This window comes from Myotis nattereri, assembly GCF_964212035.1.
Source record: "Myotis nattereri genome assembly, chromosome: 2".
NCBI lineage: Eukaryota > Metazoa > Chordata > Mammalia > Chiroptera > Vespertilionidae > Myotis > Myotis nattereri.
In genome coordinates, this window is record NC_138076.1 from 105,481,964 (window position 1) to 105,761,450 (window position 279,487).

General features: G+C 42.1%; 4 protein-coding genes and 4 pseudogenes across 9 annotated transcripts; 4 read left to right on the forward strand and 4 right to left on the reverse strand.

Annotated features, from left to right (window-relative positions):
• Window positions 1-709: 709 nt before the first annotated feature.
• Window positions 710-1,195, forward strand: LOC308514452 (jun dimerization protein 2-like; annotated as a pseudogene). Its single transcript has one exon. The product of its transcript is annotated as a jun dimerization protein 2-like (transcript).
• A 53,020-nt stretch (window positions 1,196-54,215) lies between these two features.
• Window positions 54,216-65,316, reverse strand: LOC308513802 (glycine cleavage system H protein, mitochondrial-like; the record flags this gene model as incomplete). Its single annotated transcript, XM_081083923.1, has 2 exons — window positions 54,216-54,717; window positions 65,150-65,316. The coding sequence occupies 2 exons, from the start codon at window positions 65,314-65,316 to the stop codon at window positions 54,216-54,218; spliced, it is 669 nt and encodes a 222-aa protein (XP_080940049.1).
• A 7,630-nt stretch (window positions 65,317-72,946) lies between these two features.
• SMAD9 (SMAD family member 9) lies at window positions 72,947-152,936 on the forward strand (the record flags this gene model as incomplete). The annotated part of the gene is made up of 5 exons (XM_081083509.1): window positions 72,947-73,358; window positions 101,458-101,715; window positions 113,777-113,998; window positions 140,473-140,729; window positions 152,793-152,936. The coding sequence occupies 5 exons, from the start codon at window positions 72,947-72,949 to the stop codon at window positions 152,934-152,936; spliced, it is 1,293 nt and encodes a 430-aa protein (XP_080939635.1).
• Window positions 108,699-109,509, forward strand: LOC308511987 (TCF3 fusion partner-like; annotated as a pseudogene). Its single transcript has one exon. The product of its transcript is annotated as a TCF3 fusion partner-like (transcript).
• Window positions 139,848-217,845, reverse strand: RFXAP (regulatory factor X associated protein). The gene is made up of 4 exons (XM_081083510.1): window positions 217,150-217,845; window positions 208,708-208,815; window positions 202,345-202,451; window positions 139,848-140,764 (listed from the first exon to the last, which is right to left on the reverse strand). The coding sequence occupies exons 1-4, from the start codon at window positions 217,630-217,632 to the stop codon at window positions 140,725-140,727; spliced, it is 738 nt and encodes a 245-aa protein (XP_080939636.1). The 5' UTR covers window positions 217,633-217,845; the 3' UTR covers window positions 139,848-140,724.
• Window positions 149,120-150,617, reverse strand: LOC308513446 (small integral membrane protein 15-like; annotated as a pseudogene). Its single transcript has one exon. The product of its transcript is annotated as a small integral membrane protein 15-like (transcript).
• Window positions 209,842-210,094, forward strand: LOC308513445 (small ribosomal subunit protein eS27-like; annotated as a pseudogene). Its single transcript has one exon. The product of its transcript is annotated as a small ribosomal subunit protein eS27-like (transcript).
• A 31,092-nt stretch (window positions 217,846-248,937) lies between the features above and the next one.
• CCNA1 (cyclin A1) lies at window positions 248,938-262,426 on the reverse strand. 2 transcript variants are annotated; one of them, XM_081083511.1, is made up of 9 exons: window positions 262,047-262,426; window positions 261,625-261,807; window positions 256,435-256,681; window positions 253,834-253,958; window positions 253,170-253,393; window positions 251,929-252,133; window positions 250,640-250,753; window positions 249,521-249,654; window positions 248,938-249,196 (listed from the first exon to the last, which is right to left on the reverse strand). In XM_081083511.1, the coding sequence occupies exons 2-9, from the start codon at window positions 261,784-261,786 to the stop codon at window positions 249,145-249,147; spliced, it is 1,263 nt and encodes a 420-aa protein (XP_080939637.1). In that variant the 5' UTR covers window positions 261,787-261,807; window positions 262,047-262,426; the 3' UTR covers window positions 248,938-249,144. The 2 variants fall into 2 exon arrangements, 1 of the variants encoding a protein (XP_080939637.1); XR_013995541.1 differs by having other exon boundaries at window positions 249,521-249,650; window positions 261,625-262,425.
• Window positions 262,427-279,487: the final 17,061 nt, after the last annotated feature.

A 279,487-nucleotide genomic window follows, 5' to 3' on the forward strand; every position in this document is an offset into this window, starting at 1 on the left:
CCTACTCTCTTTATCTATGCTACCAGTTCCTGTAGGTACGACAATTGGATTTATGTAAGTAGAAAGTTTCTGAAATGCACTAAGTAGAACATTTTAAAGATAAAAAATTTTTTTAAAAGTAGTTTTATTGATTTCAGAGAGGAAGAGAGAGGGAGAGAAAGATAGAAACATCAGTGATGAGAATCATTGATCGGCTGTCTCCTGCACACCCCACACTGAGAACACCCCACTGGGGACCAACCCTGCAACCCGGGAATGTGCCCTGATTGGGAATTGAACATCCTGGTTCATATGTCGATGCTCAACCACTGAGCCATGACAGCTAGGCAAAGATAAAACTTTATCTTTAAAGTGTAAAAGAAAATAAGCTAAAATGACTACTTTCCAGTAGTTTCAACAACAATACTATTACATCTGCATTAGACAATAGGCTCCTAGAAAATAGAAACCATTCCGTATCCAAATTAGTATTCCCAGTAAATGCTTAGCATATAGTAAACACTTAATACCTATGAAGCAAGTAAACTTCATTTATTATCAGATTTTGAGAGCACTTAAGTCACCTAAATGAACAGAACAAAGAAAGGCTTATGCAAGTAGAAATGATAGAAATCAAATAAAAGAATGACCATGAGCGACCTGACCCAGGCCCTGAGGTCACAGCCTCTGCCCATGGCTTCTGCAGGGCTGGACTGCCACTCCTCCTGCTATGATGCCTGGGCAGATCCCAGACCCTTCCATGACTGAGGGCTCTCTGCCAGGGCTTGGCCCCCTGACCGGACTCCCAACCTCGGCCCTGACTGCAGAAGAGCTGAAATACACTGACATCTACAACATTGGGGCCATGATCGCCCCTTTGCTCTTCCTGGAGGTGAAACTGGGCAAGAGGCCTCAACCTGTGAAAAGTGAACTAGCCCAGGAAGAGAAGCGGAGGAAAAGGCCCTGGGAAAAGAACAAAGTGGCGGCAGCCTGATGCTGGAACAAGAAGGAGCGGAAGGACTTTCTGCAGCAGGAATCTGAGTGATTGGAGCTCATGAATGCAGAGCTGAAAACCCAGATGGAGGAGCTGAAGCAGGAGCAGCAGCAACTCATCCTGATGCTCAACGGGCATCGCCCCACCTGCATCGTCAGGACTGACAACGTTCAGACCCCCGACTCAGAAGGCAACCCACTGCTAGAGCAGCTGGAGAAGTGATCATGGGCTGGGAGGAGGAAGAGAAGGAGGAGGAGATGAGGAAAGGGAAGAGGAGGGTCCCAGAGGGCTCTTCCTTGCTGCATGAAAAACTCTTCAATGGGGCTCAGCACAGCCAGCATCGACCAGGCTTTTTTGTGAAACTCAGATCAGCCACACCAGGAGAAGAAACCCAGGCTGATGAAACCCAGGACCAAGCGCTGAGACCAAAGTATTCCTGTCAGCAGTCAAGGGAATGAAAGCCCTGATAGGCCCAGATCTCAGGCCAGGCCTAGGGACCCTACCCAAGGGTCTTGGATTGCAAGAGGGTGCAGATCTGGTGTTCTTCCTGGGGCCGGGCTTGCAAGAGGCAGGACAGAAGCTCTGGGCCGGAGAGACGCCCAAACTGGCAGCTGTTGGCACTTCTCCATCTCTCTGCCAGGGAACCCACCCAAAGGACCTCTGAGCAGCCAGGAAAAGCCATGAGCTGCCACCAAAATTAGGCTGAGGATGAAACTCAGAGTGAAACTGCAATCTGCCTGCCCCCCAGCCCTGACCCTGACCCTGACCCTGACCCTGACCCTGATCCTGGTGCAAGGCTGGAGAAGGGCACAGTTCCAGGCCCTACTGTACCCACCCACCATGGTCCAGCTCAGTTCTGCCCGGAGTGGCAGCCGGGGTGCACCCTCACCGGCCCTGCTGGAGTTTCTGTGGGCATGAGGCATGGGGACCCTTCCAAAGCACATACTTACTGAATGTTTACAGAGTGGCTGTCCTGGCAGGGCTTTCAACTGCACATGTTTTTTTAACATTTTTGAAAAATATATTTTACAAAAAAAAGATTTTATACAAGCAATATATACACGGAGTTCTATAATCACTCAATGTGATCCAGTATAAATATGCTATGGTTTGTTTGTTATGAACAGATATTCAGCAGTTATGGCCATTGCGTGTAACTTCTAAATACTGTAGTCTCTGGGTGTTGGGGGTGGCAGAGGTGGGGTGTAGTGCATTTCCATCCTGGTAAACCTTTCATAGTACTCAGTTCTGTATAGCTCAGTAAACATTACACTTACTTTAAAAATAAAAAATAAAGAAAGAGGGAGGCCCAGGCTACCCAGCCAGGGGCACTACAGTGGGTGGCCAGGGCCTCCCTCTGCAGGGTGATCGATCTGGTGGCCTCTGCCATCGATCGCCCCACAGAGGGAGACCGAGGCCACCAGCCAGTGATGCTGTGGCAGGTGTGTGGGGCCAGTCAGCAATTGCCCCGCAGAGGGAGGCCCAGGCCAGACAAGCGATATCATCCCATGCCTGTTGCCTGCAGAGGGAGGCCACTGGTGGTGGTGGGGGGTGGGGAGGGCAGCACTGCATAGATGACAAGCAGTGGCAGTGGCGGTGTCAGGGCCAGCTGCCAGCAGCCAGGGGAATGAAAGCCCTGGTAGGTCCAGATCTCAGGCCAGGCCTAGGGACCCTACCCGAGGGTCCTGGATTGCAAGAGGGTGCAGGCTGGGCTGAAGGACCCCCTCAAGTGCACGAATTTTCATGCACTGGGCCTCTAGTAAGACAATAAAACAATTTGCTGCTCTTTGTAAGCTAGTGATAAGAATGTGTATTTAAAACATAAGAATTTTGAGGGAAAATGTCAATATTTTTTATCCAGAAACACTATTAAGAAAGATTTCTGATATCCTTGATGCCAATTTACCTTTTTAAGCGCAGATTTACTGAAGCTAACAGCATAATATAGAATCTGAGACAGTCTGTGAGAGAAAAGGTTAATTTGACATTACAAAACTTGCTAACAAAAATAACAAGTAGCCATAGCAAAAGTGAAAATATCAGCTACTATCATTTTACTATGTGCAAGAAACTGTGATAAGAGTTTTATATGCATTGTTTATTTGATCAAATTATTCCTACCTCAAAAATAAATAGGCTTAGATAATTAATTTGCCCAAGATCACACTCGTATGCAATAGTAATTTTTTCTCCTAAAACAAAAAATAAGAAACATAAAGGATCATGGGGAATTATCAAAATTGAGAGTATAATCTCATTAATACCAGACAACTTGATCATATATTTTCTACCTCTGACTTGTTTGTTTTTGTTTTGTTTTTTACATGTTATTACATAACATTTATTTTGGGGTTTATTTGACTTGAGATCACATCTGGATGATACCATGCTTCTGAACATCTGTAATTCTATATAGTTGTGTACTTCAACCATTCATAGTTGATTTCTCCAATTAAAGATTCCATTTTCTTTTTTCAGTTATAATTTCCTTAAGAGTAAAAAGTTGCCTTTTATTTTCTTTGTGATTAAATTGTGATTGTCCAATAAAGGTTTCCAAAATGGTTAGATAATGCTAAGCATTTATCACAAAAATTATACAAATGAGGTTATCCATTTTATTGACAGCTAAATACCCTGAAAAAGCAGCCTAATATGTTGCTTTGTACAACTCAAAAAGCAAGAAATCTGCAAATTATATTCTTATGTTAATCCAATAAAGGACTCTATAAAGTGATACATTTGTCACTGATTTTGAAGTAATATTTCAGTTAGTATTTTGATGATCACAGAAAATACTATCCCAGATTTTATTCTGCCTAGGTTTTCTTTCTGTATGCTCTATTTTCATTATTTGAAACTCATCCCATGATCAGTTGACATAGTGATAGAGTGCTCTCCATGTACAAGCAAAACAGATCCTCTCCCTGCTCTCTGAGGACTTTACGTTTTCTGTAAATCTCACCTGTAGAACCATGTAGCCATATATACCTACGCATCTAACCAATCTTCAACTTACAAATGAGTTTCATCTAAGCCAGTTTATAAATCAGTTGTTTGGAACCAAGGAGGCATTTTACCATGAAAATAAGGTTAAAAAGAATGGCTCAGAGCAGTTTGAAACAAATACTAGGCAAGCATTATTGGATGAAGATGCATGTCAAACTCAAAAACAACTTGCAGAAAGATAAAACATTGCTCAGTAAACACTTTCCGATTGTTTACAAGCAATGGGAAAGATTTTAAAGGAAGGAAAACGGATGCCACATCAACTGAACAAAAGACAAATGGAAAACCGAAAAGTCGTCAGTAAAATGTTGCTTCAACGGCACGAAAGGAAGTCTTTTTTGCATCGAATTGTGACTGGCGATAAAAAGTGGATTTATTTTTAGAATCCCAAATACACAAAATCATGGGTTGATCCAGGTCAACCATCAACATCGACTGCAAGGCCACATTGCTCCAGAAAGAAGACAATGCTCTGTGTTTGGTGGGATCAGGAAGGTGTATTATGAGCTTCTAAAACCAGGTGAAACCGTTAATACTGATCACTACTGACAACAAATAATCAATTTGAACCATGCTTTGATCGTGAAATGACCAGAATGTGCCAGAAGACATGGCAAAGTAATTATGTTTCATGATGATGCACCATCACACACTTCAAAACCAGGTAAAGACACGTTAAAAGATCGTGCCTGGGAAGTATTAACTCACCCGCTGTATTCACCAGACCTTGCTCCAGATTACCACTTGTTCCTATCGATGGCACACACACTTTCTGAGCAGCACTTCAAAACATAGGAAGAAGTGGAAAATTGGGTCTCTGAATGGTTTGCCTCAAAACAACAAAAGTTCTATTGCGATGGTATCCACAAATTACCTGAAAGATGGAGAAAATGTGTAGCTAGCAATGGATATTACTTTGAATAAAGCACTTTTGATGTTTCTCTTGAAATTATCGTGTTTTCTTTGATTACAAAATCTGCATTATTAACCGATACACCTAGTATAATATGGCTGTTATATGCCTGAACTACTCTATAAGTCGACAGTAAAATCTAACTATGCTTCACAACGCTTCCTGGGAAGAAATTGTTATTCATGTTCTAAGTTGGAACAATAGAAAAAATTTTCTACTTTTGACCTCTAGGAATCCCAATGAATTCCTCCACCAAAGAGAGGTAGGGGAGAGGCTCCAGCAATAATCAGTGGCAGTGTGGGAGTCAGGGAAACCTGCTTCCAGTGCTACATCAAAAGACAGACAGTCCTATAGAAAGAGCTGAGGGCAGAGAAAGGACCAAGATCCAACAGTGATCATTGTCTGGGTAGTATCAAAGTATACCTCTAAATACTCCCACAAAAAATACTATCTCCGTCTGACCAATAAATGTGTACAGTAATAACGTGTGTGTGTGTGTGTGTGTGTGTGTGTGTGTGTGTGTGTGTGTGATGAAGGTAGATGGTAGGTGACTGTCAATGCAACTCATGCTATCATAGCAGGGACAGTAAAACCAAAGCCCCGAGAGTTATTGTACCCACAAGATATGCCCCAACCATCTAGTGGTATGAATTTAAATTCAAATCCTCCAAAATAAACTTGAAAAGGAAGTACAAGTCTTTAATGTAACAATATATACATTGTCAATATTTTAGAGGAAAAGATACTTTGTAAAGCATTCATGAATTCCATCATTCAATGAGTACATAATGAAAGCATTGTTGGATGGATTTACTGTACAATTAATAGAAAATCAATAGCAGTTCTACATTAAAAAGGTGTTGTCCTTCAAATACTCTACTTGAAAAAGTAAATGTGAAATATTGTAATAACTCAAATAATGTAAGATCAAAGAGCCACATATGTTCTGAGAAAAGATATATCTTTTCAGTTAAAAAATAAGGAAAATTTTCTACCTAGGAACAAATTTAACAAAGGCTTTGAATGACCTATACACTGAAACTACAAGACATTATTAAAATAAATTAGGGAAGACACAAAAAATGGGAAAATATTCTGTGTATTGAAAGAATCAACATAGTTAAAATGAACAAAGCAATTTGTAGATCTAATACAATCCCCATCAAAATTCCAATGGAACAAAAAATCATCAGATTTGTACAGAACAACAAAAGACCCCAAATAGCCAAAGCAATCCTAAGAAAAAAAGAACAAAGCCAGAGGGATCACCATACCTGATATCCAATTATACTATAAAGCATGGTATTGGCAAAAAAACATGCAGACAAAAAAACATGGAACAGAATTGAGAGCCCAGAAATAAACCTACATGAATATGGGCAAATCATTCTCCACAAAGGAACCAAAAACATACAATGGAAAAAAAGAAAGCCTCTTCAAAAAATGGTGATTGAATAACTGGAAAGTCACATGCAAAAGAATAAAACTAGTCACCATACACAAAAATAAACTCAAAAGGAATCAAAGACCAAAATATAAGACTGAAAGAATAAAATACATATAAGAAAACATAGGTACTATACTTATGGACCTTGGCTTTAGAGAGGACTTTATGCATTTGACCTCAAGAGCAAAAATAAATGAATGGGACTATATCAAACTAAAAAGTTTCTGCATAGCAAAAGAAGCCACCAACAAAATAAAAAGGCAATCAACTGAATGATATTTGCAAACAATAGCCCTGACAGCAGTTACTATCCAAAGTATATAAAACACTCATACAACTCAACGCCAAACAAACAAACAATCCAATTTAAAAATGAGCCAAAAATGGGCAGAGTACCTGAACAGATACTTCTCCTAAGAAGAGATACAAATGGCCAACAAATTTATGAAAAGATGTTCAACTTCACTAGCTATCAGTGAAGTACAAATCAAAAACTCATCCCTGTGAGAATGGCTATTATCAACAAGATAACTTATGGGACTTCTCCAGCCGCGACTGGCACAGCTAGAGAGTGAACGAGTCCTGAGTAGGGGCAACTGGAGATTGAGAAAAAGAAAGAGACAGACACAGAGACAGTAGGGAAAGCTGAGACCAGGTGGGACAATGTTCTTGGATGGAGAGACAGTGACCCAGAGTTAGTGCAGTGCGTTTATTATATACAGCATGATACCAGGAAGTTTTACTAGAGTTTAAGACAAAGGAAATTATGTGAAATCATGCTTAAAGATCAAGCTGCAGTTCTTCATTCTCATGGCTTCTCGTAATCGTAATCGTCAGGCCTGACTGGAACCTGATAATTGCATTCCCCCTGGTGCCTGGCTGAACTTAGATAATTACACCCACCCCCTGGCGCCTGAGCCAGGTCAGGACTGACAACATTCTTGCCGTTTGGCAAGGTATGTTTCCAGGACATGGCTTGCCGACGCCGCTGGTCTCAGCCAACAACCCTCGCTCAAGTGCTCTTCCAGGTGCCCTCTACAACAATAAGTGTTGGAGAGGTTGTGGAGAAAAAGGAACCCTCATACACTGCTAGTAGGAAAATACACTGGTACAGCCACTATGGAAAACAGTATGAAAGTTCCTCAAAAAATTAAAAATGGAGTTACCATATGACCCAGCAAATCACTCTTCTGGGTATCTAACTCCAAAACTGGAAACATTTATTTGTATAGCTATATGTGTCCCTATGTTCATTACAGCATTACTCAGGGTGGCCAAGACATGGAAACATCAAAGTGTCCTTTGGTAAATGATTGGATAAAGAAGATGTGGTATATATACACAATGGAATACTACTCAGCCATAAGATAAGATGAAATACAGCCATTTGTTACAACATGGATGGATCTTGGGAATATCATGCTAAATAAAAATGAGTTAAATTAAAAATAATTAAGAAACAGAGGAGATTAAAAATGGTGGCAGAGTAAGTGGATGCTTCACAGATAGGCTCCCAGGAACAAACTGATATTACAACTAAAATACAGAAAAACTTCCTGAATAATCAATAGAAAACTCCCAGGAGAGAACCCTGACACCTGAGGATTGAAAGTGGAGACTGCTTAGGGACTGGTGGGAGGGGCAGAGGTGTGAAAGGGCTGGCCAGGCACCCACAGAGCAACTGTATTCCTGGAGAGATATCTCAGCATGGGGGCGGGGGGGGGGGGGCGGTTGCCACTGAGAACTCTGGGATAATCCCCAAGCTGGGCTCCCCCAACAGAGAGCACCAAAACTGAGGAAAGTACTCAAATAACATCTGACTGTGAAAAGCAGTGGGTGCTGTCTTCCAGAGAGTAACAGCTGAAAATTCAGGCACCCTCTTAAAGGGCCAATGCACAAAATTCCCTCTGGAGCCACCCATCTTGTGCTCTCCCAGAAGGAGGGTGAAATGGACTGGAGCTGTGAGAATAGAAGGCAGGACTGGGGACTCAGAGGATAGAGCTCAGCAGGCAGATAGCCCAAGTTTCCTGGGCTGAATCATTCACTCTCCCAGTAGAGGACATCTTTCCCACATGGATATTTGCCTTACCTGTGGGGAAGACAATTGACACACCCTATTGGAAAACGAATTGCCCTGAGGCCACTTAAGAGATTAAAAATAACAATTAGCCTCCAGGCAGAGACAACTGCCCCATCCTGTTGGGAAAAAAAACTCTTCCCACACCTGAGGACAATGGCCTGGGGGACAATTCAAGTCAGAATTCTATCAGTCTGTAGGCAGAGGCAGTTTCTGGAGGCTTTGAATTGATTCCTGATCTACTTAGTCAGAAACAGCCTTTAACACTGCCCTGCAAAAGATTGAGAGGTGTAGAGGATCTACCTAATACATAGTCACAAACCCAAGCAGAAAGCCAAAATGAGGAGACAAAGAAACAACCCCGAAATGAAAGAACTAGAGAATTATCCAGAAGAGATAAATGGAGCAGAGATAAGAAATTTATCTGAAACAGAGTTCAGAGTAATGATGGTAAAAATGCTCAACAGTATGAAAAAAGATATAGTAACTATGAAAAAAGAACAGTCTGAGATAAAGAATGACATAACACAAAGAACACATTAGAAGGAAAACGCAGCAGATTGGGGGTAGCTGAGGATCGAATCAGTGAATTAGAAGACAGAGTTGAAAATATCACTCAATCAGAGAACCAAAAAGAAAAAGCAATTAAAAAACAGGAGGGCAGCTTAAGGGAGCAGTGGGACATGTGAAACATAACAATACTAGGTGTATCAGTTAATAATGGCGGATTTGTAATCAAAGAAAACACGATAATTTCAAGAGAAACATCAAAAGTGCTTTATTCAAAGTAATGTCCATCGCTAGCTACATATTTTCCCCATCTTTCAGGTAATTTGTGGATACCCTCCCAATAGAACTTTTGTTGTTTTGAGGCAAACCATTCAGAGACCCAATTTTCCACTTCTTCCTATGTTTTGAAGTGCTGCTCAGAAAGTGTGTGTGCCATCGATAGGAACAAGTGGTAATCTGGAGCAAGGTCTGGTGAATACAGCGGGTGGGTTAATACTTCCCAGGCACGATCTTTTAACGTGTCTTTACCTGGTTTTGAAGTGTGTGATGGTGCATCATCATGAAACATAATTACTTTGCCATGTCTTCTGGCACATTCTGGTCATTTCACGATCAAAGCATGGTTCAAATTGATTATTTGTTGTCAGTAGTGATCAGTATTAACGGTTTCACCTGGTTTTAGAAGCTCATAATACACCACACCTTCCTGATCCCACCAAACACAGAGTATTGTCTTTTTTCTGAACCAATTTGGCCTTGAAGTTGATGTTGATGGTTTCCTGGATCAACCCATGATTTTGTGTATTTGGGATTCTAAAAATAAATTCACTTTTCATCGCCAGTCACAATTCGATGCAAAAAAGACTTTCTTTCGTGCCGTTGAAGCAACATTTTACTGATGACTTTTCAGTTTCCATTTGTCTTTTGTTCAGTTGATGTGGTACCTGTTTTCCTTCCTTTAAAATCTTTCCTGTGGGGAGCCGATATAGGGTTAAGCCTCGGACTGACCTGTTGGCAAAGTCACAAACAAGTCCCAGTTTAGAGGGCATAGTCCTTTTAAGCATAATTAGGCTTGACCTTATGATGCTCCCTAGATCTTATCTGGGAAGCTAATAGGCTGAGGGAAGTGCAGCAAGAACAAGAACAAAACTCACAAGAATAGTGTAACTTTGGTAACCACTACCTTGTTTACCTCTGACTATAAAAGGCTCAACTTGCCTCGGGATCTTTCTCTGTGGCCTCAGCCAGGCACAGGAAGATCCACGGAGACTAAAGAGAGCTATGCTGATTATCTGAATGCTATCTCCGTGTAAATCATTCTTCGCTGACTCTGTCCACACCTTTGGGAACCCCTGGACTGCTGGGGCTGCTGAGCAACGTTTAATCTTTCTGCAAGTTGTGTTTGAGTTTGACACGCATCTTCATCCAAATAATGCTTGTAATTGTTGGTCTTCAAACTTTTTCAGTTGGCCTGGACATTCTTTGTCTTTCACATCGAAATCATCATTTTTAAAGCATTTAAACCAGTGTTCACAAATATCTTGAGATGGAGCATGTTCACCATAAGCTTTCCAAAGTATACAATAACTTTTTCTTCAAAATAAAGTAATAAATTATAACTTCCTGCAAATGCTCTTTTTTTGGCACAAATTTTGACATTTCTAAGTAAAAATATCTATGATGTTAACACCTTCAGCAAATTTGACATATGAAGTTTTGAAGCTTGCTGTCAATACAACAAAATAGCATACATATCAAATTGCATATATATCAACATATGTGTAACTCCCATCTATTTTTTAAAAAATCCACATTATTAACTGATACACCTGGTATTAGAATAGCAGGTGTGCCAGAAGAGGCAGAAAGGGAGAAAGGAATAGAGAAAATGTTTGAAGAAATAATGGCAGAAAACTTCCATAACCTGGTAAAGGAAAAAGTCACACAAATGCAGGAGGCACAGAGAACCCCAAACAAGAAGAATCTAAACAGACCCATGCCTGGACACATCATAATTAAAATGCCAAAAATTAATGTCAAAGAGAGAATCTTAAAGGCAGCAAGAGAAAAGAAAACTGTTACCTACAAAGGAGTTCCCATAAGGCTGACACCTGATGTCTCATCAGAAACTCTACAGGCCAAATGGCAATGGCATGAAGTACTCAAGGTAATGGAAAGCAAGGATATGAGACCAAGATTACTATATCCAGCAAGGTTATTATTCAAAATAGATGGTCAAATGAAGAGCTTCCCAGACAAAAAAAGGCTAAAGGAGTTTATCACCCCCCAAGCCAGCATTACAAGAAATGCTAAAGGGATTGCTGTAAGGGATTTCTGAGAAGAAAAAACAGAGAGAAACCTAGCCATTCAGAATTAAGATGGCTATAAATAAGTTCCTCTCAATGATAACTCTAAAAATAAATGGATTAAATGATCCAATCAAAAGGTGTAGGGTAGCTGACTGGATACAAAAACATGACCCAACTGTATGCTGTCTACAAGAGACCAACCTCAAAACAAAAGACACACACAGGATGAAAGTGAAGGAATGGGAAAATGGAAAAGAAAAAAAATTTGGAGTAGCAATACTCAGCCCAACAAAATAGACTTTAAAATGAAGGCCATTACAAGAGATAACAAAGGTCACTACATAATACTAAAGGGTTTTGATTCAACAAGAGGATATAACCCTGGTAAACATATATGCACCCAATATAGGTCCACTAAATATTTAAAAGAAACTTCTATAGGACTTTAACAAATAGATTTATAATACAGTCATAGTAGGGCACTTTAAAACCCCTCTGACTTCACTGGACAGATCTTCCAGACAAAAACTTAACAAGGAAACAGAGACTCTAAATGACACAATGGATCTGATGAATCTAATAGAAACATGTTCATATAGAACATTTCACCCCAATGCAGCGGAATATATATTCTTCTGAAGTACACATGGATCACTCACAAAGATAGACCACATGCTAGCACACAAAACAAGTCTCCACAAGTTCAAGAGGATTGAAATCATATCAAGCACCTTCTCAGATAAAAGTGGTATGAAATTAGAAATCAACTACAGTAAAAACACCCAATAACATTCAAACACATGGAGGCTAATAGCTTGTTATTAAGCAATGAATGGGTTACCAATGAGATCAAGAAAGAAATCAAACGAATTTTGATTACTGGAAACAAATGAAAAAGAACACACAACAACCCTAAATCTGTGGGACACAGCAAAAGCAATCCTGGGAGGGAAGTTCATAGCACAACAGGCAAAGCTCAAAAAGAAAAACCAAAAAAACCCCCAATAAAAATCAGCAATAAACTATTTAACTCTACATCTTTTTTTTTTAAATTTATTTTTTTAAGAGCAGTTTTAGGGTCAGCAAAATTGAGGTTACAGAGAAATCCCCTCACACATGCATAGTCGCCCATTATCCAAAATCCATCACCTGAGTGGTACTCTTGTTACCTACCTTGACACATTATAATCACCCATAGTTCATTAGTTTATTCAGTGTTGTACATTCCGTGGGTTTATACAAATGTATAATGACATATATCCATCATTATGGTATCACACACGGTGTTTTTACTTCCATAAAAATCCTGTGCTCTGCATATTCATCCTTCCTCCTTTACCCTCAATCCCTGGCAACCACAGATTGCTTAGTTTCCATAGTTTCTCAGAATGTCATATATTTGGAATCATACAGTATGTAGCCTTTTCACATAAGCTTCTTTCACTTAGTAATATGTATTTTAAGTTCCTCCCCATCTTTTCATGGCTTGATAGCTCATTTCGTTTCATCATTGAATAATATTCTATTGTCTGGATGTGCCACAGTTTATTTTTCTATTTCCTTACTGAAAGACATCTTGGTTGCTTTCAAGTTTTGGCAGTATGAATTAAGCTATTGCAATTTTTTTAAGCGAGTATCAGTTCTCAACTCCTTTGGGTAAAAACCAAGGAGTGCAATTGTTGCATTGCATGGTAAGAGTATGTTTGGTTTTGTGAGAAACTGAAAAACTGTCTTCCAAAAATGGATGTACCATTTTGCTTTCCTGCCAGCATTTGTAATAAGTTCTTGATTTTTGCCATTCTAATAGGTGTGTATTAGTATCTTGTTTTAATTTGCATTTCCCTGATGACATGATATGGAGCATCTTTTCTTTTTTTTCTTTTTTTTTTTTAAATTAAATCTTTATTGTTAAGATTATTACAGTTGTTCCTCTTTTTTCCCCTCATAGCTCCCCTCCACCCGGTTCCCACCCCACCCTCTACCCTTACCCTCCCCCCTCCCCGTCCTCATCCATAGGTGTACAATTTTTGTCCAGTCTCTTCCTGAACCCCCAACACCCCTTTCCCCCGAGAATAGTCAGTCCATTCCCTTTCTATGCCCCTGATTCCATTATATTACCCAGTTTATTCTGGTCATCAGATTATTTATTCACTTGATTTTTAGATTCACTTGTTGATAGATGTGTATTTGTTGTTCATAATTTGTATCTTTACCATTTTCTTCTTCTTCCTCTTCTTAAAGGATACCTTTCAGCATTTCATATAATACTGGTTTGGTGGTGTTGAAGTCCTTTAGCTTTTTCTTATCTGTGAAGCTCTTTATCTGACCTTCTATTCTGAATGATAGCTTTGCTGGGTAAAGTAATCTTGGTTGTAGCTTCTTGCTATTCATCACTTTGAATATTTCTTGCCACTCCCTTCTGGCCTGCATAGTTTCAGTTGAGAAATCACCTGACAGTCATATGGGTACTCCCTTGTAGGTAACTGACTGTTTTTCTCTTGCTGCTTTTAAGATTCTCTCTTTGTCTTTTTCTCTTGGCATTTTAATTATGATGTGTCTTGGTGTGGTCCTCTTTGGATTCCTTTTGTTTGGGGTTCTCTGCGCTTCCTGGACTTGTAAGTCTATTTCTTTCACCAGGTAGGGGAAGTTTTCTGTCATTATTTCTTCAAATAGGTTTTCAATATCTTGATCTCTCTCTTCTTCTGGCACCCCCATAATTCAGATGTTGGTACACTTGAAGCTGTCCCAGAGGCTCCTTACACTATCTTCATATTTTTGGAATCTTTCTTCTTTTTGTTTTTCCGGTTGGGTGTTTTTTGCTTCTTCGTATTTCAAAACTTTGACTTGATTCTTGCAATCCTCTATTCTGCTCTTGGAACTCTGTATAATATTCTTTATTTCAGTCAGTGTATGCTTAATTTCTAGTTGGTCCTTTTTCATATCCTTGAGGGTCTTAGTAGATTTCTTGAGGGACTCACTCAATTTATCGGCGGTTTCTAGAAAATTCTTGAAAAGCCTTATAAGTGTGGTTTTGAACTCTATATCCAGTAGTTTTCTTTCCTCCATTTCTGTCATCTGTGACCTGTTTCTTTGTCTCCTCATTTTTTATGCGTCCCTGTGTTGACAGAGTGGCTTTGTGTGCTAGGTGTCCTATAGGGCCCAGTGGCTCAGCCTCCCCAATTATCTGAGGTGGACACTCTTGGTGCACCCCTTGTGGTCTTTGTGCACAGTCTTGTTGTAGTTAAGCCTTGATTGTTTTAGGTATCACTGGGAGGAATTAACCTCCAGGCCATTTGACTGTGAGAATCAGCTGTGTCTGCAGTGGGAGAACTTCTGTGCTGGAGACACCCTTATGGGGAAAGGCTTGCTTCAGTGGGGCTTTGGTGCTCACTGAGTCTGCCCCCTGAGTGTGTCCCTTATGGATCTGAGGAGTTGTAATCTGATGGTCCCACTCTGACCTCTGGGTACACTGGCTCTTGGATCTCTAAGGAGGTGCTAATTTAGCCTCTTCCTGAGGCTACCCAGCAGGAGCTATGGAAAGATCTGCAGATTCCCATCCTTGTTTGGGGTTTGGAGGTGCCTAGATGAGGCCCAGCTATGAAGCAATGCAAGCTGCTGTGGGACCTTGGGCCTTCTTTTGGAAGTTCTGGATCTCTCTGACCCAGCTGCAGTTTGTTAGGTAATTTTCAGATTGCAAAGGGCCAGGCCTTTCATATGCAAAAGCCTCTGCACACAGCTTGGGTGGTGCGGGGGTCTCAGAGAATCAATAGGGCAGAGCAAGCAGCTATGGCTTATCTTCAATCCTGCCCTAAGAGGTCTGGGGTCTCAATGTCCCGGTATCACTGCAAGCACCTCTGAGAGAAAGCCGCCCTCGAGTTCCGCCTGCTGCCAGACAGTCCAGTTTCTCCTGTATGAGTCTGGGTCTCCAGAGACTCACCTGGAACTGGAGTTCAGAGCAGTCAGGAGCTTGAGACTCCCTTCTGATTGAAAAAGACAACCAATTGCCAGCCCTTTCCACGTGCGCCTCCGTACCTCTGCACTTTACTTCCTCACCTCCTCTGAGTCTCAGTGTGTTTTTCTCTTTCCTTCTAGTTGTAGAATTTCCACTCAGCCAGCCTTCCTGTGGTTCTGGATGATGTCGGTTTTGTCTTTTAATTGTAGTTTTGAAGTGGTTGTGCGAGGCAGCAATTTCCAGTGTTTACCTATGCTGCCATCTTGGTTTCTCAACTGTACATCTTAAAAAACTAGAAAGAGAACAAGAAAATCACAGAGTAAGTAAAATGAAGGAAATAATAAATATTAGATTAGAAATAAATAGCATAGAGACTAAAAAATGAATACAAAAGATCTATGAAACCAAGAGTTTGTTCTTTGAAAGGATAAACAAAATTGATAAACCATTAGTCAGACTCATCAAGAAACAAAGAGAGAGGACCCAAATAAATAAAATCAGAAACAAAAGTGGAGAAGTAACCACAAACACCTCAAAAATACAAAGGATTGTAAGAATATGCCAACAAGCTAGACAATGTGGATGAAATCGACAAATTCCTAGAAAATACAATCTCCCAAAACTGAATCAAGAAGAATCAAAAAACCTGAATAGGTCAATAATGACTGATGAAATAGAAGCAGTAATCAAAAAACTCCCACCAAACAGAAGCCCAGATCTGGACAGCTTCACAGGGGAGTTTTATCAAACATTTAAAGAAGAACTAACACCTATATTCCTCAAACCATTTCAGAAAATCCAAGAGGAAAGAACACTTCCAAACTCTTTTTATGAAGCCACCATTATCCTAATTCCAAATCCAGGTAAACACACTACGAAGAAAGAGTATTATAAGCCAATAATCCTGATAAACATAGATGCTAAAATCCTCAACAAATATTAGCAAATCACATCCAGGAATATATTAATAAGATTACACACCATGATAAGAGGGATTTATTCCAGGGATGCAAGGCTGGAACAATACTCACAAATCAATAAACATGATACATCACATAAAGAAACTGAAAGACAAAAATCACATGATCATATCAATAGATTCAGAAAAAGCATTCAACAAAATCCAATGCCCATTTTTGATAAAAACTCAGCAAAGTTGCAATAGAGGGAACATATCTCAACATGATAAAGTCCATATATGACAACCTACAGCCAACATCATACTCAATGGGCAAAAACTAAAACCATTTCCCTTAAGAACAGGAACATGACAGGGATGCCCACTTTCACCACTCCTGATCGACATAATATTGGAAGTGCTAGCCATAGCAATCAGACAAGAAGAAGAAATAAAAGGCATCCAAATTGTAAAGGAAGAAGTAAAACTGTCATTATTCGCAGGTGACATGATATTGTACGTAGAAAACCCCAAAGACTCCAGCAAAAAACTAGTAGACTTAATCAATGAATTTGGCAATGTAGCAGGATACAAAATGAACACCCAGAAATCTATGGCTTTTTGTATACACCAACAATGAACTCATAGAAAGAGAAACTAAAAAAGAAAAAAATCCCATTTACTGTTGAAACAAAAAAATTAGGATACCTAGGAATAAACTTAACTAAACTTTAACTAAGGAGGTAAATGACCTATACTCAGAAAACTATAGGACATTTTAAAAAGAGATAGAGGAGGACCTAAAGAAATGGAAGAATATACCGTGTTCATGGATTGGTAGAGTCAACATCATTAAAATATCTATACTACCCAAAGCAATCTATAGATTCAATGCAATCCCCATTAGGATACCAACGGAATATTTCACAGACCTAGAACAAACTTTCCAAAAATTCATAGGGAATAAAAAAAGACCCCAGATAGCTGCAGCAATCCTGAGAAAGAAGAACAAAGTAGGAGGGATCACAATACCAGATATCAAGCTATATTACAATGCCACTGTTCTCAAAACTGCCTAGTATTAGTGCAAGGATAGACCTATCGATCAGTGGAACAGAACAGAGAACCCAGAAATCAACCCAATCCATTATGCTAAATTAATATTTGACAAAGGAGGCAAGAGCATACAATGGAGTCAAGATAGTCTCTTCAATAAATGGTGTTGGGGAAACTGGACAGGTACATGCAAAAAAAATGAAACTAGATCACCAAGTTACACCCTACACAAAAATAAACTCAAAATGGATAAAGGACTTAAACATAAGATGGGAAACCATAAAAATCCTAGAAGAATCCATAGCAAAATATGGAGCAGCAAAATATCAGACATATGTTGTAGCAATATCTTTACAGATACACAGATACAGCTCCTAGGACAATGGAAACTAAGGAGAAAATAAACAAGTGGGACTACATCAAAATAAAAAAGCCTCTGCACAGAAAAAAACAAACAAACAAAAAAAAAAAACACAAAAAAAACCCATCAACAAAACAACAAGAAAGCCCACTGCATGGGAGAACATATTTGCCAATGATATCTCCCATAAGGGTCTAATCTCCAAAATTTACAGGGAACTCATAAAACTTAACAAAAGGAAGATAAACAGTCCAATCAAAAAATGGGCAAAGGACTTAAATAGACACTTTTCGAAAGTGGACATAAAGAAGGCCAAGAGATATATAAAAAACATGCTCAAAGTACTAACCTTCTGAGAGATGCAAATCAAAATGACAATGAGGTAATACATCACACCTGTCAGAATGGCTCTCATCAACAAACAAGTGCTGGCGAGGATGCAGAAAAAAAGGAACCCTCACGCACTGCTGGTGGGAATGCAGTCTGGCTCAACCACTGTGGAAAACAGTATGGAGTTTCCTCAAAAAATTAAAAATGGAACTCCCATATGACTCAGTCATCCCACTTCTAGGAATAGAAATCAGAAATACCAATCAGAAAGGATATATACACCCCTATGTTCATAACAGCACAATTTACAATAGATAAGATTTGGAAACAGCCTAAGTGCCCATCAGCAGATGAGTGGATTAAAAAACTGTGGTACAGCCCTAACTGGTTTGGCTCAGTGGATAGAGCATTGGCCTGCGGACTGAAGGGTCTTGGGTTCGATTCTGGTCAAGGGCATGTACCTGGATTGTGGGCACATCCCCAGTGGGGGGTGTGCAGGAGGCAGCCGATAGATGTTTCTAACTGTCTATCCCTCTCCCTTCCTCTCTGTAAAAAATAAATAAAAAATATATTTTTTAAAAAACTGTGGTACAGCTATACAATGGAATACTACATTGCTGTAAAAAAGAGGGAACTCTTAACATTTGCAACAGCATGGATGGACTTAGAAAGCATCATGCTAAGTGAAATAAGCCAGTCAGGGAAAGATAAATATCACATAATCTAACTCATTTGTGGAATATAATGAGCAACATAAACTGATGAACAAAAATGGAGCCAGTGGGGAAAAAATAACTTAGAATCTAATGGAAGTAATCCTGTTATTTGCAGATTTTTAATATTTCCTACAACTTTTATGATATCATACTTTGCTAGTACAGTTTTAATAATGTTATTATACCTAAAGTCCTTTTTTCTTGAAATATTAATGTTTATTGCATGTAATATTATTATATTTAAGATCGTGTTTTGCTTAAATAATTGGTGTTTATTGCATGTAACATTATTATATTTAAAATTGTTTTTCTTGAGATATTAAAATAAAAATAAAGTAAGGACTATTAGAGTCAGAACCTTGGGGATATTTTAAGCTTCAGGTTTCTCAGTTGTTAAATGGGATATTTCATTCTCATTCCCTGATAGGTCATAGGGATGAAATTAGATGAAGAGGGTAAAGCAGTCAGGTCCTGACAGGGGAATTCTCAGAACGAGACAACTGTCACCCTTCTCCACTAAACCAAGATACTTGACTGCTTTCTTGCTGCAATCACACAGCATTTATTTTGTGTTGCTCTACTTTGTAACATTATTTTTTTTATTTATCTAATAAGTTTGACAGTTCTCCTAGGAAAACTGTTTTTATACTCAAAACCTGAAGGAACTCTGCACATAGCAGGCATTTGGACAAGTTGTGCCTGCATCAGAGTGCCTGGCCAAGGGGACTGAAATACAGCTTACACTTTGTTGTGAAGCTGGCACCCACAATGCTGCATCCACTGGGACTGAGGTGGGAGGTTTTTTGGCTATTGGGGTGGTGGGCAGTCTTACTTCTCAAGTTGTAGCTGAAATTTCATCTCTGTGGAGACCTCCCTGATATCTTACTCTGTGCCTGCAACTCTCTCTAAGTGACACACCAAATTGTATGACAATTGTTGGTTATATGTGTCTCTCCTAGTGATATCTAGTGTACTGAGGTCCAGTGCTCTGTGTCCACATGGTTAGTACAGGCACCTGGCACTCAGGAAAGTGTTCAATAGCCATTATGGGATGAATGATGGCTCTTGAAGGAAAGTTCAAGAGGAAAGCAGAAAAAGTGCAGAGTTAGGATAGAGTTGCAGAAGAAAAGCATGAAACACTAGAAGTGGGAAGGGTGTGTAGGCACCCATTCCTCGTTATGGCTCTCAGTGGAACCATTAAATGCTAAATTGAACAGAAGGTAGAACAGATGTACAAAGCAGAATTTTTGCATCTATGGATTACTATAGACTGTCACAACCTTATCCTATGTTGTGAATAGGACAAATGAAAATAAACAACTCTCTCATGGGTAAGGAAGCTGTTTTATAGGCTGCAGGAATTCATATTGCTATACGTCTTTGTTGTTTAACAAAGGGGGAGCTTAGTTTCATCATGGTTTTCAGGTCTTGAACAAAAATTTTATTTGCGATTGAAGGTTCTACCAAATCGCAACCTGTTACAGATTCTCACCCCTCATGATTCCCATTATGTAGTATTTTTGGCAGGAGGTATAACAAGTAGAATTTTAGCCAATCAAGAGGGGAAAAGAAATAAAGCAGTATCTGGATTTCCTGTTACAAGGATAGTCAGCTTCTGAAAAATGGAGTATCAGCAGTAAGCCTTCTTTCCCAAAGGGGGCATTTTCTTCTTCTTGGAACTCACCAGATCCTATTGTTCTTGGGTATATAATGGATTAACACTCTATAATATGTTTGAGGAATAAATGATAGGAATTGTATAAATTACAGGCTAACTTTTAGGTGCCAAAATTTCTTGGAAAGTAAATGAGAATATATAGAATAAACAGACTACACACACTCAAAGAATCTGTAAATCCATGTCCTGCCAAAAGCCAGGAGAATTTTGTGACTTAAAAAGATTCAGTGCTAGAGGAAGAAAAAATGGTGGCTAAATAGGCAGATGTGTTGTGCACCTTGTCCCAGGGCCAGATTGGAATCGGAAAACATCTAAATCGGAAAACATTCACCCGGAATTAACAAATTAGGCACAGCTGAGGAGACAACTTACAACAAGGAAGGGCAGAGGATGCCTGGAGACTGATAGGAATGGTGGCATGGGCTTGAGAGGGCCGGCGGGCCAGTAGACTGAGAGGGAGAGGAGGAAACTGCGTTGCACCAAAGCCAAGTCCCTTGGAGGCAGGTGTAACATTCAAATGTGTAAAGGAAAAGCCACAGAGCTGCTGGCTGCCGGGGAACTTGGAAAGGCTGTGCTGCGTGCAAAAGGTGGCACCACACGGGGAAAGCAGCACAGTGCTGCAGGGAGAGAAAGCTGTGGTTTCATTGTTGTTTTTGCTTTGTTTTGTCTTTGTTTTTATTCTCCAAACCCAGAACACAGAACTTTTCAATGGCAGTCACTCACCCAACGCTTTGGTGCAGGGAGTGAGACACAGACTTGAGGTGCCTGAAAAGAGGCTGGGGAGAAAAGCAGAGCAGGGAGACATGGCCATGAGGCATGCATTGGGATGTTCTTAAGCTTCCAAACCTAGGCAGCCATTTCTCCCCAGAAGCCTCTGGGGAGGTGATACAGATTTCCACACCCTGCATTTTGAGCTTTACAGAGGAAACAAATGCAGAGGCCAAGCTTACGGGTCTGAATAGTCTCAAGGAGCCCTCAGTGACTGGATTGGAAGAGGGGCCATCTGCCCCACTATTCTGGGAACCAGACTATTAAAAATTCCAGGTTGCCAGTCAAGGATCTCTGATGAAAAAAGGTCAGAGTAATATTTTGGGCCACTCACAAAGGAGTACCTGTGGGTCAGGAAAAAAACACCCATCTTATTCCCTGAAAGTGAGACACCACCAACCTCACCTAAAGCCCTGTTAAAAACAGATGCTTGAGTGATTAAGGTTGATAGCTGGCAGACAGGCAAAGAGGGCAAATTGGCCCTGCCTGCTTGCAGCCATGGCCTGGATTTCCTCTTACAAAGTTCGAAACAAGCAGAGGACCAGTGGATCCCTTGGAGCTTCAAGCAAGAAGCTAGAAGACAATGCCTCACAGTGGTCAGCACCTAAGTATCTAAAGAAAGCCCAGAATTGGCAGACAGAAGAGTGGGGTCCTAAGCCAGCTTCCATGAAGTATTAAAAGTTGGCTGGAGCAAACATTTAATTTTTTTATTTTTTTAAAAAATTGTCTATTATTATTTATTTTATTTTATCTTTTGCAACTTTTTCTTCCTCTCATCTCTTTTTTTGCTACTGTTTTTCTTCTCCTTTCCCCATTTTACTTTTTTCTTTCCTTTATTTTTTCAATTTTTTAAAAATTGATCTTCTTTATCTGTTTTTTTTTTTTTAAATATATTTTATTGATTTTTTACAGAGAGGAAGGGAGAGGGATAGAAAGTCAGAAACATCGATGAGAGAGAACATTGACCAGCTGCCTCCTGCACACCCCACACTGGGGATATGCCTGCAACCAAGGTACATGCCCTTGACCGGAATCGAACCTGGGACCTTTCAGTCCGCAGGCCGACGCTCTATCCACTGAGCCAAACTGGTTACGGCTATCTGTTTTTTTAATGTGTTATTATTCTAATCTCTGTTGGTTTATTCATATATCTAATTTCCTCTTCCCTGCTCCTACTCCATTTACCGTTCTCTTTTCTTAACTACTCATTTTTTCTCTCTTCTCTTACTGTTTCATTCTCCTAATTTTTAAATTTGTTTCAATTGCTAAATTTATGCCTATCTGCTCTCTCCTCTTTTCTCCTTTAAACATTTTTTTAAATTTTTTTCTTCTTCTCTTATCATTTCTTTTATCCCTCCTCTATTCTAAACCATGGTCCTTCCCCTATTCATCCAATTCTTTAACCTTATTTTCTTTATTTAAACTCTGCATCTACAGATCTGCCCCCCATTTTTCTGGGTGTTTTTTGTTTATGCTTTTTGATTTATTTGTTTGTTTTGTTGTGTTTTCTCCCAATATTCTGTCTTTCATTTTTTTTTCTGGCTATCATTCTTGCTCTTTTCTCTTTCCAAATTCTCTTTTCTCTGGTGGTCACTTTTATTGGGGTTATAGGTGTCTGTGTACATTTTGTGTTCTGTTCCTTCTGTGTCGCATTTGTCGTGTTACATTTTCTGCTGTTTGGTCAGCACCTCCAAAACAGCTGGCATGACATGGTAGGGAGTGAGCCACATAATCAGACACTGTGGGAGAAGACTCCATCCAGGAACAGGACAATAACTTTTAAGACCCAACTATAACAGTAGAACCCAAATATCTCAAATAGGGGGCCTCCCTAGAACACACAGCCTAGGAGACCTGACAGACTACATCACTGGGTCCAATGAAACATCTACTACATAAGACCAATTAAAAAATCTGGGTGTCATAGCAATTTGATCTAATGCATATACACAATTACAAAAGAACAGCAAAAATGGGGAGACAAAGAAATAATCCCCAAATGAAAGAAAATAAGGAATTGCCAGAAAAGGAACTAAATGAAATTGAGGCAAGCAATTTGTCAAAGAAAGAATTCAAATCCCTGGTTATACGGATGCTCAAACGTCTTGATGAGAAATTTACCAACATGTGTAAAAATGAAGAGGAAATGAAAAATGACATTGCTGCAATAAACAACACCATGTTTTAACAGCAAACTAGAAGAAGCTGAGGACTGAATCAGTGTTAGAAGACAAGGTAGAAAAAGACACCCAAGCTGAGCAGCAACTGGAAAAAAAAAATTAAAAATCAGGAGGAGTGTCTAAGGGAGCTTTGGGACAACATTAAACAAAACAACATCCACATAATAGGGGTTCCAGAAGGAGAGGAAGCTGAGCAAGGAATAGAAAACCTGATATTATTTGAAAAATAATATCAGAAAACTTCCCTGAATTAGGAAAGAGAAAAGTCACACAAGGCCAAGAAGCACAGAGAGTGCCAAACAAGATGAACCCCAAAATACTGACATCAAGAAACATCGTAAATTGGCAAACATCAATGACACAGTAAGAATTGTAAAGGCTGACAGAGAGAGACAGAAAATTACCTACAAGGGCTCCCCCATTAGATTGTTAACTGATTTATCAATGGAAACACATTAGGCAAGTGGCAGAAGCTAATACCAGCATGTCATAAGTGCAAGAAGTTTCATCAAAAGGTTGATGGAAACTTGAGGATTGCCTGCTGGAAATGGCTAAGGGCATTTCCCCACACCTAAAGATTTGCATTGATGAAAGCTTGCTGCCAGACAGCGGAGGGCATTTCAATCTACATGTTATTGTCTCCTGATGGCCAAACACCTGAACAGCCATAGGCAGTTCCCCCAATCCAACAATGCCTCTGTATACTAAACCTTGGCCTTTGATGTGTGTATCTACCTTGAATTAGAACAAATTGTGTTAATAAAGAGCAAGGGGTACAGAGAGACAAGAGAACTTGGTTCCCAAAGCCAAGCTCTTCTGGCTCCCCAAAATGCCTTCCAAAATTATGTTTCATCTCTAGACTCCTTAATAATTTACCACAGCCCTTCTCCAGATTCCTGAACCCTTCTAAATGCTGAGAAACACACACCAGCAGGTAAGAAATGAATGGAATGAAGTATACAAAGTGATGCAAAACAAGGGACTAAATCCAAGAATACTTTATCCAGCAAGGATAACATTCAAAATTGAAGGTGAAATCAGAAGCTTAGTAGACAAGAAAAGGCTAAGGGAGTTTATTACCACCAAGCCAGGAAAGCAAGAAATGCTAAAGGGACTTTTTAAAAAAGAAGAAATAGAAAGGGAAGAAGGAACACAGGCATAACGAATAAAAATGGCAACAAACAAGTACCTATCAATAATAACCATACATATAAATGGATTAAATGCTCCCAACAAAAGACACAGGGTAGCTGAATGGATAAGAAAACATGACCCATATATATATGTGTCTACAAGAGACCTACCTCAGAACAAAGGACTCACACAGACGGAAAGTAAAGGGATGGAAAAAATTCTTCAGGCAAAGTGAAATGAAAAATTAGCTGGGGTAGCAAAACTTATATCTGACAAAATGGACCTCACAGTGAAGGCTCTAACAAGAGATAAGGAAGGCCACTTCATAATACTATAGGGATCTATACAACAAGAGGCTATAACTCTGGTAAACATATATGCACCCAATCCAGAAGCATCTAAATATATAAAAAAAACTTCTGGAGGAGATCAATCAAAGGACTTGTATGCATGCATATTCGCATAAGCAATGGACATGAACACTGGGGCAATGGAGGCTTGTCCTGGGTGTTGAGAGTGACCAGGGAGGGTCAATGGGGGGAAAATTAGACATGTAATACTTTAAACAATAAAAAAAGAAATTAATAAAGAAAAAAAAACTTCTGGAGGATATCAAGGGAGAGATCCACAGTAATACCATCATAGTAGGGGAGTTTAATACCCCACTGACATCACTGGGTAAATCATCTAGACCAGTGGTTCTCAACCTTGGCTGCACATTAGAATCACCTGGGAATCTTTTTAAAATCCTGATTTCTGGGCCTCATCCTCCAGAAATTCTGTTTCTTTGTTATGGGGTGGGGCCACAACACTAGTAACAAAGGAACAGAATTTCCAGAGGATGAGACCCAGAAATCAGGATTTTAAAAAGATTCCCAGGTGATTCTAATGTGCAGCCAAGGTTGAGAACCACTGATATAGACAAAAAATCAACAAGGAAATAACAATCCTAAATGACACTCTAGAACAGATGGAACTAATTGACATCTTCAGAACATTCCACCCCAAAGCTACAGAATATAATTCTTCTCAAGTGCACATGGGATATTTTCAAAGATAGACCACATGTTAGGACACAAGCTAAGTCTCTATAAATTCAAGATCAAAATCATACCAAGCATCTTCTTAGACCGCAATGGCATGAAATTAGAATTCAGCTATAATAAAAATGCTCAAAAACAGTCAAATATATGGAGGCTAAATAGCATGCTATTAAACAATGAATGGGTTACCAAAGAGATCAAACAATTCATGAAAAACATCCTGGAAACAAGTGAAAATGAACACATAACAATCCAAAATCTATGGGACACAGTGAAAGCAGTCCCGAGAGGGAAGTTCATAGCACCACAGGCCTACCTCAGAAAACAAGAAAAACTGGTAATAAGTTATCTAACCCTACAACTTAAAGAATTAGAAAGAGAACAACAGGAAAAGCCCAGAGTAAGTAGGAGAGAGGAAATAATAAAGATCAGAGTGGAAATGAATGACATAGAGACTAAAAAATGATACAAAAGATCAATTGAACCAAGAGCTGTTTCTTCAAAAAGATAAACAAGATCGATCGACCTCTAGCCAGGATCACCAGTAAACAAAAAAGAGGACCCAAATAAACAAAATCAGAAATGAAAGAAGTGAAGTAACAACTGACACCATAGAAATACAAAGGATTGTAATAAAATACTATGAATGACTATATTCCAACAATGGGACAACCTGGTTGAAATGGACATATTCCTAGAAAAATACAACCTTACAAAACTCAATCAGGAAGAATCAGAATACCTGAATAGGCCAATCATTATTAATGAAATTGAAGCAGTAATAAAAATTAAAAAAACTCCCAGCAAACAAAAGCCCTGGTCCACACGGATTCACAGGGGAGCATTGTCAAATATTCAACACCTCTACTCCTCAAACTATTACAAAAAATTCATGAGGAAAGGAACACTTCCAAACTCCTTCTATGATGCCATCATCACCCTAATTCAAAAACGAGATAAAAACATGACAAAGAAGAGAACTATAAGCCAATATCCCTGATGACCATAGACACTAAAATCCTCAACAATATTTTATCAAACCCTAGCTAGTAACACATTAAAAAGATTATACATCATGACCAAGTGAGATTTATTCCAGGTGTGGAAGGCTGGTACAATATTCGCAAATCAATAAATATGTATAGCACATAAACATATTGCAAGGCAAAAAGCACATGATCATATCAATAGATGTAGAAAAAGCATTTGACAAAACACAAAATCCAAAAACATTCAATGAAGTTGGAATATAGAGAGAAAATTACAGCCAACATCATACTCAATGGGCAAAAACCAAAACCATTTCCCTAAGAACAGGAACAAGACAGGGATGCCCACTTTCACCACTCTTGTTCAATATAGTTCTGGAAGTCCTGGCCATAGTGATCAGACAAGAAGAAGAAATGAATGGCATCTAAATTGGAAAGGAGGAAGTAAAATGTTCACTATTCGCAGATGACATGATATTGTACATAGCAAACACTAACAACTCCATCAAAAGACTACTAATTTTAATAAGTGAATTCAGAAACGTAGTAGCATACAAAATTAACACCCCAAAATCCATAGCATTTTTATACACCAATAGTGAACTATCAGAAAGAGAAACTAAAAAAAACAAAACACCAAAAAAATACCCAAAACCCATATACCATTGCAACAAAAAAATTAAGATACTCAGGAATAAACATAACCAAGAAGGTAAAAGACCTGTACTCTGAAAACTACAGGATGTTGAAAAAAGAGATAGAGGAAGACATTAATAAGTGGAAGAATATACCATGTTCATGGATTGGTAGAATTAATATAATTAAAGTGTACATAATACCCAAAGCCATCTATAGATCCAATGCAATCCCTATTAAAATACCAATAGCAGATTTCACTGAACTAGAACAAGCACTCCAAAAATTTATATGGAACCAAAAAAGAACCCAAATAGATACAGCAATCTTGAGAAAGAGCAAAAAGTTGGAGGGATCACAATACCAGATATAAAGTTATACTACAATGCCACTGTGCTCAAAACAGCCTGGTACTGGCACAAGAGCAGGCATATAGATCAATGGAACAGAACCCAGAACCCAGAAATTGACCCAAGCCACTATACTCAATTAATGTATGCCAAGAGCATACATTGGAGCAGAGACAGTCTCTTCAATAAATGGTGTCAGGAAAATTGGACAGGTATATGCAAAAGAGAGAGAGAGAGGAGAGAGAGAGAGAGAGAGAGAGAGAGAGAGAGAGAGAGAGAGAGAGAAAAGAAACTGGACCACCAACTTACACCATACACAAGAATAAACTCAAAATGGATAAAAGACTTAAATGTAAGATGTGAAACCTTAAAAGTCCTAGAAGAAACCATAGGCTCCAAAATCTCAGACATCTCTAGTAGCAATATGTTTTCAGATACATCTCCCAGAACAATGGAAACTAAGGAGAAAATAAACTAATAGGACTACAATAAAATAAAAAGCTTTTGCAAAGCAAATGAAACCATCAAAACAATAAGACAGCCCACTACTGGGAGAACATGTTGGCCAATGATATATCTGATAGGGGTTAATCTCCAATATATATAGGGAACTCATACAACCTAAAAAAGAAAGACAAACAATCCAATTAAAAAATGGGCAAAGGAACTAAATTGAAACTTCTCCAACGTGCATATACAGATGGCCAAGAGACATATGAAAAAAATGCTCCAAGTCACTAATTGTTTGAGAAATCCAAATCCAAACGACAATGAGATATCACCTCACACCTGTCATAATGGTTATCATCAGCAAATCAACCAATGACAAGTGTTGGGGAGGTTGTTGAGAAAAATGCAGACTGGTGTAACCACTATGGAAAACAGCATGGAGATTCCTTAAAAAATTAAAAATGTAACTGCCATTTGACCCAGTGATCCCACTTCTAGGAATATATCCTAAGAACCCTGAAACACTCATCAGGAAGAATATATGCACCCCTAAGTTCATAGTAGCACAACTTACAATAGCTAAGACTTGGAAACAGCCTAAGTGCCCATCAGCAGATGAGTGTATAAAAAAACTATGGTACATTTACACAATGGAATACTGAGGCAATAAAAAACAAAGAACTCTTACCATTTTCAACAGCATGGATGAACCTAGAGAGCATTATGCTGAGAGAAATAAGCCAGTCAGAGGAAGATAGGTATCACATGATCTCACTCATATGTAGAATCTAATGAACCAAATAAACTGATGATCAAAAATAGTCCCAGAGTCATAGAAGCAAGAACAGACTGTTGAACCTCAGAGGGAAGGCAGGGGAGGGCTGGTGGGAAGAGATCAACTAATGAACTTGTATGCATAACCTGTGGACACAGACAATGAGGTGGTGAGGACCTAGGGTGGAGAGGGGGGTAGATGGGAGTGGGCTAGAAGAAGTTAATGGGAGGGAAAAGGAGGACCTATGTAATAGTTTCAACAATAAAGATTAAAAAAAAATATTCAGTTCCAGAAGCAGGAGACAGCAAGGCAGAGACTATAAACTCCTTGCTATTCATATGTGTCCGGTGCATTGTCTAATGCACATAAGAGGACACTGAGGTTGTAACTGGGCCATTTCTTTTCTTTTTTTCTTTTTTTTGCTCTTTTTTTTTTTCCTTAAAGTATTACAAAGGGTATTACATATGTGTCCTTTTTTTCCCCCCGCCCTTGACAATCCCCTGCCCTCCCCTACCCCCAAGTGTCTTATGTCCATTGGTTATGCTTATATGCATACATACAAGTCCTTTGGTTGATCTCTTACCCTCCTCCCTCCTGCCTCCCAACCCTCCCCGGCCTTCCCGCTGCAGTTTGACAGTTTGTTTCAGGCAGCTCTGCCTCTGTATCTATTATTGTTCATAAGTTTATAATGGTCTCTATTATCCATGAATGAAGGAGATCATGTGGTATTTTTCCTTCATTGACTGGCTTATTTCACTTAGCATAATGCTCTCCAGTTCCATCCATGACGTTGCAAATGGTAAGATTCTTTCTTTTTTACAGCAGCACAATATTCTATCGTGTAGATGTACCACAGTTTTCTAAGCCATTCATCTACTGATGGGAACTTAGGCTGTTTCCAGATCTTAGCTATGGTGAATTGTGCTGCTATGAATATATGGGTGCATATATCCTTTCTGATTGGTGTTTCTGGTTTCTTGGGATATATTCCTAGAAGTGGGATCACAGGGTCAAATGGGAGTTCCATTTTTAGTTTTTTGAGGAAACTCCATACTGTCTTCCATAGTGGCTGCACTAGTCTGCATTCCCACCAGCAGTGCACGAATGTTCCTTTTTCTCCACATCCTCTCCAGCACTTGTCGTTTGTTGATGATAGCCAATCTGACAGGTGTCAGATGGTACCTCATTGTTGTTTTGATTTGCATCTCTCAGATGATTAGTGACTTTGAGCATGTTGTCATATGTCTCTTGGCTTTCTGAATGTCCCCCTTTGAAAGGTGTCTATTTAGGAACAGCCGTGGGATCCGGCCCATTTGAAATGAATAAAACTAAAAAAAAAAAAAAACGTACCCTTTTATGTAATGATGTTTACTTTGAATTTATATTAGTTCACACAAACACTCCATCCATGCTTTTGTTCCGGCCCTCCGGTCCAGTTTAAGAACCCATTGTGGCCCTCGAGTCAAAAAGTTGGCCCACCCCTGATTTAGGTCCTTTGCCCGTTTTTTGATTGGATTGTTTACCTTCCTTTTGTTAAGTTGTATGAGTTCCCTATAAATTTTGGGTATTAGGCCCTTATCAGATATGACATTGGCAAATATGTTTTCCCACGCAGTGGGTCTTTTTGTTGTTTTGTTGTTGGTTTCTTTTGCTGTGCAGAAGCTTTTTATTTTGATGTAGTCCCATTTGTTCATTTTCTCTTTAGTTTCAAGTGCCCTAGGAGCTGTATCAGTGAAGAAATTGCTTCGGCATATGTCTGAGATTTTGTTGCCTTTGGATTCTTCTAGAATTTTCATGGTTTCCCGTCTTACATTTAAGTCCTTTATCCATTTTGAGTTTATTTTTGTGTATGGTGTAAGTTGGTGGTCTAGTTTCATCTTTTTGCATATATCTGTCCAATTTTCCCAACAGCATTTATTGAAGAGACTATCTTGGCTCTATTGTATGTTCTTACCTCCTTTGTCAAATATCAATTGAGCATATTGTTTCGGGCTGATAACCGGGGTCTCTATTCTATTCCATTGATCTATACGTCTGTTCTTGTGCCAGTACCAGGCAGTTTTGAGAACAGTGGCTTTGTAATACAGCTTGATATGTGGTATTGAGATCAGATCTACTTTGTTCTTTCTCAGGATTGGTGCAGCTATTTGGGGTCTTTTTTTATTCCAGATGAATTTTTGGAGAGTTCGTTCTATATCTGTGAAGTATGCTGTTGGTATTTTAATGGGAAGTGCATTGAATTTATAGATTGCTTTGGGTAGTATGGACATTTTAATGATGTTGATTCTACCAATCCATGAACACGGTATGTTCTTCCATCTATTTATGTCTTCCTCTATCTCTTTTTTCAACGTCCTGTAGTTTTCGGAGTAGAGGTCTTTTTCCTCTTTAGTTAAGTTTATTCCTAGGTAGCTTAATTTTTTTGGTGCGATGGTAAATGGGATTGGTTTTTCAGTCTCTCTTTCTGAAAGTTCACTATTGGTGTATAGAAATGCCTCAGATTTCTTGGGGTTAATTTTGTATCCTGCTATATTGCCAAATTCATGTATTAAGTCTAGTAGTTTTTTGATGGAGTCTCTAGGGTTTTGTATGTATACTATCATGTCGTCTGTAAATAAGGACAGTTTTACTTCCTCTTTTCCAATTTGGATACCTTTTATTACTTCTTCTTGTCTAATTGCAATGGCTAATACTTCCAGTACTATGTTGAACAGGAGTGGTGAGAGTGGGCATCCCTGTCTTGTTCCTGTTCATAGGGGAAATGGTGTTAGTTTTTGTCCATTGAGTATGATGTTGGCTGTGGGCCTGTCATATATGGCTTTTATTATGTTGAGGTATGATCCTTCTATTCCCACCTTGCTGAGAGTTTTTATCAAAAATAGGTGTTGGATTTTGTCAAATGCTTTTTCTGCATAAATTGATATGACCATGTGGTTTTTTTCTTTCAATTTCTTTATGTGATGTATCACATTTATTGATTTTCAGATATTGTACCATCCTTGCATCCCTGGGATAAATACTACTTGGTCATGGTGTATGATCTTTCTGATGTACTGCTGGATCCGATTTGCTAAGATTTTGTTGAGGATTTTGGCCTCTATGTTCATGAGGGATATTGGCCTGTAATTCTCTTTCATTGTGTTGTCTTTACCTGGTTTTGGTAATAGGGTGATGCTGGCTTCAGAGAATGAGCTTGGAAGTGTTCCTTCCTCTTGAATTTTTGGAATAGTCTGAGGAGGATAAATTTTAGCTCTTCCTTGAATGTTTTGTAGAACTCCCCTGTGAAGCCGTCCGGTCCTGGGCTTTTGTTTGATGGAAGCTTTTTGAAGACTGCTTCAATTTCTTCCATAGTTATTGGCCTATTTTGATTTTTAGATTCTTCCTGATTGAGTTTTGGAATGTTGTATTTTTCTAGGAATTTGTCCATTTCCTCCAGGTTGTCTAGTTTGTTGGATTAGAACTGTCCATAGTATATCTTAACAATCATTTGTATTTCTGTGGGGTCTGTTGTTATTTCGCCTCTATTGTTTCTGATTTTGTTTATTTGGGTCCTCTCTCTTTGCTTCTTGGTGAGCCTTGCTAGAGGTTTGTCAATCTTGTTTATCCTTTGAAAGAACCAGTTCTTGGTTTCATTAATTTTCTGTATTGTTTTTTTGGTCTCTATGTCATTTTATTTCTGCTCTAATCTTTATTATCTCCTTTCTTCTGCTCACTCTGGGGTTTTCTTGTTGCTCTCTTTCTAATTCTTTGAGTTGTAGAGTTTGATGATTTACTACCATTTTTTCTTGTTTTTTGTGATAGGCCTGTAGAGCTATAAACTTCCCTCTCAGGACTGCTTTCATTGTGTCCCATAGGTTTTGGATTGTTGTGTTTTCATTGTCATTAGTTTCCAGGATGTTTTTAATTTCTTCTTTGATCTCATTAGTAACCCAATCAATATTTAATAACATGCTATTCAGCTTCCAAGTGTTTGAGTATTTTGGGTTTTTTTTTAATTTATTGCTTAAAGTATTACAAAGGGTATTACATATGTGTGCATTTTATCCCCCCGCCCTAGACAGTCCCCTAGCCTCCCCTATCCCCCAATGTCTTATGTCCACTGGTTATGCTTATATGCATGCATACAAGTCCTTTAGTTGATCTCTTACCCCCCTACCTCCTGCCCCCCAACCCTCCCCGGCCTTCCCGCTGCAGTTTGACAATCTGTTTGAGGCAGCTCTGCCTCTGTATCTATTATTGTTCAAAAGTTTATAATGGTCTCTATTATCCATGAATGAAGGAGATCATGTGGTATTTTTCCTTCATTGACTGGCTTATTTCACTTAGCATAATGCTCTCCAGTTCCATCCATGACGTTGCAAATGGTAAGAGTTCCTTCCTTTTTAGAGCAGCATAGTATTCCATCGTGTAGATGTACCACAGTTTTCGAATCCATTCATCTACTGATGGGCACTTAGGCTGTTTCCAGATCTTAGCTATGGTGAATTGTGCTGCTATGAACATAGGGGTGCATATATCCTTTCTGATTGGTGTTTCTGGCTTCTTGGGATATATTCCTAGAAGTGGGATCACAGGGTCAAATGGGAGTTCCATTTTCAGTTTTTTAAGGAAACTCCATACTGTCTTCCATAGTGGCTGCACCAGTCTGCATTCCCACCAGCAGTTCACAAGTGTTCCTTTTTCTCCACATCCTCTCCAGCACTTGTCCTTTGTTGATTTGTTGATGATAGCCAGTCTGACAGGTGTGAGATGGTACCTCATTGTTGTTTTGATTTGCATCTCTCGGATGATTAGTGATTTTGAGCATGTTTTCATATGTCTCTTGGCTTTCTGAATATCCTCTTTTGAAAGGTGTCTATTTAGGTCCTTTGCCCATTTTTTGATTGGATTGTTTATCTTCCTTTTGTTGAGTTGTATGAGTTCCCTATAAATTTTGGAGATTAAACCCTTATTGGTGGTAACATTGGCAAATATGTTTTCCCACACAGTGGGTTTTCTCGTTGTTTTGTTGATGGTTTCTTTTGCTGTGCAGAAGCTTTTTATTTTGCAGTAGTCCCATTTGTTCATTTTCTCTTTAGTTTCAAGTGCCCTAGGAGCTGTATCAGTGAAGAAATTGCTTCGGCATATGTCTGAGATTTTGTTGCCTTTGGATTCTTCTAGAATTTTTATGGTTTCCTGTTGTACATTTAAGTCCTTTATCCACTTTGAGTTGATTTTTGTGTATGGTGTAAGTTGGTGGTCTAGTTTCATTTTCTTGCATATATCTGTCCAATTTTCCCAACACCATTTATTGAAGAGACTATCTTGGCTCCATTGTATGTTCTTGCCTCTTTTGTCAAATATTAATTGAGCATATTGGTTCGGGCCGATTTCTGGGCTCTCTATTCTATTCCATTGATCTATATGTCTGTTCTTGTGCCAGTACCAGGCAGTTTTGAGAACAGTGGCTTTGTAATACAACTTGATATCTGGTATTGAGATCCCACCTACTTTGGTCTTTTTCAGGATTGCTGAAGCTATTCGGGGTCTTTTTTTATTCCAGATGAATTTTTGAAGAGTTCGTTCTAGATCTCTGAAGTATGCCGTTGGTGTTTTAATGGGAAGTGCGTTGAATTTATAGATTGCTTTGGGTAGTATGGACATTTTAATGATGTTGATTCTACCAATCCATGAACACGGAATGTTCTACCATCTGTTTATGTCTTCCTCTATATCTTTTTTCAACGTCCTGTAGTTTTCAGAGTAGAGGTCTTTTACCTCTTTAGTTAAGTTTATTCCTAGCTAGCTTAATTTTTTTGGTGCAATGGTAAACGCAATTGTTTTTATAATCTCTCTTTCTGAAAGTTCACTATTGGTGTATAGAAATGCCTCAGATTTCTTGGGGTTAATTTTGTATCCTGCTACATTGCCAAATTCATGTATCAAGTCTAGTAGCTTTTTGATGGAGTCTCTAGGGTTTTGTATGTATAATATCATGTCGTCTGCAAATAAGGACAGTTTTACTTCCTCTTTTCCAATTTGGATGCCTTTTATTTCTTCTTCTTGCCGAATTGCAACGGCTAACACTTCCAGTACTATGTTGAACAGGAGTGGTGAGAGGGGGCATCCCTGTCTTGTTCCTGTTCATAGGGGAAATGGTGTTAGTTTTTGTCCATTGAGTATGATGTTGGCTGTGGGCCTGTCATATATGGCTTTTATTATGTTGAGGTATGATCCTTCTACTCCCACCTTGCTGAGAGCTTTTATCAAAAATTGGTGTTGAATTTTGTCAAATGCTTTTTCTGCATCAATTGATATGACCATGTGGTTTTTTTCTTTCAATTTGTTTATGTGATGTATCACGTTTATTGATTTGCGAATATTGTACCATCCTTGCATCCCTGGGATAAATCCTACTTGGTCATGGTGTATGATCTTTCTGATGTACTGCTGGATCCGATTTGCTAAGATTTTGTTGAGGATTTTGGCCTCTATGTTCATGAGGGATATTGGCCTGTAATTCTCTTTCATTGTGTTGTCTTTACCTGGTTTTTGTATTAGGGTTATGCTGGCTTCATAGAATGAGCTTGGAAGTGTTCCTTCCTCTTGAATTTTTTGTAGTAGTCTGAGGAGGATAGGTTTTAGTTCTTCCTTGAATGTTTGGTAAAACTCCTCTGTGAAGCCGTCCGGTCCTGGGCTTTTGTTTGATGGAAGCTTTTTGATGACTGCTTCAATTTCTTCCATAGTTATTGGCCTGTTAAGATTTTTAGATTCTTCCTGATTGAGTTTTGGAATGTTGTATTTTTCTAGGAATTTGTCCATTTCCTCCAGGTTGTCTAGTTTGTTGGAGTAGAGCTGTCCATAGTATTTTTTAACAATCATTTGTATTTCTGTGGGGTCTGTTGTTATTTTGCCTCTATCGTTTCTGATTTTGTTTATTTGGGTCCTCTCTCTTTGCTTCTTGGTGAGTCTGGCTAGAGGTTTGTCAATCTTGTTTATCCTTTGAAAGAACCAGTTCTTGGTTTCATTGATTTTCTGTATTGTTTTTTTGGTCTCTATGTCATTTATTTCTGCTCTAATCTTTATTATCTCCTTCCTTCTGCTCACTCTGGGGTTTTCTTGTTGCTCTCTTTCTAATTCTTTGAGTTGTAGAGTTAGATGATTTACTACCATTTTTTCTTGTTTTTTGAGATAGGCCTGTAGAGCTATAAACTTCCCTCTCAGGACTGCTTTCATTGTGTCCCATAGGTTTTGGATTGTTGTGTTTTCATTGTCATTAGTTTCCAGGATGTTTTGAATTTCTTCTTTGATTTCATTGGTAACCCAATCAATATTTAATAGCATGCTATTCAGCTTCCAGGTGTTTAAGTATTTTGGGTTGTTTTTATTGTAGTTTATTTCTAATATTATGCCATCGTGGTCTGCGAAGATGCTTTTTATGATTTCAATCTTCTTGAATTTGGGGATACTTTGCTTGTGACCCAATATATGATCTATTTTTGAATATGTGTCATGAGCACTTGAGTAGAATGTATATTCCGTGGCACTGGGGTGAAGTATTCTGAAGATGTCTATTAAGTCCATCTGATCTAGTGAGTCATTTAGGATTGCCGTATCTTTGCTGATTGTTTTTCTAGAGGACTTATCCAGTGCTGTCAGTGGTGTATTAAAGTCCCCTACTATGATTGTATTGTTGTTGATCTCTCCTTTGATATCTTCCAGGAGTTTTTTTATGAATTTGGGTGCTCCTGCATTGGGTGCATATATGTTTACCAGGGTTATATCTTCTTGTTGTATTGATCCCTTTAGTATTATGAAGTGGCCTTCCTTATCTCTTGTTATGGCCTTCACTTTGAGGTCTATTTTGTCCGATATAAGTATTGCTACCCCAGCTTTCTTTTCCTTTCCATTTGCCTGAAAGATATTTTTCCATCCTTTCACTTTCAGTATGTGTGAGTCCCTTCTAATGATGTGGGTTTCTTGTAGACAGCAGATGTGTGGGTCATGTTTTTTTATCCATTCAGCCACTCGATGTCTTTTGGTTGGAGCATTTAGTCCGTTTACGTTATTGAAAGGTACTTGTTTGTAGCCATTTCTTTTTTTGTGTGGCTGTTTTCTTTCTGAGCTTTTTATTTCTTCTTTTTACACCAGTCCCTTTAGCATTTCTTGCATTGCTGGCTTGGTGGTGATAAACTCCCTTAGCCTATTTTTGTCTGTGAAGCTTCTTATTTCCCCTTCAAGTTTGAATGATAGCCTTGCTGGATAGAGTATTCTTGGATTCAGTCCTTTGCTTTGCATCACTTTGTAAATTTCCGTCCATTCTTTTCTGGCCTGATGTGTTTCTGTTGAGAAATCATTTGATAATATAATGGGAGATCCCTTGTATGTAACTTTCCGTCTCTCTCTTGCAGCCTGTAAGATTCTCTCTTTGTCCTGAACATTTGCCATGGTAATTATGATGTGTCTTGGTGTGGGTCTTTTCAGGTTCACCTTGTTTGGGACTCTCTGGGCTTGTGTGACTTTTTTCTTCCCCACCTCAGGGAAGTTTTCTGATATTATTTCTTCAAATAGGTTTTCTAATCCTTGTTCATCGTTCTGTTGTTCTGGTACCCCTATTATTCGCATGTTGTTTCGTTTCATGTTGTCCCAAAGCTCCCTTAGGCTCTCCTCCTGTCTTTTAATTTTTTTCTCCAATTGCAGTACATTTTGGGTGTGTTTTGCTTCCTTGTCTTCTAATTCACTAATTCGGTCCTCCGCTTCTCCTAGTCTACTGTTGATACTTTCAATGGAGTTTTTCATTGCAGCTATATCACTCTTCATTTCTTCTTGGGACTTACTTAAGTTGTTGATTTTTTCATCTGTTTCTTCTAGCTTCTTCCATATGTTATCGATTTTTTCATCTGTTTCTTCTTGCTTCTTGCTGAGGTTGTCGATTTTTTCCTCCATCCGGTTTATGCACTCTAGGACCCTTATTCTGAATTCTTTTTCTGTCATGTTGCATGCCTCTGTATTACTTAGCTGCTTTTCTGGAGAGTCCTCCTTCTCTTTCCTTTGGGGGTTTCTTTGTCTACCCATGTTTGATCTCACTGACATATCTAGACGTTGAGTCGTTCAGTGGTTGCTCCCTGGGTGGCAGTGGCTCCTTGGGCTGTGGTTGCTCCATGGGTGGTTGCGGTGGCAGCTGCTCCTCAGTTGGCAGCAGCTCCTCTGGTGGGTGCTGTTCACAGCTGTGGTGGCTTTTCTGGCTGGTGGGAGGAGGCTTCACGTACAGCTGCTGTTCCTCAGCAGAGGGTGTTGGTGCTCAGGAGGTTGCTGTTGCTTGGATCTGCTGCGTTGATTTAAAGGCACAAAATACAACACAACAAGGCACCACGTACCAGGCACTATACACAAATATATTTACGGTATTAATAACCCCAAATAAAGGTGACCACCTGAATTAAGAGAATTAGGGGATAAGGAAGAAGGAAGAGAAAGAGATAAAAGAGAAAAAAGAAAAGAAAAGTAGGGACCAAAAAAAGGAGTGCAAAAATAAAATTGGGAAAAAGGAGGGGGGAAAATAAAAGCGAGAAAAGAAAAGAAAAAAAAAAGAGCGAAAAGAGAGAATGAAGTGGAAGAGGGGAAGAGACTTTTTTATATGAGGAGATTACTGCTATAGAACAGCCATTAATCCCAACAAATTCCAGCAACAGCTCCCTGGGGATGTATGCAAACTAGAAACAACCAATAATATAACGATGAAAATAGAATGGAGAACACTAATCCCAAAATAAAATAAAGAGAAAATAAAATGGCACTTTAAAAAAAATGGTAAAATGGTAGCAGTAATAATACTGGTTAAAAATAAGAAGGTAGTAATTAAAAGGGTAAAATCAGGTGATGGAAAAAAGAAGAAAAAAAAAAGAAGAAAAGAAAAAAAAAGAAAAAAATTGGTTTCTTAATTAAAAGGTGAAAAAAGAAAAAAAAATTGCAGTAGTGAAGGTCCTTCGGTTCTTCTATTCTTCAGTGTGGCTCACCTTAGACCTGCCAGGTATTCAGGAGAGTGTTGAGTTTCCCTGCGATACACTGTTCCTCTGTGTTGTAAACCACAGTCCTTATTTTAAAGCAAGCCGCATTTGTTTCCCAGACTGCCTTATTTTGTGTTTAGCAAAGAGTCAGTTTGTGGGTCAGCCTCTGGGTGGCAGTGTTCTGGGGTTGGCCTCTGAGGCTATAGGGCCTCTCTGTCCAGTGGAAGTTCACTGCCCAGAGCTGGCTGCGTAATAGTTACCGGCGCTGTGTTGTTGCTGGGATTGAAAATCCCTCTATTGGCCTGACCCTGTTAACTCCCAGGGACTGATCAGGTTATTTTAATCCTTGATCTCCTACAGGGTGGAATCTGGGTGTGGCTGTGCTCCTTGCCTGGGGGCTGGGGGGAGGAGTCTCACTCTCTGGAGAGAATGGCTGCCCCAGTCCTGGGCTCAGGGGTGTCTTAGCACTCAATTCGCTGCCACCTCTCCCGGCCCCCCTTCTCTCCTCAGTCTCTCCCCAGATTCCACTCCTCCGCACACTCTCCCTCTCTTCAGCACAGGTGAGTGTCTGTATCCGAAATGTCCCATGAACAGGATTCAGTAAAAACAAACAAACAAACGCCGGCCGCGGAAACGGGAAAGGCTTGGTTTCTGTAAGTTTCTTCTCTTACCGGGACTGCATGGTCTGGTCAGCTCTTCAGGCTGCCCCCTTTAGGCTCAGTCCTCTGTGATCACAGAACCCAGCTCTCAATTCTCCCGGAGGCGCCAGGAATCCCGCGGTTCTCCTTTCCCCCGTCAGGAGCTGTGCCTGTCCCAAGGGACGCGGCTGTCCGCCAGGCGGTCTCCCTCCGACTCTCTGGGCTCAGAGGTCTGGCAAACTTTCCTGCCCAAATCCCTGTTTTTTTTTACCTTTCCAGGGGAGTTTTGCTCTTCCCGGCTGCAAACCGTCTCACCAGCTGAGCAATTTCGCCAATTCGGGGTGGATGTTACTACTTTCAGCTGCTCACTCCATTTGCTCCGGGACAGGACCTGGGACGCGTCTGCCTATACCGCCGCCATCTTCGAATTCCTTAGAAACCGTTTTTGACGGGTCTTAGCGACATAGGTTGAGAGCAGCCGATAGCACCAAAAAGATTTTCTCTCCGAGCTGTGCTGGGGTGCCATCCTAGGCCTCAACAATCAGCAGAAATCAGGAAATTCCAAGTGTTCTTGGGAAGTTGCGCTTCCCCAGCCCCTGGGTTGTTTTATTGTAGTTTATTTCTAATATTATGTCATTGTGGTCTGCGAAGATGCTTGGTATGATTTCAATCTTTTTGAATTTGGGGAGACTTTGTTTGTGACCCAATATGTGGTCTATTTTTAAATCTGTCCCATGAGCCCTTGAGTAGAATGTATATTCCGTGGCTTTGGAGTGAAGTGTTCTGAAGATGTCAAGTCCATCTGATCTAGTGAGTCATTTAGTATTGCTGTTTCTTTGCTGATTGTTTGTCTAGAGGACTTATCCAGTGATTTCAGTGGTGTATTAAAGTCCCCTACTATGATTGTATTGTTGTCGATCTCTCCTTTGATATCTTGCAGGAGTTTTTTTTATGTATTTGGGTGCTCCTGCATTGGGTGCATATATGTTTACCGGGGTTATATCTTCTTGTTGTATTGATCCCTTTAGTATTATGAAGTGGCCTTCCTTATCTCTTGTTATGGCCTTCACTTTGAGGTCTATTTTGTCTGATATAAGTATTGCTACCCCAGCATTCTTTTCCTTTCCATTTGCCTGAAAAATATTTTCCATCCCTGTACTTTCAGTCTGTGTGAGTCCCTTCTATTGAGATGTGTCTCTTGTAGACAGCAAATGTATGGGTCATGGTTTTTTTATCCATTCAGCCACTCAATGTCATTTGCTTGGAGCATTTAGTCCGTTTACGTTTAAAGTTATTATTGAAAGGTACTTGTTTGTAGCCATTTCTTTTTTTTTGTGGCTGTTTTCTTTCATAGCTTTTTATTTCTTCTTTTTATACCAGCGTCTTTAGCATTTCTTGCATTGCTGGCTTGGTGGTGGTAAACTCCCTTAGGCTTTTTTTATCTGTGAAGCTTCTTATCTCCCCTTCAATTTTGAATGATAGCCTTGCTGGATAGAGTATTCTTGGATTCAGTCCTTTGGTTTGCATCACTTTGTAAATTTCCGTCCATTCTTTTCTGGCCTGATGTGTTTCTGTTGAGAAATCATTTGATAATATAATGGGAGATCCCTTGTATGTAACTTTCCGTCTCTCTCTTGCAGCCTGTAAGATTCTCTCTTTGTCCTGAACATTTGCCATGGTAATTATGATGTGTCTTGGTGTGGGTCTTTTCAGGTTCACCTTGTTTGGGACTCTCTGGGCTTGTGTGACTTTTTTCTTCCCCACCTCAGGGAATTTTTCTGACATTATTTCTTCAAATAGATTTTCTAATCCTTGTTCATCTTTCTGTTATTCTGGCACCCCTATTATTCGTATGTTGTTTTGTTTCAAGTTTTCCCAAAGCTCCCTTAGGCTCTCCTCCTGTCTTTTAATTCTTTCTCCAATTGCAGTATAGTTTGGGTGTGTTTTGCTTCCTTGTCTTCTAATTCTCTAATTCGGTCCTCTGCTTCTCCTAGTCTACTGTTGATACTTTCAATGGTGTTTTTTATTGCAGCTATATCGCTCTTCATTTCTTCTTGGTTCTTACATAATTTATTGATTTTTTTCATCTGTTTCTTCTTGCTTCTTGCATAAGTTGTTGATTCTTTTCCTCCATCCGGTTTATGCACTCTAGGACCCTTATTCTGAATTCTTTTTCTGTCATGTTGCATGCGTCTTTGTCACTTAGCTGCTTTTCTGGTGAGTCCTCCTTTTCTTCCCTTTGGGGCTTTCTTTGTCTACCCATGTTTGATCTCACTGACTTATCTAGAGATTGAGTCTTTCAGTGGCTGCTCCCTGGGTGGCAGTGGCTCCTTGGGCTGTGGTTGCTCCATGGGTGGTTGCGGTGGCAGCTGCTCCTCAGTTGGCAGCAGCTCCTCTGGTGGGTGCTGTTCACAGCTGTGGTGGCTTTTCTGGCTGGTGGGAGGAGGCTTCACGTACAGCTGCTGTTCCTCAGACAGAGGGTGTGGTGCTCAGGAGGCTGCTGTTGCTTGGATCTGCTGCGTTGATTTAAAGGCACAAAATACAACACAACAAGGTACCATGTACCAGGCACTGAACACAAATATATTGACGATTTTAATAACTCCAAATAAAGGTGACCACCCGAATTAAGAGAATTAGGGGATAAGAAGAAGGAAGAGATAAAGATAAAAGAGAAAAAGGAAAAGAAAGGAAAGTAGGGAAAAAGGAGTGCAAAAATGAAATTGGGAAAAAGGAGGGGGAAAAAAAAAAAGAGGGGAAAAAAAAGAGCGAAAAGAGAGAATGAAGTAGAAGAGGGGAAGAGACTATTTATATGAGGAGAAAACTGAGAGAACTGCCACTAATCCCAACAAATTCCCGCAACAGCTCCCTGGACATGAATGCAAACTAGAAACAACCAATATCAAGAGAGGCAAGGGAAAACAAAAGCACAAAAATAACCAGGGGGTGGGGGTGGGGGGGTGGTGTTGGGAGGGGGAAAACCAGCAGGAAAAAATAAAAAAAAAAGCAAAACAACCTCACAGCCAATCCTAAAACACACACACACACACACACCCACACACACACAACACACACACAAAAAAACAATATTCTCAACAATCAAGCAAATAGCAACAAAACAATAGAAAGGTAAAAGAAGAGAAAAAAATTTTGGATAGTGAAGAAAGATAAGGGATATGTGTATAAGGATTTAGAGCAGTGGATTGGAAATAGGATATATAAGTAGGGTGAAATTTTGACAGGAGGTAGACAGAAGGAATAGGGAAAATCTAAAGCAGGAATAGGGTAAGAGAAACAGGACAACAAAAAGGGGAAAAGTGAGGGAAAGGGTTTTAGCATAGAGGTAAAATTGAGGTAGGGAAAATTGATGCTAAAGGAACAATGAAAATAGAATGGAGAACACTAATCCCAAAATAAAATAAAGAGAAAATAAAATGGCACTTTAAAAAAATGGTAAAATTGTAGCAGTAATAATATTGGTTAAAAATAAAAATGTAGTAATTAAAAGGGTAAAATCAGATGATAGAAAAAGAAGAAAAAAAATTGGTTTCTTAGTTAAAAGGTGAAAAAAGAAAAAAAAATTTGCAGTAGTGAAGGTCCTTCGGTTCTTCTACTCGTCAGTCTGGCTCGCCTTAGTCCTGCCAGGTATTCAGGAGAGTGCTGAATTTCCCTGCGATACACTGTTCCTCCGTGTTGTAAACCACAGTCCTGATTTTAAAGCAGGCCGTATTTGTGTCCCTAACTGCCTTAATTTGTATTTAGCTAAGAGTCAGTTTGTGGCTCATCCTCTGGGTGGCAGTGTTTTTGGGTGGGCCTCTGAGGCTATACGGCTTCTCTATCCAGTAGCAAGGGTTTATTTTCTCTGTTGCACTTAAAACTGGTTTGGGGGTTCTACTGTCCAAGCTGGTTCTTTAATCATTACCCTGCTCTGTGTTGTTGCTGGGATTCGCCACTTCTTTTCTTAATAACTAGAGGTCTGGTGCACAAAGTTGTGCACCAGTGAGGTCCCTCGGCCTGGCCTGCGGGATCAGGCCGAAACCGGATCTCTGACATCCCCCAAGGGGTCCCGGACTGTGAGAGGGTGCAGGCCAGGCTGAAGGACCCCACCATTGCATGATCGGGGCCGGAGAGGGATGCGGGAGGTTGGCCAGCCAGGGAGGGACTGTGGGAGAGCTCCAGGGAGTGTACGGCCTGTCTCGCTCAGTCCTGATCATCCAGACCCCAGCAGCAAGCTAATCTACCAGTCAGAGTGTCTGCATTCTGGTGGTCATTGCACATCATAGTGAGCGGTTGAGCGACCTTAGCATATCATTAGCATATTACACTTTGATTGGTTGAACAGACAACTGGACACCTAGCATATTAGGATTTTATTATACAGGATATTTTTTAAAGAGTGGGCCACTTCTGCTCAGTTGTTGGCATGTTGGCCCTGGGACTAAAGGATCTTGGGTTTGATTCCGGCCAAGGGCACGGACCTTGGTTGCAGACTCAATCTCCAGCAGGATCAATCAGGGCTCGAGGGGGAAGGCAACCAGTCGATGTTGTTTCTCTTTTTGTGTCTCTCCCCCTCCTTTCCATTTTCTCTAAAAAATCAATGAAAAAAATATCCTCCAGTGAGGTTTAACAACACTAAGAAAAAAGTGAGCCACTTCTGAGTGGTATCAATTCTGAGGATCTAATTAGTTTACTTGCAGTAAACACATCAAACACAATCTATATCTTTTAGCAGTCCAAATGTTTCCTGGTGTTTCACACTCAGAGCAATCTCAAGCTTAACATCTAGCCTGGAGCAGAGGTAAATGGGTCAGATGTAGAAAGTTGATTTAAATTCGAGTTTAAGGTTCTTCTACAAATGCTGTTTTAAACAAGGTCATTGCTTAACTACAACAGTATGATAATGCAAACATGACATCTACCATGGAAGGAAAATGCAGTGCTTTGAGAACCTGACAAAGCAGTTAAGTACAAGGCCTTGAATTTACTAGTACATTTCTGGGGTACCTGGACCTTTTGGAGGACTGATTTTTCTTATGCACAGGAGCAAATTGAATACGTCCTATGTGCCTTTATTCTACTTTCACTTCTGCAGTAAATGCCTTTTCTATGAAGAGCTCCTGGCTGATGGAGAATCAAAAGTTCTCAGTATGTTGCTGGTATTTCTTAAGAGTATTAGTAGGAGTCCATAGTGACTTCAAAAGCCAGGCTACCTAGGGTGTAGTCAGGCCTTGAGGCAAGGTTCTACATTAATGTTGCTCAGTGCCCATAAAATTGTATCTCTGTTAGATTAGATAATATTAAATCTTAATGGCTGTTAAGCAAATAAGTGTAAGAAAATGACAATCCACATAATTATATAACTCTTTTTAACACCATTTACTACTCAAGAGTGAATAGATTTTCTTCTGCCTATGCCAGCGCAAACCAGTTGTTCTGGTGCAGTCCATGAGCGAAATTATCCTCTTTACTTTGAAAAGCTAGTAAGGAACAAAGGGCACGTAACAGTAACCATCAGAGTGGATATGAGATTTGTTGGTCTTATATCTCTGCTGGTAACAATCTTACTTTGGTCTCACGCTTCAGGTAGGAAATGAGAAGTCTCTGGGGTAAGCGGTAAGGGGTGAGGGGTGAGGGGTGGGAGGGTGGCGAGGGGTGTTGGGAGGAGTGGGGACCGGCAGGAGAAACGAGGTGACCAACGCTGGTAGGCTCCCCGCACCGCGGTCCCAGGGAGGGGCTTGGTCTCGGACGGAGACAAGCCTGCGGTTTCGCAGGAAGACATAGAAGACAGCCGGGTCAGGGGCCATAGGGCTCTGGCTGCGAGGCGCCGGCCACAAATTTCCCCGCAAGGGACCGCGTGGTGGGCCGCGCTCCCGCTTGGCGCGGGCTCTCAAAGCTGCCCGGGCGCGTGGCAGCAGCGGGCGGCGGGGGTGGGACCGCGAGCAGGACCGCTGGCAGCTTTCCAGGTCGGCGCACTAATATGGGCGCTGAGGCTTCGTGGCTCCAGCCTGACTGACGCCGGCTAGGGCCGGGGCTGGGGCCGCTGCCACCGCTGCAGCCGCAGATTTGGTCACCACCTCCAGCGTCAGGGACAGCAGCCACGGGGCCCGCGCAACCAGGCCGTGAGTGCTCGGGTGTTCGGAGCGGGCGGCCCGGGACCCACCGCGGGGGTGGGGAACAGCCAGACTTGGGGTGGGGAGAGGAATGAGTGCCGACGTGGGGACAGGTAACAAGTGTGCTCCGCGGCGCGCGCCGGGTGAGTGCGTGCGAGTGTGGGTATGTTTGTCTAGCATAAGGGGAGCCTTGAGGCTGTTGGTGTATGGCTTGGTTCTTTGTACTCTCCATCACGGTAGTTCTTGGAGGAGCCTGTTTGGGGTGGGCTGGGGGATGGGGTCAAGGAGCCGGAGGGGGCAGCTCCTGGGAGTTGACCTAGCGCTCTTGTCTCTTCTGGAGGCCGCAGCCGCCCAGCTGCTGGCACCTGGGACCTGTCAGAGGATGCTTCTCTCTAGGCTGTGGCCCAGGGCGTGGGCCGGAATGCAGGCTTGCTCTCCGCCCCTGAGGCTGGCACTGCGCGGGGGCGGAGCCCCAGGACCTAGACTGGGAGCTGAGTAACCGTTTGCTGTGGCTGGAGGGTGTGTGTGTGGTGGGTGGGACAGTGGAGAGATGGAGGTGTGACTCAGCTGGCCTCCCTGATCTGTCTCCTAGGTTTTTTGCTCTGCTTACCTTTGAGGCTCGAGAAGTGTGGCGTGGGAAAGTTAGGGAAAGTTAGGACCGTTCTTCAAGTGTCTCTGGGCTAGCGCTTAGATTGTGTTGAGAGCTGGGATGTTTATCTTTTCCTTCGCCTGCCATTGGGTGCCAACTCTCTACAGAGGGGAGGGTGGCGAAGTCGGAAACAGATACCAGAGACTAAGTGACGCCAGAATTGTGATGGGAAGGAAGAGCGCGCGCGGGCGGGGGGGGGGGGGGGGGGGGGGGACATTGTTATGGAGCTGACAAGTCTTCCAGTTACTATTCCTTCCTCCTCCCACCCTCTACAGTGGTAATTTGAAATGATAGTTTAGAAATACTCTGTTGACATGTTTCTGGGCTAGAACTGGTACTCCTAAAAAAATAACCTACAAATGATGTAAATCTAGTTTGGAATAAACTTGCATGTAAATTCTTTACCTAGTAATTCACAGATACACACCCTCAGAGCAACGTGGATTGCTTTTAATTAGTTCAATTTTACAAATACTGTTTCAGTGCCCCGCCTAATTTATCCAGTGATCTTTTGGAAATGTGGGTTAGCAAGAATAATAGAGGATAACTGTAAAGTCATAAGGCATTTAATAATGCTATCTCCTTGGCCTTAAGCATTTGGGGCGTCCTTCTGGGTGAGTGAAATGTTAATACTACAGGTTTCTGCCTCAGGATTCCTGTCGTTGTAAGGGAATACCATTGGATGTTTACATTTTAAAATAGTGATCTATATTTAAAAAGAAGTAAAAGTAAAACCCAAACACATTCTCTTAACTCCAGATAGACAATTCAACATGTGAGCTTCCCTGTGCTTGTAGAAAACCATGAACAAGATTTTGGACCACTTTCAAGTTTGTGGTTATCCAAGAAGGACACTGCAGATATGGAAATGATGTAATAGTTTATAAATAAGAAGCACTTTACACATAATATGACATAAGTTTCAAGTAATAAAAACAACTTTTAGTGATAATAATTGCCTTCATCCATGCCAAGTCAACTAGACACAACCAATTCCCATTTTTATGCTTAACTGGCTATCTTTGTCAGAAATGTTTTGTGCTTCAGCTCCCTGGTTTTGTAACCCGACAATCAAGGGGTCCGGGCTGCCTGTCACCACTTGAGCCAATTAAGCAGAGACAGGGTTGAATCATATATGAGCGTTTATTCCAATAATGCGGGCAGTATGGGAGAAAGCATGTCACCCACAAAATTCTGCTCTGACCTCCCTTGCCAGTTGGCTGGTTATATACACAAGAGGGAGAAGATAGTTACATGCACCTGGGAGTTACAAATGTAACATGGAAAGGGGAGGGTAGAGTCTGCAGTCCAGCCTTCAGGAGCTCAAAGTCTGATAACCAGGTGGCTAATGTTCTATGATGTTACAAACAACTCAGCCTGTTTCTGGGACTGGAGAATGGTCAGCATTCCAGGGAAAAACTCCCAGAGGGGATCAGGGTCCAGGTGCAGCAACCAAATCAAAGCGTGTCCTGTCCTTGGTCTATTCTCAAAATGTTATTTATTTTCTGAGTAATGGGTCCATGGAGGTGTCTTATTTTTTACAGGCCTGTTTCATCCTCCAGTTTCCCAGGGTGTGTAAGAAAACTTCTTATCTATAGTTAGTAAGGTGAATAATTATTAGACTACTATGGCTCTATTCTCATTACATGACCTTCCCCACATTCAGTTTCAGGTTGTGTTTAAGAGAGTGCCAATATATTCTCGATCTGAGCAAACTCATTTTTTATCAGCACAGTGCTTTCTAAAAATCAAGGATAAAAACAAGTTTTAGGTTAAACCCTAAGTATTTTACATTCTCACACCTTTGTCATCAATATTTTAAAGTCGGCATGAGCTATTTGACTCTTCTTAAAATCTTTTTCTTTTATTTTTATATCTCCAGTTAATGAGTAATCAGATATTATTCATAGATGTAAACTATGCATCTCTAATTGCCCAAGACAAGGAATGGCAAAGAAGAGATTTGCTTTTTAATGAAACATTACCAAGAATATCTATAAGTAATAACCGGTAAACTTGTTTATCCTTTCTAATTGTGCAATCAGTTGGAGAAAAATGTCTGTCAAGAAATTATTTTATAAATATTATCTTTATATACTTATGTGTTGCTATATAAGTTTACAAGAGTTGTATCCTCTTATTGGATTGATCCATTTATTTATGTGTAGTGATCTCTTTGTGTCTTTTATGGCTTTTGTTTTAAAGTCTATTTTGTCACATATATGTATTGCTTACCCCAATTTTTTTTTCCCTTTTCTGTTTGCATGGAATATTTTTTCCATCCCCCCAATTTCAGTCTGTGTGTAACTTTTGAACTGATGTGGGTCTCTTTTAAACAGCATAAATATGTGTCATGTTTGTTTTTTTAAATCTATTCAGCTATCTTATGTCTTTTGAATGGAGCATTTAACCCATTTATATGTAAGTTTACTATTGATCAGTACTTATTTATTGCCATTTTATTCTTTATAGCTATGTTCCTCTCTTTATATATTTCTTCTTCTTTTAAAAGCAGGCCCTTTAACATTTTTTGTAATACTGGTTATGCCATAATGAACCTGTTTAGCCTTTTTTTTTTTTTTTGCGGGGAGCAGGGGGACAGGGGCAATTTTAAATGATAATCTTGCTGGATAGAGTAGACTTTGTGGCAGTTCCTTGCTTTTCATCACTTTGAATATTTCATGCTAATCTGTTCTGCTAAGGTGTTTCTGTTGAGAAATCAGCTGACAGCATTATGGGGACTCCCTTATATATAACTAACTGTCTCCCTCTCTCTAGCCATTTTAATTATGAGGTGTCTTGTGCCAGGGTCTTTCCACATCTACTAGGGTTCAAGGAATCTGGAAAAGGGGCTGTGCATAAATGATTGAAGAAGCTAGAGAAGAAATATGAATTTGGAAGGCTTTTTGGGGAAAGCCAGATGGAAACTTAATTCTAGTGACTAAGCTCCCCAAATCTCCAGACCCCTACCTTTTTATTAACACACTAGAGGCCCAGTGCACAAAAATTTGTGCACGGGGGGGGGGGGTGTCCCTCAGCCTGGCCTGTGCCCTCTCACTGTCTGGGACCCCTCGGGGGATGACCACCTGCTGGTTTGGGCCCACTCCCTGGGGGATTGGGCCTAAGCTGGCAATCAGACATCCCTCTGGCAGCCTGGGAGCCCTTGGGGGATGTCCATTTGCCAGCAGGAAACAGGCCTAAGCTGCAGTCAGACATCCTTAGTGCTGGTGAGGAGGCGGGAGAGGCTCCCACCACCACCGCTGTACTGGCAGCCATCAGTCTGGCTTGTGGCTGAGCAGAGCTCCTCCTGTGGGAGCGCACTGACCACTAGGGGGCAGCTCCTGCATTGAGTGTCTGCCCCCTGGTGGTCAGTGTGTGTCATAGTGACCAGTCATTCCCAGTCTTTCTGCTGTTAGGGTCAGTTTGCATATTACCCTTTACTATATAGGATAGAGGCCTGGTGCACGGGTGGGGGCTGGCTGGTTTGCCCTGAATGATATCCCAGGTCAGGGTGGGGAGTCCCGCTGGGGTGCCTGGTCAGCCTGGGTGAGTGGCTGATGGCTGTTTGCAGCTGGTCACACCCCCTTCAGGTTGGGGGTCCCCACTGGGGTGCCTGGCCAGCCTGGATGAGGGGCTGATGGCTGTTTTCAGGCTGGACACACCACCTTTAGGGTTGGGGGGGGGGTCCCCACTGGGGTGCCTGGCCAGTCTGGATGAAGGGCTGGGCTATTTTCAGGCTGGCCAAGCCTCCCCAGCGACAGAAGCTCATAGTCTCTCTTTTTTTCTTTTTTTTTCTGGGGTTTATTTACCTTCTATAATTGAAACATTGTTGCCTGAGAGGAGCTTAGAGCCGGCCACGGCCGGTGGGAGGGAAAGCCTCCTGCACTCCAGCTCCGTGGCCACGGCCAGCTGAAAGCAGGTATCTGGGGTTTGTTTAGCTTCTATAATTGAAACATTGTTGCTTTTGGAGCTGTTGCTTTCGGAGCTCAGAGCTGGCCACAGCAGGCGGGGAACCTTGGCTTCCTCCATCACTGGAGCAAGCAAGCCTCCTGCTTGTTCTAGCTCCGTGGCTGCCGGCCGCCATCTTAGTTGGGTTAATTTGCATATCTCGCTGATTAGCCAATGGGAAGCATAGCAGAGGTATGGTCAATTACCATGTTTGTCTATTATTAGGTAAGATTTTTCCCTATAGCAAAGCAGATATACATATCAAAGGTAAGGTTTGGTAAACAGTAAAAGATTATCAGGTTGGGGGAACTGCCCTCAGCTGTCTGGCAGCAGGCAATAACATGCAGATCTTCAGCCCTGCTGAAGCCACAAGGTTTATCAACATTTTGATGAACTTCTTGCATAATTATGACCTGCTGGAATTAGCCTCCAGCAGTCTTGGTGTGGGCCCTTTTGAGTTCAACTTGATTGAGACTCTGTGCTTCCTGAACTTGTGTGTCTTTTTCCTTTACCAAGTTAGGGGAGTTTTCAGCCATAATTTAATCTTCAAACAGGTTTTTTATACTTTACTCACTCTCTTTTTCTTCTTGGACCCCTATGATATAGATATATTATGCTTCATTTCCCAAAGGTCCCTTGGTCCTTCTTCATTTTTAAAATAATATTTTCTTTTAGATGCTTTGCTTGGGTGCTTGCAGTTATCATGCCCTCTAAATCACTGATTCAATCCTCTGTTTCATCCAACCTGATGTTGATTCCTTCTAGTATATTCTTCATTTCAGATAATGTAGTCTTCATTTCTGGTTCTTTTTTTATGGTTTTTATGTTCTTTGTAATGCTTGCTATCTCTTTAAATTCTCATTAAATCATTCATTCTTCCCCTAAGGCCCTTAAGCATCCTTATAACCATTGTTTTAAACTCTGCATATGGTATTTTTGTTATATCCATTTCATTAAATACTTTTTATGGGGTAAGAGTTCTTTCTTTTTTAAAGCTGTATAGTGTTCCATTGTGTAGATGTACCAGGGTTTTTTAATCCACTCATCTTCTGATGGACACTTACGCTGTTTCCAAATCTTACCCATTATAAATTACGCTGCTATGAACATAGGGGTGCATCTATTCTTTCCGATTGGTGTTTCAGATTTCTTGGGATATATTCCCAGAAGTGGGACCACTGGAAGTGTTCCTTCCTCTTTAATTTTTGGGATAGTCTTGAGGAGGAGAGGTTTTAGTTCTTCTTTGGATGTTTCATAAAACTCCCCTGTGAAGCTGTCTGGACCAGGGCTTTGGTTGCTGGAAGTGTTTTTATTACTGCTTCAATTTCATCCATAGTTATTGGCCTATTCAGGTTTTCTGATTCTTCCTGATTGAGTTTTGGAAGCTTGTATTTTTCTAGGAATATGTCCATTTAATCTAGGTTGTTGTTGTTGTTGTTGTTGGAATAGAGTCATTCATAGTAATGGTTTACAATCCTTTGTATTTCTGTGCTGTCGTTTGTTACTTGACCTCTTTAGTTTCAATTTATTTCTGAGTCTTCTCTCTTTGTTTCCTGGTGAATGTGGCTAGAGATTCATCAAACTTGTTTATTTTTTCGAAGGACCAGCTCTTGGATTTATTGATCTCTTGTATCGGTTTTTGGTCTCTATGTCATTTTTTAAAATTATTATTTTATTCTTTGTTGATAAAGGTATTACATATGTGTCCTTATCCCCCCCCCCCCGCTCCTTCCCTTACCCCCCTAGTGTCTGTGTCTATTGGTTATGCTTATATGCATGCATACAAGTCTTTTGGTTGATCTCTCCCCCTCCCCCCCACCCTCCCCTGCCTTCCCTCTGAGGTTTGCCGGTCTGATCCAGGGGTGGGCAAACTTTTTGACTCGAGGGCCACAATGGGTTCTTAAACTGGACCGGAGGGCCAGAACAAAAGCATGGATGGAGTGTTTGTGTGAACTAATATAAATTCAAAGTAAACATCATTACATAAAAGGGTATGGTCTTTTTTTTTTTTTTAGTTTTATTCATTTCAAACAGGTCGGATACAGCCCGCGGGCCGTAGTTTGCCCACGGCTGGTCTGATCGATGCTTCTCAGTCTCTGGATCTGTTTTTGTTCATCAGATTATGTTGTTCATTATATTCTACAAATGAGTGAGATTATGTGATATTTATATTTCTCTGACTGACTTATTTCGCTTAGCATAATGCTCTACAGGTCCATCCATGCTGTTGTGAATGGTAAGAGTTCCTTCCTTTTTACAGCAGCGTAGTATTCCATTGTGTAGATGTACCAGAGTTTTTAGTTCACTCATCTGCTGATGGGCACTTAGGCTGTTTCTAAATCTTAGCTATGGTGAATTGTGCTGCTATGACTGGATCAAATGAAAGTTCCATTATTAGTTTTTTGAGGAAACTCCATATGCACCACTGGGAGAACATTCTGCATTCCCACCAGCAGTACACTAGGATTCCTTTTTCTCCACATCCTCGCCAGCACTTGTCATTTGTTGATTTGTTGATGATAGCCATTGTGACAGGTGTGAGGTGTTAACTTATTGTCGTTTTGATTTTCATCTCTCGGATAATTAGTGACTTTGAGCATGTTTTCATATGTCTATTGGCTTTCTGTATGTCCTCTTTCTAAAAGTATCTATGTAGGCCATTGCCCATTTTTTTATTGGATTGTTTATCTTCCTTTTACATTGTACAAGTTCCCTGTAAATGTTGGAGATTAAACCCTTATCGGAGATAACATTGGCAAATGTGTTCTCCCATGCAGTAGGCTCTCTTGTTGTTTTGTTGATGGTTTCCTTTGCTGTGCAGAAGCTTTTTATTTTGATGTGGTCCCATTTGCTTATTTTCTTTTTTTTTAATTAAATCTTTATTGTTCAGATTATTACAGTTGTTCCTCTTTTTCTCCCCATAGCTCCCCTCCACCCGGTTCCCACCCCCCCCCTCCGTCCTCACCCCCTCCTCCTCATCTATAGGTGCACGATTTTTGTTCAGTCTCTTCCCGCACCCCCCACACCCCTTTCCCCCCCAAGAATAGTCAGTCCACTCCCTTTCTATGCCCCTGATTCTATTATAATCACCAGTTTATTCTGTTCATCAGATTATTTATTCACTTGATTTTTAGATTTACTTGTTGATAGATGTGTATTTGTTGTTCATAGTTTGTATCTTTACCATTTTCTTCTTCTTCCTCTTCTTAAAGGATACCTTTCAGCATTTCGTATAATACTGGTTTAGTGGTGATGAACTCCTCTAGCTTTTTCTTATCTGTAAAGCTCTTTATCTGACCTTCAATTCTGAATGATTGCTTTGCTGGGTAAAGTAATCTTGGTTGTAGATTCTTGGTATTCATCACTTTGAATATTTCTTGCCACTCCCTTCTGGCCTGCAAAGTTTCTGTTGAGAAATCAGCTGACAGTCGTATGGGTACTCCCTTGTAGGTAACTGACTGTTTTTCTCTTGCTGCTTTTAAGATTCTCTCTTTGTCTTTTGCTCTTGGCATTTTAATTATGATGTGTCTTGGTGTGGTCCTCTTTGGATTCCATTTATTTGGGGTTCTCTGCACTTCCTGGACTTGTAAGTCTATTTCTTTCACCAGGTAGGGGAAGTTTTCTGTCATTATTTCTTCAAATAGGTTTTCAATATCTTGCTCTCTTCTTCTGGCACCCCCATAATTCGGATGTTGGTACGCTTGAAGTTTCCCAGAGGATCCTTACACTATCTTCATATTTTTGGATTCTTTTTTCATTTTGCTTTTCCGGTTGGGTGTTTTTTGTTTGTTTGTTTGTTTTTTAATGAAGTTGAATGTTTTATTATTAAACTTATTTTCCTGCGAGGATGCTACTTCAGTGTATAAAAATAGCACCAGCAAACTCAGTAATTGCTAAATTGAGACAGTATTGTTCATCACATGACACCGTAACAACAAAAACTTTTATCTATTGCCTGTTATTTCCAATGGAAAAATCATTAAGTATTGTGACCCAAATCCAGAGACCAAAGTAAGCAAATTACAATATTATATAAGGCTTAAGATAACAATGTTATCCTTGAAATAATTTTTATTACTAGATTTTACCATGGATAATTTCAGGAATTCTGAATATTGTAACTGTAGCCTAGCCTAAAAACCATAGGGAGTTGTGGAAAAGATGCACATTGTATTTATCTGCCATCATTAGATGGTTAAGGGGTATTTTCATCCAGTAGCATTGTTGTAGTTTCTTTTTTCATTGGAATTATTAAATCTTCTATCCACCACTAATTTAAGACAACTATGCTAGATAAGTTGTTTCAGACTACTTTATTTAGGTGGGTTCATTTTCACTCCTCAATAGATTTTATGTATTTCTCATATGCTTCTTCACTCATTAGTTCATCTAGTTCTGAAGGGTTACTCAGCGTCATCTTGATCAGCCAACTGTCTTCATAACAAGATTTGTTGACAAGTCCTGGATTTTCTACAAGAGCTGTATTAATTTCAGTTACTTCACCTGACAGAGGAGAATATAGTTCACTAGCAGCTTTCACACTTTCCAAAGCACCAAACTCATCTTGCTTGTTTAATTTTGTCCCAGTTTCAGGCAGACTACAGTAAACAACATCTCCCAGTGCTTCCTGTTCAAAATTGCTGATTCCCACTGTTCCAGTACCATTTTTGGTTGTTATCCATTCATGTTTCTCTGTGAATTTACGCACCAACAGCAGATTGGGACCAGTGTGCAGCGTCCGGATGGCGCCCGCCCTCAGGCCCCAGGGCCACAGCAGGCAGGGCGCAGTGGGCGCCCACGCGGTGCGCAGGCTGCAGGCCGCAGCCCGCACGGCCCTTGAAGCTCAGAGCGCCATGTTCGCTGGAGGAGTTGCGGCCCGGTTGGGTGTTTTTTGCTTCTTCTTATTTCAAATCTTTGACTTGATTCTTGTGATCCTCTATTCTGCTGTTGGATCTCTGTATAATATTCTTTATTTCAGTCAGTGTATGCTTAATTTCTACTTGGTCCTTTTTCATATCCTCAAGGGTCTCACTAGACTTATTGAGGGTCTCACTAAATTTATCGGCAGTTTCTAGAAAATTCTTGAAAAACCTTACAACTGTGGTTTTGAACTCTATATCCTGTAGTTTGCTTTCCTCCGTTTCTGTCATTCGTGACCTGTTTCTTTGTATCCGCATTTTTTATGCTTCCCTGTATTGATAGAGTGGCTTTCTGTGCTAGGTGTCCTATAGGGCCCAGTGGCTCAGCCTCCTCAATTATCTGAGGTGGACACTCTTGGTGCACCCCTTTGTGGGCTTTGTGCACAGTCTTGTTGTAGTTAAGCCTTGATTGTAGTTGGTATCACAGGGAAGAATTGACCTCCAGGCCAATTGGCTGTGAGAATCAGCTGTGTCTACAGTGGGAGAACTTCTGTGCTGGAGACACCCTTATGGGGAAAGGCTTGCTTCAGTGGGGCTTTGGTGCTCACTGAGTCTGCCCCCTGAGTGTGTCCCTTATGGATCTGAGGAGTTGTAATCTGGATGGTCCCACTCTGACTACTGCGCACAGTGGCACTTGGATCTCTAAGGAGGTGCTAACTTAGCCTCTTCCTGAGGCTACCCAGCAGGAGCTATGGAGAGATCTGCAGATTCCCATCCTTGTTTGGGGTTTGGAGGTGCCTAGATGAGGCCCAGCTGTGAAGCAATGCAAGCTGCTGTGGGACCTTGGGCCTTCTTTTGGATGTTCTGGGTCTCTCTGACCCAGCTGCAATTTGTTAGGTGATTGTAGATTGCAAAGGGCCAGGTCATTCATATGCAAAAACCTCTGCACACTGCTTGGGAGGGGTGGGGTCTCAGGGAATCAACAGGGTGGAGCAAGCAGCTATGGCTGCCCCTCAGTCCTGCCCTAAGAGGTCCTGGGTCTCAGTGTTTCGCGGTAATTGCTGCAAGCACCTCTGTGAGAAAGCCGCCCTTGAGTTCCAACTGATGCCAGACAGTCCAGTTTCTCCCCGTATGAGTCTGGGTCCCCAGAGACTCGCCCAGAACTGGAGTTCAGAGCAGTTGGGAGTATGAGACTCCCTCCTGATTGAAAAAGGCAACCATCTCCTCAGTTGCCAGCCCTTTCCATGTGCGCCTCTGTACCTCTGCACTTTACTCCCACACCTCCTCTGAGTCTCAGTGTGCTTTTCTCTTTTTTTCTAGTTGTAGAATTTCCACTCATCCAGCCTTCCTGTGGTTCTGGATGATGTCCATTTTGTCTTTTAGTTGTATTTTTGAAGTGGTTGTGTGAGGCAGAAATTTCCGGTGTTTACCTATGCCGCCATCTTGGTTTCTCTCAAAGTGCATTATAATTTGATTTAAATTAAGACTAGGCACTAGAGTTTACTTTGTTGCAAACCTGTTTGAGTGTCACTGTGAGTTAAAGGTCTTTTTAAAATTTATTATCTAGTTTGTCTGCTGAGTTCTGACTATGTAATTAAAGTTTTAGGACAAATAGCAGCTCCTGATGAATGGGTTGTCTCTATAAGATATTCGCTCTCTAAGTGGGAATGTAAGATTTACCTTGAGAATGAAAAAACCTTTGAGAGTAAACCAGGGTACTTTCTTAACAGATACTGGAAATCCAGTATGCCTGTAGTTTTAACAAGAGCAGTGGGCAGCTTAGAGAGACTAATATATGGTGTTGCCTCAAAATGTGTTGAGGAAGGGTGGGAAAAAATAAATCTTTGTTAATAAAAACTTTATGTAGAAAGAAATTAGAGAATGTATTCCCCTCCCCCCCCCTTTTTTTTGCAGTTTTTCTCTCAGTTTTTTATTGTGATCTTTGACTCTGGAGGTATTTTTCAGTTCATAGTAAAAGTATAGAAACAACAGTCTTCCACCCTTCTCTCTGACCACTATTCCCTTTCCAAAAGCAACTGATGTTGTCAGTTTCTTGTGCATCCCTTCAGAGTTATGAAAGTATTTATCTCCAGCCTCTTCCTCTAAAGGGTTCAAAAGACAACTTAATCACTTCTTTCTGTAAAGAACACATAAATACTCTATATTACCATTTCAGAATGTCTTTTGACTTCCAAGTACTGAATAGCATGCTCATCACCAAAAATATGTAGAAGTGTTACTTTTTTACCTACTTGAGGGCACTGCCTACGTTAGTAAGAATGTGACCAACTTCCAGTTTGAGAGTTTATTGTAGTGATTTTTTGCAACTATTAGGTAAGTTACCAAGTACCTGCTTCTTTGCCCAGCTCTGGTTACCTCTTTGTGTCATCAAGAAAACAAGAGCCCAATGATAAAGGACCCAGGTTTTAAACTTAGCCACGAGCAATCGTTTTCGGAGCGTAGAGAGCTATGTTTTCTGATGCTCCTCAGAGTGGGACTCAATGGCTTTGTTGTCATTCATGTTGACTGACTGGTCCCTGCAGGCGCTTGCCTTCTGTTTTCTTTTCTTTTTTTTTAAATTGTTTTATTGCTTAAAGTATTACAAAGAGTATTACATATGTCTCCTTTTTTTCCCACCCTTGACAATCCCCTGGACTCCCCTACCCACCAGTGTCTTATGTCCATTGGTGATGCTTATATGTATGCATACAAGTCCTTCAGTTGATCTCTTACCCTCCCCGGCCTTCCCGCTGTACTTTGACAGTCTATTTGAGGCTGCTCTGCCTCTGTATCTATTATTGTTCATAAGTTTCTAATGGTCTTTATTATCCATAAATGAGTGAGATCGTGTGGTATTTTTCCTTCATTGACGGGCTTATTTCACTTAGCATAATGCTCTCCAGTTCCATCCATGCTGTTGCAAAAGGTAAGAATTCCTTCTTTTTTACAGCAGCGTAGTATTCCATCATGTAGATGTACCACAGTTTTGTAATCCATTCATCTGCTGATGGGCACTTAGGCTGTTTCCAGATCTTCGCTATGGTGAATTGTGCTGCTATGAACATAGGGGTGCATATATCCTTTCTGATTGGTGTTTCTGTTTTCTTGAGATATATTCCTAGAAGTGGGATCACGGGGTCAAATGGGAGTTCCATTTTTACTTTTTTGAAGAAATTCCATACTGTCTTTCATAGTGGCTGCACCAGTCTGCATTCCCACTAGCAGTGCAGGAGGGCTCCTTTTTCTCCACATCCTCTCCAGCACTTGTCGATTGTTGATTTGTTGATGATAGCCAGTCTGACAGGTGTGAGATGGTACCTCATTGTTGTTTTGATTTGCATTTCTCGGATGATTAGTGACTTTGAGCGTGTTTTCATATGTCTATTGGCTTTATGAATGTCCCATTTTGAAAAGTATCTATTTAGGTCCTTTTCCCATTTTTTGATTGGATTGTTTATCTTCCTTTTGTTAAGTTGTATGAGTTCCCTATAAATGTTGGAGATTAAACCCTTATTGGTGATAACATTGGCAAATATGTTCTCCCATGCAGTGGGCTTTCTTGTTGTTTTGTTGTTGGTTTCTTTTGCTGTGCGGAAGCTTTTTATTTTGATGTAGTCCCATTTGTTTATTTTCTCTTTAGTTTCCAATGCCCTAGGAGCTGTTTCGGTGAAGAAATTGCTTGGGCATATGTCTGAGATTTTGTTGCCTTTGGACTCTTCTAGTATTTTTATGGTTTCCCATGTTACATTTAAGTCCTTTATCCATTTTGCGATTATTTTTGTGTATGGTGTAAGTTGGTGGTCTAGTTTCATTTTTTTTTGCGTGTATCTGTCCAATTGTTCCAACACCATTTACTGAAGAGACTATCTTGACTCCTTTGTATGTTCTTGCCTCCTTTGTCAAATATTATTTGAGCATATTGGTTCAGGTCGATTTCTGGGCTCTCTATTTTATTCCATTGATCTATATGTCTGTTCTTGTGCCAGTACCAGGCAGTTTTGAGAACAGTGGCTTTGTAATACAGCTTGATATCTGGTATTGAGATCCCACCTACTTTGTTCTTCTTTCTCAGGATCGCTGCAGCTATTCAGGGTCTTTTTTATTCCAGATGAATTTTTGGAGAGTTCATTCTAGGTCTGTGAAATATGCCGTTGGTATTTTAATGGGAAGTGTGTTGAATTTATAGATTGCTTTGGGTAGTATGGACATTTTAATGATGTTTATTCTACCAATCTAAGAATATGGTATGTTCTTCCATCTGTTTATGTCTTCCTCTATCTCATTTTTCAATGTCCTGTAGCTTTCTGAGTAGAGGTCTTTTACCTCTTTAGTTAAGTTTATTCCTAGGTATCTTAATTTTTTTGGTGCGATGGTAAATGGGATTGTTTTTTCAGTCTCTCTCTCTGTAAGTTAACTATTGGTGTATAGAAATGCCATAGATTTCTTGGGGTTAATTTTGTATCCTGCTACATTGCCAAATTCATTTATTAAGTCTAATAGTTTTTTGATGGAGTCTTTAGGATTTTTTATGTATAATATCATGTCATCTGCAAATAAGGACAGTTTTACTTCTTCTTTTCCAATCTTGATGCCTTTTATTTCTTCTTCTTCTTGTCTAATTGCAATGTCTAACACTTCCAGTACTATGTTGAACAGGAGTGGTGAGAGGGGGCATCCCTGTCTTGTTCCTGTTCATAGGGGAAATGATGTTAGTTTTTGTCCATTGAGTATGATGTTGTCTGTGGGTTTGTCATATATGCCTTTTATTATGTTGAGGTATGATCCTTCTATTCCCACCTTGCTGAGAGTTTTTATCAAAAATGGGTGTTGGATTTTGTCAAATGCTTTTTCTGCATCAATTGATATGACTGTGTTTTTTTTCTTTTAATTTGTTTATGTGATGTATCACATTTATTGATTTTAAGATATTGTACCATCCTTGCATCCCTTGGATAAATCCTACTTGGTCATGGTGTATAATCTTTCTGATGTACTGCTGGATCCGATTTGCTAAGATTTTGTTGAGGATTTTGGCCTCTATGTTCATGAGGGATATTGGCCTGTAATTCTCTTTTATTGTGTTGTCTTTACCTGGTTTTGGTAATAGGGTGATGCTGGCTTCAGAGAATGAGCTTGGAAGTTTTCCTTCTTCTTGAATTTTTTGGGATAGTCTGAGGAGGATAAATTTTAGCTCTTCCTTGAATGTTTTGTAGAACTCCCCTGTGAAGCCGTCCGGTCCTGGGCTTTTGTTTGCTGGAAGCTTTTTGATGACTGCTTCAATTTCTTCCATAGTTATTGGCCTATTGAGATTTTTAGATTCTTCCTGATTGAGTTTTGGAATGTTGTATTTTTCTAGGACTACGTCCATTTCCTCAAGTTTGTCTAGTTTGTTGGAGTAGAGTTGTTCATAGTATTTTTTAACAATCATTTGTATTTCTGTAGGATCTGTTTTTATTTCGTCTCTGTCATTTCTGATTTTGTTTATTTGGGTCCTCTCTCTTTGCTTCTTGGTGAGCCTGGCTAGAGGTTCATCAATCTTGTTTATCCTTTGAAAGAACCAGCTCTTGGTTTCATTGATTTTATGTATTGTCTTTTTGGTCTCTATGTCATTTATTTCTGCTCTAATCTTTATTATCTCCTTCCTTCTGCTCACTCTGGGCTTTTCTTGTTGCTTTCTTTCTAGTTCTTGGAGATGTAGAGTTAGATGATTTACTACCATTTTTTCTTGTTTTTTGAGATAGGCCTGTAGAGCTATAAACTTCCCTCTCAGGACTGCTTTCATTGTGTCCCATAGGTTTTGGATTGTTGTGTTTTCATTGTCTTTAGTTTCCAGGATGTTTTTAATTTCGTTTTTGATCTCATTGGTAACCCAATCAATATTTAATAACATGCTATTCAGCTTCCAAATGTTTGAGTATTTTGGATTGTTTTTATTGTAGTTTATTTCTAGTATTATGCCATTGTGGTCTGAGAAGATGCTTGGTATGATTTCAATCTTTTTAATTTGAGGAGACTTTGCTTGTGACCCAATATGTGGTCTATTTTTGAAAATGTCCCATGAGCACTTGAAAGAATGTATATTCTGTGGCTTAGGGGTGAAATGTTCTGAAGATGTCAATTCAGTCCATCTGATCTAGTGAGTCATTTAGGATTGCTGTTTCTTTGCCAATTGTTTGTCTAGAGGTTTTATCCAGTGATTTCAGTTGTGTATTAAAGTCCCCTACTATGATTGTATTGTTGTGGATCTCTCCCTTTGATATCTTGCAGGAGTTTTTTTATGTATTTGCGTGCTCCTGCATTGGGTGCATGTATGTTTATCAGGGTTATATCCTCTTGTTGTATTGATCCCTTTAGTATTATGAAGTGGCCTTCCTTATTTCTTGTTATGGCCTTCACTTTGAGGTCTATTTTGTCTGATATAAGTATTGCTACCCCAGCTTTTTTTTCATTTTCATTTGCCTGAAAGATATTTTTCCATCCCTTCACTTTCAGTCTGTGTGAGTCCCTTATTCTGAGGTGGGTCTCTTGTAGGCAGCATATATATGGGTCATTTTTTTATCCATTCAGCCACTCAATGTCTTTTGATTTGAGCATTTAGTCCATTTATGTTTAAAGTTATTATTGAAAGGTACTTGTTTGTAGCCATTTTTATTTTTTGTGCCTGTTTTCTTTCATAGCTTTTTATTTCTTCTTTTTACACCAGTGTCTTTAGCATTTCTTGCATTGCTGGCTTAGTGGTGATAAACTCCCTTAGCCTTTTTAAGTCTGTGAAGCTCCTTATTTCCCCTTCAATTTTGAATGATAGCCTTGCTGGATAGAGTATTCTTGGATTCATTCCTTTGGTTTGCATCACTTTGTAAATTTCCGTCCATTCTTTTCTGGCCTGATGTGTTTCTGTTGAGAAATCATTTGATAATATAATGGGAGATCCCTTGAGTGTAACTTTCCTTCTCTCTCTTGCAGCCTTTAAGATTCTCTCTTTGTCCTGAGCATTTGCCATGGTAATTATGATGTGTCTTGGTGTGGGTCTTTTCAGGTTCACCTTGTTTGGGACTCTCTGTGCTTGTGTGACTCTTTTCTTCCCCACCTCAGGGAATTTTTCTGACATTATTTCTTCAAATAGGTTTTCCAGCCCTTGTTAATCTTTCTGTTGTTCTGGCACCCCTATTATTCGTATGTTGTTTTGTTTCATGCTGTTCCATAGCTCCCTTAGGCTCTCCTCCTGTCTTTTAATTTTTTTCTCCTATTGCAGTTCTGTTTGGGTGTGTTTTGCTTCCCTGTCTTCTAATTTCCTAATTCGGTCCTCGGCTTCTCCTAGTCTACTGTTGATACTTTCAATGGTGTTTTTTATTGCAGCTATATCATTCTTCATTTCTTCTTGGTTCTTACATAATTTGTTAATTTTTTTCATCCGTTTCTTCTTGCTTCTTGCATAAGTTGTTGATTTTTTCCTCCATCCAGTTTATGCTCTAGGACCTTTAATCTGAATTCTTTTTCTGTCATGCTGAATGCCTCTGTTTCACTTAGCTGCTTTTCTGGCAAGTCCTCCTTTTCTTTCCTTTGGGGGTTTCTTTGTCTACCCATGTTTGATCTCACTGACATATCTAGATGTTGAGTCATTCAGGGGCTGCTACTTGGGTGGCAGTGGCTCCTCGGGCTGTGGTTGCTCCTTGGGTGGTTGTGGTAGCAGCTGCTCCTCAGTTGGCAGCAGCTCCTCTGGTGGGTGCTGTTCACAGCTGTGGTGGCTCCTCTGGCTGGTGGGAGGAGGCTTCACACACAGCTGCTGTTCCTCAGACAGAGGGTGTGCCGATCACGAGGCTGCTGTTCCTTTGATGGAGGCGGGCTACACACGCAGCTGCTACTCCTTGAACTGGGGCAGACTGCTCACATGGCTGCTGATCCTTGAATGGGGGCGGGCTGCATGCTGCTCTTGTTCCTCTGATGTGGTGGGCTGCTTGTGGGGCTACTGCTCCTAGGACTTGGACAGGTTTTTTGCAAGTCTGCTGCTCCTCGGACAGGCGTGAGCTCTTGCAAGGCTGCTGTTCTTTGGAGGGGCGTGAGCTGCGCGTGTGGCTGCTCCTCCTCAGATGGAGACGTGCCATTCACCCGGCTGCTGCTCATCAGATAGGTGCAGGCCGTTGTGGCTCTGCTCCTTGGACCGGTGCGTGCTGCGCAGGGCTGCTGTGCAGGGCTGCCGCTCCTCAGACATCAGCGGTCTGCTCGTGTGGCTGCTGCTCCTCGGATCGGGATGGGCTGCTGCTGCTCCTCGAATGGGCCCAGGCCACTCGCAGAACTGCTGCTCCTCGGATTGGGCAGGCTGCTCGTGTGGCTGCTGCTGCTTGGACAAGGGCACGATGCTTGTGCAGCTGCTGCTCCTCAGACTAGTGCAGGGTGTGTGCAGCTGCTGCTCCTTGGATGGGGGCAGGCTGCGCAGAGCTGCCACTCCTCAGGCGTAGGAAGACTGCTCGTGTGGCTGCTGCTCCTCGGACGGGTTGTACTGCTCGCGTGGTTGCTCCTCCTCGGACGGGGAAGTGGGCCGCTCACACATCTGCTGCTCCTTGGACAGAGCCAGGCCACATGAGGCTGCTGCTCTTAGGCTCGAGGCAGGCTGCTCACAGGGCTGATGCTCCCTGGACAAGATTGCGCCGCCGCTCATATGTCTGCTGCTCACGTGGTTGAAAAAAATAATGTGAAAAGAAGTAGGAAATAAAGGAACAAACAAAAAAAGGAGAACAAAGAAAAAAGCAAAAAAAAAAAGAGAGAAGGTAACAAAATAATAATAAAAAAAATAAAAATGAAAAATTGAAATGTCATTCCTTTGGGTGGCTTAAGTTCCCAGTTTTCTGGAATGTCTGTGATTTTTTGTTGTTGTTGTTGTTGTTGTCATTGCTGGGACTGAAAGCCCCTCTATAGGCCAGACCCTGTTAACTCCCAGGGACTAATCATATTATTTTAGTCCTTCATCTCATTCAGGGTGGAATCTGGGTGTGGCTGTATTCCTTGCCTAGGGGCTGGAGGGAGGGGTGAGGTTATAACTTTAGGAGAAAATGGCTGCCCAGGTCCTGGGCTCAGGGGTGACTCAGCACTCAATTTGCTGCCACTTCTCCTGGCCCCCCTTCTCTCCCCGGCCTCTCCCCAGATTCCACTCGTCTGCACCTTCTCCCGCTCCTCAGCACGGGTGAGTGTCTGTATCCGAAATGTCCTATGAACAGGGTTCAGTGAAAACAAACAAACACCGGCCGCAGAAACGGGGGAGACTGAGTCTCTGTGAGCTCCTCTCTTACCGGCACTGCATGGTCTGGTCAGCACTTCAGGCTGCCCCTTTTAGGTTCAGTCCTCCGTAATTATGGAAACCAGATCTCAAATCCCCCAGCGCCAACAGTCCTGCGGATGTCTTTTCCACAGTCAGGGGCTGTGCCTGTCCCAAGAGGCGCGGCTGTGTGCAGCACAGTCTCCCTCTGACGCTCTGGGCTCAGAGGTCTGGGAAACTTTCCTGCCCAGATTCCTGGTTTTTACCTTTCCAGGGGAACTCTGCCCTTCCCAGCTGCAAACTGTCTCACCAGCTGAGTATACTTTGCCAATTCGGGGTGGGTGTTATTAGTTTCAGCTGCTCACTCCATTTGCTCCAGGACAAGCCCTGGGACGCATCTGCGTATTCCGCCGCCACCTTGTCTCCTGTTTTCTATCCAGTATTTCAGAAGACTCCTGATTTCCCAGTCTCTCCCTACTTCCTATATTTTCTTTGTTCCTCAAAGCTCTGACCACTCTCCCTCCCAGTCTAATTCAAATTTCATCAAGATAGAATCTTTCAGATTCTTATCTTCCTGTGATCAGATGAACAAACCTACCTGTATCTTCCCTCATTCTCTCCTCTTCCTTATTATGGTCTCCCCTTCCTCTTTCTATCTTTTGCAACATAAAGCTCCCCTGATTAATTCCTCTTTATCTGTAAGGTGTTCTCTAGACACCGCCATCTTAAGACAATAAAGCTGAACAACACTCCACTGACCCACCTTCCCCAGCAGCTTCTGCCCTTGTTGGCCTCCCATGTCTCACCTGTACTTTACAGCTGAGGGAGAATGAAGGGAGTGTGAGGCCTGAAGGCCAGACTGCAGGGGGTTCAGGCACATCTGTGGGCCTCTGGTCTAGCAGATGTATAGGGGCAGAGAGTGGAGGCAGGTCTGGAACCCCTTTTCTCTCTGCTCCCAGGAGACTGACTGAGGGTGGGTCCCATGAAGGAGGGTGTTGAGGGCAAAGTGAAGGGAAAATAGAGAGGAAAACAGGAGCAAGACCAAAAATGGGGTTTGTGAGCCAACATATATCCCAGTCTCATGGACACTCCTCCGAACAAAAACCCACTTCTCCCTTTGGCCATCATTCCTACCTGCTCCCCCTTCCCCATGGATACCCGAAGGCCGCAGCATCATTTGTGGAGGCCATACCTCCCCAGACTTCTTCAGGGACCAGATGATATCCTGTAAGGCCCTCAGCAGCGGCTTCACTTGGTACTGGATGCCGTGTTTGGCACAGAGATTTCACCAGGGGGGCAACCTTGTGGAAGTTGTGCCAGGGCATAATGGGAAAGAGGTGGCGCTTGATTTGGAAGTTGAGGTGCCCGCTGAACCAGTCGTTGAAGGACTACTCCACATAATAGGTGGCTGCCAGTTGGTTGCTGAACCAGTCCTGGTAGGGCTTTTGGTCATTCTTCATGAGGATGTGATTCATCTGCTTGACCCACACAAACCAGTGGCTCTCCAGGAACCTGATGAAGTTGAAGAAAAGGATGGCTCCCAGGACATCATAGAAAGGAATGTAGGTGAAGAAGAAATGAGTATAGTAGCTGATGGCCCAGGCCAAATCCACCCAGTCTTTTCAGACTGTTGTGGTCATAATGATCTGGTACTAGAAATACTGTATTTTTCCATGTATAAGACACTAATTTTTTTCTAAAATCGTTAGACTGAAAATCGAGGAGCATCTTATACATGGAAGTCAGCTGAGGAGGGAGCCGTGGGTGCGTAGCTGCCCATACCTTGTCAAACAGGATTTCTCCAATCACAAACCTTATTGTTACTGATGTTAGCTGATGCCGTAATTGGAGGTGAAGGTGGAGAGTGCACAGATTCAACAGGGACCAGAGCGTTCTGAGCCCATAAAGATGTCAAAAAATAAAAAGGTAAATACCGGTAAGCGATTGTCTTACTCTGCAAAATTCAAACTGAATGTAATCAGCTATGCAAAAGAGCATGGAAATTGAGCTTCAGAGAGACAATTTGAACCTCCTCTCACTAAGTATGATCAGACAGTGGAGAAAACAGGAAGAACAACTCCTTAAGATGCCAAAAAAGAAGAAGGCTTTTAGAGGAAACCAGCAAAATGGGAAAACTTGGAGCAGAGGCTTAAGACTTGGATTGTGGAGCAGCACCAAAGTGGCTTATGTGTGTCACCCAAGCTTATTCAATGTCAGGCAAGAATGTTTGCAAGTGAAATGAACATTGTTGATTCTATAGGAAAGGCGAAATGGTGCTTCAATTTCATGAGAAGAGAAGGATTGACCATGAGAACATGAACAAAGTTAGCTCAGAAAATGCTACTCCTATGTCATACAACTTAGGAAAAAATATGATTTTGAACCAAGTCAGATTGCAAGCATGGATGAGATGCCTCTCAATTTTGATATGCCTGCCAACAGAACTGTTGATGTGAAAGGAATCAAAAGAGGCAATCAAAACAAGTGGCCATGAAAAGACACACTATACTGCTGTGCTTTCATGCTGTACAGATGGTACTAAACTGCCTCCAATGCTTAATTTTAAGAGGAAAACATATCCTAAAGAGATAATAATACCACCTGGCATTATTGTGCAAGTTCAATAGAAGGGATGAATGAATCAAGACATTATGGCCGTTTGGTGTGCCAAGGTTTGGTCCAGAAGACCTGGGGGCTCTTAAAGAAGCCAGCTCTACTTGTCTGTGATTAGTTCTGAGCACATTTAACAGAAAAGACAAACAGATTTTGCAAACACTCCTCGCAGTTATTCTGGTGGACTTACAGGTCAGCCACAGCCACTAGATGTTTTAACCAACAGGCTATTTAAAGCCCTGATGAGAGAAGAATGGAGTAGATGCAAAAAGCAGATGATAACTTGACATTGACAGGAAGAGTGAAAAAAACGACCATTACCGAGGTCTGCAATTGGGTCCTAAACACATGGTATGGTGTCAAATGAGAGTGATTGGGAAGTCTTTCAAGAAATGTGGAATCAGCAATGCCATTGAAAACCTGAGGATGATCTCACATATGTAGACAGTGACTCAGAAGACAGCAGTGATAAAATAAAACTTGAAGAAATTGATTTGTCTGGGACTAATAGTGATGAAGAAGAGAGCAGTGATGCAACAGAGGCGGAATAAAGTGATAGTCTGTATAATATCATAGTACTAGTATATAAACATGACCTGTCTTTATAGCTACAAATTTCTGCCTTAACACTGTTTTTGCCACATCACTTAAGTTTTGGTATATTGTATTTTTTTCATTCATCTCTAAGATTTTTTAATTTCCCTTGTGATATCTTTTCTGATCTGATCATATGTTTAATTTCCTCAAATTTGTGAATTTTCCAGTTTATTTCTGTTGTTGATTTCTAACTTCATCCTATTTTGGTCAGAGATAATACTTTGTATGAAATATGCCATTTTAAGTCTGTTGAGACTTACTTTTGTGGTGTAGCTTATGGTTTACCCCAGAAAATGTTCTATGTGCACTGGAGAAGAATGTGTTGTTGTTTGGTAGAGTGTTCTGTGCATGTTTGTTAGGAATAATTGGTTTATTGTGTTGCTTGATATATTTGTTTCCTTACTTATCTTCTGTCTGAATGTTCTGTACATTATTTACAATGGGGTGTTGAAACTCCAATGCTTATTTTAGCATTGTCTCTTTCTACCTTCAGTTCTGTCAGTTTTGCTTCATATATTTTGTTAGTCTACCATTAGGTGTGTAAATGTTTATAATCATTATAACTTCTTTCTGTGTTGAGGCTTTTATTACTACATAATGTCGTCTTTATTTCTTGTAACCTTTCTTATTTAAAGTCTATTTTATCTGATATTAGCATAATAACTTCTGCTTTCTTTTGGTTGCTGTTTGCATGGAATAACTTTTTGTACACTTTCATTTTCAATCTGTCTTTGGATCAAAAGTGAGTCACTTGTAGGAAAAATGTAGTTGAATCACGTGTTTTTTAATCTACTATGCCAATCTCTATTTTGGTTGGAGAGTATAATCCATTTAGGCTTAAAGTAATGATAAAGAGGGACTTCTGCCATTTTACTTTTTGTTTTATGTATACCTGATACTTTTTGCTCCTCATTTTCTGCATGACTGCTATATTGTGTTTTCTAGGTGGGAAGAGACATTCCTGGTGCTTTATACTCTGCAATCTTCCTAGAGTTCTCTAGCAATCAATTTAGTCCGTTATAATATTCAGCTACTCCTTTTAGTTTCTTCAGCTTGTTCCCCTTCTCTCTTTTACTTTACCCTTTTCCTATTTCTTCTAATTCAGTGAGGCTTTAAAAACACTTTGGAGCTAACAGGTTCTTTTAAGAATTTGACGAGAGGTTAAGATGGCAGCTGGCAGGATGGTAGTGAGGGAGAGAGTGTGAGTACATTTCACAGACCTAGAACAAACTCTCCGAAAATTCATCTGTATTAAAAAAAGAAATTGACCCAAGCCATTATGCTCAATTAATATTTGACAAAGGAGGCAAGTGCATACAATGGAGTCAAGACAGTCTCTTCAAAAAATGGTATTGGGAAAATTGTACAGGTACATGCAAAAAAAAAAAAAATGAACATAGACCACCAACTTACACCATACACAAAAATAAACTCAAAATCGATAAAGGACTTAAATGTAACATGGGAAACCATAAAAATCTTAGAAGAATCCAAAGGCAGCAACATATCAGACATCTGTTGTAGCAATATTTTTACTGATACAGCTCCTAGAACAGTTGAAACCAAGGAGAAAATAAACAAGTGGGACTGCATCAAAATAAAAAGTCTCTGCACAGCAAAAGGAACCATCAACCAAACAACAAGAAAGCTCACTGCATGGGAGAACATATTTTTCCAATCTTATATTTGATAAGGGTCTAATCTCCCAAATTCATAGGGAAGTCATACATCTTAACAAAAGGAAGATAAACAATTCAATCAAAAAATGGGCAAAGGACTTAAATAGACACTTTTTGAAAGTGGACATACAGAAGGCCAAGAGGCATATGAAAACATGCTCAAAGTCACTAATCATTTGAGAGATGTTAAATCAAAACGACAATGAGGTACGATCTCACACCTGTCAAAAGGGCAATCATCAACAAATCAACAAACAACAAGTGCTGGTGAGGATGTGGAGAAAAAGGAACCCTCATTGCACTGCTGGTGGGAATGCAGACTGGTGAAGCCACTGTGGAAGACAGTATGGAGTTTCCTCAAAAAGTTAAAAATGGAACTCCCATTTGACCTAGTGATCCCACTTCTAGGAATAGAAATCAGAAACACTAATCAGAAAGGATATATGCACCTCTATGTTCATAGCAGCACAATTTACAATAGCTAAGATTTGGAAACAGCCTAAGTGCCCATCAGCAGTGGAATACAATGAACAACATAAACTGATGAACAAAAATAGATTCAGTGACAGAGAAGCATCAAACAGACCGTCAAACCTCAGAGGGAAGGCAGGGGATGGGGGGTGGTCAGAGATTAAAGGGTTTATATGCATACATTTAAGCATAACCAATGGACACAGACACTAGGGGTGTGAGGGCTTGTGCGGGGCAGTGGCGGGGGGGGGGGGAGGGTGGGAGTGGCCGAGAAAAGGTCAATAGAGGGAAAAGGAGACATATGTAATACTTTAAACAATAGAGAATTTTAAAATAAATAAAAGTAACAGAAAAAAAAAGAATTTGAAGAAAAATACCTATGCCTGTCTCCCTAGAAAAATCTATATACACAATCATCCTAAATAAGCAGACAATTCAAAGGTCCATAGAGGCCCTGAAAACCCACATGGCCCTCTTGAATACAGCCCCTATTATAAAAATGCATCTCTACCATCATCCTTTGGCACTCTGGGCAGAAGATATCTACCATTAACAAGATACTTACTAGGAGACTGGTGAATGGAAACTGTCTTCTCAAAGATTTGTAGGTTATCTCTGAACATAGCTAAAAAAGCCTCTTTCCCGGAGTATGAACTCATGATACCATTCCATGTTTATTCAATTAATTGCATGCCACTAACTTTGAACGTGTATGAGGTAGTTATTTATACCTTACAATATAAGCTTGTGATTCCCTCTCATTTGTAACACATAGGTATAACAGACTAGTTTTTAAGTGAGGACAATTTAAATTAATAAAATATATACATCTATATGTGTGTATGTTAAGCCTGGTTTCTCTTTAAGAAATCAGTACAGTAATAAGACATGATATATACATATGCCAATATTGATAATAAGGCAACTAACTATCTTCTAGATGGATCTGTTTATACACTTAAATAGCACTTATTGTTGTATTAATTACTGCTGACAAAAAGTGTTATAAAAGTCATCAAGAAAGCAGTATTCTTTTAAGGAAATTAAGTATTCCATTGGCAAGTGTGTTCAAGTTCTAAATTTGGTTAGTAAACTCTTAAAGAAGGGATACCAAGGTATATTTATGCTGCTCATGGATTAGAGGGTCAAAACTGATAAAGTTGAAAATTTAAAAACAAAACAATAATGAAACAATGATGTTCTGTCATGGTGAATGTTTCTGGAATGGGACCTTCCAGAATGGATGAGTGCTACCTGACTCCTGGACTAATTGCTGTGTACAGCTTGGTAGGTGATGTAGGCTTTTCTTAGCCACATTGACCAAGAAGCAGTACTCAGGGATCATTCACAGGTTCTAACTGTCCAGTGCTTAGGCATGGTCACTGAGCAACCAACAACATACCCATTTTAAATAGTATCTTTTGAGTTTTATTTTCATATCATATCATATAGTAACATCAACATATTTTTTATCCAAAAATGATGTTTTTTGAAAAAAATAGTGAGAAGAATGTTATTTCTTTCTATCTTTGCAAATCTCTTTATTGGCTGATTTGATGGATAACACTTGGATTCTCATACTCACTTTTGCATACAGTCTGTTGTGATATGTTGTTTGAGTTGAAGTACATGAGAAAATCTAATGACTCAGATATGTAGTTGAGAAAGAGAGGACCTTGTAACTCCCATGAAAGGGACTCTGGGACTCAAGGGGTCCTTGGGCCACACTTTGAGAACCACTGTCCTATAAAATAGTTTGGAAGAACATATGAGTGGTGAGATTATTAGTGATCCTAGTTGTTTCCTTTTTCACTTATATATTCCACAACAGAGGTGGATTACTTGTTCAAATTATAAATGAGAAAGGAAGAAGCATGAGTATGTTGAGGAAAGATTTTGGAGGCCCTAGAGACCGAGGCAGAAAAGTTTATATTTTGGAAACCAAAAAGCAACTGTAATTTCTTAAGCAGGCAAATGACCTATTAAAATTGTATTTAGCCCTGGATGGGTGGCTCAGTTGTTGGAGCATTGTCCTGTACAACAAAAGATTGTGAGTTCTATTCCAGGTCAGGTTCAATCCCTGGTCAGGGCACATACGGCAGGCAGCCGCTCCATGTTTTTTTCTCTCTCACATTGGTGTGTGTGTGTGTGTGTGTGTGTGTTTCCCTCTCTCTCCCTTCCGCTCTCTAAAAATTAATAAACATATCCTCAGGTGAGGATTAAAAATTGTATTTGGGAAAAAATGGCTGGAATTAGAAGAGAAAAGCTACTTTATAGCTTGTCTCAGTAATATAGGTGAGTAGTGAGGTGGGCTATGCCTCAGATATTGGTGTAAATGAAGAGAAATTTTCAAAATTTGCAAAAACAGATCCAGAGACAGAGAAGCATCTATCAGACCGTCAAACTCAGAGGGAAAGCAGGGAAGGATGCAGGGGAGGGGGAGAGATCAACCAAAGGACTTGTATGCATGCATATAAGCATAAGCAATGGACACAGACACTAGGGGGCTGAGGGCATGAGCGGGGGGGGGGCAATAGAGGGATAAGGACACATATGTAATACCTTAATAAAGAAAAAAATAATAAATAGAATACTAAATGAAAAAAAAGAGTTAATAAAATGTACATTGCCACAAAAACAATTTTTCATAGAAATTTTGAATGCAGAAATACCAAAACTTGAATATCTATACATATAAAACCCTAATATGCAAATAGAATGGTGGAACAACCAAACAACGGAACAATCGAACAACTGGTTGCTATGACCACCAGGGGACGTGTGCGGAAATGGCATGCATTGGCAGCAGGTGGCAGAGCACAGAACATGGTGGGCATCAACCTTGGCAGGATGGTGGAGCAGGTGAGCGGGGGCGCCAGATCAAGATGAGGTGCCAGTCGCTGTCATCAGGGCGAGCCTCTAGTGGTTACTGAAAATTCTTTGCTCCCATGTGCCGAGGTCCTGATGTGTATTCGCACCTGCTGACGGTGCTGGAGCTACCACTCACACCCACTGCCAGTGCCAAAGCAGCTGTTCACACCCACTGTCGGCAATGGCCCCACTCACACCCATTGCTGGCTCCAGAGCCACTGCTTGCACCTGCTGGTGCCACCCGGCACAGGCTCCGGCCAGCAGCCAGCATCTGGGGAAGGAAGGCCCTGGCCAGCAGCTGGAAGGCCCTGATCGGCCCTGATTGCCGGCTAGGCCTAGGGACCCTACCCATGTGCAAATTTCGTGCAATAGGCCTCTAGTAGGGAATAAAGGAGAGGAGAGAGTTAAGATGACTGAGTTTTCAAGTCTAAAACATTTGGAGAATTTCTCCCTTATGTTGAACTTTAACCTTTTCTGAAAATTATTGTTATTAAGTTAACTGAAGTCTTGTCTTATTTTTCAGAGTTTGCCAGTCCATTCTAGGGCTCAGGAGAATGTCAACATGCTTCCCAACCTGCATTTGTCACAATGACTACCAGAAGAAAAGGAAGATCTATGACATCCCCAGAGAGTTACTTGCTGCTTACTTCCCTTAAGGCCTGCAGGCACTGAAGGGCTGTCTGTCCAGTTCCTGTTTTCACCAGACACCTGCAGTCAACCTCTTATGCACTCCAGCACCCCCATCAGCTCTCTCTTCTCCTTCACCAGTCCAGCAGTGAAGAGACTGCTAGGCTGGAAGCAAGGAGATGAAGAGGAAAAGTGGGCAGAGAAGGCAGTAGACTCTTTAGTGAAGAAGCTAAAGAAGAAGAAAGGAGCCATGGATGAGCTGGAGAGGGCTCTCAGCTGTCCAGGGCAGCCCAGCAAATGTGTTACGATTCCTCGATCCTTAGATGGGCGGCTGCAGGTGTCCCACCGCAAGGGTTTGCCTCACGTTATTTATTGCCGAGTGTGGCGTTGGCCTGATCTGCAATCTCACCATGAGCTGAAGCCCCTGGAATGCTGTGAGTTCCCATTTGGCTCCAAGCAGAAAGAGGTGTGCATTAACCCCTATCACTACTGCCGTGTGGAGACATCAGGTCAGTTTTCTTCATGATATCATGGTGTATTTTAAAAGTTAAAGAGGTGTGTCCCAGTTGATGGAGAGTTATGGGGCATAAGCAATACAAGGACCACCCCAATCACCAAAAAAGGAGATGGGGGAGGTTCAATTTTGGGGAACTAATCCACAGTTTTGTAGTCACAAAAATCTAGAATTTTCATTTCAGCATATATGTCAACTCTGTGATTTTGAAAATGCAGTTTTATATGTTTTCGAGTCATCATCATCATGTTCCTCTCTATATATTTCTTCTTCTTCTTAAAGCAGTTCTTTTAACGTTATTTGCAATACTGTTTGATACTGATTTGGTGATAATGAGCTCCTTTAGCCATTTTGTTGTTGTTTTTTGTTTTATTTTGTTTTGGTCTGGGAAGTTCTTTAATTTTCCTTCAATTTTATTTTTATTTATTTATTTTTATTATTAGTTAAGGTATTACAAATGTGTCCTCATCCCCCCCATTAACCCCCAACCTCCCCCGGCCCCCTGCCCCGCACACTCACGATCCCATACCCCTGTTGTCCATGTCCATTGGTTTGGCTTATATACATGTATACAAGTCCTTCTGTTGATCTCTTCCCCTTACCCCCGCCCTCCCCTACTTTCCTTCTGGGGATTGATAGCCTGATCGCTGTTTCTCAGTCTTTGGATCTGCCCCTTTTCATCAGTCTATGTTGTTCTCTATAATCCACAAATGAGTGAGATCATGTGGTATTTATCTTTCTCTGACTGGCTTATTTCACTTAGCATAATGCTCTCCATTTCCATCCACACTGTTGCAAAAGGCAAGAGTTCCTTTTTTTTTTTTTTTTTTTTTTTACTGCAGCATAGTATTCCATTGTGTAGATGTACCACAGTTTTCTAATCCACTCATCTGCTGATGGGCACTTAGGTTGTTTCCAAATCTTAGCTATGGTGAATTGTGCTGCTATGAACATAGGGGTGCATATATCCTTTCTCATGGGCGTTTCTGGTTTCTTGGGATATATTCCTAGTAGTGGGATCACTGGGTCAAATGGGAGTTCCATTTTTAGTTTTTGAGGTAGCTCCATACTGTTCTCCACAGTGGCTACACCAGTCTGCATTCCCACCACCAGTGCAGAAGGGTTCCTTTTTCTCCACATCCTCTCCAACACTTGTTTGTTGATGATAGCCATTCTGACAGGTGTGAGATGATAACGCATTGTCGTTTTGATTTGCATCTCTCGTATAATTAGTGACTTTGAGCATGTTTTCATATGTCTTTCGGCCTTCTGTATGTCCTCTTTTGAAAAGTGTCTATCTAGGTCCGTTGCCCATTTTTTTTATTGGATTGTTTATCTTTTGTTAAGTTTCATGAGACCCTTGTAAATGTTGGAAATTAAACCCTTATCGGTGGTATCATTGGGAAATATGTTCTCCCATGTAGTGGGTCTTCTTGTTGTTTTGTTGATGGTTTCCTTTGGTGTGCAAAAGCTTTTTATTTTGATGTAGTCCCATTTGTTTATTTTCTCTTTAGTTTCCATTTCCCTAGGAGCATTATCAGAGAAGAAATTCCTTCGACATATGTTTGCAATTTCGCTGCCTGTGGATTCCTCTAGTATTTTTATGGTTTCCCGTCTTACGTTTAAGTCTTTTATCCATTTTGAGTTTATTTTTGTGTATGGTGTGAGTTGGTGGTCTAGTTTCATTTTTTTGCATGTATCTGTCCAATTTTCCCAACACCATTTATTGAAGAGACTGTCTTGACTCCATTGTATGCTCTTGCCTCCTTTGTCGAATATTAATTGGGCATAGTGGTTTGGGTCGATTTCTCGGGCCTCTATTCTATTCCATTGATCCATATGTCTGTTCTTGTGCCAGTACCAAGCTGTTTTAAGAACAGTGGCTTTGTAATACAGTGTGATATCTGGTATTGAGATCCCACCTACTTTGTTCTTCTGTCTCAGGATTGCTGCAGCTATTCGGGGTCTTTTTTTATTCCAGATGAATTTTTGGAACGTTCGTTCTAGATTTGTGAAATATGCTGTTGGTAATTTAATGGGGATTGCATTGAATCTATAGATTGCTTTGGGTAGTATGGACATTTTGATGATGTTGATTCTACCAATCCATGAACACGGTATGTTCTTCCATCTGTTTATGTCTTCCTCTATCTCTTTTTTCAGTGTCCTGTAGTTTTTGGCATATAAGTCTTTTACCTCCTTAGTTAAGTTTATTCCTAGGTATTTTAATTTTTTTGGTGCAATGGTAAATGGGATTGCTTCTGTAGTTTCACTTTCTGTAAGTTCACTATTGGTGTAAAGAAATGCCATGGATTTCTTAGCATTAATTTTGTATCCTGCTACATTGCCGAATTCATTTATTAAGTCTAATAATTTTTTGATGGAGTCTTTAGGGTTCTCTATGTACAATATCATGTCATCTGCAAATAAGGACAGTTTTACTTCTTCTTTTCCAATCTGGATGCCTTTTATTTCTTCTTCTTGTCTGATCGCAACGGCTAGTACTTCCAGTACTCTGTTGAACAGGAGTGTTGAGAGGGGCATCCCTGTCTTGTTCCTGTTTTTAGGGGGAATGGTTTTAGTTTTTGCCCATTGATTATGATGTTGGCTGTGGGTTTGTCATATATGGCTTTTATTATGTTGAGGTATGATCCCTCAATTCCTATCTTGCTGAGAGTTTTTATGAAGAAAGGGTGTTGGATTTTGTCAAATGCTTTTTCTGCATCAATTGATATGACTATGTGGTTTTTTTCTCTCAATTTGTTTATGTGATGTATCACACTTATTGATTTGCGGATATTGTACCATCCTTGCATCCCTGGGATAAATCCTACTTGGTCATGGTGTATGATCTTTTTGATGTACTGCTGGATCCGATTTGCTAGGATTTTGTTGAGGATTTTGGCATCTATGTTCATGAGGGATATTGGCCTATAATTCTCTTTCATTGTATTTATCTGGTTTTGGGATTAGAGTGATGTTGGCTTCATAAAATGAGCTAGGAAGTGTTCCTTCCTCTTGGATCATTTGACATAGTCTGAGGAGGATAGATTTTAGGTCTTCCTTGAATGTTTGGTAAAACTCCCCTGTGAAGCCATCTGGCCCCGGGCTTTTGTTTGCTGGGAGCTTTTTGATTACTGCTTCGATTTCCTCCATAGTTATTGGCCTGTTGATATTTTTAGATTCTTCCTGATTAAGTTTTGGAAGGTTGTATTTTTCTAGGAATATGTCCATTTCCTCCAGGTTGTGTAGTGTGTTGGAGTAGAGTTGTTCATAGTATTTTCTAACAATCCTTTGTATTTCTATGGGGTTTGTTGTTATTTCTCCTCTTTCATTTCTGATTTTGTTTATTTGGGTCCTCTCTCTTTGTTTCCTGGTGAGCCTGGCTAGAAGTGTATCAATCTTATTTTTCCTTTCAAAGAACCAGCTCTTGGTTTTGTTGATCTTATGTATTGTTTTTTTGGTCTCTATGTCGTTCATCTCTGCTCTTATCTATTATTTCCTTCCTTCTGCTTACACTGGGCTTTTCTTGTTGCTCTCTTTCTAACTCTTTGAGTTGTAGAGTTAGGTCATTTATTCTCATTGTTTCTTGTTTCTTGCAGTAGGCTTGTAGAGCTCTGAACTTCCCTCTCAAGACTGCTTTTGCTGTGTCCCATAGGTTTTGGATTGTTGTGTTTTCATTGTCGTTTGTTGCCATGATGTTTTTTATTTCTTCTTTGATCTCACTGGTAACCCAGTCATTGTTTAATAGCATGCTATTTAGTCTCCATGTGTTTGATTTTTCTGGATTGTTTTTGTTGTAGTTTATTTCCAGTTTTATGCCTTTGTGGTCTGAGAAGATGCTTGATATGATTTCAATTTTCTTGAATTTGAAGAGACTTTGTCTGTGACCTAATATATGGTCTATCTTTGAAGATGACAAATGTGCACTTGAGGAGAACGTATATTCTGTGGCTTTGGGGTGAAATGTTCTGAATATGTCAATTAATTCCATCTGATCTAGTGAGTCATTTAGGATTGATGTTTCTTTTCTGAGTTTCTGTTTAGAGGATTTGTCCAGTGGTGATAATGGGGTGTTAAGGTCCCCTACTATGATTGTATTGCTGTCAATCTCTCCCTTGATCTCCTCCAGAAGATTTCTTACGTATATGGGTGCTCCTATATTGGGTGCATATATATTTACCAGAGTTATTTCTTCTTGTTGGACTGCTCCCTTTAGTATTATGAAGTGGCCTTCTTTATCTCTTTTTATGTCCTTCACTTTGAGATCTAATTTGTCAGATATAAGTATTGCTACCCCGGCGTTTTTTTCACTTCCTTTGGCCTGAAAAACCTTTTTCCATCCCTTCACCATCAGTCTGTGTGTGTCTTTTTTTCTGAGGGGGGTTTCCTGTAGACAGCAGATATATGGGTCATGTTTTCTTATCCACTCAGTTACCCTATGCCTTTTGACTGGGGCATTTAATCCATTTACATTTAAAGTTATTATTGATAGAAACTTGTTAGTCACCATTTTTGTTCTTTACCGCTGCGTTCCTTCTTTGTTTCCTATTTTTTCCATTTACAGCAGACCCTTTAGCAGTTCTTGCATTGCTGGTTTGGTTGTAATAAACTCCCGTAGACCATTTTTGTCTGTGAAGCTCCTGATTTGACCCTCAATTTTGATTGATAGCCTCGCTGGGTACAGTATTCTTGGATTCAGACCCTTCCTTTGCATGACTTTGTATATTTCATTCCATTCCCTTCTTGCCTGATGTGTTTCTGTTGAGAAATTGGTCGCTAGTCTGATGGGGGATCCTTTGTAGGTAACTTTCTGTCTCTCTCTGGCTGCTTTTAAGATTCTTGCTTTGTCGTTGGTGTTTGCCAATTTAATTATTATGTGCCTTGGCATCGGTCTCTTTGGGTTCATTTTATTTGGGACTCTGTGTGCTTCTTGGATTTGTGTGAGTTTTTTCTTCCCTATATCAGGGAAATTTTCTGTTACTATTTTTTCAAACAGGTTTTCTATTCCTCGCTCAGTTTCCTCTCCTTTTGGCACCCCTATTATTCGGATGTTGTTTCATTTAGTGTTGTCCCAGAGTTCTCTTAGGCTCTCCTCCTGCTTTTTAATTTTTTTCTAGAAGCTGTTCTGTTTGGGTATTTTTTCCTACCTTGTCTTCTAGCTCACTGATGCGGTCCTCTGCTTCTTCTAGTCTACTGTTGATGCTTTCTATTGAGTTCTTTATAGCAGTGATGTCCTTTTTCATTTCTTCTTGGGTTTTCTTTATTTCCTCTTGGTTCCTACACATATTGTTGAATTTGTCTTCCATTCTTTTCATCCACCTTATGGTCATTTCTCTGAATTCTTTCTCTGACAGGTTGCTTGCCTCCATTGCCTCCATTTCGTTTACTTCCTTTTCTGATGATGCCTGTTTTTCTTTCATATGTGGGTTGGTTCTTTGTTTCACCATGATCGCTCTTCTCCAGGTGTTTGGTTATGTAGTTCTCTCTCTGCTGTGTTGATTTAAAGGCACAAAATACAACACAACAAGGCACAACGTACAAGGCACTGAACATAAATGTATTCACGATATTAATAACCCCAAATAAAGGTGACCACCCGAGCGAAGAGAATTAGGGGATAAAGAAGAAAAAAGAGAAAAAGAAAAAACAAAAAGGAGTGCTGAAATGAGATTGGGAAAAGGGAGAGAAGAAAGGGAAAAAAAAGTAAGAGAGAGAATGAAATAGAGGTGGGGAAGAGGCTATTTGTATGGGGAGAAAACTCTAATGGAATGGCAACTAACCCCAACGAATTCCAGCAGCAGATCCCTGGAGATTAATGCAGACTACAAACAACCACTAATATCAAACGAGGCAAGGGAAAACAGAAGCACAAAAATAACCAGAGAAAGAAAAAATAAGCAAACCAGAATAATGAAAATGAAAAATAAAACAATCTCCCAAACAAGCATAAAAAAACCCCAGTATACTCAAAATCAAGCAAACAGTAGAAAAATGACAGTGAGAGAGAGAGAAAAAATTGGATAGTGAAGAAAGATAAGAGAGAGGTGTATATGGATTTAGAGCAAGGGATTGGAAATTAGATATATAAGTAGGGTGAAATTTAGACAGTGGGTAAAAAGAAGGAATAGGGAAAATCTAAAGCAGGAATAGGGTAAGAGAAACAGGACAACAAAAGGGGAAAAGTGAGGAAGAGAGTTTTGGCTTAAGGGCAAAGGTGAGATAGAGAGAAATAATGCTAAAGTAACAATGGAAATAGAGTGTAGCACACCGGGAGAGGTTTCAGCCGCAGTCTCCAACCGTCCTTTTTTTTTCTGGGAGTTCTCTGTCTTTCCCAACTGCAGACTGTCTCGCAGCTGAATATCCTCGGCTTATTCGGCTGTATGTTACCCGTTTCAGCTGCTCACCCTTATCTGCTCCAGGACAAGGCACAGGACACGTCTGTTTATACCTCCGCCATTTTCCTTCCCAGTTTTCCTTCAATTTTAAATGATAGGATTGCTGAATAGAGTGGTCTTGGTTTCACGTCCTTGTTTTTCATGACTTCATCCAGTTCTTTCTGGCTGAAGTATTTCTGTTGAGAAATCAGCTGACAGCCTTTTGGACTCCCTTGTAAGTAACTGTGCCTCTCTTGCTGCTTTTAAGATTCTCTCTTTGTAACCTTTGCCATTTTAATTATGATGTGTCTTGGTGTTGGCCTCTTTGGGTTCATCTTGTTTTTCCTTCAGCAGTTTTCTGACATTATTTCTTCAACCAGTTTCTCTATTCCTTCCTTGCTCACTTTTTGATACTACTATGATTCAGATGTTGTTATGGTTCACATTGTCCCAAAGTTCCCTTAAAAAAAAAAAAACAAACAAGCAATCAGAGCAGCTAAAAGAAAATGCACATTCTTTTATTTATTTATTTATTTATTTATTTATTTATTTATTTATTTTGAGGGCAAGGACTCTGTCCTTTTTTTTATTATTTCTTAAAGTATTACAAAGAGTATTACAAATGTCTCCTTTTTTCTCCCCCTTGACATTCCCCCGGCTTCCCCTACCCCCCAGGGTCTTGTGTCCATTAGTTATTCTCATATGCATGCATATAAGTCTTTCGGTTGATCTCCTACTCTCCCCAACCCTCCCCAGGGTTCCCACTGTAGTTTGACATTCTGCTCAATGCTGCTCTGCCTCTGTATCCATTTTTGTTCATCAGTCTATAATGGCTCTTATTATCCATAAATGAGTGAGTTCATGTGGTATTTTTCTCAGCTTCCCAGGGGCCGTCTCAGTCTCACAGGGGCCATCCCAGCCTCACAGAGGCTGTCCCCGCCTCACAGGGGCCGTCCCAGCCTCACCAGGGCCGTTTCAACCTCACCGGGCCGATTCAACCTCACCGGGGCCATTTCGAGTTTGGATTTCGTTTTCTACCAAGTGCACAGACTGCCTGTCTGCTGTCACTCAGCGTCCCATGTGATACTGGATCTGGTGGGCCTGTCTGTGTGTTTGCGTCGCCAGCCCAGCCATGTCCAGCTCTGGCTTCCTCCGAACCTGATTCTGCTTCTTTATTGTGTCCCTTATGTATACGAGGAGTTGAAATCTGTATTCTGCTGGGCTGGGCTGCAAAAGCGTAGGTGGTTCTCTTTGTGTCACTAGCACAGCTTGGTTGAGGATGTAATTTGAGTAGGGTGGGGTCCCGGGGAATCACCAGGGTGGGGCCAAGGGCAATGGTGTCTCTGCTTCTACTCGCCTCTCCGCAACTCAGCGACTTGCTCCCCTGAGTGCCGGCGAGCAGTTCCGCGAGACAGCCACTCTCGCTCTACAGGTCATTGCAAGGCCGTCCCGCTTCTCCCCATAGGGGTTGGGGAGCTTAGTATCCCGCCCCAACCATGCTCAGTGGATTTGATAGTCCGCCTCCCCTTCTGGTTGAAAAAAACCGCGCATCCAGTTGCAGCCAGCCTGGTGCGTGATTCCGTACCTCCGTTCTTGGAGCCTCTGCACAACCTACTCAGTCTCAATGCTCTTCTTTCTTTCCTTCCAGTTGTAGAGCTTCCACTGGGCCAGCTTTCCCATGGTTCTGAATGACAGCTGTTTCTTTTATAGTTGGTAGTCTCGATGTTGTTGTGGGAGACAGCACACACAGGTCTGTACCTTATGCCGCCATCTTGGTTCTCTCAATGCACATTCTTTTAAATTCATTTTCTTTTAGATGCTCTGATTGCTTGTTTTTTTTTTCTACATTATCTTCCAAATCACTGATTCAATTCTCTGCTTCATTCAACCTACTCTTTTATTGTTGTTGTTGTTAATCCTCACCTGAGGATACGTTTTCCATTGCTTTTTAGAAGGAGTGGAAGGGAGGGAGGGAAGGAGAGAGAGCGAGAGAGAAACATCGATGTGAGAGAGACGCATTGATTGGCTGCCTCCTGCACTCTCCCTGACTGGAAATGGGAAGCAAACACACAACCCAGGTAGTGCCCTTAACTGGGAATCATACCCTCAACCCTTTGGTGTGCAGTCCAATTCCCTAATCACTGAGAAACACAGGCCATGGCCAACCTATTTTTTATTTTATTCCTTCTAGTGTATTCTTGATATCAGATGTATTCTTTATTTCCGACTGCTTCTTTTATATACTTAAAAAAAACTTTATTGTTGAGAGCATTACAAATGTCCCTCTTTTTTCTCTCCATTGCCCCCCTCCACCCACCGTGCCCCACCCCAGACCTTCTCCACCCTATTGTCTGTCTATAGGTAATGTATATCCTATATAAAAAAGAGGCTAATATGCAAATTGTCCCCTCGACGGGGAGTTTGACCAGGAGTTCGACCAGGGGGCAGGGCCGGCTGGCCAACCTCCCGAGTCGTTCCCCCCCCCGCCCCCCTCCCAGCCAGCCCTATCGCCTTGATCAGAGTGGCTGGCTGGACCCCAACCATGCACGAATTCATGCACTGAGCCTCTAGTATGCATATAAAATCTTTGTTTAATCCCTTCCCGCTCCCCCACCCCCTTCCCTCTGAAAATGGTCAGTCTATTCCATTTCCATGCCTCTGATTTTACTATATTTTATTCCCTTTCCACTTCTCCACCCTGCTTATCTGTCTCTATGTGGCTTCTTCTGTAAAGCCTTGGTTATAATATTTCAATTGGTTTTTCAGGTTGGTTGCTCTGTAATTTAGCTATAAATCTGATTTGGGGCTGGGAGCAAGTGGGCACAACTTCCAGCTACTCTTCAGCCATCTTGGAATCTATCCTGTAATTTCTCCTTTACATAAAATACTCATCCTGTTTCAAAACCACATGATTTCCGAAAAAGATACAAAAGCTGTTTTCAGCTCCGTAGTTCACCCCCATATATGCAGTAATTCCTTCCACTATTTTCCTTTATGTAACACATATTAAGATAGTGTGGTATTTAAAGGGTGGCATAAAATTGAAACAAATGTCTGAAAATTCACTATGTCATATTTGCAAGTAGCAGTTGAGATGTGGAAATGAAATTTGCTATTTAGGAATAGCTATTGATATGGATTGAATGCTTGTGTTCCCTCAAAATACTTATGTTGAAAGCCCAATGCCTAATGCATAAGGTGATGGTTTTAACAGGAGGAACCTCTGGGAGGTGATTAGGTAATGAGAGCAGAACCTGATGAATAGGATTAGTGTCCTTATAAAGAGGCTTGAGAGAGGTCCCTGCCCCTTCTACCATGTGTGGACAGTGAGAAGATGGCCCTCTGCAACCAGGAAGAGGGCTCTCACCAGGAACCAACCATGCTGCACCCTGATCTCAGACTTCCGAGCTCCCAGAACTGTGAGAAATAAATTTCTGTTGTTTGTAAACACCCAGTCTGCGGTATTTCTGTTATGGACTGCAAAGTAGTAAATACTTTTATTAAAAATGGACTAAGACAGCTAAGTTTTTAATAAAAGCATTTAAAAATATGATCAGTGCAAATCTAAGGTAAGTGAGCCCCTCTGGCCAAATAACCAGGATGATACTATCAGTTTTCTATACCAATATTCACTGCTTCTGGTTTTACCCAGATAGTGAAAGTATATTATCAAGATATTTGTCTCAATAAAGAAAAACATATTCTTTCTTTTCTTTTGATGCCTCAATCTGCATGCCATGAAGAATAGAAGTATCTCCATTCAGGAGTCTGTGAGGCATTTTATTTATTAATGGTAAGAATACACTGTAGATATCTCACATGAAAACTGAAGTCACAGAAATTATTCAAATTCCTCTTCATAAAAAAGAAAAATGAGTGTTTATTTGAACTTTGTTAACATTGTGATGAAGAAGCATCATTGAAAAGAAGCCATATGTCAGTTATTACTTTGCAGCCCCTCATTTTCAGACTATTCATGAGGCAAGTCATCTTTTTATTCCTGTATATTCATATAATACATAAAAGAAAATTCAGAGGCTTATTGTGCAAGTCACTTTTTCATGGTGATGTTGAGTGTTTAAGGCCCAGTGCACAAATTCATGAACAGGTGGGGTCCCTTGGGGTAACCTGCAGGGATTGGACCCCAGCTTGTGCCCCCAGCCTTGCAGCCCTGCAGCCCTGCCTGGAACCCTGCCATCGCCTGGTGCTGCCCCCTTACCTGCTCCACCATCCCGCCTGTGAGACGATTGATCGGGGCCAGGCCTTCCCCCCTCTCCCCCCCCCCGCCCCCCCCCCCCGGCTCCCTCAGTGCCTGGAAGCCGGGTGGCGGCCCTGCCACCTGCTGGTCACCATCTGCAGGGTGATTGGTGAGGCGATCAGGCCCCCACTCACACCTGCTTTGGCCTGGTCCCCACTAACACCCACCTTGGCCTGGTGCCGCCTGCTCACTTGCTCCACCATCCCGCCGCAGTTCTGCTCTCATCAGGGCCCATCAGGGCTGGCAGTGCCTCCACTGCCACCCGCTGCCAGCACTGTGTCACCAACGCCCACCATGTTCCTTGCTGCACCCTCGTGGTCAGCGCACATCATAGCGAGCACTTGAACCCCTGGTCAAACAATTTGCATATTAGGCTTTTATTATATAGGATGTCATAGGTAGTATATACAAATGTGGCTTTTAAAGGGAGAAGGAATCATTTGTTTCTCTGCTACTCTTACCTGTTGTGGTTTAGTTTTCAACTTTCAATTCACCTGTTTTAGTTTGTATTCTGCATGTAGAAGTGAGAATTATTACTTGTTAAGAAAGAGATAAATGTATTATGGTAAGTAAATGGTAGATTTTGTAATTGATATTATTGTTGTCTGTTTACTTGAAAATATTTGCTTTTCATGAAAGTTTGTATCAATACTTGCAGGTGGTAAGAAATCGATAGTGTGATTAAAAACAAGAGATACCCCATCCATCTTCAGGAACAACCTCTTTTAATCATTCTTGGTTAGTTCTTATTCTACTTCCCTGTATTATTACTAAAAATTATGGAGGTAACTCTATATAATGTGCTTATACATTGGTTTCCAAAATTTATCACCTTAAGATAATTTCATTGATTCTAATATAAAAGATGAGGATTTAGTTAATTTACATTGCCTTCTTTCTCCCTCTTCTCGATTCTCAATATTTATATTTTAGTTTATAGTTATGTTATTTTTTTGGCAATTCTATTGGTTTCCATTGTGGGATTTGAAGATCAGAATTAAGTCTTCCTAAAACTAAGTCTTAGTGAGGCCACAAAGAACCCCCATACTTCTCCCAAAGCTTCTAAATAGTGATTCCTTATCTAAAAGTGGCTGCCAGTTTTATCTGGAAAGGCCCACAAACCAAGCATCAGTAGAATAGGGATACTTTTGGTGTCTTGTTGCCTGGAGTAAGGCTGGTGGGTTAGGAAACTACTTTCTTTGTACCTTTGGCCAGATCTGATCTCATGCTTGATAAGAGCTGTGAGCCCCCAACCAGCCTCAGTGGCTTGGTTTGCCTGGATAGGCTTCTCCAGAACTCAGGAGAAGCCAAAATGCTTGAGTTTCCACCTAATCTTGCTGAAGCTTTATCCAGAACATGCATTTGTTGTGTTTTCTCTCAAGGAAGACCTCTAACTGGATCTCATCCCTTTTATTTTTATTGAAAGTTATGTCAGTGTGTGTGTGTGTGTGTGTGTGTGTGTGTGTGTGTAATCAAAAGTCGGATGCACATCTATATATATAAAACCTAAGCGACCATTGCAACCGAACAGACGACCGAAAGGCTGCGTGGGGCGGCCAGGCCTGTGGGGGGGCGGGGGGGCAGTTAGGGGTGACCAGGCCAGCGAGGGGGGGGCAGTTGGGGGCTACTAGGCCAGCAGGGGGGGCATTTGGGGGTGACCTGGGCAGCAGGGGGGGCATTTGGGGGTGACCTGGCCAGCAGGGGGGGCAGTTAGGGGCGATCAGGCAGGCAGGCAGGTGAGCAGTTAGGAGTCAGTGGTCCCAGATTGTGAGAGGGATGTCGGACTGCCGGTTTAGGCCCATACTGGTTTAGGCCCATACTGGTTGGGCCTAAACCGGCAGTCGGACATCCCCTGAGGGGTCCCGGATTGGAGAGGGTGCAGGATCGTCTCCCTGCCATGCACGAATTTCATGCACCGGGCCTCTAGTAGGTTGATAAATTACAAGATTTTTGTTTTTGTTTTTTAGTTATAATTTCTAGTCTAGGATATTATATGCATGGAGCCTTTTGTTGGGTGCTTTTGCAAAACTGATGCTGATAATCACAACATGAAGCAAGTCTTCCCAGTATATGGGCATGTTTCCTGTATAGATTACCAAGTTGACTCTAGTAAAAACAAAAAAAGAAAAAAGATACCAGTCTAAAGCCAGACAGTAAACAGGATTTTAACCAATCATAGTCCATCATGCCACCTTTATAACATGGAATTAAACAACAGAAGCTGCCAGAAGCCTGATGACATATTTGAAATTCACAGAGCACCTCACTAGCCATCCTCCTTCAAACCAGCCACATACTCAGTGTGGCATTGTAACTCCCTAAACGAATGAGCTATTCCAAAGAATTATTGCTGATGTTGATAGCAATTCCAAATAGAAAAGCTGGCTTGTACCTTGGAGGAAAACCGTTAGTAATGGCCAGTTTCATCATAATGGTGAAGGCAATGTGTTTTTCTCTCTTCAGTCCACTGTTATTATAAATAAGTATTCTCCTCATAAGTTCCTAGGCCGATAGGAATGTAAAGGTTAAGCTGACGATTTCCCCTATCTGAGGGGGTAATCTGGGGGAACCCAATAATTATGTTGTTTTGTGATGGAGATGCTCTGAAGTTGTGTCTGTTGCTAATACATTTTGCATTAAAATCTAAGTTTGGATAGCAAAAAGAAAAAAAATAATTATTTTCCCTTAGAAAAGCCTGGTCCATTGCCTTCTAGCATCTTGCATTGGTGATGTGAAGTCATAAGTCAGTTTGAGCTTCATTTCTTTGTAGGTGACTTTGAGGTGATCTTCTGGGAACGTTTAGAATATTCCACTTGTCTAGATGTTTGAAATTCAATATGGTATGAGGCAGGGGGTCCCGCGGGGGTGAGGCCGACGGAGTCCTAACGAAGCATGCCCGACTCTGGAGACCAGGTTCAAAGACGCAGATCTGATTTTATTGTTTAAATGCAGCAACATATATAACATTCCAGACCAATCAGAAGTTTACACCATCCTTAGGGCAACCAGTGGTAGGAAAGATCAGGGTACTATGTAGGGACTCTAGGGGGCTTACTCAGGCGGGCGCTGCCACTTCCCGGTATGCTGAAGAAGCTTGTATAGGCGGAGTGCACTCACGCCATTGCATCTGCCACTGCACTGAGATAAACCTCCTGAGCTCTTCCCACATCTCCCCCTTCTTTTCTTATTAGCGCCTGCTGGACGTGTATGATCATGGCTTGCTGGGCACTTAGCTTATTGAACATGTTGTATAAACAGCGAAATAATACTATTCCTATGATGAATCCTACTATCATGACTCCCCAAATGAGGAGGTTGGCTGGGTTTAACCAGGAGGTCAGTCTCGTGAGAGCATCAGTGAGGAAATTATCCGTAATAGGCTCTACGCGGGTGGAGTTGATTTTCAAGATTTTCTTTTGCAGTCGATAGGTGGTATTAAGGAACTGTTGGCTAAAAGGACCTTTTAGTAAGGTTGCCAGGCGCTCTCTTTCAGCTGTACTATTGCGCACTGGGATCGGGGTTACACATATGCTGGGGAATCGGATGTCACAGGTGGTGTGTGTAAGTTGCCACAGGCCCTCTATATCCTCAGCAAGGAGATCTATTTGTTGCTGTAGGTTTAGTATGGCTCCCCGGATTTGCTGATTAAGAAGCCTGTGTGGTGAAGGCTTGAGCTGTCGATTCTGACAGCGTGTTTAAGGCACTAGAAGTTAACTGAGTAGTAACTAAAGAGGTAACCCCGGTAGCGGCCCCAGCTATTGCACCAATTATGGTGCTTATCAGCAGTATAACTAACCCTATTGCTCTTTTAGGCCTGGCGAAGTCCCTGTGTATTATCAAGTCAGAAGGGCCTTCCCAATCAGGCGTTGTAGCAGGGACCCATAGTATAGCAGGGTTACACACGGCTATCGCATATCGAGTCTGGTTGGGCCAACAGTTGCTAAGGCTGCAAAGGGTGTGGGTGCAATTAAAGGCACTATAATTACTTAGGAGGAAGTAAAAAGGGGGTCTAACATAAGGTTCAAAGAAATATTGACGAGACCGGTTTACATAGACCATGACATTCCCTTCCCATCTCCACGCATTAACATTCCACGTCCCATTATATCGAGTTAGCCCTTGTAGACCAAAAAATGGGCGCATGTCTAAGAATGCTGAGGGGCCACATAAATCCCACCTCCCAAGTTGGCCATGGAGTGCTTGCATTGGACTCCGAATGGCAAAAGGTTGCATCCCTTTCTTTAGCCTTTTCCCCCGAATGCCTAGTGTTTTAGTTTGACCATCTACCTGGGACGCTCTTAGACAGTCTTCCCAGGGGACTCCGGTAAGGGGCAGTTGAGCTTTGTGAGGTGTCTGGAAGAGATATGGGCACAAGGGTTCTATTATTGGAGCCGACACTGGTCGGGACCAGTTGGACAGTGCTAGAGGAAAGGTCCCATTGAGTCTTATCATGGTTCCTGAGGTAGCAGATACATTAGGCATCAGGAAATCTCCGGTAGCATGATGTCCTACTAGTGTCCAACCCTCCGCTGCTGCTACGTTGTCGTCTAATGTCCATTTGAGTATGTCTGGGGTGGAGATGTTAGCCCATAGGGTACCATTCCAGGGGGCTTCCGTTGCCCCTGCGCTGTTGCAGGGGAATCCAAGAGTGCAGTTAGAGGCTCTTGCGACTGGAAATTGTGGGGTATTTACCGCAACAGGGAGGAGCACGCCTGGATGGGGTATGGCAGCCCAAACCTCTTGCCCACGAACTCCCATGCTTTTGGCAGTGATGATGTCGCACATAAGCAAAAACAGTGTGCCAGCGGAGGGGTTAGGGTCTGGTGCCATTCGCTGGGCTTCTTCTTGCAGGGCCTTCATATCACTCCAAGTGATGGGGTGAGCTTGTCGGCGTCTTGGTCGTCTCCGCTGCCGGGGCTGGTTGTCCTCTATGTCCAGGTCCTCCATTTCCTCTACCGGGAGCGATGGTGGTGGTGGTCTACGGCTCATCGCTGGTGGTGCAGGGTTTGATGTTATGGGCAGGAATCCACACGGGATTTTTCTCACCTTCTGGAAAAACACGAGCAAACCCTCTCCCTTGGTTTAAGAGTGGGTCGGGGCCCTTCCAAGCCCCGGTTAATGGATCTCTCCACCGGACCAAGGGAAGAGGTGTTGGTATGTCTCTGAGACCTCCCCAATGTTTGAAAATGGGAGGAAGACCGTCGGGAGCAAAATGAAAATAACTGAGAGTTAATAAGGCCTGTTGTAATAGTTGTTGGGGCGTGCCTGTATTTCCCCCTTCTTTTTCTTTTTGAATCTGGGTTTTTAGTTCTTTGTTTTGTCGTTCTACTATGGCTTGTCCCTGTGGGTTGTATGGTATGCCAGTAACGTGCTTGATGTTATGTTTTGTGAGGAATTGCTGAAAAGCCTCGCTAGTGTAGCAGTGGCTATTATTTGTTTTAATTTCCCAAGGGAAGCCTAATGTTAAAAATGCTCCCTTGAGGGTTGCTATTGCGTGGCGAATCTTTTCACCTGTGTGAGCCTGAGCATACGTGGCCTCAGAGTTAGTGTCAATGATTACATATACATGTTTGAGTCTACTGAAGCTTGGAATATGGGTCACATCTGCTTGCCATAAGGCATTGAGTTGGAGCCCCCGGGGGTTGACCCCTTGTGGCTGGAGGGGGCCTAAAGGCAATAGGGGGCTGCAGGTTTTGCATGCCCGTATGAGATGCTTGCAGCTAGAGAGGGTTAAATGAGGAAATAGCTTGTGCATGCTAGCTGCCTCAATCTCTGGATTGTTTTTCCTCTTGTCTTCATGGCTGGAACATTCCTGATAATTCCTCTCTGTTGCAGGAATCCACATGGTTTTGGAGTTGTTTTCTGAAAATATATAAACGTATTCTCGACCAAAGGTTAATAAAGGAAACTTTACTTGGAGTTCTATTTATTTTTGCTTAAATGAATTTCCTTTGGCTTATGTTGACACCACATAGGTTTTTCATGGGTGTCTTGCTGTTAGCATTATAAATAGAAAAATTAATTTTCAAGTAAAAATATTAAAGCAATTAAGGCATTCACTTAAAAGGTTATTATTCCACTATCCCCCTTTTTTATTTATTTATTTATTTTATTTATTTATTTATTTATTATTTTTTTAATTGCTTAAAGTATTACAAAGGGTATTACATATGTGTCTTTTTTTTCCCCGCCCTTGACTATCCCCTGCCCTCCCCCAATGGTCCCACGTCCATTGGTTATGCATATATGCATGCATACAAGTCCTTTGGTTGATCTCTTATACCCCTCTCTCCTGCCCCCCAACTTTCCCCGGCCTTCCCACTGCAGTTTGACAATCTGTTTGAGGCAGCTCTGCCTCTGTATCTATTACTGTTCAAAAGTTTATAATGGTCTCTATTATCCATGAATGAGTGAGATCATGTGGTATTTTTCCTTCATTGACTGGCTTATTTCACTTAGCATAATGCTCTCCAGTTCCATCCATGCCGTTGCAAATGGTAGGAGTTCCTTCTTTTTTACAGCAGCATAGTATTCCATCGTGTAGATGTACCACAGTTTTCTAATCCATTCATCTACTGATGGGCACTTAGGCTGTTTCCAGATCTTCGCTATGGTGAATTGTGCTGCTATGAACATAGGGGTGCATATATCCTTTCTGATTGGTGTTTCTGGTTTCCTGGGATATATTCCTAGAAGTGGGATCACAGGGTCAAATGGGAGTTCCATTTGTAGTTTTTTGAGGAAACTCCATACTGTCTTCCATAGTGGCTGCACCAGTCTGCATTCCCACCAGCAGTGCACAAGTGTTCCTTTTTCTCCACATCCTCTCCAGCACTTGTCCTTTGTTGATTTGTTGATGATAGCCATTCTGACAGGTGTGAGATGATACCTCATTGTTGTTTTGATTTGCATCTCTCGGATGATTAGTGACTTTGAGCATGTTTTCATATGTCTCTTGGCTTTCTGAATGTCCTCTTTTGAAAGGTGTCTATTTAGGTCCTTTGCCCATTTTTTGATTGGATTGTTTATCTTCATTTGTTAAGTTGTATGAGTTCCCTATAAATTTTGGAGATTAGGCCCTTATCAGATATGACATTGGCAAATATGTTTTCCCACACAGTGGGTTTTCTTGTTGTTTTGTTGATGGTTTCTTTTGCTGTGCAGAAGCTTTTTATTTTGCAGTAGTCCCATTTGTTCATTTTCTCTTTAGTTTCAAGTGCCCTAGGGGCTGTATCAGTGAAGAAATTGCTTCGGCATATGTCTGAGATTTTGTTGCCTTTGGATTCTTCTAGAATTTTTATGGTTTCCTGTCGTACATTTAAGTCCTTTATCCATTTTGAGTTTATTTTTGTGTATGGTGTAAGTTGGTGGTCTAGTTTCATTTTCTTGCATGTATCTGTCCAATTTTCCCAACACCATTTATTGAAGAGACTATCCTGGCTCCATTGTATGTTCTTGCCTCCTTTGTCAAATATTAACTGAGCATATTGGTTCGGGCCGATTTCTGGGCTCTCTATTCTATTCCATTGATCTATATGTCTGTTCTTGTGCCAGTACCAGGCAATTTTGAGAACAGTGGCTTTGTAATACAGCTTGATATCTGGTATTGAGATCCCACCTACTTTGTTCTTTCTCAGGATTGCTGCAGCTATTCGGGGTCTTTTTTTATTCCAGGGGTCTGTTTTTATTGAATTTTTGGAGAGTTCATTCTAGATCTGTGAAGTATGCCGTTGGTATTTTAATGGGAAGTGCGTTGAATTTATAGATTGCTTTGGGTAGTATGGACATTTTAATGATGTTGATCCTACCAATCCAAGAACACAGAATGTTCTTCCATTTGTTTATGTCTTCCTCTATCACTTTTTTCAACGTCCTGTAGTTTTCTGAGTAGAGGTCTTTTACCTCTTTAGTTAAGTTTATTCCTAGGTAGCTTAATTTCTTTGGTGCGATGGTAAATGGGATTGTTTTTGTAATCTCTCTTTCTGAAAGTTCACTATTGGTGTATAGAAATGCCTCAGATTTCTTGGGGTTAATTTTGTATCCTGCTATATTGCCAAATTCATGTATTAAGTCTAGTAGTTTTTTGATGGAGTCTCTAGGGTTTTGTATGTATAATATCATGTCGTCTGCAAATAAGGACAGTTTTACTTCCTCTTTTCCAATTTGGATGCCTTTTATTTCTTCCTCTTGCCTAATTGCAATGGCTAACACTTCCAGTACTATGTTGAACAGGAGTGGTGAGAGTTGGCATCCCTGTCTTGTTCCTGTTCTTAGGGGAAATGGTGTTAGTTTTTGTCCATTGAGTATGATGTTAGCTGTGGGCCTGTCATATATGGCTTTTATTATGTTGAGGTATGATCCTTCTATTCCCACCTTGCTGAGAGTTTTTATCAAAAATAGGTGTTGGATTTTGTCAAATGCTTTTTCTGCATAAATTGATATGACCATGTGGTTTTTTTCTTTCAATTTGTTTATGTGATGTATCACGTTTATTGATTTCCGGATATTGCACCATCCTTGCATCCCTGGGATGAATCCTACTTGGTCATGGTGTATGATCTTTCTGATGTATTGCTGGATCCGATTTGCTAAGATTTTGTTGAGGATTTTGGCATCTATGTTCATGAGCGATATTGGCCTGTAATTCTCTTTCATTGTGTTGTCATTACCGGGTTTTTGTATTACGGTGATGCTGGCTTCATAGAATGAGCTTGGAAGTGTTCCTTCCTCCTGAATTTTTTGTAGTAGTCTGAGGAGGATAGGTTTTAGTTCTTCCTTGAATGTTTGGTAAAACTCCCCTGTGAAGCCGTCTGGTCCTGGGCTTTTGTTTGATGGAAGCTTTTTGATGACTGCTTCAATTTCTTCCATAGTTATTGGCCTGTTGAGATTTTTAGATTCTTCCTGATTGAGTTTTGGAATGTTGTATTTTTCTAGGAATATGTCCATTTCTTCCAGGTTGTCTAGTTTGTTGGAGTAGAGCTGTCCATAGTATTTTTTAACAATCATTTGTATTTCTGTGGGGTCTGTTGTTATTTCGCCCCTATCGTTTCTGATTTTGTTTATTTGGGTCCTCTCTCTTTGCTTCTTGGTGAGCCTTGCTAGAGGTTTGTCAATCTTGTTTATCCTTTCGAAGAACCAGCTCTTGGTTTCATTGATTTTCTGTATTATTTTTTTGGTCTCTATGTCATTTATTTCTGCTTTAATCTTTATTATCTCCTTCCTTCTGCTCACTCTGGGGTTTTCTTGTTGCTCTCTTTCTAATTCTTTGAGTTGTAGAGTTAGCTGATTTACTACCATTTTTTCTTGTTTTTTGAGATAGGCCTGTAGAGCTATAAACTTCCCTCTCAGGACTGCTTTCATTGTGTCCCATAGGTTTTGGATTGTTGTGTTTTCATTGTCATTAGTTTCCAGGATGTTTTTAATTTCTTCTTTGATCTCATTGGTAACCCAATCAATATTTAATAACATGCTTTTCAGCTTCCAAGTGTTTGAGTATTTTGGGTTGTTTTTATTGTAGTTTATTTCTAATATTATGCCATCGTGGTCTGCGAAGATGCTTTTTATGATTTCAATCTTCTTGAATTTGGGGATACTTTGCTTGTGACCCAATATATGGTCTATTTTTGAATATGTGTCATGAGCACTTGAGTAGAATGTATATTCCGTGGCACTGGGGTGAAGTGTTCTGAAGATGTCTATTAAGTCCATCTGATCTAGTGAGTCATTTAGTATTGCTGTATCTTTGCTGATTGTTTGTCTAGAGGACTTATCCAGTGATGACAGTGGTGTATTAAAGTCCCCTACTATGATTGTATTGTTGTCGATCTCTCCTTTGATATCTTCCAGAAGATTTTTTATGTATTTGGGTGCTCCTGCATTGGGTGCATACATGTTTATCAGGGTTATATCTTCTTGTTGTATTGATCCCTTTAGTATTATGAAGTGGCCTTCCGTATCTCTTTTTATGGCCTTCACTTTGAGGTCTATTTTGTCCCATATAAGTATTGCTACCCCAGCTTTCTTTTCTTTTCCATTAGCCTGAAAGATATTTTTCCATCCCTTCACTTTCAGTCTGTGTGAGTCCTTTCTAATGAGGTGGGTCTCTTGTAGACCGCAAATGTATGGGTCATGATTTTTTATCCATTCAGCCACTTGATATATTTTGGTTGGAGCATTTAGCCCGTTTACATTTAAAGTTATTATTGAAAGGTACTTGTTTGTAGCCATTTCTTTTTTTGTGTGTGGCTGTTTTCTTTCTGGGATTTTTATTTCTTTTTTCTACACCAGTCCCTTTAGCATTTCTTGCATTGCTGGCTTGGTGGTGATAAACTCCCTTAGCCTTTTTTTATCTGTGAAGCTTCTTATTTCCCCTTCAATTTTGAATGATAGCCTTGCTGGATAGAGTATTCTTGGATTCAGTCCTTTGCTTTGCATCACTTTGTAAATTTCCGTCCATTCTCTTCTGGCCTGATGTGTTTCTGTTGAGAAATCATTTGATAATCTAATGGGAGATCCCTTGTATGTAACTTTCCGTCTCTCTCTTGCAGCCTGTAAGATTCTCTCTTTGTCCTGAATATTTGCCATGGTAATTATGATGTGTCTTGGTGTGGGTCTTTTTGGGTTCACCTTGCTTGGGACTCTCTGGGCTTGTGTGACTTTTTTCTTCCCCACCTCAGGGAAGTTTTCTGATATTATTTCTTCCAATAGGTTTTCTAATCCTTGTTCCTCTCTCTGTTGTTCTGGCACCCCTATTATTCGTATGTTGTTTCGTTTCATGTTGTCCCAAAGCTCCCTTAGGCTCTCCTCCTGTCTTTTAATTTTTTTCTCCAACTGAAGTACAGTTTGGGTGTGTTTTGCTTCCTTGTCTTCTAATTCACTAATTCGGTTTTCCGTTTCTCCTAGTCTACTGTTGATACTTTCAATGGTGTTCTTTTTTGCAGCTATATCGCACTTCATTTCTTCTTGGGTCTTACTTAAGTTGTTGATTTTTTCATCTGTTTCTTCTTTCTTCTTGGATAAGTTGTCGATTTTTTCCTCCATCCGGTGTATGCACTCTATGACCCTTATTCTGAATTCTTTTTTTGTCATGTTGTATGCCTCTGTATCACTTAGCTGCTTTTCTGGTGAGTCCTCCTTTTCTTTCCTTTGGGGATTTCTTTGTCTACCCATGTTTGATCTCACTGACGTATATAGAGATTGAGTCTTTCAGTGGCTGCTCCCTAGGTGGCAGTGGCTCCTTGGGCTGTGGTTGCTCCTTGGACAGTTGTGGTAGCAGTTGCTCCTCTGTTGGTAGCGGGTCTTCTGATGGGTGCTGTTCACAGCTGTTGTGGCTCTTCTGGCTGGTGGAGGGAGGCTTCACACACAGCAGCTGTTCCTCAGACAGAGCGTGTGGAGATCAGGTTGCCGCTTTTGCTTGGATCTGCTGCGTTGATTTAAAGGCACAAAATACAACAGAACAAGGCACAACATACCAGGCACTGAACACAAATGAATTACGGTATTAATAACCCCAAATAAAGATGGCTACCCGAGCTAAGAGATTTGGGGAGTAAGGAAGAAAGAAGAGAAAAAGATAGAGAGGAAAACAGAAAAAAGAGAAAAAAAAGAAAAAGAAAGAAAGAAAAGAAAAAGAGAATGAAGTAGAAGAGGGGAGGAGACTATTCATATGAGGAAAAACTCCAATAGAACCGCCACTAATCCCAACAAATTCCAGCAACGGATCCCTGGAGTGAATACAAACTACAAACAGCCAATAATATCAAGTGAGGCAAGGGAAAACAGAAGCACAGAAATAACTGGCTTGGGGGGGGGGGAATAGGAGACAGAAAAAGAAAAAGCAGAACAACCTCACAAACAATCCTTAAGGAAAAGAAAAGAAAAAAAACCCAATATACTCAACAATCGAGCAAGCAATAACAAAACAATAGAGAAAAGGAGAGAATAAAAAATTTGGATAGTGAAGAAAGATAAGGGAGAGGTGGATAAGGATTTAGAGCAGGTGATTGGAAAAGGGATATATAAGTAGGGTGAAATTTAGACAGGGGGTATGAAGAATAGGGAAAATCTAAAGCAGGAATAGGGTAAGAGAAACAGGACAGCAAAAGGGGAAAAGTGGGGAAGAGGGTTTTAGCACAGCAACACAATTGAGGTAGAGGAAAATGATGCTAAAGGAATGATAAATAGAATGAAGAACCTTAGTCCCAAAATAAAATAAAGAGAAAATAAAATGACACTTTAAAAAAAAAAAGGTAAAATGGCAGCAGTAATAATACTGGTTAAAAATAAAAATGTAGTAATTAAAAGGGTAAAATCAGGTGATGAAAAGAAGAAAATAAATGGTTTCTTAGTTAAGAGGTGAAACAATAATTTAAAAAAATAATTTAAAAAAATGGGCTGTAATGAAGGTGCTTCAGATCTTCTGCTCCTCTTTTTGGCACACCAGGTATTCAGGAGAATGTTGAATTTCCCTCTGATACACTGTTTTTCCGTGTTGTAAGCCACAGTCCTGATTTTAAGGCAGGCTGTATTGGTTTCCCAGACAGCCCTTATCTGTATTTACAGAAGAGTCAGTTCGTGGCTCTGCCTCTGGGTGGCAGTGCGTCAGGATTGACCTCTGAGGGTATAGGACCTCTCTGACCAGGTGTTCTCTATTGTACCGGAAGCTGGTTTGGAATGTCCTCCACCCAGAGCTGGTTTCCCAGCAGTCACTCCCCGCTCTGTTTCCCAGGCTCCCCCAAAACAGCCTTCCCTTACAAGCTCTGTGACTGACCCCAAATGGGTAGTCCCTTGCACTGGGTTCAACAATCAAACGCACAGATTTAAGAGCCTGGGAAGTTGTGCGAACTCGCAACGCTTCACCTTCCAAATCTGCGTGAAGTCTCTGCGCGCGCTCTGGCTCCTGGCACCGAGTAGCCGGCAAACTGGCGTAATCTGAGGCTGCCCGTTTGTGTCCCGTCCAACTGTGGGCTTATTTATAGCGTTCCCTTCTGCCAGAAGCCCTGGGGGTGCCCTTCCACACTCATGGGTCACGCTGGCTCCAACAGCAGCGGTCTTTGTGGGGCGCAGAGTCCCCACCCCCCTGCGCCCGTTCCACTCTCCAACCTAAACTGCAAACCGCACCTTTGGGGAAAGTCTAACCTTTCTGTGGGGAGAAGCAGGGTTCCTCTGAGTTCACATAGTCATGCTGCTTGAGAGCCGTTGTTGCCGGGTTAGTAGCTGGTCTCTGGATGCCAGTGACAGTCACCCAAGATGGCACGGTCTCCGCGGCTGTGCCGGCGCACCTGGAGAGGTTTCCCTTTTTTATTTTTTAATATTAGGAGGTTTTTGGAAATTTTTTAGTGTAGCCTTGATAACTTTTAATTTTAACTTTTTGTATAAAAATATGACTGCTTTAGGTTCATTGCATGTTAAGCAATTTTTCCATGAAATGAAAATTTTGGTTAATACTTTTTGAGCCACTTTTAATTAATCTGAAAACTTGACTATTATTTTACTGTCAAATTTAATACTCTAACAACAATCTTAGTTTACATTGTAAATGTTAATGGAAAGGATTATTTTGCATCCTTTGAGAAGGCCCTGAGCATTCCTGGTGTTAGGCTTGATTTAGATATAGGGTAGCTGCTGTTAGCCAAGTCTCTGTTATCTGGGTGATTTATGGTACTAGCTAGCCACTATGAGGCTTCAACCTCAGCATGAACAGAGAGCTCAGGCAACAGCTGTGGTCAATTGGAAGAGGGACCCCTTTGGCAAAAAGGGGCAAGAGAGGTCAATATAGAATGCTTAAGTGCCTTCCCAGGGGGCCTTCCACACAGTGGAAGGGATTAAATCCTTTCATGTTTTTATTAAATTGCTGCCAAACAATTAGTTTGTAAGCTTGTTTGGAGTAAATGTATAATATGCTGTTATAAAATATTAAAAATTATTAATGAGCTTCTGTTATTTTAAATTATATCTTAAAATTCTACTGCTGTATTTTAAGAAATATTATATAAAATAACTTGCTTTGCCCTTTCTTAGAGGCAAAAACTTAAGATATGTATTTATTAATTTTTATTTGATAAAGCTTTCTATGTGATTTCAAGCACATTAAATTGGCTTTATTAAAAAATCCTTTAAGAAGAGAGAATAAACTTTTGAAAACATTTCAGGGACCATGACATATCTCAAAGTCATTCCTTGGTTATAGTACTTTTTATAATTATTAAGAGATATCAATTAAATTAAAACTGACAAGATTTTCTTTTTATACTTTAGGCATTTAGTTACCACAATTATAATTTTTCCTAATTTAATTCAACCAGAACTTTAAACTCTTAGCTGGCAAGTTAAACATTCAGCATTTCTTTAGATTAATAAGAGTAGGTACTTTCTTTCTTATGTAATCTTAAGTATATTGTATTAGTCTAATTTAGTATTGGAAGGGTTAAAGAGAAGAAAACTGGACAGAGATAAGTTTGTTTTACTTGCTAGCAGCTAGGGTCGAGACCCGTATACCTTAGATAAGCAAAAACCAACAAAGAACTCTCTCTCCATGGCAACGGCCTCTCTCTTTTTTTTTTTCTTTCTCTGCATTAACCATTTGGATATCGGGAATATTGTTGCAGATCCTGTGGCATTTGCTGAAGCTGTGGGGTTAACATTCACAGGAAAGAGTCCAGGGCTCTCTAGCCCTAAGAACTTCTTTGCTCTATCTCTCTGACTACACAAGGATTGATATATCCCCGTCCATGGATTATCATCCGTGTCCCCCATGAAAGGATTACTTGGGGGCCGATGGGCTGCCGGGAGCTGGTCCATGCTTGCTGTTTCAAGGGACCTGGCATATATGGCATACTGTTCTTAATATGTTTGCTCACCTTCTTGGCACTATGTGTTTTAACCAAGGTCTCTGAGAAAGGTTGTTTCCCCAGGTAAGGATTTTCCCCTGAAGTTAGGGAGGGAATAAAACCTCTTAACTAAGTGCCAGGCGGGTAATTAATCACTTTAACTATGAACAATCATGCTTAAGCTACATAATCTCTACTCCCTGGAATGGAGATAAGAAATGCCCTAACCTTTGGAATAGAGATTGATAGGATTGGAATCAACTGGTATAAATACAGATGTAACAAGACAGAACTTAGAAGACAGAACCCACACACAGAACTTAGAAGACAGAACCTACACAGAGCCTAGAGACAGAAGAACTTCGCTGGAGAGAACATGGCAAAAGATCCTGGGCTGAACCTGACTACAGAAATTGGCAAGAGAACCTGACTAGAACCTGGTGACTGAACCTGGCTGGAGAACCTGGGCAGAACCTGGCTGGAGAACCTAGCGAGGGAACATGGCTACAGAACCTGGCTGGAGAACCTGGAGAACCTAACAAGAGAACATGGACACAGAACCTGGCTGGAGATCCTAGGCAGAACCTCTCTGGAGATCCAGACCAGAACTTGGCTGGAGATCCTGGCTGGAGATCCTGGCTAGGCTGCTGATCAACTGAACACTGTCTCCGTGTCCTTCCTTCTTCGCCGACTCCGTCTACGACTTTGGGAACCCCTGGACCTGCTGGGGTTGGACCCCGGCAATGGGCAGTTAAACTTTTTGTTCGCTCTGCAAGGGGAGCGAGGGAGTGACTCTGGCAGGAAGCCTCCTGGTGAGATTTCCCTGCTTTCACCTCACTTGAGGTTTTTTCTGTCTCAGTTTCAGCCTTCCTTGAGCTTTGAGAAACTACTTTTGGCTTGTTGAAAACAGCCCAGGAATCTGCGGGGGCAGAGGGCTCTGGAGAGGAATAGGGAGGTAAAGGGTCTTCTGTTCCCCCGTCTGCACCGCTGGTGGCGAAGAGCCAGTGGTTAAATGCTATTAGGATAGCCGAGAGCTTTTGTAGCTCCTTTTCTGTTACCTTTACTCGCCTGCTCTGTAACAGCACGTGGAGTGCCCGAGCCTGAGGGGCTCGGGCTGAGGGGGGAAGGTTACCCATTGTTACAGAGGGGCACTCACCCGACTCAATGCTTTCTTTCTTGCCGTGGTCCCTGCTCGTGGTGCCAGAATGAGGTAGGGGGTCCCGCGGGGGTGAGGACTACGGAGTCCTAACGAAGCCTGCCCGACTCCGGAGACCAGGTTCAAAGACGCAGATCTGATTTTATTGTTTAAGTGCAGCAACATATACAACATTCCAGACCAATCAGAAGTTTACACCATCCTTAGGGCAACCAATGGTAGGAAAGATCAGGGTACTATGTAGGGACTCTAGGGGGCTTACTCAGGCAGGCGCTGCCACTTCCCGGTGTGCTGAAGAAGCTTGTATAGGCAGAGTGCGCTCACGCCATTGCATCTGCCACTGCACTGAGATAAATCTCCTGAGCTCTTCCCACAATGGTATAACTAGGTTTAGATTTGTTTTTATCCATTGGGATGTGCACTCTGGTTCTCTTCAATCTGATGACATGGATTCTTCTATAGTTCTGGAAAATTTTCTTTGGCTATTTCTTTGAGCATTTCTTTTTTCTATTTTCTCTGCTTCTCTGTTTGCATTTACATTGGTCATAGGTTGTGCCTCAATGACACGTATGGAATATCTTCTTTTTCTGTTGGGCATTGTGACACTTTAGAAGTCAATAGGAGTCATGTATGCCTGGACAGTGCTTGCCCTTAAGAATTGCATCAATGCCTAAGCTTTTGTACAGAATCATGTTCAAGAAAACTCATGTTCTTTTTAAAGTGTGTAACCCAGAAGGGAAATGCTAAATGTACAGGCTTTATTTATAAGTTCTCTATTGCTGCTTACCTTTTATAAGTTATCTATTGCTGCTTACCTTTTACTTATTCACTGATATTATTACTCACTGTTTATCTTTTACAAAAGAACTTTTAGTTGCCTTTAAATCTTTCTGGTAAGACCAGGTAGAATGTTTTTACTTTAGCAGCACTACTGAGCTAAAATTTAGGTTGGTCATTTAAATAATTCAATATGGTCTCTGAGGGAAAAATATTTTGTACATCACTGATTATTTTATTGCAAGCAATAAAAACCTATTCTTCCTTAAACAGACAAACAAACACTTTATTGTCAGAATAAAAGGAAGACATGAACAATCAAATCTCCAGAAGACCAAGTAGTAGAACAGGTTTGCTAATTTCTGTGGTAGGAATAAATAGGCAGTTTCTCTTTAGAATGCTGACCTCACAATGATTCTCCTCTAAACTTTTTGTTAATTGTTGCATTCTGTTTAAGATTCAGGCTTCAAGGAGAGAAACTATTGGTTTAGCTTGATTCACAAGCTCACTTTCTGGGAAAAGATGGGTCTACAATTAACAACTCACAGTGAGCACTAAGAATGGTGAAACAGTACTTCCCAAAGGAAAAACAGAACTTTATCATAAAAAAAAATGGATAAAAACAGTAAGTGTCCACTCTGTTTTGTGCTGATGAGCCAATGATCAATTCTAACCCACTGCTTTCTTTCTCATGCTAGTGCTGCCGCCTGTATTGGTGCCAAGACACAGCGAATATAACCCCCAGCTGAGCCTTCTGGCCAAGTTCCGCAGTGCCTCCCTCCACAATGAGCCACTCATGCCGCACAACGCCACCTATCCTGACTCTTTCCAGCAGCCTCCATGCTCTGCATTCCCTCTCTCATCAGGGCAAGCATTCTCACAGTCCCTGTGCACAGCCAGCTACCCTCACTCCCCAGGAAGCCCTTCAGAGCCAGAAAGCCCCTATCAACACTCAGGTCAGTAAAAGCTGCCGGTCTATGTGGTATACAATTCAACACATTTATGGTGTGAGCATCATAGTTTTTAATCACTGTAACTCATGTTCATGTAGAGTTTTACAGTTCACATGGCAATCTCTTGTGTGCTCTTGGACCCTGCCCAGCCTCTAAGATGATCAGTACTATATCCATTTTGAAGCACTTATCCTGGAGCTACAACATGCCTTTGCTCTGGTTTTTGAAACTTTGTTGCGGCTCCAGCTCTGAGGCCGGCTGGCTGAAAGCAGGTATCTGGGGTTTGTTTAGCTTCTATAATTGAAACATTGTTGCTTAGAGTGTATCTTAGAGCCCGGTCGAGGCAGGCGGGGAACTTGGCTTCCTCCATTGCTGGGGCAACCAAGCCTCATGTTCGCTTCAGTTGCGTGGCTGCCGGCCGCCATCTTGGTTGGCAGTTAATTTGCATATCACCTTGATTAGCCAATGGGAAGCGTAGCGGAGGTATGGTTAATTACCATGTTTGTCTATTATTAGATAGGATGTTTAGCATAGAGCCTAAAATGCAGAAGTTGCTCAATAGTTGATTACATAGGCATTTGGACCTTGGGAGTAGAACTTCTGGGTCATAGATCCAGATTCTATTGAGTCAGTAAGTAATGACTGAGCCTGCTTAAGTACCAGGCACTGTGTCAGTGCTAGAGATGCAATGATTGATTATGACAATAGTCACTGCCTCTCACCTTCCAGAGACAGTGACTATTGAACACAATTATGTAAATAAGTGATAATGTGATAGAGGCCTTAGCAGTCCAGTCAAGTAATGATAAGGACTTGAACTAAAGAAGGGATGTGGTGACAGAAAGAAGGCAATTAATTTGAGATTGTAGAGTCACCAGGACTTGATGTGAGGATGAAGGCTGAGCTCTGGCCTGGAAGTCATGCACAGAATAGAGGAGGCAGTTGAAGTCTTGCAAGTGGCTGAATTCACTGAGAAAGGAACACAATAGAAAGAGACCTCATTTGAGGACAGAGCCCTAGTTAAGAGACAGGAGGATAATTAATGTTGCAAATATACATTTACATAAAACACATTATGCTATAAAGATTTCCTGTACTAAATTTGTATTCCTGCACTTATTAAACTAACAGGTTGGTGTGTGTTTTTTCTCTTCCCATTCATGAAGGACAGGCCCCAAGATATATGTACAAGCTGACCAGTTTCTTACAAAAGGAACAGTCTTTTTAATTTCAAAGTAAATTGAGATTAACTGGCTCAGCTTCTTAATGTAACAAAATTCAACCACTTAAAGTATGCAATTCAATGGTTTTTCATATGCTGTATTATATTTTTTAAGTTTAATAAAATACTTATCATAGAAAAGTTGCCATTTTAACCATTTTTAAGTTTATGTTCAAGTGGCATTAAGTATATTCACAATGCTGTGCAATCATCACCACTATCTATTTTCAAAGTTATTTCATCACCTCAAACAGAGACTCGGTGCCCATTAAACAGTAGCTCCTCATTCTCTGCCTTCCTCCCTGGGTAACTTCTAATCTACTTTTTGTCTCTGTGTATTGAATTTGCCTATTCTAAGGTACCCCATATAAATGGAATCATGACATATTTGTTTTTTGTGTCTGGCTTATTTAATTTAGCATACTGTTTTCAAAGTTCATCTATGTCATAGCATTTATCAGTTACTTCATTTGTGTGATTGAACAATATTTCATTATATAGGTATATCACATTTTTAAAAATTCATTTATTGATCTATGGATATATTTTTTCCATCTTTAGGCTATTGTGAATAATGCTGCTATGAACATTGATGTGCAAGTATCTGTTTGAGTTGCTGCTTTTAATTCCTGTGGGAATATACCGAGGAGTAGAACAGCTGGGTCATACAGTAACTTTATATTAAGCCCCTTAATTTTATAGACAGATTTACTCCAGGACCTGCAGAAGGGTCATCTTGCTTTATAACTTTTTCACCAGTGTTACAGTTCATTTTCTCAAAGGGAAATGCCTTATTCATGCTTATTCAGTATGGTCAGATGACTACCTGCAGTTCCTGTTAAAACATACATGGTTGCATTCAACCACTGATATATAGACTCAGAATTTCTGGGGGGTTGGCCAAGAACCTGCATTTATTTACCCATTCATTCATTCATTTATTTAAATATGTTTTTAATTTTTGAGAAGTGAGGGAGGGAAGGAGGAAGAGAGAGAGAGGGAGAGAGAGAGAGAGAGAGAGAGAGAGAGAGAGAGAGAGAGAGAGAGGAGAGAGAGAGAAACATTGATTAGCTCCCTCCTGTACATGCTCTGACTGGGGATTGAACTCAAACCCTGGTCATGTGCCCTGACCTAGAATCAAGACAGCGACCTTGTGGTGCATGGAACAATCCTTAATCAACTGAGCCACATAGGCCAGGTCAGAATCTGCATTTTTAACAAGTTTTACTGGTGATTTTCATGCACACTTAAGCATGAGAACTACTTTGAATGGACAATTCAACAAAGGCAGACTGATTCAAAATTTTAAGCTGTTGAACTCTATCACTTATATAACAAACTGACATTAGGAATATATACAGAAGGAATCAGTTATTCTGAGGTTCTCTTTAAAGAGTTTTTCTTCTGCCTCAGGAGTTTTTATTTTGTAATGAATTAATTTCTGATAAGATACTATCTACTTGATTGCACATCATTTTATTAACCATGATTACATTCCAATCATCTATCTAATCTAATAAAAGAGAAACATGCAAATTGACTGCACCTCTGCTACACCCCAAGCCATGACCACCAACCAATCAGAGCAACTATATGCAAGTTAACCCAAACAAGATGGCGGCTGGAAGCCATGGAGCTAGAGCAGGCAGGAGGCTTGGTTGCCCCAGTGATGGAGGAAGCCAAGCTTCCCGCCTGCCCTGGCCAGCTGTGGCCTCTGCTCAGGGCAACAAAGTTTCAATTATAGAAGATAAATAAATCCCAGATACCTGCATTCAGCCAGCCTCCACTGGGAGCGTGGGTGGCTGGGGGTCGTGGCCAGCCTGCACACAGCCATCAGCCCCTCACCCAGGATGACCTCACCCTCATGGGATGAGGGTCCCCGCTGGGGTCGCGGCCAGCCCGCAAACAGCCATCAGCCACTCACCCAGTCTGGCCAGGCTACCCTGAGGGGGCTGTTGCCAGCCTGCAAACAGCCATCAGCCACTCACCCAGGCTGGCCTGGCACCCCAGCAGGACCCACCTTCCTGAAGGGGGTGTAGCCAGCCTGAAAACGGCCCTCAGCCCCTCACCCAGGCTGGCCAGACACCCCAGCGGGACCCCCACCCTGATCCAGGACACCCTTCAGGGCAAACCAGCCAGCCCCCACCCGTGCACCAGGCCTCTATCCTATATAATAAAAGGGTAATATGCAAATTGATCCTAACAGCAGAATGACTGGGAATGACACACATTGACCACCAGGCAGCAGACGCTCAATGTAGGAGCTGCCCCCTGGTGGTCAGTGCACTCCCACAGGGGGAGCTGTGCTCAGCCACAAGCCAGGCTAGTGGCTGCCAGTAGAGTGGTGGTGGTGGGAGCCTCTCCCACCTCCTCAGCAGTGCTAAGGATGTCCGACTGCAGCTTAGGCCTGCTCCCCGCTGGCAAGTGGACATCCCCTGAGGGCTCCTGGGCTGCCAAAGGGATTTCTGTCTGCCAGCTTAGGACTGATCCCCCGGGGATCGGGCCTAAGCCGGCAGGTAGTCATCCCCCGAGGGGTCCCAGACTGTGAGAGGGCACAGGCCAGGCTAAGGGACCCCCCCGAGTGCAGAAGTTTTTGTGCACCAGATCTCTAGTCCTATCTACTAAAAGAGAAACATGGTAATTAGCCATACGTCCGCTACCCTTCCCATTGGCTAATCAGGGCGATATGCAAATTAACTGCCAGCCAAGATGGCGGCTGGCAGCCAGGCAGCTTAAAGCGAACATGAGACTTGCTTGCTCCAGGACTCCAACGTTCCCCACCTGCCGCTGCCAGCCTCTGAGCTTGCAGTTTGAATCATTGTTACAAATATAAAGCTAAACAAATCCCAGAAACCTGCTTTCAGCAAGCCGGGATCTCAGAGCTGGAGTTGAAACCTTGTTTCAATTATAGAATCCAAACAAACCAGATACCTGCTTTCAGCAGCGGAGGCCTCAGAGCTGGAGCCAAGCCTCAGAGCTAAATCTGGCCCAGAATAAAAAAGAAAAAAAGAAGAAAAGGAGCGGTTGGGACCTTCAGTCACCCACCAGCCTGAAAACAGCCCTCAGCCCCTCACCCAGAATGGCCAGGCACCCCAGTGGGGACCCCCACCCTGAAGGGGGTGTGACCAGCTGCAAACAGCCATCATCCCCTCATCCAGGCTGGCCAGGCACCCCAGTGGGGACCCCCACCCTCATCCAGGACACTCTTCAGGGCAAACCAGCCGGCCCCCACCCGTGCACCAGGCCTCTATCCTATATAGTAAAAGGGTAATATGCCTCCCAGCATCGGGATCAGTGGAGCCTCGAAGCCTCCCGGCACCGGGATCAGCGTGACAGGAGGCAGCACCCAAATCCCCTGATTGCCCTGCAGCTCTGTGTGTCACAGGGGGCGGGGCCACAACCTCCCTATCGGCTCTGCTCTGTTTGTGACAGGGGAAGGCACCCCAACCCCCTGATCGGCCCTGCTCTGTGCCTGATAGGGGGGAGCTCTCCAACCCTCTGATCACCCTGCAACTGTGTGTGTGACAGGGTGCGGCGCCCCAACCTTCCCCCCCCTCCACGGGCCCTGCTCTGTGTGTGACGGGGTAGAGCCATGACCTCCCCATCGGCCCTGCCCTGAGTGTGACAGGGTGCAGCGCCCCAACCCCCTGATCCACCCTGCTCTGTGTGTGACAGGGGGAGGTGCCCCAACTCCCCTATCGGCCCTACTCTGTGAGTGACAGGGGGGAGCTCCTCAACCCCCTGATCAGCCCTGCTCTGTGTGTGACTGGGGGGAGCTCCCAAAACCCCTGATGGGCCCTGCTCTGTGCGTGACAGGGGGAGCTCCCCAACCCCCCGATCGACCCTGCTCTGTGCGTGACAGGGTACGGAGCCCCAACCCCCTGATCGGCCCTGCTCAGTGTGTGACAGGGTATGGAGCCCCAATCCCCCTGATGGGCCCTGCTCTGTGAGTGACAGGGGGCAGCGCCCCAACCCCCTGATCGGCCCTGCTCTGTGTGTGACAGGGTATGGAGCCTCAATCCACCTGATGGGCCCTGCTCTGTGAGTGACAGGGGGCAGCGCCCCAACTCCCTGATTGGCCTTGCTCTGTGTGTGACAGGGGGTGGCACCGCAACCTCCCCATTGACCCTGCCTTGAGTTTGATGGGGGGGCGGTGCCCCAAACCCCAATCGGCCCTACCCTGAGCATGACTGAGGGTGGCATCGCAACCTCCCGATCCGCCCTGCTCTGTGCATGACAGGGGGCAGCTCCCCAACTCCCCAATCGGCCCTGCTCTGAGCCCGACCAGGGGCTGCACCTAGGGATTGGGCCTGCCCTCTGCCACCCGGGAGCAGGCCTAAGCCAGCAGGTCGTTATCTCCCAAGGGGTCCCAGACTGTGAGAGGGGACAGGCCAGCCTGAGGGACCCCCCTCCTCCCCCCGAGTGCACAAATTTTTGTGCACCGGGCCTCTAGTCCTATCTAAAAAAAGAGAAACATGGTAATTAGCCATACATCTGCTACCCTTCCCATTGGCTAATCAGGGCGATATGCAAATTAACTGCCAGCCAAGATGGCCCTTAACTGCCAACAAAAATGGCGGTTAATTTGCATATGTAGGCGCAATGCTGGGAGGCGAAAGGGGAAGGAGGGAAGAAGCTGCCTGCAGCTGACTGCAATCAGAAACCCAGGTGGCAGCCAAGAGCCAGAGAACCAAGCTGCCTTTGCTGGGAGAAGCCAGGCCGCCTTTGCCAGCTTCTGTGATAGGAGAACCTGGCAGCCTTTGCTGGCCCTGGGCCAGTAATTGGAGAAGCTGGGTGGGGCAGGGAAGAGGCGGATGTCTGCCTCTTCCCTGCCCAGCCTGGCTTCTCAGATCACTGATCACCAGTGATGCGAGAACACCCAGAGGTGGGGCCAGAGGCCAGGCTGCATAGCTGCCTGGGGACACCATCTGGATCCCAGGGGTGACGCAGCCAGGCCCCAGCAGGAGACCCAGAAGGCGACCCAGGCGCCGGGGCTGCGTCGCTGCTGGGGCATGCGATCCGGTGCCCAGGCTGAGGAGACCCAGGGCTCGGGGCTGCGTCGCAGCTGGGGCATGCGATCCGGTCCCTGGGGGCGACACAGCCAGGCCCCAGCAGGAGACCCAGAAGGAGACCCACGCGCCGGGGCTGTGTCGCCGCTGGGGCACGCGATCCGGTCCCCGAGGGTGACGCAGCCAGGCCCCAGAAGGAGACCCAGGTGCCCGAGCTGCGTTGCTGCTGGGGCATGCGAACCGGTGCCCAGGCTGAGGAGACCCAGGGCCTGGGGCTGCGTCACAGCTGAGACACACGGTCCGGTCCCCGGGGGCGACGCAGCCAGGCCCCAGAAGGAGACCCAGAAGGAGACCTAGGCGCCAGGGCTGCATCGCTGCTGGGGCACGCGATCCGGTGCCTGGGCTGAGGCGACCCAGAAGGAGACCCAGAAGGAGACCCATAAGGAGACCCAGGGGCCTCCCAAGAGGAGAGTCTCCGTGGTCAGAGGGCGCGGTGTCGGGACAGGAATAAAGACCCCAGGTGACTCAGATGCCTGGCCACAGGGTTAGACCAGCCAGCAGGGCCTTTCAGTTGGGACTGGGGTGGGGGTGGGGCGAGGGAGGCAAGCCAGAAATAGAGAACTACAACTCCCAGGACGCTTAGCGGCTGGGGCCTGGGTGCCTGGCCATGAAATCTGATGGGCATGTAGTTTTGCAAGCCACTTTAAACTAGAGGCTTTCAAGGTTGGAAGTTCTGTGCCGGGAGCCAGGGAGAAATGGAGCTGGAGCAGAGAGAGGGGTCCATGGCAGCCATGGGCTTTGAGGAGTTCTCAGCACCTCCCGGCTGGGAGCTGGCTCTGCCTCTGCTGAAGGTGGTCACATCCTGGAGAGCGAGCTTGAGACCAAGTGGAGTTCGTGTCTGGGGTTCTGGGCAGCTCCAGCCTCCAGGAGCGAGACGAAGAGGAGGAGGCAGCCTGAGGCTGGCAACGGCAGCGCCAACGGGAACTCAATCGCAGGAAGTACCGGGCGCTGGATCGGCGCTGCAGGGAGATCGAGCAGGTGAAGGAGCGGGTCCTGAACAGGCTCCATCAGACATAGAGGATAACACGGAGACTCCAGCAGGAGCGGAGGTTCCTCATGAAGGTGCTGGACTCCTACGGCAACAACTACCGGGCCAGCCAGTTCACCATCTTACTGGAGGACGAGGGCAGCCAGGGCACAGACACCCCCACCCCAGGCAAGGCTGAGAACGAGCCTCCAGAGAAAGAGGGGCTGTCCCCGCCCAGGAGGACGCCAGCGCCCACAGAAGCCAGCAGCCCGGCCCCTGGCGAGGGGCCCAGCGGTTGGAAGAGGCGGCGAGTGCCACCTGAAGGGGGCCTGGCGGGAGTCCCGCTGACTCCAGAGCTGGCCCCCGTGCAGATAAAGGTGGAGGAAGACTTCGGCTTCAAAGCGGTGGAGGCTCTGGACTCAAGTTGGGTTTCTCAGGGGCCAGACAAGTAGCTGCCCTACCCCACCCTAGCCAGCTCCCCCTTTGACCCCCCCAATAAACGGACCCCATGCTCTCCTCAGCAAAAAAAAAGCTCGTAAAGGCATGCTTATAGGATCAAATAGTATAAATATAGATGTAACAGGACAATAAAAAGAGAACCGGGCTATGATGATCACCTGAACGCTGCCTCTGTGTCATTCCTTCTTCGCTGACTCGGTCCACATCTTTGGGAACCCCTGGACCTGCTGAGGCAGGACCCCAACATTCCTCTTCTTATAAGGACTTCAGTGAGGTGGGCTAAGGTTCCCACTGGAACTGCCTCAATTTAATGTAATCCCCTCTTTAAAGATCTTATCTCTATATACAGGTACATTCTGAGGTTCTGGGGATTAGGATTTTAACATATATTTCGTTGATTACCCAAATCAGCCCTTAACAACCAACATGTTTCAGAAAGTAGATTCCTACAGGGTTATTTACCAAACATTCAGAAGTATTTTTAAAAGAGCTAAGCCCCTCGCCCACCGCGCAGGCCCCTCCCAGTGAAGAGCGAAGGCCTGGGTTCCGGGCGCTGGAGGAAAACTGGTGCCAGCAGCCAGGGGAAGGGGCCCCCAAGGGGCCTCAGATTGCGAGAGGGCACAGGCCAGGCTGAGGGACCCACATGAGTGCACAAATTTTTGTGCACTGGGCCTCTATTATATATATAAAAGCCCAGCGACCGGAACAGTGGAATGACTGGAACAACTGGTGGCTATGATGCGCACTGCGGTAGCCAACCAGCCTGATCCGGGTCCCGATCGGCCGCCAACACCCTGATCAGAGGCAGGGCTGGGTGGCCAACTGCCTGCAGCCCCTCCTCCCACCGGCCTGGCCCAATGGGGCCCCATTGGGGCAGGCTGGCTTGACCCCCTGGACCCCACCTGTGCACAAATTCATGCACTGGGCCTCTAGTAGGACTGCTATTTGGGGAGAAGAACCCGTCTCACTGTGCCTTGGGCTCAAGGTTATAATCAGGTTTCAGCTGTCCTGTCTTTGGGGGCATATTTGAACTATCTCAGAGACAGAACATTGCCGTGACCATTGTACAGTCCATGACAACAGAGGAGCTGAAAATTAAGCTAATTTCAAAGGGTTAGCTTTCTCTGTTATAAAAGCCAGATAACAGGCTCTTCTGTTACTGAGAAAAGCTAGGAGACTAGCTCCTCGGTTTGAAAATCTTATGAAGGCATTTAAACTCAATGATAAGTCATAAGTCAGAGGGAAAACTATTCAACCCTTTAGTGAGGAGTTTAGGACAACCCACTTCCCCTGTAGGACACTCACAATATCACTTATTATGTAACTGGTCTCTCTTTAGCAAAAACACTGTCCATCAAGGAGTTTAATGGCCAAAAAGGTTGGGTCAGGTCATCTTTGTGTAGTTTATCAGTTTAACATTCCTTTGTTTTACTTCTTTCTTATTGTCAACACACCACCCTGTTTTATTATGTCATAGAAACCCCAGAAAACCAGAATGGCTGACCTGTAGATACCACAGCTGATAGTCATTTAGTGCTATCAATGCCTAATGGAGATAAATTTACAGATGAACAACTAAATATATCTATTTTCTAGGAGTGTTTTCTATTACCCCAAAATAAAACAAAAAATCCAAACAAAACCAAATGTTCTTACCTTCTATTTCCCAAGTGTTTTAAGGGGCAGGTAGTATGGATTTCTTGGCATTTTAACTTTGGAATTCCTCAGTACCATAGAGTGGATGTTTGTTTAGCATCCTGTTTACTAGAATACATTAATCTTTTATTTTAACCTAACATTTGTTGTTCTTGATGATTACTATGGAATTGGATATTTAAGAAGTTAACAATTTTGACCCATTTCTGTTTTTACTATAGATTTAGAATGGTGTCTTTCATTGGCTTAGAGAGGTGCTCTTAGAAATAGATGTAAATAGGGTTTTTACAAAATGTTGTGCCTTACAATAGACTAGAAAAATGTTGGTCTACTTTAGTGTTCATATAGAGTAGGTAATGATTTTGTATAAATATGATTTTGATACCCTGGATATGAGTTGGGGCAAAGAATCTGCATACCTAACAAGTTCTCAGGTGATGCAGGCCTACAGTTCCATGGACCACACTGAGTGGGGAGGGTCCAAAGGAGTGTACTACTTAAAGTATTCCAATTCTTTTATAACTTAACAACCTTTTGTAAATCAAATAACCCCCTAATTTATCTGTTTAAAAAATGTATATTTAGTGCATAATGGAACACACTCTAGATATAATAATTACAAGGATATTCAAAGAAAAGAAAGGTTATACAATTAATAGAAGGGCAGAGAAAGAGTGTGAGTGACAAAGAAAGAACTCTGAACTTTTATTGGTTACTTAACTGAAAAATTTTGGGTGAAAACATAGCATTCACAGATTTCCTAATGAAACACACAACTCTCTTTAAAATATCTTTTTAATATATTTTACTAGAGGCCCGGTGCATGAGATTCATGCACAGGGGGTGTGGGGGCAGTCCCTCAGCCCAGCCTGCACTCTCTGCAATCCGGGACCCCTCGGGGCATGTCCAACTGCCTCTCACAATCTGGGACCACTGGCTCCTAACTGCTCGCCTGCCTGCCTGCCTGCCTGATTGCTCCTTACCACCTCTGCCTGCCTGCTTGAACGCCCCTAATTGCTCCCTTACCAGCCTGATCACCCCTAACTGCTCCCTTGTTGGCCTGATTGCCTCTAACTGCCTCTGCCTCGACCTGCACCCAGGACCCAGGATTCCCTCCCCTGGCTGGCCACAGGCACCCAGAACCCGGGCTGGCTTCGCCCGGGCTGTCCACAGCCGCCAGCGGCCATGGGCAGGTGGCTTTGTCCAGGCTGAAGCCGGAGGTGCCCAGGTCCATGGGGTGGGCAGCTTGTACCTCTCCTGGGCTACAGGTGCTGGTGCAGCTGTTGGCACCTGGGACCGCTGGGTGGGCGGCTTGTCCCTCTCCTGGATCGTAGGTGCAGATGCAACCGCTGGCATCTGGGACTGCTGGGACCATGGGACATGCAGATTGTCCCTCTCCCAGGCTGCAGGTGCAGTTGCTGGTGCCTGGGACCGCAAGGTGGGCAGCTTGTCCCTCTCCTGGGCAGCCACCCCAGCCACTGGCACCTAGGACCACAGGGCATGTGGCTTGCTCCTCTCCCAGGCCGGGTCACATGCACAGGCACAGGCACAGGCACAGGCACAGCCTCTGCACCCAGGACCACAGGGTGTGTAACTTGGCCCTCTCCCAGACCACAGGTGCAGGCGCTGGCACCCAGGACTGTGGGGCAGGTGGCTTATCTCTCTACTGGGCTGTAGCCCCAGCCGCTGGCACCCAGGACCGTGGGACGGGGAGCTTGTCCTTCTCCCGGGCCACAGCCTGGTTGGTCCCCATTCCTCTCTTGCGAGCTCATTTGTGCCTGGCTGGTCCCCATTCCTCTCTGGCGAGCTCATTTGTGCCTGTGTGGTCCCCATTCCTCTCTCCCCAGTGTTGAGTGTCTGAGCCATTACAGCGTGATGACCATTTGCATATCAGCTCTTTATTATATAGGATTGATTTTTTACAGAGAGGAAGGGAGAAGGAGAGGAATAGAGAGTTAGAAACACCGATGAGAGAGAAACATCGATTTGTGCCCGCAACCAAGGTAGATGCCCTTGACCGGAATCAAACCTGGGACCCTTCAGTCCGCAGGCTGATGCTCTATTCACTGAGCCAAAGCGGTCAGGGCTAAGATATTTTTTATGTCATAAGTAATTAAGTATTCCATTTGTACATAAAAGAGAATGTGAGTTTATTTAGATAGAATTTTATTTTCTTTCTTAAATAATTTAAAGTGCTATCCAATGTTTCTGATTTGGTTTTATCATATCCAAACTATTATAGTTCATCTTTAGTTTGTTAGGAAATGGTACTCTTTGCCACAGGGACTCAGTGTGGCATACAGTAACAGTAATACACTATCTTTCTCATGAGGAGATGAAGTGACTTGCCAGTTTCCTTTGAGCTGTGTTTCCTTTAGAGTTGATGAACTTTACATGGATCCACTCATATTCTTCTTTGCTTGGCCCCTCAATAATCATAGATATGTGTACAAATACTGTAACTATGGGAGAGTCACTAGGTCTGTGGCCTCTGCCATAGATGCATTAACCAGATAAGCTCACCACAGTTTTCATTAAAGTGATAGATTTGAAATGATTGTAAGGCAGCTTACTTGGTCTTGCAGCCAACTTTCTGCTTAACAGCATTAATCTAAATTTCCTGATGGAATCAGGAGATGGGCAGCCCAAGCATAATGGTAGTAATGTGCTATCTGGCTTGTTTTCTTTCAGACTTTCGGCCAGTTTGCTATGAGGAACCCCAGCACTGGTGCTCAGTTGCTTACTATGAACTGAACAATCGAATTGGTGAGACGTTCCAGGCTTCCTCCCGAAGTGTACTTATAGATGGATTCACAGACCCTTCAAATAACAGGAACAGATTCTGTCTTGGACTTCTTTCTAATGTAAACAGAAACTCAACAATAGAAAATACCAGGAGACACATAGGAAAGGGTAAAAGAAATATGTAATTTCTTTTTCTGTTCTTCTGAGCTAAAATATGGAAACAGAAACAAGCCATTCATTGGCCATGTAACCTATTGGGATGGCACAGGGATGGGTTTCTCTGCCTATAAAATGGGCATGGCATCTTTTGCGGGGTAGCATAGTGTGCATATTATGAAGACAAACAAGATGATAAATGTGAGTACAGGATGAAATCATTAAATAAAAGGATTGTGGATTATTTTTGAGTTGCTCAAAGATGCTAGATAACTTCTGAAGAAGAATAATTCTGGCTGGTTGATCATTTATATAAGGTAAAGTTACCTTTGGAAACTTAGAAGCTAGGTAGTTAAACATCCTGACTTATTTATCTTTGGAAATGACTGGGGCTCTCCTGTGTCCAGGCATTGTTACAGCAGCCCATGGCACAAGCCTCACTGGGGTCTGGACAATGATGTTTTTGAAGCTTCCTTTATTGGCAGAGTCAATGGTTGAGTGGCAGGCCTGGTTGAGGATCTTTAAATCATGTTCTTTTATTTTAGAACTAGAGGCCCAGTGCACAAAAAATTGTGCAATCGGGGGGAAAGCGGGGGTCCCTCAGCCCGGCCTGTGCCCTCTCGCAGTCTGGGACCCCTCGGGAGATAACGACCTGCTGGCTTAGGCCTGCTCCGGGGTGGCAGAGGGCAGGCCCAATCCCTAGGTGCAGCCCCTGGTCGGGCTCAGAGCAGGGCTGATTGGGGAGTTGGGGCACCGCCCCTGTCATGCACAGAGCAGGTCGGATTGGGAGGTTGCGATGCCACCCTCAGTCACGGTCAGGGTAGGGCTGATTTGGGGTTTGGGGCACCGCCCCCAGTCACACTCAAGGCAGGGTCGATGGGCAGATTGCGGTGCCATCCCCTGTCACGCACAGAGCAGGGCCAATCGGGGGTGGGGCGCTGCCCCCTGTCACTCACAGAGCAGGGCCCATCAGGGGGATTGAGGCTCCATACCCTGTCACACACAGAGCAGGGCCGATCAGGGGGTTGGGGCGCTGCCCCCTGTCACGCACAGAGCAGGGCCGATCAGGGGGTTGGGGAGCTCCCCCCTGTCACTCACAGAGTAGGGCCGATAGGGGAGTTGGGGCACCACCTCCTGTCACACACAGAGCAGGGTGGATCAGGGGTTGGGGTGCCGCACCCTGTCACACTCAGGACAGGGCCGATGGGGAGGTTATGGCTCTACCCCGTCACACACAGAGCAGGGCCCATGGGGGAGGGGGGGCGCCGCACCCTGTCACACACAGAGCAGGGCCGATCAGGGGGTTGGGGCACCGCAGCCTGTCACACACAGAGCCGCAGGACAATCGGGGTTGGGGAGCTCCCCCCTATCAGGCACAGAGCAGGGCCGATCAGGGGGTTGGGGTGCCTTCACCTGTCACGAACAGAGCAGGGCAGATAGGGAGGTTGTGGCCCCGCCCCCTGTCACACACAGAACCACAGGGTGATTAGGGGGTTTGGGCGCTGCCCCCTGTCACGCTGATCCCGGTGCTGGGAGGCATATTACCCTTTTACTATATAGAGGCCTGGTGCACGGGTGGGGGCTGGCTGGTTTTCCCTGAAGGGTGTCCTGGATCAGGGTGAGGGTCCCCACTGGGGTGCCTGGCCAACCTGGATGAGGGGATGATGGCTGTTTGCAGCTGGTCACACACCCTTCAGGGTGGGGGTCCCCACTGGGGTGCCTGGCCAGTCTGGGTGAGGGGCTGAGGGCTGTTTTCAGGCTGGTGGGTGACTGAAGCTCCCAACCGCTCCTTTTTTCTTTTTTGTTTTTTATTCTGGGCCAGCTTTAGCTCTGAGGCTTGGCTCCAGCTCTGAGGCCTCCGCTGCTGAAAGCAGGTTTCTGGCCTTGTTTACCTTCTGTATTTGAAACAATGTTGCGATCCTGCTGGCTGAAGACCGGGGACTAAAGTAGGTTTCTGGGGTTTTGTTTAGCTTCTATATTTGTAACGTAGTTGCTTAGAGTTGCAGCTCAGAGGCCAGCAGTGGCAGTCGGGGAATGTTGGAGTGTTCCGTCACTGAAGCAAGCAAGCCTCATGTTAGTTTCAAGCTGCCTGGCTGCCAGCCGCCATCTTGGCTGGCAGTTAATTTGCATATTGCCCTGATTAGCCAATGGGAAGGGTAGCGGTCATACGCTAATTACCATGTTTCTCTTTTATTAGATAGGATAGTTGGTAGTGTCTGAGTGATACCTGGCTGCCCACTATCATGTCAAACTGTTCTGGAATCACAGGTGTAAAGAAACTTGAGAGCCAATTGATCTTTTCTCTTCCCATCCAGCACTCAGACCAGTTAGGAAAGGAGCCACATAAGCATTTTCTTTCATTATTTAATTTGGTGATGCATTCTAATATTCTTCCTAACATACCTCCTGAGTGCCTCCTGTTGTAGTAAATGTACAAGCCATAGATTAAAAACATTCATTGAATTCATTCATTGATGGTTATGAGATGCCATGTCCCGCGTGGCTTAGGGTTCGGGATCTGGAGAAGGGCCACGGGCAAATGACGAGACGAGACAAGAAATAATAATTTGGAAATTTGGGGGGCCAGGCGGAGAGTCCAACTCTAGGGGAAGGACTTCGCTGGTGCCCAGACCCTGCCAACCTTTTATTCAATTTTAGATACACATATTGCCCTTGGTCAAGCAGGCAATTCCAGTAACAGACAGACTGTCTTAAAGGTCAGTAAATATGAGTAAAGATTTACTTTGAGACTATTTGGTCAGGAAATTGCTTGAGCCACCATTGTCTCATCTAAACAATCGGTGCATAGCTTTGGCCCTTGCTAGAGCTCAAGGTTCACCAGCATTCTGGGCTCCTTGTTTACACTTTTCTGATAGTGAAAACAATGGGTAGCATCCAACATTGCCCCCTTTTCACTTCCTTAATAAATCTTGAAAAGTGAATGCCACCTGAAGGGTTTGAGTCCTTTTAAGACTCTTCATTCTGCCTCTGCAGACTAGAAATAAACATATAAGAAAAACAATGAGCCAAGCAAATGTAAGGAGATCCAGTGGAAGGGATTAAATTCTTTCATGTCCTTTTTAAATTGCTACCAGGCATCCAAGGAATTAGTTTGTAAATTTGCCTGGGATAATTGTACAATATGCTGTTGTAATTCTAAATATCAAGGCTTGTGTTACCTTTACCCCAAGCACCAAGAAGGTGATTTTTTTTACTGATTCCCAAGGGTGTAAGGTACTATTATAGGGAACTGGGGTAACACAAATCTGGGAAAAATTATAATGACACTGTAAAGATATTCTTTGCTCTAAGCTGTGGATTTTATCACCCACCCGCAAGACTGTAGACTTTAGTGCTGAAAATTCTATCTCAAACTGGCTGTCAATTCCTTTTTGTATAGACAAGGTCTTAGTTACATTTTTCCTTGTACAAACTGAGAAGTTTGAACAGTTTGTACCATGGATGGAGCAGCAATGCCCACAAAAGTAGGTAACATTATAAGGGCAAAGAGTCCTGCAATTAACATTCCAAGAAATCTTTTTTGTCGTTTTAAGATTTTTACCAGATCATGTAACGGTTGGTAGGTTTGATGAGATTCCCAGGCTCGGTTAGGTTAGTAGGAGCCCAAGAAAAAGCAGACTGTTTTAAAATCATGAGGGAATCTTTTTGGAATGTAGAATTAATACAATGGGATAATGTGCAACCTGTGCATGACACCTCATACAGATGGCTTGTAGCATTAAGGGTCACCTGGATGGGGCCTGAGAGGAGTACAAATGGATCAAATACACAAGTGGTGGCAAATACTGTCTTATTGGGAGTTCCCCATAAGGTACAAATGGAATTATCTGAGCTACTACTGGCCCGGAGCACGAAATTCGTGCACGGAGGAGGGTGTGTTCCTCAGCCTGGCCTGCACCCTCTCCAATTTTGGACCCCTTGAAAAATGTCCTGCCAGTTTACAGGGATTGGGCCTAAACCAGTAGTCGGACATCCCTCTTGTAATCCGGGACTGCTCTGCCCACACTGCAGCCACCGCTACTGCCTCAGCCACTGCCTGCCCAAGATCCATGGCTGTGGGGAGAGGGCCCGAGCCCACGCCCCACAGAGAATCAGCTGGGTGGGAGTGCTGTACGCTGGCAGTGGGGCCAAGGACCGGTCCCTGGACCCCGCCAATGTATTAATTCTACATTCCACTTGCAGAGGAGCCTGGATAAGAAGCTGGGCGAGCTAAGCAGCCAGAGGAGGAACAAAAGGAGGGAGAAGGAGATGTGAGCCAGCCCTCACACCCTCCGGCCTTGTCTTAGCAAATGCAAGTGGGAGCAAGCGGCTGTCCATGGTGCTTTCTGTGCCTTATAGCTGCTCCGGTGATGTGACCAGGGCTGCATGAGCAAGCCAGGGGCCTCTGGGAGGGGGTGGATCCTCGGGCCCAGCGTGCCATGCCTTGCGCTGGGGTGGGGGCGGGCTGCAGTGGCTGTTCTCTGGACCTTCTGGGGAGAGCCGCCCCAGGTCTCAGTTTTGCTGGCACCAGGGCCCCCTGGGGCTCTCCAAGGTCCCTCGCCAACTGCCTTAAGAGAACCTTTAGGAGAGGTTCCGGGAGTCCGGGTTGCGGCCTTGCCTGCACCCCGCCCTCCTGCCCTCGGATCGCCATGGCGGGGATCCAGGGTTGCTGCCCGGACTGCGCCCCGCCCTCCTGCCCTTCGATTGCCATGGCGGGGGTCCACGGTTGCCGCCTGACCTGCACTCCGGCCCTCCTGCCCTCCAATTGCCATGGCGATCAGGGCTGCAGGCCAGCCAGCAACCCCAGCTTTCCCATGGCGATCACCCGCTGCGGGGTGGGGAAAGGCAGCCATTGCCCACCCCCCAACTCTTGCCTGCCAACTGGGTTGGCGATCACCATTCTTCAGTCCTTCCCCTTTCGCCTCTCATCATTGCGAGTATGCAAATTAACCGCCATCTTTGTTGGCGGTTACCGCCATCTTGGCTGTCAGTTAATTTGCATATCTCGCTGATTAGCCAATGGGAAGGGTAGCGGTCGTACACCAATTACCATGTTTCTGTTTTATCAGATAGGATCATTAAAACTGTACCATTTAATAGGTGCAAGTGCAGCAGCTAGTTTCCATTGCGTATTCTGTAGTGGCCAATTGTCATGTTGTAATTGAGATCCAACAGATCCTTCTCCATGCCATGAAATGGAGTGATTAGCTTCAACATATAGATAGGAAGCATTCCCCTTTCATTTTAGGATGCTATTGTTACTATACGCAGACCCGTAGGGGCTCCAATCCACAAAGGAAAAACTGTTATTAAGTTTGCTGCTGGTGGGGTAGTCACTATAACAGTCTTGCCAATTAATTTCTCCCTCAGTGGGGTGCCATTCATAAGACTTTGTACATAATGGCTTAGTGGTGGTGGTGGTGGGGGGGCGGGTGTCTTAGTAAAGTTACATTTTCTGTACCTCTCCCCAGAGTAAGTAGTGATAGTAAATGTATTTGGGCATTTGCTTCCCTCTCCTTTGGTGTCCATGCTAGCCAGAAGCCTCTCTTTAATTTTACACACAAAGGAGCAGTGGTTTGATTCTGTGTCATACAAAAGGCAACACCCGTGTAACTATACTTTGCCCATATACTTCCTTGTCCCACCGATGGTCCTCCTGGGTGACCAAGGTGCTTGGTATTATTGGTGACTACATGACGCAGGGGGTCAGCCTACGTAGGGGTCTTACCCATGGTGGGTCAGGAGCATAAGTCCAAAATACTTTCCCATTTGCCCCTGGTAGTATTATTGTACAGCTGATGACTGCTGGCAGGGTAAGAAAGACATTCTCAGGCATTCTTGGGGTTTGGGTCTCCTTACAAATTCGCTCAGCTTTCTGGACAGTCTTCTTCACCATCCCCCAGGTGACCTCTGGGCTGTTTGTCATCTGCTTCATCCTCCTCCCACTCCTTATCTTCAGTGGGTTGCTTGGGCCTGCTGCTATCTGCGGCTGGGGTAGCTGATTGTCTGCAGCTGTAAGGCATGGCTCCAGGTGCAAGGTCCTCATTAACCTGGCCAGTTCCTCCCTTGGATCCATGTTGAAGTTTAATATTTCTTGCAGGAATCCACACAGGCTTCAAGAAATTTTCTGGAAATATACAAGCGTACCCTTGACCAAATGTTAACAGGGGATCGGGGCCCTTCCATAAAGCAGACTCGGGATCTTTCCATTTAACCAGTCCATTTTCCTTTGGCTTATTCTGACACCAGTGTATTTCCATGAGTGTCTTGCCATCGGCATCACAAGTGAAAAAATTTAAAGTAATTAAGGCTTGGTGTAGTCTACCTACAGATGATTTCTCCATAATCCTTCCTTACTGTTTTTCAAGTTGGGATTTTAACCTTTGATGTTGGCGTTCTATAATTGCCTGTCCTTGTGAATTATATGGTATTCCTATAATGTGCTGAATGTTTCATTTTTTTATATTGTTTTATTGCTTAAAGTATTACGAGGAGTATTACATATGTCTCCTCTTTTTTTCCCCCTTGACATTCCCCCGGCCTCCCCTACCCCTCAGTGTCTTGTGTCCATTGGTTATGCTTATAAGCATGCATACAAGTCCTTCAGTTGATCTCTAACCCCCCCTCCCACCCCCCAACCCTCCCCGGCCTTCCGGCTGTAGTTTGACAGTCTGTTCAATGCTCCTCTGCCTCTGTATCTATTTTTGTTCATCAGTTTATAATGTTCTTTATTATCCATAAATGAGTGAGATCATGTGGTATTTTTCTTTCATTGACTGGCTTATTTCACTTAGCATAATGCTCTCCAGTTCCATGCATGCTGTTGCAAATGATAAGAATTCCTTCTTTTTTTACAGTATTCCATCGTGTAGATGTACCACAGTTTTCTAATCCATTCATCTGCTGATGGGCATTTAGGCTGTTTCCAGATCTTCGCTATGGTAAATTGTGCTGCTATGAACATAGGGATGCATATATCCTTTCTGATTGGTGTTTCTGGTTTCTTGGGATATATTCCTAGAAGTGGGATCACTAGGTCAAATGGGAGTTCCATTTTTAACTTTTTGAGGAAACTCCATACTGTCTTCCATAGTGGCTGCACCAGTCTGCATTCCCACTAGCAGTGCACCAGTGTTCCCTTTTCTCCTCATCCTCTCCAATTGTCATTTGTTGATTTGTTGATGATAGCCAGTCTGACAGGTGTGAGATGATACCTCATTGTTGTTTTGATTTGTATCTCTCGGATGATTAGTGACTTTGAGCATGTTTTAATATGTTTCTTGGCTTTCTGAATGTCCTCTTTTGAAAAGTGTCTATTTAGGTCCTTTTCCCATTTTTTGATTGGATTTTTTATCTTCCTTTTGTTAAGTTGTATGAGTTCCCTATAAATGTTGGAGATTAAACCCTTATCTGTGATAACATTGGAAAATATGTTCTCCCATGCAGTGGGCTTTCTTGTTGTTTTGTTGTTGGTTTCTTTTGCTGTGCAGAAGCTTTTTATTTTGATGTAGTCCCATTTGTTTATTTTCTCTTTAGTTTCCAAAGTCCTAGGAGCTGTATCAGTGAAGAAATTGCTTCAGCATATGTCTGCGATTTTGTTGCCTTTGGATTCCTCTAGTATTTTTATGGTGTCCCGTCTTACATTTAAGTCCTTTATCCATTTTGAGTTTATTTTTGTGTATGGTGTAAGTTGGTGGTCTAGTTTCATTTTTTTGCATGTATCTGTCCAATTTTCCCAACACCATTTATTGAAGAGACTGTCTTGACTCCATTGTATATTTAAATTTTTGGATATGACAGCTTGTGTAATAGGGTCCATTATCAGTTTTAATAATTTTTGGAATTCCCATGATGGCAAAAGCAGCTAGGCAATGATTAGTAACCTGTTTTGCCATTTTCCCCTGTAGATGCAGTAGCCCATAGGACCTTTAAAAAGGTGTCTACAGAGACATGCAATGCTCCAAGGCTTCCAAAAGGAGTAAAATGTGTCACATCCATTTGCCAGATTTGGTCCCTTATCAATCCTTGAGGGTTAATTTCTGTATTAGGCCCTTGAGGCAGATGTAACATGCAAGTGGGACATTCCTTGGTAATCTGTTTTGCCTGCTGTTGAGTGATTGAGAATTGTTTAGACAACATTTTGACAGGCTGATGTAAAAGCTGATGAGATTCTGTGGTCTGTTTTAATAAAGCAACCAATTGATCAGCATGGGCATATCCTTTTGTTAGAGGGCCAAGTAATACGCTGTGGGTTCTAATATGAGTGATGTAGAAAGGGTATTGTCTCCGTTGCACAATCTGCTGAACTTGTTTAAATAGTATAAATAGACTTTGGTCACTGAGCCATTTTAATCGAGCAGTTTCAATTCTATTCACTAGGCCTGCAGTGTAAGCAGAGTCAGAGATAATATTAAGAGGCTCTTGGAAATCCTGCAATGCAGCCTTAATAGCCTCTAATTCAGTTCTTTGTACAGAAGTATGACTGGTCAGTATGACTCAGTCTAAATTCATTGTATGATAAGCAGCTTTACCATTAGATGATCCGTCAGTAAAAACAGTTAATGCTCCAGGAATAGGTTCCTGCCTAGTATTTTTTGGTATAATAATGGGAGTATAATATAAAAATTGTAGTAATTTGTCTTTTAATAGGTGACAACTAAGTTCCCCTGAATATCCACTTAGTCCAATTTCCCAATTTAAATCAGTTTGAGGTAGCATTTCTAATTGCTTCGCTTTGAGGGGAAGATAGATGCACTGGGGTTCTTCTCCTCTAAGCTGCTTGCAGCGCTTTCTGAGTTGAGATATTAAGATGCCTGCCATGAGTTCTGTATATGTAACTTAGAAGAATGATGTCCTCGGTCAGTGATGGCGAACCTTTTGAGCTCGGCGTGTCAGCATTTTGAAAAACCCTAAATTAACTCTGGTGCCATGTCACATATAGAAATTTTTTGATATTTGCAACCATAGTAAAACAAAGACTTATATTTTTGATATTTATTTTAGATATTTAAATGCCATTTAACAAAGAAAAATCAACCAAAAAAGTGAGTTCACGTGTCATAGGTTCGCCATCACTGCCCTAGGTGGACCCATTCAATAATAGCGGGAGAGTTTTTATTTTGGAAGATGACTCCAGTGGGACTATTTGCAGTATGGTTAATCTGTCCAAATAAAGGCAATTCAGGCTGCACCTGTGCTACTTGGGCTGAGGAGATTGCCTTCTCAATTCTTAGCAACTCCTTCCTAGCTTCATCTGTTAATGTTCAGGGCGAGGAAAAATTAGAGTCACCCCTAAGTATATTAAATAAATTTGCAATTTCTCCCATAGAGATTTTCAGATAAGGTCTTAACCAGTTAATGCCCCCTAATAATTTTTGAAGGTCATTTAAAGTTTTAAGGCAATCTTTTCATATTTCCACCTTTTGAGGCCTAATACATTGGTTTTCACTTATGGTTCCCAGATATTTGAAAGGCGTCTCTTTCTGTACCTTTTCTGGAGCAAATTTTAAGCCCCATTTAGGGAGTTCCTTTTTCTAATTGGGAAAACATTGCCAAAGTCTGCTCTTCCTGTGGACTCACTAAGAGCAAGTCATCCATGTAATGAATAATGTAATATCAGGAATATTTGTCCCTTAAAGGCTGAACAGGTTGAGCTACATATTTTTGTCACAAGGTGGGGCTATTGGCCATTCCTTGAGGCAAAACTTTCCATTGATATCTTTTCATGGGTTCTATATTATTAATAGCTGGCACTGAAAATGAAAATCTTTGTTTATCTTGAGGTGCCAAGGAAATAGTGAAAAAATAGTCCTTAAGATCTACTACTATAAGAGACCAATCTAGAGGGGTTGTGAAGGTGCTGGGAGTCCAGGCTGTAAAGCTCCCATGGTATGAATAGTGGCGTTAACCACTCTATGATCATGTAACAATTGCCATTTTCCTGTCGCCTTCTTAGCTATAGTAAATATAGGCGGATTCCAAGGACTATTGGAAGGCTCTATGTGGCCAGCTTCTCTGTTTGTTCCTGTATTAATTCATGAATATGACCTAATTTCTCCATGGTTAATGGCCACTGATCTAACTCATATAAGTCTATCATCTTCCCTTTGTATAAGATCAGCATGAGGGTGGAGAGACTGAGCAGTGACCACTCCTAAAAAGTTTGATATCCTAATCCTAATCTTCCTGGGTTTCCTTTGGCTTGGATGGGCTCTTTGATTCTCTGATTATTTTTTCCTAAGCCTTGACCAGTCTGATATCCCATCTGATTAACTGCATTCCTTTGCCGGTTATAATACAAGCTTGTAAACCTTCTAAAACATCCTGGCCCCATAAGTTGACTGCAATTCCAGAGACTATTAGGGCTGAAACCATCCTGTCTGTCCTTCCTCATCTTGCCACCTTGCCACTGCAACACTACGTTGTGTATTATCAGGAACTCCAACCCCCCAAATAGAGCCCATAGCTTCTACCATGGACCAACTTGGAGGCCAGAATTCTTTGCTGATAATGCTGATATCCGCTCCAGTGTCTACTAAACCATTTAAACAGTTTTATCTCTATTCTTAAATTAATCATAGGATGGGTTTTGCTAATTTCATGTATCCAATAGATATCTGAGCTTCCAAATCCTTGTGTTCCTCTTTTCCTATTTATAGCTTTGTGTTGCTGAATAAAAGGTAGAAGTAGTATCTGAGCAATTCTTTGTCCTGGAGTAATTTGCATAATATGATTGTATTCTAGTATTACCTTGATTTCTCCCTCATAGTCTGAATCTATGACTTCAGGCAGAACAGTTAGTCCTTTCAGAGTGTTTCCATTTATCCCTAAGATTAATCCTAACGTTCCCAGTTGCACAGGTCCCCAGATTCCTGTAGGAACAGCTTGCTGAACCATATCGGGGGTCAAAGTGACCACTATAGTGTTCTTAAGATCTAGGCCTGCGCTCCCTGGAGTGTCTCGGATGAGGGAATCCACTGTGGGCCTTGCAGGGCAAAAATCCCCTATTGATGATGGGGTTGGGGGCAGCCCCTTTGGCCGTTTCCCTGCAGTTGGCCATTTCCTATGTCTTGATCTAACGGCTGTCCATTTTTATGAAACTTCGATCTACATTGACCGGCCCAATGGTTTCCTTTCTGACATCTAAGACACAAGGAGGTTGAATCTGCATTGATTGAATCGGGAGGTGGAATGCTCACTCCTTTCCCTTGAGCACCACCTTGTGTGCTTCTTGGTTGTCTATATTCTTTTTTAAATGTCCTGTTCTTCCACAATTAAAGCACCTTTTATTCCCTGCTGTTACAGCAGCAGCTAGTAAGTTTGCTTGAAAAGTGCCTGATCCTACATTCTGACATGCTCGAATCATTTCTGTAATGGTACTATTTTTTCTCAGAGGCGTCAGGCATTTCTTACAATCAGCATTGGCATTCTCATAAGCTAATTGCTGAATAAAAATGTCTCCTGCTGTTTCATGCTGAATCTGTCATCTCATTGCTCATGTGAAGTGAGCCACAAAGTCAAAAAATGACTCTGCAGGCCCCTGCATACATTTACTAAAAGCTCCCTCAGGGTCCCCTTTTTCTGGTAAAGCCCACCAAGCTCTTCTTCCACAAAGTCTAACTTGCTCATAAGCCTGTTGCGCAAAATTTAGCTGATTTTGCACGACACTGTATTGTCCAAGCCCTGCTAACATTTCATAAGTTATTTGATCATTCAGCCTGTAGTTTGTGTGGGCTTGCTCCTGACATTTCTCCAAAAATTCTCTCTTCCATAGTAAATAATCTCCTCCATCTAGAGTTGCGCAAGCCAGAGAATACCAATCATAAGCAGCTAAAAATGCTTCAGGAATGTTAGTCATAATTTCTCTGGTAAAAGGAGCAGTAGGACCATTTTGGACTATGCTTTCATGCAGGCCTTTATCATTTTGAAGTCAAATTTTTCATGCTGTCTTATTATATGATTCGGGAGCTGTGGGTCAGCTACCTGTGTAATAGGAAAAGCAAGTCTCTCCTCCACCGTCATGCCCTTTAATCCTTCTCAGATAGCTCTTTGCATAGGTGATTCTATTAATAGCGAATTAAATATTTCAGGATTAGGATATGGAGGTGGAGGAGGCCTTGAAGGCCATTCCTCCAATTTTTCCTTTTGCTCCTCTTTAGGAGCGGAGGGTGCAAGGGGAGGAGGTTTTTTCTCTTTTGACTCTTTGAAAGGCTCCAGCAAGTGTAATACCATGTTCCACAAGGAAAAACAATTTGGAGGCAAATTTTTCCCCTGCTGCTGAGCTTTTTTTCAAGTTCTGACCCACTCTTTCCAACATTCACTATCTAATGTACCTTTTCAGGAAACCAAGGATTACGTTCTATAATAACATGCAAAAAATGTAAGAGAATACCTTCTGACACTTTAATTCCTTTATCCTTGAGCATGCAAACCAAAAGTCTACAATAAAGTTTCTCCCCTTTTAACGAATTCTGCCCCATTAGCCTGGCTAAAAAAGATGTCCCCACCCTACTTACAGATTGCAATTTCTGCAGCTGGCTGTGGGCTTTGCACTCGGTGAATTTCCCCACCTATCCTGTGAATTCTTCCCCACCTATCCAGTGAACTTCTTCCCCACCTTGCCGGTGAAACTTTGTTTTTTGCTCTAGGTGAATCTTCTTCCCCAGATGTCCCTCGTCAAGGTGCCAGATGTGAGATGCCACGTCCCGTGTAGCTTAGGGTTCGAGATCTGGAGAAAGGCTGTGGGCAAATGACGAGATGAGACACGAAATAATAATTTGGAAACTTGGGGGGCCAGGCGGAGAGTCCAACTCTAGGGGAAGGACTTCGTTGGTGCCCAGACCCTGCCAACCTTTTATTCAATTTTAGATACACATATTGCCCTTGGTCAGGCAGGCAATTCCAGTAACAGACAGACTGTCTTAAAGGTCAGTAAATATGAGTAAAGATTTACTTTGAGACTATTTGGTCAGGAAATTGCTTGAGCCACCATTGTCTCATCTAAACAATCGGTGCATAGCTTTGGCCCTTGCTAGAGCTCAAGGTTCACCAGCATTCTGGGCTCCTTGTTTACACTTTTCTGATAGTGAAGTCAATGGGTAGCTTCCAACATATGTTGACTCTTAATGGTGACAATTACTTTATGTTTATTTCTGTATTTTCCCATGTAGATTTGAAGTGGCTTCCAAGAAACCTTTGCAGTGAAATGATAAGTGAAAAATAGAAAATCAGAAATGGGGGGTAAGGGGGACAGAGAAAAATACAAGCATGTCATCCTTAGGGTTAGCATTGTGATTGTGATTAAAATTTCACTATAGGTTTCCTGATAGGGAGGTCAGAAAAGGGACACTCAATCTGTAATATAATTTTTAAAATGGTTTTTATTAATTTCAGAGAGGAAGGGAGAGAGATAGAAACATCAATGATGAGAGAGAAACATGGATAGGCTGCTTCTTGATTGCCACCTACTGGGGATCAAGCCTGTAACTTGGGCATGTGCCTTGACCAGGAATCAAACTGTGACCTCCTGGTTCATAGGTTGACACTCAACCATTGAGCCACACTGACAAGACTGTAATGTAATTTTTATTACAAAAGGGGAAACATAACAGTACCTCAAAGGAAATAATACTTTTATTTTGACTCAATTTTTAAACAAATTTCTCAGGTATGGTTTTACTTTCAAATGTTTTTTAAAAGAATCTGCAAGTGAAATCTAAAGGCAGAACATTAAAATGTAATATTGTAGAGCTGTTTGCTGAGGGGCATTTCAGGTTGGTCTACATAATAGACTTCTACTTGATGCCACTTGATCCAAAGATAAAGTTAAAATATTGAAGGAGTATGGAGTGCATTCTGGGAATCTTTCTGCAAGCAGCTTGTTCAAAGTGCTGCTGATATGGACATGAAGAGTTGGTGTTCTGTGTTGTTGGCTGAAAGCTGATCCATAGGGTTAAGGAACCATAGGAGAGAGCTTAAGAAAGCTTAACTAAGTGCTTACTTGGATGGAAGGGCAGTTCACCCTCACATGGTGCATGGACGACACCCAACACAGGCCAGGGATGGCTTGGAATAGTTTTAAAGCAAGAGTTACCAGTCTTCTATGAGGTCAGGGGACTGTTTTTTTTGGTACTCCTGTGGATTATTTGTTTCAGAGTATCAGGGCTTCCTGGAGCACCAGCCTGAATAAGTTTGTAATACAATGCACTCCTAAATTAGAAAATAAATCAATTTGTTCAGTGAGTTAATTAATAGAGACACTTAGATTTCAGAGATATGCATTCATCTCCCACAAATTTATTGAGCATCTGTTCTTAGCCAGATTATTCTAGCCCTAGGGATGCAGCAGTGGGAAACAAACCAAAACCTAACAAACAGAAAGGATGAAAAATTCCTGCCTTCGTGAATCACGTATTACTAAAGAAAGACAGACAAGAAATAACATATATAATATGTCCAATGATAAGTGTTTAGAGGTAAACAAAGGAGGGGAAGTGGGTAGGGGAGGGCGTGTTATAGTTTACAACAGGGTAGCCAGGGAAGTCCTTCCTACGAAGGTGACATTGGAGCAGGGAGCTAAAGAGGGAATTAGCAGTGTGAATATCTGGGGGAATGCTTTCCAAGCAAAGGGAACAGCAGGTGCAAAGGCCCTGACATACCATAGAAACAGGTGGGAAGCCAGGGTGAGTGGAACAGAGTGAGTAAGCAGGTGGGGAAGTCATAGAAGAAGCAGAACCAGATCCTGTCTGCTCTGAATGCTTCTTCTGTGAGAAATGGGAAGATAGATTTAAATTGAGTTTACTGAGCTTAGTTTTCACTTTAAAAGGATCACCTGGGTGCTATATTAATATTAAACTGTAGAAGAGGGGCAAGGTAGAAGGTTTCTACCTCAGCCATTTCTTCCCTCAGTAGTTATCCGTTAGCTTTGAGACCACTTCCGTGCTGTGTTCCTTGCCACTTAAGTTAGCTCAGATGGCTGACCCTCCTAAGGATGTTAATGCTACCATCCTCAGCAGAGCATGTACTTCGAGTTGTTTTCTCTAGTGGCTGTCACCACTATGCTGATTCACTCACCCATGCTCTTTCACCCTGCTTTCTGTCTAATAGGGCACACTGTAAGACAGTAGAACAAGACTGTGAGACAGTAGGACAAGTACCAAGTATTTATTTATGGCCTTGCAACAGTTACCTGGTGCAAAAAGAATAGAACCTATTACTTTGACCTCACTAGCAAAGTGCTTTAAATTGTTATTAGCAAATTAGTGCTAGCATACCAGAGACTACCAATTAAATATCAGAGGCAATACCCTGAAGAATCTGGAACAATGTATTCTAATATAAAGTCTATTCATATTCTTCCCTGAAAACTAGGCAAACCACTTGAACTCTTTCAAATGACTGACACCTACCCCCACTGATTACTAATGCTTGCATGTATTATTTTTATAGTAACCCTGCATGTTAGGTTTTCTTAGTCCCATTTCACAGATGAGACAACTGAAGTTCAGAGTTCAGTAGCTTACACATGTTGCACGAGTGATGCCAGGGATTTGCACCCCTGGCTCTCTTTGCCAGGCCCAGTTGCTCTGCCCTCTGGAAGGGAGGGACCCCTCCTGCCTTTTTATCTTGATACCCCTCATAATGCATTGTTTGAAGAACTGAACCTTTCAATATGTAATGCAAATACCTAGTGGTATATGCCACAGCAGTGGTACCTCATAGTCAACTCAGAGATATTGAAATAAGGCCCTACTAACAATAAACACTTGCATTTCATAGTGATTTACTTTAAAAGTGTTAATTAGAGAAGATTTTATGTTTTCCTTCAAAAATATTCTAGGAAAGGAGTACTGCACAGAGGGTAACACAGAGGCTCATGGGAGAATAATAAGGATCTTTATAGAAAAAAGAACTACTGACATACAATACCCATATGTGACTGCCCAAAATAAAGCCAAGGCCATTTTCTGCAATTTGGTAATGATGGAATGAATAGCCAGTCGAGGTCATTGGAGTATAATACTTGCCTGCTTTTTTACAGTGGCTTTTAGGATGACCCCTATTTGCAAATAATTAGGAAAACCACATTTTGAATTAACTGCATGAGCAGAGATGTGCTCTTAAGATAATTGAGGTAGGGTTATATATATATTCTGAGAAAGCATGACAAGATAATCATAATCAATAGTATAGTCATCTATGAGCATTTAGGATTTGTGCTGTAACTGAAGTTAACTCTTCATAATGAGCCTGTACCAGGTTCTTGGCATGAAAATGACACTTGAGCAAGACAAGCACATTTCACGTTTGCAGATGTGGACATGTTGCATTTGTCCTGTCAGATGTTTGTTCTTTCCCTAGTTAGGGGGTGGAGGGTGGGCGAGGGAGTCAGTAGTTATGATAATTCTTGAGGCATTAACCCCAATTCTTGAACTTTTGGGGCAAATCAAAACTTTCCTGAAAATCATCATGTGTACCAAATCAGTGAATTGTTCTTACAGCTAGTTTTTCACCTTTTGCTGAAAAAAAAAATATATTTTTTTTTTGGCTTATCTCAAGTTCTGTAGAATTCCAGTAATTCTTTCTGTTTTATGAAAGGAATTATCCTGGGGCCAGATTTTGGTTTCTCAATTCCTTAGAAAGAGGATTTGTACTTCAAGGTGATTTTTGGGTTGCTTCTTTTTCCAATAGACTTTGTTTTCCTGTCTCAAAATTCCCTTTCCATTCTGCCTTTGAACATGGGTAAGACTTCTCATTCTAAAGAAAATCCTAAAAAAAACAACAACAATTTTTAAAAAAACATAGAATGTCATACTATTGCAGTTATTAAACTTGATGTTGCAAAATACTTAATATCATAAGAAAGTGTTCACAATCATATATAATAAAAGGGTAATATGCAAATTGACCCTAGCAGCAGAATGACTGGGAATGACTGGTCACTATGACACACACTGACCACCAGGGGGCAGATGCTCAATGCAGGAGCTGCCCCCTGGTGGTCAGTGTGCTCCCACAGGGGAAGCTCTGCTCAGCCACAAGCCAGGCTGATGGCTGCCAGCACAGTGGTGGTGGTGGGAGCCTCTCCCGCCTCCTCAGCAGCGCTAAGAATGTCCGACTGCAGCTTAGGCCTGCTCCCCGCTGGCAAGTGGACATCCCCCGAGGGCTCCTGGGCTGTCAGAGGGCTGTCTGATTGCCAGCTTAGGCCTGATCCCCCGAGAAGCGGGCCTAAGCCAGCAGGTGGATATCCCCTGAGAGGTCCCAGACTGCAAGAGGGCATAGGCCGAGCTGAGGGACCCCCCTCTCCAGTGCATAAATTTTTGTGCACCAGGCCTCTAGTATACTAATAAATGAAAAAAGCTAGAAAAATCCTATAGAGTCTGATTCTAATTTTGCTTTTTTAAAATGCACATAAAAGACTGAAAGATATATAATACATATTTAGCTTTTATTATTTCTGGGCTGTGGATTTGTGGCTGATTTTTATTTTCGGTATCTCTGCATTTTCTAAATTTTCTCTAGTGGGCTTTCTTGTTCAGGTGAGAATGGGCTGGCAGGAAGTGTGTGAGGGTGTGCCAGGATCCCAGCAGCCACAGTGAGAGAGAAGCTTTGCATGCAGCCCAGGCAGGAAAGTCACTGAGTTGTGAGTGGCAAAGTGGGGCATTCCATGTAGCTCAGTTGGACCCAAACTCGCTTGTTCATCATGTTGTTCAGAGAGATTTAAATGTCTTTAAGTACAGATTTGGGGGATCAACCTTGCAACCAGGGTAGGGGCTGCTTTGTGTTAATTAGGAGCCCTTTTCTCCAGAGAAGCTATGCCAACTGTTGGGGAAGGCTTGTAATAATTTTGTATGCAGATCTGGGAAGACTGTGAGGCAAACCCTGGAGTTGTGCAGTGCACACCTGCAGGTACAATCCTATGGAGGTACTTGCATCCTCTAACCCAAACCCTTGGTTTGGATCTGAAAATCTGTACTTTTATATAATTATTTTTTATCAAAATATTTTTTATGTTGGAAAATTGCAAACATTATTACACTCAGAAATATGCACTTTTGCAAAGCTCCAGATGGTCCAGATTTTAAAATAGTTGTGCATAAGAGAGGGCAACAGAGGCAAGGGGAAGATCAATTACCAAGTCAAGGGAAGGTGTTGAGTTTGTGCAAGTAAGTTTGGGTGTTTTTTTTCCTAAGCAGAATGGAGATGCCTCAGACTCTGGGGGTGTGGTAATGAGGTCTACATTCTGTGGTGGTATTTTCCCACTTTCCCATTCAGGAGAGGATTCCTCCCACATAGGGGCACTGACTTCCTCCTCTGACTATTAGTAGGTTCCAGAATTTTGGAACCCTGTCATCAGCCTAATTTTCCAGTTTCTCCTCTGTCATTTCTCTGTCATTCAAGGCTACAGAAGAGGGCTAAAAGAGAACAAACACCCTTGCAGTCAGACTCAGCAACCCAAATCAAACCCAATATATCTCTGGTCCTAATTAAGCAAAACACAGGACTCCCAGCTCCCTAATCTTATGAAAGGTGAGTGGCAGTCACACACAAATAAAAAGCTCAAATGAAGAAAGATGTAGCCCAAGAAGAGATGTAGTTCAAAGTATGGGTAGAACTCGCCTGATGAGCACAATGTCTTGGTTCTCTTGGTCATCTCAGTGCTTTTTTTGGGCATTATCCTTATTGCTTGCTGGTCTCTATAATTACACAGGATCTAATGTAAGTGGCTTAAAGCCACTATTTTGCCCCTGGCTGGTGTGTCTCAGTTGGTTGAGCCTTGTCCCATGCACCAAAATGTTGCTAGTTTGATTCCTGGTCAGGGCACATGCCCAGGTTGGGGGTTCGATCCCTGGTCAGGGTGAGTTCAAGAGGCAGCTGACCGATTTCTCTCTTACATCGAAGTTTCTCTCTCCCTCTCACTTCCTCTCTCTAAAAAATCATTTTTAAAAAAAACCACACATTTAAAGCCACTATTTTGGCCTATTATATGGCTGCAAATAAAATCATGTGTCTGCTTGGCACTTCTTTAGATGCTGCTGTCTCTAGCCAAAGCCAGCCTCTTTCACATTGGGCTTGAATTTCATCCTTGGGGTGCTCAGAGCTGGCTCAGCCTTTCATATGCTCACCCCATCTCATTGGCTCTGCTCCCTCTTCTAGCTCAGTATGCTAACCTACTGTCTACCTGCCCAAGCTCTTCTCTGCTTTGTTATTCTGCTAACTGGGCTGTGGTTTCAGATAAGACCTAAACAGGATTGTAAACATCTCCTAAATAAAGACCAAAGTCAGATAACAAATCTTATCTATTCTGCTTAATGGGTTTGGGAGAATTATTATTCGAAGCTCATTAAATTCAAATATGTAGTAAACACTTAGCAGGCTCACTCTCCCTCTGTTACCGATTGTGGTTACTGGCTGAAACCTTGGTTCTTCTCATCAAAGCAGAAGAGATTTTAAGTCAACGAAAATGAAAGTAAAGCAAAATGGGGTTTATTGAAGATACACTCCAATTGAGGAGCAGACCAGTTGAGGGAGAGAGAGAGAGAGACCCCGAACTGCTGGATTATATGGTTTAAATGAGGGATTTTCTGGGTGGAAACTTTATTTTGCATTCAGGGATGATTGACAGAAAAGGGTTATATAATTATATTTTTCTACACATGCTCTTACCCATAATGCATACAGAAAGACCCATGGGGGGTGGGGAGGAGAGTCGAGTCAAAACCACAGTGCAAATTTTATTATAATTAGTCCAGGACCCTAGTAAGGTTGCATTGAGGTCCTTCTGAGCTTGCGCCAAGAACTGGCTGGTTCTGAATCTGCCCACTGGTGGTCTGCTGGATGCTGGGCTGCCCATAGAGAAATGAGCTGAAGGCAATGTTGGTCTGACCCCTGTACAGACCCCAGGGCAGGCCCCACCCCAGCTGCTCATGTATAACTTTCTACCTAACAGTTTGAGGTAAATTTATGGTGCCCTTTACCTTTCAGTTGTTTTGTACCTTGGACTTCTGCATCGTATCTTATAGTTTGCGTCTCTCCTATTCTTTTGTTGATGTCTACACCATTTCTCCTGAATCCATCTAGATTTCACCTCGATAGGGTGGACCCCTACTCTGAGAGTTCTTACAGTCTACAAATTTTGAGAATGCTGTGCCTGCCATAACTCATGATACTGTAGAAATTCTACCATGGTACTTCCCGCCAAGTGCTATAGAGACTTGACCCTATTAAACCCTGAGAGATTTTCTAGGTGATAGACAGAAAGATTTACCCAATAGGTCTACCTGGAAGAGGACAGATAGATTTCCTAGATATAGTAGTAGCCAAGAGGCAAGCTAGAGTGTAGGTAAAGAGAGTCTGGTTGGGCAGGCAAGGTGTATTACATCCTAACAATGCATGGATGATGAGAATTATATGCCAAGAATGTAGATGAGTTGGAGTCATGACTGTGAGTGGAATTCTTGGGGATCAATGTGGTGGGTCAGAGTGTGCTGCTTTTGGAGGCGACTCCAAGAGACAGTAAAGCCTGATGGTCATCCTCTCTCCTTTTACGTGTCTCAGTTTCTCTCACGGCTGTCTAAAACCATCATGAGAACTTGGAGTGCTGGCTGACCAAACCTTATATTCACCCCTCATACAGGTCAAAGTTTAATTACAATTGTATTGTGGAGTCCCTATGAGGCTCTTGCACATCACCCAGGGAATCCTCCCACACCTCCACAAGGATCCTCAGTCACCTGAGAGTGTCTGCTTACAGACTGGAAGGAAGATGTGCCTCATATCTTTGGTGCCAGTTCATCTCCAAGTGCTCATAGTTATTTTAGTTTTTCACTGGCAGGCAGTTATCCCCTTTTAACTAGAATTACTGCCTTGCCCTTCCAATCCTGGACAAGAAGGAAGAGTAAAGTAGTCTTTTCTCCAGCCTCGTGGCCAGAGGACTTACAGTTTGTGAAATCCGAGTTGTGGTGCCAAAAAGATGTTACTGATTAGGGTTATCGGCTGGGACCCCAGTTCTTCTTGTCAATGCAGAAAAGATTTTAAGGTCAACGAAAATGAGAGTAAAGCAAAGTGGGGTGTATTGAAGAAAAATGAGTAATGGGCCACTCAAGAGAGACCATGACCCCGAACTCCTGGGTTATATGGTTTCAATAAAGGATTTTCTGGGTGGAGACTTTCATTTGCATTCAGGGATGATTGACCAAAAAGAGTTATATAAATATATTTTTCATGCACATTCCCTTACCCATAATGCATACAGAAAAATTTAATGGGGGTGGGGGTCCAAAACCACAATGCCAATCTACACTAATAAAAGACAAAGATGCTAATTGACCGTACCTTCGCTACTCCCATCGCCAATCAGAAGAGTATGCAAATTAACCCAACAAAGATGGCCGTTATATTTGCATACTGCAGGCGGGCAGGGCGGGGCAGCACCATCCGCTGCCTGCCCTAACCCCGGGATTGGGCCTGGCCTGTGTGACCCAGAGCAGTGGGGCAGGCACCGCAGGATCAGGCCCGCCATCTGCCACCCAGGGAGTGGGCCTAAGCCAGGAGGTGGTTATCTCCCGAGGGGTCCCAAACTGTGAGAGGGCACAGGTCAGGCTGAGGGACACCGCCCGCCCCCCCCCCCCCCGCCAGTTCACAAATCTTTGTGCACCAGGCCTCTAGTTTTATTATAATTGGTCCAGGACCCTAGTAAGGTCACATTGAGGTCATGTCATTTTCTTTTGAGCTTGCACTAAGAACCCACTGGCTCCAAACCTGCCCACTGGTGTTCTACTGGATGCTGGGCCACCCATAGAGAAATGAGCTGAAGGCAATGTGGTCTGACCCCTGTTCAGGACCCCAGGGCAGGCCCCGCCTCAGCTGCTCATGTCTAACTTCCTACCTAACACCTCTCTCACTAACTTACTTTCTTTCTCTTTTGAAACACCACAAGCACCCCAGAGGCAGGCCTGCCACCTGGAGTTCACAGGGTTGTTCAAGAAAGTCAGGGTTTGGCAGTGTCCTTTTGTAATCTCCAACATGTCAGTCCAACCAAGTAACTATGTCCTAGCCCAGTGGTTGGCAAACCGAGGCTCACGAGCCACATGTGGCTCTTTGGCCCCTTGAATGTGGCTCTTCCACAAAATACCACATGCGGGCATGCTTGTACAGTGCGATTGAAACTTTGTGGCCCATGCGCAGAAGTCAAGCCTGGGCGAGTCTATTTTGAAGAAGTGGTGTTAGAAGAAGTGGAGGTACATTCGCTGAGGTCAACCCCTCAGATTGAGGACTTTTTGTTTGTTTGTTTTTAAATTAAATCTTTATTTTTCAGATTATTACAGTTGTTCCTCTTTTTCCACTCATAGCTCCCCTCCACCCGGTTCCCACCCCACCCTCTGCCCTTACCCCCACCCACTGTCCTCATCCATAGGTGTACAATTTTTGTCCAGTCTCTTCCAGCACGCTCCACACCCCTTTCCTCCCAGCCCCTGAGACTAGTCAGTCCACTCCTTTTCTATGCCCCTGATTCTATTATATTCACCAGTTTATTCTGTTCATCAGATTATTTATTCACGTGATTTTTAGATTTACTTGTTGATAGATATGTATTTGTTGTTCATAATTTGTATCTTTACCTTTTTCTTCTTCTTCCTCTTCTTAAAGAATACCTTTCAGCATTTCATATAATACTGGTTTGGTGGTGATGAACTCCTTTAGCTTTTTCTTATCTGTGAAGCTCTTTATCTGACCTTCAATTCTGAATGATAGCTTTGCTGGGTAAAGTAATCTTGGTTGTAGGTTCTTCAATTCATCACTTTGAATATTTCTTGCCACTCTCTTCTGGCCTGCATACTTTCTGTTGAGTAACCAGCTGACAATCGTATGGGTACTCCCTTGTAGGTAACTAACTGTTTTTCTCTTGCTGCTTTTAAGATTCTCTCTTTGTCTTTTGCTCTTGGCATTTAATTATGATGTGTCTTGGTGTGGTCCTCTTTGGATTCCTTTTGTTTGGGGTTCTCTGCGCTTCCTGGACTTGTAAGTCTATTTCTTTCACCAGGTAAGGGAAGTTTTCTGTCATTATTTCTTCAAATAGGTTTTCAATATCTTGCTCTCTCTCTTGCACCCCCATAATTTGGATTTTGGTACTCTTGAAGTTGTCCCAGAGACTCCTTACACTATCTTCATATTTTTGGATTCTTTTTCCTGTTTGTTTTTCTGGTTGGGTGATTTTTGTTTCTTCGTATTTCAAATCTTTGACTTGATTCTTGCGATCCTCTAGTCTGCTGTTGGAACTCTGTATAATATTCTTTATTTCAGTCAGTGTATGCTTAATTTCTAGTTGGTCCTTTTTCATATCCTTGAGGGTCTCACTAGATTTCTTGAGGGTCTCACTAAATTTATCGGCGGTTTCTAGAAAATTCTTGAAAAACCTTATAAGTTTGGTTTTGAACTCTATATCCAGTTGTTTGATTTCCTCCATTTCTGTCATTTGTGACCTATTTCTTTGTCTCTGCATTTTTTATGCTTCCCTGTGTTGATAGAGTGGCTTTCTGTGCTAGGTGTCCTATAGGGCCCAGTGGCTCAGCCTCCCCAATTACCTGTGGTGGACACTCTTGGTGCACCCCTTTGTGGGCTTTGTGCACAGTCTTGTTGTAGTTAAGCCTTGATTATTGTAGGTATCACTGGGAGGAATTGACCTCCAGGCCAATTGGCTCTGAGAATCAGCTGTGTCTGCAGTGGGAGAACTTCTGTGCTGGAGACACCTTTATGGGGCAAGACTTGCTTCAGTGGGGCTTTGGTGCTCACTGAGTCTGCCCCCTGAGTGTGTCCCTTATGGATCTGAGGAGTTGTAATCTGGATGGTCCCACTCTGACCACTGGGTACACTGGCTCTTGGATCTCTAAGGAGGTGCTAATTTAGCCTCTGCCTGAGGCTACCCACCAGGAGCTATGGAGAGATCTGCAGATTCCTCTTCTTTGTTTGGGATTTTCAGGTGCCCAGATGAGGCCCAGCTGTGAAGCAATGCAAGCTGCTGTGGGGCCTTGGGCCTTCTTTTGGATGTTCTGGGTCTCTCTGACCCAGCTGCAGTTTGTTAGGTAATTGTAGATTGCAAAGGGCCAGGTCATTCATATGAAAAAACCTCTGCACATAGCTTGGGTGGAGCAGGGTCTCAGGGAATCAACAGGGCGGAGCAAACAGCTATGGCTGCTCCTCAGTCCTGCCCTAAGAGGTCCTGGGTCTCAGTGTTTCGCGGTAATTGCTGCAAGCACCTCTGAGAGAAAGCCGCCCTTGAGTTCCAACTGATGCCAGACAGTCCAGTTTCTTCCTGTATGAGTCTGGGTCCCCAGAGACTCTCCTGGAACTGGAGTTCAGAGCAGTTGGGAGCTTGAGACTCCCTCCTGATTGAAAAAGACAACCACCTCCTCAGTTGCCAGCCCTTTCCACGTGCGCCTCTGTACCTCTGCACTTTACTTCCGCACCTCCTCTGAGTCTCAGTGTGCTTTTCTCTTTTTTTCTAGTTGTAGAATTTCCACTCATCCAGCCTTCCTGTGGTTCTGGATGATGTCCATTTTGTCTTTTAGTTGTATTTTTGAAGTGGTTGTGCGAGGCAGCAATTTCCTGTGTTTACCTATGCTGCCATCTTGGTTTCTCTCCTTGAGGACGTTTTTAGCAAAGGCCAGCTTAGGAGTACCCTAAGTAAGTTAATATCAATGTACCTACCTATATAGTTTAAGTTTAAAAAATTTGGCTCTCAAAAGAAATTTCAGTCGTTGTACTGTTGATAATTGGCTCTATTGACTAATGAGTTTGCCGACCACTGTCCTAGCCAATTAGGAACATACTTCTGCCTACACTTCAAGGCCTGGGTCATGGGTGTCAGGCCCCAAGCCATTCAGGGAGAATGAATAATGAATATGAGAAAGAAAAGGGAGAGGAAGGCTGAGAGAAGAGAGGAGCCATCTGATCTGGGTAGGGAGAGGGGAACCTTAGCCTGAATATCAACAGCTGTGCTTTATCTGTGTGACCCTGGATCAGTTTCTTCAGAGTGATATGGTTAGAATACATAATCCTGAAAACCATTATTTTCTAAAATTGTATTAAGGTAAAGAAGATGGGAAACGGAGACAATAGATATGTTGGGAGGTATTCACATATAAAGGCCCTCAATTGCTACTTAGAACCTGACAAAGAAATTCAGCAGCTATCTCAGTAATGTTTCCTAAATGCAAAGTTACGCAAATTTGGGTCTGAGAACCCCTGAAGCACTATAAAGTCTATTTTAAAATTTTGTTTGAGGCAACCTAAAATATATCACTGTAAGTATATTCTGGTTCATTTCTAGGAATATCTTGTAACTGCAGGATGATTAAGTTTACAATCATGTAGTAGTGGTAGAGAATTTTATTTCCGTTAAAAGGTTGGAGAAAAGTTGTTCTGGTATTTAATATCCACAGACTAGACTTTCTTCATTTTTATCTAACCCCAGTCACTTGCTATATATTTATGTTGAATTTCAAAACCAGAAATTTTAAGGGAAATAACACAAACTTAATTTGGAGTAAAAACTAGTGTGAGCAGTGCATTTTAATTCCAAGAATGTGAGAGAAAGTAACATAAACTACATTTTGATTGTCTATATCTGAAAATGTGGCAAGAATTTCTTTGTTTATAAGTAACAAATAGGCATTATTTCTATGATCTATATTAGAAGTTGAATTACGTCTCTTTGAGGTATTTATTAAGAGAAATGGATTTATAATTGTTGGTAAAAATAAAATTTAAACTTCATTTATGTTTCCTCTGAAGTGGGTTTAGTGTATACACTTAAGTAATATTTTTCATATTACCGTGTCCAGTTTTAATTTTTTTTTTACTTATATATGTACTAGAAGGGCTATTTGATATTTTCTGCCTTAAGTATTCATTTTGTATTAAATATTATGAGCTTACTTTTATTTATTTTTTTTAAAAATATTTTTATTGATTTTTAGAGAGAGAAGAAGGGAAAGGGATAGAGAGATAGAAACATCAATAAGAGAGAAACATCATCGATCAGCTGCCTCCCACACATCCCCTACTGGGGATCAAGCCTGCAACTCAGACATGTGCCCTGACCAGTAATCAAACCGTGACCTTCTGGTTCATGAGTCAACACTCAACCTCTGAGCCATACCAGCTGGGTGATCTTACTTTTAGAGTGAATGAATGTGAGATTGAGAAAATGATGGAGAGAGCTGATTTACTTGTTCTGTGCAGTGATGGTAAACATGGGTTGCAATCCACTTTTATTTTAAATGGACTCATGGAAAAAGCACAAATTAGAATTAAAACAAGTTGGCAATTAGGTCACATATTTTACTAAGCTGTGATTGGTAATATGAAAAGTAACTTCACAGTAGATAGTCATATTTCTTCAGGTTACAAAGGTCAATGAGAAGAGAATGGTGGTACAGCTAAGCTAAAGATGGTGCAGGTATTTGAAGACTGTTTTTGCCTCATAGGTGTGCATTTATATTATGTCGGGGGAGAGGTCTATGCTGAGTGTGTGAGCGACAGCAGCATCTTTGTCCAGAGCCGGAACTGCAACTATCAGCACGGTTTCCACCCAGCCACTGTCTGCAAGATCCCCAGTGGTTGTAGCCTCAAGATCTTCAGCAACCAGCTCTTTGCTCAGCTACTTGCTCAGTCAGTTCACCATGGATTTGAAGTCGTCTATGAGTTAACTAAGATGTGCACTATCCGGATGAGTTTTGTTAAGGTAAGGAGTGCTTGCTTCCACATTGAAGATGGAAACTGAAAAACAAAAAAGGCATTCTTTGGTTGATGTGGCAGTTACATAGCCAGTTCTAGTAGACAGCAGGGGTTTTTTTTTGGAAGTTTATTTCTATGAGTATGATCTCTCTTGTTTAGCAATTATAAGAAAGTTCTTAAGCATAACACTTTTGGAGGAAAAACAACTTTAAGTAGTTATCTGATTTTTAATGCAGAAGATAAAGTGACAATAATATTTTTTTAATATATTTTATTGATTTTTTACAGAGAGGAAGGGAGAGAGATAGAGAGTCAGAAACATCGACGAGAGAGAAACATCGATCAGCTGCCTCCTGCACATCTCCCACTGGGGATATGCCCGCAACCCAGGTACATGCCCTTGACCGGAATCGAACCTGGGACCCTTCAGTCCGCAGGCCGACGCTCTATCCACTGAGCCAAACCGGTTTCGGCAGACAATAATATTTTTATAAGATGCAAGGCTATAGAGATTTTTCCAACCCTCAAATTGCCAAGCATGATTATCCTATATAATAAAGAGGTGATATCCAAATTAACCCTCATGCTCTCACAAGATGGCTGCCTATGACCAGGCCAGCAGGGGGGTTAGTGAGGGACGACCAAACAACTGAACAAGCAGGCTGCCAGGTGGGGCCAGGCCGGCAGGGAGGTTAGTGAGTGATGATCAAACAACTGAACAGCAGGCTGCGTGGGGCAACCAGGCCAGCGGGGGGGGGGGGGGGGGAGGGGGGCATGAGGGGCAACCATGCCCACAGGGGGGGCAGTTGGGGGTGACCAGGCCAGTGGCGGGGGGAAGTTGGGGGCAAGCTGGCTGGCAGCAAGGGGCAGTTAGGGGTAACCAGGCTGGCATGCAGAGGCAGTGAGGGGCGATCAGACTGGCAGGGGCAACAGTTAGGGGTGACCAGGCAGGCAGGCAGGTGAGCAATTAGGGACCAGTGGTCCCGGATGGGAGAGGGTGCAGGCTGGGCTGCGGGCACAAATTTTGTGCACCGGCCTCTAGTAACTTAATAAATGTTGATGAATTTGCCTGAATGAAATTAGAGACTCCTCTAACTCTTAGCATACAGGCAAATGGAGGAGGTAATATTCTATATAATAAAAGGCCAGAGGTGTCACAACTGAAATGACCAGAGACCAGACCACCATGGCCCTTCATGGGCTGGCCCCGCCCCCAGTCAAGTGGTTAGGGGCAATCAAGCAGGCATGCAGAGTGGTTTAGGGTGATAAGGTAGGCAGGCCAGCTGCTAGGGGTGATCAGGTAAGCAGATGGCCCCTCACTGGGCTGGCCCCACCCCCAAGCAAGTGGTTAGGGGCAATGAGGAAGGCAGAGTAGTTAGTGGTGATCAGGTAGGCAGACCAGCGGTTAGGGGTGATCAAGTAGGCAGGCAGTGGTTAGGGGTGATCAGATAGTCCGACCAGCGGTTAGAGGAGATCAAGTAGGCAGATGGCCCCTTGCCGGGCTGGCCCCACCCCCATGCAAGCAGTTAGGGGTGATCAGGTAGGCAGACCAACAGTTAGGGGTGATCAGGTAGGCAGGCCAGTGGTTAGGGGAGATCAGGTAGCAGACAGCCCCTCTCTGGGCTGGCCCCGCCCCCAAGCAAGCAGTTAGGGGCAATCAGGCAGGCAAGCAGAGTGGTTAGGGGTGACCATATAGGCAGACCAGCGGTTAGGGGTGATCACGTAGGAGGCAAGTGATTAGGGGCCATCAGGTAGGCAGGCCAGCAGTTAGTGGAGATCAGGTAGGCAAACGGCCCCTTGCAGGACTGGCCCTGCCCCCCAGCAAAGAAAGAGAAAGGCCCAGGCCAGCCAAGCCATTGCACCCCAGCCTGTCACCTGCAGAGGGAGGCCACTGGTGGCAGGGGAGGGGGTCAGCACTGCACAGATGGCAAGCAGTGGCAGCGGTGAGGATGGGGCCAGCTGCCTTGCAGACAGGGGAAGGAAAGCCCTCAGGCCAGGCCTAGGGTCCCTAACCGAGGGTCCCAGATTGTGAGAGGGTGCAGGCCGGGCTGAGGGACACCCCCCCCCCCCCCACTGCACAAATTTTTGTGCACCGGGCCTCTAGTGTGTGTGTGTGTGTGTGTATATATATATATATATATATATATATATATATATATCCATCCAAACTATCAGTATGTCTTGTTCTAGATGTTTTTCAAGTAAAATTTATTAGTCTTTTAAAATTACCATGAAAAATAATTGTCCAGTTTTTCTGTACTCAAATTATGTTTTTATTGTATTTTTAATTTTAGTAATTTTAAAAAATCAAGAATACAAATACAATTTAAAAACGACTTCTTGAAACTATTTCTCTTTTGTGATGACAAAGCAGTTTTATTCAGTTTTGCTGGTAAGCTGTAAAAAGCATTTTTACATTGTAAAACAATTAACTAATATCTGGAAATTTTTTCCAATTTCTGATGCTTTAGACTCAGCAGAGGGGATTAAATTGCCATTAATGAACAATCATTTGAATTGTATGGTTATTTTTCCAGGTCTTTGTTTTTAAAATTAGGATGAAATACCAATATCTCAGAGGTAATTATTTCACTATAATATATACTTGCATAGAAATCTGATTTTCCAAAAATCAACCAGATGTATTTAATAGATATACAACATTTAAATCATAAAGCTGCACAATTCATTGAAAACAAAGTCCCTAATATTTCAGGGACTTTAAAAAAATTCTTAGCAAATATAACTACAGATGATCAGTTTAAAAGAAATTTAAAAGCTCTCATCACATTAAAGAAATGTTTAACAATGGGAGGTGATGGATCTTAACTAAACTTATAGTGGTAATCATTTCGCAATATATGCATATACCAAATCGTTATGTTGTATACTGAAAACTGATACAATGTTATGTATCAATTATATCTCAATAAAACTGGGGAGGGGGGAGACAGTACAAATTAAAAGAACATAAAATATTTCATTACTAATTTCATACTGATTATATATTGATATGATAATATTTTGGATATATTGGATTGATTAAAACATTACTAGATTTTAAAAAATACAAATGAAATAAATTATAGATGGCTAAACACTAGTGGCTATTATTGGGGGATGATAGACTAGATCATCTTTAAGGACTCTTTCAGCTCTAATTCTTACTAATTCTAGGGCTCATTTCATCAGTCAACAAATATTTTTGAGCACCTATCATGTGCCAGGTTAGGCACCATTCTAGGAACTGGAATACATCAATGATTATGCAAAGATCTCTGCCTTCATAAAATCAATATAATAGGAAAGAGAAACACAATAAACAACAGCTATAATAAAGAATTTGAATGTAAAGAAAAAATGCAGAGCAAATGAAATTGGAGTGCTGGGGAAGAGGTAGATTGCAGGTTTTAACGAGGTGGTCAGGGGAAGCCTCATTGAAGAGGTGAAAACATGAGCAAAGACTTGAATGACACAAGAAAGATAGCCATGAGGATATCTGGGGTAAGAGCAGTAGACACACAGGGAAGGGCAAGCTCAACTACAAGAAGCAAGAGCATGGCTAGGAATTTGTAGTAGCAAGGAGACTGGGGCATAATGAGTGAGGGTGATGTGAGATCAGAACTGCAACAGGGAATCAGATCAGTGCTTTATAAGTCAGTGCAAGGGTTTTGGCTTATACTCTAAAGAGAAGGGGAGCCATTGCAGGGATTTGAGAAGATTTTCATGATCTGACTTAGGCTTTTAAAGGATCATTCTGGTTGTTGTGTGGATGCAGGCAGGGTTGGAAGTAGGGGACCAGTTAGGAGGCTACAGCAATATTCAGATGAAAGATGATGGTTGCTCCCAGTAGGAGAGTTCTAATAGAAGTTGTGAGAAGTGGACAGATCTAAATGTGAAGGCTGACTTGATGTGGGGTATGAGAAAAAGAGAGGAGTTAGATGAAGTTTTCTTTAATCAAGATGGAGAAGATGCAGGTGGCTCAGGTTTGGATACAAGACAAAGAGTTCAATTTTAGTGAGAATAACTTTGAGGTGTTTGTCACACGTTCAGTGAAGTACTGAGTAGGCAGTTGGATGTACAAGTTAGTCTGCACTTGGAGAGAGAAAGCTGAATTGAGAATGTAAACTTAGAAATTATCAGGTTATGGACAGCATTGAACTCCATGAGCCTGGATGATATCACCAACAGTTTGAGTTTAAACAGAGAAGATAAGGGGTTCCAGGATGGAGTCCTGGGACATTTCAACTTCAAAAGATAGTGGAGAATGGAGACAGGGGGAAGATGGCAGCATAGGTAAATGCCTGTACTCATCACCTCCCACAACCACATCAAAATTACAGCTAAAACAGAACAACCATCATCCAGAACCACCAGAAAGCTGGCTGAATGGAAGTCCTACAACTAGAGAAGTAAATAAGAAAGCACACTGAGACTGTTAGGAGGTGCAGAGGCGTGGAATGGGCTGGTCTGGCACACCTGGGTGCCGCTTTTTTAATCCGGAGGGAGATTATCTCTGTGGAGGCTGCCAGGAGGAGCAAGGGGTCCCAGAACCACACCATATCCCCAGCCCAGGGTCCCAGAGCTGGGAAAAGAAATCCCTGTGGTCAGTAAGAACTACAGGTTGTAAAAACCAGTGTGGATTGGGACTCAGTGACACAGAGGCTGCTGGAGACCCATCTGTTCCTCTTAAAAGGCCAGCACCACAAACTGAACTTACAAGATCCTGATTCCTCTGAGCTCCAGCACCAGGGCAAGATTCTAGGGGACACACACATACAAGGAGGAACTGGATTGTCTGGCATCAGGGCAGAAACTCAGGGTGGCATTCTCCCAGACAGAGGTGCTCACAGGGATTATTGTTCCTGTGCTGGGACCTCCCAGGTCACAGGGCTGACTGGCAACCATTTCTGTTTGCTCTGCCCTGGTGATTCCCTAAGATCCCGCCTCATCCAATTTACAACTCCACCCAAGCTGTGTGTGTGTATTTTGCATATGAATGGCCTGTTCTTGCTCAGGCTAAAGTGTCTCAAACAAGCTGCAGCTGGGTCAGGGAGTCCCAAACTTATCAATAAAAGGCCTAAGACCTAGCACCAGCACCAGCCTGCCTTGCTTCATAGCTGGGCCTTATCTGGGCACTTCCAAACCTGATACAAAGAGGAGGAATCTGCAGATCTCTCTGTAGCTCCTGCTGGGTAGCCCCAGGCAGTGGCTGACTTTGCACTTCCCTGGAGACCCAAGAGCCAGTGTACCCAGTGGTCAGTGTCAGCCTATACAAGATTACAACCCTACACATCTATAAACAACACACTCAATGAGCAGACTCAGTAAGCACCAAAGCCCCACTGAAGCAAGTCTCGCTCCATAGGGGTGTCTCCTGCACAGCAGCTCTCCCACCGTAGTCACAACTGGTTCTCATAGCCAATTGGCCTGGAGGTCAATTCCTCCCAGTGACACCAATAGCAATAAAGTCTCAACTACAACAAGACTGTGCTCACATCCCACAAAGGGGTGCACCTAGAGTTCCCAACTCAGGTGATTGGGGAGACTGAGCCACTGGGCCCTATAGGACACCTACTACACAAGGGCTCTCTACCAACTCAAGGAGACATAGTAGCTCTACCCAATACATAGAAACAAACACAGGGAAGCAGCCAAAATGCAGAGACAAAGAAACATGTCACAAATGAAAGAAATGGAAGAAAGCAAACTACTGGATATAGAGTTCAAAACCACAGTTATAAAGTTACTCAAGAACCTTCTAGAAACCTCCAAAAAATGGAAAGGACCAGTCAGAAATTAATCATACACTAACTGAAATAAAGAATAATATACAGGGATTCAACAGTAGAGTAGAGGATTCTCAAAATTAAATCAATGATTTGAAATATGAGGAAGCAAAAACCACCCAATCAGAAGAGCAAAAAGAAAAAAGCATCAAAAAATATGAAGATAGTGTAAGGAGCCTCTGGGACAACTTCAAGTGTACCAACATTCACATTATGGGGGTGCCAGATGAAGAGAGAAAGCAAGATATTAAAATCCTATTTGAAGAATTAATGACAGAAAACTTCCCCTACCTGTGAAAGAAATAGACACACAAGCCTAGGAAGCACAGAGAGTCCCAAACAAGAGGAACCCAAAGAGGACCAAACCAAGACACATCATAATTAAAATGCCAAGGGCTAAAGACAAAGAGAGAATCTTAAAAGCAGCAAGAGAAAAACAGTTAGTTACCTACAAGGGAATGCCCAAAGGACTGTCAGCTGATTTCTCAACAGAAACTATGCAAGTCAGAAGATAGTGGCAAGAAATATTGAAAGTGATGAAAAGCGCCGAAACCGGTTTGGCTCAGTGGATGGAGCGTCGGCCTGCGGACTGAAGGGTCCCAGGTTCGATTCCGGTCAAGGGCATGGACCTTGGTTGCGGGCATATCCCCAGTGGGGGATGTGCAGGAGGCGGCTGATCGATGTTTCTCTCTCATCGATGTTTCTGGCTCTCTATCTCTCTCCCTTCCTCTCTGTAAAAAATCAATAAAATATATTTTAAAAAAAAAAAAAAAAAAAAAAAAAAAAAAAAAAAAAAAAAAAAAAAAGAAAGTGATGAAAAGCAAGGGCCTACAACCAATATTACTTTATCTAGCAAAGCTATCATTTAGAATTGAAGGTCAGAGAAAGAGCTTCACAGACAAGAAAACGCTAAAGGAGTTCATCACCACCAAACCAGTATTATATGAAATGTTGAAGGGCATTCTTTAAGAAGAGGAAGAAGAAGAAAAAGAAAAAGATAAATAAAATATGAACAACAACATGGCAACAAATACATACCTATCAACAATTTAATCTAAAAGTAAAAATAAATGAATAAGAAATTTAATGAACAGAATAAACTGGTGAATAAATTAGAATCAAAGGCATGGAAATGGAACAAACTGACGATTTTCAGAGGGAAGGGAGCGGGAAGAGATTAAACAAAGATCATAAATGCATATATGCATTACCTAAGGAGACAGACAATAAAGATTTTTTTTAAAAAAGAAAAGATAGTGGAAAAGAGAAAGAACCAGCAAAGAAAACTGAGAATGTGCCACCACCAAAATAGTAGTAAAACCAAGAAAGGAAGGTTCTTTCTAAGCCAAAAAAGAAAATACATTGAGGAGGAGAGGGGATGAACTAAAGCAAATACTGCCCATGTGACACAAAGACTGAAAGCTGATCATTAATTTGAGCAATATGAAGGTCTTTTTGATCTTGATAAGAACAATATTGTTGAAGGCTTGGGTGAAATGTTGATTAGAATGGATTTAAAGGAGTGGAAGAAGAGGAATTGAGACAGCCAGTGCAGATGCCTGTTTTTGAGGGGTTTTGCTACAAAGGGAGTCAAAGACATAGGACAGTAATCTGTGATGGTTGTATTGCCAAGAGAAGTATTTTGAAGATGAAAGACATTTCAGCATGTTTGTACATTGATGGGAATGATCTGATGGAAATAAAAAGGAAAGAATGGGGAGAGTTTCTGGAATGCTGTTCCCAGAGGTGAGTGAGTCTTATGCACAAATAGATGGCTTATTTGGAAACACAGATAATCTATAGTAAAAGGTAGAAAGGTCAAGTCTGTGGGTGCAGTGCTGTGGAAATTCTCTTCTGATTGCTTCATTTCTCTCATTAAAATAGGAAAAAAGAAAATCTGTTGTAAGCAGGCTCGAGGAGTAGGTGGAAAAGTAGGAGAAATGAGAGAGTGAATGGTCTGGGAGAGAATGCTATGATTTCCAAGTGGCATCAAAGGTCCACTTGAAGTTTCTAGCCACAAATGTAAAGTGTAATCACGCAGCATGGTGTTTGAAATCCAACTTTGTTTTAAAAATAAAAACGTACCAATTTTATATCAGTATCTACTTTCATTTTTAAATTAAAGCTGATAATTTCTGTAATTTAGAATTAATTACCAGAGACGAGGAAAATATTAATGAGCTATTAAATACTGACAGTGAGTAAAATTATTGGACCATGCATTTATAAAAGCCATGTTTCATAATAAAAGGTCCAATTATATTTAACTGAAGGAAATATCCTTTAGCTTTTTATTTCTAACTAGAGGCCCGGTGCATGAAATACGTGTACTCAGGGCGGGGGGCGGTGGGGGGAGTCCCGCAGCCAAGCCTGCACCCTCTCGCAGTCTGGGAGCCCTCAGGGGATGTCCAACTGATGGCTTAGGCCCGCTCCTCGCTCAGTTCTACGATTGGCTGGACTCCAGCAGCAAGCTAACCTACTGGTTGAAGCATCTGCCCCTGGTGGTCAGTGCATGTCATAGCGAGCGGTTTGAGCAGCCTTAGCATATCATTAGCATATTATGCTTTGATTGGTTGAACAGACGACCGATGACCAGACATTTAGAATATTAGGCTTTTATTATATAGGATTACAACACATTCTCATTTTGACATAATTTATCTTTTTCAGCCAATTATTATACCAAACAAAAATTTTCCAAATGTTAAGCCTTTCTTTACCATTTATGAAATATGACTTACTCTTTTAGAGTTCCTTAGGAAAAAAATTGAATTTTTAATTTTCATTGTGAGCTTATTTGATCAGAAATTATAGGACATCACTACATGAGTTCAAAAAATGGAATAAAAATTAAAAGTGTTATTTATATTATCAGCAAATTATCAGATAAGACATTTTAACTACTTCATATTTCTTCTTAGCACAAGTAAGAATAAACTGGTTCCAAAGTACTATGAGGGTTGGCATTTTTACTGCAAGCTTTAAATCACAGTGTTTCTCTATTCAACAAGTCATATCCAAGTAAATGGCAGTGTTCATAAGTACAAAATTGTTAGTAGCTGGTACTCTATACAATCGAGAGAATTTTTTATAAAATTAGATTTTTTAAAAAGGCAGAATGTCTGATAATTATCAGTCTCTCAAAGGCTAGAATGAGAAAAATGTAGAAAGTGAAGTACTCACTGATTAATAATATTTTGCTTTGAGAAAGCAAGAAATGATTCTAAGACATCAGCAATAATGATAAAAGATGTAATTAATATGCTGTATCTCTTTTTAAGTCAAAGCACACTTTCACCTCAGGGCAGTTCTCATTTTTACATTCTTAGTTTCCTTTGTCCGGAATAGGACCCCTTTTTGAGCCATTATTTGAATAGAGTTCATAATCCAAAGTTATTTTTTTCTCCACAGGATGTTTTAAGCTACAAAATGGAAAATGACTAAGTCAGTTATAAAGAATTTTTAGCATAATAAATGCCAATTTACAATAACTGTCAATAAACTTCTATGCAGAAGCCCAAAAGTTGCTAGAGTAGCAGTCAGAACTAACATCTTCCATATGCTCATGCTTTGTTTATTAAATACTATCATAAATCCAGAAAAGAAACCCTACAGAGTCCTTCCAAAGCTGCATAACTTCCCAAATGAGTTTCCTCTGGTTGCGGAGCCTGTTCATTCCTTCAGTCCTTTTTCAGTTGTTTAGCATTTGCAATATTTTCTTGGCATTTTTGTGTTTTCTTTTGCTTTTTTCCCCAGGCCTCAATCATCTAGGCCAATTTCCAGAACAGTACAGCACTTGCTAGAAACAATGGAGTAAGGGCAAAAATAACTGTTGTAAGGAAGCCATATGGATCCTTTGCAGCCCATTCCACAACATACCCAGCCCAAGCCTTAATGTCAAACATCTTTGTAGCTGTGTTAGGAAAAGGCGACTTATGCTCAAGTTGTGATCTCTAACTTTGTCCTGGATTGGTGAGCCAATTTCAATTTCAGATGGATGACCCCTGGTTGGTTGTCTTCTTTAGCTCTACTACACATATCTGAGAGAAGGTTTATATCCTATATACTTAGACTTGGATCCCAATTCCCAACTCCTGAACTCCAACTTTTAAAAAACTCTACAGAGAATCAGTGTTCCCAATAACAAAACTAATTTGATTAACTGAATCTGTCATTTTAAAAATAACTTTTCATTCAAAGAAAAATATACAAACTTATTTATTTACTTGTCTATTTATTTATTTACTTACTAGAGGCCCGGTGCACAAAAATTTGTGCACTCGGGGGGAACAGGGGTCCCTCAGCCCGGCCTGTGCCCTCTCGCAGTTTGGGACTCCTCGGGAGATAACGACCTGCTGGCTTAGGCCTGCTCCCGGGTGGCAGAGGACAGGCCCAATCCCTAGGTGCAGGCCCTGGTCGGGCTCAGAGCAGGGCCGACTGGGGAGTTGGGGCGCCGCCCCCTGTCATGCACAGAGCAGGTCGGATTGGGAGGTTGCGATACCAACCTCAGTAACGCTCAGGGTAGGGCCAATTGGGGGTTGGGGCACCGCCCCCTGTCACACTCAAGGCAGGGTCGATGGGGAAGTTGCGGTGCCACCCGCAGTCACACACAGAGCAGGGCCAATCAGGGGGTTGGGGCGCTGCCCCCTGTCACGCACAGAGCAGGGCCCATCAGGGGGTTGGGGCACCGCCACTGTCACACTCAGGGCAGGGCTGATAGGGAGGTTATGGCTCTACCCCATCACACACAGAGCAGGGCCCGTGGAGGGGGGGTTGGGGCACCGCCCTCTATCACCCACAGAGCAGGGCCAATCAGGGGGTTGGGGCGCTGCCACTGTCACACTCAGGACAGGGCCGATGGGGAGGTTATGGCTCTACCCTGTCACACACAGAACAGGGCCGATCAGGGGGTTGGGGCGCCACACCCTGTGACACACAGAGCTGCAGGGCGATCAGGGGGTTGGGGAGCTCCCCCTATCAGACACAGAGCAGGGCTGATCAGGGGGTTGGGGCGCCTTCCCCTGTCACAAACAGAGCAGGGTGGATAGGGAGGTTGTGGTCCCGCCCCCTGTCACACACAGAGCCGCAGGGCGATCAGGGGGTTTGGACGCTGCCCCCTGTCACACTGATCCCGGTGCCAGAGGCCTCTCGGCTCCACTGATCCCGGTGCTGGGAGGCATATTACCCTTTTACTATATAGGATAGAGACCTGGTGCATGGATGGGGCCGGCTGGTTTGCCCTGAAGGGTGTCCTGGATCAGGGTGGGGGTCCCCACTGGGGTGCCTCGCCAGTCTGGGTGAGGGGCTGAGGGCTGTATTCAGGCTGGCGGGTGACTGAAGCTTCCAACACCGCTCCTTTTTTTCTTTTTTTTAATTCTGGGCCAGCTTTAGCTCTGAGGCTTGGCTCCAGCTCTTAGGCCTCCACTGCTGAAAGCAGGTTTCTGGCCTTGTTTACCTTCTGTATTTGAAACAATGTTGCGATCCTGCTGGCTGAAGCCGGGCGAACTAAAGCAGGTTTCTGGGGTTTTGTTTAGCTTCTATATTTGTAACATAGTTCCTTAGAGTTGCAGCTCAGAGGCCGGCAGCGGCAGGCGGGGAACATTGGAGTCCTCCGTCACTGAAGCAAGCAAGCCTCATGTTCGCTTTAAGCTGCCTGGCTGCCGGCCGCCATCTTGGCTGGCAGTTAATTTGCATATCACCCTGATTAGCCAATGGGAAGCGTAGCGGTCGTACGCTAATTACCATGTTTCTCTTTTATTAGATAGGATTTGCTGCCTCTCCTATGAAGGGTAATAAATAGGAAATTGCCAAAAGTGGGCCAGAGAAACAGGAAGAATAAGCTTTGTTAATCAATCCTGAAAAATCAAGAGCATCCTCTAGTTCTTTCTTTATAAGTTCCAGATCCATCATTGGTCTTCAGTTACCATTTTGTGCAAAACAGTGTCTTCAGCCTTAAGGGGGTGAACATAAGTTCAAGTTTCTTCCCTTATGGGAGAGAAAATGATTTGCCAGGGTTTCTGACATGACTAGAGCCCAACCATATCTAGGTTCATGCATTTAGTTGTGAACCCAAAGAAAAGCATTGATTTGGAATCATCTTAGGATGTCTGGTTGATGCAAAACTTATCCTGTACTTACAGGAAGGTATAGTTTATGTTCTCTCAGGTCTCGAGAGCTACTCTGTTGTGTTGGTTAGGTGTCCACTGAGCTCTGTCTTGTGCCTTTGGAGGCTGACTGCAAAGTCTGACACAATCACTCTTGGCTCCACTCTTTCTTTTCAGGGTTGGGGAGCTGAGTACCATCGCCAGGATGTCACGAGCACCCCTTGCTGGATTGAGATTCATCTTCACGGGCCACTGCAGTGGTTGGACAAAGTTCTGACTCAAATGGGCTCTCCACATAACCCGATTTCTTCAGTGTCTTAATAGTTAGGTCTTAATCCCCATTTCCATAGAACAGATGCTGTTGCAGGCAGTGGCTTATATCATTTCAGATTTGCAACTAAAGTGTCTACGTATATGTGTAAATAAATATAATATATACTGTTCATCTATTTTATCACCATTTGTTTTCTGCTTTCTAGTTAAGTTGATGCCATTAGAAAAGCAGGGTTTTTTTGCACATATGATGTAAGAAGCAGCAGCTTTATTTGTGGGAGGAAACAAAGAAATGCAACTCTGTCAATAGTATTTAAAGGGTGTTGGCAGAATAAAAGGCAGCTTTAGTCAGCCATGTCAATATAAGGCAGGTTGTGTGGCCTACCAGAAAAATACTAAAACTGTTTATATAGCAAAAGTTGGGTACTAGCAGAACTAGAGTAAATAACGCTTTTAGACAAAATGTAGCAATCAAACTCATTTAATTTAAATGATTTCACTTTTAGTACTATTGGCAAGAAAAAATATCAAGTTTATATAATTAATTATGTAAGATAAGACACATAAACTTTATTTCTGAAGTTGAAATACTTATACCTGGACAATTGTGCTCATATTAAGGGTTCATTTTAAACAAATTTAAACTGTGATTGGAAAAGAAACTGTGAAGCTGAAGTCATGTTCCCTCATACTCTATGACTGTAAAAAAGCAATGAGTCTAATATGGCAAGATAAATATGAAAATAGCATGAAATGAGCTATATTCCCAAACTGTAAGACCAGAATTTAGTCCCAGAAACACCCAAGGAGATTCCTGCTTTCCACATAGGAAATGAGGCTCATGTTTTGCTGGCTGTTCATGCAGGCAGTCCTGCAGACTTTTGAGTCTGCACAGGGAGCTCTAAGACCATGTGTGTAGGTCCTGTAGGAAGAAGAAGCAGGTAATAACAGGAGGGTTGGACAAAAGCATCATATGTTTTCTTACACCTTCTCACATTCCCACATTAAAAGTCTCTGGGCGACGGCCCTCCTTTTGCCTTATTTACCTCACTTGTTGGCAAATATTAACTATTTATAGGTTACTAAAACAATGGTGAAGATTTTTGAGAAAACCAAGACACATTACTGAGATCAATTTATGAGTTATTTAACTTAGTGTCTCTATTGAATAAATTATCTACTGGTCAAATCTGGTAGGCTCTTATAAAGCTAAATTCTCACACCTGGAAATAACTTACCAAGTAAAGTGATAATAATTTCATAATCTCTACAATTTCTGGGGACCAGTAGTATTGAATAATAGGACATTTAAAAAACACACAATATTAAAAACCTGTTCTTATTTACCCTTGGATAATAAAGAGGAAAATCCCCCAAATTTCTAGGTACTCTTATATATGTAAATATAAGTCCCACCCACTAAACACTGCATTTCTTGAAAAAATATATTACACCCTGTTAAAAATGTATAATTTAAGAAGGCAATTATGCTTGTAACAGATGGTACTTCAGTAATCCAAGAGGTTTCTTCATTTATACATTCTATCTCAACTCTTTGTAGCTTAGTGAACACAGTAGTTATTTCTCATTAAATTATATTCAAGGTAGAAATGATGTGAAAAAGATGAGTGAGTTACTACTGTCACCTCTTATGACTAGTGTTATATAATAGAAACTTTCATATATACAGTAGAAAATAAATATTACATTTTACATGAAGACTAGGTAACCCATTTAGTGTAGTTCATTGTTCATCAACTATGTATTGTGCACCCGTATGTGCCAGGTACAATGTTAGGTGCTGTAGAATCAAATGTAAACAAGAGACAGCCCAGCCCTTGGGTTGAGAGTCTAATATTATATCTGTTTGTGTAGACATCCTCATAATCCAGAACTTGCAAAACAAAACAGAACATACCATCTTCCTTAGCTTAAAAAATGTCTTGGTTTCTTAATTATCTCTTTTGAATCATTTCCCTTCTGTTCTGATCATTTAGGTAATGGATGAAGGCTTCCTTGGGTAAATGCTATTTTTCTTCTGTCTAAAAAAGTAGGTTTTCTCCTCCTGTTCCTTCTATTTTCTAATAATATTTCATCTCCCCTTTTCCCTGGAAAGGGCATTAATATGGTTGGTGAATCTTTCTCATACGCATATCATTCCATGAGAGAACAGCAAGTACACCACGTGTACATCCAGAGATCAAACATAGCTTTCTTTCTTTTTTAAAAAAAACAAAACCTTTATTGTTCACATTATTACAGTTGTTCCCTCTTTTTCCACTCATAGCTCCTCTCCACCCAGTTCCCACCCCACCCTCTGCCCTTACCCCCACCCACTGTCCTCATCCATAGGTGTACAATTTTTGTCCAGTCTCTTCCCACACCCCCCACACCCCTTTCCCCCCAGCCCCCGAGACTAGTCAGTCCAATCCCTTTCTATGCCCCTGATTCTATTATATTCACCAGTTTATTCTGTTCATCAGATTATTTATTCACTTGATTTTTAGATTTACTTGTTGACAGATATGTATTTGTTGTTCATAATTTGTATCTTTACCTTTTTCTTCTTCTTCCTCTTCTTAAAGAATACCTTTCAGCATTTCATATAATACTGGTTTGGTGGTGATGAACTCCTTTAGCTTTTTCTTATCCGTGAAGCTCTTTATCTGACCTTCAATTCTGAATGGTAGCTTTGCTGGGTAAAGTAATCTTGGTTGTAGGTTCTTCAATTCATCACTTTGAATATTTCTTGCCACTCTCTTCTGGCCTGCATACTTTCTGTTGAGTAACCAGCTGACAATCGTATGGGTACTCCCTTGTAGGTAACTAACTCTTTTTCTCTTGCTGCTTTTAAGATTCTCTCTTTGTCTTTTGCTCTTGGCATTTTAATTATGATGTGCCTTGGTGTGGTCCTCTTTGGATTCCTTTTGCTTGGGGTTCTCTGCGCTTCCTGGACTTGTAAGTCTATTTCTTTCACAAGGTAGGGGAAGTTTTCTGTCATTATTTCTTCAAATAGGTTTTCAATATCTTGCTCTCTCTCTTCTTCTGGCACCCCCATAATTCAGATGTTGGTACTCTTGAAGTTTTCGCAGAGGCTTCTTACACTATCTTCATATTTTTGGGTTATATTTTCTTTTTGCTTTTCCGGTTGGGTGTTTTTTACTTCTTCGTACTTCAAATCTTTAAATTGATTCTTGCGATCCTCTAGTCTGCTGTTGGATCTCTGTATATTATTCTTTATTTCAGTCAGTGTATGCTTAATTTCTAGTTGGTCATTTTTCATATCCTCGAGGGTCTCACTGGACTTATTGAGGGTCTCACTAAATTTATCAGCGGTTTCTAGAAAATTCTTGAAAAACCTTATAACCGTGGTTTTGAACTCTATATCTAGTAGTTTGCTTTCCTCCATTTCTGTCATTTGTTGCCTGTTTCTTTGTTTCTACATTGTGGCTGCTTCCGTGTGTTGTTAGAGTGGCTTTCTGTGCTAGGTGTCCTATAGGGCCCAGTGGCTCAGCCTCCCCAATTACCTGTGGTGGACACTCTTGGTGCACCCCTTTGTGGGCTATGTGCACAGTCTTCTTGTACTTAAGCCTTGATTGTTGTTGGTATCACTGGGAGGAATTGACCTCCAGGCCAATTGGCTGTGAGAATCAGCTGCATCTACAGTGGAAGAACTTCTGTGCTGGAGACACCCTTATGGGGAAAGGCTTGCTTCAGTGGGGCTTTGGTGCTCACTGAGTCTGCCCCCTGAGTGTGTCCCTTATGGATCTGAGGAGTTGTAATCTGGATGGTCCCACTCTGACCACTGGGTACACTGGCTCTTGGATCTCTAAGGAGGTGCTAATTTAGCCTCTGCCTGAGGCTACCCAGCAGGAGCTATGGAGAGATATGCAGATTCCTCTTCTTTGTTTGCGGTTTGGAGGTGCCTAGATGAGGCCCAGCTGTGAAACAATGCAAGCTGCTGTGGGGCCTTGGGCCTTCTTTTGGATGTTCTGGGTCTCTCTGACCCAGCTGCAGTTTGTTAGGTAATTGTAGATTGCAAAGGGCCAGGTCATTCATACGCAAAAGCCTCTGCCACAGCTTGGGTGGGGCGGGGTCTCAGGGAATCAACAGGGCGGAGCAAACAGCTATGGCTGCTCCTCAGTCCTGCCCTAAGAGGTCCCGGGTCTCAGTGTCCCGTGGTAATCGCTGCAAGCACCACTGAAAGGAAGCCGCCCTCGAGTTCCGCCTGCTGCCAGACAGTCCAGTTTCTCCCCGTATGAGTCTGAGTCCCCAGAGACTCTCCTGGAACTGGAGTCCAGGGCCGTCTGGAGTTTGTGATTCCCTCCCAATTGAAAAAGACAACTGCCTCCTCAGTTGCCAGCCCTTTCCACGTGCGCCTCTGTACCTCCGCACTTTACTTCCGCACCTCCTCTGAGTCTCAGTGTGCTGTTCTCTTTCCTTCTGGTTGTGGAATTTCCACTCAGTCAGCCTTCCTGTGGTTCTGGATGATGTCCATTTTGTCTTTTAGTTGTATTTTTGAAGTGGTTGTGTGTGGCAGCAATTTCCTGTGTTTACCTATGCTTCCATCTTGGTTTCTCTGTCAAACATAGCTTTCTTGATCAAAATTATCCTCTGAGCCCTAGCCAGTTTGGCTCAGTGGTTAGAGTGTCAGCCTTCAGATTGAAAAGTCCCGGTTCAATTCCAGTCAAGGGCACATGCCCTGGTTGCAGACTCAATCCCAGTAGGTGATGTGCAGGAGGCAACCAATCAATGATTCTCTCTCATCATTGATGTTTTTATCTCTCCCTCTCCCTTCCTCTATGAAATCAATAAAAATATATTTAAAAAATTATCCTCTGACAATCTTATACCTTTACAGAATTAGAACTGATTATTTATAAATGACATTTAAAAAACTTGGATTTGTATACAACTTTTGGAAACTAGGAGAAAATATTCCAGTGAACCTGAATTATTTATTTGAAAATAAATAATTAAAATGGTACATAAACATCATCTTCAGTCATGTCTCTCTAAAAGCCTTTATTAGGATATGTGTGAAATTCAGAGAATTTAGAATTGATGAGAAGTGAACCCTTCAGTTATTGTAACATAGACACATTTTAATCATTCTTTAAAATTTTTTTGCTGGAGAAGTTGCCAAAAGCTATAATGTAGTATTTTATTTTAGAATTAGAGGCGCAGTGCACAAATTTGTGCACTAGTGGGGTCCCTCAGCATGGCCTGTGGGATCAGGCCGAAACCGGCTCTCCAACATCCCCTGAGGGGTCCCGGATTGCAAGAGGGCATAGGCCAGGCTGAGGGACCCCACTGGTGCACAATCGGGGCCCGTTTAGCTCAGTCCCAATCAGCTGGACCCCAGCAGCAAGCTTACCTACTGGTTGGAGCGTCTACCCCCTGGTAGTCAGTGCACATCACAGCAAGTGGTTGAGCAGTCTTAGCATATCATTAGCATATTACACTTTGATTGGTTGAGCAGCTAACCAGTTGAGTGGACACTTAGCATATTAGGCTTTTTTTATATATAGGATTACAAATGTGTTCATTGCATTCATTCCTTGAAGTAGACAATACAAAAAAAGTAATAGCATTCTTTTATAGGATAAGTAGCAAAGTGGACATGCTAAGCCAGTAAATGCATCAGTTGATGCTAAGCATGTTCAACGTTGCCATGGAAAAAGTTTATACATAAAGAATAATAACATTCTCTATGTCACAAGACAGAAGTTTATCCTGTTGTTCAAGCCTATTTTGTTTTGTGTTTTGGTGTGTTTTTTTCTTGTTAAAAAATTGAGATGTGAAAAGTGTTAGGTGATATTTTAATAGATATTAAGCTAGATTCAAAATGTCAGACTACCAGAAGTCACATCTACTTCACTTGTTTTATTGAGGGGTACATTGCAACCATAAAAGCATGCAGAGTGAAGAATTTGACACATTTAAAAACATTGAAGTCCTATACCAAATAAGTGTGCTTTATTTTCAGTTGTAATAATAAAGAAGATAACTAAAAAAATAATAATAATATCTGCCTGTGCTTTGGAACTATAACAATGTCACTGTTCAACACATTGACTGTATGTTTTATTTTGCTTATACTCCGTATAAGTCTGGAAAAGTTGGAATACAATGTAACATTTAAATTCCTTTTATGTTGTCTTCTAAGGAACTGAATACCCCATAACAAAAACACAAACATTTTATAAAAATCACTTGCTAGACTTTAAGCACTTGCTTAATTTTTAACGGGCCCTGAATATTTGTTATGTATATTTAGTAATTACAGCAAAATATAACATGCATTCCAAATTTTGTATTTTAACAGCATTCAAGATTAGGTGATCCTGGCGTATGTTAAGGATGAGCTCAAATTAATGTAAAACACAACCAAAAACACTACTTCTATTTAAGTCATGTTTTTAATTATAATATGTACATTTCAACTATTCTTCAGCTGTACTGTTTTGATTGTTTATAATAAAGAATACTGTACCTACATGTCTTCTGGCTCATTTTCCCCTGCAAACCTCATAGCAGGATTCACTGCATGTGGGTTCTTTGAATTATCTTAAACCATCTTGTTTTGAAAGTGGAATGTTTTTAAAGTCCAATATGCTATAGATAATGATTTTAAATTAAGCATCGTGAATGACTGGCATTAAATATAGAATCTTGAAGATACTTTGCTGTTATTTTAGAGAGGATATGCATAGAAGCATTTTTTCTGAATAGTAGCAAATATCAAGTGATACTGCAGTATATAGGAAAGAATGAACAATTATATTATTATAAATATCTATATATTGCTATACATTACCTATAAGAAAAATGCTAAAGAAGGCTAATGGGGAAAAACTACAATGAAATCCAGGAAGATCTCTAAAAATATAAATTCCCAATTCCCTCCACTTAAATTTCTTTGCAGTCCTAACACAAAGGGAAATATGTAACTATTTTGAGAAAACTTACCCTTTTTATTAACTTGAAACTTGATCAAGGTTTTTCTTGAAAACCGCCGATAAATTTAATGAATCCCTCAAGGAGTATAGTGAGACCATGGAGGACATGAAAAAGGACCAACTAGAAATTAAGCATACACTGACTGAAATAAAGAATAATTTACAGAGATCCAACAGCAGACAAGAGGATCCCAAGAATCAAGTCAAAGATTTGAAATACAAAGAAACAAAAAATACCCAACCGAAAAAGAAAAAAAGAAAAGAGATTCAAAAAATATGAAGATAGTGTAAGGAACCTCTGGGACAACTTCAAGCATACCAACATCAGAATTATAGGGGTACCAGAAGGAGAGAGAGGGCAAGATATTGAAAACCTTTTTGAAGAAATAATGACAAAAAACTTCCCCCACCTGGTGAAAGAAATGGACCTACAAGTCCAGGAAGCGCAGAGAACCCCAAACAAAAGGAATCCAAAGAGGACCACACCAAGACACATCATAATTAAAATGCCAAGAGCAAAAGATAAAGAGAGAATCTTAAAAGCAGCAAGAGAAAGACAGTCAGTTACCTACAAGGGAGTACCCATCCGACTGTCAGCTGATTTCTCAACAGAAACCATGCAGGCCAGAAGAGAGTGGCAAGAAATATTCAAAGAGATGAATAGCAAGAACCTGCAACCAAGATTACTTTATCCAGCAAAGCTATCATTCAGAATGGAAGGTCAGATAAAGAGCTTCACGGATAAGAAAAAGCTAAAGGAGTTCATCACCACCAAACCAGCATTATATGAAATGCTGAAAGGTATTCTTTAAGAAGAGGAAGAAGAAAAAGGAACTCTTACCATTTGCCACAGCATCGATGGAACTGGAGAGTGGATAAATACCACAAGATCTCACTTATTTGTGGAATATAATGAACAACAAAAACTGATGAACAAGGACTGATCCAGAGACGGAGAGGCTTTGATTGGACTGTCGGGCCTTGGAGGAAGGTAGGGGAGGGTGGGGGCAAGGGGGAAGGATCAACCAAAGGACTTATATGCAAGCATATAGGCCTAACCAATGGACACGGACAACGGGGGGGTGAGGGGATGAGCGGGGGGGGGGGGAGGTAGAGGGTACACATATGTAATATCTTAATCAATAAAAAAAAAATTAAAAAGAATAAAATAGCTAGGAATAGACTTAACAAAGGAAGTGAAGGACCTATACACAGGAAACTACAAGACATTGTTGAAAGATATGAAGAAGATAAAGAAATGGAAAAATATTCAGTGTTCATGGATTGGAAGAATTCACATTGTTAAAATTTCCATATTACCTAGCAATATACAGATTTAATGCAATTCACATCAAAATATCAGTAGCATTTCTTACAGAAATAGAACAAACAAAAAATCCTCCAATTTGTATGGAACTACAAAAGACTTGGAATAGCCAAAGCAATTCTGAGACAAAAGAACAAAGCTGAGGTGTCACACTTCCTGACTTCAAACTATACTTCAAAGCTACAGTAATAAAACCAGTAAAAACAGAAAAAACAGACATAAGACCAATGGAATGGAATTGAGAGCCCAGAAATAAACCCACACATACATGGGCAAATAACTTTCAATGAAGGAAACAAGAATAGAAACTGAGAAAGGAAAGAAGACTAATATATGGTACTGGGAAAACTGGAAAGCCTCATGCAAAAGAATGAAACTAGGCTGCTGTCTGATAGCATATACAAAAATTTACTCAAAATGTATTAAAGACTTGAATATAAGCCTGGAAACAATAAAATACATAGAAGAAAACATAGGCATTAAACTTATGAACCTTGGTCTCAGAGGGTTTTTTTGTGTGTGAAATTGACAGTAAAGGCAAGAGAATTAAAAGCAAAAATAAATGAATGGGATTACAGTAAACTAAAAAGCATCTGCACAGCAAAGAGAAACCATTAAGAAAACAAAAAGACAACCAACCAATGGGAGAAGATATTTGCAAATGAAACCTCTGAGAAGGGACTATTATCCAAACTAGATAATACAACTATTATCTATACAACTCAATATTTTTTATTATTTTATTTTTTATATTATTTATTTGTATTATAATACAGCTCATACAACTAAACAACAATCCAATTAAAAATGGACAGAGGGGAAAAAAAATGGTGGAGGTATAGACGGACGTGTCCCGCGCCTTGTCCCGGAGCAGATAAGGGTGAGCAGCTGAAGTGGGTAACATACAGCCCAAATAAGCAGAAGATATTCAGCTGGGAGACAGTTTGCAGCTGGGAAAGGCGGAGGACTCCCAGAGAAAGGGGACAGTTGGAGAAGGTGGCTGGAATCTCTCCCAGAGTGCCAGCTCAGCTGCGGAGACTGCGCCATCTTGAGTGGCTGTTACTGGAAGCGTATTCATCCAAAGTCCCAGCATCCAGAGATCGGCTGCTAACCTGGAAACACTGGATCTGGGACAGCGCTACTACGTGGAGCCCTGCTTCTTCTCACGGAAAGGTCAGGCTTCACCTGAAGGTGCGGTTTGCAATTCAGGTTGGGGAGAGGAACGTGCACGGGGAGGTCTGCGCCCCACAAAGTCCACGGCCTTTGGGGCCAGCATGATCCGCGAGTGTGGAAGGGCTCCCACAGGGCTGGTGGCAGAAGGGAACACTAAAAATAAGCCCATAGCTGGACTGGATGCAAAAAGGCAGACTCGGATTTTGCCAGTGTGCTGGCTGCTTAGTGCCAGGGGTGAGAGGACATGCGGAGGAGACTTCTCACAGAGCTGGAAGGTGGAAGGTTGCGAATTCGCGCAACTTCTCAGGCTCTTGTTTTTCTCTCCTCCCCTTAAATATTTGCCTTTGATTATTAAACCCAGTGCATGGGATTGCCCACTTGGGGACACTCGCAGAGACTGTAGGGGAAAGTTGTTTTTGTGGAAGCTGGGAGACAGAGCAGGGAGTAACGATTAAAGAACCAGTTCTGGGCAGTGGACTTTCCCAAACCAGTTTTAAGTACAATAGAAAAAATAAACCCTAACTACTGGATAGAGAGGACTGATAGCCTCGGAGGTCAATCCAGACACACTGCCACCCAGAGGCAGAGCCACAAACTGACTCTTCTGTAAATACAAATAAAGGCAGTCTCAGAAACAAATATGGCCTGCTTTAAAATCAGGACTGTGGTTTACAACAATGGAGGAAGAGTGTATTGCAGGGAAATTCAACACTCTCTTGAATACCTGGCAGGACTAATGCGTGACAGACAAAAGAGTAGAAGAACTGAAGGACCTTCACTACTGCACATTTTTATTTTTATTTTTATTTTTATTATTCTCTTTTCACCTTTTAATTAAGAAACCAATTTTTTTTCTTTTTTCATCACCTGATTTTACCCTTTTAATTACTACACTTTTGTTTTTAACCAGTATTATTACTACTACCATTTTACCAATTTTTAAAGTGTCATTTTATTTTTTCTTTATTTTATTTTGGGATTAGTGTTCTACATTCTATTTTCATCTTTCCTTTAGCATCATTTTTCTCTACCTCAACGTTACCTTTATGCCCAAACTCTCTTCCTCACTTTCCCCCTTTTGTTGTCCTGTTTCTCTTACCCCATTCCTGCTTTAGATTTTCCCTATTCCTTCTTTTTACCCCGTCAAAATTTCACCCTACTTATATATCCAATTTCCAATCCCCTGCTCTAAATCCATATACATCTCTCCCTTATCTTTCTTCACTATCCAATTTTTTCTCTCTCTCTGTTGTTTTGTTGTTGTTTGCTTGATTGTTGAGTATATTGGTTTTTTTTATGCTTCTTTGTGAGGTTGTTTTGTTTTTTCTTTTTATCTTTCTGTTGTTGTTTTTTTCCTCTTTTCTCTCTCTCTTTATCTTTTCTCTTTTTTCCTTTTCCGGTTATTTTTGTGCTATTTTCCCTTGCCTCGCTTGATACTACTGGTTGTTTGTAGTTTGCATTCATCTCCAGGGATCTGTTGCTGGAATTTGTTGGGATTAGTGGCAGTTCTGTCAGAGTTTTCTCTCCATATAAATAGTCTCTTCCCCTCTTATATTTCATTCTCTCTCTTTTCTCTCTTACTTTTCTTTCCTCCCTTTTCCCAATTTCATTTTTGCACTCCCTTTTTTTCTTTTTCTCTTTTACCTCTTTCTCTTCTTTCTTCCTTATCCCCTAATTCTCTTTTCTTGGGTGATCACCTTTATTTGGGGTTATTAGTATCGTGAATACATTTGTGTTCAGTGCCTTGTACATTGTGCCTTGTTGTGTTGTATTTTGTGCCTTTAAAGCAACACAGCAGAGAGAGAACTACATAACTAAACACCTGGAGAAGAGAGATCATGGGGAGACCAAGAACCAGCCCGCATATGAAAGAAAAACAGGCATCACCAGAAAAGGAAGAAAATGAAATGGAGGCAACGGAGGCAAGCAACCGGTCAGAAAAAGAATTCAGACAAATGGTCATAAGGTGGATGAAAAGAATGGAAGACAAATTCAACAATATGTGTAAGAACCAAGAGGAAAGGAAAAATGACATCACTGCTATAAAGAACACAATAGAAAGCATTAACGGTAGACTAAAAGACACAGAGGACCGCATCAGTGAGCTAGAAGACAAGGTAGGAAAAAATACCCAAGCAGAGCAGCTTCTAGAAAAAAAAATTAAAAAGCAGGAGAGCCTGAGAGAACTCTGCGAAAACATGAAACAAAACAACATCCGCATAATAGGGGTGCCAGAAGGAGAGGAAACCGAGCAAGGAATAGAAAACCTATTTGAAAAAATAATGACAGAAAACTTCCCTGATATAGGGAAGAAAAAACTCACACAAATCCAAGAAGCTCACAGAGTCTCAAGCAAAATGAACCCCAAAAGACCGACACCAATAATTAAATTGGCAAACACCAATGACAAAGCAAGAATCTTAAAAGCGGCCAGAGAGAGACAGAAAGTCACCTAAAAGGAGCCCCCATCAGACTAGCGACTGATTTCTCAACAGAAACATATAAGGCAAGAAGGGAATGGAATGAAATATATAAAGTCATGCAAAGGAAGGGTCTGAATCCAAGAATACTGTACGCAGCGAGGCTATCAATCAAAATTGAGGGTGAAATAAGGTGCTTCACAACCAAAAAAGGACTTCGGGAGTCCTTTTGTGGTTTATCACCACCAAATCAGCAATGCAAGAAATGCTAAAGGGTCTGCTGTAAAAAGAAAAAATAGGAAACGATGAAGGAACACAGGGGTAAAGAATAAAATGGCGACTAGCAAGTATCTATCAATAATAACTTTAAATGTAAATGGATTAAATGCCCCAATCAAAAGACATAGGGTAACTGAGCTGATAAGAAAACATAACCCATATATCTGCTGTCTACAGGAAACCCACCTCAGAAAAAAAGACACACACAGACTGATAGAGAAGGGATGGAAAAAGGATTTTCAGGCGAATGGAAATGAAAAAAAGGCCGGGGTAGCAATACTTATATCTGACAAATTAGATCTCAAATTGAAGGACATAAAAAGAGATAAAGAAGGCCATTTCATAATACTAAAGGGAACAATCCAACAAAAAGAAATAACTCTGGTAAACATATATGCACCCAATATAGAAGCACCCAAATACATAAGAAATCTTTGGAGGAGATCAAGGGAGAGATTGACAGCAATACAATCATAGTAGGGGACCTTAACACCCCATTATCACCATTGGACAAATCCTCTAAACAAAAAATGAGCAAAGAAACATCAATCCTAAATGACTCACTAGATCAGATGGAATTAATTGACATATTCAGAACATTTCACCCCAAAGCCACAGAATATACATTATTCTCAAGTGCACATGGGTCATTTTCAAAGATAGACCATATATTGGGTCACAGACAAAGTCTCTTCAAATTCAAGAAAATTGAAATCATATCAAGCATCTTCTCAGATCACAATGGCATAAACTGGAAATCAACTACAATAAAAACAATCCAAAACAATCAAACACATGGAGACTAAATAGCATGCTATTAAACAATGACTGGGTTACAAAAGAGATCAAAGAAGAAATATAAAACATCATGGCAACAAACGACAATGAAAACACAACAATCCAAAACTTATGGGACACAGTGAAAGCAGTCTTGAGAGGGAAGTTCAGAGCTCTACAAGCCTACTGCAAGAAACAAGAAACAATGAGAATAAATCACCTAACCCTACAACTCAAAGAGTTAGAAAGAGAGCAACAAGAAAAGCCCAGTGTAAGCAGAAGGAAGGAAATAATAGATAAGAGCAGAGATAAACGACATAGAGACCAAAAAAAACAATAGAAAAGATCAACAAAACCAAGAGCTGGTTCTTTGAAAGGATAAACAAAATTGATGAACCTCTGGCCAGGCTCACCAACAAACAAAAAGAGAGGACCCAAATAAACAAAATCAGACATGAAAGAGGAGAAATAACAACAGAACCCACAGAAATACAAAGGATTGTTAGAAATTAATATGAACAACTCAACTCCAACAAACTAGACAACCTGGAGGAAATGGACATATTCCTAGAAAAATACAACCTTCCAAAACTTAATCAGGAAGAATCTAAAAATCTCAATAGGCCAATAACTATGGAAGAAATTGAAGCAGTCATCAAAAAGCTCCCAGCAAACAAAAGCCCAGGACCAGACAGCTTCACAGGGGAGGTTTACCAAACATTCAAGGAAGAACTAAAACCTATCCTCCTCAGACTATTCCAAAAAATTCAAGAGGAAGGAACACTTCCAAGCTCATTCTATGAAGCCAGCATCACCCTAATACCAAAATCAGACAAAGAAAACACAATGAAAGAGAATTACAGGCCAATATCCCTCAAGAACATAGATGCCAAAATCCTCAACAAAATCTTAGCAAATCGGATCCAGCAGTACATCAGAAAGATCATACACCATCACCAAGTTGGATTTATCCCAGGGATGTAAGGATGGTACAATATCCGCAAATCAATAAACGTAATACATCACATAAACAAATTGAGAGCTAAAAACCACATAGTCATATCAATTGATGCAGAAAAAGCATTTGACAAAATTCAACAACCTTTCTTGATAAAAATTCTCAGCAAGATAGGAATAGAAGGATCATACCTCAACATAATAAAAGCCATATATGACAAACCCACAGCCAACATCATACTCAATGGGAAAAAACTAAAACCATTCCCCCAAGAACAGGAACAAGACAGGGATGCCCCCTTGCAGGAAGCCGGTCCATCCTTGCTGCTTGACACAGTCGCTGCAGGAAAGAAACATATTCACAGGATATCTTTCAAGGGACCTGGCGTATATAGCAAACTGTTCTTAATATGTTTGCTCCCCTTAGCGCTGTTTTAACCAAGGTCACCTCTCCGAGAAAGGTTGTTTTCCCAGGTAGGGATTTTTCCCTGAAGTTAGGGAGGGGATGAAACTCCTTAACTAAGTGCCAGGCGGGTAGTTAATCACTTTAACTACAAACAATCATGCTTAAGCTACATAATATTTACTCCCTGGAATGGAGATAAGAAACGCCCTAACCTTTGTAATAGAAATTGACAGGATTAAAATCAACTGGTATAAATATGGATGTAACAAGACAATAAACGGCAGAACCTCTCTGGAGATCCAGACCAGAACTTGGCTGGAGATCCTGGCTGGAGATCCTGGCTAGGCTGCTGATCAACTGAACACTGTCTCCATGTCCTTCCTTCTTTGCCGACTCCGTCCACACCTTTGGGAACCCCGGGACCTGCTGGGGTTGGACCCCGGCACCCCCTCTCACCTCTCCTGTTCAACATAGTACTGGAAGTACTAGCCATTGAGATCAGACAAGAAGAAGAAATAAAAGGCATCCAAATTGGAAAAGGAGAAGTAAAACTGTCCTTATTTGCAGATGACATGATACTGTACATAGAAAACACTAAAGGCTACATCAAAAAATTATTAGACTTAATGAATGAATTTGGCAATGTAGCAGGATACAAAATTAATACCAAGAAATCTATGGCATTTCTTCACACCAATAGTGAACTTACAGAAAGTGAGACTAAAAAAGCAAACCCCTTTACCATCGCATCAAAACAATTAAGATACCTAGGAATAAACTTAACTAAGGAGGTAAAATACTTATATGAGAAAAACTACAGGACACTGAAAAAAGAGATAGAGGAAGACTTAAACAGATGGAAGAACATACCATGATCATGGATTGGTAGAATCAATATCATCAAAATGTCCATACTACCCAAAACAATCTATAGATTCAATGCAATTCCCATTAAACTACCAATGGCATATTTCACAGATCTAGAAAGAACGTTCCAAAAATTCATCTGGAATAAAAAAAGACCTCAAATAGCTGCAGCAATCCTGAGAAAGAAGAACAAAGTGGGTGGGATCTCAATACCAGATATCAAACTGTATTACAAAGCCACTATACTTAAAACAGCTTGGTACTGGCACAAGAACAGACATATAGATCAATGGAATAGAATACAGAACCCAGAAATAGACCCAAACCACTATGCCCAATTAATATTTGACAAAGGAGGCAAGAGCATACAATGGAGTCAAGACAGTCTCTTCAATAAATGGTGTTGGGAAAATCGGACAGATACATGCAAAAGAATGTAATTAGACCACCAACTCACACCATACACAAAAATAAACTCAAAATGGATAAAAGACTTAAACGTAAGATGGGAAAACATAAAAATACTAGAGGAATCCACAAGCAGCGAAATCGCACACATATGCCAAAGGAATTTCTTCTCTGATACTGCTCCTAGGGCAATGGAAACTAAAGAGAAAATAAACAAATGGGACTACATCAAAATAAAAAGCTTTTGCACAGCAAAGGAAACCATCAAAAAAACAACAAGAAGACCCACTGCATGGGAGAACATATTTGCCAATGATATCACCAATAAGGGTTTAATCTCCAACATTTACAGGGAACTTATGCAACTTAACAATAAAAAGATAAACAATCCAATCAAAAAATGGGCAACGGACCTAGATAGACACTTTTCGAAAGAGGACATACAGAAGGCAGAAAGACATATGAAAACATGCTCAAAGTCACTAATTATATGAGAGATGCAAATCAAAATGACAATGCGATATCGTCTCACACCTGTCAGAATGGCTGTCATCAACAAATCAACAAACAACAAGTGCTGGAGAGGATGTGGGGAAAAAGGTACCCTTCTGCACTGATGGTGGGAATGTAGACTGGTGCAGCCACTGTGAGAACAGTATAGAGCTTCCTCAAAAAACTAAAAATGGAACTCCCATTTGACCCAGTGATCCCACTTCTAGGAATACATCCCAAGAAGCCAGAAACACCAATCAGAAAGGATATATGCACTCCTATGTTCATAGCAGCAGAATTCACCATAGCTAAGATTTGGAAATAGCCTAAGTGCCCATCAATAGATGAGTGGATTAAAAAACTGGTACACCTACACAATGGAATTCTACACTGCGGTAAAAAAGAAGGAACTCTTGCCTTTTGAAACAGCATGGATGGAACTGGAGAGCATTATGCTAAGTGAAATAAGCCAGTCAGAGAAAGATAAATACCTCATGATTTCACTCATTTGTGTAATATAGAGAACAACATAGACTGATGAACAGAGACAGATCCAAAGACAGAGAAACAATCCCTTTTCTGGGTATCTACCTAAAAAATTTGAAAACATTTATTTGTAAAGATATATGTACCTTGTGTTCATTGGAGCATTATTTAAACAGCTCAAGACATGGAAACAATCCAAGTGTCCTTTGACAGGTGATTGGATAAAGAACACGTGGTACATACTATGCAATGGAATACTGCTTGGCCATAAAAAATATGAAATATTGCCAACATGAATAGATCTTGAGAGAATCATGCTAAATGAGATAAGTCACAGAGAATATTTCATTTATATGTGGGATATAAAATAGAAAGCAACAAACTAACAAGCAAATGACAACAAAAACAAACTCATAGATACAAACAACAGAATTATGCTCACCAGATGGAAGGGGAATAGAGAGAAAACAGAGTCAAATACATGGTGACAGAAGGAGAATAGACTTTGAGTGGTGAGCATACAATAGAGTATACAGATGTTGTATTGTAAAAATTGTGCCCCTGAAATTTATATAATGTTATTAACCAATGTTATCCTAATTAATTTAATTTAATTTTTTTTATGTCAAGCAAAAAAGAAAAAAACCTAAGTAAGAGAAAATATGTTTAAAGTCCTGTATAGCCCTAGCTGGTTTGGCTCAGTGAATAGACTGTCGGCCTGTGGACTTAAGGGTCCTGGGTTTGATATCAGTCAAGGTCACAAGCTAGGGTTGTGGGCTCGATCCCCAGTAGGGGGCATGCAGGAGGCAGTCGATGAGTGATTCTCTCTCATCATTGATGTTTCTCTATCTCTCTTTCCATCTCCCTTCCTCTCTGAAATAAATCACACACACACACACACACACACACACACACACACACACACATCCTATATAATAAAAGGCTAATATGCAAATCGACTGAACAGAACGACTGGTTGCTATGATACGCACTGGCCACCAGGGGGCAGACACTCAATGCGGGAGCAGCCCCCTGGGGGTCAGTGCGCTTCCACAGGGGAAGTGCCTCTCAGCCAGAAGCCTGGCTCACGGCTGGCAAGAGCAGTGGTGGTGACTGTAGCCTCTTCCACCTCCGAAGCAGTCGGACTCCTGGACTTGGAGAGGGTGCAGCTGGACTTGGAGAGGGTGCAGGCCGGAGGCCAGGTTGAGAGACCTACACGAGTGCACAAATTTTGTGCACTGGGTCTCTAATATATATATATATATACATATATATATATATTTAAGTCCTGTACATACATATGTATTGGAAAAACATCCACATGTAAGTGGATCCACACAATTCAAACCTATGTTATTGAAGGGTCAACAGTACATATGCAGTTGCACAGCAGTAGTAAATGTAGCTTTGACAGTTAAACAGTTAAAATTGTTTTATTTTAAGCACTTAGTTATTTTCAAAATATGTATTTTAATAAAGATAAGAAGGATAAGGAATTATGATGTTGCAACACCAAGTTAACAAGGAGTATTAAAAAACTCTCCAATTCTGAAACTTTATCTGTATGATCATTAATGATCCCATTATTTGCATGTATCTGATAAAAATATTGGGCATGGCCTCAGAATTACTCCAGTGGGCTGAAAAATGATATTAAACAGAGTAAATATAATAAAAATTACATTCAGTTTGACTTTTAAGCCAAAAATTATTCACAACTGCAATGTTATCCTATCTAATAAAAGAGTAATATGCAAATTGACCATCACTCCAACACACAAGATGGGTACCCCCATGTGGACACAAGATGGCCACCACAAGATGGCCAGCAGGGGAGGGCAGTTGTGGGTGATCAGGCCAGCAGGGTAGGGCAGTTGGGAAGGAACAGGCCAGCAGGGGAGCAGTTAGGGGCAATCAGGCAGGCAGGCAGGCGAGCGGTTGGGAGCCAGCAGTCCGACTTCGTTTAGGGCAGTTGGACATCCCTTGAGGGGTCCCAGATTAGAGAGGGTGCAGACTTGGCAGAGGGACACACAGCCTCCCCCCCCCCCACATGAATTTCAAGCATCGGGCCTCTAGTTTGCATATAATGCTAGCAAATGACAGGTTAACTTATCTCTAATCTCATCAGTTAGAAAGAAATAAAACCTTAAAATTTCTAAAAATAACTTACTGATATTTAATGAAGAGATATCTGTGGAGAGAGGCTCAGGAGCAGGGGTCAGAAGACTTTCTCTATGAAGAGCCAGATAGTAAATATTTTCATCTTTACAAGCTCTGTGGCCTCTATTGACTGTTGCGACTACTCAGCTCTGCCACTATAGTGCAAAAGCAGCCACACACAGTATGTAAGCATATGAGCATGGCTGTGTGCTAATAAAAGTTTTTGGACACCAAAATTTGAATTTCCTATAATTTTCATGATACACCATATATATTTTTTTCTTTTTCTCCCCAACCATCTGAAAATGTAAAACAATTCTTAGTCTTTGGCATCTGGTCTGGGGAGTGGTGTTAGAGCTTGCTTTCAAAGTCCTAACTCTAGATGTAGAGAGGCCATCTTGAATATTCTAATCTCAGCCATGCTCCCATGTGAATGTATCCTCATGAGATACCCCAAGCCTGAACACCTGAACTGCTCAGCGAATCACAAAATTGTGAGTAAAAAAAAAGGAAAAAAAGTTTGTCATTTTAAGCCACTATATTTTGGGGTAGGATGTTAGATAACTGAAACAGTAGTCATAACCTCATTCCCATGTTTGGGATGTTGATGAAACTTTGCCTTTCTTTCATTAAGAGGCCTCTGGTGCATGTAGCTTCTTGTCACAAAGTTCAGGCACATGGATGAAAAAGCACCTACAACTTATTATATGGTTGCTACTCTGGTTTTGATTAGTATCCTGACTAAATTTACTTTGCCAGTATGTCAGCTATATAAGAGATCTCTGTGTCTCCACACCATGTAACTGGGTCCTGGCAAAAAAAAAAAAAAAAAAAAAGAGATCTCTGTACAACATACTTACTTGCCTCTCCCAGCCTATGTGGAAAGGCTTGCCATTTTTATTGCTAGAAATAAAACAATCAATTTCACCTCCTATTATTTTTACATTTCCCAGCAAGGTTAGAGTGGAGGCAGTAAGGCAATAAGGCCTCTGAGGGCTGTGCCAAGACCAGCCACTGCTGCTCCTGGCACCATCACTGAAGTAATCCCAGCATCTGACCTTCAGTTTTCAGCTAGAGAATAGTTCAGGACCTGGTACTCTGCTGGTCAGAAGGCACCCAGTCCTCCCCCTCCAAACTGAGCACCTGAGAGTTGCTCTGTGTGTCTCAGTTTTAAGTTCTCATTGCTTTCAGAATGGGCAGGGGCTGTAGTAACTTTCCAATTGCTAATAAAGCAGGAAGTATTCAAGAAAGTGAGATGTTAGATGTACTTTATGCCTCAGTTAAAGGTAGCAAATGTTGCAGACCAGTGAGAAAAGGGCAATTTTGATAGTTGCTGGCATTAAAGAAGTTAACAAGAAATAGGAAAGACAGAGGAAACACAATAACATAAGGAAAATGGTACCCAGGTAAGAGAAATGCCTAGCTCTTCTCTGACCCCATATCCCTGGCTATACGAGTCCACTTACTAAGCACAGAAGTCAGGTATACATGCCATGAGGCTTTGAAAATATAGTAAGAGCCTAAAAACAAGAGTTTCTGAGCTCTACCCTGCTTAAAGCAAACTGGAATTTCCATCCTAGCAAAAACTCTTTGTGATCTTAGGGAAATATTGATCTAAGATTCATTTTGTGAAAGAAAATAATGCTGTCACAATTATCCTCAACCACCCCACAGATGATTCTAATCAACATGATGGTGAAGTGCAAGTATGTATATTATAATATGATTATATCACTATAATAGTAATAAATTCATGCAAATATTTAATAATTAATATAATACTATTAATATATCTTCCTTCTTATTAGATTTTCAAAGGCAACTGGTATACAATCTTATTAGTGCTGACAGTGGTCTCCAATCTGAGGACAGTGAATGATACAAGGTGCAATTATTAGAGAGGGAAACAGAAAAATATCACTAGTCATAACTTCCCTTCTGGTTATTTTCCTCAGCCCTCCGTTTTTGTTTTCCTGCTGCACATACTCTTAGGTCCTCTTAAGCCCAAACTACAAATAGCTCATGAAAATCAGTATCTTGTAATTAGTTAATACACCTTAAGACAGGCTACATGCATTTCTATATTACTGGGGAAGAGCTATAAAGAGGAAACATTTATTTATATTGCTGCAGTAAATTATAAACAAAGTTCATTTCCTAAGCTTTGGAATAACAAAAATGATTATTAGGAGGGTAGAGTAATATACTAACTAGTACTAGAGGCCCAGTGCACAAAAATTCATGCAATGGGGACGGGGGATCCCTCAGCTCAGCCTGCGCCTTCTTGCAGTCCAGGATCCCTCTGGCAGCCCAGGATCCCTCGGGAAGATGTCCACCTGCCAGCTTAGGCCCGCTGGGAGTCAGACATCCCTCTGGCAGCCCGGGAGCTCTTGGGGGATGTCCAACTAATGGCTTAGGCCCACTCCCCACAGGGGATCGGGCCTAAGCTGATAGTTGGACATCCTTAGCACTGCCACGGAGTTGGGAGAGGCTCCTGCCACTGCCTCTGTGCTGGCCAGCCATGAGCCAGGTTCTGGCTGAGCAACACTTTCCCTGTGGAAGCGCACTGACCACCAGGGGGCAGCTCCTGCGTTAAGCGTCTGCCCCCTGGTGGTCAGCATGCATCATAGAGACTGGTCATTCTGCCATTAGGGTCAATTTGCATATTACCCTTTTATTATATAGAATGTCAAAGATAATAGGGGAAGCAGCCCATGTCCTGACTGGAAGATGAAATCAACTAACCTAAATATTAGACATGCCAAATATTTTCACTAAAATAATTTGGTAAAAAAAAAAAAATCAACACGAACATGGCAACTGGAGTGAGTGAGAGAGTGAATGAGTAAGGAAGTGAGAGAAGAGTGTGGGGATGTGTGTGCTGTGTGTGAGAGTGAGGGACAGTTAGATATCACAGGAGTCTCAGGGGCTGGCATATCAGGCTCTCCTGGATGGGGAGCCCTTGCTATTGCTGGGGGCACTCCCTTGACTTCAAGGCTCTGACATGGGAACCACACCATCTTGTAGGGGAGAGCAGCTGGGATTAGGAGCACAGGCTTAGCAACACCCAGACTGGACATGGACACCACCCTGGACCCCTGCATTGAGACGCAGAGTCACATGTCACCTGGCCATGGACTCTAGGACCCTGAAGTGAGTCCTGGAGTAGCATGCCACTCTGGCAGGATTGTACAGTGAGTCCCACACCAGTGAGTCCCCAGACACATCTTGCCAGAGGAACCAGGACACCGAGCACATCCACAACAACTTTCACGATGAGGTTGGGGGTGAGTCACATAGTCAGACATCCTGTGAGGAGACTCCATCCATGAATGGGACAACATTCAAGAACCAACTACATCAGGAGAACCCAATATATCAAGTAAGGGCCCTTCCTAGAACACCCAGCTCAGGATATCTGACAGAATGCACCACTGGGACCCACAAAATACTTACTACATAGGACCACCTCCAAAAAAATCTGGGTGGCATAGCAGTTTGATCTAAGACATAGAAACAAATACAATGGGATGAAACTAGATCACCAACTCACACCATACACAAAAATAAACTCAAAATGGATAAAAGACTTAAACGTAAGACGGGAAACCATAAAAATACTAGAGGAATCCACAGGCAGCGAAATCGCAAACATATGCCGAAGAAATTTCTTCTCTGATAATGCTCCTAGGGCAATGGAAACTAAAGAGAAAATAAACAAATGGGACTACATCAAAATAAAAAGCTTTTGCACAGCAAAGGAAACCATCAAAAAAACAACAAGAAGACCCACTACATTGGAGAACATATTTACCAATGATACCACCGATAAGGGTTTAATTTCCAACATATACAGGGATCTCATGAAACTTAACAAAAGGAAGATTAACAATCCAATAAAAAAAATGGGCAACGGACCTAGATAGACACTTTTCGAAAGAGGACATACAGAAGGCAGAAAGACATATGAAAACCTGCTCAAAGTCACTAATTATACGAGAGATGCAAATCAAAACGACAATGCGTTATCATCTCACACCTGTCAGAATGGCTATCATCAACAAATCAACAAACAACAATTGTTGGAGAGGATGTGGAGAAAAAGGAACCCTTCTGCACTGCTGGTGGGAATGCAGACTGGTGCAGTCACTGTGGAGAACAGTATGGAGCTACCTCAGAAGACTAAAAATGGAACTCCCATTTGACCCTGTGATCCCACTCCTAGGAATATATCCCAAGAAACCAGAAACGCCAATTAGAAAGGATATATGCACCCCTATGTTCATAGCAGCACAATTCACCATAGCTAAGATTTGGAAACAACCTAAGTGCCCATCAGCAGATGAGTGGATTAGAAAACTGTGGTACATATACACAATGGAATACTATGCTGCGGTAAAAAAAAAGGAACTCTTGCCTTTTGCAACAGCATGGATGGAACTGGAGAGCATTATGCTAAGTGAAATAAGCCAGTCAGAGAAAGATAAATACCACATGATCTCACTCATTTGTGGATTATAGAGAACAACATAGACTGATGAAAAAGGACAGACTCAAAGACTGAGAAACAGTGATCAGGCTATCAATCCCCAGAAGGAAAGTAGGGGAGGGCGGGGGTAAGGGGAAGAGATCAACCGAAGGACTTGTATACATGTATATAAGCCAAACCAATGGACATGGACAACGGGGGGATGGGAGCATGAGTTTGTGTGTGGGGGGGAGGTTGGGGGTTAAAGGGGGGGATGAGGACACATTTGTAATACCTTAACTAATAATAATAATAATAATAATAATAATAATAATAATAATAAAATGTAAAAAAAAAAAAAAGAAACAAATACAATGGGACAACAAACATGTGGAGACAAAGAAACAACTCTAATTGAAAGAAAAGGAGGAATTGCCAGAAAAGGAACTAAATAAAATGGAGGCAAGTAATTTGTCAGATAAGGAATTCAGAGTAATGGTTATAAGGATGCTCAAACATGTGAATGACAAATACCCACAATTCAATGAGAAGTATAAGGATGTGAGTGAGAAATTCACCATGCATAAGAATCAAGTGGACCTCTTCTAGGAACTCATCAGCACCACCACCCAGACAGGCCTTGGACACTGCCCATGACTCTGCAGCCATTCCAGCCAAAATCCTGCTGCCCCACCCGCAGACTTGCAGACCCTAGGACTTTCACCTCCATGGATGCACGGCTCCCACAGCAGTAAGTGCAACTTCCCCACTCCCCAGCTGCAAACCTCTGGACGCCACAGTTGCACTTTCCAGCGCGCAGGCCTCCTGAGCCCACCGCTCCGCAGGCCACTCTTGGGTGCTGCTGTGAGCCCCCTCTGGGCACGCTCTTATCCAAACAAGGATGCACTGCTCCGGCAGTAGAAATTCTGAATTACCCCCTTCCTGGCTTCAGCACCAGGGTCCCTCTGAATGTGTGAGTGCACCACCCTGGCAAAAGGACCACGGGAGCCTCTGTAAGCCACCACTGGGCGCATATGAATCCAACCAAGGATGCAAGGCCCCCAGCAGTAGAAATTAGGACTTCCCCCACTCCCAGCTGCCTGCCCACAGACACCTCAGTCACGCGGCTTCAGTGTGAGGGCCCCTCTGAGTGTGTCGACCTGGCAAACGGCTCCAGGGTGACTCTGTGAGCTTCTGCTGGGTGCACACGAATCTAACCAAGGGTGCAAGGCCCCAGCAGTAAAAACAGTCTTTCCACTCCACAGCTGCTGACCTCCGCACAATGCAGTCATGCCTTTCTGGTGCACAGGCCTCCTGAGCCCCACCACTCTGACAGACAGATCCTGGGTGCCTCTGTGAGCCCCCACTGGGCGCGAGCGATTTCAACCAAGGGCGCAAGGCAGCAAAAATTGGGACATCCCCCCCCCCCAGCTGCTGACCTCCAGACACCACAGTTGTGCCTTTCCAGCACGCAGGCCTACTGAGCCTGCTGCTCCTATATGCGGCTCCTGGGTGCCTCCTTGAGCCCTGGCTGGGAGCGCTTGTATCTAAACAAGGGTGCATGGCCCCAGCAGTAGGAATTCGGACTTCCAACTTCTTGGTTGCCTACACACTGACACTACGGTTGCATGGTTTCAGCACGCAGGCCCTCTGAGGCGACCACCCCAGCAGGTGACTGCTGGGTGCCTATGTAAGCTGCCACTAGGTGCACTTATATCAACCAAGGGCCCAAGGCCCTGGCAGCAGAAACTCGGACTTCCCCCTCCTCAGCTGCCAACCTCTGGTCACTGCAGTTGAACTGATCCAGTGCACAAGGCCCCTGAGCCCGCTTCCCCAGCAGGCGGCCCCTGGGTGCTTCTCTGAGCCACTGCAAGGCACAACCCTGGCCGCTGTCATCCAGTACCCGTGGTAGCGCCACTCCAGCACAAGAGCCCCTGAGCCCACTGCCCCAGGATACAGCTAATGGGTGCCTCAGTAAGCAGCCATTTGGTGTGCATATCCAACCAAGGGTGCACATCCCCCAAAGCAGAAACTGGGACTTCCCCCTCCATGGGGCCAGTGGCACACAACAATTGCTCTGATCCAGCGTGTGGGCCCCACAAGTGCACACCGCTTGCAGACAGCTCCTGGGCCACTCTGTGTGTTGCCACTGGGTGTGTGCCTCTCCAAACAAGGGTGCACGGCTCCCTCAGTAGGATTCACAACATCCCCCTCCCAGCTACATACCTCTGGACAGCTTGGTGAGTTACCGAGGACTTGCCTCCCTGGAAAAGGTCACATTGTTTCAGCCACAGACCCCAAGATTCCCACATTTGCAGCTGCTGGGTCCTGAACCGCCTTGTGATTCAGAGAGGGAAATCACTTTGGCCAGAGTCCCACTGCCTCAACAACAGACTACAAGACACCCACCCCCCACTGTCACGGTCTCCAGGCCACTCGTAGTGAGTTACAGAGTGACACTAATCCAGCAAGAGTCACATCACACTGGTCAAAGTCACAGTACCTGAGCCTCAGGCCCCAAGACTCCTTCCTCCCAGGCCGTGGACTCTGGGAACACACAGTGAGAACATACCAGAGACCTCAAACAACCTTTTCCACAAGAGCTGGAACCACGATCATATCCAAAAGAGCTTGCACAACAAAGCTGGGGGTGAGCCACATTGCCAATCCATGACAAGACTTCATCCACAAATAAGAAACTAACATTCTAGATCCAACTACATCAAGAGAACCCAAATAATTCAAGTAGGGAGCTCCGCTAGATCACCAAGCCCAAGAGACATGAGAGACCTCTCCACTGGTGCCAAAAATCACCAACAGCATAACATTACCCCAAAAGAACCTGGGTAGCAAAGCAGTTGGATCTAAGACACAGAAACAATTAAAATGTTATAGCCAAAAAAAAGGGAGACAAAAAATAATCCCTAAAAGAGAGGAAAAGAGGAATCACCAGAAAGGGAATTAAATGAAATGGAGGCAAGTAACATGTCAGAGAAAGAATTAAGAGTAATGGTTATAAGGATGCTCAAACAGCTGGATGACAAATACAAACAACTCAATGAGAATTATTAGGAGCCGAATGAGAATGTCACCAACATAAAAAGGAATGAAGAGAAAATTAAGAATGACATAGCTGCAATAAAGAACGTAATGGAAGGCTTAAACAGTAGAATACAAGAGGCTGAGGACCGCAATAGTGAATTAGAAGACAAGGTAGGAAAAAACACACGAACACAGCAGCAACTAGAAATAAAACTTAAAAAGCAAGAGAAGAGCCTAAGGGAGCTTTGGGACAACTCAAAAGGAGATAACATTCACATAATAGGGGTACCAGAAGGAGTGGAAGCAGAGCAAGATATAAAAAGCTTTTTGAAGAAATAATGACAGAGCAACAGTCTCGTGATCAGCCCACCCCTGTCCAAGGAGCAGCAGCTGTGTGAGCAGTCTCACCCAACCAGCCAGGGGAGCCACCAGTGCTGCAAACTGCACCCACCAGAGGAGCTGCTGCCAACTGAGGAGCAGCCGCTGCCGCGACCACCTGAGGAACAACCGCAGCCTAAGGAGCCACTGCCATCCAAGGAGCAGCCCCTGCAGGACTTTACATCTAGATTGAAAACATATCAAGCATCTTCTCAGACCACAATGACATAATGTTAGAAATAAACTACAATAAAAACAATCCAAAAAATTCAAAGAATTAGAAGCTAAATAGCATGCTATTAGACAATGATCAGGTTACCAAAGAGATCAAAGAAGAAATTAAAAACATCCTGGAAACAAATGACAATAAAAACACAACAATACAAAATCTATGGGACACAATGAAAGCAGTCCTGAGAGGGAAGTTTAGAGTTCTACAGGCCTATCTCAAAAAACAAGAAAAAAAAATGGTAGTAAATCATCTAACTCTACAACTTAAAGAATTGGAAAGAGAGCAATAAGAAAAGCCCAGAGTGAGCAGAAGGAAGGAGATAATAAAGATCAGAGCAGAAATAAATGACATAGAGACAAAAAACAAAAGCAAAAACCATACAAAATATCAATGAAACCAAGAGCTGGTTCTTTGAAAGGACAAAAAAGATTGATGAACCACTAGCCACGCTCACCAAGATGAAAAGAGACAGGACCCAAATAACTCAGAAATGAAAGAGGTGAAATAACAACAGACCACACAGAAATACAAAGGATTGTTAAAAAATACTATGAACAGCTCTATTCCAACAAACAAGACAACCTAGAGGAAATGGACATATTCCTAGAAAAATACAACCTTCCAAAACTCAATCAGAAAGATTCTAAAAATCTCAGTAGGCTGATAACTATGGGAGAAATTAAAGCAGTCATCAAAAACCTTCCAGCAAATAAAAGCCCGGAGCCAGATGACTTCACAGGGGAGTTTTATCAAACATTCAAGGAAGAACTAAAACTTATCTTCCTCAGACTATTCCGAAAAATTCAAGATGAAGGAACACTTCCAACCTCATTCTATGAAGCCAGCATCACCCTAATACCAAAACCAGATAAGGACTACAAAATTTAATAGAATTACAGGCCAATATCCCTCATGAATATAGATACCAAAATCCTCAACAAAATTCTAGCAAATCAGATCCAGTAGTACATCAGAAAGATCAGACACCATGACCAAGTAGAATTTATCCCGGGGATGCAAGGATGGTACAATATCTGCAAACCAATAAACGTGATACATCACATAAACAAATTGAGAGATAAAAATCACATAATCATATCAATTGATGCAGAAAAAAGCATTTGACAAAGTCCAACACCCTTTCTTGATAAAAACGCTCAGCATGGTGGGAATAGAGGGATCATACCTCAACATAATAAAAGCCATATATCACAAACCAACAGCCAACATCATACTCAATGGGCAAAAACTATAACCATTTCTCCTAAGAACAGGAACAAGACAGAGATGCCCCCTCTCACACTCCTGTTCGACATAGCACTGGAAGTACTAGCCATTGAGATTAGAAAAGAAGAAAAAATAAAAGGCATCCAAATTGGAAAAGAAGTAAAACTGTCCTTATTTGCAGGTGACATAATATTGTACATAGAAAACCGTAAAGACTCCATCAAAAAATTATTAGACTTAATAAATGAATTCGGCAATGTAGCAGGATACAAAATTAACGCCAAGAAATCTATGGCATTTCTATACACCAATAGTGAATTTACAGAAAGAGAGACTAAAAAAGCAATCCCATTTACCATCACACCAAAAAAATTAAGATACCTAGGAATAAACTTAACTACGGAGGTAAAAGACCTACACTCAGAAAACTACAGAACACTGAAAAAAGAGATAGAGGAAGACATAAACACATGGAAGAACATACTGTGTTTATGAATTGGTAGAATCAACATCATTAAAATGTCCATACTACCAAAAGCAATCTATAGATTCAATGCAATCCCCATTAAACTACCAATGGCATATTTCACAGATCTAGAAAGAACGTTCCAAAAATTCATCTGGAATAAAAAATCACCCTGATTAGCTGCAGCGATCCTGAGAAAGAAGAACAAAGTAGGTGGGATTTCAATACCAGATATCAAGCTGTATTACAAAGCCCTGTTCTCAAAACAGCCTGGTACTGGCACAAGAACAGACGTATAGACTAATGGAATAGAACAGAGAACCCAGAAATCGACCAAAACCAATATGTTCAATTAATATTTGACAAAGGAGGCATAAATATACAATGGAGTCCAGACAGTCTCTTCAATAAATTGTGTTGGGAAAATTGGACAGGTACATGCAAAAATATGAAACTAGACCACCAACTTACACCATACACAAAAGTAAACTCAAAATGGATAAGGGACTTAAACATAAGATGGTAAACCATAAAAATACTAGAGGAATTCACAGGCAACAAAATCTCAGAGATATGCTGAAGCAATTTCTTCACTAATACTGCTCCTAGGGCAATGGAAACTAAAGAGAAAGTAAACAGCCCTGACCGGTTTGGCTCAGTTTATAGAGAGTCAGCCTGCAGACTGAAAGGTCCCAGGTTTGATTCCGGTCAAGGGCATGTACCTTGGTGGCGGTCACATCCCCAGTGGGGGAGGGGTCCAGGAGGCAGCTGATCGATGTTTCTCTCCCATCGATGTTTCTAACTCTCTATCCCTCTCCCTTCCTCTCTGTAAAAAATCAATAAAATATATTTTTTTTAAAAAGAGAGAGAAAATAAACAAATGGGACTACATCAAAATAAAAAGCTTTTTCATAGCAAAGAAAACTATCAACAAAACAACAAGAAAGCCCACTGCATGGGAGAACATATTTGCCAATGTTATCACAGATAAGGGTTTAATCTCCAACATTTACAGGGAACTCATACAGCTTAACAAAATGAAGATAAACAACACAATCAAAAAATGGGCAATGGACACAAATAGATACTTTTCGAAAGAAGACAGAAGGAAGGCCAAGAGACATATGAAAACATGTTCAAAATCACTAATTATCAGAGAGATGCAAATCAAAATGACAATGCAGTAACATCTCACAGCTGTCAGAATGGCTTCATCAACAAATCAACAAACAACAAGTGCTGGCAAGGATATGGAGAAAAAGGAACCCTCATGCACTGCTGGTGGGAATGCAGCCTGGTGCAGCCACTGTGGAGAACAGTATGGAGTTTCCTTAAAAAACTAAAAATGGAACTCCCATTTTACCCAGTATTCCCACTTCTAGGAATATATCCCAAGAAACTAGCAATACCAATCAGAAATGATATATGCACCCCTATGTTCATAGTGGCACAATTCACTTCACTAAGATTTGGAAACAGCCTAAGTGCCTATCAGCAGATGAATGGATTAAAAAACTGTGGTACATCTACACAATGGAATACTGTGCTGCTGTAAAAAAAGGAGTTCTTACCATTTGCAACAGCATGGATGGAACTGGAGAGCATTTTGCTAAGCGAAATAAGCCAGTCAGAGAAAGATAAATATCACATGATCTCACTCATTTGTGGAATATAATGAACAACATAAACTGATGAACAAAAACAGATCCAGAGACAAAGAAACATCGATCAGATCGTCAAACTTCAGAGGGAACATGGGGAGGGTGGGGGTAAGGGAGAGAGATCAACCAAAGGACTTGTATGCATGCATATAAACTTAACCAATGGACACAGACAACAGGGGGGTGAGGGCATGAGTGGGGGCGAATGGGGGGGAGAAATAGGGGGGGTGCTAAGGACACATATGTAAGACCTTAATCAATAAAGAAATTTTTTAAAAAAAGAAATAATGACAGAAAACTTACATGATACTGGCAACAAAAAAACACACAAGTTCAAGAAGTACATAGAGTCTCAAAAAAGATGAACCCTAAAAGACCAACACCAAGCCAACACCAAGACACATCATAATTAAGTTGGCAAACATCAACGGCAAAGTAAGAATTTAAGGCTGCCAGAGAGAGACAGAAAGTTACCTACAAGGGATCTCCTATTAAAATATCAACTGATTTCTCAACAGAAACACACCAGGCCAGAAAGGAATGGAATGAAATATACAAAGTGATGCAAAGCAAGGGACTGAATCCAAGAATACTATGCAATGCAAGAAATGCTAAAGAGACTTCTGTAAAAGAAGAAACAGAAAGGCAAGAAGAAACACAAACATTAAGAATAAAAATGACGACAAACATACAATATGAATAATAACATTAAATGTAAATGGATTCAATGCTCCAATCAAAAGACATTCGGTAGCTGAATGGATAAGAAAGCATGACCCATATATTTGCTGTCTGCAATAGACCCACCTCAGAACAAAGGATTCACACAGACTGATAGTGAAGGGATGGAAAAAATTTTTTCAGGCATATATAAATGAGAAAAAAGCTAGGGTTGTAATACTTATATCTGACAAAATAGACCTCAAAGTAAAGGCCATAACAAGAGATAAGAAGGCCACTTCATAATACTAAAGGGAGCAATTCAACAAGAGGATGTAACTCTGATAAACATATATGCACCAAATACAGAAGCACCCAAATACATAAAACAACTTCTGGAAGATATCAAGGGAGAGATCGATAGCAATATAATCACAGTAGGGAACTTTAATACCCCACTGACACCACTGGATAAATCCTCTAAACAAAAAATCATCAAAGAAACAGAAATCCTAAATGACTCACTAGATCAGATGGAATTAATTGACATCTTCAGAACATTCAACCCCAAAGCCACAGAATATACATTCTTCTCAAGTGTACACAGGACATATATAAAGATAGCCCACATAGTAGGACACAGGCAAAGTCTCTTCAGATTCAAGAAGATAGAAATCATACCAATCATCTTCTCAGATCACAATGGCATAAAACTAGAAATCAACTATAATAAAAAACAATAAAACACATGGAGGCTAAGTAGCATGTTATTAAACAATGAATGGGTTACCAAAGAGATCAAAGAAGAAATAAAAAATATCCTGGAAACAGATGACAATAAAAACGAAATGATTCAAAATCTATGGGACACAGTTAAAGCAATCCTGAGAGGGAAGTTCATAGCACTACAGGCTTCCCTCAAAAAACAAGAAAAACCTTTAATATGTTATCTAACCCTACATATTAAAGAATTAGATAGTAACAAGAAAGGCCTAAAGTAAGTAGAAGGAAGGAAATAATAAACATCAGAGCAGAAATAAATGACAGAGAGACCAAAACACAAAACAAAAACCCAACAACAACAAACAAACAAACAAAAACAAAAGATCAATAAATCCAATGGCCAGTTCTTTGAAAGGATAAAAAAGATTGATGAACCTCTTACTAGACTCATCAAGAAACAAAGAGAGAGGACCCAAATTTTAAAAATTCAGAAATGAAAGAGGTGAACTAACAACTGACCCCAAAGAGATACAAAAGATCATTAAAAAAAAAAATACTGTGAACATCTCTATTCCAACAAACTAGACAAGCTTGACCAAATGGACATATTCCTAGAAAAATACAATCTTCCAAAACTCAATCAGCAAGAATCAGAAAACCTGAACAGACGAGTAACTACTGATGATATCGAAAAATTAAAAAAACAACTCCCAGCAAACAACAGCCCTGGTCCGGATGGCTTCACAGGGGTGTTTTACCAAACACTCATAGAAGAATTAGCAACTATTCTCCTCAAACTATTCCAAAAAATTCAAGAGGAAGGAACACTTCCAAGCACTTTCTATGAAGCCAGCACTACCCTAATCCCAAAACCAGATAAAGACACCACAAAGAAAGAGAATTACTGGCAAATATCCCGTATGAACTTAGACACTAAAATCCTTAACAAAATTCTAGTAAATTAGATCCAGGAATACATTAGAAAGATCATACAGCATCACCAAGTGAAATTTATTCCAGGGATGCAAGGCTGGTACAATATCTGCAAATCAATAAATGTGATACATCACATAAACAAACAAAGATAAAAAAATAGCATGATCATATCAACTGATGCAGAAAAGGCATTCACCAAAATCCAACACCCATTTTTGATAAAAACCCTCAGCAAAATGCGAATAGAGGGATCATACCTCAACATAATAAAAGCCTTATGTGACAAAACTATAGCCAACATCATACGAAATGTGAAAAAAATTAAAACCATTTCCCCTAAGAACAGGAACAAGACAGGGATGCTCACTTCCACCATTCCTGTTCAACAAAGTACTGGATGTGCCAGCCATAATGATCAGACAAGAAGAAGAAAGAAAAGGCATCCAAATTGGAAAGGAGAAAGCTAAACTGTCTTTATTTGTAGGCGTCGTGATATTGTACATAGAAAACCCTAAAGATTGCATCAAAAAACTACTAGATTTAATAAATGAATTCAGGAACGTAGCAGAATATAAAATCAATACCAACCAAAAAATAAATAAATAAAAATAAATAAAATCAATACCAAGAAATCCATGGTTTTTTTATACACCAAGAATGAATTCTAAAAAAGAGAAACTAAAAAAATAATTCCTTTTACCATTGCAACAAAAAATTAAGATGCTTAGGAATAAATTTATCCAAGGAAATAAAATACCTGTTCTCTGAAAACTACAGTTGAAAAAAGAGATAGAGGAAGATACACACAAGTGGAAGAATTTACTGTGTTCATGGATTGGGAGAACATGATTAAAATGGCCATAATACCCAAAACAATCTATAGATTCAATATAATACCTGTTAAAGTATCAATGGCATATTTCACAGAGCTAGAACAAATATTCAAAAAATTTATATGGAATCAAAAAAGACCCTGAATAGCCACAGCAATCTTGAGAAAAAAGCAATCAAAGTCGGAGGGATTATAATACCACAGTCCAAGTTATAGTACAAAGCCACTGTACTCAAAACAGCCTTGTTCTGGCACAAGAACAAGCCTGTAGACCAGTGAAACAGACCAGAGTACCCAGAAATCAATCCAAGCCATTATGCTCAATTAATATTTAACATTTAACAGAGGAGGCAAGAACATACAATGGAGTCAACACAGTCTCTTCAATAAATGGTGTTAGGAAAATTGGAACGTTACATGCAAAAAAATGAAACTAAATCACCAACTTACACCATACACAAAAAATAAACTCAAAATGGATAAAAGACTTAAATGTAAGGCGTAAAACCATAAAAACTCCTAGAAGAAATAATTGGTAGCAAAGTCTTAGATATCTCTCGTAGCAATATGTTTACAGCTACATCTCCTAGGACAATGGAAATTAAGAATAAAATAAACAAATGGGACTATATCAAAATAAAGAGCTTCTGCACAGCAAAAGAAACCATCAGCAAAATAACAGGAGAGCTCACTGCATGGGAGAACATATTTTCCAATGATACATCTATTAAGGGTTTAACCTCCAAAATTTATAGAGAACTCATACAACCTAACAAAAGGAAGGTAAACAATCTAATTAAAATGGGCAAATGACCTAAATAGACATTTCTCCAAAGGGGACATACAAAAGGCCAAGAGGCCTATGAAAAAGTGTTCAAAGTCACTAACCATCCAAGAGATGCAAATCAAAAGAACAATGAGGTACCTCACACATGTCCGAATGGCTATCATCAACAAATCAACAAACAACAAGTGCTGGCGAGGATGTGGAGTAAAGGGAACCCTTTTACACTGCTGATGGGAATGCAGACTGGTGCAGCCACTGTGGAAAACAGTATGGAGTTTCCTCAAAAAATTAAAAATGGAACTCCCATTTGGCCCAGTGATCCCACTTCTAGAAATATATCATAAGAAATCAGAAACACTCATCAGAAAGGACATATGCACTCCTATGTTTATAGCAGTGAAATTTCCAATAGCTAAGATTTGGAAACAGCCTAAGTGCCCATTAGCAGGTAAGTGGATTAAAAAACAATAGTACATCTATATAATGGAATACTATGCAGTTGCAAAAAAAGAAATAACTCTTACCATTTGCAACAGCATGGATGGACCTGGAGAGCATTATGCTAAGTGAAATAAGCTAGTCTGAGAAAGATAAGTATCACATGATGTCACCCATAAGTGGAATCTAATGAACAACATAAACTATGAACAAAAACAGACCCAGAGACTTAGAAGCATTGAACATACTATCCAACCTCAGAGAGAAGACAGGGGAACGATAGAGAGGAGGGGAAGAGATAAACCAAAAACTTTATATACATACTAGAGGCCCAGTGCACGAAATTCATGCACGGGGGGGAGGGGGGTGGTCTCCTCAGCCCCGCCTGCACCCTCTCCAATTTGGGACCCCTCGGAAGATGTCCGACTGCCGGTTTAGGCCCAATCCCCAGGATCGGACCGAAACCGGCAGTCGGACATTTCTCTCACAATCCAGGACTGCTGGCTCCTAACTGCTCACCTGCCTGCCTGCCTGATCTCCCCTAACTGGCCCCCCTGCCAGCCTGATCACCTCTAACCGCCTCTGATTGCCCCTAACTGCCCCCCTGCTGGCCTGGTTGCCCCCAACTGCCCCCCTGCTAACCTGATTACTCCCAACTGCCCCCCTGCTAACCTGGTCACCCGTAACTGGCCCCCCTAACATCATTTCCCCTTACTGCCACCCATGCCAGCCTGGTCGCCCCCAACAGCCCCCCCCCCTGCCAGCCTGATTGCCCCTTACTGCCCCCCTGCCAGCCTGGTTGTCCCTCACTGGTCCCCTCTGCTGACCTGGTCACCCCTAACTCTCCCCCCTGCCGACCTGGTCGCCCCCAACTGCCTCCCCCACCGGCCTGGAAGCCCCTCACTGCCCCCCCCACCCCCGCTGGCCTGGTTGCCCCATGCAGCCTGGTGCTCAGTCGTTTGGTCATCCCTCACTAAACCCCCTGCCAGTCTTGTCGCCCCACTCAGCCTGTTTGGTTGTTCGTTCAGTTGTTTCGGATGTGACGGCCCCTGGCTCTTTATATATATAGATATGCATCACCTATGAACACAGACAATAGGGTGGTGAAGGCCTGGGGTTGGGGGCCTGGGCAGGATGGGAGAGGTCAATGGGGGGGGGGGACATATGTAATACTTTCAAAAATAAAAATTTAATTAAAAAACCAATTTGGTAACCTTAAACTCAAAAATAGCAGGATTGAATAACTTTTTTTCTAAGTGATGCAAGCCTGCTAAACAAATGACTGTCAGCTCACTTTTAAAAAATTGCTATCTGAACACAGTTCCTAATGATTGTACAATTCAACAGCATCTGTTGTCATGATTACAATATTAAGTTGTTTTTTTTAAATGATTATTATTATCTTTTTTTTAAAATATATTTTATTGATTTTTTACAGAGAGGAAGGGAGAGAGATAGTCAGAAACATCGAGAGAGGAACATCGATCAGCTGCCTCCTGCACATGTACTGGGGATATGCCCGCAACCCAGGCACATGCCCCTGACCGGAATCGAACCCGTGACCCTTCAGTCCACAGGCCAACGCTCTATCCACCGAGCCAAACCGGTTTCAGCTACAATATTAAGTTTTAAAGCTACGGAAAGTTAGGAGGAGTAAATGATAAAAAAAAAAAAAAGAATATGAATTTTTCCATGTTAATTAATTTCACAAAAGAAATTAGGACTATTTGACAGTATTTGTATTATATTTTCAAATTTTAGGGGAAAAATGGGAAATTATTCTCTCGCCCCCCCTCCCCACCCGCTTCCAGCCCGCAGGCTCCTATTGCCGAATGGTGAATGGGGAACCACGGGGAACTGGGGTGTGTGGTGGCGGTGCGGTGGGACTGGGGACTGGTGAGGGGGCAGAAGATGGCCCTGATCACAGGGTAGGCCTAGGGTCACTACCCGCACATGATTTCGTGTGCTGGGCCTCTAGTAAGTTAATAATCACTGGAAATATCCCACTTTGAGACCTTTTAAACCAACACTGGAAACCCAGAAATCATAAAAGAAACATCAGGTATTAAAATATACAAAAATTAAATGCTTGTATGGCAAAAAATACCATGAAAAAAAATAAACAGACAAATTTTAGATTTGGAAAAAATGAACACAAATAACATAGGGTTAATTTTTATAATATTCACCAGACTTTTGCACATTGCATAGAAATGGGAGCCTAATGAAAAAAAAGTAGACAAAAGATATAATGAGGCAATTCACAGAAGAGCAAATCTAAATAACCAACAAACACATAAAAAGGTGTTCGGATTTACCAATATTTAGGGAAGTGTTAATAAATGTAATAATTAGCAATACATATCTGACAAAAAAGGCAAGAGTTTATAAAGAACAATAACTCCTACTGCTGGCAAAGATGTGAGGAAAAGAAATTCTTCCTTAATGCTGATGGGCATATGAAGTGGTGCAGCATTTTGGGAGAAAAGGAATATAACTGTCTATTTAAAGGAAACATATATCTATATTATCCTCCTCCACCCAGCAATTCTCATTTCTGAGAATCTATCAAAAGGCTATAGAACCACCAGTACACTCTGGTACAAAAGGACACATAATAAGGATGTTTGCTGTATAACATTGTACAAAGTGGCTGAGAATTGGACACCAAATGAATGTCCATCAACGGTGGAATGACTGACTAGGATGATGCATTCACATCATAAGAGGCTCTTCAACCACCTTTAGGAATGAATTAGTTATGTGATTAAGGGGCTTCTATACAGTACTGGTGTATAAAAAAGCAATATATTGACATATGTTATAACATTCCCACATTTTTACATAAAAATGTCAGTTGCAAAATGTGTATATATTTGTGTTTATGTAAAAGTACATGAGTGTGGAAAAAATAAGGAGGAATACATGTTGGATTGCTGACAACCTGGAGGTTGGATGGTGCATGGAAGCATGAGGGTGGAAAAAACAAAAAAAGGAACAAAAGAGGGAAGCTAAACAAAAAAAACCTTTAGTATATATAATATGATTATCCTATATAATAAAAGCCTAATATGCAAATTATCTCCTCGACAGGGAGTTCGACCAGAAGTTTGACCAGGGGGCAGGGCCAGTGGTGGCAGCAGGTGGCCAGGGGAAGAAAGTTGCCCTGGCCAGTAGCTGGCAGTTGCTACGGACTCTACCCGTGCCAAATTTTGTGCACTGGGCCTCTAGTATTGGTATATTTATATAAAATTATTTATGTGTGTGCATACAGAAAGTTTTTAAAAAGTTAGCATTTATGGAAGTGCCTACTGTGCTCAAAACCTATACTCTTAAAAGTGTTAGCTACTTTGGCAGCAACATTCTTCTGTGGAAAAAGCATCATTTATGGAGACAGAAGATTTAGGTTCAAATCTTGGCTTTGCCTCTAGCAGTTAACACTTGTTTATAAGTCACTTAATCTCTCTGAGTATCTTTCCTTATCCCAAATTAAGGACAATATTTGCTGTATTTTGTGGTTCAAATGAATTAGCACATATGAAAGAACTTTCTAAAGTAACATAATTATGGTTGGTTTAAATAAAATTTGTCTTTAAAAACATTCCAAAATTCAAGGATTAATACACAAAGGTTTTATTCTTATGTCCCCAGGATGTTGCATTTACTGTCAAATGCAACGTACCTGTTCAAATTGTACTGGCCTCACCATAATTATCTACATGACTCACACGGCTTAAAACCATGTGCAATAAGTAACCTGAAATCAGAAGGCCTGAATTTAAGTTCAGTAGCTGTGTGATCCTTGAGCAAGCAATTTAACCTCTGCAAGACTGTATTTGCAGCTATAGGGTGTCCCCCAAAAATGTATATTCACTTTAACAGCTGATAACTCAATTTTCACTCCTTCTAAGGTTTAACTAATTTGAAAAAATGTGAAGCCAGACTAACCTTTGAACAAAGAAAATTTATCCTAAAATGCCACTAGACTTTTTTTATGGAGATACATAAAAGAAAGTATATGGTACAAAACAAACAACAGTTGATGAATTGAAGGTGCATGAATACCAGAGGAAATGATTCTTGATGTTTGTGATTCTATTGCTTCGTGTTATCAGCAGTGCCTGGACCAGAACAGTTATCAGTTTGAAAACAGACCTTGACAAAAAACTTATTCATTTCTGTAGATTCTTTTAAATTTTGAAAATGTTAATAAACACTGACTTTATAATCATTCAAAATTTATATACATTTTTGGGACACCCTGTATATTATACATCTATATACATAAAAGACTAAGTGACCATCACAACCAGACTACCGAACAGGCTGCATGGGGTGACTAGGCCAGCAGGGGGTCAGTGAGGGGCGACCAAACGACCAAGCAGCAGGCTGCATGGGGCGACCAGGTCAGCAGGGGGGTCAGTGAGAGGTGACCAATGACCAAGCAGCAGGCTGCGTGGGGAGACCAGGCCGGCAGGGGGGTCAGTGAGGGGCGACCAAACAACCGAGCAGTAGGCTGTGTGGGGTGATCAGGCCCACGGGGGGGCATTTGGGGGTGACCAGGCTGGTATGGGGGGCACTTTGCAGTGACCAGGCCAGCGGGGGGGCAGTTAGGGTCAACCAGGTTGGCAGGGGGGGCAGTAAGGGGTGACCAGGCCAGTGGTGGGGGGAAGTTTGGGGTGACCAGGCCGGCAGGGGGGGCAGTTAGGTGTGATCAGGCAGGCAGGCAGGCAGGTGAGCAGTTAGGAGCCAGTGGTCCAGGATTGTGAGAGGGATGTCCGACTGCCAGTTTAGGCCCAATCCCCTAAACTGGCAGTCAGACATCCTCCAAGGGGTCCCGGATTGGAGAAGGTGCAGGCTGGGCTCAGGGGACCCCTCCTCCCATGCACAAATTTCATGCACCGGGCCTCTAGTATAATAATAATTGTTGTGCATAGACTATGGGATTTTGTGAAGAGCAAGTATGTATGCAGAACTGTTTTAAAAGTTATAAAGGGCTAGAATATCGGTATAATTTTGTCATGTTGACTTTAGCTTATGCTTTTTTTCATGCACCTCCAGTAGCGTATACATTTTGGGCCTTAGAATAGATGGTAATAAATGGCAGGAAGGCAATCACACTATAAATAAGTGTTACATACAGTATATGGAAAGATTTACTAGTAAAAACATATTTCTTCCCATAAATAAAATAGAAAGCAAAGGAAAAAGCATAAACTGTATACACTTCTCAATTTGTAACAAAATTTCAGTTTGTAGCCCTACCTGGTTTGGCTCAATGGATAGAGCGTCGGCCTGCAGACCGTAGGGTCCCAGGTTCGATTCTGGCCAAGGGCACATGCCTGGGTTGTGGGCTCGATTCCTGGTTGGGGGTGCGCAGGAGGCAGCCAGTCAATGATTCTCTCTCATCATTGATGTTTCTGTCTCTCTCTCCCTCTCCCTCTCTGAAATCAATAAAATACATTTTTTAAAAAATTTCAGTTTGTAGTAAGTAAACATTTTTGAAAATGTCATATATGCATGATAGAACTTCAAGGAGTACAAAGGATTATTTTTGCAAAAGATGGTCTCCCAACCACTGAGCTCCCCATACCTCTAACCCAGAATACCAGTGCCCCAATTTTCCTGTATGGAAGCAACTGCCAATTTTGTATGTGTACATGTATGTACTTCATGTATAATTTTTGGTAACGTTAGTTATGATTCTTTGTACAGTGGAAACTTGGTTCTCTAACAATTTGTTCTAGAAGTCTGTTTGAGAAGCAATTTGTTCGAAAAAGGATTCATTTTTCCCATCTATACTAATAAAAGGATAATATGCTAATTAGACCAGATAGAGCAGATGTCTTCTAGACATCTTTCCGGATGTCCTTCCGGACAAAGCCATGGTGGTGGGGGCTGAGGCAGAGACCATTAGAGGTAATCAGGCAGGCATGCAGAGTGGCTAGGGGTGATCAGGTAGGCAGGCAGGTGAGTGGTTAGGAGCCAGCGGTCCCAGATTGCAAGAGGGATGTCCGACTGCTGGTTTAGGCCCGATCCCACAGGGGATCCAAGGGGTCCCGGGTTGGAGAGGGTGCAGGCTGGGCTAAGGGCCCCCCTCCCCCGTGCACAAATTTCATGCATTGGGCCTCTAGTAAGAAATAATGTAAATTGAATTACTCCATTCAAGACCCCCAAATGATTGCATTTTAACTTTTCTGAATTGCCTGTGATTGTTGTTTCATGAGCACTTTCACACTGTTAGTAACATGAACACTCTTGATGGCCTCTTTATATTTTAAAATTGTGCTAATCATCAATTTTACCATGCCATATTGGGTAGCCAGATCAGACACTCAAATACCTCTATCATACTTTGCAATTATTTCCTTCTTAAACTCTATCATTGTTCGCACAACTTTCCTTTTCACTTTGCTGCTATCACTAACCCTCTTAGGACACATGGTGACTTACTGTACATATCTAATAATAAGTGGTTTTAAAAATAAAAAAACATGAAAATATTTACAGCACAATTTCCTGAGATGTTAACAACAATGAGGTGTAGTGGTAAACTGACTCATACTTTCGCATTCTGTCCTTTGTCACCTGAGAGACATGTGACTGATCATACAGGTATCCGCATGAAAGGGTTGTCAGCTGGAGAATCAGTTTTTTCGACAACTGAGACATTGTTCCATGAACGTGGTTGAGAAACGAATTGTTCTATGTGGGAGATGCTCAGGAACTGAGGTTTGACGCGCTCGCGGGCCTGCTCCTGGGAGAGCGCGTGGAGGCGAGGCCGCCTTTCCTGTCCGTGGGGCCCGCAGCGCGCGCGCGGGTCTCCCTGGGCTTTGTGCGATGGGCGGGTGGGGCGGAGGAGGGAGGGCGGGGTACCGAAGCCCGCGGCCGCCCGGCCTCTTGAGAGCAGGAGAGACCAGCAGGAGCTGGAGTGGTAGAGAGAAAGGAAGGTGCGCTAAGCCTGTGCGGTCCCTGCTTCCTGACCCAGCCGGCGGCACGGAAATTTAACCGCCTTGGCCGGGAGGAGAGGTTGCAGGTTGCTTCCAAGGTTGAGGTGGGACTTTTCATGTTTTCCTTTTTGTTACATAATCTCAATCGCTATATGACCATTACAAACTAAAATAAAATACTAGGTTCTGAAACTCAAGAAAACAAAACGGATTAGGGGGTGCCATATGGAGAAGGCTAAGCATTTTGGTAGAAATAATGGTTGTGAAGTCAGATTTCTACAACTATACACGTTTTCTTCACCGCGCCTCCCTCCCCCACGACTCGCCTCTCTCTCTCTCTCTCTCTCTCTCTCTCTCTCTCTCTCTCTCTCTCTCTCTCACACACACACACACACACACACACACACACGTGCCATTGCAAGTGTGGTAGGTCCTGATGGGGTGTGAAGAGGAGGGGTGCCATATAGGATACCAGTCAGTGCTCTTTTGTCCTCAGGTTAAAAAGACAGCAGAACATGTGTGATGATGCACAGAGCACCTTCAACACTACAAATGTCAAGGTCCTAAAGTGCCAGCTTTGTATAGGTTCAAAAGTTACCAATAAATTGAAATCTCACCCTTAATCTATACATATAAAAGAGAAACATGGTAATTGGCATACGACCGCTACCCTTCCCATTGGCTAATCAGGGAGATATGCAAATTAACTGTCAGCCAAGATGGCAGCCGGCAGCCAGGCAGCTTGAAACTAACATGAGGCTTGCTTGCTTCAGTGATGGAGGACTCCAACATTCCCCGCCTGCCGCTGCAGGCCTCTGAGTCTGCAGTTTCAAACATTGTAACAAATATAGACGGTAAACAAAACCCCAGAAACCAGCTTTCAGCTAGCCGGGATCTCAGACCTGGAGTTGATACAGAGTTTCGATTATAGAACCGAAACAAACCAGATACCTGCTTTCAGCAGTGGAGGCCTAAGAGCTGGAGCCTCAGAGCTAAAGCTGGCCCAGAATAAAAAAAATAAAAATAAAAAAAAGGAGCAGTTGGGAGCTTCAGTCCCAGCCTGAAAACAGCCCTCAGCCCCTCACCCAGACTGGCCAGGCACTCCAGTGGGGAATCCCACCCTGAAGGGTGTGTGACCAGCTGCAAACAGCCATCATCCCCTCATCCAGGCTGGCCAGGCACCCCAGTGGGGACCCCCACCCTGATCTGGGACACCCTTCAGGGCAAACCAGCCAGCCCCCACCCATGCACCAGGCCTCTATTCTATATAGTAAAAGGGTAATATGCCTCCCAGCACCAGGATCAGCATGACAGGGGGCAGCGCCCAAACCCCCTGATCGCCCTGTGGCTCTGTGTGTGACAGGGGGCGGGGACACAACCTCCCTATCTGCCCTGCTCTGTTCATGACAGGTGAAGGTGCCCCAACCCCCTGATCGGCCCTGCTCTGTGCGTGATAGGGGGGAGCTCCCCAAACCCCTGATCACCCTGCAGCTCTGTGTGTGACAGGGTGCGGCGCCCCAACCCCCTCACCCCACGGGCCCTGCTCTGTGTGTGACGGGGTAGAGCCATAACCTCCCCATCGGCCCTGCCCTGAGTGTGAAAGTAGTGGCGCCCCAACCCCCTGATCGGCCGTGCTCTGTGGGTGATAGAGGGTGGCGCCACCCCCCCCCCCCAAGGGCCCTGCTGTGTGTGTGACAGGGTAGAGCCATAACCTCCCCATTGGCCCTGCCCTGAGTGTGAGAGTGGAGGCGCCCCAACCCCCTGATGGGCCCTGCTCTGTGGGTGATAGAGGGCAGCGCCCCAACCCCCTGATCCGCCCTGCTCTGTACATGACAGGGGGTGGCGCCACAACCTCCCCATCGACTCTGCCTTGAGTGTGACAGGGGGCGGTGCCCCAACGCCCCAATCGGCCCTACCCTGAGCATGACTGAGGGTGGCATCGCAACCTCCCAATCCACCCTGCTCTGTGCATGACAGGGTGCGGCTCCCCAATTCCCCAATAGGCCCTGCTCTGAGCCTGACCAGGGGCTGCACCTAGGGATTAGGCCTGCCCCCTGCCACCCGGGAGCAGGCCTAAGCTAGCAGGTCGTTATCTCCCGAGGGGTCCCAGACTGCGAGAGGGCACAGGCCGGGCTGAAGGCCCCCCCTGCCCCCTGAGTGCACAAATTTTTGTGCACCGCGCCTCTAGTATATATATATAAAAAAGAACTGAGGTTTGACTGTATTTGCCTAGTTATAAGTAAGCCTTAATCTACAGTTCACTTATAATTTCTGGCCAATAATGCCTTTGTCAGATACTTCATTTGAGGACCAACTAGTTGGTTGTCTCATTTTTCTCCATTGGTAGTTTAGTTGAACTACTCGTATAGCAAAACATCTTTTATACTTTTATTTCTTTCCTTTCCCTTTCATTATCACTTTTTAGCAAGTTTTTGCAATACTCTAGAGCTGCTGGTCTATGAGCTTAAAGCAAAATCACTCTGGGTTTCTCCCTGACATGAGCCCTTTGAGGGTGACTTTTCTGTCATTAAATCCTACAGGCTTATTTATTCACTCTTTCCACATCATGCTCTTCAAGTGAAAGCCTGGGAATGCTTCTATAACTGAGGATTTCAGAGTGTTTAATTTGTTGATATACATGTTATAGAGTATAATAAAAATTGGGGCAGTCATTCACTAACGCATTGTAATTAGTACAATTTGTTTCCTACCTTAAATATCTCATGCTTTTCTCATTCTTCCCACACTTTCTCTACACTGTCATAGAAAACTGCATTCCATGTTGTCCTTGTATCTTTTATGCTAAGACAGAACATCATCATCCATTACTGAAAGTACTGTCTTAAAGCATCCTATATACATCTTCCATTAAATGAATTCGAGATAAGCTTGCAATCTCTCTTTCCTGCTACTATGGCTGGTTGAGCCCTATGAAATAGTGTCACGTAACTGCAGATTGCCATTATAGGTTACTGGTTTCTAGGAGGCCAAATCTTTGATGCTTCTCATCAATCCTTTTACCTATAGTGCCGTAGACCAATTCCAGCATGTCATAATTTTAAGAGTTTCATCAAAAGGTTGATGAAACTTGGGGACTCAACAGGGTTGAGTCACACATGTAGTCACCTATTGGGAATGGTTATAGACATTTCCCCAAACCTGAATAGGAAACTGTGGCTGCCAGACAGTTAAAGGGCATCTTAATCTACATGTTATTGCCTCCTACTGGCCAAACACCTGAACAGCCGTAGGCTATTCCCCAAACTGACAATGCTTCTGTACCCTTTGAAACCTTACCCTATGAAGTGTATTATCTCCACCTTGCCTTAGGACAAATTGTTAATAAAAGCAAAGGTCCTAGACAAGGAGGCACTCTCTTCAGTTCCTTTAGCTGAAGGTCCTCTGACCCCCAATGCCTTTCAAAATTATATCTCGTCTCCAGACTCTTTATTAGTCTCTGGATTCCTATGTCATCTATGCGTAGCCCCTTTTCCAGATTCCTGAACCCTTCTTGATGCTGGGACATGAACCCCGGCACTATAGTATTATTTAGGATATAGGTTTGGCTGAATGTAATACACATTAAAATAACTATGGCAGACACAAGATATTCTATCGCTCTTTTACTTAGTAGCCCAAAAACAGGGGGTCCCAGGCTAGTATGGTGGTTGCTCCTCAAGGCCAACCAAGGACACAAGATCTTTCTATCTTGTTCCACCTTCACCAATGAATTGCCCTCCTTTGTCCTACAAGTGATCTGCTGCTTTGTCCATATTCCAAGCAGCAGGATGAAGAGGGGAAATGGGCTCTCTTCTCCCATTGGCCATAACTTACATGGCCATATCCTGTTGCAAGGGCTGATGATAGTCTTAAAATCTTTTAAAATTGAAATAAAAAATATATACTGAAGAGTGCAAAAATCATAAATGTATAGCTTGCCAAACTTTTATGGACAACAAAAATGCATAACCAGCATCCAGGACCAAAAAAAAAGAAAAGAAAAAGAGTACAGTATTATAAGAACCGCAGAACCCTCCCTTTATATCTTTCCAAAGGTGACCACTCCTGTGTTCTAACAATAATAGTTTCACCTACTTTTGTACTACATATAAATGAAATCATCCACAAATCATTTGTCTCTGGATTCTTTGGTAAGATCTTATGTGAGAATCAGCTATATTATTGTGTGACTATGTTCCCAACCAAAAATTATATTACTATGAAAGGATAAAATATATCAGGTCTCTCTCACTGACTTCCATTATCTTCCTAATTGTTCCCTTTTTCCTAAAGCCTTTTATTATCAACTCCCTCGCTCCATATTAGCTGATTACTTTGCTGGAAAATGGAAGAAGTGAATTCCTTTATCACTATAAATATACTGCATTTATACTTATATCTCCTTTCTGCTAGCCTCAAATGAATTAGCACAGCATTACTTCTGCCATATTCTGTCAAAGGAGTCACAGGGCCCGCCCAGATTCAAGGGGGTAAAAAAGTAAAATGCAGTTGTTGTTTTTTTAAAATATATTTTTTATTTCAGAGAGGGAGAGGGAAAGAGAAACATCTATTATGAGAAACACTGATTGGCTGCCTCCTGCATGCCCCATGCACGGGATCGAGCCCACAACCTGGGCATGTGCCCTGATGGGGAATCAAACCATGCCCTCCTGGTCCATAGGTAGATGCTCTAGCCACTGAGCCACGCTAGCTGAGCTAAAATCCAGTTCTTAATGGACCACATTGCATAGGAGCATGTGGGGTAGAAGATTTTGTAGTGGCCATCTTTGAAAAGTGCAGTCTAGCACACCAAACTTGAAAGCATTTACAGAACCAATAATATGTCATATTCAGAACTGTGAGAATAAATTGATTTAAGCCACTAAATTTTGTATCAGTTATCTACTGTCTCAGAATGCTGCATAACAAACCACTCCAAAATTCTGTGGCTTAGAATCATCTGCATTTATTATTGCTCACAAGTCTATAGGTCAGCTGGGTGGTTCTGCCAATCTAGGGTAGGCTTGGCTGATTTCAGTTGGTATCTAATGTATCTGCAGTCAGCTGGCAGGCTGGCTGGGGACAGATTATCTAGCATAGCTTCACTCACATGTCTGGCTGTTTACCAGCTATTGGCTGGTACAACAGGTGACTGGGCCATGTGTCTCATTATCCAACAGGCTAGGCTTGTTACCATGGTAGTTGTGTAGGGTTCTAAAAGAACAAGCACAAGTTTTCAAAACCTTTGGAAGAAAGTCTACTCAGATTGGCATTATATTATTTCCTCTGCATTCTATTAACCAAAACAAGTTCAGTCCTCCAGATTTAAGAGGTAGGTAAAGAAACTCAACCTCCTGGTGGGAGAAGCAGCAAAATTACATCGCATAAGTCATGAAAATATGGAGGGATAAAAAACTGGGGGCATAGTACAATAAATCTAACTCAAATAAATAAAAACCTAATTGTTTCATTGACCTATAAAAGTTCAATCCCTTTAAGATGGTAATCTATACAAATTTTTAAATTTACATTTTACTGTGGACAGTATTACAGATGTCTCCCAACTCTTCTCCTCCACCCAACCCTGCCCACCCCAACTCAGGTTCTCATTGCATTACTGTCTGTGTCCATAGGCTATGTATATATGCATATAAATTCTTTAGTTAATCTCTTCCCACCCCCTTCCCTCTGAGATCTGTCAGTCTGCTACATGAATCCATGTCTCTGGACCTATTTTGTTTGTCAGTTTATTCTGTTCATTAGATTTTATGTGTAAGTGAAATCATGTGATATTGATATCAGAACCGGAGAGCAGGAATTCTTCCCAGGGTCATGTTTCACGGAATTGAAGAATGAATCCATGAAGGAGAGGAGTTCAAACAAGGCAGGAGTTTATTGCAAGCAAACACAGGCTCCCTGCTCAGGGAGGGTATCCAAATGGGTTGCCGCCAAAACATTATGCTATTCCCCTTGTATCGGCTAAAGGCCCATTTTTTGTCTATCTGTGCCACTCTCTGATTAGTTCCTGGCCGTTTTGCAACATTTTATTTTGCACTTGTAAGAAAAACATCCTTGTCTCAAAACATCTTATTTTTCTGCTATCTTGTTATTCTGCAAAACATTTTGTGGTTTCAGCTAGCTCCACGATTCCTCCTTCTTCCACCCTGTACCCTATTTACCTAATTCTGCTTCTCACTCCTCTCAGTATTACATGAAATCCCTTTTGTTTTAATTCAGTTCTCACTGGCCTCGTTCCATCCTTTCCTATTCTTCCTATTCCATTTATAAAAGCACAGTTGACTTTTTTCCCACATAAAAGTTAACTTACCCTATGCAGTGGTCGGCAAACTCATTAGTCAACAGAGCCAAATATCAACAGTACAACGATTGAAATTTCTTTTGAGAGCCAAATTTTTTAAACTTAAACTATATAGGTAGGTACACTGTTATTAACTTAATTAGGATACTCCTAAGGCTTAGGAAGAACCACACTCAAGGGGCCAAAGAGCCGCATGTGGCTCGAGAGCCGCAGTTTGCTGACCACGGCCCTATAGGGATTCAATAAAGCTCCCAACACCATAAGCTAGAGAACAAGTAACAGTTAATTACAAATGCAAATTAATTCCTCTGTATCCAGTCTGAAGCAACTACAGAATAGAGTAAGTGAATCAGACAACTCAAAGGTCAACAAGTGAACTTTAATGAATAATATTGGTAAAAGTGTTTTTGCACAGATATGCAAGTCTAAAGCATATAAAAATGAACAAAAAGATTCTTTCTTTCCTTAAGTACTTCTTGGTACAGCTATGACTCAGTTTAACTTATCTATTTCAGAGCTTAAAAACCAAGAAACTAACACATTTTTGCAGTTAAACTTGAGAGACCTACATTTATTGTCCTAACACTGGACATATTGTAATTTGTTACTCTTATTGATAGGCTTGCCTTTTAAAAGTTTTCCTAGGAAAAAAATATCAGAAAAAGTAACTATATATATTAGCGTCATTCTTTGAACATTATTTAGGAATAACAGAGTCTTAAATATAGCTCAATTTTTAAAAACATTGACAAAATGCTGGAATGTTATTCTTATTTTCAGGATCTCTTTTTGAAAAATACATGAGTATTAAAAAAATAATTTTGTCCTGGCACTGGTAGGATGAACTACATCTATACTGTTTACAAATTCAACACACAACAGTGTCTGCTTTAAAAGAGATTAACACTAACAGGTAACATGAAAAAGAGAAGCGAACTTGTGGAGGTGCATTCATTCCAGTGTACTGTTAATCCCTCTCAGGTTTCACTAGCACATTACTAAAAACAGATCTATATACCCTAATTTCACAGATATTTAACAACTTAACTTTCCCTACAGATATAAAGTATGCTTACCTCTTTGACAGCTCCAGTCTTAACTGCAAAAAGTGCCCCAACACATTTTTTCATCACAGGTAGCTATCAGTGTTTCTTAAGAGGGCCATTCCAAATACTGCAGAACATGTAGCATTCCTGGCTCATTCACTAAAAGCCAGCAGGTTTCACAGTCACTGTGAAACAGACCCATAACATTTCCAACTGCCCCTTGATGAAAACCACTGAGTTAGATCCAAGATTAACGTCAATTAAAACTTCACAACTTTCACAGAAAGTAACTGCTTCAAAATCTTTAGTAACAAAGACAGAACATTTTGTTAAAAACACATTGTAATTAAATGTTATTTTGAAAAGATAAGCTGATTTCTTCAAATTTATGATGATCTGAAAAGATCAGTTGCATAAAGTGCAATCCCTATTTATCCCCAAATGCACACATATATTTACAGGAAAATAACTGCTTATGTTCTGGCATATCTTAACCCACTTATCTTAGTATAAAAATATTTTTGTCTACTACAATAAGATAAAAAAACATGTAGAGTTTCATAATAAATTCCCTCACACTGATGTTCCTGAAAACTGTTGTTGTCTTTGCTCCAAAACTTGCTGATTTAATAGCTGTTGTTGTTTCTGTAAAAACTGCACCACTTCTGGGCTTCTTAATAATGACTTAAAAAGAAAAAAGAAAAAAACATACTTATTAATAGCATTATTTTTATGGGATTAGACTGTAAACATGCTATGACATTACTGCTATGTCCCTACACAAGATACAATATGCTTAGAAAACAAAACATGCCTAAATTAGTGTTTGCATCGTATACACTGCATTTAAACTGTAAAGTAATAAAATTTGATGTCATACATCAAAATACTAAAATCTAAAAACTGGGTAAAATTTGATCTTATTGGTGACGTTGTACACAAAGGAAATGTTTTATATGATATAGAGGCCCGATGCATGAAATTCATGCAAGAGTAGGCCCTCGCAGCCCCGGCTTCATCTGGAAGGTTGCCTGGAAGGTTGTCCAGACAGCTGTTGGGTCAATTTGCATATTACTCTTTTATTATTATAGATGCCAGCATATATATTCTCTATAAAACGTAAGAGTAAATAGCCAATAGCACTGACCCAGGTTTTGAGCAAGGAAAATGAAAAGAGGCCACATGTGAAAATGGCAGTTAAATGACACTGCAAATACATTTAAGACTGGTATTGGAACTCAAATTTCTCCCATGAACCTACTAAGTCGTTCTGAAGAAACAAAAAATTATGTGTATTTATTTGGTGTGTGAGTGTTTAAATATAGGTATGTGTGTAATGAGAGGTAGATTACCAAAATTTCTGAAAAGAAAGAATACAACTGCTTTAAAACAGCCAATACTTTTGTACATATTTCATTTTAAAATACAGTTGTAATCATATCCTAATATATAAAAAGCCAGGGGCCATCACAACCGAAACAACCAGACGGACGACCAAACAGCAGGCTGCGTGGGGCAACAAGGCCAGCAGGGGGGTTAGTGAGGGATGACCAAATGACTGAACAGCAGGCTGCATGGGGCGACCACGCCAGTGGGGGGGCCCTGAGGGGTGACCAGGCCAGCGGGGGGGCGGAAGTAAAATACAAAGGTACGGAGGTCCATGCGGAGAAGGCTGGTGGCTGAGGACACGGTTGTCTTTTTCAGTCGGGAGGGAGTCTCAACCTCTGAGCTCCAGTTCCGGGTGAGTCTCTGGGGACCCTGACTCATATTGGAGGAACGGGACTGTCTGGCATCGGTTGGAACTCGAGGGCAGCTTTTTCTCAGAGGTGCTCACAGCGATTGCCCGGGCCTCTGAGGACAGGACTGAGAGCAGCCATAACTGCTGCTTCGCCCTGTTGATCCCCTGGGACCCCGCCCCGCCCAAGCCGTGCACAGAGGCTTAGGAAATATGAATGGCCCGGCCCTTTGTAATCTGAAAATTACTTAACAAACTGCAGCTGGCCCAAGGCCCCAGGGCAAATTGCATTGCTTCACAGCTGGCTTCTGCTGAGTAGCCTCAGGCAGAGGCTAGATTAGCACCTCCTTAGAGATCCAGGAGCCAGTTCTCCCACTGCAGAAACAGCTGATTCTCACAGCCAATTGGCCTGGAGGTCAATCCTTCCCAGTGTTAACTACAACAATCAAGGCTTAACTACAACAAGACTGTGCACAAAGCCCACAAGGGGGTGCACCAAGAGTGTCTACCTCAGGTAACTGGGGAGGCTGAGCCACTGGGCCCTATAGGACACTTAGCACAGAAAGCCACTCTATCGACACAGCAAAGCATAAGAAATGCCGAGACAAAGAAACAGGACACAAATGACAGAAACGGAGGAAAGCAAACTACTGGATATAGAGTTCAAAACCACACTTTAAGGTTTTTGAAGAATTTTCTAGAAACCGCTGATAAACTTAATGAGACCCTCAAGAAATCTAGTGAGACCCTCGACATTGTGATAAAGGACCAAATAGAAATCAAGCATACATTTACTGAAATAAAGAATATTATACAGACTCCCAACAGCAGACCAGAGGAGCGCAAGAATCAAGTCAAAGATCTGAAATACGAAGAAGCAAAAACACCCAACCGGAAAAGCAAAATGAAAAAAGAATCCGAAAATACGAAGATAGTGTAAGGAGCCTCTGGGACAGCTTCAAGTGCACCAACATCCGAATTATAGGGGTGCCAGAAGAAGAGAGAGAGCAAGATATTGAAAACCTATTTGATGAAATAATGACAGAAAACTTCCCCTACCTGGTGAAAGAAACAGACAAGTCCAGGAAGCGCAGAGAACCCCAAACAAAAGGAATCCAGCCTAACCGGTTTGGCTCAGTGGATTGAGCGTCGGCCTGCGGACTCAAGGGTCCCGGGTTCGATTCCGGTCAAGGGCATGTACCTTGGTTGCAGGCACATCCCCACTGGGGGGCGTGCAGGAGGCAGCTGATCGATCTCTCTCATCGATGTTTCTGACTTTCTATCCCTCTCCCTTCTTCTCTGTAAAAAATCAATAAAATATATTTAAAAAAAAAAAAAAGGAATCCAAAGAGGACCACACCAAGACACATCATAATTAAAATGCCAAGAGCAAAAGACAAAGAGAGAATCTTAAAAGCAGCAAGAGAAAAACAGTCAGTTACCTACAAGGGAGTACCCATACGAATGTCAGCTGATTTCTCAACAGAAACTATGCAGGCCAGAAGGGAGTGGCAAGAAATATTCAAAGTAATGAATAGCAAGAACCTACAACCAAGATTACTTTATCCAGCAAAGCTATCATTCAGAATTGAAAGTCAGATAAAGGGCTTCACAGATAAGGAAAAGCTAAAGGAGTTCATCACCACTAAACCAGTATTATATGAAATGCTGAAAGGTATCCTTTAAAAAGAGGAAGAAGAAAAAACATAAAGATAGAAATTATGAACAACAAATACACATCTATCAACAAGCAAATCTAAAAATCAAGTGAATAAGTAATGTGATGAACAGAATAAACTGGTGATTATAATAGAATCAGGGGCATTGAAAGGGAGTGGACTATTCTTGGCAGGGAAAGGGGTGTGGGGGATGCGGGAAGAGACTATACAAAAATCCTGCACCTATGAAGGAGGACAGTGGGGGGGGGCGGGGGGGAGTGAGGGCAGAGGGTGGGAGGGGAACCAGGTGGAAGGGAGCTATGGGGGGGAAAAAAGAGGAACAACTGTAATAATCTGAACAATAAAGATTTAATTTAATAATAAAAAAAAAATTGATGAAAAAATAAAACTATGGCTCCAATAAATTGAAAAAGATAAACTGAAAAGATAAAATAGAAATACTATCATTAAATACTAATTTTAAAATGTAACATTATAGCACAGTACATTTTCTATTTATTAGTTTTATTTAAAATTTAGTTGTAAAAACTACCCAACATTTTATTAAATAAATGTACATCAGTCTTCTTAATTGTTATGAAACTGTTGAGCATTTAGGTTGTTTATACTACTACTAGAGGCCCAGTGCACAAAAATTTGTGCACTCGAGGGCGGGGGTCCCTCAGCCCAGCCTGTGCCTTCTCACACTCTGGGACCCCTCAGGGGATGACCACCTGCTGGCTTAGGCCTGCTCCCCGGGGATTTGGGCATAAGATGGCAGTCAGACATCCCTCTGCCAGCCCGGCAGCCCTCGGGGGATGTCCACTTGCCAGCGGGGAGCAGACCTAAGCTGCATTCGGACATCCTTAGCACTGCTGAGGAGGCAGGAGAGGCTCCCACCACCACCGCTGTACTGGCAGCCATCAGCCTGGCTTGTGGCTGAGCAGAGTTCCCCCATGTGGGAGCGAGTGACCATCAGAGGGCAGCTCCTGCATTGAGCGTCTGCCTCCTGGTGGTCAGTGTGTGTCATAGTGACCAGTCATTTCCAGTCTTTCTGCTGTTAGGGTCAGTTTGCATATTACCCTTTTACTATATAGCATAGAGGCCTGGTACACGGGTGGGGGCCGGCTGGTTTGCCTTGAAGGGTGTCCCGAATCAGGGTGGGGGTCCCGCTTGGGTGCCTGGCCAGGCAGGGTGAGGGGATGATGGCTGTTTGCAGCTGGTCACACCCCCTTCAGGGTGGGGCTCCCCACTGGGGTGCCTGGCCAGTCTGGATGAGGGGCTGATGGCTGTTTTCAGGCTGGCCATACCCCCTTTAGGGTGTGGGTCCCCACTGGGGTGCCTGGCCAGTCTGGGTGAGTGGCTGAGAGCCGTTTTCAGGCTGTCCGGGACTGAAGCTACGAGCCTCTCCTTTTTTTCTTTTTCTTTTTTTCTGGGATTATTTATCTTCTATAATTGAAACATTGTTGCCATCACTGGCGCCCCCAGCTCTGAGGCCAAGGCGGGCTGAAAGCAGGTATCTGGGGTTTGTTTAGCTTCTATAATTGAAACATTGTTGCTTTCGGGCTCAGAGCTGGGCCGTGGCAGGCGGGGAACCTTGTCTTCCTCCATCACTGGAGCAAGCAAGCCTCCTGCTCACTTCAGCTGCATGGCTGCTGGCCACCATCTTTGTTGGCAGTTAATTTGCATATTGCCCTGATTAGCCAATGGGAAGTGTAGCAGAGGTATGGTTAATTACCCTTTTGTCTTTTATTAGATAGGATTTTACTATTTATGATAAATACATTTCTGGCAATATCTTTATGCTTAACTTTACCCATATTTAGGGTTTATTTTCTGTGAACGTCCTTACAGTAAATATGATTTCTGAGTCAAAGAGGATGCCCATTTTAAAGACTCCTGATACACAGTGTTCAACTGCTTTCTAGAAGCATTGTGCCAATATATGATGCCATCAACAGAACAAAATTAGATTGCCCATTTCATGGAACCCTCAACATCACTGTGTTATCATTTAAATTGTTTCCACTTATGGTTATGGTTTATTGTATTATCAATATTGCATTACTGTTTACCAGTGGTTCTCAACCTTCTGGCCCTTTAAATACAGTTCCTTATGTTGTGACCCAACCATAAAATTATTTTCGTTGCTACTTCATAACTGTAATGTTGCTACTGTTATGAATTGTAATGTAAATATCTGATATGCAGGATGCTTTTAGACAACCCCTGTGAAAGGGTCGTTCAACCGCCAAAGGGGTCACAACCCACAGGTTGAGACCCGCTGCTGTATACCTTTGTATATAAGTTAATGGTAGAAATTCTGCTTTTTCCTCCTTGTTATATCTTTTGCAATGTACTGAAGCTAAATATTTTCCTCAGTAACTTATATTTCACATAACAAAAATGTTAACCATAGTTTTTTTTATATTTGCTACAGATATTTTTCCTTATTTAAGTATGCATTTTTATTTTTACCACCATTTTTTACTTTAGTGCATTGTTATTTTTATCACCATTATTTACTTTAGCATTTTTTATGTAGTCAAATTTATAATCTTCTTGTCTATCTCTTTTAAACTAAAAAATTCCCATTCCAGATTTTTAAAAAATATTTTTATTGATTTTTATAACTATTTAAAAGCAGATCCTTACTAGTCTCTCTTGAGAGAGGAAAGGAGAGGGAGAGAGAAACATCTATGTGAGAACTGAACATAGATAGGCTGCCTCCTGCATGCCTCCTGCCTCCTGCATGCCTCCTACTGGGGATTGAGCCCGAAACCCAGGCATGTGCCCTAACAGGAAATTGAACTGGCAATCTTTCTGTGCATGGGACAACACCCACAAGGGCCAGAGCTTCCATTCCGGATTTTTGAGATAAAGTCCTAATTCTATTTTTTTAATTAAAAAAACCTTTATCAGGAATTTATTTCCATTTACAGTGTCTTTTCTTTTTGTTCTCAAGTTATTATCCAATTATTCCAGTATTTATTGAGTAATCTCTCCTGAGTTCTGATATCTTCTATCAAATTTATAATAGAGATCCTTATTAAATATTGGTATAATTATATTTCAACACCGTTAAAGCATTATTCCACAAACCCCAGAATTCAGTATAAGAAATCTATTTTAAAATCCCAGCTTGCTCAGATATCCAGGCTTAGGCAATTAAGATATAGGATTAAAAGTATTCCTGCTCAGCCATGCACTGAGAGGTCGTGGGTTCCATTCCGTCAGGGCACACGCCTGGATTTCAGGCTCCATTCCCAGCAGAGGGTGTACAGGAGTGGGCCAATCGATGTTTTCTCTCTCTCTCCCCCACCTCCCTTCCTTTGTCTGTCTCTCTCTAAAACAAACAAATAAAAACAACAACGAAAGAACTTAAAAATAAAATTCCCACTCATATACTCTTGGGAGAGCATTATGAGCATTCAGGTAGAGGCACAATTCTGATGAACAGTCTAACAATTTTAAAAATCTAAACTTTCCATTTATAACAAACAACTTTTGTTAATAGATTTGTAACTACTTTAAAACAGATACTTACCAATCTTTTTTGATTTAACACTTGCTCTAAAAGTGTAGGTCTTGCAGGACGATCCCCCAAAGCTCCTGTTCTTTGTTTAACAATTGAGAGAATGCTATCTGCACTTTCCTGGAATAAATTATAAAAACGCAAATAGGATTAACATTTACCAAAGTAATTCATGATTACAGCCATTTCAATGATGAAGTAAACAGGTCTTTGATTCTCTTCCTTTTTGTCCAGTCCCTGGACAAGTAATAGGCAAAATGTTGACAATTAAGTTAATGTAACACTCCTCACTCCCTCTCCCTCTAGGATTTCAAACCTGGGATCTTCAGTATCTTTAAGGGTCTTAAAATTAATAGTGGGGCAGAAGTGGTGGGGAGGGGTACAAAGAGTTATTTGTGAGCTATTGTCAATCTTATAAAAAATGCCTAGTACAAACTGAACATTCTCTTCATAGAAAGCTATCCAGGCCAAAACAAAGTCTGCCTGCCTTTGGATTGAATATATGAACTCAAAGGCAACTTACGTATTAGACGTTCTAACTGGCACTTTTCTGTCCAAATAACAACAAAAAATAAGGGGGGAGGCAGTAAAATATTGCTTAAAGCAACCACTGACAGACAAAGCTTTCAAAATTTTAAAGTTTTAAGGAGAAAATGACAAACTGGTGTTGAAGAAGACTGGAAAACACTAGCATAAACAAAATAGGTGAGTCCTAAAATTACATTATGACATCATTACCCAAACAAAACCAGTAGCACTTCCTACCAAATATGTACCCATAGTTATCTGATAGAATCTTAAACACATAAATTTTCCTGGCATAACAAAATACGGTGTATTGTTCTAGTTGACTCAAACATTTTCAATACATGATATAGTATGGACCACATCCAAAAATTCTGACTAAACAAATATAAAACTATAAATGTCTTATTGTATAGTCATGCCTACTGTGAGTTTACCTATCTCTTTGCTCTTCATTTAGGTTATCAAAACTGTTGTTTTTTCCTCTTGGGCTTTACTCTACTGGCCTCTGAATTGTCTATTAGAATATCCCTTACTTTTTTCATTATGAGAAGTTTACCAACGTGTTTTTAAAATGTTCAATCCCCCCTTTTCTGGTGGTGACAACCTCCCCATGACAATATGCCTCTTGCTAATGAACTCCTTTATCCCTTTCCAGAAGAGGAGAGGAGGAAACACAATTAAGTCCCTGGTGCAGAGCCCCAATAATTACTTCATGGATGTGAAATGCCCAGGATACTTTAAAATCACCCCTGTCTTTAGCTATACACAAACAGTAGTTTTGTGTGTTGGTTGCTCCACTGGTCTCTGTCAGCCTACAAGAGGAAAAGCAAGGCTTACAGAAGGATGCTCCTTCAGAAGGAAGCAGCAATAAAAGCACCTCGAATCAAGAAGAGTGGGGTACCATCCCAATGAACACATTCTGGACTTTTAAAAAATGTTAAATCCCTAAACAATTTAGGCTTCAAAGTGTAAAAACAAAAAAATAACTATAAAAAGAGTATTCTAATACCCAGGAAAAGCAAAAGTAACTTCTCCCTTCCTCTTTCCTTAAAGGGTTAACTTTATCTATGGTACTAATTTTTTTTTCATTAAACTTATTGGGAAAACATTGGTTAATCATCCTATATAACAGGGGTGGGCAACCTTTTTGTGAGTGTGTGCCAAAACCAGCAAAATCTCTGACTCAAAATTCTTCTGCGTGCCAACCCTAATTTTTTGAGAACATGTTACGCCTACTTGATATCTCTTAAGGTGTACGTATGTGAAGAACCTTCAAGAAATAATAAAATTCATTCGAGTGATGAAAACACAGTATATGATGATAAAAATACATTTATTTTTTAATGTATACATGTACACTGATAGTCCGACAGGAACCTTTATGACTCCGTTTGATATTATCAGGGGACTTTTGCTGCTGCATCACTGATGACAGAGATTTTATATCAGGTTTATATTTTGTGACCTTTAGAGATATGCACGAGCTACTACTTTCATCCGTCAGGCTACTCCTATTACGAGACTTAACAAAATTCATCACTGAGAACAAAGATTCACAAGCGTATGTGAATGAAAACATGGAGAGTGACGCTGTTGCAAAGTTTTTTAAACAGAAAAAATTTTCTGGAATGGCATTCCAAGCCCTCAATAGTTCGTTTTCGACACTTCTCTCTGGTACTCCCGTCTCTAATCGCTTTTTTTCAATGTTTTCCAAGTCAACTCTAAGGACAATAAATTTCTGCTTCCAAATTGAGCTACTCTGAAATTCAATCAACTGCATTTCAAAGTCAGCCATGTCTATCCATGAAAACATTTGTAAGTTTAGTTCCTCCAGTTTCATGCTGTCTGGAAACCTCATGAATTTTGCTGTCTCTTCCAGTTCTCTGAATTTCACAAATCTTGAGAAGAACTGCTCAATAGTTGACTCGATGATGTTTAAAAACAGCTTTTGAAGGCTTTGACAGTCTGTTCTGTCATCTTTTGGGAGGTCTTTGATGTGCCTCTTGAGGTTTGGGAAATATCTAACTCTCTCACCATCCACATCCCTCTTAAAGACTTCCAGTTTCTTTTCAAAAGCCTTTATGTAACCAAACATAACATCAAGTGTCTTGCCAGTTCCTTCTAATTTAACATTTAAGTCATTCAAATGTTCACAAAAATCTGCAAAGAACATCAGTTTAGAAACCCACGTGGCGTCAGACAATTCTTGGTAAGAAACATGTTTTTATATGCACGAGAAATGGAATGCTGAAATTGATTTGATGGCAGAGTATCCTGTATTCTGGATAATCCCTGACAAAGTACTATGTGAATTCAGAATGTTAATATCACAAAATCATAGAAGGTTATAGTGGAAATAACCTTGAATTGTCTAGTCCAACTTTTATAAATACTGAAATTCCCTTTTCAAAGATTTTGAATGCTTTTTGTCCTAAGAAGCTTAACCAATTTTTGAGGCAACCCATTTGGTTTTGAAAAGCTCTAACATTTAGGTGGCTTTTACTTAGGTTCAACTGAAATAACATAACTCTTGTGAGTTTCTCCTAAGTCCTAGTTTCTTCAGAACTATGCAAAATAAATCTACTGCCTCTTTGATATGATAGCCTTTTAGATATTAAGTGATTACAACCCTACAGGTTAATTCTTTTATCCCCTGTTCATGTGTCTCTCACATAGCACAATTTTTAGATACATGAACTATTATATATATATATATATATATACATACACACACACACACACACACACTAGAGGCCCGATGCATGTATTTGTGCACCGGTGGGGTCCCTCAGCCTGGCCTGCACCCTCTCACAATCCAGGACCCCTCAGGGGATGTTGGAGAGCCAGTTTCAGCCCAATCCCTGCAAGCCAGTCCGAGGGACTGCACCGGTACATGAATCCATGCACAGAGCCTCTAATATGCATATAAGATCTTTGGTTAATCTCTTCACAACCTCCCCCTCTCCTCCCTTCCCTCTGAGATTCATCAGTCTGTTCCATGTTTCCATGCCTGTAGTTTTCGCTCCTGCATTGAGTGTCTGCCCCCTGGTGGTCAGTGCGCATCATAGCTACTGGACAGTTGACTGGTCAAATGGTCAGCCAGTCACTTAGGCTTTTATATGTAGATATATAGATAGATGTGTTCCTTATTTAACCTTGATTTGTGTAAAAAATGCTGATTTAAATACATTAATTTCTAATCTTGCTGCTCAAACTACAGCAGAAGACCCACATTATCAGCTATGAGTTCCTACTATAGGGTGCTCCAAAATTCAAGCAAGATTTGCAATTCAATTCAATTGCAAATCTTGCGTGAATTTTGGGACACCCTATATAATGATCTCCCTAAAGAGTCTATACAGCTATAGGCTTTTGACTTTAATTCACCCCAATAAAGTAGGAATCCCAGTAACTCCCTAAACAGAAACCTTCATTTAAAGACTCCAAATCCAAACCCTAGAGCCTGGCATTCAATACCATACAAAAATTGGCTTCAAACCCTCTTTCCACATTTGTCTTTCATGTATTTTTCCACACAAAATATCCTACTCTAGCTATAATGGTCCACTTGCTGTTGTTTCAAAGTGTCTTCATATTCCCACTTTCATTTCTTTACTAAAATGTGCCTTTCTTTTTACCTACCAAAATTCTAGGGAAGCAGTATGGGTTAAGACTGAAGGCTCTAGAATCAAGTACTTGGGTTTGAGTACTTGTCTATCATCTAGGCCAGCAGTCGCCAACCTTTTGGATATCGCAGACCACCAGTGGTCCATGGACCACTCTTGGTGACCACTGAGCTAAGCCATGTTCCTTTACCTCTCTGTGCCTGTTTCCACATATGCAAAATACTAGACGCCCGGTGCATGGATTCGTGCACCAGTGGGGTCCCTCGGCCTGGCCTGCGGGATCAGGTCGAAACCGGCTCTCTGACATCAGAGGGGTCCTGGATTGCAAGAAGGCGCAGGCCAGGCCAAGGGACCCCATCGGTGCACAATTGGGGTCAAGGAAGGACACGGGAGGTTGGCCAGCCAGGGAGGGACCACAGGAGGGCTCCAGAGCGTGTCCGGCCTGTCTCGCTCAGTCCCGATCGGACAGACCCCAGCAGCAAGCTAACCTACTGGTCGGAGCGTCTGCCCCCTGGTGGTCAGTGCACATCATAGGGAGCGGTTGAGCGGCCTTAGCATATTAGCATATTACACTTTGATTGGCTGAATGGCTGACCGGTCGACCGGACACTTAACATATTAGGCTTTTAGTATATAGGACAGTACCTATCCCATTGTGCGGTTTCATTTACAGCTTAGCAGTGTATGGCACATACGAAACGTAGCTGATTAAGCATAAGTAGCCACCCTTTCTGACTTAAACTACCATTTTTTTTTTGCAAGGCCTTCCCAGAGTGTCTCAGCCTACAATGATCCATCCTCCTCTCTACTACTAAAGCAGTCTATATAGTTGGCCCTTATTCTATCCAGACTGTCACTGGTATTTTCTTTACACTCAGTTCAATAAAGATAAAGACATACAGTTCTTGAAATCTCAACTGGTAAAGGGTCTGAAAATATAACACAAATGGTATAGTATGCTATTATTTCTTGCTTATAGCAATTAATTACCATCCCTAAATCATCCCCAAATTGTAATATTTTTGAAGTTTAATCTTATGGTTTATTTTTCCATTTTGTTTTTATTATTACTGTTTATGATTACCTTCTTTTCAAAAATTTATCTTTATTGTTTAAAGTATTACATATGACCCCTTTTCTTTTCCCATTGAAACCATGCACCTCCCCACCCTCCCCCGCCCTCACTACACTATTGTCTGTGTCCATGGCTTATGCATATATGCATATAAGTTCTTTGGTTAATCTTTTCCCACACCACACCTCACCCCTGCCTTTCCTCTGAGATTCCTCAGTCTATTCCATGCTGCTGTCTCTGGACCTATTTTGTTCAGTTTATTTTGTTAGATTCCACATATGAGTAAGACCGTGTGATACTTGTCTTTCTCTGACTGGCTTATTTCACTTAGAATCATATTCTACAAATCCTTCCAAGCTGTCTCTTTTTTACAGCTGCATAGTATTCCATGGTGTAAATGTACCACAGCTTTTTTATCCATTCATCTACTGTCAGGCACTTGGGCTGTTTCCAGATCTTCGCTATTGTAAATTGTGCTGCTATGAACATAGGGATACATATATTCTTTCTGATTGGTTTTTCAGGTTTCTTAGGATATATTCCCAGAAGTGGGATCACTGATTTCCACACTGGCTTCACCAGTCTGCATTCCCACCAGTGTGTATTAGGGTTCCCTTTTCTCCACATCCTTGCCAGCACTTTTGAACAGGCAAATAGATCAATGGAACAGAAAAAGAACCAAGAAATCAACCCAAGGCATTATGCTCAATTAATATTTGACAAAGGAGGCAAGAACATACAATGGAATTAAAATACTCTTCAATAAATGGCGTTGGGAAAATTGGACAGGTACATGCAAAAAAATAAAACTAGACCACCAACTTACACCATACACAAGAATAAACTCAAAATGGATAAAAGACTTAAATGTAAGTTGTGAAACCATAAAAATCCTAGAGGAAACCATAGGCACCAAAATCTCAGACATCTCTCATAGATATGTTTGTCCATACATCTCCTAGGTCAAGGGAAACAATGAGAGAATAAACAAATGGGACTACATCAAAGTAAAAAGCGTCTGCACAGCAAAAGAAACCATAAACAAAACAACAAGAGAGCCCACTGTATTTTACCAATGATACATCTGATAAGGAGTTAATTTCCAAAATATATAAGAAACTCATACAACTTAACAAAAGGAATACAAACAATACAATTAAAAATGGGCAAAGAACCTAAACAGACACTTCTCTAAAGTGGACATACTAGTACAGATGGCCAAGAAACATGAAAAAATGCTCAAAGTCACTAATTATCAGAGATGCAAATTAAAATGGCAATGAAACATCACCTCACACCTGTTGAATGGCTACCATCAACAAATCACCCAAATTATTTTTGAAAAGGAACATTATTAAGGTTGTATTTTTTTTTTTGGGGGGGGGGGGGGGAAGAGGGGAGAGACTGTAATCCAGTATCAATTTACCTTATATACATTTTCCTCAAACTGTAGGTGGAAATGCTGGGCCATTTAAAAAAATACAATAGTTACAGGTAAATAACGTCTTTCTTGAAAAGTGAAAAGAAGTATATTATCTTCTCTCTGTAATGAACTATGAAGTGAATGGGTACTTTTGGAATATACAAAAAGATAAACGACCATCCTTACCTGACTTTCACTCTGTAATAAATGAGATGTTTATTTCCATAATTCCTTGTAATCCGAAACATGGTAAAATATTGCATTTTACAAGGATATGGATAGGGCAGATTTTAAACCTAAGATCCACAGGCATCCTGAACTCCATGAATGTGTATGAAAATTAAATACCTACATATGTGCATTTCTCTGGGAAAAGGGTGCATTAGGTTTCATCAAATTCTAAAAGGAGTCCTTTTACTCTAAACAGATAAGGACTCAATGGAATAAAAGAGAATGAGAAGTCAGAAGACTCTAATCTGTGAATTAAGTACATGTTGGTGACTTCAGATATTAGAAATATTTAGAACATTACATTTGTAAACAATTGCAAAATCTAAAATGTGAGCAATGAGGCAGCTGTTCAAGTCCAGCCAAAAACTAAGAAATTTAAAGACTTTTAAAATACATTCTAGGACAGCTTTCAGTTTTGAAAGTTATTTTCTGAATCACTTTTAACAAAATTCAAGTTTTCTCTGCACTGAAGAAGTATTGGAAAACACACAGGATGAAGTATCTGCTTATCTGTAATAACTTCAAAGAATACCACTAATAATCTATAATAATAAAAGAGTAATATGCTAATTAAGCGGACATCCATCCTTCCAGACGAAGCCGAGGCTACCAGGGAAGCCCGGGTCCGGGTGCCAGAGGGAAGCCAGTGCCGGCAGCCGGGGGAAGGAAGGCCTACTCTTGCACGTATTTCATGCATCGGGCCTCTAGTGACACCAATAATAGCTAAGGCTTATTGACTTTTACTATCTGCTGGACACTGTGTGAACACTCAATATGGAATACCTCACATATTCACAGTAACATTATGAACTAGGCACTATTTTAACAGCCATTTTACAGATGAAGAAACTTAAGCTTAAGAATGTTTAATAACCTGTTCAAGGGCACATGGCCAAGAAATGATAGAATGGAGATTTGCAGTCAGCAGTCCAACTTCAGCATACTGACTTTAACTGTCAACACAGTTCAATTCAAACAATCTAAAAATCTTCTGAGGCTTATACCCCATTATTATTTAATTATTTTTCTTCAGAGGTACTAAAAAAAAAAAAGTAGTGAGAACAGGGGACTAAGCATGGGTTTACTGTGAATAGGGTATTAAGTATAGGGGTACAGGGAGCAGAGTACTAAGAACCTTGATACTCAAAACAGGATACTGACAATAGACAGGGTAGTGAAAACAGTAAGAGACTGCCTTCTCCCAAGTACCAATTTCATCTGGGTTCCTGTCTCTTTGCCTGCTCCTTTAGTGATGAACCGGATCAGCCATTTACTATCTGTCCTTCCAGTACATATCCCAGACCTTAGAAATTACATCTTTTCTGATGTGCAACATCACTTTCATTGAAATTTATTCATCTATCAAAAGGATGCAACAGAACTATTAAGGCTTTGCACACGTCTGCATAAACTTTAAGGCAAGCACTCACTCACTCTCAAGCCTCAAGTCCAGCCACAGCAACATGGTCCATATCAGGGCCAGTGGGCAGGGGCAGGAAATGAGGTTTGCACAGAGTGGGATTGCTTTTTCCCCCCTCCCACTCCCCAAGACCCTAGCTAAAGTCTAATACCTCCAGTTTGACGTTCCCCGCACTGCCAGCTGAGGTGGCTCCACCGCAATTCAGGGCCTGGTCACTTTTCTTCTTTTTGTACTTGTCCTTGTACATCTTGTTGCGGTGTTTCTTGCACATCCACGGCTTGCGTTGCTTGGCCACCTGGCTCGTGGTTTCGCTGCAGCCCTCGTAAGTGCAGGTCTTGCACATGCTGCCCCCGCCGCTGGCCCGCCTCCGGGCTCCCCTGCTGCCGCCCTCGCCCCCGGAGTGGGTCTCTTCGTCCTCCAGGTCCTCCAAACTAGCCGTGCTCTCGCCTCCCGCCGGAGGGTCCGAAGTGTCCAGCAGGTCGGCTTCGTCCTCCCCTGCTTCCTCCTCTCCATCCCCCGCCGCTTCACAAGGATACCTAATAGGCTTACCCGCCCCGGCACTGCCCCCCAGGGCAGGAGCCTGCCTCAGGACGCTGTCGGCCGCAGCTTCCTCCTGCCTTCCGCAGGGACGCATCACCAGGAAGGTGAGCTGCGAGGCCCTAGCCTGGCCTTGGGCTGGAGCCAGGGCCGGGCCCAGCGCAGGGGCTGGGGCCCCGGGGCGGAGCGCACCACCGGCGCCCTCGGCAACACCCGGCACCTCCGTGGTGCTGAGACCTGGCGGGGGTCCACAACCCAGCTTTTCCGCACCCTCGGGTTCCAACGTCACCTCGCAAACCAGACTCAAAAGACAGGCGACAGGAAAAGGGGCGGGGCCCGCGGTGGTGCCCGAACTGCGCCTGCGCGGCTGCGCAGACCAATGGTAAAGGTGTTTTCGCTGGGGCTCACCAGGGGACGGGGCGTCTCTTAGGGGCGGGGCTGAGCGCTGCCGGCAGAACTGACTGCGCAGGTGCTGGTCCAGCGGCCTGTGGAGGCGGCCAGGCATGTAGTAGTGTCATTTAGTGGCGCTACCAGATAGCAGTGGGTGAAGGCAGAGACAATCTGAAAATGGTATAGTGGGGAGGGAGTGGGCCAGACCTGGGTCCAAGTTATACTTGTTGAGAGCTAAATGGTTTACTCTTGTTAATCCTCACCAGAGGATATTTTTTCCATTCATATTTTAGAGGAAAGAAAGAGAGAGGGTGGGGGCGGGAAGCATTGATGTGGGAGAGACACATGATTGGTTGTCTCAGGCCTAGGGATCAAACCTGCAACCCAACGCTGTTGACCAGGAATCCAGTCCCCAAGCTTTGGTGTGCAGGCCTACACTCTAACCATTGGGCACTGGGGATGTGCTCCCCTGCCGCAGCAACTGGCCAGGGCTAAATGATTTACCCCTTAAAAAAACAACATATGTTTATGGATTTCAGAGAGGAAAGGAGAGGGAGAGATAAAAGCATCAATGATAAGAGAGAATCACTGATCGGCTGCCTCCTGATGTCTCATACTGGGGATGAGCCTGCAAACCAGGTATATAAGCCCCTGACCAGAATTGAACCCAGGACCCTTCAGTCTGATGCCGCTCTATCCACTGAGCCAAACCAGCAAGGGCTAAATGATTTACTCTTGATAAATTTGTTTTTCTCCCTTGGAACTTATTTCTTTAATTGTTAATACTGTGGTAGACATGAACAGAGCAAAGACAATGGGCCTGGTACAGAAGGTAACCAGGATAGAAAGCCCCAGATTCCTAGCAAAGGACAATTGTAGGGTGGGACCTCACTCCCAGAGTGACCTTTCCTCCCTAAAGTTAACATCTAGGCCTCAGTTTTTTCAGCTGTAGGTCCACATTAGCAATAAAACCAGCCACAGCTGACTTAAGGACCAGCTGTATTGAATAATGACGCCCTGCCCTGGTGCTGGCCAATCAATCAGTGGAGACCACAACCCAGAAAGGGCACACCTGGAAAACTGCTGAATATTCTATTTAGATCTTCCTCTCAAAGCTCCACCCTTAAAACTCTTTGGAAGGAAGACCCAGTGAGCTCTCCCTCCCAGGAACACCCCTGTGCCTCCATTTCCTCCTCCCCTTCCCTAACTCCCCCCCCTTACTACTAGCTTCCTCACTCCCAAGCTTCCTTTACCTCTATAACTTGTTTCCTAAGCCCATTTCTTCTAGGAATTACTTTTCTGCCTCTGTGATTAGCCAAATAAATATTTTCTTAGAGATTTGGTCTTGGCTCTTAATTCTTTCCTAGCTAAAACTCAAGTACCAAGGTTGCTGAACCCAGGTCCAGTCTGACACAAATGGGTCTAACACCCAATGCCCACCCCCATAAAAGTTTATGATAGTAGGAAATGACACATAATAAGAATAGAGCCACAGTTGTTTTTGAATTATTCACCTTAGTCAAATGGAAGTTCCATTTTTAATTTTTGAGGAAACTTTATACTGTTTTCCACAGTGGCTGCACCAGTCTGCATTCCCACCAGCAGTGCAGGAGGGTTCCTTTTTCTCCACATCCTCGCCAGCACTTGTTGTTTATTGATTTGTTGATGATAGCCGTTGGGACAGTGTGAGATGGTAACTCATTGTTGTTTTGATTTGCATCTCTCAGATGATTACTGACTTTGAGCACGTTTTCATATGTCTCTCTGCCTTCTCTATGTCCTCTTATGAAAAGTGTCTATTTAGGTCCTTTGCTCATTTTTTGATTGGATTGTTTATTTTCCTTTTGTTAGTTGTATGAGTTCCCTGTAAGTTTTGGAGATTAAACCCTTACTCGAGATAACATTGGCAAATATGTTCTCCCATTCAGTGGGTTTTCTTGTTGTTTTGTTGATGGTTTCTTTTGCTGTGCAGAAGCTTTTTATTTTGATGTAGTCCCATTTGTTAATTTTCTCCGTAGTTTCCATTGTCCTAGAAGTTGTATCGGTAAAGATATTGCTATGACATATGTCTGCTCTTTTGCTGCCGATGATTCTTCTAAGATTTTTATGGTTTCCCGTCTTATGTTTAAGTCCTTTATTTTGAATTTATTTTTGTATATGGTGTAAGTTGGTCTAATTTCATTTTTTTGCATGTATCTGTCCAATTTTCCCAACACCATTTATTGAAGAGATTGTCTTGACTCCATTGTATGCTCTTGCCTCCCTTGTCAAATATTAATTGAGCATAAATCCATTTGACCCAATAATCCCACTTATAGGAATATATCCCAAGAAAACAGAAACACTAATCAGAAAGGATATATGCACCCCTATGTTCATAGTAGCACAATTTCCAATAGCTAAGATTTGGAAACAGCCTAAGTACCCATAAGCAGATGAGTGGATTAGAAAACTGTGGTACATCTAACACAATGGAATACTACGCTGCTGTAAAAAGGAAGGAATTCTTACTATTTGCAACAGCGTGGATGGAACTGGAGAGCATTATGCTAAGGGAAAAGATAAATATCACATGATCTCACTCATTTGTGGAATGAACAACATAAACTGATGGACAAAAATAGGGGAGCAGGGCGGGGTCAGGCTAGAAGAGGTCAGTGGAGGGGGGAAAGGGGGGGTATATATAATACTTTCAACAATAAAGATTTTTTAAAAAGAAAACCTTTAGGGCTCTCACTGCTAGAAGACTCCCATGACAGGATAAGTCGGTCATGGACAGGGGAAGTTTGAGCAAGGCAACCTGTCAACTGCAAGACAAAGCCCACACACTCAGGAACCCTGTAAAATCACACAAGGCCCTTCCCTGATGCTTTTCCCTGCCAGTTTACTAGTTCCAATAGAGAGAGAGGAAGCCTTGCCCATTGACTGGAGGGATGTTCTTTTCTTCCCTTTCTCTTCCTTCCTTTGTGTCTGGAGTTAAATTCTGGCTGACTTTCTTTGAGCCTTTTGAAATCCTTGAGGTGGAGATAAGGGTTAGGGGTTGAGAGACCCTAGGCTATAGATAGGAATTGAGATAGAAAAAAAGGACAGAAAAAAAAGTATGGCTGCTTTTAAACTGGCTTTTCAATTGGAATTGCTTTCTGAGGGTCTAAACAAAACATTTTGCTAGATAAATAAGACCCCAAACTCATTTGGCTTGGAAAATAAGGGATACCTGCCACTTTCTAATATTCTTAGAGAAGGCCAACAGGATTTGGTCTCTGGGCCCAAGGTGCCGTCTCTGTCTGTCTGGCCCAGCTAACATACACAAGTCACCAGGAATCTTCTCTGGTCCCTGAAACCAACTTCTATGAGAGCCTCAGGGATAATTTAACAGGGAGACTCTCCCTTCCCTTTGAGGGCCAGGGCTTTTGGGAACATAAAAAGCAGGGCAACAGGTCACTAACCCAACTATTAAAGATGAGAATTGTGGGCTGAGTTTTCTAAGTACCCCTTCTATGGACAGATACAATAGGGGGGGGCCTCCAGTAAGGCTGGAGGCAGAGAAGCAACGGGCTCCTTGCTGAGATTGTCTTCCTATAAAGTCTGCCTGTCTGAGCAGAGTGAGTCTATTGTTACAGTGCCCAGTCATCATTGTGACCATTTGTAAGTCTTCCCTCAGGGCACTGGGTAACACTCTATACCTGGGTGGCACCAGGATGGCAGGATATCCCTGTGGCGTGGAACCCACTGTGAAGGAAAACCCCTATTCTGTAAAACTACTGTTTGGAATTCTCTGCTATTCTTTGGATGGCCTCTTATTCTGAAAAAGTAACTTTGCTTTCTAGCCTGCTTGAATAGTGGAGGAGATAAACTTAGCTATCTGACCTTGTAGGCCAGAGACTAGATACACCCAATGCCATGCCAGGTGCATTTTTTAATTGGATAGAACTGTATAGTTTTCAAGGCCACCGCCAGCAAGCACACAAAGGGCTGGCTCTTCTATAAAAAGGGAAGTTCTGCTTGTAGCTTTGCTTAGATTTGGATTCATTTCCCTAGGCCCGCCGCGGTGAATAAAGTGTAACTCCAAACTCTCAGAGCGCTGTTTGGTTCTGGCCTGGTTTTTTCTGTAACATAATTGCTTCCCTGACATTTCGGGAAGACCGGGGAACCACCCATCGTGGCCTCTTGGCCTCCGGTGTGGACTGGGTTTGAGGACCAGGGGAGCCGGATAGGCCCCCGGGAGGCGCCGCTCTGCTAATTTAGCAGAATTGAACCAGGGGAACTCCGGGCACTCCCGGACCTCAGCCCAGGACCCGGCAGGCATCTGGAGAGCATGGACGGACACACCTTGGGACCTGTCGACAGAATTGATAAGGTAGGGGCCCCAATCCCCTACCATTTGGCCCACTCGGAATGAGTGGAAGGGGAGCTTGATCACCTTCCTGGAAGCCACAGAGCTCCCTTAGGAATTGGGGATTTGTTTGGAATTTGGAATTTGTTTTGGAATTTGGAATTTGTTAGAATTTAGAATTTGGAATTTGAAATTTATTTGAATTTGGGAATTTGTTTAAACTCTGAGTGAACAGCTGTTTGTTTGTGTGGGACTAGCCAATTTGCTACCAAGAAGGGGGACTGGACGCAGTCTTAACTCCTCCGGTAGGTTCTCACCAAGACGTTGGTGGAGAATTCTGTTCTGGGACATGGGTGCCAGGAGTGCCCCCACACCCTTTTGGGGAGTTGGGCATTGTTTTGTTTATCTGCTCAGCTCCAGTCTGGGCCAGTCTACTGAGAGTGTGAATATGAGTGCTTGTCTATTTTGGCTGCTCATTACTGGTCTGTGTGAAGTGAAAGCTACTTTGATTTATTTTGTATTTCTGTTAATTCATCTGGCTGAACGTTTGGACTGGACCCGCGATGGGCTGCAAGAGTCTCTAATAGTTCTCAGAGTCTTTTGCTTGCCATTACAGAAGGAATAGCCCACTTCGCTAACAAAAATTTCTGTCTATCAGTTGCTCTTACCTGGGTTGTAAATTTGCTGTATTAAATTGAAATTTTGAAGTGCTAGGGTAGATTTAAAGGCTAAAATAAAGGCTGGCTAAGTTCCAAGATTGCTTAGTTCTGAGATTGCTTGTAAAAAGCAAGAGAGAAGTCTTTTCAAGTTAACTATTTGCTTAGCAAATTAACAAAGTAATAAATTTCAAAGAACTTGTTATTTATGGTTTTCTTATCTCATTGATGGACACGGGGGATGGGGGCGGGGGGGCTTGCAGCTCCGCAGGACGGAGAGATTTACTGGCCCTGACCCTAAGGCTGAAGTTATTATTAACTGTCTATAGACCCCGTTAACCCCTGATTGTGTGTCTCATGTGGTCTGTTGTCTTTGTCTTTGTGGTTATATGTTTTATTTGACTTGCTGTTTTCAGTTATTTATTAAAATCCTCATAGGGGATATAACCTGGTCTTTCCCTCCCTCCCTTATCCTGATTCTGAAAGCATCTGTAACTGAATTTCTAATGGTCTCCAGGCTCTCTGTCTGCAAAAAAATCTCCCTATGTACCCATTATCTTTCCAGGCTGACTAAGAGTCATGCTTCCCCATGGGTCGGACCCCAGCCTCCGGGAGGGAGGACTCTATAGGAGCAGTCTATAGTTTTCTTCGAAACTCCCACTGTTTAAAGGGAGACAAACAACTGGACTGGGGGACAGGGGAATTGGTCGGAGAGATCAAAAGTAAAAAGGAAAAGAAATGGGCTTGGGCTGAGACAAAGAAGGGGGGTGTTACTGGCTGCAGACTGCTAGCAGGTGCATTATCAACTAACTTCAAGGTCACAACAAGTTTTCTGTAAGCACAGTCTTTCTCTGCCCTGGTTTATTCTTTTTAACCCTTCCAATGCTAAATTAAATCGATACCTGTTCTTAGTGTTGTCACAAAAGGTCTAGATATATCTTAAGAGTAAAAGTACTTTAAAATATGTTCATAAATATTAATCTAAAATTGCTGACTGTTCACTTTTGGTAATCATTAAAAGATTAAGGTTTCTACGAATAAAAAAAAAATTCTAATACATTAAAAACAACTAAACTCCCAGGAGGAAAGTGGAGGAGAAACAGACCTGAAATCCACAGCCGCCCTGGTGATTTAGAAGTTTAGAACTGTTTAATAGGCAGACTCAGCTGCTGAGAGCCAGATCAAAGAAGGGGGGGCTGGATGCCTGAGCTGCCCGCTGCCCTGAAAGAAGAAGCAGCAGTGAGAGAAGTAGGGAAAGCTGCGGATAAAGCTAGCGAAAGCTCCCTGTTTGCAAATGTACTGAAAGGGTTTAGTACCTGTTGCTGCTGGAAGAAGAGGGGCTAATATCCCCTTCCAATGCACTCCCTTGGAAGAGGCCTGGTTGTTGCTTTGCCACAGAGGGGACTGGTGGGAAGTCAAGGATAGCAGGGCCCTGTAACTAATAAACAGGGTTAACAAAAGGGCAAAGAAAAGAGCACTCTCCCTGGACCTGGGAGCCATCAGGACTTTGAAATTCTCTGAGAGAGGAGGAGTCTGATTCAGAGACTGGCCGGAACCTCCTTGGGTTAGGAGAACTGGAGGCTGCATATTGAACTTATAGACTGCGGTTTGCTGGACAGATGTCTGAGCCCAGTTGTGTAGAGGTTAGCTGCCTCTGTGCAGCAAACAACCTTCTTCTGTGCCAGAATACATTTTAAGAAAATTGGACAGACTGTGTTTATAGCTAAAAAGAAGAACTGGCCGCAATGCACAGCTCTGACAGTGGCCTACAGACAATTGTATAATAAACTTAAATGATGCCTGCATCTTCATGGACATGGCTCCAAAGAGACAAGGACAATTTTGCCTTATATAGGAAGGTCAAGAATAGACTTTAGTCACCTCCCTAAAGATGTTTATATAGCCCTACCATATGTCATGTGTAGTAGCAGAAGATTTAGCTGCCTGAAGCGGCCATTCTGCCAATATTATGTTTCATTGTATTAATATGTTGTATTAACCTTTGATTCTCTTGCAGGTTTGAATGTAGCTCTCAGCATTTGCTGTAGACCTGTGTTGGTCTACAGTCCTTGGTAGTCTTTGAGAGTAACTGGCAAGTGTTCAGTTTCCCATACTAAAGGCCATTGTTATGGCCATATGTTAACTGTCCTGGAAAGGGACTATGTGGGGTGAACCCCAAAAGTAAAGGATGTCTAGCTGCCAAGAGGGAAGGTGCCCAACTGGGCAAAGAAGAATACCCATCAGATTTTGGTCTCTATTAAGAGACAGTTAACAGTTGGCAGCCTATATACTGTCTTGCAGGCCTGTGTGACCATGCCCACGTCAGGGGTGTTACAAACCTCAACTGTAGGAAACTGGGGAAGGCCTGTTTGAAACAGAAGGCAATAGTAAAGGGGTAAATAGTAGCCCTCTGTTACAGAAATTACAGACCCTGTGAGGTCTTGTGACATGTAAGACCCTGTAAGGAAAGAGAGCTCCTTTGGTCCATTCTGAGAAAACAAGTGAAGTGAGGGGAGCCCTACTACAGGGGGAGCTATAACTATCTATTTGAATGTAGACATATTGTAAATTTCTTCTTGCCATTTGAAGACAGTTATATTACTCTGAAGAGTCCATGAAAAGGGACTGGCAAGGAAAACCAGAAAATCTTGGAGCATATCAAGTCAGTATGTTTTTCTCCTTATATAATTCCTCTGAAATTTGGCAATGCTTAATAAATCATGGCAATACATTTCTTTGCATAGATTCAATAAGACTTGTTCCTAATAGTGGTTTTATTAATGGAAAACTTTGACTGGAATATCATGTTTTAAAGAGACCTGTCTGGACTCTGAAGACTTGAAGTCAATAAGAGTGCCACGGGAAAATCCTGGTATCCTGCTTGGGAGCCCTGAAAATGGCTGGCGCTGAAGCGTCAGGCCCATGCCCTACCATCACTGGCAGTTGGTCAGAGTAGAAGGGGAGCAATAAGGACGCCTCTGTGTCCCTGCGGAACCCCCACTCACTCTGGGCTGCAACGAGTAGGAGGGCTACTGAGATGGGCCTTAAAGCCTAGAGCATGGGCTCAGGTGGAGTTGCTACAGGTGAGGGATTCACCTAACTCAGCAGATACTACAGGCAGGCCTGATGGCAACTAAATGGCTTGGCTTCCTGGCCCTATGGGGCACATTAAGATTCAACCATGAAATTCCAGCAAAGGTAGTCAGTTACCATTCTTGTTGTGTTTATGCAAACATCAGGCCAAATTGAATACAGTAGATAAATTAGTCTTGATTTGGCTTTTTGATAACCATAAAGGAATTTTAAGGAGAAAAATCCTATTTCAATAGAGGTTGTTAAAACTGAAATGTTTTCTTTCCCTTCCACCGGTCCATTTGTTATAGTTTGTCTCTGCCAGGTCACAAGCCCAGCTCCTTCTGTGCCCAGGACAGCAAGGAGCCTGACTGGAAGGTGACCTCTGACCAGACACACCTGCTGCAGATCACCCTCAAGAAGATAACGGACCTGGCTAATCAACCTGCTCCAAAGGATTCAGAGAACACCCTGCTGAATTCTTCCTTATGTTGGGGGCCAGATGTAAGCTGGCAAGGTCCTTGCACCTGAAGGGGCTAGCAAGGCTGGGACCCTTACCCACACAGTTTTCCCAGACTTGTTTGGATGGCGATTATCAGTAGAATGGGAGTAACATTTGTAGAATGAGAACAGCCTTTCATAGCTTGCCAAGAAGTCTATAACTATTTACTGAGATATACTGTACTGAGAACTTGTCCTTCTGCTGTGTCTCTCCCTTAGAGATTAAGAGGAACAAAGAATACATTCCTCTTGACAGACCTCCGATTCAGTGTGTTGTGTATAAATAGGATTGTGTGGCTAATAAACTTGCTTCAGTTCATCAAGAGAACTGGGGTCCTCCCGACCCCGCTTTCCTGTCTTTCTTTCTTTTCTCAATTCCCACCTCCCTGCCTCAGCCCGGCTCAACCCTGTCAGGCTGGCCCTGACAGATCTGGCGCCCGAACAGGGACTGAGGAACTGGGAAAAAGAAGGTGAGGAACTCCGTCGGGCTTGGAGAGACGACGTGAGGATCTCCTCCGGATAAAGAGTGCACTCATTAAGGTAACGGAGGAGCAATTTTTTGATAATCGGGAGTAAAGCATGGGGCAATTAGAATCTAGAGAAAATGCCTTTTATGGGCAAATGTTAAAGTTTATGTTCAATAGTAGAGGAACTAAGGTTAATGACAAGCAAGTAGAAAAATTTTTAAAATTCATTCAGGAGGTCTGCATTTCCTTATCCAATTTAATACGGGATTATTTAGATCCCAGGCATGACCATAATCAACCGTCTCTTAAGCCAGAAAAAAAGGAGAAGCAGCGTGATAGCACAAAACAGGGGTCTAAAAAAGACAGTATATTAAAAAGAAATAATGTAACATTTAAAGACAATTTAACTCCTCAAGATGAGGAGGATTTTGAGGAAGCTGCTGCTCTTTGTCATGATGATAATACAGGTATTGTTCAGGCAAAAGAGGAGGAAGAATATTTTTCTGCTGGAACTAAAGAGGGCAGTGATATAGAGGAAGTGTTGGAATGCTTTTTAGAAACATTAAAGCTTCTTGGCAAGAAAAAGAGAAGCCGCGGGGGCCGTTCCCGCCGCTCTCCACTGCCTTGTGCAGCACCAGTTCCACTTTCCCCTCTTCAGATGGCCTTGCAGGAGGCACGAAAGTGTGGTGAGGAATTGGGCATTCACGCCTTCCCTGTTATGGAGCAGGTGAACCCTCACACGGGACAGCGTGAGCGTGCTTATGACCTGCTTCCTTTTAAAACCTTAAAAGAGTTAAAAACAGCCTGTGCTCAGTATGGGCCCACTTCCCCTTATACTTTAAGCATCTTGGAAACTATGGCATCAGAGGCTCTCCCACCTAATGATTGGAGAGCTATTGCCAAGGCTTGTTTATCAGGAGGGGATTATCTCTTGTGGAAATCAGAATATGATGAAAAGGCTAAGGAACAAGCTTCTCGTAATCGAGCGGCCCAGATTAATATTTCTTATGAAATGCTGGTAGGTGAAGGAGTCTATGCTGATACCCACAATCAAATTCAATACCCCCAGGAAGCTTATGGACAGATTAATGGAGCTGGGGTCAGAGCCTGGAAAAAGTTACCCACCTCTGGTCAGAAAACAGAGGAGCTCTCAAAAATTATTCAAGGGCCAGATGAAAAGTATCAGGATTTTGTCTCTCGGCTATTACAGGCTGTTGGCCGAGTCGTGGTGGATGGAGAGGCTGGCATGTTAATAGTTAAACAGTTGGCATATGAAAACGCCAACACTGCCTGCCAAGCTGCACTGCGGCCCTATCAAAGACAGGGGACTCTCTCAGATTATATCCGCATTTGCGCAGATATTGGTCCCTCATATATACAAGGAGTTGCCATTGCGGCTGCATTAAAGGGAACCACCATTGAAGGAATTCTTCAGCAACAATTTAGCACAGGGAAAAGTCAAACACACAAGTGTTACACTTGTGGAGGAACAGGACACATAGCAAAACAGTGTCCTTCTAATAAAGGGGTTAATAAAGGAAATGGCAGAGGTCCCAAACAACCTGGACTATGCCCTAAATGTAAAAAAGGAAAACATTGGGCAAATGAGTGTAAATCTAAGACAGATATCCAGGGAAATTCTTTGCCTCAACACCAGTTGGGAAACTACCAAAAGGGGCCAGCCCAGACACAGCAAATAACAGGGGCATTGTCTATTTACCCTCCTGTCCCTATGTCGTCTCAAGGCCAGCAGGCTGCACAGCACCCAGCCCGCCCCAGAGAGCAAAACAGATACAAGAGCTATTCTGAGCAGCCCCCGGAAGTGCCCGGCTGGACCTTGGATCCATAGGAATAAGACATTCTGTCTGCCCTGGGTGCTGCCCTTGCCTACTGAAATAAACAAAATATCATTAGATTTAAAACCTCCCACATAGAGAAGAAATGATGATTTCCTTGCATTTCTGATACAGCTACAGCAAATGCCACCGGATCTGAAAATTAAAAATATGTCTGGGATTTCTGTACATGTGTAAAGAGAAAACTGGCTTGGAACTAAGGCGCGCATTGTCCGATTTTGGACATTTAGATAGAGTTTCAAGCTAAAATCTCTTTACAAATATACAAAATAAAACCCAAGACTGATTATTTCCTAAGAAAGATGGCAAAATTTAACCCAAAGGAAAAAAGATGCTGGCTAGATTCTAGCAACAGGATTGGCATTTCCATAATAAAGAACAGTTTTTAAATACTAATAAAGAATATTAAAAGGTTAATTTCAAGGCCAAAAAGAAAAGTCAGTAAAATTGTCTCTGTTAAAAGAATTTGCTAAAGAATATGCCTTAAAATAATAAATTGAATTTAAATCTCAAGAATTATTAAAATATACTAATTATAAAAATCTAAGTAGCCCAGGTAAAAGATGGCTACGCCCTTTAATTAAGGCTGGCTTCCTAAAGCAATTTCTAATAGAGGAAGGGCTAGCCTCCCTTCCTCCCAACAGAGCAGGTAGTCCAAAAATTTCCTGCCAGTGACAACTTTTAAAGAGAGGCTTGCTTCCCAGTTTCCCATCCTTGGTAGAAAGAATGTAACTAATTTGCATTTTAATGGTTACCTGTTTTCAGTGAATGGCACCCCAAGGCTTAGGAGTTTACTAAATTGAATTAGATATTCTGAAATAACAAAATGCTAAAATATTAATCTAAATGTCCCTCATGAAAAATCTAGAGGACAGAATTAAATCTATTTGATTATGTCAGGTATTTTTGAAGTTTATTCTTAAAAATGTTACTGATTAAGAAATACTAAATATTTAACTTGCCAGCTAAGAGTATAAAGTTCTGGTTACATAAATTGGGAGAAATCATATAATTATAATAAAATTTCAACATTTACCTAATTGAAAAAAGAGGATAAATTCTATAATCCCAACCAAAATTTTTAAATACAAAGATCAGTTTTAATTTAATTGTTATCTCTTAATAATTATGAAAGGTATATAATCTTTAAATTATATATACACATATATATTTAATAGTTTTTTACGTTAGATTTCTAAACTATAATCAAGGAATGACTTTAGGACATTTCATGGGCCCTGAAATGTTTTCAAAAGTTTATTCTCTTTTCTTAAATGATTTTTTAATAAAGACAATTTAATATACTTAAAATCACATAGAAAGCTTTATAAAATAAATATTAATAAATATATATTTTAAGTTTTTGCCTCTAAGAAAGGGCAAAACAAGTTATCTTATTTAATATTTCTTAAAATACAGCAGTAGAATTTTAAGATATAATTTAAAATAACAAAAGCTCATTAATAATTATTAATATTTTACAACAGCATATTAACATTTATTCCAAACAAGCTTACAAACTAATTGTTTGGCAGGAATTTAATAAGAACATAAAAGGATTTTATCCCTTCCACTGTGTGGAAGGCCCCCTGGGAAGGCACTTAAGCATTCTATATTGACCTCTCTTGCCCTTTTTGCCAAGGGGGTCTCTCTTCCAATTGCCCACAGCTGTTACCTAAACTCTCTGTTCATACTGAGGTTGAAGCCTCATGGTGGCTGGTACCATGGATCTGTCTCTTGCCCAATGGCGTAAGCTGGGCCCTCTCTAGAGAAGAAACCTGGGTTCCCCCAAAATCAATGCCGGGGCCCCGCCAGCAGGCAAGGGGATCCAAAGGCAGTTACTGGGCATGGAGGCCACAGGGGCATACGCTACCAAGGAGACAGAACTAAACCTCACATCACCCTGCTTGGCCCCGGAGGATGGCTGGTTAGTCAACGACGGGTAAGACCCCTCTGGGAGGGGCAACCTAAGACAGGCACAGTCGCAGGGGGCCTCAGGGGAGAACTTGGGGGTCAACAGAGGTGGGGCAGAGATCCTCACCACCCCAACTATGCAGGGGCTTGAACACTCGCCCCTTCTGAGGGAGGTCTCCTGCCCCCATGGCTGCTGCGCTTCCCATGCCCAGCTCAGATCGGGACCCAGATAACAGAAAGAGACTTAGCCCAGCCGAGATCAATACCCAGATAACAGAGACTTGGCTAACAGCAACTACCCTATATATAAATCTAGCTTAACACCAGGAATGCTCAGGGCCTTCTCAAGGATGCAAAATAATCCTTTCCATTAATATTTACAGTATAAACTAAGATTGTTATTAAAGTATTAAATTTAACAGTAAAATAATAGTCAAGTTTTCAGATTAATTAAATTTTACTAACTAATATAAGTAATTATTCATAAAGTATTAGCCAAAATTTTCATTTCATGGACAAATTGCTTAACATACTATAAACCTAAAGCAGTCATATTTATATACAAAAATTAAAATTTAAAGTTATCTAGACTGCATTATATAATTTCCAAAAACCTCCTAATATTAAAAAATAAAAAAGGGGGGATAGTGGAATAATAACCTGTTAAGTAAATGATAACCTGTTAAGTAAATGCCTTAATTGCTTTAATATTTTTAACTTGAAAATTAATTTTTTCATTTATAATGCTAATAGCAAGACACCCATGAAAATATACATGGTGTCAAAATAAGCCAAAGGAAAATAGTTTGGACAAAAATTAAAAGAATCCCAAGACTAAATTATAGATATGATTCCTTTATTAACCTTTGGTCGAGAATATGTTTGTATATTTTCAGAAAACAACTCCAAGACCATGTGGATTCCTGCAACAGAGAGGAATTATCAGGACTGCTCCAGCCACAGAATAGCAGTGGCCTCATGAGACAACGAGAAGAGAAGCAGTCCAGAAATAAAGATGGTGAAGACACCTTATCATGCTAGCAGTCAGCAGCTGTGCATCGCTGCAAGTTGCCCAGGACCAAACCAGAGAGGGTCGGACCTGCATTGCCACCATTTGTCCACCATCCAGAACTGAAATATTACTGCTGACATGTACACATAAAAAACTGTCAGACACTGAAACATGAACTTCGCCTAAAAAACAAAGAAGGGGGATCTGTTGGGGGCCAGATGTAAGCTGGCAAGGTCCTTGCACCTGAAGGAGCTAGCAAGGCTGGGACCCTTACCCACACAGTTTTCCCAGACTTGTTTGGATGGCGATTATCAGTAGAATGGGAGTAACATTTGTAGAATGAGAACAGCCTTTCATAGCTTGCCAAGAAGTCTATAACTATTTACTGAGATATACTGTACTGAGAACTTGTCCTTCTGCTGTGTCTCTCCCTTAGAGATTAAGAGGAACAAAGAATACATTCCTCTTGACAGACCTCCGATTCAGTGTGTTGTGTATAAATAGGATTGTGTGGCTAATAAACTTGCTTCAGTTCATCAAGAGAACTGGGGTCCTCCCGACCCCGCTTTCCTGTCTTTCTTTCTTTTCTCAATTCCCACCTCCCTGCCTCAGCCCGGCTCAACCCTGTCAGGCTGGCCCTGACATCCTTACACTTCGTTTCTTATCTTCTCTTAAAGACAAAATGCTCTGGTATTTCTGGATAATCATTGTTTTTATCTTTCTAGTAATTTTCATTTTGTCTTTTTATGAATGCCGCAGGAACCCGAGGCTAGTCCCAGGAGGAGAACTCTTCTGCCCTTGCTGGAATACAGAAGCACCATAAAATTACTGCTTCCTACATAAAAAAGAAACAAGATGAATAAAACAGGAGTTATCTGAAACCTGGACTACAAGGGCGGGGGAGGGATCTGGAAATAGCTCCTTCCATTGACAGGACAACTGTTAATGTTACTCATGGTCATGATCCTAGGACCATGTCTTCTAATTCTGTTTACTCGCTTTATCTCATCCCATTTAGATGCCTTTAAACTTCAAATGGTCCTACAAGCCAGAAGAATTCCCTACAAACCTCTCCAAGAGAAAGAAACGGGATGTTAACCCCTTGGACGTCGCCCTTTTTCAGCAGGAAGTAGTAAAAGATCGGTCAACGCCCCTGTTCACCTTAACATCCCATGGTTGTTGTACCACAAGGCTGAAAAGCTTGTGGAACAAGGGGCGGGAATGTGAAGGAAAACCCCTATTCTGTAAAACTACTGTTTGGAATTCTCTGCTATTCTTTGGATGGCCTCTTATTCTGAAAAAGTAACTTTGCTTTCTAGCCTGCTTGAATAGTGGAGGAGATAAACTTAGCTATCTGACCTTGTAGGCCAGAGACTAGATACACCCAATGCCATGCCAGGTGCATTTTTTAATTGGATAGAACTGTATAGTTTTCAAGGCCACCGCCAGCAAGCACACAAAGGGCTGGCTCTTCTATAAAAAGGGAAGTTCTGCTTGTAGCTTTGCTTAGATTTGGATTCATTTCCCTAGGCCCGCCACGGTGAATAAAGTGTAACTCCAAACTCTCAGAGCGCTGTTTGGTTCTGGCCTGGTTTTTTCTGTAACACCACCTTGTCTGAGCAGAGTGAGTCCATCCTCCCTGTGACTGGTCATCTTTGGGATCATTGGTAAGTCTGCCTCAGGGCATGGGGAATGCACTCTACACCCTGGATATTTCCAAGAAAAAAGGGAACCTGCCCTACTATGGTTCTTGGATGACAGGACAACAGCCCAGAATAGTCCAGAGACTAGCAAGGATGCCTCTTAACTCTCAGCTGGAAATTTATCTGTCTTTCCATAGATGGGGAACCAGTCCACAGTGCCTTTGAGACACCACTTTAGGACGCATATTTGCCAATTGAGAGAAATTTTACCTAAGTCCCTCAAGCTTCTTTTGCAACATAGCCTGGCACTGTAACCAAATAACGCATAGGTCTGGGCTGCCTGTCACTACTTGAGTCAATTAAGCAGAGGCAGGGTTGTATCATATATGAGTGTTTATTCCAATAATGCCAGCAGTATGGGAGAGCAGCAGGTCATCCACAAAAATCTTCTCTGCCCCTCCCCATAAGCCAGCTGCTTATATTGGGTAGAAGAATGAAGATTACATGTGAAAGTAAGAATTACAGGCATGGGAAAGTGCCGGGGTTCTTGTTCCAGCATCTAGAAGGGTTCAGCAATCTGGAGAAGGGGTTATGCATAACTTAATAAAGAGTCCAGAGACAAAATATAATTTTGAAAGGCATTTGGGGGTCAGAGGAGCCTAGCTAAAGAAATTAAGATCTCCTCATCTCAGGACCCCATGCTTTTTATTAACACAAATTGTCCTGAGGCGAGGCAGAGATATACACATCAAAGGGTCAGGTTTTGTATACAGAAGCATTGTCAGAATGGGGGAATTTGCCTACGGCTATTCAGGTGTTTGGCCAGTAGGAGGCAATAACATGTAGATTAAGATGTCCTGAGCTCTCCGGCAGCAAGCAATCATTCAATGCATCCTTTTCAGGTTTGGGGAAATGATTTCAGCCATTCCCAATAGGTGATAACATATGTGACTCAGCCCTTGTTGAGTCCATCAACCTTTCGATAAAACTCTTGCAATTATGACATGCTGAAATTGGCTTCCAGCAGGAAAGTAGGTAAGGTATAATTATTACAGCTTACAGGCAACGAGGGCTGGGGGTTGCAGAGGGGGGTGCCTCTGGGCACCCCCAGAACCAGATTATAGGCAATAGGGGCTGGAGGTTGCAAAGGATGGGCACCTCCAGGACTAGATTGTTTCAGCCACAAGGTTGTAAACCTTTCCATAATGGTAGGCAGTTCTTGGGAAAGGAGGATGGACTGCATTCCAATATTAGCTCCCATGTACCAGGGCATAGAACTCTCAGCCAGGTTAGAATGTATTTTCTCTAATCAGAACAGAACAGTCATGGTTAACAGAGCATGATTAATATTTCTATAATTATAGTTGGTCCCCAATGTTCTATTTCTGCCCCTAACACCTCCACTATAAAGTGGGCAATGGAGAGGTTTGGCCAATTAATGGCACCATTAAATTTAATACTGAGAGAAGTTAGCTTGAAATGCAGGCAGATAGGGCAGGGGTCCAGTGTAAAACAAAGGCCGGTGAAACATAGGCAGGGGCAGACACGGCAGTTTGAGCAAGCCTAATCACGGGAACCAACCATGCAGAAATAATAAAATGTTTCTGGACTCAAAGCAGGAGGCATGGGAAACCAAGGGAGAGCCTGCACCAACAAGGTATACGAAGGCATAGAAACAAAGAAAGTTCATCATAGGAACAGAGAAAGAACACATAGAAGCAGGGAAAGTTCAGGTCTGTTGCTGGGCAAGAACACTTGGGGGAATCAATCCAGGTGATGACATGGATAGACATAAAGCAGGCTTGTAGCAAATATATACCCCTAGAGTACAAGGCTTCACAAGCAGCCCATTATTGGGCTCTATTCCTTGTGCAGGGAGTCTGAATCTGCTTGTAATAAATTTTCCACACTTTTGCTTAAATCTTCTGGTCCATAGAGCTCATGCTTCGATGTCCCAAGACTGGACCCTGGGGAAAAAGCTTGGCTTACCATTCCGGTTATCAGCTTCGGGGACTTGGTCTGGTATCCAACCTCTCCACATCAAATGGTAAGTCTATGGACCCTATTGTTTCTTTTGATGTTTCCTTTGTAATTTTGGAGGCATTGCTGGGTGCCCGTCAGCCACTTACTCAGGCTGCCATCTTCAGTGATCATTTTTCTCTTTCACTTTCCAAAAGTCTCCGGCCTTTGGGCCATCGAAAGCCAGGCATGGGTTAGCTAGTCAAAAGCCATTAGGCAGCTGCCCCATAAAAAGGCTCCCATGGAAGGATAAACTGGTAGTTGGACTGGGTTAGAAAGCAGTAGGCTACCTGCCAGTTGCAAGAAAAATCCGACCAATGACTAAAAGAGTGCTTGGGTCCCTACCCAGGCTCCGAAGATCAAAGAGACAAATTCCTCCCTCTGGTTCAAGAATCTCAAATATTCTTATGCGAGTAAGGACCTCGAAGAGGTGTCTGGGGTTGAACTCGGTAAGACATGCAGGGGCATCATAGAGACTCCGGAATACAGCTGTAATTAAACTCTGATCTGTCCAGGGAGTGCACATAAGAGCTGGTAGCTCAGCTCTCTGGGTCCTCATGGCTATTTAGATAGTTGGGGAGAGAAACTGAGGCACATAAAAGGAGGGAAATGACCAGCGGTTTCACCACCTCTGGGAGTTCCCTCCACAAACAGCACACTACATACAGCCCAACCCTGGCCTGTTCCCTTGTTAGGATTTCTATTGCTGGAGATGCTCTCCAACTCTCCTGCCTTTTCCCTCCACCTGTCCAAGGTTGGGGGAGAGGGAATGCTAAGTTCTTTGGATCCTGGCCCAGGCTGGTTGATCTGCTGTTCTTGGTATCCCCTACCACAGATGGACCCAGCCATGCATGAGCAGAAGATTCCCTCATCCCCTCAGTGCCTCCTTGGACCTGATCCCCACAGACCTGATTTCTTCCAGCTCCTTGAAGTGGCCTTATGGGGACCAGTGGGGATTCTGGTTTTCAATTTTATGTTAGGGGAGCCAAGGAGAGAATGCCCTTGCCTGGTGTTCACATCACACTATGTGCTGGCAAGCATTTGAAGCTGGATGGGGTGGTAGATCAGGCCATTTTCCATACATCAGGGCAGTAGATCACCAGATAGAATGGAGGAGCACTGCAGGGTTTGGGTTTACAACAGTGCTTGAGGCCCTTCAGCACTTTCTACAAGTGCTTCCCTGCGGTACCTAGGACCTTTGAAATGCAAGTGCCTGGTCAAAAACTCTAGTCTAGGCCATCTCTAAAAGTACAAGTTTCTGGGAAAAATTTAGCCACGTGCGCAGATCAGATTAACTTATTTCAGCTTTGATTGCTAGATTGCCTGCTTTTATCTTTGTTGCCAAAAGTCTGTAAAGTGAATTTGGAGCTGTGATGTCTTTTGCTTTGATGAAAATGTGCTTTGAAACTAAGTATGTTTAAAATATGTTCATAGGGGTCAATCTAAGGAATGCTGGTTGTTTGCTTTTCTTGGTTATTGGAAATTGAGGCTTCTAGGAATTAATAGTTGGAAATTGTATGATTTTGGTAATAGAAGGTATGGTGCATAGAGATGCATTTTGAAAACTAGTTATTCCTAAAAGTTTTAAAAAAGGTTTGTGAAAATTATAGAAGGTTTATAAGGGAAAATGTTAAAAGGAAGTTACAGGCCAGCAGGGGGGCCATGAGGGGCGACCAAGCCGGTGGGGGTGGAGGGTCAATAAAGAGTGACCATGCTGGCGGGGGGCAGGTAGGGACAACCAGGCTGGCGGGGGGGGGGGGGGGGGCAGTTGGGGATGAACAGGTTGGCGGGGGGGGGGGCAGCTGGGGGTGACCAGGCTGGCAGGGGGGCAGTTAGGGGTGATCAGGCTGGTAGGGGGGTCAGTTAGGGGCATTCAGGCAGGCAGGCAGGTGAGCAGTTAGGAGCCAGGGGTCCTGGATTGTGAGAGGGATGTCCGACAATCGGGCCTAAACCGGCAGTCGGACATCGCCCGAGGGGTCCTGGATTGGAGAGGGTGCAGGCTGGGCTGAGGGGACCTGCCCCCCACCCCCCCGCACGAATTTTGTGCACTGGGCCTCTAGTCCTAATATATAAAAACCCAGGGTCCATAACAACCAGAAGTCAGTCCTGCAGTCAGTGCTGGGTTGCTATAGCAACCCAGCACTGACTGCTGAAGGGGCTGTGAATCAGGTCCCAATAGAGGCCCAGAGAGAGGCAGAGTCTGATTCATAGTCTCTATGGCAGCTGTTGATCAGCTGTTGCCTCTCCCTTTCTATCCGGGCTTCACCAGCAGCTGCACCTCTGTTTCTCTCCGGGCCTCCGTGGGGGCTGCTGATCAGCCCCGCCTCTCTGAAAAGGCCCTGAGATAGGCCCAGAGACACTGACTGGCATAGAAACCGACCAATCAGAACCAAATCTGGGTGAAGTGCGAGGACCCAATGGCTGCCTAGAAGGTGGAGCTTTTGATGCTGACTGGCATAGAAACCGACCAATCAGAACCAAATTGGCTGGCAGGGGAGGGAAGTTGGTGGTGAGATCAGACCAGCAGGGGAGGGGAGTTAGGCGAGATCAGGCTGGCAGGGGAGAGTGGTTAGGGGTGAGATCAGGCCGACAGGGGAGGGCCATTGGGGGCAAGATCAGTCCAGCAGGGGAGTGCAGTTGGGGGCAACCAGGCTGGCAGGGGAGGGCAGTGGGGGTGAGATCAGGCTGGCAGGGGAGGGCAGTTAGGGGTGATCAGGCAGGCAGAGGCAGTTGGGGGATAGATTAGGCTGGGAGGGGAGAGCATTTGGGGGCGAGATCAGGATGGCAGGGGAGAGCAGTTGGGGGCGATCAGGCAGGCAGGCAGGTGAGCAGTCGGGAGCCAGCAGTCCCAGATTGCGAAGGGGATGTCTGATTGGAGAGGGTGCAGGCTGGGCTGAGGGAACCCCCCCCCCTCCATGCATGAATTTTGTGCACCAGGCCACTAGTATCTATATAAGCAATCACAGCCCAATAGCTGATACCCTGTTGGGGTTGTGGCTTTTGGTATCCTCTTTGACCCTTTGCTTACAAGCCTGGGAGAAAAAAACTGGTTTGTCTTTGAATATGACAGCCCATACACTGAACATAAAGATGGGGTGTCAGCAGTAAATATAAGTCCCTAATACTCCTATAGGTAATTCTTGTCGATGCAGGAAGGAAAAGGCAGCCAATGTGAAGGTCAAACATGGGGGAGGCCAGAGGACATTTAGGTTAAAAATTTAATGATTATTAATCAGTTGAGAATATTTATGTATTTTCAGTGTGTGGCTGAAACTACTTAATAACCAGCCAACATTCCACCAGTTATCTATTCAATCATGTTTACAGGTAACAAATAAATTGATGCAAAAAATATCTTGATAGATGTAAGTAAACACATCTAGGTCCTCAGCAGGAAAGCCAGTCAGAGTCAAGGGGAGGAGAGAACTGAGAAGTGAGATCATGTAGCCCAGGCAAATACATACCCTGGAAGGTGAAGAGGACCTATAGGCTCAGTCAGTCAACTTACTTGACTCAGAAAATTTCATAATACAGTCCATCTGCAGACCTTTCTTTGACTCATTGTAACTGATCTTAGTTACCCATGATCTCCTTTCCATATGCCCTTTCCTTTGTGCATTTCCACTAGTGCCTCCCTCCCCATCACTGGCTAATTGAGCAGTAGCCATCCGTTTAAAGAATACCATCAAGTCCAGCAATCACTAACAAAAGATATATTGGAAATAAACAATTTGCTGTCTAAAATAAGTTCATATACACCCCATGAGACTAAAAAGAAGTCCTCCCTGAAGTAAAAAAACATCACTGGGGACCTAGAGTTTTGCATGCTGGCCTTTGCCCAGAAGTCATGAGTCTTGAGGCGTGCATCCTATCCACCCCAATCTAGACGCATAGAACAGAAAGACTGACAGTAGCATAGGCAAAGGCACTTTCAGTCAAATAGTATGGGCTTCAATTTCAAGGTTCTAGTGCAGGGGTGGGCAAACTTTTTGACTCGAGGGCCACAACAGGTTCTTAAACTGGACCGGAGGGCCGGAACAAAAGCATGGATGGAGTGTTTGTGTAAACTAATATAAATTCAAAGTAAACATCATTACATAAAAGGGTACGGTCTTTTTTTTTTTTTTTTTTTTTTTTTTTTTTTTTTTTTTTTTTTTAGTTTTATTCATTTCAAACGGGCCGGATCCGGCCCGCGGGCCGTAGTTTGCCCACGGCTGTTCTAGTGGGTAAACAGGTCCAGATATTTTAACTCCCTGGTGGTGAAGAAAAACAGAACACTTGGATATATTCAACTTCCCCCTTCTAATTTTTAATGATATTATTTTTTTTAAATATATTTTTTATTGATTTCAGAAGGGGAAGAGAGACATAAACATCAATGATGAGAGAGAATTATCGATCAGCCACCTCCTGCACATCCCACACTGGGATAGAGCCCACAACCCGGGCATGTGCCCCAACCGGCAATCGGACCATGATCTTCTGGTTCATAGATTGATGCTCAACTACTGAGCCACGCTGGCTGGGCAATGATGTTATTCTTAATAATGGGCTCAAAACTGCGGAACATGGGCAAAGGTACATCTTCTATAATTGCTTCAGGCTGGCTTTCAAGGTTATCACCTGAGAATCTGAATTCATTCAAGTTACCTAGAGAGAAGGGTTTGTAATTGACAGTCCTGAAGGCTAGTGTGGTGGTGTGAGGGTGGCTATGCTGTAAGGAGTGTAGGACAATTATATAAATGTTTACTTATTACATTACTTATATGTAATTGGTTTTTGTTTCTTGAAGAAAAGCTGGAGGTCCTCAGTGGGCTTATGAGAGTATCAGGATGAGGTTCTTCTGGGGACTTATAAAAATAGATTTAACTCAAGATAAATAAGTAATTAGGTATTTAATAGGGTCATAGGCATATATCCTATGAAAACAGAAAGAACACAAAGGTTAATCAATATAGTAAATTATAAATCAATTGAGAAGATTTCTAAATGTAAGGCTTTTGCTGGAAAGAAAGCAAGCAGTGACAATTTGACAGACTGTCTATAGGTAGAATATCTCTAGTGATGTTGTTAGGTGCTGAGGTTTGAAGACAGTTAACTGCACTGGGGTTTAATACCTATAATTGGGCATTGTGATTTTTATTGAAACAGAATTTCTCTCCCTAAAATCACCCTCATTTTTATTAAAGACACTATATTAGGTTTTAACTTGACCTGATAATTTGGATAAAGACAGTAAGAATAGTAATTGATTATATAGGCTTTTTTTTCATATTTACTTTGCTGGAATTTTACTTACAAGGAATATTCAGATTGAGTTTCAGTCAGCCTCTCAGGGCATAGAAGGCAAGTCACACAGTTGCCATCTGGCTTTGCCTGCAAGGGTTTGGGTGGATTCCTCGTTATTGAGGTCCCCAAAATGTTTTGAGATTCTCTCTGCCATCTCCCAGAAAAGCAAACTTCATTTCTTATCTGAAAAGATTGCTGTGAATCAAGTGAACAGCAAGGAACCAAGCCATTTCTCCAAGATATTCTTACTGGCTTTAAAGTCAACCTTTTATTCCTTAAGACTTTTGGTGACATCCAGAGTCCTGGCATGTCTCTCTCAGATATGGCATTCCAGTAAAAGTCTTGCTTAATAATTGGAACCTAGTTTTATAAAGAAAATAGATTCTTATTGGATTTATTCAAATAAATATATTGCTCTGAAAATAATACTCACTCATTGAGAGTTATCAAATTCTGGAGGAATCAGGTAGGGAGAAAAATATAAATGCTTCCATATTGCTTAAGATATAATTTACCAAATCATTACTGGCAGTCCTCAGGTTACGTCGGACTGGACGTATGTCATTTCGTGGTTACATCATCATCTCCCATATATTTATTTTTTTAAAAAAAAGTTCCGTCATTTCGACATATGTACATATGTGCTTTATGTTTTTTATTATTTACCACAAGTAAAGGTCAGGAATTGTTATCTTTCTTTTAAATTTTTTTTTACTGTTTCACTTCATTACTGCTGGGTATGTGCTCCATGTGAGTGACGTAGGTGCTTATGTAGGTGGGTTCCGACTTACGGCGAAAATCATGTTACATCGCGCAGTAGGAATGTATCTCCGACATAACCTGAGGACCTACTGTATAGGGAAATAAAAATAAGCTTCCTTATATCTGGAAAACAGAGAGATTTCTTAAAAATTAGTAATATTTTGAGGAGGGTGGGGGCGGCCAGGGAGAGGTCAATGGAGGGGAAAAGGAGACTTATGTAATACTTTAAACAATAAAGAATAAAATAAATAAATAAATAAATAAATAAATAAATAAATAAAAATATAAACAAACATTAAAAAAATTAGTAATATTTTGAACAAAGTCATAAGAGTGATAAATGACAAACTTAAAATGACATGGTTATAGACTTGACCGTAAAACAAATGACAAAGAACCTTACTGTTAAGTAAGATATAATATTCTAAGATAACATTTCTTGGCAAATAATAATTGTTATGAAATGACATAAAAGTTTATATTCTTAGATTTAATATAGAGTTTTAATATATAAAGAATAAACAATATGCAAGATTTTTATGCACTGGCCTCATTGGAAGTGGGTACTGAATACTGTAAACAAGTCGTAAACGTCCCAATGTGTGAATCACACACATCTGGAGTACTACAGCCAGAGGACTCTCATAAGCAACTATTACTCTAGGCTTGCCTGGTGTCACAGAAGGACACTTGCTACCCCTAAGAATTTCCTATTTGAACTCAACTCTGAATCTTTGCAAGTTCCTTCCTAGAGCACACTGAAATTTCCAGATCATCCATTTTAATAAAAATGTATGTGTATAATTAAACATAGTTATTATTAATTCTTACTTGGCAGAGCTTCCCCTGTAATTTTTCAAGCATATTAAGCACACCTAATTAATTTTAAAACTTAGGAGAGAAAATGTTATGGGCAGAAATAGAATATTGAGAACTAATTATAATTATAAGAAATATTAATCATGTTGTTAACTATGATGGTTCTGTTCTTATGAGAGAAAGCACATTCTAACCTCACCAAGAGTTGTACACCTGGGACATGGGAGCTAACATCGGAATGCAGTCCACCCTTTTTCTGAGAACCGCCTATCATTATGGAAAGATTTACAACCTTGTGCAATAAAAGCTAAAAGGCAGGCAAACTTAAAACTTGTCTAGAATTAATGTTTCAGTATTTCATATTATTTAAAAATATCTAGAATTTTAATAACTTGTATCTGTTAGGTTTGATCAAATAATTAAATCAACCACTCCGCCCCGGGCAACTGACCTTTAGACCACTTCACAACTGACATTCTCTTTCACTTAGACCACATTTCACTTGCTAAGACCATTATCTTTCTCCTCTGGACCTTCCTAGGATTCTGACTCCCACCCTATTGGTGTGGCTCAGTGGTTGAGCATCAACCTATGAACCAGGAAGTCATGGTTCAATTCCTGGTCAGGGCATATGCCTGGGTTTTGGGCTGGATCCCCATTGTGGAGCATGCAGGAGGCAGCCAATCAATGATTCGCTCTCATCACTGATGTTTCTATCTCTCTCTCCCTCTCTCTTCCTCTCTGAAATCAATAAAAAATATATATATTAAAATCTCTGACTCTACATCCCTGGGTGCTGGTGCAATTTTGGGGCTCAACCCATCTGATTTTCCAGATGACCTAATCCTATATAATAAAGAGGTAATATGCAAATTGACCCTCACTCCATCATACCCTCACAAGATGGCTGCACCCACAGCAGAGGTGGGGTTCCCGTAACAAGCTGTAACGAGCAATCAGCAGGAACCTGAGGCTCTGGCGCCGGGCCGGGGTGGGGCAGGGGACCTGAGGCTGCACCCGACCCAGCGGGGGTCCTCAGGCCGTGCCTCCTGCCTGGTGGGGCTTGACGGGGGACCTCAGGTTGCATCCCCTGCTCCAGCGCTGGGCCGGGGGACCTCAGGCCACGCCTCCCACCCAGAGGGGCTTGAAGGGGGACCTCAGGCCATGTCCCATGCCCCAGCACTGGGCCGGGGGACCTGAGGGTGTGCTGGGGAACCCAAGGCTGTGCCCCCCGCCCGGCAGGGCTTGACAGGGGACGTGAGGCTGTGCCTCCCACCAGGCGGGGCTTGATGGGGAACCTGAGGCTGCGCCCCCTGCCTGGTACTAGGCCGGGGGACCCGAGGCTGCGCCTCCCACCCGGCAGGGCTTGATGGGGGACCTGAGGCTGCGCCCCCCACCCAGCAGGACTTGATGGGGGTGGGGCCGGCCAGGTCTGGATCTCGCCTAATGGGGGTGGGGTCAGCTGGGTCTGTGTTTTGTGCAATTTTGAGGTGCACGCGGGTGGGCGGGGCTTGACTCTGGGTCCCACGGCATGCCCCAGACTCTAACAGGAGGAAGATTTTCATATACATTTTACTAATTTTCTTTCATCTCTGACACTTCTATTATAGAGAAAGGGCAAATAGCAATATTAAAATATTTCCTCTATTAATTCCCTTTTAATGTGCATGAATTTCGTGCACCTGGCCACTAGTAAATTTATAATTCTTTACTACATGTGGCCTTATGTATTCCTCCTTCGGCAAACCTTACAGTATCATTTAACCTAGCAATGCTTCAAAGTTTTAAGTTACCTTGGAAAACTATGTTTAGGTATATATAAGTATTACTGAAAAGCTTTATCAAAAACCCTTCATTTTAGTTATATTTATTTATTATCTTAAAAATTCTATGAGATTTTAAAGTCAATCCTTATTCAAGCCATTTTCTTGATAATATTTGTAACAGGGATAACATGACCTTGACAACTTTTAGGAGGCTGGAGAAAAGGCTGAGGGAGGAGGGACCAGGACCTGCAGCTTCTTCCCAGGACTGCAGCTCCCAGGCCTCCAGCTGCTTGAACTCAAAAGTGCCACATTCTTTCCTTTATAAGGGGAGGGGCTGTACTCCTCCCTAGAGCCTCTGAGATTCCCAGGGTTGTAATTGAAGGGGTAGAGTGAAAGGGTAACATTAAGGATGCCCATTCACCCCAGTGATCAAACAGGTTATGGAAGAAAGAGGCCTTGGTAAGAGAGTCAGAGCAGAGCAAGTAGTCCCTCATTGGCTCTGTCCATTCATAGGTGATGCTCTTAGTGGGGGCTGACTGGAGCATTGGGTTCCATCAGTTCAAGGCCATTGTGTGGTTAGGTTCTAATCCTGGGACCTTCTAGGCCCTAAGACAGCCCCTCTTCCAGTGGTTGAACTTGCAATAGAGGGGACACAGAACCTTGAGGTGACATATGGTTTTATTTATTTTTTTTTCCAGTTATTTTTTTTAAATCTTTATTGTTCAAATTATTACATTTGTTCCTCTTTTTTCCCCCCCATAACTCCCCTCCTCCCAGTTCCCACCCCACCCTCCGCCCTCACTCCCCACCCACTGTCCTCATCCATAGGTGCACGATTTTTGTCCAGTCTTTTCCCGCATCTCCCACACCCCTTTCCCCCCCAAGAATAGTCAGTCCATTCCCTTTCTATGTCCCTGATTCTATTATAATCACCAGTTCATTCTGTTCATCAGATTATTTATTCACTTGATTTTTTTTTTAAATATATTTTATTGATTTTTTACAGAGAGGAAGGGAGAGAGATAGTTAGAAACATCGATGAGAGAGAATCATCAATCAGCTGCCTCCTGCACATCTCCCACCGGGGATATGCCCGCAACCCAGGCACATGCCCCCGACCGGAATCGAACCCGGGACCTCTCAGTCCGCAGGCCGACGCTCTATCCACCGAGCCAAACCGGTTTCGGCTTCATTTGATTCTTAGATTCACTTGTTGATAGATGCGTATTTGTTGTTCATAATTTGTATCTTTACCTTTTTCTTCTTCTTCCTCTTCTTAAAGGATACCTTTCAGCATTTCATATAATCCTGGTTTGGTGGTGATGAACTCCTTTAGCTTTTCCTTATCTGTGAAGTTCTTTATCTGACCTTCAATTCTGAATGATAGCTTTGCTGGATAAAGTAATCTTGGTTGCAGGTTCTTGGTATTCATCACTTTGAATATTTCTTGACACTCTCTTCTGGCCTGCAAAGTTTCTGTTGAGAAATCAGCTGACAGTCGTATGGGTATTCCCTTGTAGGTAACTGAGTTTCTTTCTCTTGCTGCTTTTAAGATTCTCTTTATCTTTTGCTCTTGGCATTTTAATTATGATGTGTCTTGGTGTGGTCCTCTTGGATTCCTTTTGTTTGGGGTTCTCTGTGCTTCCTGGACTTGTAAGTCTATTTCTTTCACCAGGTGGGGGAAGTTTTCTGTCATTATTTCTTCAAATAGGTTTTCAATATCTTGGTCTCTCTCTTCTTCTGGCACCCCTATAATTCTGATGTTGGTATGCTTGAAGCTGTCCCAGAGGCTTCTTACACTATCTTCGTTTTTTCGGATTTTTTTTTCATTTTGCTTTTCCGGTTGGGTGTTTTTTGCTTCTTCGCATTTCAAATCTTTGCCTTGATTCTTGCGCTCCTCTGGTCTGCTGTTGGGAGTCTGTATAATATTCTTTATTTCAGTCAGTGTATGCTTAATTTCTAGTTGGTTCTTTATCACAACATCGAGGGTCTCATTAGATTTCTTGTAGATCTCATTAAGTTTATCAGCAGTTTCTAGAAAATTATTGAAAGACCTTAAAAGTGGTTATGAACTCTATATCCTCCATTGACAATTTTGTCCTGTTTCTTTGTCTCCGCATTTTTTATGCTTTCTTGGTGCACCCCCTAGTGGTCTTTGTGCACAGTCTTGTTGTAGTTAAGCCTTGATTGTTGCCGGTATTACTGGGTGGGATTTGACCTCCAGGCCAACTGGCTGTGAGAATCAGCTGTGTCTGCAGTGGGAAAACTTCTGTCCTCTGGGGAGGTGCTAATCTAGCCTTTGCCTGAGGCTATCCGGCAAATGCCTCTGTGCAGGGCTTGGGCGGGGTGGGGCGGGTCGCAGAGGATTAACAGGGCAGGCAGAGCGAGCAGTTATGGCTGCTCTCAGTCCTGTCCCCAGAGGCTCTGCCTCTCAGAGTCCCAGCAACCGCTGCAAACCTCGGAGAGAAAACTGCCCTTGAGTTCCGACAGATGCCAGACAGTCCCGCTTCTCCCGTTTGAGTCTGGGTCCCTAGAGACTCGCCCAGAACTGGAGCTCAGAGCCTGAGACTCCCTCCCGATTGAAAACGACAACCGCGCCCTCAGCCGCCAGCCCACTCGCGCGCACCTCCGCACCTTTGTATTTTCCGCACTGCGCCTCCTCTGAGTCTCGGCATGCTGTTCTCTTTCCTTCTAGTTGAAGAATTTCCCCTCAGCCAGCCTTCCTGTGGTTCTGGATGATGTCCGTTCCGTCTTTTAGTTGTATTTTTGAAGAGGTTGTGTGAGGCAGCGATCTCCAGTGTTCACCTATGCCGCCATATTCTGTTCCAGTTCAACATATGGTTTTAAACTGAACTGTTTGTTTCTACGGGGTGCCTTTCTTGCTCTTCCTCTGTCCTGCCTCAGTTGTTAAAAACACTTAAAGTTATTTTTACCAGTTGCTCAGTGGGTGTCTGGAGCCACAAAAGCTGCTGTTGCTAGGTGACAAGGAAGGGAGGGGAATTTGGGGCTGAGACAGTCTGTCAGATGTCCTAGGGAGGATTTCTTTTCTTTTTTTAAAAAAAAAATATATTTTATTGATTTTTTTACAGAGAGGAAGGGAGAGGGATAGAGAGTTAGGAGCATCGATGAGAGAGAAACACCGATGAGCTGCCTCCTGCACACCACCCCCTACTGGGGATGTGACCGCAACCAAGGTACATGCCCTTGACTGGAATCGAACCTGGGACCCTTCAGTCCGCAGGCCAACGCTCTATCCACTGAGCCAAACCGGTTAGGGCCCTAGGGAGGATTGTTTATCAGTATTTTTCCGTAGCCTGTAAAACATGCTTAGAGTAAAAGTTATGAAATGTTCCAAAGAGGCTTGTTTGAAGAGGAGGGAGGAAGGGAACTTTCTACTAACTAGAGATTTCTTCATGCAAATTATCCCAAAGTTGTGAAAATAGCAGGGAGGAAGGATATACAAGAATGGAGCCTTGAAAGTAGCTTAATTTGTCAAACAGGGACGCTGTTTGAATAAAAGGAGCTAACAATCTTGGGGTTTAATTATTAGGGGCTTCTCATAAATTGTGGAAGGCTACAGCAAGAAAAAATAGGCCCTTTCCTGTCCTCACACTCACAATCAACACTAAATACAGGGAAGAAAAATAATGAGATATAAGAAGGGACACACTGAAGGCTGTTTTTCTTAAAGTGGTGGGAGATGCACAGGTAACAGTTACATTTTTAAGTATTACAAGGACACAAAAAAATGTAATAAGAACATCAAAGCTGAAGCCCAGTTCTTTGCAATCAGGTGGGGTGCATTTGGGGGGTGAGAATGAGGTATGTGCAAGTCACTGGCAGCAAAGAACATAAGAGTTATGGGTTTGGACCTCTGTATCTGATCCAGTTGGCCCTGTGTCCACAGGTTTCACATGGGCAAATTCAACAAACTATAGATCAAAAATATTTGAAAAAAAAATCCCAGAAATCTCCAAAAATCAAAATTTGAATTTGCCATGTGCCAAGTACTATGCTGAATTCATATAAATGGAGTGATGTGTAGGAAGACCCTGGTGTGGCCCTATGTGCAAATATAGGTTATATGACAGTACATCCACCATTTTCTATAAGGGAATTGAGCATCCAAGGATTCTGGTGTGCACAGGGGTCCTCTGCAGATACCAACGGACAACTGTAGTGAGGTTTCGTGACCTGATGTTAAGGTTAAATTTTGGATAGGGATTTAGAGATAAGTGCTTCCTTTGCAAAATAACTTACAATGAAGTACCAATTTCTACAAGGTACCTTCTAACTGAAGCAAACATCATAAAACACGAATATTAATAGTGAAAGAAAACGCACTGTGTCAAGATCCAAACTGGCACTGTTGGAGACATGCACGTTTCACAGGAAGGTGGTCAGCCAGGGTAAACTGGCATAAAATGAGAGGAAGCTTCCCTAGCCAATCTTGAAATTAACAAAATTTATATATCCACACTAAGCAACACCTTCCTTTAAGGCCTAGTCTACTCTTGATTATCCTTCTAATCTTTAAAAGAAAATTAAGTGCTTGTTTACTTTTTGAATGTTCCCCATCTTATACAGCACTTAACTGTTGTTGGCAGGAGCCATAGATAAGTATGTAGTGAGGTGAAATGTAGAATCATGAATAATGTGAGCAAGAGCAGACTTTATCATGGGCATCTCCTAAGATATAAACATAAAAGGTTAGTTTAATTATTCTGAAGTCCCATCCTATGGTAAAATTTGCTTTTTCTAACACATGCCAAATTTTTACTAGTAAAACCAACTTAGAAGAATTCTTAAAATTGAGATGACATTTTTAATACTCTCATCTAAAATTCAGGCAAGTGTGTCAGCCACGATAATTAGTAAATAAACCTGACACCTGACACGTGGCCATAAGGCAAGTTGTTTATTCTTTCAAAATGTTAGAGTATTTTACAAACTACTAAATCTAAGAGAACCTAAATACATTCATATTTTTTAAAATATGTCATCTATATTGTACCAACACTAGATGATTCAACCTGCAGAAACCTATAAAAATGAGGACCAATCTTGTTGATATGGACGTTAAGTTCTGAAAGTGCTTCAGTTCTGAAACTTATTGCAGAGGAAGAACTGCAGGTGGTTCCATGAGAGACACATGCATGTACCTGAAATGAGACCCAAAGCAAGTTCAGCACAAGGCAAAGACTTCAGTTTTGTAAAATCTCAGGCCACAGAAAACTTTCTAGTAGTTTTAGCAGAAAGGAAGGAAGCTAGCTGAATCTATATACTACAAGCTAATTATAAATCTATATCTCTCTGAACAGATTTTCTTTTTTGCTTGTTTTCTTTTGTTTGTTTTCAACTGATTTTCTTAATTTAACATGCAACATTGTTTTTCCAGTCTAGCACCAGGTATATAGTTTGTTCATTACTATAACTTATTGAAGCTTTAAAGAGTAAGTCTAGATAAGAAAATTTCAGGAACTTACTTTGAAGTCTTGTACTTCTCCCTAATTGCTTGCTGAGGTCGATGGGGTATATCAAGGCATGCTTTATGTAGCTCACTCAGGCAAGGCACAATTTCACTTAATGAATATCCTGTAAATGCAGCAAGGGTTTCTGGCTAATCAAGACAAAAGAAAAAGTGCATCATATAATGTTTTAAGATATGAGAAATCTGAAGATAAAGCTGTGAAACAAAGGAAATTAATCACTTGGTATTCATATTTATTTCAAAAGACAACATAATCCTTCTTTAGAGACTTTAGGCAAAAATATTAGAAATAACCAGAGTTCTAAATTTGCTCATATTGTACATTTATAATGTACTTAACTAAACTCCCTATTTATATTGAATATAAAAGTTTCTTAGCCAAACACAGAAAAAAAGACAAAATAAAAGTAGACACCTCACTTCTTTCAGCACACAAGTGAGCCTTCAGAATTAAACCTAGTGCCCATTTCCAATCTTACCACCTTCTTGGGCCAAGAGGCAACATTAAATTCCCTGTTCCCTTGAAAGCATAATCCAACCTTCTGACCATCTTAATTGGACCCAGGTTGTGAACAACTTTTAGGGGAAAAGTCAACAACTTTTCTTGAAGTGGTCAATGCTTACACTACAAGGGTCTTCCTTGCATGAGAGCAGAGATTGAGGTTTCCAAGCCTGCTTCTGTTAAATGAGCATGTCAACACTATCTTCTTGACTTCCTGCAATCTCTAGTCTCCATAAAGCAAAGCCATTGAGTCAAAGCCACAAACAAAGGCTGTTATAGTCTGCTGGCAAGACTCGTAAGAGGCCAGCCTATTCTAAACCTTAAGAGTTACTGAATGGCCCTAACTGGTTTGGCTCAGTGGATAGAGCATCAGCCTGCGGACTCAAGGGTCCCAGGTTCGATTCCGGTCAAGGGCATGTACCTTGGTTTTGGGCACATCCCCAGTAGGGAGTGTGCAGGAGGCAGCTGATCGATGTTTCTCTCTCATCGATATTTCTAACTCTCTATCCCTCTCCCTCTCTGTAAAAAATCAATAAAACATATTTTTTAAAAAAGAGTTACTGAACAAATTTTAGAGAGGCCTTGAATTTAAAAAAGTAATTAGAATCTTACCCAGAAATGCCTGTTCACAGTATAGTTTGCCAGGCAATAAGCTGCTGCAGCTATCAATGAAGGAAGATATTTCAAGAATGGGTCAGCTTCAAGTAGACTCAGTTCTGCTACATACTAAAAACAAGAAAGAAAAAGCTCATTGGAATTAGGAATTCGACTAAAGTTACAAGTAAAGTTTAAAATGTCAGGGGAATTGCCCTGGGCTGGTGTGGCTCAGTTGGTCGGACGTCATCCTGTGAACCAAGAGGTTGCCAGTTCCATTCATGCGGTCAGGGCATATGCCCAAGTTGTGGTCTCAATCCCTGGTAGGGGGCCTGCAGGAGGCAGCTGATGTTTCTTCTTCTCTCCACCTTATTCTCTCTCTCTCTCCCTTCCTCTCCCTTCCTCCCTCTCTCTCTCTTTCTCTCTCTCTCTCTCTCAAAAAAAAAAATGTCAGAGGAAACAATTGTGTCTTATTTTTATTCAAATTATTCACTAGGTTAATAACTACCAGGCCTGTCCACAAACAGAATAATATTTATGTTGTAATAAATTTCAATACACACAGTATATGTGATGGGTTACTTATGTTATACTAGTAGTATAGGTTTATGTTGGTCAGATAAAGTAGCATTGCTCTGGCCACTGGAGTAGGACTATAGACTTAAGCCAAAGGCAAACTATGAACATATTAAAGCTATTTATATCAGGCAAAATCATGCAGTTCAGAGGTAGAACCAGTGGGAATCTATCAGATTAGAAGAAACATATTTGGAAATTTACATAGATTTTCTTATCACTGTTCGCATAGCACATAAATACCAGATATACTAAATCATAGTGGTTGGAAACCAAGTTTTCCAAACCAATATGTACTTTAGTGCCTTCAACTAAGTTCTTTACTCCAAATAACTAAATAATGCTTCATTACTTAATATGTTTGGAGGAGATTAGAGTCAAATCAAATCACGTTTACTTTGTTCCTATTCTGTACACCTAAGAATACTGCTTTCATGTGGTCTGTATCTAACACGGGAATAGTTCCCAAGCTTAAGTTTCTTTAAGAGTTGAGTCATTAGACAACCCATGCCTACCAAACATGATCAACAGTAATGTCTCCTAACCCAAAGTTGGGTTCTTAAAATTAGCACTCTTCCATTGCTAAAAGTTTTTCTGAGACCATGACAAAAAACAAACAAAAACAAAACAAACAACCACAAACTAAAAAGGAAAGAAGAACTAAAGGATGATTGGAAAGGCTACTTTTTACCCAATTTGGCACCAACATTCTTGGCAGTCACATGGCATACCTTGGCTAGGTTCTCAGTTATGCTGCACACTCCTTGTCTCCTTAGGTACTGAAGGAGAAACTGATTGGTAGTTGGCACTGTCAGATCAAAAGCTAGGACTTTCAGGAGTAGGTGTTCCATTCTTAACAGTTGTCGTTTTGTGTAAGTATCATCAGTTATATAGACAAACTCATCTACTTCAGGTGGGTATATTTCTTCATATTTCCTATGAAAGGTAAAGAATCTTTGGAAATAATGCTTGGAACCTGTGGCTCTCCTTCCTGTGCTATCAAAACCCTGCCTCTCATATGACCCTTGCAGACTTAAAAAAAATCACTAAATGGTATAGGACTGTGAAGATACTAGGAATTTGTTTCCAGAACAAGAACATGAATATTACAAAGATATGTTGTACTAACTGCTAGGTAGTAAGAGAAACAATTTCCAATAAGAATTTTAGTTTTGGCCTCTGATATACTGAAAGATTCTGAATGACAGACATACATGTAAACTCCTCTTAATTAAAATCTTCTTGTGGGAAAGAATGTTATGTTGAACACATAGTAGAAAAAAACTCCTTAAGTCTTAGATTTTTAAAAACATTATGTTTAGCTTTCTCTATTGAATTAGCAAATGATGCTATATATCCAAGAGAATGATAATGATACAGTTTCACTGCTATCAATTCTTTGCTTTTATTTTCCTTTTGTAGGGAAATTTTGGCAAGTTTTTAGGCATTAATAACTAGAATATCTGAGACTAGAAGAATAGAAAGGAAAACTACTACTCACCAATAGGTCACTTAATTAAAGGCAGCTCTTTTACACATAATTAGATATTATTATCAATGATTGATAGTAACAGGAACAGTGAATAATTTATTCACTGTATCCACATAAACTGTGGTATTATGGATCATTTAACAGATCATGAAGATGACTTCCATATAACGAAAATTTCCTTAAGTAGGACTTTTACTTATACTAGAATACAGCCAAAGACTACACCACAAAATAGTTAAATTGCATCCTGAATTTGAGCTGATGGCTGCTTTGGTCATGAAACTGTATTATAAGCATCTGCATTGAAGAGTGAACATGTGGTAAGGTTCAGTTTCTCAGTAAATACTATAAAAATGATGGTATTTTATCAAAAAAAGGCATGAATAAATTTTAAGTACTGGATTTCTTCAATAAATGAAGAATAAGTCATGTGTTTTGACAGACTGTAGTTTCACATTATTTAAGCTGAAGAACACTTACGAAGCCAGAAGAATAGCTGCTGTACCTACAAGCTGCAATTTCCCTCTCAAAACAGACATGCACGAAAGAAACCTATCCAGGAAGTTGACAGCCAAGTAGAGAGTCTCAGCTCGAAGCTTATATTCTTCTCCAACCTCAACCAGCCAGTCCACCAGAATCCTTCGCATGCCTTCTGTGATGTCTGGTTGTTTCCTTAGGTAGTGGGCTTTGGGCCTGTATCGTATCTGTTTGGGGAAAGAGTTTTGATATTTAAATACTTGCTGTATCGTAAAGATCATGCCACAGTATGGCTGCTATTTTAAAAATCTCATGAGCAAAGGTTAGAAGGAAACTGATCAAAACACAAATAAACCTTTACTATGACACAAAAGAAAGTGTGAAATTCTGGTTCTGTAATGCAATTAGGTAACAAATAACAGAGGGAGGGAAATGGCAACATGGACTATTCTAAGAGTGAAATGCTTAATATATAAACCATTTGTGTCAAAGAGGAATAGTCCAAGTAATTGCTACTCACCTCACAACTATTATTTTTAATAGATATTCTTATATTTAGATGTCATAAGAATGCCATTCATTAATGGTTATGGCCAAGAGTTTATAACTATCTTAATATTAAGTGCTTTGGGTGCTGGCAATTGAAGTAGAATTTGGGAAAACTTACTTCAGCTTCTCTAAGGTACTGATGAATTTCTTCAGCATATTCAGTCACATTTATCATGTCTGTACCAAAATCTGATGCATCTTCAGACTGAGCATGAAGAGATGACTCTACCAGCATAGGGGAAACTGCAGGGATTCAACATTATTAGGTAAGACATTTAATTTAAAAACTCACTCTAGAGAAACCAAGAGGGCGGCATAGGTAAACACCCAAAATTGCTGCCTCCCACAACAACTTCAAAAATACAACTAAAAGACAAAATGGACATCATCCAGACCACAGGAAGGCTGGCTGAGTGGAAATTCTACAACTAGAAAGAAAGAGAAAAGCACACTGAGACTCAGAGGAGGTGCAGAAGTAAAGTGCAGAAGTACGGAGGTGCACGCAGAAAGGGCTGGCAACTGAGGAGGTGGTTGTCTTTTTCAATCGGGAGGGAGTCTCAAGTTCCCAACTGCTCTGAACTCCAGGTCTGGGCGAGTCTCTGGGGACCCAGACACATACGGGGAGAAACTGGACTGTCTGGCATCGGGCAGAACTCGAGGGCAGCTTTCTCTCAGAGAAGCTTGCAGAGATTACCGGGACACTGAGACCCAGGGCCTTTTAGAGTAGGACTGAGGATCAGCCATAGCTGTTTGCTCTGCCCTGTTGATTCCCTGAGACCCTGCCACACCCAAGCTGTGTGCAGAGCCTTTTGCATATGAGTGGCCTGGCCCTTTGCAATCTAAAATTACCTAACAAACTGCAGCTGGGTCAGAGAGACCCAGAACATCCAAAAGAAGGCCCAAGGCCCCACAGCAGCTTGCATTGCTTCACAGATGAGACCCATCTGGGCACCTCCAAACCCCAAACAAAGAAGAGGAATCTGCAGATCTCTCCATAGCTCCTGCTGGGTAGCCTCAGGCAGAGGCTAAATTAGCACCTCCTTAGAGATCCAAGAGCCAGTGTACCCAGTGGTCAGAGTGGGACCATCCAGATTACAACTCCTCAGATCCATAAGGGACACACTCAGGGGGCAGACTCAGTGAGCACCAAAGCCCCACTGAAGCAAGTCTTGCCCCATAAAGGTGTCTCCAGCACAGAAGTACTCCCACCTTAGACACAGCTGATTCTCACAGCCAATTGGCCTGGAGGTCAATTCCTCCAGTGATACCTACAACAATCAAGGCTTACCTACAACAAGACTGTGCACAAAGCCCACAAAGGGGTGCACCAAGAGTGTCCACCACAGGTAATTGGGGAGGCTGAGCCACTGGGCCCTATAGGACACCTAACACACAAAGCCACTCTATCAACACAGGAAGCAGCCAAAATGCGGAGACAAAGAAACAGGTCACAAATGACAGAAATGGAGGAAAGCAAACTACTGGATATAGAATTCAAAACCACAGTTATAAGGTTTTTCAAGAATTTTCTAGAAACCACCGATAAATTTAGTGAGACCCTCAATAAATCTAGTGAGACCCTCGAGGATATGAAAAAGGACCAACTAGAAATTAAGCATACACTGACTGAAATAAAGAATATTATACAGAGATCCAACAGCAGACTAGAGGATCACAGGAATCAAGTCAAGGATTTGAAATACAAAGACGCAAAAAACACCCAACTGGAAAAAGAAAAAAGAATCCAAAAATATGAAGATAGTGTAAGGAGCCTCTGGGACAACTTCAAGCACACCAACATCCGAATTATGGGGGTGCCAGAAGAAGAGAGAGAGCAAGATATTGAAAACCTATTTGAAGAAATAATGACAGAAAACTTCCCCTACCTGGTGAAAGAAATAGACTTACAAGTCCAGGAAGTGCAGAGAACCCCAAACAAAAGGAATCCAAAGAGGACCACACCAAGACACATCATAATTAAAATGCCAAGGGCAAAAGACAAAGAGAGAATCTTAAAAGCAGCAAGAGAAAAACAGTCAGTTACCTACAAGGGAGTACCCATATCATTGTCAGCTGATTTCTCAATAGAAACTATGCAGACCAGAAGGGAGTGGCAAGAAATATTCAAAGTTATGAATACCAAGAACCTACAACCAAGATTACTTTATCCAGCAAAGCTATCATTCAGAATTGAAGGTTAGATAAAGAGCTTCACAGATAAGGAAAAGTTAAAGGAGTTCATCACCACCAAACCAGTATTACATGAAATGCTGAAAGGTATTCTTTAAGAAGAGGAAGAAGAAAAAGGTAAAGATAAAAATTATGAACAAAATATAATAATCTGATGAACAGAATAAACTGGTGAATATAATAGAATCAGGGGCATAGAGAGGGAGTGGACTGACAATTCTCAGGGGGTACGGGAAGAGACTGGAAAAAATCGTATACCTATGGATGAGGACAGTGGGGGGGGGGGGCGTTTAATGGCAGAGGGTGCGGTGGGAACCGGGTGGAGGGGAGCTATGGGGGGAAAAAAGAGGAATAACTGTAATAATATGAACAATAAAGATTTAATTAAAAAAAAACCTCATTCTATCCACTAACCCTCTATAGGCAGTCATTACTTCGTGGTTTTCTCTTGCTAGTAACATGCTATTGAATACTGCAGGTGATTAGGAATACAGGGTACCTATCATCCACTGTAGGTAAGTCAAATTACCTGTGCTAAAATCCAGCAGGAAGTGAAGGTCTGACTTGAGTGTGCTAGTGTCTACTTCATACATATCCTCAAATGCCATCCCCTCTTTCCCACTGCAGCTGTTTTTGTCCTCTTGCTCAGGTTCATCCATGTAGATATCAAATCCTTGCTTGGCTGGCATGTGGACCCCACAGTCAGAGAGTGCTTTCTTTCCAGCTTGAGGGAAGACATTTTCTGATCCAGAGAAACACCTAACTGTTGTGATCCCCTAGAAAAGGATTTTTTGTTAAAGGCCACCCCAAAGACCAATAGGTGATGTGAACCTGTGTGACTCAAACCAGCAGGATGGGAAAATAAGAGGAATATTAAATTGAAATATCTATTTCTGCAATATAATTTCAGAAAATAAAGCTTCCAAAGTATGACTTCTCCCTTATCTCTTTCTACATTTCACATTTGGTAAAAGAGCTATCTAAAATTTTTCATCTTCCTCACATATTTATCAAAGGGAATTAAAAAATCATAGAAAAAGAAACTATAACTCTTCTTCAAAATGAAAGGGGGGAGGAGGGATTGTAAATTGGCTCTCATGCTTATAGAGCATTACAGGATTTTGTAAGTACCCAGCACAGTTTTTGATGCATAGTTACTGAGTTCCTACAGTCATCCCCCTTAAAAAGTTAACTTTAAGTCAGCAGGCCCCTATAAAGTTCCCATTTTATACCCAGTTAATTAGAAATATGATATTAGAAACACATACTACTAAATTCTCTTAACATAGAATCTTTTTGTATGACATGATGGAGAAATCTAACAGTCAATCGTTTCTCCCTTTTCTTTATTCCTATGACATTAATGATGGAAACAACTGTGTGTGTTTCCTCTGTGAACAACTGTGATGCATTACATACTAGTGCACATTAAGATGAGTCATGTTGGATGACCTGAAGGTCAGCTGAACCAAGGCAGGTGGGCAAGCTTTATGAATCTAAGTTATATTTATGCAAATGCTAGGTCTAGCTACTGCATTAACATTTTATCATTTATAAGTAACTAGAGGCCCAGTGCATGAAATTCATGCGGGGGGGAGGGAGGGGGCGTCCCTCAACGCAGCCTGCACCCTCTCCAATCTGGACCCCCCTATGGGATCCCCAGGCCTAAGCCGGCAGTCAGACATCCCTCTCACAATCTGGGACTGCTGGCTCCCAACTGCTCACCTGCCTGATTGCCCCTAACTGCTTCTGCCTGCCAGCCTGATCACCCCCTAACCACTCCCCTACCTGGCTGATCGATGCCTAACTGCTTCCCTGCTGGCCCGATTGCCCCCAACTGTCCTCCCCTGCCAGCCCGGTCACACCCAACTGCCCTCCCTTACTGGCCCGGTCGCCCCCAACTGCACTGCCCTGCAGGCCTGGTCCTCCTCAACTGCCCTCCCCTGCAGACCTGGTTGCCCCAACTGCCCTCCCCTGCAGGCCTGGTCACCCCCAACTTCCCTCCCCTGCTGGCCTGATTGCCCACCACTGCCCTCCCCGGGCAGCCATCTTGTGCGAGGGCATGATGGTCAATTTGCATATTACCTCTTTATTATATAGTATCTTGGTGTTTACTGTTGAGACTCCTTTCAAATTATGTGTTTCCATACTTTCCCTTCCATCTAGTAAATTAATTATGTAGTTTATGTCTACACTAGTAAGAAAAAAATTCTTTTTTTAATCCTCACTTGAGGATACATTTATTGATTTTTAGAGAGAAAGTGGAAGGGGGAGAGAGAGAGAGGAGAGAGAGAAAAAGAAACATCAATCAGCTACCTCCCCTACAGGATTGAACCTGCAATCTAGGTATGTACTGTGACCAGGAACAGCACCTGTAACCTTTTAGGTGTACGGGATGACTCTCCAACTAACTGAGCCACCTGGCCAAGGCAAGAAAAAAATTCTTTATGGTAATTCTGGTAAAATCACAAGAACTATAAAGGACCAAAAACACAAGTTACTATAACCAGATAATCATAATTCCAAATTATTACCATGTTTGACTTTTGCCGTGTATATATATATATGTGTGTGTGTGTGTGATATATATATATATATATATATATATATATATATATATATAGTAAATGGATCAAGACATACACATTCATTACACATTTACTGAGCATCCAGTATGTGCCAGACATTGTTCTAGGTGCCCAGAATTTAGCAATGAACCAAACGTTCAAAATGAACGGCCCTCATGGAGTTTATATCTAGTTGGGAGGATAGGAGAAAGACAAATAAGAAAAAGACATAGTAGATCAAATGATAAGTGCTTTGGAGAAGAAGAACAGAGAGAAAAGAGAGTCATTGCCATTTTAAACAATGTGGCCAGGGAAAGCCCCTATGAAGATAAAAGTTAGACAAAGATATGAACAAGCTAAGAGAGTAAGTTACACAGATAAAAAAGGGAAGAGTATTCTGGGCAGAGGGAACAGCCTGGGTACATGTCCTGATGTTGAAGTGTGTCTTAAGAGGCACATCAAGAAACAAATGGGGCAGAGTGAGAAAGACAGTAGTGTATGTAGGTCATGAGAGAAAAGAGAAAGCGAAAGGAAAAGAGAAGCCAGATTATGTAGGGCCTTACTATAGGCCATTTAAGGATCATCTTCTATTCTGAGATGGGCAGCCACTGGGGAGTTCTGGGCAAAGAATGATCTGATTTATGTTTTAAAAGGTTCACCCTGGTTATGTAGAGGTATAGAGAGCAAGTAAGGTAAGATGCTCAGTTGTGAAACTTGCCAATTCCAGGTAAGATACAATAAGATTTTGAACCAATGCAGTATTAGTAAAAGATGAGAAATTAAGATATTCTAGACACTTTTAAAAGTAAAACCAATTGTATTTTTTCAGCAAAATAGATGTGAGGTAGGAGGAAAACAAGAGTCAAGGATGACAAAGTTTTTTAGGCTGAATAACAGGAAGGATGGATATCGCATTTATTGAGATGATAAGATTTGGGAAGAGTAGGTTGGGGCTAGGGTTGGTTTTGCACACATTTGAGGTGCCTATTGTATGATCCAAGGATCCAAATGGAGCTGTCAAGTAGGCTGCTGAATAATGTGAACGTGCAACATAGCTGAGAGGTCAAGACAGAAGATAAAAAGTATGAGCCATGGCATTTAATGTTAAAAGACTTGAAGAGTGTAAGGGACTAGGTACAAACTCAGATCAAATACTAAGTCCTGGAGCACTCTAATTTTGAGACACAGGATAAGGAAGAACCAGAATACTGAGGAGTGGCCAATGAGCTAGGTGAAAATCCAGGACAGAGTGGTCTTCTCCGGCTGAGTGAGAATAAAATTATTGCTAGAAATAAAGAATGATCAGTTAAGTGTAAAGGACTAAAAATTGAGTGAAAAGTGAACAAGAGAAGAACTAGAGACAGAGTGCATTCATTCAACAAACACTAGCATGCTACCCTGGCTAGGCACTGTTCCAACCACCAAGAATACAACAGTGAACCTGACATCCCAAATTCTCATCCTAATGGAGGATGGGACAAACAAACTCTAAAGAAATATTTCTATAAATGAGACGGGCATTGCAAAGAGCTTTGTAGTTGAAAGATATTTAAGATGGAAAAATTATATTTGCTTATGTGTTTGACCCAGTAGAGAAAAGAAAACCGAGAAGAAAAAAATAAGAGTAAGGTATACTATACAAATAGGGGTTCATCTTGCATATGAGTAGAAACGTGAGTCATGTAGCAGGATCTGGATGACAGAGTATATGGCACATGGAAATTCTCTTCTGGTTGCTTTCATATTTTTAGGGAAATAGAATAAAAGCCATTAACTGAGGTGGAGGTTGTGAAGCATTAAAGAGAGAAGCAGAGATGTAAAATAGATTTCTAAGAAGGTTGTAGAAGAATCAAGCAGGGAAATGTAGAGGTAGTATCAGGCAATGTAAGAGGTTAGACCTGTCAGCAAAGGCATACTGCCAATTCATAATAACCAGGTTTTAGACTTTAATTTTAAAAAAGCAAACGCTGCTAAACAAATTAAGTTTGTTAAAAACAACTTCTGAATTTTTTCCAAAGCTTTAAACAGATCACTTTGGGTATTTTTCTCCGACTAATAAGATGCCACAAAAATGCTTGAATGGTCAGGTCAGTAGATGAGAGGTTTCTAATCTGGTCTCCTCTACTATACCTTCTCCCGCTGCCTCACCCTTGGCCTTTCTTTCCCTCTTAAATTTTTTCAGCTATAACATGGAAAGGATAGCCCTGGCCTGATAGCTCAGTGGGTTAGAGCATCATCCTAATATGCCAATGTTGTGTGTTTGATGCCCAGTCAGGGCACACACAGGAAACAATAAATGAATGTATAAATAAATGGAACAAATCAATGTCTCTTTCTCTTTCTCCCTCATTTCCCCCCCCTCCCTTTCTCTCTTTAAAAGCAATAAATAAAAATATGTATTTTTTAAAAATGGAAATGATATCTAGCCTACCTACCTCACTGGACTAATGCCAGCATTATTCCACTACAAATGTGCAAAAAGGCTTTAAAAAGCACTGTTATCAGGATTTTGTCTAATAACAGACTTGGGAAAGCTTTTTTTTTTTTAAACCTGAAAATCCATTCTTAAGGATCCAAACCCCTCCTTTGTATTTAAATGTCTGAATTAGTTTTCAATCTAATTCTAAGGAATCAGTTAAGCAATATCTAATGGCCAACTGAACTTTATCAGTACTGGGGAGATGTCTGCTTTTAAATCACTTTTTGAAATAATCTAGTCTAGCCTGATCCAATCCTAATTTTAAACACTCTCCAATGAACAAGGTGAAAATTATCCAGGATTGCTTCAGGCACAGTCTAGATCAGTCTGCACACCACTCTGACCTAGAGTAACCCCAGTTCTATAGTTTCTTTGGGGATATTCACATTTCCTTTTAGCCAGCATGTAAATGACTTTACATATACTTAATCCAAATAGTTCCAAGACCTATTTCCTCGATTTTGGGGGGGGGGGGGGGACTTATTCACTATTTCTAGGTGTAAAAAGGGCCCAATAAGATGATGTTAAAATATTCAATGTCCCAATAATCCAGATTCCAGGGCTGAAATACTCAAGGAGAGTTTGTAAATAAAGCTACAAGAGAAACCCACCTCCCACCATGACAGGAGAGCTCTTCTCAACAAGCAGCTTCCCCAGCGCTTCTCATCATTACCTGGTCACAGGTCTTCCTGAACTGCCCATTCTCAGTTAGCACCCCTAGCACTGTTCTTTGTAGGGGGTCCTGGCCAAGCTGAGCTCTCGTCGTCTGACGGACATCAGGACCTCGGGACACTGGAGCCAGGACTACTCTGCCCTTGGAGCTGCTGAGATGCATCACCTCAGTGTCCACAGGCTGCTGCCTCAGGAGGGAGAAATAGACAAGCCAGTTAGTCAACCTCTTCCACCAGGGGCTCCAAGCATGCAGGGAATCTCTAAGGGGCAGCACTGAAACGATGACCTTCCCAGCAATTATTAGGGCTGAAAGGGCGCTAGCCACGGGGCATAAGCTATCAAAGCTGCTTTGAACCAAAACAGCGACTTGAGTCCGTTGAGGCTTTCTTCCAAGACCTGGAAGGAGAGAGCAGCCTGACAGACCTCCAAGCCAGGAGACTAAGGCTCCACGTTTCTTGGGGGTCTAAACAAGGGCGGGTCTTTCTCCGCTGAGGCTCATCCCCCGCCGCTCCGGCCGGCAAAGACCGAGAATACAGCACTGCGGGAAAGAACATGGCCGTCCCCGTGACCGGCAGGGCGCTCCCCGGCCCCGCAGCGGGCCTCGCTCTTCCCGGCCTTAGGCACGTGTGCCCCCAACACCTAGCAAGTGCGCTGGGGGCCTGGGAGCGAGGGGCCGCCAGAGCGGGGCGTGGGGAGAGGGGGCGAGAGGCAGCAGGATCCCCGCGGAGAGGCGGACGCCCGGCCGGCCTGGGCGCTCAGCGCTGGTTAGTTTCGCCATCACCACCGCGCCCCCCCCCTCCCCCACGCGCCGCGGCTGCTGACCGGCCAATCAGCGGCGCGGCCGGGCCTCGCGGGCGCCTGTGGGCCTGCGCGCCCCACACCCGCCTGCTCACCCGCCGGCTCCGAGGCCGGGCCGCTGCCCCTGGGCGTTCAAGGCCGGGCGGGGCCTGCGGCAGCGGCTCCGGCTCCTCCGCGCGGCCCGGCCGCCTGGTGGGCGGTCGCAGTGGGCACTGCGCCCCGGCCGGCCGGCGCCCGGGGCCTGGGAGGAAGGAAAGCGGCCCACCCCGCGACGGCTCTGGCTTTGGGAGGGACTGTTTCCGTGAAGCCGGCCGCCGCACAACCGCCCACTCCTCCCGCTAACGTCTTTTCCGCGTCCCGCTCCTGAGAACCTTGGCTCGGGAGAGCGACGCAGGCCCTCGGGGCTGCGCAGGCCGGCGCCCTGACTGCGCCCACACGAGAGCAAGGCTCGCTCACCGCCCCTGCCCTCACCTTCACCTCCTCGAGAGCGAGGCCCAGAAGCAGAGGCTTGGCCCCAAGTTTGCGTCGGGGCCTCCTAATCCATGGCGTGGTGTGTCTCTGGTCATTTGGGGTTCTTGAGTACCAGGGGCAGCGCCTGGCCCCCGGATTTCTGTGCACGTGACCCGGCGGAGCAGGAAAGGAAATTTGGAGTTTTAGGGGCGCACGTGGTTCTCACAGTCCCCACAAGAGGTCTTCCCTCGAGGGTTCCGGCAGCCACAGCGTGAAGCAGGGCCAGGAGCGGTGAAACAGTGCCCCGGAGGAGGAGGAAGGGTCGCAGGGGGCAGCGACGGGGCCTGGGGCCTTGCAGGGGACAGTGGTGAGGCTGGGACCTGGAGGCTGGGCAGGTGGCCTGGCCACCGGGGAAGGGAAGTTTCTGGATGCTGGATAGGGACAGGTGAGGGGGAAGCAGGTGAGGGAAGGGCGGAGAGTAGGTCCTTAAAACCTAGGAGCCCTTGCATCTGCAGGGGTGACTGGCACCTGGCAAGCCAGGTAAGAGGATCTTTAACTTTATTATTATTTTTAATGCGGATAAAAGCGTTTGATCGAGTCAGACATTGGTGGGAAGTTGAGAAGCATCTTGGAAATCAGTGCTGGATGCAGGAGAAGCAGAAACGGGTCTTGTTCGATATGAAACTAATTTTGATGCGTTTATCATTGAATTTCATTCACTGGGAGGCAGCAATCCCATTGCACACCCGATTTCAATGCCTTTGGATGAAGGCCACAGGGAAGCTCTGATAATGTCTTGATTGCTGCAATAGCTGAGTGTTGGAACTCAGTTCCTTCATCTTGCTCCACCAATTGTCCGATTGGAGCCCCTCTGCCAGGGACTGGACCATCTGGACACCCAGTATCTTACAGGGAAGCCCTGAGAAGTTGTGTGTGTATATAAGAGAATCTTTATTGTAGAAGCCAGTGGCCATGTAGCCATTGCTAACAAGGAACTGTCTAAAACAGTTCTTCAAAGCAAAATCCCATACAGTAGCTACACGGGCTAGGTAACAATACATCTTTCCCACACAGCAGCAGCCTGCTGGTCAGTAATACATCTTTCCCTTAATACAGCAGCACCTAACATAGGAGAGCCTCACCAAGCAGCCTCACTGGCTGGTAACTTCACACTAATTTGACAAAAGAGGCTTCTTTCCAAATAGTGACCTCAGTTTTTTGCGTTATATAAGGGAACACTTGTGCAGTGTACATACAGACAGATTACTGTGGATTTGGTCTTGCACCTGTGTATAGTCCTTGGACACCCTGATTAAGATTCCCTCACTCATAGTGGCCTTGAACATCTGGTGTACTCTGAAAAGGGCCTTTATACTCTAATTGGCCTTGAGCATCTGAATAGGGTCCCCACCCTGAGTCAGAGGCAGGCAGGGACCAAATGCTTTGCTTTACAGGATACTACCTTGTGGAGGAAAAGAACATTCTGCCCTCTTCCTGCCTTGTACTGCTTTTGGAAGTCTTTCTGGGAGCCCTCCCCCACCCGACAACACTGTTGTGATTTCTGGAGACACTGACAGCCTTTAGGATGAACTCAGGGACTCAGGAGCAAGCCTTGCCAAGAGCTTCTGTTGCTTTGGTGGGCATAAGATTTCCCTGCACTGTGATTCTGGCCCTTTCTGTAGGTCCCTTTTGACCTGGTTTCCTCTATAAAATGACTGAAGACCTCACACTTTTTGCCTTTCTTCCAAGACAAAGGAGCCAGTGCAGTGTTTGTTTCTGAAACCTGTCTTTTTGATCATCTTTTCTGAGGTTGAAGCTCAAGGGGCAGGGCGGGGGGCGGGGGGGGGGGGGGGAAGTGTAAAAGGAATTTTTAGGGGTGAAATAGTCAGGTTTAGGAAATTTTAGGAATTAAGGGATCCGTGGGAAAAAAAAACAGGGCTACAGAGTTGCAAAAGGGTTCATTTCCAGAAGACAAAGGAGCTGGGAGCGGCAGAAGTTATATTTCCATAAGACAAGGGAGCTGGGAGTAGCAAAAGTGTACACATTTACAAAATGGAAGAGAAAGCCCAGAGGGAATAGGAGAACAATAAGGGAGAAGAAGGAGGGAACATCACATACTTCATGTGAGACTTGAGCTCAGGAGTTGCTATAGTGACCAAATCAAAGGAGGGATAGTGACCAACCAGAGGGGATATCAAGGCACAAAAAACTGCAGCCTTTATAAACCATAAGAGAAAAGGAACTCAGCGGACTCTTCCCCCTCCCCATGTGGGAGTCTGTACTTGTTCTTCAATAAATTTCCATCTTTGTTATGCCATCTTCCATCCATGGTTTCATTCTTCGACTCCAATGGACAAAGAGCCCAGGAAGCCATTCTGCCCAGGGGAACACCACGCGTTTCCAGTTCAAATTTCCTGTTTCATAATGGTGCGTCATCCGGGAATTTGATAAGTCAATCCTCTTCACGTCGAACGGTGAGTGTACCCACAGAGTCTGTCCCTTTCCTGTCTCTTGTATAATTTTGGAGGTTGACGGATGCCCACCAGCCACTTAAACCTAGCTGCCATCCAAAAAGCAGGCATTTCCCTCTCTCTTTCACTGCTCTTTTCTAGATGCACTCTCCATATCCGGGGCCAAACTAAAAGTGGGCAGTCAAGTAATAGCCACTAGGGTGACTGCCACAAAAAGTCTCCCATGTAAACTGGTGCCAGGTCGGGTTAGAGCATTAGGCTTCCACCAGTAGCAAGTCAAAGCCTGGCCATTGACTAAAGGAGTGCTTGGGTCCCTGCCCAACTCCGAAGACCAAAGAGGCAATTCTCCCCCAGGTCCGGGACTTTTGGATGTTCCTACATGAGTAGGAAGCCACAGAGGGGGTGCTGGGAGAGAACCTCTCCATGGCATGAAGACTGCCTCATAGGGTTTTAACAACACACGTAATTAAATTCTGACCTATCCAGGTGATGCAAATAAGGGTTGGTCACCCAGCATTCTGAGTCCTTGTGGTTGTCTTAAACAGCCGGGAGAGAAACTGAGACATGTTTCCAAAAACATCACATTTCTGACCCACTACATATGTCCACTCCTCTGGCTCAGATCCAAAGCAGGTTTTAATTGGAGAGTCATCTGCCTTTTTCTTCTGCTCTCTATCTCGGTCAGGTGAAATAGCATCCAGCCAGTAAGGCCACTGCCTTTGCAGTCCAGGTCCCATTCAGCTTAACTCCTCAGTATCCATTTGTGCAGGCCTCTCTAGTATAAAGGGAGTAAAAGGTCCTAAGGGAAAACTTCTAGGCATGAGTTAAGACACGTGGGGCCAGCCAACTGTTTTCTACTCCTGGCATATAAGCATGGCACTAGATCTTCCCATCAGGTGTAACAGGAGTTAATCACAGTCCTTAGCCACTCCTGCCAGTACCCCCTGTAGAAGTTTTTTGCCTTTCAGAGACTTCACTCCCAGTCCGAACGGTTTTTTTCATCAATCTGCTTCACTAAAGACAGAATTAAAGGTTTGCAGCACCTAAGAAGGGGTTAATTCCTCAGGCAGAGGAGGACTTTCCAAACTCCTTAGAAATCTAGGATGGGAGCCCCAAGTCTGTCTGCATGCAACAGACAGTAATACCAGAGAGCAAGGCTACTGCAAGTGAGGAAGGCATGGCCCCTTACTGTGCGCAGCAGCACTACAGCCAGATGCAGCTGTTAAGTTAGCCCATTAGTTTCTAGGTCGCTTGCCTCTCACCTTTTTTGAGATCTCTGTGAAATAAATCTGGAGTTGTGAGATGTCTTTTTCACTCTGCATCTGACACTCGGGTGTTTTGCGTTTCATATTAGGGGTTTATAAATGTTTTCAATGCTTAATACACCATATACAACAAGCCGTGTGCCAGATGTTATACTTTATATACAAATTGTTTGTTGTACAAATTGTTTGTTATCTCAGAATGTTATAAAATAAAGGTTTTATCAATTACATTTTAAACAAATCTATAACCATGCCACTTTTTGAATTTTGTCATATTGGACAGCCATTGCTTTACTTTGGTGCATTTATGTCTTTAGAAAAACCCATGGAAAGGACTCTGACTTACTCTAAATTGCAGGCTTCTAAGCAGGTCATATCTTTGAACTAAATGAGGGTTTGTAGAACTTCACGGAATTATTAAGTAGAAATAACAAAAATGTATATATAGAAGGTGGTACCCCCTTCCCAGCATACCTCAGTGAAAGTTTAAAAAGAGGAAATACAAATCTCTTTCACCAATATTCACCTTTAATAAGAACTAAGAAGGTGTCCTTTTACCTAAACCAGGGGCGGCCAATCGGTGGTCCACAGACCACTGGTGGTCCATGAGGTCTGAAAGGTTGGCGACCCTGACCTAAACTGTTCCCTGCAAAGTCAACTAGCATGTCCCTCTTCCAGGCATTTTTTAGGAAGCAACCAGGTTGTTTGCCCTGTTTTAAAGAAGGTAAAATCTCTGAGGTGGCATTTTTAAGGTTTAAAAGTAAAACAGCAGAAATTAAGGTTCAGTAAAAAACAAAGAGCTAAGCCAGTGAGCAGGGAGTTTAAAGTATTAAATTTGGCCAGAAATAAATTCCATCCTTTCCCCAGAAATCAGGCAGAGGATAAATCCTTTAATGATGAGGGCATACAAGGGGTGGGGACCGGAGCTGTTTGTATTAGTACTTTCCTTGGATCACTGGATATTGGCCAAACCAGGGTTCCAAGTACTGTGTAAACTCTCTTAAGTCCTCATCCTACATTAATTAAATCCCTCGGAAATTCAGTTCAGTAGGTACTTCAAAAATATTAGAACCATCTCAGGCACTTTAATCACAGACAAAGGGCCTGAGAACACAGGTTATACACACCACTCTCATCAGGAAGACATCAAGTGGAGGTGGCCTCCGCGTGAGCGTTGGTCGTCAGTCGTGGTGGTAAGTGCAGTTAGTCCACCCAGCACCTTGTCTGTGACCACCTATCAGCAAGGTGGGTCACCTAAAATCATCACAATGGATGCAGGATGTCTTTTGTGGGTACAAAGAGGCTAGTCATCCTTATACGTTTCTCTTATTTTTTCTTCTTTCAGATGGGAAGCATGTCATCCATACTACATAAAGACAGCCCCTAGGACGCATCCTCAAAAAATTGGGATAAATTTGACCTACAGATCTGAAAAAAAAATAGTGCCTGATTTCTCTTTGCCCTCAGGTTTGGCCTCAGTACCAACTTTCTGTAGGAAAAATGGGAAGTAGTTGGAAGTCACATATGTCCAGGCTTTCTTTACTCTAGGGGACGAGCCAGAGGTAAGCAGGGAAACTGTAAACTTAGTCTTTTGCTCTTAGCAATAACAATCCAAAGTCCACCCAGGGAAAGGTGGAGACCATGCCCCCGCCCAGGATTGAGCCAATCTTAACTTGCTCCAAGACAAATGAAGGATCTGGTCGTACTTTAGCCTAGATTCCCTTCTCACCCTGGGACATGACACAAATTAAAAATAATTTAGGAAAGTTCTCGGAAGACTCTGACAAATATATTAAGGTTTTCCAAACCCTTATTCAAGTGTATAATCTCTCATACAGAGAATTAGCGACACCATGCTCATATTAAACTTGACCCTCTCAGCAACTGAAAAGCAAGGAATACTAGAAAAAGCAAGAGAATCTGGAGATAACCATTTTCTTACTTATGCCAGGGAAATAAAGGACTCTGAGCAAAGAAGTAGGGATATAACAGGACAGGAGTCCCTCAGTAGAATCCTGAAACTAAAAGGTAGGAAATAAACCACTGCCAGTTCTGTATTATAGAAGGCCTCAGATGTAGTAAAACAAAGCCTGTCAGCTACTCTAAATTAACCACCATTAATCAAGGGGATGACAAAAACCCCTCAGCTTTTTAGAAAGGCTCAGGGAGGCATTGGTTAAGTACACCAACATTACCCCAGATTCAGAATTGGGACAGCTAATTTTAAAGGACAAATTTATCACTCAGGCAGTCCTAGACATTAGGAGGTTGCAAGAATTGGCTATTGGTCCCAAGAGTAATTTAGAAAATCTCCTGAAAGTTACCACCTCTGTGTTCTAGAATAGAGACCAGGAGAAGGAAAAAAGGAGAAACAGGATAAGCCAGAACTAAGGCTCTTTGTGCCATGCTCCAGAAGAGCAAGGGCTCCAAGTCAGAGCCCAGAGGTGAATGGTCAGTCCCAGCCACCTGCTACAACTGTAGACAGGTTGGACTTATCCACCGTAGTTGCTCCAAGGGGCATGGCAGACCCCATAGCCCTGTCCTGTCAGTCAAGGAAATCACGGTAAGTCAACTGCCCCAGGAGGTGGAGGTTCCTTGGGGCAGGGCTGGCGACCCAGCTGGCCCAACAGGACTAATGGGGCTTGGGGTCTCTCAATGCTGCTCCTCAGAGGACTGCCATCTCCACCGAGGAGCCCCAGGTAAGTCTGACAGTGGGGGGCAAGGAAATTAATTTCCTACCCAATGCTGGAGCCACCTTCTCTGTATTCTTCCCAAACCCTCAGAGGCTGTAGCTGTTACAGGTTTATCTGGGAAGCCATGAGAGAGATATTTTTCTCAGCCTTCAGGGTGCAGCTAGGTTAAGTTGCCTGTTTCCCATACCTTCCAGATCCTGCAGAAAGCCTCATATCCGCATCAGAGACAGTATCCTCGAACCCCGAGGCTCTAGAACCGTGGTTCTCAACATTCCTAATGCCGCGACCCTTTAAAACAGTTCCTCATGTTGTGGTGACCCCCAACCGTAAAATTATTTTCATTGCTACTTCATAACTGTAATTTTGCTACTGTTATAAATCGTAATGTAAATATCTGATATGCAGGATATATTTTCATTGTTACAAATTGAACAGAATTAAAGCATAGTGATTAATTACAAAAACAATGTGTAATTATATATGTGTTTTCCGATGGTCTTAGGCAAGCCATGTGAAGGGTCGTGAAGGACCTTCACTACTGCACATTTTTATTTTTTTTCACCTTTTAATTAAGAAACTAATTTTTTTCTTTTTTCTTTTTATTTTTAAAATATATTTTATTGATTTTTTACGGAGAGGAAGGGAGAGGGATAGAGAGTTAGAAACATCGATGAGAAAGAAACATCGATCAACTGCCTCCTGCACACTCCCAACGGGATGTACCTGCAACCAAGGTACATGCCCTTGATGGGAATTGAACCTGGGACCCTTGAATCCACAGGCCGATGCTCTATCCACTGAGCCAAACCGGTCAGGGCCAGTTTTCCCCTTTTATTGTCCTGTTTCTCTTACCCTATTCCTGCTTTAGATTTTCCCTATTCCTTCTTTTTACCCCCTGTTAAAATTTCACCCTACTTATATATCTGATTTCCAATCCCCTGCTCTAAATCCATATACACCTCTCTCTTATCTTTCTTTATTATCCAAATTTTCTTTTTCCTCTCCGTCGTTTTGTTGTTTGCTTGATTGTTGAGTATATTGAGTTTTTTTATGGTTGTTTGTGAGGTTGTTTTGCTTTTTATTTTTATTTTTCTGTTGGTTTTATTTTCAGTTATTTTTTTGCTTCTGTTTTCCCTCACCTTGCTTGATATTAGTTGTTGTTTGTAGATTGCATTCATCTCCAGGGATCTGTTGCTAGAATTTGTTGGGATTAGTGGCTGTTCTATTGGAGTTTTCTCCCCATATAAATAGTTTCTTCCCCTCTTCTATTTCCTTCCCTTTCTTTTCTCTCTTACTTTCTTTTTTCTTTTTCCCAATTTCATTTTTGCACTCCTTTTTTTTTCTATCTCTCTTTTTTCTTTTTCTCTTCTTTCTTCCTTATCTCCTAATTCTTTTTGCTCTGGTGGTCACCTTTATTTGGGGTTATTAGTATTGTGAATACATTTGTGTTCAGTGCCTTGTGTGTTGTGCCTTGCTGTGTTGTATTTTGTGCTTTAAATCAATGCAGCAGAGAGAGAACTACATAACCAAACACCTGGAGGACAGAGACCATGGGGAGACAAAGAAACAGCCCACATATGAAAGAAAAACAGGCATCACCAGAAAAGGAAGTAAACGAAATAGAGGCAATGGAGGCAAGCAACCTGTCAGAGAAAGAATTCAGACAAATGGTCATAAGGTGGATGAAAAAAATGGAAGACAAATTCAACAATATGTGTAAGAACCAAGAGGAAATGAAGAAGAACCAAGAAGAAATGAAAAAGGACATCACTGCTATAAAGAACTCAATAGAAAGCATCAACAGTAGACTAGAAGAAGCAGAGGACTGCATCAGTGAGCTAGCATACAAGGTAGGAAAAAATACCCAAGCAGAGCAGCTTCTAGAAAAAAATAAAAAGCAGGAGGAGAGCCTAAGAGAACTTTGGGACAACACAAAATGAAACAACATCCGCATAATAGGGGTGTCAGAAGGAGAGGAAACTGAGCAAGGAATAGAAAACCTGTTTGAAAAAATAATGACAGAAAACTTCCCTGATATAGGGAAGAAAAAACTCACACAAATCCAAGAAGCTCACAGAGTCCCAAATAAGATGAACCTGAAAAGACCAACGCCAAGGCACATAATAATTAAATTGGCAAACACCAACGACAAAGCAAGAATCTTAAAAGCAGCCAGAGAGAGACAGAAAGTTACCTACCAAGGATCCCCAATCAGTCAAGCGACTGATTTCTCAACAGAAACACATCAGGAAAGAAGGGAATGGAATGAAATATACAAAGTCATGCAAAGGAAGGGTCTGAATCCAAGCATACTGTACCCAGCAAGGCTATCAATCAAAATTGAGGGTGAAATCAGGAGCTACACAGACAAAAAAGGACTACGGGAGTTTATTACCACCAAACCAGCAATGCAAGAAATGCTAAAGGGTCTGCTGTAAAAAGAAAAAATAGGAAATGAAGGAACACAGGGGTAAAGAATAAAAAAGGGACAAACAAGTATCTATCAATAATAACTTTAAATGTAAATGGATTAAATGCCCCAATCAAAAGACATAGGGTAACTGAGTGGATAAGAAAACATGACCCATATATGTGCTGTTTACAGGAAACCCACCTCAAAAAAAAGACGCACATAGACTGATGGTGAAGGGATGGACAAAAGTTTTTCAGGCGAATGGAAATGAAAAAAAAAGCTGGGGTAGCAATATTTATATCTGACAATTTAGATCACAAAGTGAAGGACATAAAAAGAGATAAGGAAGGCCACTTCATAATACTAAAGGGAGCAATCCAACAAGAAGAAATAACTCTAGTAAATATATACGCACCCAATATAGGAGCACCCAAATACATAAGAAATCTTTGGAGGAGATCAAGGGAGAGATTGACAGCAATACAATCATAGTAGGGGACTTTAACACCCCACTATTACTATTGGACAAATCCTCTAAACAGAAACTCAGCAAAGAAACATCAATCCTAACTGACTCACTAGATCAGATGGAATTAATTGACATCTTCAGGACATTTCACCCCAAAGCCACAGAATATACATTATTCTCAACTGCACATGGGTCATTTTCAAAGATAGACCACATATTGGGACACAGGAAAAGTCTTTTTAAATTCAAGAAGATAGAAATCATATCGAGCATCTTCTCAGATCACAATGTCATAAAACTGGAAATCAACTGCAATGAAAACAATCCAAAAAAATCAAACACATGGAGACTAAATAGCATTCTATTAATGACTGGTTTACCAGAGAGATCAAAGAAGAAATAAAAAATATCATGGCAACAAACGACAATGAAAACACAACAATCCAAAACCTATGGGACACAACAAAAGCAGTCTTGAGAGGGAAGTTCATAGCTCTACAAGCCTACTGCAAAAAACAAGAAACAATGACAACAAATTACCTAACCCTACAACTCAAAGAGCTAGAAAGAGAGCAACAAGAAAAGCCCAGTGTAAGCAGAAGGAAGGAAATAATAAAGATAAGCGACATAGAGACCAAAAAAACAATAGAAAAGATCAACAAAACCAAGAGCTGGTTCTTTGAAAGGATAAACAAGATTGATGAACCTCTAGCCAGGCTCACCAAGAAACAAAGAGAGAGGACCCAAATAAACAAAATCAGAAATGAAAGAGGAGAAATAACAACAGACCCCACAGAAATACAAAGGATTGTTAAAAAATACTATGAACAACTGTATTCCAACAAACTAGACAACCTGGAGGAAATGGACATATTCCTAGAAAAATACAACCTTCCAAAACTTAATCAGGAAGAATCCAAAAACCTCAATAGGCCAATAACTATGGAAGAAATTGAAGCAGTCATCAAAAAGCTTCCAGCAAACAAAAGCCCGGGGCCAGACGGCTTCACAGGGGAGTTTTACCAAACATTCAAGGAAGAACTAAAACCTATCCTCCTCAGACTATTCCAAAAAATTCAAGAGGAAGGAACACTTCCAAGCTCATTCTATGAAGCCAGCATCACCCTAATACCAAAACCAGATAAAGAAAACGCAATGAAAGAGAATTACAGGCCCATACCCCTCATGAACATAGATGCCAAAATTCTCAACAAAATCCTAGCAAATCGGATCCAGCAGTACATCAGAAAGATCATACACCATGACCAAGTAGGTTTTATCTCAGGGATGCAAGGATGGTACAATATCCGCAAATCAATAAACGTAATACATCACATAAACAAATTGAAAGATAAAAACCACATAGTCATATCAATTGATGCAGAAAAAGTATTTGACAAAATCCAACACCCTTTCTAGATAAAAACTCTCAGCAAGGTAGGAATAGAAGGATCATACCTCAACATAATAAAAGCCATATATGACAAACCAACAGCCAACATCATACTCAATGGGCAAAAACTAAAACCATTTCCCCTATGAACAGGAACAAGACAGGGATGCCCCCTCTCACCACTCCTGTTCAGCATAGTATTGGAAGTACTAGCTGTTGCAATCAGACAAGAAGAAATAAAAGGCATCCAAATTGGAAAAGAAGTAATACTGTCCTTATTTGCAGATGACATGATACTGTACATAGAGAACCCTAAAGACTCCATCAAAAAATTATTAGACTTAATAAATGAATTTGGCAATGTAGCAGGATACAAAATTAATGCCAAGAAATCCATGGCATTTCTTTTTTAAAAAAATATATTTTATTGATTATTTACAGAGAGGAAGGGAGAGTGATAGAGAGCTAGAAACATCTGTGAGAAACATCGATCAGCTGCCTCCTGCACACCCCCTACTGGGAATGTGCCAGCAACCAAGGCACATGCCCTTGACCGGAATCAAACCCGGGACCCTTCAGTCCGCAGACCTACACTCTATCCACTGAGCCAAACCAATCAGGGCTCCATACTATTTCTTTACACCAATAGTGAACTTCCAGAAAGTGAGACTAAAAAAGCAATCCCATTTACCATCGCACCAAAAAAATTAAGATACCTAGGAATAAACTTAACTAAGGAGGTAAAAGACTTATATGCGAAAAACTACAGGACACTGAAAAAGAGATAGAGGAAGACATGAACAGATGGAAGAACATACCATGCTCATGGATTGGTAGAATCAACATCATCAAAATGTCCATACTACCCAAAGCAATCTATAGATTCCATGCAATCCCCATCAAATTACCAACGGCATATTTCACAGATCTAGAAAGAACGTTCCAAAAATTCATTTGGAATAAAAAAAAAAAAACCTTGAATAGCTGCAGCAATCCTGAGAAAGAAGAATAAAATAGGTGGGATCTTAATACCAGATATCAAGCTGTATTACAAAGCCACTGTTCTTAAAACAGCTTGGTACTGGCACAAGAACAGACATATAGATCAATGAAATAGAATAGAGAACCCAGAAATTGACCCAAACCACTATGCCAAGTTAATATTCGACAAAGGAGGCAAGAGCATACAATGGAGTCAAGACAGTCTCTTCAATAAATGGTGTTGGGAAAATTGGACAGATACATGTAAAAAGATGAAACTAGATCACCAATTCACACCACACACAAAAATAAACTCAAAATGGATAAAAGACTTAAACATAAGATGGGAAACCATAAAAATACTAGAGGAATCCACAGGCAGCGAAATTGCAAACATATGCCCAAGGAATTTCTTCTCTGATACTGCTCCTAGGGCAATGGAAACTAAAGAGAAAATAAACAAATGGGACTACATCAAAATAAAAAGCTTTTGCACAGCAAAGGAAACCATCAACAAAACAACAAGGAGGCCCACTGCATGGGAGAACATATTTGCTAATGATATCACCGATAAGGGTTTAATCTCCAACATTTACAGGGAACTCATGCAACTTAACAATAGGAAGATAAACAATGCAATCAAAAAATGGGCAACGGACCTAGATAGACACTTTTCAAAAGAGGACATACAGAAGGCCAAAAGACATATGAAAACATGTTCAAAGTCACTAATTATAGGAGAGATGCAAATGAAAATGACAATGCGGTATCATTCCACACCTGTCAGAATGGCTGTCATCAACAAATCAACAAACAACAAGTGTTGGAGAGGATGTGGAGAAAAAGGAACCCTTCTGCACTGCTGGTGGGAATGCAGGCTGATGCAGCCACTGTGGAGAACAGTATGGAGTTTCCTCAAAAAACTAAAAATGGAACTCCCATTTGACCCAATGATCCCACTTCTAGGAATATATCCCAAGAAACCAGAAACACCAATCAGAAAGGATATATGCACCCTTATGTTCATAGAAACACAATTCACCATAGCTAAGATTTGGAAACAGCCTAAGTGCCCATCAGCAGATGAGTGGATTAGAAAACAGTGGTACATCTACACAATGGAATAATACGCTGTGGTAAAAAAGAAGGAACTCTTTCCATTTGCAACAGCATGGATGGAACTGGAGAACATTATGCTAAGTGAAATAAGCCAGTCAGAGAAAGATAAATACCACATAATCTCAGTCATTTGTGGAATATAGAGAACAACATAGACTGATGAACAGGGACAGATCCAAAGACAGGGAAACAGTGATCAGACTATCAATTCCCAGAGGGAAAGTATGGGAAGGTGGGGGTAAGGGGAAGAGATCAACCAAAGAACTTTTATGCATGCATATAAGCCAAACCAATGGACATGGACAACAGGGGGATGAGAGCATGAGTGGGTGGGGAGGTTGGGGGTTAATGGGGGGGATGAGGACACACTTGTAATACCTTAATCAATAAGGAAATTAAAGATTAAAAAAAAAGAAGTGGAAAAAAATTAAATAAAATCAAGTGAGAGAAAAAAATTTAGTTTCTTATGTAAAAAAATAAAAATGTGAAATAGTGAAGTTCATTCACTTCCTCCACTGTTCTGCTTGGCACATCTGTTTCCTGTCATGTAGTCAGCACAGTATTGGCGTTCCCTGCGATCCACCACTTGTGTCATAAGCCATAAACCTGTTTTCAAGCAAGCAGGATCTCTCTGCTCACATTTTTCAGCCTGCCTTTGGTTGTATTTACACAAGATTCAGTTTCTGATACAACCCCTCAGTGGCAGTGTTTCTGTATCGATATCCGGGGCTAAAAGGCCCCTCTACCCAGTGTTTAGATTTTGCTTTCCCTGCCGCACTTAATACTGGGTTGGAGGGACAGACTGCCCCAGAGCTGGTTTCCTGTTCGTCTTTCCCCACTCTGATACCCAGTTTCCACAAAAACAACTTTCCCCTGCAGTCTCAGTGAGTGTTTTTAATTGGAAGATCCTATTTATTGGACTTAGCAAACAAAAGCAAGGAGTTAAAATGACAAAAAGCCAGAGGAAGCACGCTGACTCACATCTTTTTTCCCTTGGCAATGAGCAGCCACTATAGAAATTCAGGCTGCCTTTCTGGGCTGAGCCCAGCTGTGGGTTAATATCTAGAGTCCCCTTCTGCCAGCAGCCCTGTGGACCCCCTTCCACATTCGAGGGCTACACTGACCCCAACGCCCGTGGATTTTGTGGGGTGCAGTCTTCTTCTGAGACTCTAGTCCCCACTATGCATGTTTCTCCCTCCAGCCTGGATCCCAGATCTCACCTTTCTTGGTGATATCTGACATTTCCGTCCATGGCTTGCCTCACTAGCTGTGTTCAATTAGCCAATTCTGGGTGGGTGTTGTTCAATTCAGCTGTTCCTTCTACTTGCTCTGTGAGAATGCACAGGGCCTGTCCACATATTCGGTGCCACTTTGTCTCCCCCTGGACAGACTTTTTAGGTGCCCATGGTCAGGGAGCCTGGAGTCTCAGTGTTCATGAGTTCACAGCTGAGGCAACTGGTCCCTGGGCATTGTGGTTGTAGTCCCAGGAGGTATCTGAGGTCTTCCCAGTAGAAGGTAAGGCTGGATTTCCGATCACAGCCACTCTTCCCTTCAAGATGGCTCGGTCTCTGTGGCAGAGCTGGCTGCTCCAGGAGAGAGTTCAGCAGCAGTAGAGGCTGCCCGGCCAGGGTAGCCCAGTCTGCCAGTCCCCAACAGTCCCATGGAATATAGCTGTCCCTCACTCACAAATACAGACACTCCCCACATGTCCACGCACTCTCCTTTCATTCTCTCACTGACACACTATCTTGCAGCCTGCCGTTCTGTCGGCAGCCATCTTGGCTCTTCAAGATTTAATTTTTATAAAAGCAGATATTATGACTGCTGGACTAATGACTACCTGACTGAAAATTTAAAATATTGTTTAGAATTAAGATCAGTATGCTATGTTATCTGCACCAATAGAAATGCCTTCCTTCTTCTGATGAAATTCTTCCCCTTCCCTCTCTCATAAATACCCTTCACCTTTGTATCTAATCAGACTTTATTTGGGCTTCTGCCTGAATCAATGCTTTCTGAATAGCTATTCTTTGATCTCAAATACATGCTTGTTGCCTCTCCCTTTGAAAGGCCCAGCACATGTAATTTAATAGAAACAATTTTTATCCTAAGCATTTTATACATATTGACTCATGAGGTAATTATTATCATTGCCTCTTTTTTACTAGTGAGGATGTGGATAAAGTAAATGTGCCCCAATATCACAGAGCCCACCAGTGGCAGACTCAGAACTTGAACTCAGGCAGGTGGCTATGAGGTCTTTGTTCTTAACCTCTCAAATCTGCTGCCTTTTGCAGAGTACAGAGTATTATAGACATTATCTTATTTATTGTAAGGTCAGTTTTATGATATTGTTATCCTAGTTATGCAAAGGTGAGAACTGAAGCCTTGAGGGTAAATTGCCCAAGTTTATATGGGTAGTAAGATTGCTAGCATTCAAACACAAATCCTTTTGATAGTCCATGATTCTAAGTGAATCTTTATTTTTAGAGCTAAGCTAAAGAAACCACCAAATGTCTTCCTTGGCAAAATTTCTCTTTTTTAAATTAAATTTATAAGCAAAATTTCTCTTCACTAGGATATTTCAGATTTTTCCAAATTATGTTAGGTCTTATGTTAAGTCTTGGGAACTGGATAACCAACAATGACACTGTATTATAATAGAAAATACTAAGAATTTTGAAGTCAAAAACTCCATTTTAAATATAGCTCTACTACTTATTAATCATGAGGTTTTCATCATGTTACTTAATATTAATAAACCCCATTCCATATGGTTTTGGGGGTAATTCAATGGTAATACTTGAAAATTACTCATCTTGAGCATACAGTATTAGTTTTTCAATAAAACATTAATTTCAACAAAATAATTCTGAAAACAATCTTTGGGAATCTTGCCTTTGGTATTTGCTGCATGGGAATCTTGTCTTTGTCTGGTATTTGCTGCATGGTTTGAAATATATTACCTAAACTTTCTTTTTTTTTTAAATTCTTTATTGTTGAAAGTATTACATATATCTCCCTTTTTGCCCATAAACCTCTTCCTGCCCACTCCCACCCCCAGCACAATCCCTTACCCCTCTCCCCCACTGTCTGTGTCCATTGGTTATGCTTATATGCATGCAAACAAGTCCTTTGGTTGCTCTCTTACCCCCACCACCTCCCTGGCCTTCTTCTGAGGTTTGACAGTCTGTTCAATGCTTCTATGTCTCTGAATCTATTTTTGTTAATCAGTTTATGTTGTTCATTATATTCCACAAATGAGTGAGATCATGTGATATTTATCTTTCTCCAACTGGCTTAATTTGCTTAGCATAATGCTCTCCAGGTCCATCCATGCTGTTGCAAATGGAAAGATTCTTGCCTGCAGGGGGGAAAAAAACCCCAGGACAAAAACTCAATGGGGATTCTCTCCAGAGCACGCCTATGCCTGGGGCATGAACTTTTTACATCTAAGGGTCCCCAGGAGACCCGAAACCAAGCAGGGAAGCAGTGGGCAGCGCAACTCCACCTGGGATCACCACCTGATCTTGTCTTGAAGGTCCCTTTTTTTCAGACTTTCCAGTGAGCTAACTTGGCTCACTTCCATCATTATGATCTTCACTTCCCAGAGATCTAACAGCAGCCCCGCCTGGGCTCACTTCTTTCCTATAACATTTCTAGAGAACCAAAGCAGAGCAATACCGAACCTCTCCCCTGTTGTTTCTTCTACCCTAATTTCTTCCTTTGCTTCACTCTTCCCAGCATTAGTACTCTCAACCTCACCTGGACTCCTGTGGTGAAATCTTTTCTACACGAAGTCAAGGACCCAC

What these genes read in the sequence shown, in the direction of transcription:
- CCNA1 (XM_081083511.1), bottom strand. Translation starts at nt 261,786, where the DNA reads ATGCATCTCAGCAGCTCCAAGGGCAGAGTAGTCCTGGCTCCAGTGTCC. An exon ending in GCAGCTATTCTTCTGGCTTC is followed by an intron (nt 252,134 to 253,169) that starts GTAAGTGTTCTT and finishes TACCTTTCATAG; the next exon opens with GAAATATGAAGAAATATACC. An exon ending in TAACTGAGAACCTAGCCAAG is followed by an intron (nt 250,754 to 251,928) that starts GTATGCCATGTG and finishes TCTTGTTTTTAG; the next exon opens with TATGTAGCAGAACTGAGTCT.
- RFXAP (XM_081083510.1), bottom strand. Translation starts at nt 217,632, where the DNA reads ATGCGTCCCTGCGGAAGGCAGGAGGAAGCTGCGGCCGACAGCGTCCTG. An exon ending in CGGGGAACGTCAAACTGGAG is followed by an intron (nt 208,816 to 217,149) that starts GTATTAGACTTT and finishes AATTTATTCCAG; the next exon opens with GAAAGTGCAGATAGCATTCT. An exon ending in TGTTAAATCAAAAAAGATTG is followed by an intron (nt 202,452 to 208,707) that starts GTAAGTATCTGT and finishes TTTCTTTTTAAG; the next exon opens with TCATTATTAAGAAGCCCAGA.